The 281,968-nt window shown below is 48.2% G+C and overlaps 7 protein-coding genes and 1 long non-coding RNA gene across 14 annotated transcripts; 5 read left to right on the top strand and 3 right to left on the bottom strand.

Moving 5' to 3' along the window:
* Positions 1-75,110: 75,110 nt before the first annotated feature.
* SHOX2 (SHOX homeobox 2) lies at positions 75,111-79,494 on the bottom strand. Of its 2 annotated transcripts, none has more exons than XM_066556849.1 (5): positions 79,233-79,494; positions 78,012-78,220; positions 75,610-75,667; positions 75,429-75,533; positions 75,111-75,382 (listed from the first exon to the last, which is right to left on the bottom strand). In XM_066556849.1, the coding sequence occupies exons 1-5, from the start codon at positions 79,492-79,494 to the stop codon at positions 75,111-75,113; spliced, it is 906 nt and encodes a 301-aa protein (XP_066412946.1). The 2 variants fall into 2 exon arrangements, with proteins under 2 accessions (XP_066412946.1, XP_066412948.1); XM_066556851.1 differs by having other exon boundaries at positions 75,111-75,362; positions 75,445-75,533.
* A 1,814-nt stretch (positions 79,495-81,308) lies between these two features.
* On the top strand, positions 81,309-181,105 carry RSRC1 (arginine and serine rich coiled-coil 1). 2 transcript variants are annotated; one of them, XM_066556545.1, is made up of 11 exons: positions 81,309-81,358; positions 81,804-81,846; positions 82,200-82,393; positions 84,957-85,076; positions 107,695-107,853; positions 129,510-129,546; positions 141,850-141,901; positions 164,858-164,926; positions 177,786-177,892; positions 178,720-178,866; positions 179,620-181,105. In XM_066556545.1, exons 3-11 carry the CDS (start codon positions 82,206-82,208, stop codon positions 179,710-179,712), a joined length of 972 nt encoding a protein of 323 aa, XP_066412642.1. In that variant the 5' UTR covers positions 81,309-81,358; positions 81,804-81,846; positions 82,200-82,205; the 3' UTR covers positions 179,713-181,105. The 2 variants fall into 2 exon arrangements, with proteins under 2 accessions (XP_066412642.1, XP_066412643.1); XM_066556546.1 differs by lacking the exon at positions 81,309-81,358 and having other exon boundaries at positions 81,832-81,848.
* Positions 181,106-189,467: 8,362 nt separating this feature from the next.
* Positions 189,468-202,775, top strand: MLF1 (myeloid leukemia factor 1). 2 transcript variants are annotated; one of them, XM_066556493.1, is made up of 8 exons: positions 189,468-189,575; positions 193,997-194,171; positions 197,491-197,535; positions 198,316-198,405; positions 198,724-198,852; positions 200,309-200,468; positions 200,716-200,848; positions 200,989-202,775. In XM_066556493.1, exons 1-8 carry the CDS (start codon positions 189,529-189,531, stop codon positions 201,089-201,091), a joined length of 882 nt encoding a protein of 293 aa, XP_066412590.1. In that variant the 5' UTR covers positions 189,468-189,528; the 3' UTR covers positions 201,092-202,775. The 2 variants fall into 2 exon arrangements, with proteins under 2 accessions (XP_066412590.1, XP_066412591.1); XM_066556494.1 differs by lacking the exon at positions 197,491-197,535.
* Positions 202,776-203,959: 1,184 nt separating this feature from the next.
* GFM1 (G elongation factor mitochondrial 1) lies at positions 203,960-221,040 on the top strand. Its single transcript, XM_066556707.1, has 18 exons — positions 203,960-204,063; positions 204,711-204,863; positions 205,156-205,288; positions 205,723-205,927; positions 206,565-206,681; positions 207,218-207,368; positions 207,656-207,810; positions 208,598-208,682; positions 209,765-209,902; positions 210,399-210,500; positions 210,590-210,646; positions 210,968-211,105; positions 211,792-211,874; positions 217,555-217,717; positions 218,490-218,634; positions 219,677-219,837; positions 220,321-220,374; positions 220,631-221,040. The coding sequence occupies exons 1-18, from the start codon at positions 204,010-204,012 to the stop codon at positions 220,760-220,762; spliced, it is 2,226 nt and encodes a 741-aa protein (XP_066412804.1). The 5' UTR covers positions 203,960-204,009; the 3' UTR covers positions 220,763-221,040.
* On the bottom strand, positions 210,816-216,919 carry LXN (latexin). The gene is made up of 6 exons (XM_066556708.1): positions 216,791-216,919; positions 215,626-215,688; positions 215,007-215,181; positions 214,335-214,471; positions 213,209-213,271; positions 210,816-212,571 (listed from the first exon to the last, which is right to left on the bottom strand). The coding sequence occupies exons 1-6, from the start codon at positions 216,917-216,919 to the stop codon at positions 212,479-212,481; spliced, it is 660 nt and encodes a 219-aa protein (XP_066412805.1). The 3' UTR covers positions 210,816-212,478.
* Positions 221,041-223,282: 2,242 nt separating the features above from the next.
* On the bottom strand, positions 223,283-230,860 carry LOC136560680 (ovocalyxin-32-like). The gene is made up of 6 exons (XM_066556652.1): positions 230,594-230,860; positions 226,691-226,753; positions 225,727-225,901; positions 224,956-225,092; positions 224,270-224,332; positions 223,283-223,855 (listed from the first exon to the last, which is right to left on the bottom strand). Exons 1-6 carry the CDS (start codon positions 230,819-230,821, stop codon positions 223,697-223,699), a joined length of 825 nt encoding a protein of 274 aa, XP_066412749.1. The 5' UTR covers positions 230,822-230,860; the 3' UTR covers positions 223,283-223,696.
* Positions 230,861-232,742: 1,882 nt separating this feature from the next.
* On the top strand, positions 232,743-236,872 carry LOC136560466 (uncharacterized). Its single transcript, XR_010784167.1, has 3 exons — positions 232,743-232,805; positions 234,096-234,215; positions 236,814-236,872. It is a non-coding gene; the product is annotated as an uncharacterized lncRNA (long non-coding RNA).
* Positions 236,873-249,238: 12,366 nt separating this feature from the next.
* Positions 249,239-261,026, top strand: MFSD1 (major facilitator superfamily domain containing 1). Of its 4 annotated transcripts, XM_066556731.1 has the most exons (17): positions 249,239-249,401; positions 249,494-249,546; positions 250,500-250,612; positions 250,982-251,024; positions 251,373-251,440; positions 251,817-251,925; positions 252,407-252,509; positions 253,185-253,283; positions 253,788-253,899; positions 254,367-254,423; positions 254,932-255,088; positions 256,175-256,272; positions 257,298-257,410; positions 257,800-257,847; positions 258,003-258,063; positions 259,389-259,503; positions 259,729-261,026. In XM_066556731.1, the coding sequence occupies exons 1-17, from the start codon at positions 249,239-249,241 to the stop codon at positions 259,786-259,788; spliced, it is 1,572 nt and encodes a 523-aa protein (XP_066412828.1). In that variant the 3' UTR covers positions 259,789-261,026. The 4 variants fall into 4 exon arrangements, with proteins under 4 accessions (XP_066412828.1, XP_066412829.1, XP_066412830.1 ...); XM_066556732.1 differs by lacking the exon at positions 259,389-259,503; XM_066556733.1 differs by lacking the exons at positions 259,389-259,503; positions 259,729-261,026 and adding an exon at positions 258,594-259,203.
* Positions 261,027-281,968: the final 20,942 nt, after the last annotated feature.

Here is a 281,968-nt window from a genome sequence, read left to right as displayed (position 1 = left end):
CCTGCTCAGGATGTTCTGTGATTCTGGGACTCTTCTGTGCCACAGAGCACCCACAGTGAGCTGAGCCCATCCACACCCCAGGTAAAATCCACATCCTGCTGAGAGCAAGTGGGATTTAGGATTTAGAAATAGTGGGAGGTGAAAGGGCTTGGGAGGGGCCCTGCCTTGTACCAAAATCTACAGGTGGTCATGGGTGCCAGCCCTGCTGCTCACACAGAGCCCCCTGAATAGATCCTGCTCGCGAATCCAGATGGATCAGCCTTGGAGCATGTCCTCGCTCCCAGTCTCCCCCATGCCCACACGTATCAGTTCCATCTCCCAAACCACAACAGACAAATGATTTGAATTGTGTTTTGGATCCCCACAGCAAATTTAACATGACCCCGGCAGTGCTGGCGCTGCAAGAATTTGCCCCAAGCACAAACCTGAGACAGGTTTGATTTTAAACCTCTTTATCCAATATTCCAGCTCATACTCAAAAGCAGGTGTATGATGGGGACGTAATAAATGTTGATCTTCTCACTCCAACTTTCTGCTAATGTGATTTTTGGTGCTGCATCATGTAGAAAATATGAATTCTTGTTTTCTTATGTAAAAGTGCTGTCACAAACCCCAGCAAGTTTTCAGTGGGATGAGACCTTTAAAAATGAGGGACTTTTGTTGTGCTGTAGTTACTGATGTTTTCTGCAAAGGAGATGCTTAGGACATAGGAACAGCTCTGGCTGCCAGTGCTGGGAATCCCTTGGACCCTCATGGAATGCAGGGACAGAGATGGAAAACCTCCCCAGCTTCTTGGCTGGGTTTGCCCTGCCTTGCTTTGTGCTTCCCTCAGGTTTTTCACACGGGACCAGCCTGTGTCCCCTCCCTGCCTGTCCCTCACTGCTCTCACACAGAAAGACATTTCCTGCCAGCCCAGCATTTTCTTCTCTGAACTCACTGCTGTCCCTAAGGGGACCTGGTGGCAGCAAGGGGCACAGGGAGTTTCCTCTCCATGCAGAACTTCCCTCAGCAAGGCTGTCCTGGCCCTGGCTGCTGCACAGCACAAGGGTTTCTCACTGTCTCCCAAAGGTGAAATTGTTGGTGAATGCTTGATCATTCCTCTGCAGCCCAAATTAATTAAACCACACTGGATCTGTTGTGAGGAATAAAAGGGAATAATTTTATGTAGTGGAGTGATTGTAATGTGTGCTCTTCCAGGGCAAATATGGGAAAACAGAGTCCTTTGCTGGGTGGGGAGAGTGCTCCCCTGCTTTTCCATACATCCCTGAGCTCAGAGGGAATGCAGAGTAATGCAGGGTGACTTAATACCCAACATGACAGACGGATAATCCACACCCATGTAAAACGTTGTAAGCACCAGCTGCACGTGACCAGCCTTCATCCAAAACATGTGTGTGGGATCTCCAGCACTCCCTGCACAGCATTCCCTGCACAGCACTCCCTGCACAACTCTCCATGCACAGCACTCCCTGCACAGCACTCCCTGCACAGCACTCCCTGCACTGCATTCCCTGCACTGCACTACATACACAGCATTCCCTGCATTGCATTCCCTGCACAGCATTCCCTGCACAGCATTCCCTGCACAGCACTCCCTGCACAGCATTCCCTGCACAGCACTCCCTGCATTGCATTCCCTGCACAGCATTCCCTGCACAGCATTCCCTGCACAGCATTCCCTGCACAGCACTCCCTGCATTGCATTCCCTGCACAACTCTCCATGCACAGCACTCCCTGCACAGCACTCCCTGCACAGCACTCCCTGCACAGCACTCCCTGCATTGCATTCCCTGCACAGCATTCCCTGCACAGCATTCCCTGCACAGCACTCCCTGCATTGCATTCCCTGCACAGCATTCCCTGCACAGCACTCCCTGCATTGCATTCCCTGCACAGCATTCCCTGCACAGCATTCCCTGCACAGCACTCCCTGCATTGCATTCCCTGCACAGCATTCCCTGCACAGCATTCCCTGCACAGCATTCCCTGCACAGCACTCCCTGCACTGCATTCCCTGCACAGCATTCCCTGCACAGCATTCTCTGCACAGCACTCCTTGCACTGCACTCCCTGCACAGCATTCCCTGCACAGCATTCCCTGCACAGCATTCCCTGCACAGCACTCCCTGCATTGCATTCCCTGCACAGCATTCCCTGCACAGCATTCCCTGCACAGCACTCCCTGCATTGCATTCCCTGCACAGCATTCCCTGCACAGCATTCCCTGCACAGCACTCCCTGCACTGCATTCCCTGCACAGTGCAGGGAATGCAGTGCAGGGAGTGAAGGGAGCAATGCATTTTGGAAGAGGGATTCTTTGGTAATTATATTGATAATTTCAGGGTTTGCAAAATTTCTCAGCTCCTGATCCCTCCCACTGCTGGTATTTGCTTTCCAAAAGAGAAAATGGGGTTTGTGTTTCCCAGCCACACCAAAATTGTGTTGATGCTCGGCACAAATCCTGTCCCAGCTGAGCTCTCTGCTGCTGCCCTGAAGGAGAACAGGAATCTGAAGGAAGTGTGGGAAATGGGAATCAAACAGAGTACAAAGAAAGGAAGAGCCCAATTTTGGGGAGGGATGAGGAGCACTCCTGCACACAATCCCCCCCTCCTGTGCTGCTTGTGTTCACAGATTCTTGTTTTGACTCATCCTGCAGCTCCAGCTGTGGCAGCAGCTTCTAAGAGAGAGGCTCAAATACAAATTTGATGTTCAAGTGGAGAAATCAACAGAATTATTCAAGTGGTGCAGAAACAGCCTCAGAAAAGAGTGTGTGCAGCATCTCAGCTATTAATGTATTATTCCCTAACAGCATTCCTTGCTCATTGAAAGAGCAGAAAGGCCTGATTTGGAATGCTCCAGTTTATATAAGAATATTAAATATGTCAAAGCTTTTCCAAATAATAGTTTTATTAGTCCCTGCTGGGATCACACAGGGATCCAATCCTGCTCCATGCAGTACCTGGGGCACCTCTACCCACAGGGTGACATCACACCTGGAAGGGCCACTCGGTGCTTCATTTGCATAAGAAGTTCATTAACAAGTGATAAAATGGCAGGAGAGAGGGCCCCTGGATGGGCAGGGTTTGGTGGATGAGCCAAGAAGCTTCTCCTGGTAACCCTGGCCCTGTTAGGTGTTTTTGTAAGGCCATCTCTGGATGCACCAGAACCAGGGTTTGTGGTTCTTATCAGTGCTGCTATCAATGCTCGGGGTTTGGACAGCACAAACCTGGGTGGGGCAGGAGGGGAGCTCTGGACATGGCCTGGGGATGATTCCTGTTCTGGTGTAATTCCAAACACCCAGAGATAAATCCCCAGGAGTTTGATTTCTCTTCTTTTGTGATTCCAGAGATAAATCCCCAGGAGTTTGGTTTCTGTTCTGGTGTAATTCCGTGCACCCAAAGGTAAATCCGCAGGAGTGTGGTGGCTGTGTAGGGCACAGAGAGTTCCTTTCCACCCAAGCTGGCTGCAGAACACAAATCCATCCTTGACCCAGCTGGGCAAGGGCAGTGAGAGCACCCTGAGTGGCACCAGCACGGTGCTGGAGCAGCGTTCCCATTCCAGGCACAAAGCCCACCAGAGCTGCCCAGCACTCCCCAGGCCCTGCGCAGGGGCAGCTGGAGCTGGGCCCTGCTCTGGGGAATTCACCTTTTACCCTTCTAGCTGCAATCCCAGCGTGCTACCCCGGACACTGGGGCTGCCACGTCCCCCGTGTCCCCTGGCTAGTGTCACACCCAGCCCTCAGCTCCGGGGCTGCCTCTGGAGCTGCTGTTTGGAGCTACTCAGTATTCAGTGGCACCACTTACCTAATGCACACGGATTTAATTCATTTCTGATTGATCCCATAATTACAAAATTTGTTTAAAGCTGTTATATTATCTCCTTATTTGACACAATATGGCACAATTTTGTTATAGTATTGAAAACCAAATAAGACAACTGCAGCTGGTAGCATTTCAAAGAGCCATTCCCTTTAAGATGAAATCAATCCTGTTTCAAGTTTATTCCCTTGCTTTAGGATCGAGGCTCTAGGGGTGTATTTTGCTGAAAAATGTCTTTTTGATTTTTCAGAAATTCTTTAGATTAATATGCAGCTGTCATTGCGAGGCAAATCCAGCCCGGCTTTCATGTGCTCCTCTCTCCCCGGGCTGTGGCGAGCGCCCGGCCCTGCCGGGAGCCAGCGCGGCGCTGGTGGCAGCGCGGGCACGGCCACCGGGCACGGCCACCGGGCACGGCCACCGGGCACGGCCACCGGGCACGGGCACCCGGCCTCGCCCCTCGGCCCCGCCACTGCCCCGCCCCGTTAAACCCGGCTTAGAGCACCCGCCCGTGACAATGCAGAGAGCCCGGGTCCTTTGTGCGGCCCCTGGAGTGTCCTTTGAAAAGTTGTTTAACTTGCAGATCATGTCGACAAAACTTTCCAGGGGGATGCTTTGGAGTAAATAGACGCTGAAGGCCCTGTGTGAAGTTTAAATATTTATATCGATATTTGGCTTATTCTTTCGGCAGCATCGATCACAGAATCACAGAAGGGTTTGGGTTGGGAGGGACATTAAAGCTCATCCAATGTCCCATGTGCAGGGACACCTTCCACTGCTCCAGGTGCTCCAAGCCCTGTCCAGCCTGGCCTTGGGCACTGCCAGGGATGCAGGGGCAGCCCCAGCTGCTCTGGGCACCTGTGCCAGGGCCTGCCCACGCTCCCAGCCAGGAATTCCTTCCCAATATCCCATCCATCTCTGCCCTCTCTCCGTGAGAAGCCATTCCCATTTCTCATGGATGTGCCCTACAGAGACTCCACCTCAGCCATGGCTCATCCCTGCTGTTCGGGAAGGAATTTTCCCGTTTTCTCCCTGCATTCCATCCCTGCGGAGCCCCCCCCGGGCTGCTGAGGACGGGCATCATCTCAGCCCAGCAGCTCCTGCCCAGGATTTGCTTGGGTGGGCAGAGGAGACCCTGGAGGCTGCTGGAGCTCCTGCCCTGCAGAAAACACTGCCACAGCTTTCGAGACGGCGTCAGGAAAAAGGGAAGAAGTTCTCTTTTTATTCTTTTCCTTAATGAGTGGGAAGAAAGAAGGAAAATGGTTATTTGAGTGCTCCTTTGGAGTCCCGAGCCGGCCCAGCACCGCTCCTTCCCCTGCCGGAGCATCCGGGCAGGTGAGAGCAGGGATGGAGCGCTCCGGGAAGGGGAGCGGCGCCGGTCTGGGCGCTCCTGCAGGCTTTAAAGAGCTCGTCTCAGAGCGGGGACAGGGATCAGTCTCTTTTCTTGCAACTCGCTTCACAGAGAGCCCCGCTGTCCCCTGACATCTTCAAAGGCGGCGCTGGCAGCGCGACTGAAAGGCGGCCGTGCGGGAGGCGCGCTCCTGCAGGGGCGGCCCGGCAGCGAGATGAAACGCGGGAGATGCGCTCCCCTCCTCCGAGCCCGGGCCTCCCCTTCCCCAGCACCGCCGAGCCTTCCTGAGCAGGATTCCTCTGCTTCCCCGGCCCCCCAAATCCGGCCTTGGCCTCTGCAGGGGCTGAGGGGGCTCCCCAGGCCCCCTCCCACACCCACTGGGCATCGGCCACCCGGGTGTTGGGGTGCTGCCAGTGCTGGCAGTGCTGGGGAGCTGGGGGATAATGGGGACCTGGGGGTGCTGAGAGCACTGGGAATACTGGGGTTATGGGGGTGCTGAGGGCACTGGGGGCACTGGAGTTATGGGGGTGCTGAGGGCACTGGGAATGCTGGGGTTATGGGGGTGCTGAGGGCACTGGGAATGCTGGGGTTATGGGGGTGCTGAGGGCACTGGGAATGCTGGGGTTATGGGGGTGTTGAGGGCACTGGAGTACTGGGGTTATGGGGGTGCTGAGGATGCTGAGGGCACTGGGGGTGCTGGAGATACTGGGAGTAACTGGGATTCTGAAGGTGCTGAAGGCACTGGGAGCACGGGGTGCTGAGGGCACTGGAGGGTCCTGGGTGTACTGAGGGTTCTGGGGGTGATGGAGGTACTGGGGGCGCTGGGGTTCTGGGGGTTCTGAGGGTTCTGGGGGTTCTGAGGGTTTTAGGGAATCTGAGGGTTATGGGGATCTGGGGTTGCTGAGGGTGCCGGGGGTTCTGGAGGTGCTGGGGGATCTGGTGGTTTTGGGGGATCTGGAGGTGCTGGGGGATCTGGCGGTTTTGGGGGATCTGGAGGTGCTGGGGTGCAGCAGCTCGGGCCGCACCGAGCCCTCAGCCCTGCCAGCCTGGTCCCCGCCGTCACCCTCAGCCGGTGCCACCTCCCGGCTGTCACACCCGGAGGGGCCTGGCCGGGGCTCTCAGGGGCCGGGGCTGAACCCCCGGCCGGGCTGAGCCTGACCAGGACCCTCCGGAGCCCGGGGCCGCCCCGGCTGCTGCTCCTCACGGCAGGGATGCAAATGAACGGCTCTGGAGCGTGGTGGATAAATACAATGTTTGTTCTTCCTAATGGATTTCAGCAAGATATGGTAAATATTAACTCCCAGGTGGGGCAAATGCATAATTCATCAGCAGGCTCGCTCTGGCGGCTCCTGATGAACGCGTGGCAGCCCTGGCTGCGGCAGAGTTAATTCTCCTCCCAGAAGCTGGGCTGGGATTTGTGCTGGGAGCAGCGCCGATAACCCAGGGCTGGTTCTGCTCTCGCTGAGCAGGGCTCACACAGCAGCGAGGGCTTTGCTGCAGAGCTGGGCACGCACAGGGAGCTGGGGGACCCAGCCCGGACAGCTGACCCCAGCTGACCCCAGGGATTTCATTTGATCCCTCCCCAAATCCCTCCAAGAGTGACTCTGAAAACCTCAGTGAGGTGATGCAGGTGAGTGGTTGAGCTGGGGACAGCTCTGACACCATTTCTGGGGGAGAAGATGGGGTTTAGTCATTAATTATCCCTCTCTCAGTCATTAATGATCCCTCTCTCCCGTGTCCACACACTCCTCTCTGTGTGAGCCAACACATCCCTGTGCAAACCCCACGGCACCCAAATTACTCCCTACTGCTCCATCCATCTCCCCAAACCCCAGTTTTTGGTAGGTGTGTGCTGAGGAAAGGGTTAAGAGCTGAAACCCTCCTGCATCGATCCTTGGCCATGTCATTTAACCCAATTAATTCCAGCGTAGTAAATAGGATTTAAATTTCTGCTGAAGCGATTTGTTAAGTCAGGAGATAAATACAGGCCCTCACCTCCTTCCCGTTAATTAGATGTCAATTCATAAACGCAGGAATTTGATGCCACGGCGAAAATTGCCCCCAGAAATGATTAGAGCCTCTCTCAAACTGGTGGAGGAAATCTGTTTTTACAGACTATGGCTCTTCCACTTTTTCCTGGGCATAAATTAACCCCCGCACACCCCTCGGTGGCTCTGGTGGCAGCGCTGGGTGACACCGTCACCCTCTGGAGCTGCTCCCTTGCCCTGCAGTTGGATTTAAGCCCAAGCTTAAGAAGTCAAGGCTGGTGCACTGACTTAGCAGTGCCCAGTTTTTCCCCTTGTTTGAAGCTGCCTTTGCCTTTGCCTGGTGTGGTGACAGCCCCACCAAAAGCCATCTCCCGAAATGAAAGCAGTGACATTCAGCCATGAGAATTCAGACCTGGCTAAGTCAGATGTTAAACACCTTAGGGGTATAATCTCCTTTTAATGTGAGCACAACTCCCATTAACATTAATAGGGGGTTGTGTGGCGGCTTCAAAAGGAGAATATGCACCTAAAAGTGCAAATTAGCACTTACAAACTCTATTGATAAATTATTAAAGCGGATCATTAAAGCATAGCCACGCCTCCAGATCATTAGAGCGAGTCCAAAACATCACGGGGGGCATGCGCAGTGCCTCCTCATTAAAAGAGCTCCTAAAATGCCATTTAGGCCCCAAAATGAATCCAGAGTAAATATTGGTTCATCAGCCGCTGCTTCGTGCAGAATTTGGAGCTTTAAGAGCTTGAACTTCTCTTCTTTAAATGCAAATGAGCAGCAGGCAATGCTTTAATGCAGGTCCCTGCTCAGAAAACCGTGTTTAAAAGGTAAATTGAAGCCCAAACCCCCAAGCTCGGGGCCACGCTGTCATCAGAGCTCTTTGTTGTTGTTTATGTGGTGACAAAGCTGCACCCTGTCCCCAGGAGGCTCAGGCCCCAATTCCCAGCTCTTCCACATCTCATTTTCCTCCCGTCCTGGTCCTGGTGCCATGGGGCCTGTGGGTGACACCAGAGGCTTTGAGGGGACACTGGAATCCCCCTTGCTTTCCCTTCCTGCCTTCCCTCGTCCCCAGGTCAAGCACCCATGGCTGCAGCAGCTCATCCCCACCCTGGGCTTGTCCAGCCCCAGGGATTTGCCTCCCTGGGCAGACTGGGGCTGGTTCTTCCTCCCCGTGGTGACCCCGAGCAGATCCCTCCAAGCTGGCTCATCGTGGGAATACAATCACCCTGAAATCCATAACAGGGTGTTTGGCAGGACATGGTCATCCTGTGAGGTGTTTACTCAAGCTGTGATGATTTTCAGATTCCACTGAAACGGTATTTCCTCAACTGCAATATTCAGGCTGCTATGGTTTGTAGCATCCCATTGACCAACATTCCTAATTCAGATGGTATTGCCTTCTCCCTTCCAGAGATATTTTTTTAATTTAAAAAAATGGGTTATAATGTTATAACCACTATCCTAAACACAAATTCCTAACTCCAAACCCATTCCCAGAGCCATTAACCAAATGAGTTTTGAAAAGAAGATTATTTATATGAATGTAACAGCAAAAGAAGTAGAAGTGAAGAAAGCAGCCCCTCAGTGCTGATCCTGAGCTTGGGATGATGCCAGCTCTTTCTGCTATTGAGAATTTTGCAACAGGTGAATGCAAAGATAAATAAATTCTATTTATTTATTTATATAAATAAATAATGTTTCTGGAGATAAAGACACAAATTCAGCTGGGGAGGTTAGAACAGAACAAGAACCAGACCTTGGTGCACCATGAGCCAGAGCTGGGTGCTGGCTTAGGTGCTGCTGTATTTCCCGGGAAAATTGAAAATGTGGATTTCGGGGTTGGGTTTGAGCAGGTTCAGCTCTGAGCTGGAGGCTCCGGGTGCAGCATCTGCCCAGGCACGTCTCCAACAGCCCCCGGTGTCACCAGAGCCACCAGTGCCCCCAGCAACACCCCCCGAGGAGCCCAGCCAGGCTCAGCCCCATTAGACGAGTTTTAATTATTCCGCACATTGCACTGAAAACACTCGTTCCTTTTTAAAAATAATTCTCCTCAGAAAACACGTTTTATCTCTCTAATAAGAAACCATTAATTAGGAGATGTTGACCCGACGAGCTGTGATAGTTTGGTGGCTGATGAACACTGCCTTTAATCAGACCTTTTACAAGCTGGTGGATGTTAACTTGTGGCTGTTAATTATTCACACCTTCAAGTATTCCGATGGTCGGAATATTTCATGAATGCCCTTCTTTTTATTTAGCAGCGACGATGGATTTTATGAGCCAGGAATTGCACTTATTAATTTACAGTCGTTTTGCACTTCCATGCCAGTCGTTTGGCATTAACTCTCTGTTTAAAAATAATACATGACCCCTGACTCTCTATTGTCTGTCCTAATTAGCATATTGTCTTTTAAAGAGGAAAGCGTGTTTTCTCTTCATTAACAGTAATATTACCTCGGCAGACAATCAGTAGGTCCGTGATCTAGAAGCTGCTGTGGACGCCAAATTACCTCCTCTACCAGGACAAAATCAATTAACACCACTAGGGATGTCATTATTGTCACATTATGTCACCGGATATACTCCAGGGTAAATAAATGATTTGTGGAATTTTTAATGCCGGAAAGCCGCGGCTGAGCCACCCGGGCGGTGGGGCCGGGGGCTCCGGGCACTGCCCGGCCCTGCCCTCCCTGGGGGACCGAGCTGGGCAGTCCCGGGGGAAAGGGCCGGGCTGGGGGACCCCAAATCCCCCGGGTCCCCGCACCGGGACAGAGCCGAGGAGAGCTGGGACAGGGAGGGCTCAGCGAGGGCACAGAGCATCTTAGAAACAATTTCATGGCCAGGACCGCCCGCGTTTGCCGCTCCGACACGAACCGCCCGGCTGCTCCTCGGCCGAGCCTCCGCAGCGCCCGAGAGGTGCCGGCGCTAAAAGTGCCGTTTGCCCTGCGTCGGGGGGTGTTTAATTAAGTCTGCTCTGTCTGACACGATCTGATGTCATTGTACAAGGAGATGTTCTTTGTTAGCGGCGCGCTTAGTTTCAGGCTCCTCTGTGTATTTGAAACCATGGTAACAGAAGAGTAAGCTAAAGCCAATGAGATAATGAGATATTCTCATTGTAATTGTGTTTCACGAGGGCACACGCTCCCATGGGTGGGATCCGACTGTCTTACAACTGCGAACAGAATTTAAGGGACAGGAATAAATTAGCGCGGCGGCGTTTGCCACAACAGCCGTGTAAACACTCCCGACGCGGCGCTGCCGCTGTCCCAGCGCCTTCCAGCGCGTCCTGCGCGTCTGTGGCGCGGGGAAAAACGCTGCCAAATGGGGAGCGCTGCGCTGAAACCCCTCAGAACTTCAAGGAAGTTGGGGTTTGAAAGGCATTAACGAGCTGCGAGGCGCTGGTTTGCATTATAATTGCGGTGGGCGCTGGAGAGGAGGCGATGGAGGCAGGGGAAGGGGGACCGAGCTGGAGCTGCCGCGGCCCCGGCTTGTTGGGGTGATTGTGGAGAATCCCATGGGGAACGCAGCCCAAGGGCCCGTGGGGTTCGTCCTCCTGCTCCCCTGGAAGTGAAATCCAAAAGTTCAGCCGTGATTTAAATGATAAAACTTTCTGGAGGCGCTGAGGAAGGGAGGAGTTTGTGTTCTCCCTTTGTAAAGGGAGAGCAACTCAAAGCGAGGGGTTGGGTTTGGAGAGCCCTGGGTGAGGTTTTCATTCTGCTCCCAGACGGGGACGGGGGAGCCACACCGTGGGCAGCACTTCACACACGAGATGGACTCCGAGCACCACAAAGCAAACTAGGAAATGTGATTTGGGGAGTGGAAACAGGATCAGTTCTCCTTCATGCCCTAATTGTCTTCATCCTATAATTGACTTCATCCTGTGTAATTCCCAGCAAATGTACAATTATTGCTCTTTTCCCCAGAACATCTCAGTGCAGGGCAGGGCCATTTCGGGTGGAGAGTGAGCCCAGGGAACATGGGATGGTCTCCTGAGAAAAGTCACAAAACATCTGGGAAAATCCTTTTTTCCTGGAGCTGGAATAGCAAGGGGGTCCCCAGGAGCAGAGCCCGGAGCTGCTCCACCACCCGGGCAGGCTCAGGCAGGGGAGCAGCCACAACTTGCTCCACATTGTAGGCAGGGATGATTTTTATTAATGTAATTATTACTGTTGCTCAAAGAGTGCACTTCTGATGTGGGGACAGCTGACAAGATAAATTATATCTGTTGTCAGCTGCACAGAGAGATCTTTGGGAGATTTTAATAGGGAGCAGGCTCCCCCCAGCCCATTGTGCATCTTCCCCAGAGCGGGGCTGGAGTCATACAGCAACCACTCCATCCAACCTCCTTCTGAACCACCCAACCTCCTCCCCAACCATCTGAGATCCTCCTCAACCATCTGAGATCCTCCTCAACCATCCAATCTCCTTCTGAACCATCCAACCTCTTCCCCAACCATCTGAGATCCTCCTCAACCATCCAATCTCCTTCTGAACCATCCAACTTCCTTATGAAGCATGCAGCCTTCTCCCCAACCATCCAACCTCCTTCCCACACCACAGAGATTTGGGGTTTGCCTCATACACCCCAAAAATCAGTGCCTGTATTTGTTTGGTGCAAAACAAGACCATGAAGTGCCATATTTTACACGGGCACCACTTCTGGGGGCATTTCCCACTAAAGCTGTCAGCAAATCATCACCACAAGGGAGATAATCAGATATAAAAACCCCCTTTAACTGGCTGACTACACTGTAAGCTCCTCCCTGGCACAGAGTCCAAAGGAAAGGTTGTTTAGACTCTTAAAGGAAGATTATTTTCAGCGCTGCAGTGCCTGGGCACACTCTGACCCAGAGCCTGGGGACCTGTGTGGGATAAAGGGTGCTTCAGCTGCAAAGCTGATGCAGGAGGATCCTCCAGGACCCAGGTGTGGGGTTGGATTGGTCAGTCCCACCCTCGGGGCTGTCCACAACCATCGCCCTCCAAAAGGTCCAGGGCCTCCCATGCAGACAGATGCACCAGGAAGGAAGAAAATTTTAGAAATTTTTCCAAAAGAATCTGCCCAGACTCTCATGTAACCCCATCTTCTCCTCACTGACATGCCCATGCACAGAGCGAGTTGCCAAGAGCCTTCTCTCAGAATTTACCACAGAAGAGCTGTCTGACAGCCTTGTACAGGAAATCACTGCTGTGTCGTGGCTTTTTGAAATTTCAGCAATATACACAAATCAGGTGCATTTATTAAATCAATGTATAATCATTTTTACAAGGAAGTGTAATATAAAAACAGACATAAAAGATTTCTAAAGTAATGCTACACATCTCTTTTGGACAAATGTTATTTCAGGGATTTATGATAATTCCTTTTCTGAAAGAAAAACGAAGCTAATTGAAACAAACTTTGTAGTTTCTATTAATGCCATTGGAATACAGTATGTGCTGCCAGTTACAAAGTGACATTGAAAGCTGATGCTGTTCTCAACAACACCACGATTTCTCAGTTTTATGTACTTTTTAATTTCCTCTGTGGAAAATCTGTTCTTCATAAAAGGGCTGCTGAAGAATATGTGGAAAAAGTTGATTCATTCCATATTTACATTCTTGCAAGTACCTGGAAATGAACCAATTACCAACGGGAGCCAAAAGAGAAGTTAGGAAAGTCATTTAGAAAACTCATCTTCTGACAGGCTCTGCCTCAGAAGTGCCTGGGAAAGTCCTGCTCTGATTGCAAACCCCTTCAAGCCCAGCAGGATTGGGATCCTTGGCCCTGGTCCTTGTCCCACTCCAAGCTCCAGACCCTCTGGAGCTTGGGGACAGCTCTGGAAAGGGGCCTGGACTCCTGTCCCAAACTTAACTCACTCTTGGACTGGGACCCCAACGTGATCTCAAACCAAAATATGAACATGAACTCAAAGCCAAGGCCAAAACCAAACCTGAAACCAAACCAAACCAAACATGAACCTAAATGCAACCCAACCCTGATGTGAACCCAACCAAAACCCAAATCCCAACCCAAAACCAAGCCTGCACCAAACCGAAAGCTGAACCCAACCAAAACACAAACCTGAGCCCAAATAAATACCACACCCAAACCTAAATCTCAGCCCAACCCAAACTAAAACCTGACCCTAAGCCAACCTCCAGCCAAACCCAAACCAAAAATAATCAGACTCCTCCACAAACCCAGACTCCAAACCAAACTTGAAATTTAAGCCAACCCAAATCTACTCTCAAACCCCAGCAGCCTCTCAGCCCAGCACATCAGGGCAGGGCTGCTGTGGTTGCAGGAGAATGCTCTTCCTATTAAACCCTCAGAACCTCTCCTAGTTAAATTAAAAAAATTAAAAAAAAAAAAACCAAAATTCCCCAAAAGATTAGGAAGAAGGAGAGTTGTACTTTTGCCAGTCCCACCCTGAAGCCACCATGAGAGCAGAGCTGCCTCACCCAACCCCAGACGTGGCTGCTGCCAGCCCCAGCCTGAGCCATTCCCCCTTTTCCCCTCAGAGTTTCAGCTGATGTGCCCAGGTACAAAAGCCCCCCAGCTCAGGAGGGGGCTGTTTGGAGCTTCTGTGCTCTCTGTTGGTGACTCAGCTGCGCAGGAGCTGAGTTTTTCCCTAGGCCTAGCTTTAATAAAGCCTTGCTGCCCCGAGGTGCTGCTTGGGGCTCGTGGCTTTCAGCGGAGCTAGGCCCAGACAAGGCTTTATTAAACTCTGCCAGAGGAAGAAAAGGAGAAAGTTGAGTTTCCTGCATTAATATGATTTTTTATTCTGTTTTTTTATCCCCCCCCAGCCTGGTGGCTTTCACACTCGTGTTGTGAGTTCATTTCCAGCAGGGTTTGATGGCTCCTTGTTACTGAGAAAAGCCAGGCCTGCAGGCCCCGGAGAAAGGAAGAAGCCTTGTCCCACCTTGTGCTCCACAAACTGGAACACAACCTCTGTTAGGGTGGGTACACTGAGGTGGAGAGTTTTGCCTCTCTGAGGTTTTCACACCCCATCCCTGCAATCCCTGTTTGGGTTTATTTTGGCAAGGAAATAAGCTCGGGATCAGGGATATGCCCCAGCACCTGCAGCCCCTCTCTGCTGAGGGGTGCAAAGAGGATGAACCTCCTTCCTTGCAGCAGTGGAGAAACTCGGGGAGAAACCTCCCACATTTAGGAGAACTGGGAAAGAAAATGTTTGTTTTCTTGAAGAGGGAAAGAAAACCATTCCCCAGTCCTGCCCTGGCCACAGAGCCAGCATTGAAGGGAGCTTGTCCGAGCCCATGCTCCTAGCTCATGGCTGTGCAAACCCTGGCTCAGAACCCCCTGAGCCTGAGGATCCCAAAATTCTCATGGGAAGGCAGCACTGGCTGGGCAGGATTGACCCACTGATCCCAATCCCCAGGGGCCACACTGCAGCCACTGCACAATAAACATGGCTCAGAGCAGATGTACCAGCACTGATCTGATACTAAGAATCCTTTGCACTTCCACAGGGCTTCTACGGAGGCTCCAGGGTTTCTAGGACTGTTCTTCTTATCCAGAGCCCTGAAACAGCAACTGGCTTTGGTGTTCCCCTTGGATCTGTGGGAGCTTTGGAGCCATCAGACTTTTATAGAAGCAAAAATTAAAATTGCTTGATATGCAACAGGTTTCTCAGGCTCCCTGGCCCTAATCCTGTTTGCAAACCCAGCCTTTCATGTTCCACCCAGCAAGCAGTGAGCGGGGAAGTTGGTTTGTGGCTTCCAAATTAAATTAGGATTGATTTTATTTTGGTTTGTTTTTTTTTTTTTCCTACAGGCAGACTGAAGAAATATCTCCAGTTAAAATTGCTTTAAGTCCATTTTAAAGTATGCACTTTCATACTGAATTTAGCACACAGGCTGTTAGTCTTGTTATTTTAAATTAACTAGAAAATCAATTGGAAAAAGTAATTTCCATGCACAGCTGCAGGAAACTGTGGGAGCACCAACATCTGCTGCAATGGGGCATCTGAACATCTTAAATATTAGAGGGTAAATGAACCACTGAATGTGGACACTTTAAACTCAGCTGAAATACACCACCATGGCATTAATTAACTGCATCTGTTTGGATGTATCAGTGTTAGGTTAATTGTTGGACTTGATGGTCTTAAAGGCCTTTCCCAATATTAATGATCCTGTGATTCTATATTTTATATAGGATATATATAATTTTGTTCATATTTTTCCTCTTCTTGTTGTTGTTGTTCTTCTCCTTCTCCTTCTTCTCCTTCATATCAGTATTTTTAATTTCCAGTCTTCCTCCTTCCCATCTCTTCCTGCCCATTTCCCTCCCCCAGATTTTGAGCACAGAACATTTCTGTGCCTCTTTGGAGCTGTTCCTGCCTGGTCTTTTCTGAGTTTCCAGGAGACAGGGCCCAGGTAATTCGTGGGCTAATGGGGCCCTTTGCTGTTAAAACTGGCAGATGAAATGCTGTAATATCTTTGCAAAATGTAATGAAAGGAGAAAAACAAATTCTTAACTGAGCAAGGGGAGTCAGATGTGCAGCCTCTCCAATAGGAATGGTTCTGTTTTCCCTTTGGATTTTCCATCCCAAGAAGGGTGCAGGTTGTACATGGGATTTACGTGCTGGCTTTTGTTTCGGTGTTGATTTATTTATGCTAAGGCTATGAACTGAGTGACTGCAAAGTGCCTGCTGAATGCCATTCGGATAAATCACTGCTGGTATTTATTGTATTCCTTGCTGGACTGGTGTTGCACACACTGATATAAAAAAAAATGGACGGGAAATCAATGTGGCTCAGTGTAAAATATCTTGACTATAAAGATTTTTCAGATCTATCAAACATACAGTGTGTTTGCTGTGTCTGGGGGCCGTTCCCTTGACATGAGGATTGTACTAATTGTCCAAGTATTTGATTTAATTGGCCATGGGAGCCAGAAAGGAGCACACAGCTCCTACATCAGGGATTTCACTGTGGGTTTGGGGCAGGAAAATGCTCTGTACATAGGCAGCCATGGGATAGAATCCCTTCCATGAATTTGAGCCCAATCCAAAGCCCCCAAGGCTGTTTTCCCTTCCTTCCCCCACACTCCCTGGTGTAGGGATGCTGCAGGACTTCTTCACACCACAGAAACCAGAACTGTACAAACTCTGTCCGTAGACACTCCACAGATTTGCTCTTGGGTTAGGGATGTCCTTCAGCCTGGAAAGCTCTGTTTCCTGCTGGGATTGCACAGCCAGTGGGGTCCCCTGAGCTCAAGGTGCCTCCTCCTCCTCCACCAAGTCTCTTGAAGAGGATTCTGAGCTGAGCAGGGCTTGCCACAGCTGCACATGAATGGTTTCACAGAGACGGAGAGCAGGGCTGGATGGGACATTGGGAGGAAATTCTTCCCTGGGAGGGTGGGCAGGCCCTGGCACAGCTGGGGCTGCCCCTGGATCCCCGGCAGTGCCCAAGGCCAGGTTGGACACTGGGGCTGGGAGCACCTGGGACAGTGGGAGGTGTCTCTGCCATGGCAGGGGTGGCACTGGGTGGGATTTAAGGTCTCGCACCCAATTCTGGGATCAGGGATGCACTCAGTGGGCCTTGGGGTGCATCTGGGGGTGCTTGTGTGTGCAGACAGCTTTCAGGGAGCCGTGAGGGGGCTGAGATGCTGCTCTCCCTGCACATCTCTTGTTCCAGGGAAGCCCCACAGCCCAGCACCGTGTGTCCCGTGTCACCGCACACCGCGGCACCGCAGCCTCGTTAGCGGGGGGTTAATTGGGAAAGCGGGAAGCGTGTCCCCCTCGGAGCGGCACCTCTCCTGTTTGGATAGAAAGGATCAGAACAATTCCAGTATTTCAAACATCACTCAGGCCCCGCCGCTCTAATCGCTGCCTGTCCAACCTGCCTTGGGTCACTAATGCATTCAAACACCGCTAATGACACCGGGGATGACAAGATAAGGACGGGCTGCGGATGAATGACTGCACAAAGGCAACGTGGCAGAAGTAATTAGAGCCTCACGTGGGCCCAGACGCCGAATTTCGTGTAGAGCTGAACCCCCCCAGATAACCCCGTGTGCTGGGAGCTGGGGCTGGACCACCCCTGGAACCCAGCTGACATTGGATGCCATGAACATGAACCAATTTGCAGCGAAGAACCAACCTCCATTTCCCTCCATTAATTAGACAAATTAATTAAAGCGCTCTTTGGAATCTATTCCCCATTCAAGACGAGGATGCTGCAGAGATTTTGTTAAATGGTTCAGAGAAGGCTTATTAATCCTGAAATGAATTCTATCAAGCCCTGTAAAGCACCAACTTCAAGTGCATTTGTGGAGAAGAAAGCTTTGCAAATCAGATAGGAAAGCTACAAAAGTGCTGGGTATTATCCTAATCTGGGGAGTGTTTAATTTGACACTCTTATGTCAAGATATTAGAAGAGAATGAGCAAATGGCCTGATAAATATGTACTTAAAGAATGACAATCCTCATAATCAGTTAATTTCTATTTATCTTGTGATACCCTTTTCCGCAGAAACTTGTATTAGAAAATAAATAAGATTACAGGGTAATTCTGAGAGCTTTAAAAACATAAAACACTCGTCTGCCCTTAAAGGCAGAAGTTGTGTTTTATTGTGCAGCACTTCCACAGTGATTCCATCCACTCCCAGACGTGGGATTGTCTCCTGCAGGGACTGGTACCACCAAAGCCCCCACTGTGGCATCTCCCTGCAGCCCAGGGACATGGAGCAGCCAGGAGCAGCCAGGGAGAGGCATCAGAGCTTGGAGAACTTCTTGTGCCAGAGCTTGGTGATTTCTTCTGCAAACCACATTGCACTGAGGAACAGAGCCTGTCTGAGGGAAGGCTTGGTTTGGGGGTCTGTTCTGCTCAGGCAGTGCCTGGGAGGGTTTGAACTCAAAATTCCTCATCAGAGAGGCCAAAGAACAGCCTTAAAGGCTCCAGGATATGACCCAGGCCTGAAACAATAGCCAGCCCAGAAGAAATGAGTTTATTATCTGCTCTAAAGGGATTTTATTGACTTGCTAAAAAAAAGAGTCATATTTAATATTGAAGTATAACTTTTAAAAACAGAGATGCTGACTCTATAAAAATATGCTCTGGAGCTGAGACCTTGACTCCAAAGCGTAATCCAGAGGTTTTTTATAGCTGTGCTATAAATCATCAAAATTAAATGTTTGCATTAGCAGCAGTGGGAGAAGACGATGCAGAGTGTGGGGATGTGTCACCCAGCACAAAGCTCAAAAACTGCACACCCCGGGCTGGTTCTGATCCGGGAAGGGCTGGGGGTGGTGTTTGCCTCTATTTCCAGTGGGTTTTGCTGTTCCCCTGTGGGGTTTTTCCCAGTGGGGCAGGCGAGGTGTCAGGAAGCTCCCAGTTCCCTGAGTCCCTGCTGGGGCTGGGTGCTATGGGGGTGAGCGGGGAGAGCAGCAGAAGGATGGGGAGAGGCTGCCCAGGACAGTGAGGGTGAAAAAATGAGGGGTGTTCCCCCATTCACACAGAGGGCACCTGGCTGGCACCATCAGCCCTGGTCTCGGCCTTCCTGAGCTGCTTTCTCACCATAATCACCACAGGAATATCCTCTCTATCCAGGAACTGTCCAGATCCCCTGGCCAGGCTGGCCCCAGGGTGTTTGCAGCCCTGGCCTGGCTGTAGGAGGGTTTTCAATGCTGTCCTGCACATGAACTCCTTTCCTGTACCGCTGCAAACGCTCTGCAGTCCAGCCAGCCAACCTGTTAACATCCTCTCCTTCACACTCCCGCAACGAGCCAGCTGCTCTGCTAGGAAAATACAGCTGGAGAGGTTTATAAATAGTAAATTAAGGCTTGCTCCAGCCACTCCAGCTGGGCAATGTTAGAGGAGTGAGCAATTCATCACGGGGTATCATCCCCCCTTGATGTGCTGCCCACCAGTCCCGCGCCGGCGCGAGCCGGGGACTCCTCGCCTCGCTTGGCTCAGCTCCCAATTTAGTGTTTGATCCTTCTCTCAGAATTCATTTTGCCAGTGTAACCGAACCAGCTGGGGAAGTGTCGGTGACAGGTCGCTCACGGAGGCTCAAGGACATGGCTCCCAGGGAGGGACGGGTGCTGCAGTGCCCAGGAGCCCCCAGTCTGCCCCACTTCCCCCTCGGCCACTGCGGGGACGTTTCAGGGCCAGTCCTGAACAAGCTCCATCTCTGCTGGGCAGGAGGGGCTGGAGACATGAGCCCGGACATCTGACACATCCTCCTGCTGTGACTTTGCTTCAGGGAGAGGGGAGAGAGGGCTCGGTCCCTCCATCTGTTGTGTGTATCAGCCGAGGGTCTCCTGGGTGTGTATCCATATCAAAACTCAATTAGAAAATGAGCCCTGCATGTGAAGGACTATTGTGTTCCAGGTATTTTTATAATTAAATCTGAGAAGGTGGGACAGGCTATTTATGAAGGGCCTTCACAGAACGTTTCCTAATGCATGGAGGAAGGGGGTAGGAGAGTTTATTTTACTTATGGTCATATCATTTTCAGTGCACAATGGGGAGAAATCTCTCTGAGGGGTCAGGATCCCAAATGCACATCATCATCATCATCATCACCACCACCATCACCCTGCACTGCTGCTGGTTAATTGTTTAATGCCCCTCAGTCACTAAGCAGAGATTTCATCCCAGGAACTGGAGGGGTGCAATAGCAACCTGCACCTCCATCCCAATTGAATTGCTTCTGGAATTGCTCAGAATCACTGAATCCCAGAATGGCTGGAGTTGGAAAGGACCTTACACCCCATCCAGTGCCACCCCTGCCATGGCAGGGACACCTCCCACTGTCCCAGGTGCTCCCAGCCCCAGTGTCCAGCCTGGCCCTGGGCACTGCCAGGGATGCAGGGGCAGCCACAGCTGCCCTGTGCCAGGGCCTGCCCACCCTCACAGGAAGGGATTTCTCCCTGACATCTAATCCAAATCTTTTTTCCTTTATTTTAGGGCCATTCCCCCTTATCACTATCTGCCTGTGTAAAAAGTTGCTTCTCTTCTTTTTTATAAGCCCCCTTCAAGTACTGGAAACTGTGGGGCTTTGGCTTTGTGCTGCTGCTCTTGAAGTCCTGCACTCAGAAGAAAAGTTATTCCCTTTCTACATCCCTGCCTGAATTATTTCCCACTTGCAGAGCTGCTACCTACAGGATATAATCATGAGCACAGTAAATCATTGTGCCATGTCAAGCTGCAAGTGGTTTTGGAGTTAGATCTGGAGTTCAAATCTGCGTCTGACTGTGTATTTTATCTCAAATGTACTTTTTAATTTGTCCTTCTGAAATTCTTCTAAATTTAGGGGGTATCCAGCAAGAAGAGGAAAAGTTTTTCTAAGTAGCTGCGGTTATTTTACTGCCAAAGTCTCTGCAAGAAATCTCAGCCCAGTGCTGCAGTTAGGGCTGTGTTCAGGACTGGCCGTCCCTTTCCTGCACCCCAGACTCTGCTCTGCCCACAGAAACACCCAGAGTGTACACACAGATTTTTCAGCCACAAATTGCATTTCTGTTCTTTGCACAGAACTATTTAATCTCTATCATGATTTTAACAATTTTTATCTGTCCATTTTTTATTCTGTTGAAAAGCCAGTATGATGGCTCCCGTTAATCGCCCAAAGGAGTGGGAGTTTTAATATTCTTTATGGCAGGTGAATATTGGATGTGCAGATGTCACCTCCTTTGGTGGTGATGGGGACATTGTGACAGCACAGGGCAGCGGTGAGGGGACGGGAGAGACAAACTCCTCAGTGCTATCCTTGAGCTCCCCTTGCTGAGGGGTGGCAGGCTGGGCATGAGGAGGACTTGGCCAGGAACAGAAGAATTCAGGGCCCAAAATGAGACGTCTTGGCGTTTTCTGGGCTGGCTCCCTGGAGCCTGGCTTGGAGGCTGGGCTGGCTGAGCCATTATCCTGCTGCCAGCGCTGCCGAGCCGAAGGCTCCGCACCGCAGCGTCCCCGCAGTCACTTTCATGCCTCAGAGTCTGCATTGTCTTCAGAAAATAATCCCCACTCCATAATTCCCCTGTAATTCTCCACATGAGGGTCTTCCCTGCCCAGGCAGGGGATGGAAAGGCAGCAGAAGCTCTTCCAGAGTCGGTGATCCCAAAATGAATTGTGCTGGGCACGGAGCACGGCTCTGCCAGCACCAAACCCCGCTGGCACCCACGGGCCAGGGAGACCACAGGTCATCACAGCTGAATCAGCACATTAAAAAAATAACATCCTGGCAGAAGGGACTGTCTTCAAAGCACAAAGGCCAGAAAGAACAATTGTATTAAATTGCATTCATGAATTCATAATAAAGTTCAATTTGCCACCATTTATCATGTGACTTAAAATTAAATTGAGTTTTTAGAGCAAAAGAAAAGGGTTTTGTGCTTTTTTTGAAAATAATACAAAATCTTTCATGCCGTTCACAAATCATTTGTATTAGCACCAGTGTATACAGATTAATTTATTTATTTTCATTAATTCGTCGCTGCTTCCCATTGTTCCATTGTCCTCAGGGACAATCCTTATTCTTTCATGTATTTTTAAGCGCTAAAGAGTCACAGAGACAAATAACAGACGAAAAAGACACAGTGGCTTTGGTCGTCTCTTGGGTTTGGAGTGCTGGAAGGAGTTAAAAACCGTGAGCTGGAGGAGGCCATTGTGGTGGTGGCATTGACCATGGCACTGGTTTTGACATTGGTATTGATTTGGCATAGATGTTGGCATTGGTGCTGGTGTTGATTTTGGCATTGGTGCTATGGCTGGCTTTGGTTTTGGTGTTGATTTTTGCATTTGTGTTGATTCTGGCTTTTTGGTGTTGATTCTGGCTTTTTGGTGTTGATGTTGGCGTTGGAATTGATGCTGATGTTGGCGTTGACATTGGCATTGATGTTGGTGTTGGCACATTAGGACAGGACCCAGGAAATAGGGAGGCACCGAAACAGAGACTCTATCCCATAAGGGTTGGCCTGTCAGAGGAAGACTGCCAGCAAACCCTCATCCCCACCAACGCCCACATGGAAATCATGGAAATTCAAGTGCTGGAGCTGTGGCTGCCTTTGAGCACTGCACAAAGATGGTGCAGGTCTGAAGCAGGAGCTGCTCACAGGAACCCCTCACCCTGTGCAGGATAAAGAGCAAATCCAGCCCAGCGTCCCCCGGTCGCCCCTGCCGAGCGCGCTCCTTATCAGCGCCGTTTGTGCGCCCGCCGAAAATAATCATCTGTGAATGGAGCCCTAATTACATTAGAGCTAATCCATTTTCCTCTCTGAAGCTGGTAGTCAACAGTTTATTCTCTCACCTCCGAGATGAAACCGAATGTCAATTTTGGAGATAACATTGACGTGAACTTATGTATCAGGCAAGTAGACAAATACCATTATAATCATTTATAATCCTTTAAAGCTGTGACTGAGAAGTGGCATTTGGACTGGATTTAAACTTGGCGTTGTCCGTGCGGAAGATTAACCGCTCCATAAGACTTTGATTTCAGAATATTGCCCATTAGAGAGTTTTGACATAGGAAATTGAAGTATTATATATAGTTTTAACGTGGTTAACAGAGTCTGACACAAACAATAACATTCCAACTTCAGTTAATTCTTTCGCATCCCATTTTCCCCAGCAGGGAAAACTCCGCTGTCGTCCAAAAGCACCCCAGCAGGACTTTGAAGATTATTCCTGCTGGATGGGAATTACACATCCCCAGCTCATTCCTGCTGTTGCCGATCACTATCGATGCTCTCCAGGAGCTGCTCTGTTTGTGCAACAAGGCCCAGCCTCTGGGGCCAACACCAACCCACAAAACCATGAAATCATGGAATTGTATAGGTTGGAAAAACCTAAGACCGAGTTCAACCATTGCCCCAGTGCTGCCAAGGCCACCACTAACCCATGTCCCCAGATGCCACATCCACAGGGCTGTTAAATCCCTCCAGGGATGGGGATTCCACCACTGCTCTGGGCAGCTGTGCCAGGCTGGACAATCCTTTCCTTGGAAATTTTCCCTGGATGGAGCAAAGGAATGGCCAGACTTCTGCAGTATTTAGAGTTCATCCTTCCCAAATGCTCTGCAGGGGCTGATGGCAGAAGTCAGTGCTGACTGCTGACAAAGGAATGGATCTTATCCAGTGCCCTGGATTTTCTTGGTGACTTTAGTACTAAAACTACAAGTTCCAGACACTGCCCATACAGAGGTAAAGAGCCAAACCCCAGCAGGGGATGGTGCTGTGATCCTTGCTGGATGCTCCCAGCCCTACAGCTGCTCCAGGGAAAATGAGCACCAGGATCACACTTAGAGCTTCCAGGAGGAAATTAGTGATTAGTGTTTAACACTTTTTATTGCCACTTATTCCTCAAAATCACAAGCAGCTTAGGAGGGATAGAAAGGAAATTTCAGTGGTGGTGCCTGCTAGATGAGGAGAAGGCAACAAGGGAGGGTGGTCAAGGGGGAGGTGGAAATGCTCAGTTGCCCTGGTTTAGATGTTCTCCAAGGCACAGGGTTGTGCCAGGCTGCTGTGGGCTCTTGGTGTGGGCTGAGCCCTCTCCAACCTTTGAAAAGCTTGAGGTGCTTTCCATGTGCCATTCGCAGTTTCCAGGATTGTGCCCTGATTTGAGGCCTCTCCTTTTACCACAGGAGGGATGTGAGTGACTGTGAGCAGGTCCCAGGGGAGCAGGAGTGCCCGGCCATGGTTGGACAGGAATGTTTGGGGCTCTGGAGGAGGCGAGGGGAGAAGGAGCCACCCAGGGCTGCCCCCACATTCCCCCCTGGGTCCCCAGCCTGGAGAACTGGGTGTCTGTCGGAGGCACATTCCAGCCCATGTGAACAGCTTGCTGTCATCTGGCTTCAATCTGGGGATAAATGGGCTCCAGAAGTTTTGGAATATTTGTATAAGACCACAACGCTTCTTATCAAAACATTTCCCATTATTATTTTCCAGTCTTCCCTCCATCCCCAGCTACCTCCTCCTTCCCTTCGGTGCCCAGCCATGCCCCAGCCATTAGCAGTGCTATCATTTTTTCTCTCCATATGGGAAGCAGAGGAGAGCTTTCCTCTAAAGAGGGCAGCCCAAATCCTCCTGGGGCTCCCAACCCATCCTCCATCTGCGGTCACACAAGTGTTTCCTCCCGGGCATTATCCCTGGAAATGAAAGAATGTGAACACGCCAGGCTCATTTGTTTTGTGTGTTTAATTTCGGCGTAGGTTTGTGTAAGTACTTATCGTCTTCTCCTCGGGAGATAATCCAAGACAAATGTGCAGGCAAGAGGCAGCTTTAACAAATGGGGCTGCCTCCCGAAAACTCCGTGGAATAAATCGGGATGGAAGAGCAGAAGGGATGCTCCCAGGAAGCACGGAAAGTTATGAACACAGCTCAAATCAGCACGACCCCATCATCAATATTCATAGAGCCCAGACAAAATATTTCATTGTGGAGCTGCTCATAAATCAGAGGGAGAAGAAGGGGAAAAGGGAAGAGGTGAGGAGAAAGGGGAAGATAGAAAGGAAGGAATAGCTGGGGGATGAGGGGATGGTGAGGAGGGACTCTGCTCATTTCAGGGTAACATCTGCTCGTTCTGAAGTGGAAACACCTGTTAGTTTATTAAACTGTGCAATTAATTTATGTGGAAGGCAGGGAAGGCTATATCTCCTCAAAACCTTCCCTTTTAGCCTCTTCCTCCAAAAGTGAGCTGGGTAAAACTGTGCATGGCACCATCGCTTCCACAGCGAATGATGGAGGATCCCCAGCATGTCCTCCCACGGCGCCCATCATGGCTGGGAGCCAAGAGAATACCAGAATCCCTTAGGCTGGAAAAGCTCTTCAAGATCGAGTCCAATCCCCAGCAGTGCCAGGACCAATAAACCATGTCCCCAAGTCCCACATCCACAGGGCTGTTAAATCTCTCCAGAGATGGCAATTCCATCACTGCCCTGTTCCAGGCTTTGACAACCCTCCCCTGGAAGAAATTTTCCCTAATATCCAACCTAAACCTCCCCTAGTGCAACTTGAGGTTATTTCCTGTCCTGTCACTTGTTCCCTCAGAGAAGAGCCCAAACCTTCAGGTGGAGGTTTAGAATCACAGAGCATCTCTACAAGGAACCTCATCATCCCGAGCAGGCAAACAGGAGCTGCAAACCACTGCTCACACACATCCCAAAGGTTTGTCTCCAAAATCCTGCAGTGGCAGGGGACAGCATTGTGCAGGAGATGTTTTGCACCAGCCTCTTGCAGCCCTGCTCTCCAGCACTTACCCATGTCAAAACACTTGAATTTTTCATTATCAAAAAAACCCCAAAAAACCAAAAAACCCCAAAGATTTTCAATAATTTATTTCAGGCATCTATTCTGGAAGGCATCCGAGCGGCTCCCTCCTGCAAGTCCCCACCAGAGGAGGGTTCAGAGCCCTCAGGGGGTCCTGGGCCTTCCGAGCCCACAGGATCGGGCTCCAATTAACTGCAATGCTCTCCAGATTTGGTTCCCATTATTGTCTTCCTTTGGCATGACCGACCAGAGCACTCGAATTGGAAAGGCCCCAGAATCTTCAGTCTCCTAAAATATTTTCAATAACGTTGAGAGCAATTTTCCTTAGAGCATGTAAGGATTTCAGTGGAGGAGCCAACTTTCCCAGAGGAATGATCCAATTATGAGCACTGGATGCTCTTGTCAATCTCTCCCTCAGGGACGTGGAAAATCAAAATTATGATTTATTTTTTTGAATGTGACAGTGAGCGTAAAGGCAGAAATCTAAACCATGCCCTTATCTCCCCATGCACCCCCAGCTCCCTCTCTGATAAAGTCAGCTAAAAATACCCACTTGTTTCAGACAGAACCTCCTGAAGTTCTGCTCTAATGACAGCACAGGCAGGACCCAGCCCTGGGAGCAGCTGAATGATGACTTTTTAATGGTGACCTTTGCATGTAAAAATTGAGTCAAAATTACTCTGCTTCTTGCTAATGCAACGAGGGAAATGTGGTTTGAACCCCGTGGTTTGTGCTCGGTGACAAAGGGGGGGAGAGGCACCAGCGGGCCCCCAAAAGCTAAAAATAGCTCCCACGGGGGGGCAGGGGAGGAGGGGGGCAGTGAGTGAGGAATTGGCTGTGCCCTTGCTCAGGATGCTGTGGGAGATGGCCCCAGGATGCTGATCATGGGCTGTGCCAGCTGGGATGGGATCCCAAAGGGCACCATGGGCTGTGCCAACAGGGATGGGACCCTGATTAGCACCATGGGCTGTGCCAACAGGGATGGGACCCTGATTAGCACCATGGGCTGTGCCAGCTGGGATGGGACCCCAACAGGCACCACGGGCTGTGCCAGCTGGGATGGGACCCCAATGGACACCATGGGCTGCGCCAGCTGGATGGGATCCCAAAGGGCACCATGGGCTGTGCCAACAGGGATGGGACCCTGATTAGCACCACAGGACATTCTAACTGGGACAGGACCCCCACGGGCTCCCTTGCATGCCAACACCCTGCAGCCCCCGTTCCTGCCAGCCAGCCCTGTGCCCCTGTGTGGGTGCAGCCGCGCCGTGTGCCAGCCCCGCCGTGTGCCAGCCCCGCCGTGTGCCAGCCCCGCCGTGCCGGTGCATTGTGCTGGGGAAGGAGCTGCCTTTGTCTGGCGGGCAGCAGGGGGGCCTTTGTCCCCACGGGGCCGCCTGGCTCCCGGGGCTGGAACACCGAGATCAAGGCATGGGCAGTGGGATGTGCAGCCACCCGCTCCCCCTTAGAAGTTGTTGTTGCTATGGGGTCTATTGTTGGCAGCTTTCCCCCGGTGCTTTACATCCTGCACCTTGCTTTTCACAGGGTGAACAATAATGCAAACTCTTTTTGCTCCTGGAGTTGCCTTTTCACAGTTTCCCCCCCTTTTGCAACCTATAATGAGTGATAACTCTAAAGAACAGCACAATTCTCCAGGAGACTCCCCCCTCCCCAGCTCCCACCGTGCTGCTCGCTGGGTTATTCTGCCCGAGAAGCCCAGGAAAATCTGCATATTTGGGGATGTATAAATTACCCAACGTGACATCTCTAACTCTGCAAAGATCATCTCTGGCTAATGAAGCTGTCAGGGCAGGCTCCACGCCGATGCCACCCTGCCTGGGTGCTGGCCCATGGCCAGCACAGCTCCTGCTCTTCCCTGCCCCAGTCTCCAATCCCAGCAGCACAGGAGCAGGATCCAGCCCTGGCTGCTCCCATCATCACCACACCAGGTCCATCCTCCAACACTTCTAGATTGCCTCAGCAAAAAAAAAAAAAAAAACAACAAAAAAACCCCAAAAAATAAACCAGCTGGAAATCAAAACTGTTCAGTCTCTTCTATTAATCCTGGAGGTTGAACCTGCAGCAGGAGGAACCAGAGCTTTGATCCTTTCAGGGTGTGACCTCAGGCTCCTGCAGATCCTCTGTGTGCTCCTGCAGGGCTCTGGGGAAGACAAATGGAATGAATTTGATATTGTGCCAGGGACAGGAGCAGCATCTCTTGCCTGAGTGCTGGAGGGCAGAGGATGGGCAGGTCCCTGCACCAACACTCATTTCCTATGGTCATGTTCCCATCCCTGTTCCAGCAGTATGGAAACATCCCAAGGAGCTGGTCCTGCTCCTGGCAGTGCTCAACCCCACTGTCCCATCCTCAGGAATCTGTCTTTCATGAAACCCATTGTAAGGGATGAATAACCCCACATTCGGAGCAGCTTTCCATGATGGGACTGATCTTTCCTGCTGATACAGACTGAGCTCCCTCAGCTCAAACCCAAGTTGTAAAATTCCTTAAATGGAAATTGATATTCATGTTTAAATAAATTATTTTATTGGTTTAAGAATTCCTAATGACGAGGAGTAGGAGGGCTGCTGGAGCGTGTGCCAGATCGTCTGCTTTCCTAATGACAAATGTTTGAATTAAAATAATTCTAATTAAATGGATGTCAAAAAAATGTTTCAGTTCGAAACACACTTCACAACCTCACATCATATCCTATCAGGCAGCAGAGCACATGACAAAACACAAAACAAACTGAGACCTTTAGGCAGACATTCCTCAAAGAGCAGCAGTAATTCCCAGCTGGCTGTGCCACTGCCAGCAGCCAGAGGGGTGGCAGGGCCAGGAGTCACCTGCACCAAACCAAAGCCACTTTGGGGGCTTTAATCACTCTGACATCTTGTGACTTTGTAGGGCTTCAGCTCTCCTGGAGGATGTGGGAATCTTCACTCTCACCCAGCACACAAGGAACCAGAGACCAGGTTTGCTCTCCTCCTCCCCAGGGTTGGAGGAGAGGATGGATTGGATTTGGATGATGTCTCCTTTTTTTAAGGGTTGGATTTGGATGATGTCTCCTTTGGAGTGGTGGCCTGGGATCACAGAATCATCAAATGGGTTGGGTTGGGAGGGACCTTAAAGCCCATCTTATTCCACTCCCCACTGTGGGCAGGGACACCTTCCACCACCCCAGGGTGCTCAAAGTCCCGTCCAGCCTGGCCTTGGACACTGCCAGGGGTGGGGCAGACACAGCTGTTTGGGGCAATGGGTGCCCAGTGATGCAGGACAGACATGGGAGCAAACTGCAGCCAGGTGCTGGGTGTGCCCAGGAGTGCTGCAGGAGAGGAAAGGGGGGCAGTGAGGGACATCAGCAGAACATCCCCGGGACAGCTCTGAACCCCCCTCTCCGACCCCGAGTGATCTAGCAGGACTTGAGGCCATTTATCATTTTCTCCATTTGACCCTTTTAATTTCCCATCCCAGGAGTATTTCCAAGGGATCCCCAGCCCCTGGGAGCTGCAGGTGAAGTTGGCAGGATCCCATGAGATCCCTCGTCCTCTATCCCACATCCCACACAAGGCAAGGCCGCTCTGCCGGCAGGGCCGAACGCTGTAATTGGATCTTAATTACACAACTCTGCAAGAGGTTATTTTTATTTCTTTGTTTGTTAATGCAATTATTTAGCTGCCCTATTTTAGCCTTGACCTTGCAGGAAGAGGGTATTTTCCAGTCAGCATAATGCTTTATCTTTGAAAGCTCCAATCAATAAGGATAATTAATGATGCCTGCTGCAATGATAGCCTCAGCAATCATTATCCCACATTAATCCCTGCAGTCAGCCTGGGGTCAAGGCCATCTAAATCATTCACCTGGGGGTGGAGAAATTCAAATAATTTCCCCATTTAAATCCAAGCAAACAAATCCCACAGTATTTTTCCGAGCTGTTTGGAAGAGGCTGCAGCCTGTTGCAGCCGTGGGTGTGCAGGAGTGATCCTGTGGATCCTCCCTGCAGGAATCCAGGTCCCCTGGTGGGGATGGCAGTGGGGACATGCCCCAGGGACATGCCACATGTGCTACCAGGTTCTCCTCAAACTGGCAGGAGGATGTGATGTGGGGATGGTCCCACTGCCCACGCAGCAGATCCCAGTCCCAAAACTGGGATCACCCGGCGTGGTTGTGCTGTAGGAGCAGGAAGAGGGTTGTGCTCCTCTTGTAGGGACAAAATGTCTCTGCCACCAACCCCAGGAGGGGATTTTGTCAGCCTTTAGTGCTGGAAACCCTTGGGACACCTAAAGGGGGGAAAAGGCATCTCCAGGACATCTCCAAGAGGAGCAGAGGTCTCTCCCCCCACCAGCCCCCCAAACTCCAGCCCATGCCTGAGCTCCCAGGACAGCCACCTGCATAACCCCTGTTCACCCAACTGCTGCTGCTGCAGATGTCCCCACCCCTCCTGTCCATCCCACATCCCATTCCCAACCAGTATGGAGTGAGGGACTGGCAACTGGGCATGAGCACAAACTGCAAACCCATTGATCTTTCATTTTCTTCAGCCTGTTCTTGGCACATTTATAATCTCTCAGGGGCAGGGATGCATGTGGGGCAGTGTGGAGAGCTCAAGGAAAACCCTTGGCATGTTCCCTCTGGAATCTCCAGCAATCCTTGAGGCTGGGGCAGCTCCATGGCTGCTGTGCCCTGTCAGAAGGGTGCAGCTTTTTGACATCTCCATGCTAGCACTGAAGATATCCCTCTCTCTGCTCCCTGCAAAGGTAATTTTTCGGGATACAGCCAGCACTGGGGTCACATCCTGATACCTCCCAATGTAGTCAGCTGGGAGAATGATGCATCCCTTTGACCCCAATGTGAGGAGGAGGACAAGGATCCCATCCAGACCCGGGTGCCAGTCCCAGCCAAAATGCTCATCCGGTCCTGCTGGGCAGAAAGGGGCACCAAGGACTTTGTCAGGATATGGAGAAACCCACAAAGCCAAGCTGGTGTTATTATAGAACGGCTGCAGAGCAATGTCCTTGGCCAAAAAACAGTGTTGTTGGTGATCAATACAGTTTTGCTGATCTAAAACTGCCTCTGGTGGCCCTTGCAGGGCTGGGTTTTACAGCTGGACATGTGACCTGCTGTGATGCTCACTGCAGTGTCCATCACCATGTCCACCACGATGGCCACAGCAATGTCCACCACGATGACCACAGCATTGTCCACCACGATGACCACAGCAATGTCCACCACAATGACCACAGCAATGTCCACCACGATGCCCACCATAATTCCCACTGGGATGTCCAGCACCCTGCAGGACCAGGAGTAGAGCAGGATCTCAGGACTGTCCCTGTGTCCCCCCAGGGTCTCAGCCTAGCTCAGGGGCTTGATGGCCCCCAGGGCGGGTGAAGTTTGAGACGCGCCAGCGTTGGGTCCCTCCATGGAAACAAAGGGACAATTTGGATTAGTTGTGATTTATGGCTCTGTTATGACCAAGTTGGTGTTTTCACCAAAGTCCTTCTCCCCCTGCCTGGAATTAATTCTATATTAACAGCAGCATATAATTTATATGTGGACACATCCACATATTCAATAAATTATGGCCCAACTCTATAATTCCACAGCTATAATTAATTACATTAAAGACCTCCATTTTAAGCCCACAATTAGATAACCCTGGGAGACAATCCCGTTAGCATTTTTAATAAATACTTGTGTTTGAAGCTGTTGAACAGAGCACCTGATAACTGATAGAGCAGTGTTAACATCTGTTCCATTATTTCCACAGGACGTTGCTTTAACGTAATGCTCCTCACATAAAATATGCATTTGTTCTTGACTGTCAAGTGCCTCTATTATTTTATTAAAAAGTCAAAAAAGAATATAATCAGACTTCATAATTTATGTGTGACATTTTCATTACAGAAAACTTTATGCAAAATTGAATTCTAAAATTTAATTTCCTGTGATGTTTAAATTACTTACTATCTGGCTCCTCTCCAAACATTGTGATCACTCCAGGCCCCATATGAATTCCATTAAGGATATGTTTAGCTGCTGCCAAAACGTATGGGGTATTTTTCTATGTAATTCCAAGAATATGCTCCCTAAATTTATTTTGTGCCAGTTTAAATAGTTTCTCTCATGCAGGAAAGAAACACAAGACATTTTAACAGCTGCTATGGCTTTTTTTGTTGTTGTTTCCCTTGGGTTTTGATGCCCATCGTGGTTCTGCAGTCCCCTTAGACAGAGGAGAATTCCCAGCAGTCTGGGAGGACTGGATGGAGACCTGAGCTTTGAGGGTGCCCTGCTCACCACGTTCTCTGGGTTGCACTGGAAATTAGCACATGCAAATTAGGTGTAATGAGTGTGTGGCTGAAGGAATATGGTCGGTGCTGCTTCAGTTCCCAAAGTCTGGAGTTTTTATTGTCCCTGTTCCACGTCATCTCCCTGGGATGCCTTCAGTGTCCATGTAAGGAAAAGAAAGCAAATCAGGGACTGAAGAAGGGCAGGAATTGGGAATTGTGAAGGTCTTGATGGAACCTGAGTGGGTCAGACACAGAATCACAGAATCCCTGAATCACAGAATATCCCAGTCTGGACCCACAAGGGTCAAGTCCAGCTTCTGGGCCTGGAGCAGTGGAGGGTGTGGGAGACCCCAAGGAGGGACAAGGGGGTGCTCCAACCCCACCAAGACCCACAGGACATGTGGAGTCACCCCCTCCCTGATCCCATCACCACCAGGGGTGCTCAGGCCACGCATCTCAGCATCTCCCAACTTCATCCCTCCCTCAGAGCCATGTCCTCCAGGCACGTCCATGGTTGTGAACAAATATTTGAGGAATAACCAGGTGTCTCTGCCATCCCTCAGCTATCCCAGCTCTTCCTGGCAGCTCTTTCTAAAATCAATCTGTGTTTTGCATGGCCTCATCCACCCGGAGCCAAGGCACTCTCAGCGCTGAGATCAATACATCCTCCGGCCCAGCGCTATCGGATTCGCTCCTTTGCTGAGCAGAACACGGAGGTAAAACTCAGCCTGCTTGGGAAATACAGCCTGATCTCATGAATCTTCAGAGAAATACAGAGAAAACCTTCAGGCGTGTTTTTGGAAACAATTCCAAAATTGTTGTTGCTGTAAAATTGCGATGTTTCGTGTGCTGTGATTGATGGTGATGTAGGAGTTGCCAAAATGAAGGTGCTCTGCCAGATTCCTGCTTCCCTCCCTTTGCCTGGAACGTGTGAGCAGCAGTCACACCCTGGTGCCCCTGTGTGCCTGTGGGAAGAGTGACTGGGAATAAAGAGATGCTGGGAAAAGGGGATGCCTGGACAGAGCCATGCCCGTGCCCTTCACAGTCAGCTTTGGTGTGGATGAGGGAGCTGAGCATGGTGGTGAACATCCCAAGTCATCCCAGCATGTGCCAGGATGTCACAGCTGATCCCAGCACACCCCAGCACACCCCTGTGCATCAGCATGTCCCAGCTAATCCCAGAACATCCCAGTAGCCCCCAGTGTTCCCAGCTCATCCCAGCTCATTATCTCTTTAGGGATGTTCAGGAAAGGCCTCAGCTCACTGACTCCAAGTCAGAGAGAAGAGGAGATAAAATCCAAAAAACCCTCACCTGCTTGGATGGAGTGGGATTTTGCACATGCCAGGGGGTGGAATCCCTTCCCCAGGGACACAGTCCCTGCTCCCTGGCCATGTGCATCCCCCTGTGCTAGGGCTCCCTTTGGATCTGATCCCATTGCAGGTAGGGGAGTGGGAGCAGGGCTGGTGCTGGGAACAGGGATGTCACTGCTGGGATGGGCCCTCTCCCAGCCTTCCCTGGGCACTGGGAGGCCAAACTGGTGAGTGGGAAGCTCCCAGCTGCCGTTGGGAGTTCCGGTAACCGGATCTACCCGGGCCAGTTGTGAGCACAGGACTAATAAAGGATGCAGCCGGGCTGATGCCGAAGGAAGGCTGGGCAGGAATAGGATGACAGAGCAATATCGCAGGAGGTAGGATCTTGCTGAGTCTGGAAGTGCCTGATTTATTTATATTCAGCTAAACTGAAATATTCAGAAGGAGAAAATCTTCAGGCCGGACCCTTTCGCTGCCTCCTTTCAGAAGGGAGGGGTGTGTGTGGTGTTTGCCAGTGAATGATGCTCGCCCTGTGCCTCTTCCAGTGCCCAGCTCCCATTAATTCAGGCAGCACAACTCCAAGATGAATTTTTTCTCTGATACCTTGTGGTTCCCAGATTGGGTGAAGACAAAACGAGGTAATTTATTACCAGTATATTAATTTATTTATTATTGAACATTTGATTAACCTGTACACTTTGCTGCCTGCTCATCTTCAGGGGTTTGTAGTAAACGTATTCATTTATTCTTGAGTGTGAGCTGGTACCTTCATAAATTCACCTGTTAATTTTGTACCCCTTAAACCCTTTGTTTAAGGGTTAAACACTAATGATGGTAAAGCACATTCTCATTCTGGAGAGCTGCTTCCCTCAAAATCCGCTTCCCCATTCCAGGCTCAGCCCTCCTTGTGTGAACAGGTCATGCATTTATATGGAGTCCAGCATTTGTAGCCTATTCCCAATCCTTAATGGGTCAGAACCATTTAGGCAGACTGTAATGAAAAAGTGGGTATAGAGGGTGGTCACCATTCCTGTAGGCTGTTCATAAAACAGAATCACAAAATCTCCTGAGCTGGAAGGGACCCCCAAGGATCATCCAGTCCCACTCCTGTCCCTGCACAGACTCCCCAGCAATCCCACACTAGGCATCCCTGGGAGAAGGGTCCAAAGGCTCCTGGAGCTGTGGCAGCCCCGGGGCCGTGCCCATTCCCTGGGGAGCTTGGGCAGTGCCAGCACCCTCTGGGGGAAGAACCTTTCCTGCTATCCAACCTAACCCTGCCTTGGCCCAGCTCCAGCCATCCCCTGGGTCCTGTCCCTGCCACAGAGAGCACAGATCACTCACTGCCTGATGTTGGCTGACCAGTGCTGTTGGTGGGTGATGGACATTTCACCCCAGTGAGAAGATGTTCCCTTGCAGGTGAAGCTGTCCACAGCTCTGAGCTGTCCTTGGCCACCTTGGCAGCCAGCTCTGGTGCTGAGGGGAGTTTTGGGGGAGGATCTGGCATTTTGGGGCAGAAAACTTGACGGAAAAAGGGCATCTCACGGAGCAGGCTGTAAAAATAGCATCATGGGGAGGGGAGGGGGCCGTAATAAGAAACACGTTGGGCTGGAAATAACTTAATTCTGTCACAAACACCAGCTTAATGTATGCCCTTAAATTTGCAGCCATCTAGGTTTCCCTGCAACATCCGCCCGTATCGGGAGGATCTGCTCCATCCAGACACCGTGGTGCCTCGCGCCCGCGCTCGCAGCAGCTTTTAATGAGCATTTCTCTATTTATCTCATGTCACTGCTTCCCCAGCAGCCCCGTGCCCGGCCTGGCCAGTAAAAGCCATTATCTCTATTATGCTGCCGATAGCCCATCGCCGGGATTGCTGCTCCCTAATTGCTGGAGCACCCTCCTCCTCCTCCTCCTCCTCCTCCTTCTCCTCCTCCTCTCGCTGATAGATTACCCCGGGCTAACGGCCCCAGAGCCCTCTCTCCAGCGCCAGCCGAGCCCCAGCTATTGGGCTCTGCTCTCAGGAATAAATCCTAAGCTATCAATATATAATAGGGCTAAATAATCAACAGCTCGAGACGTTGTCTGCTCCGGGAGGGCTCCGCCGCGCCGGGCAGTTTTTATCGGCTATAATTAGCAGCAGGCAGAGCCTGTGCCTGGCCAGGCTGTGCAGGAACGAGGACAGGTTTTATGCACGTTCAAACATGATTTAATCGGCTGCTCTGCCTGTCTCGATAATGTGCAGGGGTGTAAAAAAGTCCAGCTGGCCTGGGAACGTGTGGGAAACATAAATCCTGCGGCGGGCGGCTCTGGAGGGAGCTCTGCCCTCGCCGCTGCCGAGGTGCCTTATTCCTGATAGCAGGGGAGCGGCCGTGGGAGAAACCCTGGGAGAGGATTTGGACGGGGCTTGGAGCAGCCCCGACTGTGGAAGGTGCCCCTGCCCATGGCACGGGGTGGGACTGGACGGGCTGCAAGGTCCCTTCCCACGCAAACCACTCAATGACTCTGTGATTCCGAGACTCTGTGACTGTGTGCTCAGCCTGGGGGCTTTGATAGGAGGGGCTTTGGATCCACTTTAGGAGGGGCTTTGCAGCCAGGAGCAGAGGATGCTGTTGGGAAACGTTCCCAGCCAAATCCGCTTGGGTAGAGTAGCTGTGCACTAGCCACGGGAGGGGAGGAAGGGAAGGTGCCCCAAGACAAGGCAGTAAAACTATAAAGTTAATGAGGAACCCGTGTCCTTTTTTACAGTATCACCCTTTACAACCCCTCCTCCGGAGCCAGGCTTTCGGGGGAGCACAGCAAACGCTGTAAAATGGATGTTTAATGTAGCTGGGGGCCAAGAAAAACATTGTATAATTGTAGTAAGCAGCTTGCTAAGTAAAGTGATAGCTTTTAAAGGATGAAATACAGCGTGGCTTTGCAGGGCTGCACAGGCTCCAGCCTCAGATTGCCTCAATAACAGCTTCCTCCTTCCACTTACAAACACATCTCTGAGAAGATGTGGGATGAACATCCCTGGCTTTGGAGATCAGCTGCTGACTAGGTGTGCTCTGGGAATAAACGACTTGGGTCTGTCAATCCTTGCCCCACTCACACCAAATTTGCTTGATTTTCCTCCTTTTATGCAAACAGGATCTGTCCCACTGTGTCCCAGCAGGGCACTGGGGCGGTGAGGGATGCTCCCCTGGGATACCCACCCCAGCTGCACCCACACTTCAGTTTGGCTCCTGGGGGTTCTGTGGGCCCCCAGTGCCTCCCAGCCCATCCCAGTCCCACCAAGACCACAGTTCCAGTGCTTCCAGCCTGTGTGATGTGGTTTGGGCTGGGTTTCTGAGGAGAAGGGGCACAGGGAGAGGGATTTGGGTTTGGCTGGTTGGTGGAGTTAAAGTTTTCTTTGTCTCCCAACACTCCGGGCCGATGGTTGCTGTTCAGCCCTTGTAAATTGAAATTAAAGGGCACCTGTGGCTTGGCTGTGGTTTCTAACACAGAAATTAATCTGTTGTATGTAATCTATGTCCTCAGGGGGTGGGGAGGCCACTGCTCAGGACTTGTGTTCTCTGTGGTGCATCTTCCCCCCCTGCCCCAGCTGTCCCTTGGTCCCCATCACTCTGAGAGCCACAATGCGCAACCTGGGCCATCCCCCAGGGTCTGCAACTTCTGCTGGAAAAGCTGCTCACTTTTCATGTGATATTTCCTGTTCAAAGGTGCTGAGGGTGTCACTGGTAAGCTCAGTGAAGTGAGGGGCTGAGCCTTCCTGGTGGCAATCAGGAGATGGTACTGCTGCAGAGACCTGTGACCAAAGCACGGTCTGCTGTTACAGTCACAATACTCTCAATTTGGGCAGAAACAGCAAAACTCAAGTACAAAATACCCTCCTTGGCTCCTAATTGTGGGGCCTGTTCAAGCTGAGAATAAACCCACGCACCTCTGCTTTCTGTGTGTGCACATAATGGCAAATTTCATCAGCTGCAATATTCCTGAAGACAGGACTCATGAGATATATCACATGTAAATGGACACATCATCTGAGCAAGGCCCCATTCATCAATAGCACTTGGAAATGCAGTGGAAGATCTGATGGGATTATGTAGATCTCAACTATCCATGGGTGAATGAAATTGGGTAACCTTAGCAACCCCAGGTACGCTTGTGCAGCTATGAATCAAACGTCAGCCCGATGAGCTCTGTGCAAAATAAAGAAATAATTCTTTGAAATATTCATTACAGGCTGCAGAGTATTATTTTATCAGGCTCTGCCTATTATGCATTTTGGAAGCCAGGTTTTAAAAGAACCAACATTAGCATTTACATCCCCCACGCTGGCATAAATGCTTATAAATAAACCCAAGATGAAACACAACCAGCAACTGCAGCAAACCAGGGCTCCTCTTCCTGCTGGTCGAAAGGGCATCTCCCACCAAGCAAGTATTCCAGCTGGAGGAACAGCACAGAGGATGGGTTATCCACAAAGGTTTGGAACAGCACCTCTCATGATCAGGTTGGATAAAAACAAAAGTTGTACACTGTCCTTTCACTTGTGTTAAATTCATCAGGCTGCTTTAATGCCAGGAAAAAAAAAAGGTGGGAAAAGCTGAAAGTCTCCCTTAAAAGTTGATTAAGTCAAGAAAATGTATGGTTTGGGGTACTTGTTGTGCTGATTAGAATATTTATTTTGGATGTCCAAGAAATAGTTTAAATACATATAGTATCTTCATTTAAAAATCCATTATTACATCTGAATTTGCAGAGAATTCCATATCCCTCTGCCCTTGGCTCATGTTCAGCTCCAGAGAGCATTCAGGCATGTGCCAGCTGTGGTCTCCTCCAACTGAAGCACTGAAGTTTTCAAAGTTCCCTGATTTTTCCCACATGGAAAGCCATCCTTTATCCCTGGCATTGCTTGAAGACTGTAGTTCTCATCCTGCAAATTTATTTTTAATTAATTAATGGCCACTGCAGTGACCTGCAGCATTTGGGATCACTCACTCCAGGACAAACAACCTCTGAACAACCTGGTCCAGTGGAAGGTTGGATGATCCTGAGGGTCCCTTCCAACCCAAACTATTCTGGGATTCCATCACAAGGAGAAGACAGGGCATGGCCAGGGTACTCGCCAGGGTACTCAACACCTCCAAGCTGCCTCCGCACCTTGGTGTTCCCTGCAGATGTTCTAAGGTTTATCTGTGGCAGAATCACAGAATCCCACAGTGGGTTGGGTTTGAAGGGACTTTAAAAATCAGCCAGTTCCAAGCCTAAAGCTGGAACAATGTAGCTGAAGTTTTCCTTACAGCCTGAGCACAAGAAGTTATGTTGATAATTGAGAATCTCACTTTTCCTTCAAAATAATTCTTCATACTTGTGGTCAGTGACAAAACCCAAACATATTTGACTCTTGGGCTCCGGTTCCCTCTTGCTTTCCAGGTCCTGAACACTGGAGAAATCAGATTACAGCTCCCCAGTCCTCTCAGCACCACGTGCCCTGTGGAGGGCTCCAATTTCAGAGCTGGGAACCACCCATTTATTTATTTTATGGTGCTTTAACCCACCCTCACACTTAACAGGCTGGCAAGCTCTGCGCTCTGTTTCTTTATTTCCCAAACAGCTCTTAAAGAATTAGTGTTTCCATAAATGCTTCTCGTTCCCGTTAAACATTTTGGGTGGTGCTGGAGAGCTCAGCAGTGAAACCACCCTGAGAATTGCAGCAGCAGCTCTGGAGCTGCAGCCTTGTTTGTTCCAAATCACCTCCTCCGATGGCTCTCCCCAACGAGCTGGATTAATTGTTCAGGACCTATAGCACATGCTTCAGTGAAAATAAATTACTTTATTTCTATTACACCACCAGTGGCTGTGTAACTTAATTTCATTAGCCCAAACCTGTTGAGAGTGTTCAGATTTCCATGGCAGGACGCACTCGAAATGAAAAGACGCCTTCGATTCCCAATTAACAGAATCGCTCCCTTTCAACTGAAATGAATGTTATTGAAACCAATTAGCATAGACTGGAAAATCTCTCATTAATGAGGGGAGTGTGGGTGAGTAAACAGCAATGAAAAGATGAAATTAGAGAAGAGGCTCTTCTTGTTGGCCTGAATAATTACATGCTTAGTTGCCTAATTGTCTGGTGAAAAGCCTCGCCGTGCTGGTAACAGATTGCCGTGTTCATTAGGCTGCAAAAGGCCACCTGCTGCTGAGGCTCATTTTCCTGCAGTCTATATCCACGTGTTGCTCCCCAGGGACTGCTATTTGGACACAACACTGGCTGTGAAAAGCAAATGAGCTTGCCAATATGCTGCAATATTGTGTCCTTTATGCCAAGATACAGAAGCTTAATATGTCAAATATAATGAATAAAACCAACAGCGATAACGAAGTTTATGAGGAGAGTGACCTTCCAACATGGCCTGGTGCAGGAGGGCAGGGCCCTCCATGCAGATGTTCCTGCCTGGCCTGGACTGCTCCGAATTACGGAGCACAAAAGAGAAATTACAACCGCCACCCCTTAGACAATGGCAGAAGGAAAGCCCACAATGGCAACTGGTAAAATTGGAAACAAATGTGAAATTCCGAGCGCTAAGGAGGGCTCACGAAGCCCGGCATTGTTCCGATTTGCTCCGCTGTGGCAATAAACATCAAAGGCAGGAGGCCTCTGCTCCAGCCCTGCCTCAGATCATTCCGTGTCTTATAATTGCTGGGTTTATGGGGCTTTTAAGCCAGGCTTTATTGCACGGCGCTGTTGGCAGGCTGGAGTCACCCTGGGCACGGAGTCAAGGGCTCTTGCTCCTCCGTGAGCCCCGGCACGTGCTGAGAATCCGACCTGCCAAGGGTGGGATGGAGGCTTGGAGCCTGCTGGAGATGTGAGATGTTGCAGGAGTGTCCAGAGAAGAGAATGGAGCTGGGGAAGGGTCGGGAGCTGGGAGGACTCAGCCTGGAGAAAAGAAGGCTCAGGAGGGACCTTCTGGCTCTGCACAGCTCCCTGACAGGAGGGGGCAGCCAGGTGAGGGCTGGTCTCTGTTCCCAAAGAACAAGTGAAAACAGCCTCAAGTTACACCAGAGAAGATTTAGGTTGGATATTGGGAAAATTACTTAATGGAAAAGGTTGTCCAGCCCTGGCACAGCTTCCCAGAGCAGTGGTGGAATTTCCATCCCTGGAAGGATTTAAAAGCTGTGTGGATGTGGCACTTGGGGACATGGTCACTGGTGGCCTTGGCAGTGCTGGGGGATGGTCTGACTCCCTGATCTTAGAGGGTGTTTTATTAATTAACAACTCCATGATTCCATGATTCCATGTTATGCACTGAGCAGGAGGAATTGCAAGGTACAGCAGGTTGGTTCACAGTCACCAGCAAAAAAATCAGGGATGTGTGGATCTGAGTATGGATCTGGGTATTGACGTACACATTGGAGGGTATTATACTACTGCAACTACTACTAATGAACAGCTGAGGTAACTAATACTAATTGCATTGTGAGGGGAGTGGCTGTTCCCTGCTGTCCCCCATGTGGGGACAGGGTCTCTGTCCCTGGCAGCATTCGCAGGCCACCCTGGGTGAGAAGCAGCCCTGTTGCCATTTCACAGCACAAAACTTCTTCCTCCTCAAAGTTAAAATAGCCCATGCCAGTAGTTTGAGCCCCTCACAATGGTGGCACATCCCGTGCTATCACACAGAGCAGCTCCCATTGTTCCCATGTCCCACCCGTGCCCGAGGCTGGATCCACACGGGTTAAACACAAAAGACTCCAGTCACTCCCAGTCGCTCCCAGTCGGAGGCTCGGATGACCATGGAGGAACAAACGCTGCTGCTTTGCCAGGTTTTGGATTGCTTTTTGTGGAGAGGTGAGTGTGGAATGAGCCCCCTCATTAATGGAAGGAATGATAAGATGAGATTGAGAAATGTTTTTATTGTTGGAAAGCAAGGATGATGAGGAGCAGGAACACACCAGGTGGCGTTGAGGGGAGCACTGAGAATGTGGTTCCAGCAGTGGAGCCCTGCGCAGGGCACTCCCTAATGGCCGCCCCACCCACAGGTCGTTTTTAGGGTGTGCTGTAGCAAACTCTCCCTCCCTGACCATAATCATGGCCTTTGTTTGACTCCATAAATTGCAGCACAGGGATTTCACCTCAATTAGCCATCGAGTGTCCATTACAATCCCTTTGGAATGGCTGCTGGTATCTCCAGGTGTAGAAGCAGGCCCTGATACCGGAGCAAGGGCCTGCTCGGAGGAAGGAAACAAGCAGGCCCTTCCCACCAGGATGTGCTGATTTCTCTGGAAATCCAGAGGATTAATGAGCACAAAACACAAAAAACACACACAAAACACACAACCTGGTTCCTGCCCTGAACCAGGCCAGGAATTTCTGTTTGACTCTGGACAAACAAAACCTGCTGAGGCCTGTAGGCCCAACTCCCATGAAAATGGTGGATGTGCATTTGCTCTCGCTCAGCTGAGGGGGCTGAGCAGTGACCCCAGGGGCCAAAGCTTTGAGACCCTGCCAGGGGTGTCAGAGCAAACAGAGTCCCCTCCCCTATGGACAGGGATCCCTAAAGCCACCTCCATCCCACAGCTGGAAGGGGATGGGGTTCAGCAGAGCCAGGAGGCCTCACACCCATCTCCCCTCAGCAGTCACCACCACAAAAACCATTTATGACTGTGCCTGAGGCTGTGTGCTCACCTGAACCACAGCTCTGTGTCACATCCCAAATCAAAATTACAGTTCCATGTTACCCTGAATGATTTTTACAGCTCTCTCAGGTTTTATTCCGTGAAAAACCCAATGCGATTACATTATTTAGGCCACTTGCCAACTGGTTAAATATAATTGACTAAATTAATTACTAAGATCAGTTTTACAGCAGATTAGGATAATTTATTGGGCAGTTTGTTGTTTTCCTAATAGTCTCACCTGATTGATGGAGAGGCTTGGCTATAAATGATTTTTTATGACCGAGAACAGCAAACACAAACTTAATCAGGTGTTCCACTCTGCACTGAGGAAAGCCTGTGTAACTTGGATAACATGCAGGTATAATTCTTCGGAATGCCTGTGAAAATTTGGAGTGATTAAAGGGGAAAAAACTCAGTGAGAGGCATTTATGTAAGGTAGCTGGTTTGGGGGGACAGCCCCAGCTCGCCTCTGCTGAGCTTTGGGATGATGGGGATGTGGATGAGAGCTCAGCCTCAGGGCTCACCCTGCAATCCTTCTGTACTGTCCCTGTGGGGATAAACTGGCACTTTTGGAGACTCTCTATCCAGCAAATTTTTGGGCCAAAAGTTATCGTTAGTGACAAATCAACAGTAGAAAATTGAGAAACAACGACCCAAACTTAATTAAGAAGTTCAAAAAAAGGGCAAAGCCTCTCTGGGTGTGCAGCAGCAGGTTCAGAGATCCCCTCTGAAAGGTACCACCTGCAGGGGGTGAGGCACAGGTTGTTAATTTGATTGCACCGACTCCTTTTCATGCAAAGAGAGAATTGTTTTCAGACTGCTGATGATTAATGTGGTTATTGATTAGTTGATCAATAAGGCCATGATGTCTAATTATTGATAATCCTTCCCCAAATGAAAGATCGAGTATAAGGAGTGCTACTTACAGAGCTCAAAATATAAAGTGATTCAGTGTGAAGCCTGGTAATTGAAAGTCAAACTAATTCCATAAATTAAATCACAGCAATCCATAACATTTACCTGATAAATCCTTTGGAAAGCTTTATTTAACTCTCAGTTCTCATTGAGAAAGCTTTGGAGGCTCCCAGGAAAGTGTCTCTAAGTCTGGGTTTGAGGTGCCTTTTATTAAGTGTAATTTAATATAAATGTGTATAATAATGGCACTGGTTTGAAATGTCTGATCTCACAGCTATAACAGAATATATTTTGCTACAACTTTTTGCCACAGCAATTTATTTTGGAAATTTAAGGATACTGGTACCAGTCACATCAGTGTATCACCTGTACACCAAATTGTTTTCCAAACTTCCCCTCTAAGCCCTTTCCCTGCCAACCATTTTTATCATAATTAGATGGGGGAAAACAACCTCCCTTTTCCCTGACAGCCCCTGCAAGACTTTTTAGGCACTTCGAAGAAACAGAAATAAACAAAATGATCTTTTTTAAAGAAAGGGGTTTATCTTTTAAAATCTAGGCATTGGAAGAGCATTTTGAGAAAGACATTCATTAGGAATTTGTGTTAAATACAATGTAATGGTCCCCAAATGACAGCAGTGATTTGGTTCTAAAAATTGCCCCATATTTAATAACAGCATAAATCACCTGTAAAAGATTCTTCACACCAAGCGAAACTGCTTTACATACATAAACCCCATAATTTGTTTTTATTGAAAAGATTCCGACAGTCGAAGGTTATTTATGTTTTTAATTTGTCTGCACTACTAAATAACTCCCTGCTCGGTGTGCAGCCCTGTGGGGAGCCTTGGATGGGCAGGGCAGGGGGAGGTAGGGCTGGCTGTGGGTTCTGGTTCTCTTTTGGGTGAGCACATTGCCCTGAGCTGGGACACCACAGAGCCAGGGGTGCAGCTGACCCCTCGTGGGTGTGGAAATTTGTCATAAAGTCTTTGCAGTTCCCCACCAAAACCCCAGCTCCAGCCTGTTCTAAGCTCTTCTACCCCCTTGTTAGTCCTGGAGCAAAAAAAATTGCGTTCCTGAGAGACAAAATCAAAGTGGGTGCCATTTAAATATCAGCTGGGAAGTTGTCCTGAAACAACAGTATCTGTCCTTGGGGTGATGAGGGTGAGGACTGGGCTGGGAGCAGCCCTTCCTGGCAGGTCCCACAAGGGCTGGTGGCACCTCCAGCTGGTGCTGGCCCTGCCAGGGCTGCAGAAGCCCCCAGAGCCACCCGTGCGGACCCGGGCCATGCTGGCTCCGGGATGAGCAGGGACGTGGGGGCTGATGAGCCCCTGTGGGGTGATTGGGACCCAGTGTGTGACTGGGAGCACGGCATGGGACAGAGCTGGAGTTCGGGGTTTCCCCTGCACAGTACTGTGTGCCTTGTGCTGGGAGAAGCCCTCGGCTTGCCCGGGTGGCAGCGCGGTCCCCACAGAGCATCAGCAGGGCACAGACACCCCGTGCCCCCCAGCCCTGCCCGATGCCATCGGGGACAGGTGGGCAGGGGGGTGTGGCAGTGCCAGCCCTGCCCGATGCCATCAGGGGACAGGCGGGCAGTGGGGTGTGGCAGTGCCAGCCCTGCCCGATGCCATCGGGGACAGGCGGGCAGGGGGGTGTGGCAGTGCCAGCCCTGCCCAATGCCATCAGGGGACAGGCGGGCAGTGGGGTGTGGCAGTGCCAGCCCTGCCCGATGCCATCAGGGACAGGCGGGCAGTGGGGTGTGGGGACAGGCGGGCAGTGGGGTGTGGCAGTGCCAGCCCTGCCCGGGCAGTGGGGTGTGGCAGTGCCAGCCCTGCCCAATGCCATCAGGGACAGGCGGGCAGTGGGGTGTGGCAGTGCCAGCCCCGTGTCCCGGCTCTGTCGCGCTGCCGGCACGCGGCACTGGCAGCTGTCACAGCCTGATTTAATCTGCGGGAGCCTCGCTGCCTCCGACCACTGCGCCGAGTCATTAACCTTGACTCGCATAATTGAATTCAAGGTTGATTGCCTGTGACCCTCCTCGGCGAGGTCCTCCAAATGTACATATTCATTATGAGGCGCGGGGCTAAATGGATTGCACAGGGAAAGCTGTAGCAATCAGCCTGCTTGGTATGCGAGGGGCGAGGAGGGCACTAATTGCATGTTAGAGCTGAGGATTAGATTATGAAAAGAGTGAGAAAATGAAGATAGATCCCTGTGACACTGTCAGATTAAGGGCAGCCATGCACAGGAATATGACATTGAAAATTTACAGGACTGTTAAGGCAAAGGAGATTTGAAAGGGGGTGGTGGGTGATTTTTTTTTTTTTAATTCCCATCTATTCCCTCAGTTAGGAGCTATTTAAAAGCACAAGCTGACAAATGTGTATTTTGAATTTCACTAAATGCTGGAGTGGTTTTGATGTCTCTGACAGTGGCTGCAAGGAAGAACATTTTGAATATTTTGCCCCACAGCACCTACTTGTTAAATACCACCCTGAGCAGCCTGGTGTGGGGAAGGTGTCCCTGCCCACGGCAGGAGTGGCAGGCTGAGCTCTCCAAATCATTCCATGATGATTCTGTGATTCAAGTTGTCCAGTCAGGGCCGCCGCTGTGCAAACACCCAATGACCCAGGGGGTGACAGGCTCAGCAGGCTCTGGGAATCCAGCAAAACTCACCTTGAGAAGGGAGAAATGTCTGAGCCCCCAAAGCTTTGCATTGTCCTGATCCCAGACCTGGCTCTGCCCAGCCCCAGAGGGAATGGGCTGAGGGAAGGTGGCCACCAGCAATCTTTGGGTCCACATCCATGTTGTTGTGATAGCTGGGTAAGGATTTTCCCATGTTTTGCTGCAACTCCAACCAGATGGGATTTTTTTCTTGAATTAAACGAAAGTTAAGTACAAAAACATTTTGCCCGCAGGGAATTCAGATTCTCAATGTGCTTTTAATAACTGTTTGTAAAACATTTAGGAAAATCTATGGCAACATGTTTGAGGGGAGGGGGGAAATCAAATTATTCTTGCCTGAGGATGTTATTCTGGTATCTAAACTTTATGAATCTTCCTGTGTGGCCCAATTTCTAAGCAGTTACACTATGGAACAGAATGGAAGTGTCTGAATTTAATCGATGTAAAAATTTTTAATAAAGATGTTAATCACAGCCATTGGCTGGAAATCTGTTAAGGACTTTATACTAATTTAGATGTCCAAACCTCTGCAGTCTAACAAAGCTTTAAAACCCCAGTTCAAATTAATGTTCTTGTTAGAACTGATTGCAATGGTAGGCCCCAATTTTGGGCCACCTCTCTAAGCCTGCTCTTGTGTTAAAATCAGGCTTAAAATCACAGAATGGTTTGGTTTGGGAGGGACTTAAAGCTCTCTTCATTCCACCCCCTGTGCCATGAGCACCCTTCCTCTATCCCAGGTTGCTCCAAGCTGGGTCCAACCTGGCCTTGAACACTTCAATCTATTAAAATAAAAATTGTGTTGAATTCCAGCATTTCTGGAGGTGGAAGCTGAACACCAAAATCCCAATCCAAACATTTTGCCAGCATCACAGGGGTTATTGGTAAATAGAGAAATTCAGGTTGCAAGTGGAGCAAAAGCTCATGCAGGTTTTTATCCCAGTCCTACAAAAGGAGGTTTTGTGGAAGCTTTTCCCCTGCTATTCCCAGTTCTTGTCATTCCTGGTGTCAGGGGAGGCTGTGAGCACCTACTGATAGAAGGATGAGGGAGAAAGCACCCAAATGCCTTCACACAGGTGCAACCTGTACCTTTCCCAGGCAGCAATCTCACTTTTTATGCAAAAACCCCTCTTTTTGCATAAGAAACAAATCCTGGAAAGCTGCAAACAGCATACAGAGCTCCTGGGATCTCTCAGCTTCCCCTCATCAAGGAGCAGAGCTCTTCAGCCAGGCTCCAGGTCACTCCCTGCTCAGGGCACCTGTCCCTCAGCCACCTCTCCAGAACAGCAACTCAATTAATTTGATTAAATTCCCAATATCCAGACCTTGTGGTGTTGTAATGACAACGGGATTGGAGGTGGCAGCACATCCCAAAAATATCAGCCTTGTGAATTGCTGGGGTTTTGGGGGTTCTGATGTGTTGAGGACATAATTAATGGGATAACTTTGCGCTTTCCATCGCAGGGCTCTGTCCTGAAAGGAGGGCTTCTCACTAAATGATCTGTCAGGACCACTGCTGGGTGGGTATGAGCAGAATTTTTATGTCCCACTCATTAAATTACCATGGGCTATGACTTTCTAGGCACTGGAAGTCAAGGGAAATCGTTGCTGACTGACAATCTGGGATTGCAGGTTACCAACAGCTGCCTCAAGTTGAATAAGACTGACAAATGACTGCTCCTTGCACAGGCCTGTAATGAAATCAACCTGCAACGTGGGGGTGTCTGTGCAGGAGGGTGGTGGCACCCACAGAAGGAAGAAAGCGTCGTTTATTCACAGGGGGGAGAAGGAGGAAGTTTCTGAAGCGCTCAGATTCGGCAGCAGCACGTTGCTCTGTGGAGTTACAGGCAGGCAGTGAGACAGCTAAAATCCATTTGTCTCCAAAAATCCCTTTGATTTGTTTCAATTTATGAATGAGCTGCAGAGAGCAAGGCAAGTGCCCAAGGAATGTAAATGAAGTGGCTGTGCCGTGCTCTGTGAAAAAGGCCCCCAGACATCTGATGAAGGAAATTTTCTGTGAGGAAAACCCGGTTTGTTGGCATTTTGTGAATCCTAAAAATACCCCAAGACAAATAGTCTAACTCACTACTGCTGAAATTTCATTTACTTACCAACCACACTAATGAGGCACTGCAGAGGGACTTCTAATTAGATCCACTTTATTCCTGTCACTGAAATTAATTTATTTGCTTCAGCTCCTAGAACTAGTTTGATATTATCCTGATTTTTAAGCTGGGCTGTACAAAGCTGGGGCTGGCTCTGATGTTTACACCCTCCTGACCCAAGGCTGGAAGTGCAGGTTTTGCTGCTGGGCTGGTCCCAAGCAGAAGCTCTTTCTCAGCAGGTTTGGAGCATCCCTGTGCTGAGCAGGAGCCAGGGGAGCTGCAGCCCTGGGCTGGCTGTCCCCAGAGCCCCGGGCAGGGCTCTAAGTAAGCACTAAAGCAGCAATATTGTGCCACTTGGCGATTTCCTGCCTCATGCATATTCAAAGAGGGAAGAGGCTGCATGCATAATTCAGCAGCCATTACAATTGCATTATACTATTTATACTATTACTTCGGGAGCTGTTTAAATTAAGGGTTACAAATGGCTCGTTTGTTTTGCCCTGCTCCGGTAAGAGGGTTCAGCCCCTCCAAGCTGCTGGGAGGGCTCTGGCCAGGGCTGGGGGCACGGAGGGGTCCCCAGCCAGGGCACCCAGGAACTTTGCAAACTTTTGTCCTGCTGGGATTTGATTTTACGGTGAATGGAGCCCCCTGGGTGAAAGCCCAGCCCGGGGATCCAGGAGAAGCTTGGTTGGGACTCTGGGAATGCTGAATAAATCGCAGCTGTAACAGTGACATGGCTTGAAATCCTCTTCACACCCCAATAAAACTCAGAGAAACATGGGAAACCCTCAGCTGGTAACTAATTGTCAACTAACTGCTAAACCCCAGGTCTGGCTGCACAGATTATGACTCTTGGTGCCTTTCCAAACATTATTTTATTAATATGAATAATATATTAACTATTGAACAGTCTGGACTGCATCCAAACCACTCTGTTGTAAGTGCTTTGCTAAGACTTACCAAGGATATTTACTTCTCTAAACAACAGGCAACATTTGTATCGGTTTTGGTTTTATTATTGTTTTACTAAATAGTTATGAGAGCACCAAGAGGGGGATCTGAAGATTTTTAAAACGATTTGAAAGATAGTCCATAAAGTGCTTTACATCTTGGTGAGTTTAAAAGGTGAATTACTGTTCTTTAATAATTTAAAGAAAACCCTCCAGAATGCATTTTTAAATGTATTTCCAGCTAAACACAGGATCCTGTCCTGGGCTCTCATCACCAGGGGATCACGTCAGGATGAATCACAGCAGCCGGGGCCGTGTAATTGAGAGCAAAGCTGCCAAGGGAAGAGCTGCTCCCCGGGGACACCCAGCAGATACCTCTGTTCATTACCCTGTGCCCAGGTCACAGGCCAGGGACAGATCTGATTTAGATATGACTTAAAATTCAATTTCTCAAAGTTTACTTAAAATTACTGAGTTCTGCAAACGCTTTTCTGGCGGGGTGGGGCATTAAACAGAGAGGTTTAGATCATTGGGTTAGATACCCTTTGTGGTGGGAGGTCCCAGCTGGAGCTTGGCAGCAGGAGCTGGGCCCAATGATCTCTGTGGGTCCCTTCAAACTCTGGTTACTCTGTGATTCTCCGATTCTGTGAAGAGGAAGGAATTCCTCGCTGGTGGGCAGGCCCTGGCACAGGGTGCCCAGAGCAGCTGTGGCTGCTCCTGGATCCCTGGCAGTGCCCAAGGCCAGATTGGAGCAACCTGGGATAGTGGAAGGTGTCCCTGCCTGAATCAGGGGGTTGGAATAGGATGATTTTCAAGGCCTCTTCCAACCCAAACCATTCTGGGATTAACAGATTAACAGATTAATAGATGACCCCCACTCCCTGCAAATCTGCAGGACTCAGGGATTACACAGCAACAGGAGAATGAAATGAAGCTGGCTGTGACAGGAGGCCCTCTCTGAGTCTGCAGGGTCAGGAGACACCTGGCCCTTCCCACGGCATTTCCCAGCCAACCTTGGCAATGGATGCCAGGAGCCCACAGGGCTGCTCTGACACCCCAGAGCTGTTCCCCACCCCTGGCAGCATCCTCACCTCCCCCTGCTCCATCGAGGGGGTGGCTCCCACATCACTCTGGGGCTGGTTCCCACATCACTTTGGGGCTGGTTCTCACATCACCTCGGGGGTGGCTCCCACATCACTTTGGGGATGGTTCCCACATCACTTTGGGGCTGGTTCTCACATCACCTCGGGGATGGTTCCCACATCACTTTGGGGCTGGTTCTCACATCACCTCGGGGGTGGCTCCCACTCCACCTCCCCCTCACAGCTGAAGCAGTTTTGCTGTCCAGCTCATTCCTATTTCACTGCCCACCCCCAGACTGGCTGTGACACGGCTGTGCACAGCTCTGAGCATCCCTCGGGGTGACCCCCAGCCCAGAGAGTTTAACCCTCACCAAGCTGTGCAGACATAAGACACCTTTCAGTTATAAACTCTCAAACTCCCTCAGACTTGCATTAACAGGTCCCTAAGTGTATTTTTTGCCCAGCAGACCCTTCAGGAAGGTGCATTTTGCCTTCCAGCTCGAGTTTCTGCATTTCCCTGCCTGGCGGGGAGATGCTGTTTCACCTTTCCCACACGCTGGGGGCTGGGCTGGAGGGGACAGTCCCTCCACGGCAGGGTTAAGGCAGGGAGCTGCCTGCCCAGCAATGAGGATCCTCTTCCAGACAGCCCATCATCCACTAATGGGACTTAAGACAGTTGCTGCCTCATCGGCAGGAGCGTAATGATCGCTGGGCAGGGAGAGACCCATTATCCATCATCCATCCTTCTCCTCTGGCTGATGATAATGATTTCTTAGTTCAACAGTGGTGCACTGGGACCTCGGTGCTTTGTGCACGACTGGGGTTTAATATCCTGATCAAGACAAATACAGATCGTGGCCGGGCCATGGGGCCACTGCAGAGGACAAAGCCAAAAGGCTCCCAGGAAAACTCAGAGGATACACAAGAGCCTGAGAAAACCTGAGAAGTGCCCGTGTTTTGTGCGGTGAGGAGAAAGTCCCTCCCTTCCCCCCACAGCGCGCAACTTTGAGATGAGGATTTGAGTGTAAAGAATCCGATCACCAGGCCAAGAGAAAACCTAAAAGCTCTTGAAAATGTATTTCTACTTCCCATTTCATTCTCTCCAGCTGTTACTCTCCAGCTCAAATCACTCTATAATTCCATTGATTGAATATCGTCATTTCAATAATTACAGCTCATGGGTTTAAACTGAAAGAGTGTCGATTTAAATTGGATATTGGGAAGGAATTCCTGGCTGGGAGGGTGGGCAGGGCCTGGCACAGGGTGCCCAGAGCAGCTGGGGCTGCTCCTGGATCCCTGGCAGGGCCCAAGACCAGGCTGGACACTGGGGCTGGGAGCACCTGGGACAGTGGGAGGTGTCCCTGCTCATGGCAGGGGTGGAATGAGATGATTTTTAAGGTCCCTTCCCACCCAAACCATGGCCACTGTATCACGGTGCTGGTGAGCAGTGTCACACTGATGCTGAGCCACCAGGGCCGTTGTCCCCTGTCCCACCCCCAGCCACAGCAGCTGTACCCATCCCTGGCAGGGAGAGGGTGAAGCCATCTCACCACACCCTCCCTGCCACTCTCAGCAACTTCAAGTCCAATAAAGGATACTCAGAAGAAACACAATAGCGAGAGCTGAGCCGCTGCTGGAAATTAAATCTGAAAGACGAGTATTTATTCTTGTCGGGGCTCCTCGAGGAGCGCGGGCACACCGGCAGCATGTTAAACACTGCTCAGGTTCAGCCAGACAAATGTCCAGGCAGCTCTGCTGCAATATCCATTTGAAAGGAGCTTAGTGCCACGAGCCTTTCATCTCAATATTCCTGAGGCCGGATTTGAAAGTGCTTAAGGTTAAATATTGCTCACTCTTGGAAAGAACAGCTCCATCTGTCTCGTAAAAAAAAAGCTTTCAGTCTTGGAGGTGCTCAGGGAAACTCACCCATAAACACGGTCAGGAGAGACTGCACAGGCAAAAAGACTCCTGTGGGCCCTCTCCCAGGAGTAATTAGCCCTAAAATTGAGCAAGGATTAATCCAAAACACCATATATACAAAATATAATCCGTATTTTCTGTGGGACAAGTGACCTGCCTCAGTCAGCACTGCGCGGCTGGATCCTCACATCTGGGCATCCTGAAGAATGAGGCAAGGAGAAAAGTCCCATCTGACCCTGAAGGATCCCAGAAAGGCACTCCTGATGTGGTCCCTGGCCTCAGGACAGAGCCTCTGGGTGCTCCTGGCTGACTGGAAGCTGCCACAGCATCTCAGAGGCACCAAGAGACTCTCGGGCTGCTAAATGCCCAATTCACTTTTGAAAACCGGATTTAAGCAGCTGGTTTTGAACATTGGTGGTAAAAGAGAGACCTGAAATAGCATTGTGTGATTTGGGGTGAAGTGCCCCGAGGCCTGGTGATAATAATTGTAGTGCTCTTTAAAAAGAAAAATGACATTTTTTTCAAGGCGGTGAAAGCCGCTGACGACATCCCTGGGGAGCTGGGGAAGCTTTGGAGAGGAGGAATTCTGTCTTTTCAGAGGCTGACAAATGACAGGCTCAGCAGCCTGGAACGTGTCTCCTGGAGTCCTGGATCAGACACACGGTGATGCTGACAGTCCCTGGGCCCGTGGTGACCAGAGGGACCATGAGAACCCTGGCCAGCAGCTGGAAAAGCCATTGGGCTTTCCAGGGGAGCTGCTGGGAAGCTCTGCTTTAGGAATCACTCCCTGCTCATCCTCAGGGAAGGAGCTGAGGTGGGTCCTGCTGGCAGGCTGGGAAGTGTGGCTGCTTCTCCTCTCAGCTGTGAATCATCCTCAGGGTGTCCCAAGGCCAGGAGGGGAGGTCTGAAGGGTCCCAGTCCCTGCTGCTGAACAGGTTTGTTGGAATAAAACTGATCCCAAGATTAAGCTGCATTTAGATGGCTCCTCACTCTGTGAAAAACACTTTATTGTGCAGGCTCTCCTTCAGTTTGAAACCTCTTCCCACCACCATCCTCACTCCTGCTGCATTTCCCCACTCTGCTCAGCCCTGTAAGGTCCCAGCACGACCTGTGGTCTTTTTAACCCCCCCCAATTCCAGTTTAATGATTGACTGGGAAGGAAGATGGTGCTGCACTGGTCACTCCACATTGCCAGGAGAGGCTTCCAAGGAAAACTGACTTTTAATGTATTGATCGCTGCTATTTGATTACACTGGGAAAAAGGTCGGAGAGAAAATGCCAATAACGGTGCAAAACTTGAAAGCAAATGAATGCTTTTCCATCGTCACCCTTCTGCCTCCCACCAGCACCGCAGAGCAGCGGGAGCAGAGCCTTGCACAGAGATTTTATGGTGAGGACTTCTCCTTCCCACTGCAGGTGAAGCAGGGAGAGATGTGTGGTCTGGTCCTGATTAAATGGCCTCAATCTGTGCCCAAAAGTCACACCACGGAGATGTGGGTGCTGGGACAGCTCCTCAATCCCATGGACACAGGAAAAAGGGTGCTAGGAACCCAAAACTGAGACGCATTTTCAAAACCTATTTTCAAAATAGCTTTGAAAGAAGGGCTCTGATATTTTAAGTGACTCAGGAAGAACAGAGAATCTCATAAAATCCAGAGGCACCTACACCATGGATGTCCTTTGGCAGAAAGATTATCCTGGACATTGGGATGTTCATCTGGAGCCACTGCCAACCCACGCTCATCCAAAGGGGCTCTGTGGGGGAAAAACAAATTCAGCCAGGAGGACCAATGAGAGATCTCACAGAAACACACAAAAGGGACCCAATCAATACAAATAAACTCCTTCAGATGGTGATTAATTAATAGCAATTAATTTTGAAAAGAAGAGGATATTGACTTAAATTGACAGAGGGGCTAACCTTTGAGCAATTCAGAGAAAACATCTTTAAAGCACAGTGATTAAGTTGTAGAAAGTAATAAAAGGGCTACACTGCCTCCAGGACGAGCTGAACCCAGCTTGGGAGTGGTGTCAGGAGAGCTCTAATTAGACGTTGCAGCTTGATAAGGTAAATTGATTAGCTGGGCTCTACCAGGTGGGATTTAAACAGGCATCTCAGTTTGGAATGTGTCCTTTGTACCAAGAGAGCCGGATTCTGGCAGATCATTAAAAAATGCCAAAAGCTTTGCAGCCTGGATGTGCTGCAGCAAGGGAGGCTCCGTGGTGTCCCTGGAGTGAGATGGTCCCTTCCAACCCAAACCATTCCATGGGTTTGTGATTCTGTGACACCTCACCTCCTGAGAGGTCACAGCCATTCCAAAACCTCTTTATTCATGGCAGAACAAGTGTCCAAGTGTCCCCACGTGGATGCTTCACTGGAAGGCATTCCTGCAGGTTCCCTCACTCCTCAGAAGGTTTGGCAGCCTTTCCTTCTGATCCAGGCACGGGGATTGTTGTCTTTGAGCGAGCGAAGCTCCAGAGTCAAACCTGGGCTAGGCTGGGGGTGAATTAAATTCATTGTGAGCTGGCGTTAGGGACATGAGGCCTAAACTCTGCTCTGACAATTTGCTGATAATTAATTATGAGTAATTTGTTGTTGTGGGGCTGCATGTGGTGATGGCCAAGTGGGCAAAGCCCGTGGCCACAGCAAACGTGACTCAGCCTTGGTTTTTGGGCTTCTCATTTTCCTGGGAATGTAAATTATTGAAACCCTCCTGGAAAGGAGACAGGGACATCTGGTAGCTCTTTGTGGCGGGATCAGGAGACACAACAGCTCAGCAGGTCAAAATTGTCTTCTGAAGGCCTTAATTTCTTCTCCCTTTTCTTCCTCGAGATCCTGAGGTCCTGGCAGATCATTTGAAGGGAGTCCTAACTATAATCAAGCAAAACCAATTTCCCAACCTTCATAAAATGCATCCCCCAGAATGACCCTCCATCACAACAGGATGCTCAGAAATTCCTGAAATCTGCTCCTGCTGGGAGCTCCCCCCAGGCGGGAGAGCCCAGCTGTGGGTTTTCCAAGGAAGAGATTGTTTCTTTTTTAAATTACTTTGCTCTATCTTTATTCTTGAGTGGAACAACGATTCAGGAGCTGAAGGAAATGGTTAATCACAGCCATGTTGTCTGGGATGCAGCACATGGGCTTGAGCATTATCTGATCACTCTGTGGGCTTGGAAAAATTGTCTCCTCTCCCAAAATGTGCCATTTTTAGCTGGTTTTTACAGGTCTGGTGAGCTCCTTCAGAGCAGGCACGGAGCTGTTTACTAACAATTATTTCCAAACAGATAATTAAAAGCTGATTTCGATAAAAACCTTAAAAATAGAGGCATTCTAGAAACCTTCTCAGCTTGTTTTGAAATAGCTTTTTTAAATGTCAGCGGATGAAAACATCATCCAGCAACGGGGAGCTGGGCCCTGTTTTCAAAAACAAATAGCAGTGATTGGATTCAGCTGTGCAACAATGGGAACACTGGAAAACCCCGGCCAGGGCTTCACCCCCACGGAAGAGCCCCGTCCTTCCCCCCAGCTCCAGGGCCACGGGCAGGAGGCAGAGCCCAGGAGGTGCCAGAGCCTTGTGGAGAACCCCTTGTCATCCTTGTTCTGGGCAAAATGAAGCCATTTCTGTTGGCAGAGATTTGGGAAGGATCCCAAGGTGTGATCGGGTTTCTCCCTCCAAGCTGAGAGGCTGAAGACAGCCCTGTCTACAACGGCTCGTGGAGCAAATAATTATTGAGGCTGAGGACCTAAAATGACCTTGCAGAAAGAAAAAATTGTTATGGCAAGGGAGAAAAACCCTCCCCAAGAGGGTCTATTGTTAATGGCTGGCACTGTTATAAAGTTCACAATTGGTAACTTATTTAAAGATGATTTTTTCCCGGATTTTTTGTGCTTTGTGAAAATCTGACTTGAAAGGAATGCCATTCTCTCAGCCCTCTCCCAACACTGGTGTTTGCAGCCATGAGCAGCCCCTAAACTTGTATTTCAGCACTAAAGACAATTGCAGAAGCAGATCCAGATTCTGATACGACTTTTTAAAAACAAATAAACATCCCCCAGTGGGATTTGCAGCCCATGGCTGCAGGGCCACGCTGATGAGTGGGAGCTGGAAAAGCTCATTTCTGGGGCTCACTGAGGCACACAGGGAACCAAACCAGTTCTTGGCTGTTCCAGCAGAGAGTGAGAGAAGAAAACCAAATGCAGGCTCTGAAAATGAGATGAGGTTTTTAGATTTCTCTCAATATTATTAATCTACAATGCTGCCTTTTAACACTGTTGACCAACATTTTCATACAATTTAAGCTGGCGCTGCTCCCGACGGCTCGGGAACGATCAAGAGCTGATTTTGGTGTTGCATTTTGACACATTAACGGGTGAGGACAACACTGCATCCCACTGGAGTCAGCCAGGAGGTTTCTTCTTGCTTGTAGGGCTGGAGGAACAAGCGTGAGACCTCAGCCCTGGGGTCCCTGCAGGTCATGATCCAGCAGCAGACCCCCAGTGAGCCACTTCCAATGTGGTGGAGCCTTGAGCCATGAAAAATGAAGAAAGAAAGAAAGGAAAAAAAAAAAGAGCAAATTGAAACAACAGAACATTGGATTGTTCTAAATGTCAGTTTATCTCTGTTTTAAATATTAGTCTAATTCAATTTTGAATGTCAAGGCCTGATTCTCCTCCAGGTCACACAGGACTGGTGTGGGCCCTCCTTCCCTGCTGGGATGCAGAGCCCAGGGATGCTCAGCCTGGCTCTCCGAGGGGGCTGGGGCTCAGAGCCTCGCAAAATCACCCAGCAGCAGCCTGGCTTCCCCAAAAACTGGGAGCAAAAGGAGATCTGAGGGTCTCTGAGCAGAGTAAAGGGTCTCGTGGATGGGACACCCCCTGAAGTTGTGACCACAAAGGACAAAGCTGCTCCTGCCATGGCCTTCCCGACCACGAGAGCTCTGCTGGCTCCCAGGAACCCTCAGGAATACTTTTGATAGAAAGCTGTGGATTTTTTGGTCAAGACTTGCAGCAAAGGGACTTTTATAATAATATTTTACTGGCTGTAGCATGCCTGGTATTACACGGGAAAGAACAAGATAGGAAACACATGTGCAGATATTATTTGCTGCAGAAGTTAAATTCCATCAAAGACCACAGAAATATTTACGTTTCTAGTTTGTAATGAAAAACTGAGTTGTAATTGCGGATTTGCAGAGGTGGGAGCACAATATCAGCACGGCATTTATTAAAAAAATACTCATTCCCAATCCTGAAGCCCCCAGTCAGAGTGAATCTTGGAAATACAGGGACACCTCCCTTCATAAAGCTGCTACAGCATGTCCATAATCCCTTTTCTTTTATGATCCAACTCATGCACAGAATTTAATAAAATTGTATTTGCTTTACCAAAGGCACTGAGTGTACACGTGTGGAAGGATAAAGAGAGAATGTCTCAGGAAGGGGGAAGATGTTCAGCTCCATCATGGAGAGCAGTGAGGTGGGAATGTGGCTGCCCAGCAAAGGCTGCAGCATTAAATCCTTGCACCAGAGACACCATCTGAGGTCAAGGGAGTCTTTGGAGCCCTTGGCAGATGAAATCTTGTCTTCAGTCTTGTCTTCCCTGACTTCCCTGAGGAGTCAGGGAAGGGTTTGTTGGGAGGGAGGCCGAGGACACAGTGAGAGCTCTGCCCAAGCTGGTCTGGAGGGGACTGAGGTGCATCCAAGGGATGTGATCATGATCCTGCTGTGTCCCCTCCCCAGGGGTATGCCAGGGGACACTGTGCTGCCAGGCCACCAAAACACCTCCTAGAGGTCACCACCCCTGAGCCAGAGTGTCTCCAGTGAGCAACGCGTGGCTGTTTTGTCCAAATTCACCTCATTTTCAGTTACTGACCAAATGTGATCCCCATTGGACATCCTGTGCAATACCTTCCCTCAAAATTGGATGTAGGACCAGGAATTTTTCACATTTTGCCTCCAAAAGCTCCAACAGAGACAGATGCTGCTTCTGCAAAGGCTTCTCCAAAGCCAGCAAAGTCCAGAGCCCAGGAGGGGGCAGGCAGGAAGCTCCTGTTGGAAGGGATAGCATTCATCCTTCAAACAGCATTTGGCACACACTTAGGGATGGGGATATTTAGTGCAGGTGGTCTGGTGACCAAGGGAGCTCAGGAGCTCAGCTTCTCCTGCAGTTTGGTCCTTTCCCCTGCACTGGGAAGGTGCAAACGCTCTCCGGGGATCACCCAGGTGGGCTTGAGGTGTTCACACACCTCTCCCATCACCCATTTGGGAAAAATCCTGCTGCCTAGTGTGGGTTTTCCTGGGAGAACCTGGGGGGCTGCACCTCCCAGCATGGCTGACCCAGTGGTGACGCCCAAACCCTGTGTTTGACAGCCCAGACATTGTGAGAAATACTTTCAAAACCGGTTAAAATGAAGAGAGCTGATTTTTCAGTGCTCAGTATGAGGCAGCAAAACTAAGAATCACTGAAATAAACTCTCCTAATGAGCAAAAAAATCCTTGGCTATGGATGTGTCCAATGGTGGTGACGACTCCTTATTGATTAGGTTGAACAGGATTGCTCTCTAATTATGTGACCCACTGATGTCCTAAAAATGCTGGCGAAAACTCAAAGTTGGAGCTGGCTATTAAACAAGGTTTTAGCCCTGGGTTTGCCTTTAATCAATCATAACAATGTGGTTGAAAGGATTCATTGAGCACATTTGGTTTTCCCCCCATTTTGCAGGAGTTGGGTGGCAGAGGAGCTGGCACAGCCTGCAGACCACCACGGCTGCTCCATGAATTATAAGGAGCTAAATTTCCAACGCTCCAGCCACCTCCCTGAGTGGTGTCACCCTACAGGCATTAGGGGAGAGCATTTTAATAATGAAAAGCTTAAAAATTATAGATCTGTAAGGGTCGAATAAGCTGTCACACCTTCAATGAAGATAACAGATCTGTACAAGCACCTAAAATATTCCTGCAGACTTTGGAATTTAGGCTTATGGCATAATAGCATTTGCACAATAATTCAATCTAATTGTGTAGGGGAGCTGTAAAACTGCTCCATCTCTGATGCTTTACTGTGCAGGGGAAAAAAAAAGGATGCTGTTCCACCTTTTTCGCTGACATCTAATGTTTCAGGTTTTTAAAAATATTGTATAAAGACTGAGATTTATTTCCTAAGATGTTTCATTAATAGTTGTGGCAGGCAGCTGGCCTGAGGTTTGACACACAATAAAATCCATGTCAAGAATATTAAAGATAGTGCAAAAGATAACTATGAATTTACATTCAAACAGGCTTTTGACAAAGCCATTGCAACAGGCTCCTAATCAGGTCTTGAGACCCAGCCTGCCCTCTCTTTAAACCCGTGATCTTGAAAAGGAGCTTTAAATTGGAAATTATTACACATTAAAACCTCAACATGGAGCAGATCGAAGCGGATCGATATCTTGCCGAGCACAATAAATCAGCTGCTGCTCTGCGGTTACTGTTTGCTGAACATATTTAAATTTTCTTGTAACAAATTAATTCTAACATTTTCTCTTGATTGAATTAGGGCAAGTGTTGGAGCTGTCACAAGTATTTCACTGCTTCAGGGAGACAAATTGCTCGTCTGGACATGGGTAACAAGCCAAAGTGTTGAGTCCCTGATAATCTTTCCACTAATTCTCCATTACAGCAAAATGAAGCCATAAATCACCGTGACAGCTGATCGATGCAAACATTGTTTCCGCCATGATTGCCAGCGCTCCCCGCGGACCCACTGTCCGCTCACAATTCCCGGGAATTACTCCCCGGCCAGGCTCCCCGGCCCCGCTCCGCAGCCGCTCCCGTGCCACAAGTAACCATCTCATTTCAGCCCCCAGCCCTCCCCCAAAACTCAGATATCCCTGGTGGTGCCCCGTTTGGGGCAATCCGTTACAGCCCGGCACCCTCCCTCCCGCCAGTGCTCTGCCGGCCAAAAAAAATGGGATTTTAAACCTCCTGTTGTATAAAATGATTCTGCGGGCTTGTAACAACGTCAGGCTCCAGCCCTGTCGCTTCCCCTTAACTAACTGGTGGCAAGTTGGATGAAATTACTTGACCCTTTATCGAGTTCTGCTAATGCCTTCTAAAAAAGAAATTAAAGCCGCCCGCGGCACGGCCCCCGGCAGCTCTCCGTGCACATTTAATTCCAGGGAAGATGGATTAAGTAGTTCCCAGGACTAATTCACACAGAGGTGGCTCCGTGGTGCTCCTGGCTCCGGACGAGGAACCCGGGAAGGAACCACAGAGCCTGGAAAGCTCTGTGTGGATTCCCAGCCCCAATCCAGACTGGGAATTCTGTATTGAGACAGGGCTGGGGCAGTGCTCCGAGGGAGGAGGGCTTCAGAAGGAGTGGGGATGTGGCAAGGAGGAAAGATGGGGTAAGCGCTCCTAGGAAAGCCTGAATCCCATGAAGGAGCTGTTTGCATGGCTGAGATAATGTAATGAAAGGGATGAAAACAATGGAGAAGAGGCTCCAGGAGAGCCTTAGGATTGCTGATGGAATGTTGTCCCCATGTGTGACTGAGAGCAGCACGAGGAGCCCACTCTGGGACAACTCAGTGTGGTTGGACCTCTGACCAGGCAGGGCTGGATGTCACAGCCCTAAACTGTCCCAGCCACCAGGGCACCTCAGCATCCTCAAGAATAATTAAGGTTGGAAAAGTCGTCTCAGACCATTGAGTCCAACCATCCCCAGCACTGCCAAGGCCACCGCTGACCCACGTCCCCAAGTGTCACCTCCCCAGGGCTGTTAAACCCCTCCAGGGATGGGGTTCCACCACTGCCACCTCTTTGTTGTTTCACCACAGGACAACCCCTCTGGTGAAGAAATTTCCCAAATATCCAACCTGAAGCTCCCCTGGCACAACTTGGGGCCGGTTCCTTTGTGCTGAGCACAGCAAGTGTGTCCCATTTCCCTGGGGAGGTGCCAGGGAGAGGGGGAACAACAAATATGCACAGTGCAAATGCATCCATCAGGTCCCTGCCAGGGAATAACAAGGGAATAACTTCCTAATATTAAGGTTTCAGAGCTGGATCCTTTTAGATACCAGTGATGCTGCGTTATCAGCTCTGGAACTCCCCTGTCAGGAGCAGAAGAGGCATCACCTTCCCCAGGCTGGTTATGGATGAGTGAAAACTGGGGAAGCAGTGAGAGGGTACCAAACTCCATTTCCTCCCATCAGACACGAGCTGCTCCACGCTGTCACAGCCTATCCACTCTGCAGCGCATCCCAGTCCGTGCTCCCAGGAATTCTGTGGAGGAATTCCACCTGTGACCTCTCCCAGGGAGCCCAAATTCACCCCCCTGTGCCTGCCTCGGCCTCAGCCCCCGATTTTCCCTGCCCAGGGCAGGTCCAGGGAGCTCACCCCGGGATTGTGGGGATGGCTGAGGGGCTCCATCCCCATCCCCTGGAGGCGCTGCCAGCGCTCCCAGCTGGATCAATGCGGGATCGTTAGGGAGGAGGGACAGCGCTGGAGGTGACCAGGGACGCAGGCAAGGATAACAAACCCCAGGCTGCCCTGGGTGTGATGGATCAGAGAATTTAAGGAGAGCTTGAAAAAATAAAAATAAAAATAAAGCCACCTCTGCATCACTTCTGCAGCCTTCCTTTCTTTTCCATGCTGCAATTCCACTTTGGAAACTCTTATTATTATTGAAATACACTTAATTGAGGCATGCTTAACTGAGATTAATTGAAATTCCACTGCCACAGCAGTAAATCAAAAAAGAGGGGGAAAGATCAGAAAGGATCTTTTCTTGACATTGCTAAACTCCAGCTTATTTTGCTGTTCCAAACTGGAGCGCTGCTAATAAAAAGCCTTGTTCTTTTGCAGTAATTGTGCATTTTCAAATATTGTTTCTAAGAAAAAGAATCTATTAAAACCAGAGAAACAATCCCAAAGAAATGCCAGTCAAAGCCATTAAGATGTTTTCACTGATGCACTGCATGTAAATCTGATTTATGTTGGTTTAAACAGTTAAGAAATCCCCGAAATAACTTCATTTATTATTTTATTGCCTGATTAATGGTTCACAGGAACTGATTTGTAGCTGAAGTTTTACAGAACGCAAAATTAAAATAAGAGCCTTTTGTAGAAACGTCCCGTATTTGTTCAATTATGTGTTCAAAACTGAAACAAATATAAAAACTTCAATAAATATATTTTCTTCCAAGGAATGACATGCTGTGGGTTTGCTGTTATTGTTGGGTTTGATGTTTTTGCCTCTAAGGAGGTCAGCAATATGGAAACATAAAGGCCAATTTAATTTGTGCATCTGTGGCTGCCAAGTATTTTAATTCCGACAGCTGTGACTGAAGAGTTAATATTTTACTTGTCAAAATCCAAAAGGAGGCCAGTGAATCACTCTAATTCTCATTAAGAGGCTTCCCCCCAGTAGCACCCTAATTCAAAATAATGAAAGTAGAGACTGAGTGCGATTCTAATGCCAGTTGAGACCTATCTTTTAATATTTCTCTGGTGATGGATTAGGGATCGGGGAAATTCATCTCAGATCATAGAGCCTAATTTAATAAGGGATCATTCCAAGAGTATTGCATTTTATAATAATGTCATTTAATGTGTCGTCTTCCATTTTTACTGTCCCATATGGATGCTTACACGATGGTGCCACAGGGATAAACTTTTAAAGAACCAGGCTCGTTTTTTGTCCTGGGCTCCCCTTAACGAGGAAGTTTATCAAGGAGATGGTCTATTAGCCAGCTCTGCTAATTGTGGGGTGCTTAAAGGAACCTTTGGAAGGCAGGGGAATGGTGACAAAAGCCACAGTTTCAAACCCTGGAGTGGAGGGGAAGGGAGAACATTTAAAAGTACGTTAAAATCTGATTTTAGTGCCTAACGCAATCGTGCCATTGCATGAAAAATGTGGGCACCTGCTTGTTTAAAACACATGATAATAAAATCATTTTCCCTCCATAACCACAACTCCATACAACGTTTCCCACTTGCTTCCTCCGTGTATTCCTGGGATTATTTAGCTAATTGCTTCTTTGGGGGGTTTCATGCCTGTTTCCCAATGTTTTTTTCCCCAAAAATCCAAAGATTTGCCATGCTGTGAGGGCAGCGATTTTCAACAACCATTAAGGGATTAGATGTAATTATTCTGTCTAAATATTTGGGCTCTAATATTTAATTGAATTTGCATTTCTCGGCATCGCACTGAAGGGTGGATCCTGGGTGACTGCCACCCCAAACCTGAGCTGCTCAAGGTCAAGGAACAAACCAAGCCCCCAACCATCAATGGCTGGAGATTGCCAGGAGCTGTAAAGCTGCAGCCTGAGCTTTGGGTAATCACACAAAGCCTTTAGGAAAAATGGGGCCATAATGAGGATTTTTGTTCCAAATCCATTGGCGTGATTAAGTCTTTATTTTCAGGTAGCAACTCAGGGGCTGCTCTGCAAGGTTTGACAGAATGAGATCAAACACAGGCAGGCTGAACAGGAAGCAGCTGAGGAATAAATAACCTGCTGTAAACAATAATCTCATTACAGCAGTTTTTTCCAGTGTCGGAATGTGGTGTCTGAAAGGGAACACAATTAATACAAAATGAGGTTTTTCATATTTTCTCTTTCCTCCTGAGTGTTTTCACAGTTTTGCTGTCCTTAGAACATTGTAACTCCTGGTATTTCTTGCATTTTTCCTCATCCAGCTCAATTTTTTATCCCTGCCTTGTTGAAATTATTCTTCCTTGGCATTTCTTTTGATTTTCTGCTTTTCTCCTTTGACATTTTGCACTTCTTTTTCAAGTCCCCATTTGTTTACTGTTTATTCTCTTCCTTTGCCTCTTCCTTCCATTTTATTCCACTTCTCCTCAGTCCAGTCCTTTCACTCCTTTTCAGGTTTCATTTTTGAGCCATGCCTTTGCTTAAACTAATGTTTGTAAAACTCTTTGTATGAATTGGAGAAGTTTCATCTAAATTTTATAGACTGAACTTTTTTCTTCTCACCATTTTCTCTCTTCGTGTGTCAGTGTCTTGTTTGCTAAACTTGTTGCTTTGGATTCAATATCCAAAGTTCTCCCCCAGTAGGAATGTTACAAATGTCCATGCCTGGCATCTGGAACTGCTTTAGGGACTCCTTGGGTCTGCAATGAGAAAATTATATTTATAACTGGTTTAAATCAGAAAAAAAGGGGCTCTGGTTGCATCTAAAATAATTAAAACTGACTAGTTTATATTAAAGAATTAAAAACAAGCAAACAAAAAGTTAAACAAACAGGGGTTGAGGGCTGGTTTTTTGATGAATGCTGCCTGTGTGAGTGACCATTTTCCATCTCCACTGCTTGTTTTTCCTGTGTCGCCTGCATTCCCATCCTGGAGGTGACACAGGCCAGCTTGGACAGGGCTTGGAGCAAGCTGGGATGGTGGAAGGAGCCCATGGCAGTCAGGCTGAGGGGAGAGGGGGACACACCAGCCATCCCTGGGCACTTTTCCCCTCTGGAAAGGAGGTTCCCAGAGGAGGAGGCCCCTCCTCAGGCAGCTGCTTTGAGGGAAGCTGAGCTGTGTCTCAGGGGCTGAGCTGGCCCTGCACACCCACCCCAAAGGGCTATAAATAGAAACATCCCAGTGGGACAAAGGGGACCAGCCAGGAACGGGGTCCTGGTCAGGAGAGAGGAGAGAGCAGCAGCAGAAAGTCACCCCCTGCCAAAGATCATAGACACAGAATGGTTCCAAACGGACTCATTGCTGCCTTTTCATCCACAACTTCAGCTCCCTCTCCCCTCTCCCAGCCCTGAGTCCATCCAGGAGTGCCTGTCCCTCCTCTACCTCGTCCTGGTGATGTTAAATTTGGCATTTCTGCCTCCCATCACAGAGCTGAGCTGCTGAACCCCCAGTTCCAGACTTGTGGACCTTCTGACAGCAGAAATACCTTCAGGAGGACACTCCAGGAGGGAGCTCTCCATGATGTTCTCACTGCAGCTTTCCCTCCCTGCCTTGTCAGGCCCTGCCAGGGGATCCAGTTCAGCCCCACTGGACCAGAGCTGCTTCCACCCCATCCCTGGAAGTGTCCAAGGCCAGGCTGGAAGGGGATTGGAGCAGCCTGGGGTGGTGGAAGGCATCCCATGGCAGATGAGCTTTAAGGTCCCTCCAACCCCCTCTGGGATTCCAGGATCTGTTGTTCTCACATTTTCAGCCCTCCATCCACTCCAGACCAGTCCCAGCCATGATGTCAGGTAGCAGCTCATGGCTTTCCTTTTGTTTCTTTCTGATCCTTAAATTAATTAGAATTCATTTTTAATCAGAAATCCACAGTCAGTTCACTACAGGAATTTGAGAGTTGATACTTAGGATAATAGAATTGTGCAGTTAAGTCTTAAGGCATTTTTCTTTAGCTGTCTGGACAGGTATAAATCAGTCTCCAGAAAAAAAAACCCAGGCTGCCACAGCAAATATTCTTTATTACAATACAAAACTGATTTTCAACAAATAAAATATGCTGCTGTGGTCAGGACTGCCCAGATCTCTGCCTGCTAAAGGATTTGCAGACAGCAGGCACGGGGAAAGACAAACACCCTGAGAATTGATGCTTTAAAGATCAACCCACTCACACACAGCAACTGCCAATAGTTTCACTGAGCAGAAACCAACATCAGCTAAAATCCACCACGTCCTTGAGAAGGTTGGGCTCTTCCTGGAGCCCAGGGGTTTTTTGGGTTTTTTTTATTGTATCCAAATAATCAAGCCTGAAATATTGATAAAGGGGTGATAGAAATGGAACCAGATTGGCCATGGAAATGTAAGCCAGACCACTCATCCTGTTCTCTCTGATACTGAACTGGTATTTTTCCCTTTGCAGATACTTTATTAAATGCCATTAACTTTACATCTGCCACTCCAAGTATCTGCCCAGTGGGGAGTGTCTGAACACGAGGTAACTCTGATTCTGTTCAGAGGCTCTTGCAGTCCTTGATCCCCTGAATTCCAGCCCTGCCAGGATTTAGATGCACAATCATCATTAACTTTTACCTCCCCGTGGATCTCAGGGCTGGTTCCCAGGGGATGGGCTGGGAAAACGCTGTGGAAGGTCCCTCTGGACAGCTGGAGCTCTGCTCCCTCCAGGAGAAGGAGGGGAAGATGCTGGGATTCATCTCCAGCAGCAAGGAGCTGCTCCAGCATGAGGCTTAAGATCCCAACACGTCCTCCCAGCTGGAAACCTTTTCACATCACTTTGGCAGAGCTGTTTGCTGCCCTGCGCTTTGAGAGGGAAATAAAGGCGCTGGGAAATGACTGATCCGGGGATGTTCTCCCCTCTGAAATCCCAAACGGAGCCTACAAAGGGCTCGAGGGTGCCCCCGGAGCCCAGGGCTCCGTGTGATTTTTTGGCTGCAGAGCTGTGTTTAAACAGCTCTGCTCAAACACCCGGGGAGGGTTTCCACAGCTCCGCCACGGCCACAGCTTCGGCTGTAAACTGGAAACCCACTTTGATCTCTGCAAACAAATGTGTGTGGGTTTGGGCACAAATAAATGTTAAACCAACAGTTTATTTTGGGGGCCCAACGGCTCTGCTGAGAGCTTGGAACATAAGTTGTTACTTAGGTTTGAGTCTCCTTTAAAATGGATGTCAAAAATAAAAATTATCCTTTGTGAAGTTGCACTTACACAGACAGCTCCAGCTCAGTGAGTGCTGCTCACGAGACTTTCCATGGAGTCCCACCCCACTGGAATTTTTTCCATGTGCTGCAAATGAGGGGATTCAGTTAGAATTAAATGCTATTTTGCATTAATTGTGTTTAAATGCTCGCAGTTTGCAGGTAGCCAGGGTGAAGTTGGCAGTTCCTGTGCCTCTCTGAACAAATCCTAGAGGAGGGAAACAATATTATTTACAGCTTGAAATCTTCTGTCTTCCTTTCCATCACTGCACATCCCCTTTCCAGCAAGGTTTCCATCACCCTCACTCTGGAATTGCCTTGCTGGCAGCAGGTGCAAGGCCAGGGGGACATTTGGTGAGGAGGAGGAGGATGATCTCCATGCCCTTCATCCGGCTGTGATGCCCCCAGGAACCCCCCAGCTCCCCTGAAGGAGTTTTGTTTTCCCTGTCCCTGGGAATGATGGAGACAGTGGCCATTCATGGATGATGGATTAATGGATAGCAGGAAAATTGAATTTCCTGCTTGCACTCCTTGGTTCTGGTCCTTCTGTGGGACACAAATGTACACAAGACAATCACATTCCAAGGGCCAAACTGGGCATTTCCCTTCCCACCTTTACCTGCTGAATTCCCAAGCTCTGGGAGGACCAGCACTGCCAGCCTGTGTGGCACAGACTGCCCAGGCTCCCTTGGGTTGTTTCATCCAGGAAAAAAATTGGTGAGTGAGCAAAGCATTCCACGAGTCCATTTGGGTTCACAGAATCACAGAATTCACAGAATTCACAGAATTCCCAGGCTGGAAAAGGCCTTCAAGACCATCGAGTCCAACCCAGCCCCAACCCCTCAACCAAACCCTGGCACCCAGTGCCACATCCAGGCTTTGTTACACACACCCAGGGATGGGGACTCCAGCACCTCCCCGGGCAGAACATTCCAGAACTTTCTCACCCTTTCTGGAAAAAACTTCTTCCTGATATCCCACCTAAATTTCCCTTGACACAGCCTGAGACTGTTTATTAGAACCAGAGCACTGTGCCCAGCTGGGAGGGCATCCAGGGGACCTGGAAATGCTCCTGGTTTTGTCATGGCCCCCACCAAACTCCCTGTGTCCGTCCCCACATTCCCTGTCACAGCTCCTCCTGTCCCCGTCCCTGTCCCTGTCCCCATCCGTGGCCCATCCTGGATTTTCCCTGCCTGCAGGGATGGGTTCCTGCTGCTTTGGCCCCTCTGTCTCCCACAGAACCTCCCTTGTTCCCTCCCCACCTGCAGCAGAGCTGGATGTGGCTCCCAGCACCCCTGGCTGGGCTGGAGCCATTCTCAGCACCCACAGCCCCCCAGATTCCAGGGCTTTGCTGGAATTCATTCCTTTGGCTCTTTCCTCAGCCTTGCCATTCAGGTACCAACAGCAGTTTGCTCCCAAGAGGTGTTCTCAGGTTATTTATTTCCAGAATCAGAACTCAGAATCCCAGAGCAGTCTGGGTTGGGAGAGACCTTAAAAATCATCTCCTTCCACCCCTGCCATGGCAGGGACACCTCCCTCCCTCTGCCTGGGATGCTCCAGGATGCTTCTCTGCAGGAGCTGCAGCTGCTTTTGACAATTTTACACCTTTTTCATGTGAGACTGCTCTAAAGACTGCCCACATTTTCTGCCTTCCTGGGTGTCCCAGGGCAAACATTGGGAATGTCAGAGCAGGGGAGCTGGGATGGACATTTGGCCTTAAATTATTCCCCAGGACCTGAGCGATAAGAGCCACGCTCAGGCACCATCCAAGAGCCTTGGGCTGTAATTTTCTTAGATCTTTGAAGCTAAACAAGGTTGTGCCAATTGGAGAGCTGTGCAGAAATCAGGAAAAATGCAATTTGTGGCCAATGCATTTCTTCTGTGCCCAAACCTGATTTTTTTTTGTGTTTTGTTTTGTTTTCATTTACATTCTGCAGCTCCTTCTCTGGAAAGGCTGGCTGAAGGCCATCCTTCCATCCTCCTCCTCACACCACAGGGCCAGGGGGGTGCTGCCCACAGAGGGACCCAGTGCAGCCTCAAGAACAATTTGCAGAATTCTGGAGGTTTTCTTTAAATTTTTGCAATTTCAGTTCCACGTTGAAGTTGTGACCGCCCCCATTTTATAGGTGCTAAAGTACAAAAGTCCGAGCATTTTTCAGGGCCAGGTTGGACTGGGCTTGGAGCACCCTGGGATGGTGGAAGGTGCCCCTGTCCCCAGCAGGGAGTGCAGTGGGATGGGCTTTGAGGTCCCTTCCAACCCAAAGCATTCTGTGATTCTCTGGATTTTAATTGCAAATGGCAGAACAAAAGTTCCTCTTTCTGCTCCAGTTATTCTCTTGGCTCCTTGAGCCTCCAGCATGAATCCACACCTCTGCTCCAAGTTCTCTGCACTTAGACAAGACCAAACTCCCTTTTCCTCCTTGACAACATCTGAATCCACTGAACCCCCAGAGATTCCCCCACATGGCTGACCCATGATTGTGCAAACACACAGGAAGGAGTTAAAACCAAACCCAAATCCTGCTCTGTGTTTGTTGTTATTTTCCTGAAAACTAAGCAGGACACTTAAAGAACTTATGCACAACTTGAAATTTAAATAAATTCTTACATTTGAGAGCCCTGGAGATAAATTACTCACAGGAATACTTCACCCAGAGCTGAGGCTGGCCCAGGCCATATCTTGGCTAATAACAATTGAAGTGTATATGTCCCATTTCTGAGAGAAGGCTTAATTCATCTAAATTCATCTTCCTGCAGGCCCAGAGCAGAGCTGGCACCCTGTAAATCTGCCTCTCCATTGTTCCACAGACACAGCTCAGGGCAGATTTCTGCCAGAGAGCTCAGAGGGAAAATCCACAGGCACTTCCCCAGCCCAGGAAAAGAAGTTCTTGATTTCCAGCAAAACGAGTTCATTAGAAAATAATCCAAATTAATTACATCTGAACGTAAAATGATGCATGAATTGCAAATGTTCCTGTTTCCTTTAGCAGTGTTGATGTGGCCAAATTAGCTTTGAAATTCATACAGAATCCTTTACCTGGGTAGGAAAGTATTGTAAGCAGCTTGTGTAATTAAACTGATTACACATGTAAAAATTGTCATCTGCTTAAGGTTGCACAGCTCCTTGTCAGCTGCATGGAGCAGGGACAAAACCCACCAGGGTCTGTCACCTCTTGTGCTGCTGCAGGGGGAGGAGGACGGAGCTGCCACTGCCCCACAGGTCAGGAACAGGCCTGAAACCATCAGATCCATCAGGAAATGTTCTCCTGCAGTTCCAGCCCTGTGGGAATAACCAAATCCCACTGCAGGGATTGCACAAGGAGGAAAAGCAGCTAAAAACCAAGCAGGAGCCCTGGGGATGAGCTCCCATCCCTGTGCAGGGGGAGGATGGGTGCTGGAGCTGTGGTATCTCTGTAAGTGAATAACTCTTCAGAAACTGGGATAATCTGAACCAGGTATGGGATGACAAAGGGTAAGATGGGATATTGGGAGGGAATTCCTGGCTGGGAGGGTGGGAAATCCCTGGCACAGGGTGCCCAGAGCAGCTGGGGCTGCCCCTGGATCCCTGGCAGTGCCCAAGGCCAGGCTGGAGCAGCCTGGGACAGGGAAGGTGTCCCTGCCATGGCAGGGATGGGTGGGATGAACACTGAAATCCTTTCCAAACCAGTCTGGGATTCTGTGGTTGCAAATCCATCAAACCCAGTTAATTCCTTCCCCCATTGTTTCCCTTTTCTTACAGGGTCAGGACCCCAGCAGAATTCCTGCTGCAGTCACCAAAGTCACTGGGAACATCCCTGAGTTCCCTGCCAGGGACAGCAGGAACATTTCCATGTGGTTCCCATTGTCCTGCATTTAACCTCTCTGAGATATTTTGGGGCAATTCTTTATTTACATTTTCTTTAACAAAGAATATGTTTACCTTCTTCCTAAAGATTACCACATGGCCAAACACTTCCAAATCCAAATATTTCCTAAAGGAGAATCTGCATAATAATTAAAGCGTGTCCATAAAGCAGAGGAGTGGTGAAAAAGATGTTCTGAGTGTTCACAGGGATTTTGTAAGGGGATCCAGGCAGGATCTCAGTTTCCAGCAGATTGCCAGTCTGGGGAGGTGCAAGCCAAGTTTCCACTGCTTAAATATTTACTCAAAGGACAATGAGAGGGTGGGAAGTGTGTTGTTGTTAATAATAACAGTTTGCACACTGCTGTCTGTGCTGGGCTGCCAAAGCCCCTCCTGGATGCTCTGGCACACAGCAAGGGAGGCCACCTGGGCCAGCCCTCACAGAATTCAGGCACTGAACTAAAATCACCTTCAGGAGAATCCTTGTGTCTTCTTCTGGTTGCTTCCAAAATTCAGATGTTTTTTCCTAAGAGCGTGTAGAGACAGGGCAAGGAGGGGGATGGCTTCAAAGTGATGGAGGGCAGGGATGGGTGGGATTTGGGAAGGAATTGTTCCCTGGGAGGGTGGGCAGCAGTGCCAGCACTCACTGCACCAAAACAGCCCCAAAACTGGCACTCACAGCCCCAAAACTGGCACTCCCAGCCCCAAAACTGGCACTCCCAGCACCAAAACTGGCACTCACAGCCCCAAAACTGGCACTCCCAGCACCAAAACTGGCACTCACAGCCCCAAAACTGGCACTCACAGCCCCAAAACTGGTATTTACAGCACCAAAACTGGCACTCACAGCACTGGCACTTCCAGCCCCAACCCTCAGCCTCACACGGGGAAGGGAGGGTTTGTGTGGCTCTTCCCCCTGTCAAAGCAGCCCTGGTGTTAGCATAGGGCTGAGGGAGGTGATGGGCATTGGTGGCTCTGCTGGTTCTGCCCTTGGGGCCAGGAGGAGCTGGCAAAGCAGCACAAACACATCCCAAAGCCCCAGGGCCTGCCAGCAGAGCAGGGGGACTCGGGGTGTCGAAAATTCTGAGGATTTCCTTCACTCACACCAAGTTAATTGCCTAAAGAACACCTGGAGGGAAGGCTGAGTGCTGGTGTAAAGTGTGAGTAGTGACAGCTCCCGTGGCTGGGAACACTCAGTGGATCCTCCAGGAAAACCAGGGGCAGTCGCTGCTTGAATGCAGGGAAGCGAAATTTAAAAATGAGCACAACTTTTCCAGGTCCCTGCAGAACTTTGCTGCCCACCTCAGAAGCCCCAAAGGGATCCAAATCTCCTGCTTTTATTCCTCAAACCTCTGCAGGAGGAGGTGACCTTCAAGGTGCCCTTTCACCTGCTGGCACCTCACAGTGAGGGAATCAGGCTCGGAAATAGCCAGGGACTGAGGATTCAAGGGCAAACACAACGGGAACAGCCACAAAATGGAGCAAGTATCAATATTTGCTGGGCAGGAAGGAGCACAGGCTGTGCTGCTGGCACAACACATCATTTATCCCGTGGCTGCCCAGCCACAGCTCCCTCCGAGGATCCCACAGAGGCTCGGCTGCTGTTCCCAGGCTGCTCCTCCAAAAGGCAGCTCTGAGAGCTTGGCCTGGAGGAGCTGAGCTGCGAGAGAGCCCCAGGGCACAGAGCAGGTTTGTGCCAGGGCTCTGCACCTTTGCAGGCACGCTGTCCCCCCCTGCTCCTTGCACGCCGTGGTGTGGGCAGAGCTGAGATCCAGGCAGGATCTGCGGGGCTGGAGCTCCCTGGCAGAGCTCTGGCTGCTCCCTGCCCTGCTCTGCTCGCTCCTGCTGCTGCAGAGAGACAACAAAACGTGGGAGCTGCGCCTTGAGCCCCACAGAACCCACGGCAGGGCCTGCTGGAGCGCCCCACGGGCTCTGCCAGGACAGGAACAGGTGTCTGCTCCTTCCTGCAGCATTTCTGGATCCCTTCTCCACCCCCCTGCTCAGGCCAGCACGTCTCCCTGTCAATCCCACACCAAAGTTTTATCTGCAGGAAGCACGGACTGTGAGAGCTGGCTGGTTCCTGAAAGATGCATAATTAAATTTGGGGAAATCTACGGGGTTTTGTAGAGGTTCAGACACTCTAAGAAATAAAATAGAAACAGAAGAGTCCTGGCCAACTTCTGTTGGCCTGTAGACTTATTAGGGACTCCAGTCCAAGGAAACCAGGAATGTGAGTATTCCTGTCCAAAACATCCCGTTAAGGCTATTTTATTTTAATCACAGCTGTGCTAAAAACCACACGGTTCTCTCACACCATCCAATCACCTTCCCTGATAGGATGAAAGCCCATTTTCCCTGAATTTTATTACAACCATCTTGAAGACAGACATGCCAAGAGCTGGGGGAAGGTTTGAGGTTCCCACCACGTTTGTGTTCCACCCCCAAAAACCTGCACGAGGCTGTTGGGCAGCTCCACCTCAACCAGCTGTGCCTTAAGCAGAGCAGGCAGGACCCGGCAGGTTTATTTGGAGGGGGGAGAGGGTGGCTGAGGCCGGGGCTGAGCCTGCCATGCTCTCCTGCACATATTAATGAACTGCTCTACTCGGGATCAATCGACAGCACCGCTACTTTTATTGACTTTATAATTAGCAGTATCTTACTTTTGCTGGAATAAAGCTGTTTTACCTAATGTAAAATCTATCATTTCCAGCCTGTTATTAGCACAGGAACGGCCGAGCTGCCTGGGGCCTCGCCGGGGGTGCCCTGACTGTCCCTGTCCTCATCCCTGTCCTTGTCCCTGTCCTTATCCCGGTCCTTGTCCCTGCCCATCCCGCGGGGACACCTCGGGCTCTCCCGTCGCTGCCCGCGGTGCCGCACCGGCCCTGGGGACCCTTCCCGACCCTTCCTCGGCGGGGGCTCGGGGGCTGCGCATCCCCGGCCAGCCCCGTCCATCGCTGGCCCGGAGCGGCTCCTCCCGCCGGGATTTCCCGGAGCTTCCCGGCGCCCCGGGAGGAGCGGGAGGAGAATCCCGGCGTGGGGAGAGCGCCGGGCCCGGAGCGCCCCGGGAGCGCTCGGTGGGAGCGGGCGGGTGCGGGCAATGCCCGGGCTCGGTGCGGGCTCTGCCCTGGTGCGGGCTCTGCCCTGGTACGGGCAATGCCCGGGCTCGGTGCAGGCTCTGCCCTGGTGCGGGCTCTGCTCTGGTGCAGGCTCTGCCCTGGTACGGGCAATGCCCGGGCTCGGTGCAGGCTCTGCCCTGGTGCGGGCAATTCCCGGGCACGGTGCAGGCTCTGCCCTGGTGCGGGCAATTCCCGGGCACGGTGCGGGCAATGCCCGGGCACGGTGCAGGCTCTGCCCTGGTGCGGGCAATGCCCGGGCACGGTGCGGGCTCTGCCCGGGCTCGGTGCGAGCTCTGCCCAGGTACGGACAATGCCCGGGCTCGGTGCGAGCTCTGCCTGGGCTCGGTGCAGGCTCTGCCCTGGTGCGGGCAATGCCCGGGCTCGGTGCGGGCTCTGCCCTGGTGCGAGCAATGCCCGGGCGCGGGGGTCCCGGTGCCCCCGGATCCCGCCCTGGAAAAGATTCCGAGCCGTTCCGCTTTGCTCGCTTTTATTACCTGAGGGAACCTGACAGAACTCGCAAAGACACAATTGCGATAGAGCGTCCGCCCGGCTCGGCTGCCGCAGAAAAGCCCAACGCGAACGTCCCGGTTTGTGCAGCCGAAACTCGGGGAAAACTCACAGAAAGTGGAGGGGAAAAAAATGTTTTAAAAAAAAGCTGCGCGGAGGCGAGCGGCGCTTCCTCGTCGTGCTGAGCGCTATCGGCGTGTCGCGACATCTACGGAGCGGAAAGAAACGTGCGAGATCTACAGGAGGTGAGAACACGGAAAAGAAAGAACATCAGCGCTGGCTGGACACCGACAGTCCCGGCAGGGAGCTGGCACCGGCCCCCGAACCGTCCCCCCGTCAGTCAATAGGCAAAGTGTCTTAAATTCATTACTTGGCACTTATTGAAATTCGTGACGTCGAGAATGGATTAAAAAAGGTGAAGCAAACCTGAGTGAAACAAAATATATTGTACTGACAACAAATGCAATGAGATAACAGCGTCTTGCTTTCTTTTTTTTTTTCTCTTTTTTCTTTTTTAAATAACTTAAAATACACTAGAAAAAATATGGTCAATATAAATAATTTTGTTTTCATGGAGAACAAATAGATACAAAGCCCGTCCATACCAAAGTTCGCGTAGAAGAGCTTTCCCTCTGTCTTGGCAATAAGCATGAGGGTTAGATGGCAAAATCTGGGATAACAATCACTGACTGCAGGGTACCCCAGGTTAAATAGCTATACGTCTCTCAAATAATAATAATAATAACCAAAAAATCACAAGGTTACGTGAATAGATACACCTTTATGAGATAAAATGTAAATGTTTGACAGTCAACTATCAATTCACAAGTTATAGCCAAAATAAACTTTGTTCGTGTGTATCAACATATTTTACATGTACCCAGTACCTCTTATTGAAAATTGCCGTGGTGTCAAGTGGTGGTTGGGAATTAAATACTCTCTTTTTTTTTTTCCTTTTCCTTTTTTTTTTCCCCATTTACTTTTGCCCTCAGGATAGGAGAGACCGGCAAAGGGAGGCAAACTCCGCTCTCCTGGCGCTTTCCGCTCCCTTTTATTTTCAGAGGTGGGACAGCAAACGACCAACAAAGATTTGAGAGTGGAAAAGGTAGCGCTTGATCTGCCTCTCTCTGCCTGCTTCCCTCCAAGATTAAAGGAGAAAGAACCCAGCCACGTTTGTTTGTTTGCTTTTGTGGTTGTCTCGGTTTTTTTTTCTACTAAAGATGAGAGTGAAGTGCAAGTGAATCAAAGGACTCCATCAATGAAATACAAATACATGCAACCCGGAATGCTGCTGGAGGAAGTATCCCGGACAGTTTCCCATTAGAAATTCGCAGAGAAATCATTGTCTTTTTTTTCCCCTTTTTTTTTTTTTTTTTTCCTGTTCGTCGTAGTCTTTCTTTCTTTTTTTATTTTCCTTTTTTTTTTGTCGCTATTCCAGACGTGGTTGTTAAACTCAAGTACCTGATGCAACGTGAAAGGAGGCCCGCCTCTCTTATCAAATTTCTTGTATTAAAGTGAACTTCGCAGAAAAAGGTCAGTTTCAAAACCTGTGAACTTCCCAGCTGCGCGTCCTCTAATTCCTTAAATAAGTATATATCTCCCGTCCGTTTCTCCTCTCCCTCGTTTCTTTCCTTTTTCCTTTTTTTTAACTCTTTTTTTTCCCTTTTTTTTTCTCTTTTTTTTTTTGGAAAAAATAATAATAAAGCAGCAGCAGCAGCAGCAGCAGCAGCGGGGCGGTCACAGCCCGAGGGCGGCGGCGTGTTTCTTGGCCTTGAGGCGGAGGTCGGCGATGCTGGAGTTCTTGCTGGTGGTCTTGGCGGCGGCGGCGGCGGCCACCACGGAGGCGGCGGAGGCGGACTCGGCCAGGGTGGCCAGCGGGAGCCCGAAGGGGGGCGCGGGGAACATCATGTAGGGGGCGTGGGCCAGGTGCGGGTGCAGGTGATGGTGAGCGTGGGCCACGGCGCTGTCCAGCTGCAGCTGCGCCTGCACCTGCGGGGACAAAGCGGAGAGGGCGGCCCGTGTCACCCCGGGGGCCGCGCTGTGCCCGCGCCGCCCTCCCGAGCGCACTCGCCTGCTGGAAGGGCATCCTCAGCGCGCCCACGTTCACGTAGGGAGCCACCCGGCAGGCCTCGAACTGCGTGGCGGCGCCGATCAGCACCCCTGGCAAGGGCACACGGGGCGGTCAGCGCGGCCGCAGCCCCCGCGCGTGCCCGCGGCGCGCCCCCGGCCCCGCTACCTTTGTGCAGCTGGTTCTCCTGCTTGCGGCACTTGGCCCGGCGGTTCTGGAACCAAACCTGCGGGAGCGGAGCGGGACACGGCGTCACGGCCGCGCCAGAACAACGACAGCCACAACGATAATAACCACAGTAATGATTTAAATATGATTTCAAATGCCCCAAAGGCCGCAGACAAAGAGCGCGGGTGCGCTCCGCTCCCCCCCCCCGCCCGGGCAGCCCCCGCTCCCCAGCTCCGAGAGGCAGAAGGGAAAGAGCCCAAAGCCCCCGAAAATGGCCAAGAGCAGCGTGCACCCCCAGGGAAATGATTTCCCGAGCCCCGGGCTCCTCTTTCCGCAGCAGACTCCCAAAAGGCTGGAATCGCCCTTGATACCCGCTACTAACGGGCGGTAATGGCCTGAGAAGCTCGTGCTCATTAATAAATAAATTAATTAGCTCTATCTTACAGAAAAACTCAACGACAACAGCGTTTTATGACTTTTTATCTTCTTTTTTTTTGTGGGGGGTAGAGGAGAATCACGGTCCTAAAAGCTTCGCTACAAAGAAGTTTCGAATTTCTCTGTTCACTGGAGTGTAGCGCAGAAGCGGAATAATTATCTCATTATCATAATAATCTAATTTGCTTGCACCGAAGAGGCTGCCCCGTTAGACAAGAACGTACTTTTAATATTGGAAACGGAATCGTTAAAATAAATTCCCAACCCGAAGTTCTGCTGGCTTTGGGAAAGGAGGGAGGGAAAGGGGGAGAGCCGGTCCTAAAACATCCCCGTTTTAACCCAGGGCTCTGCAGCGCATCCCAGCAGCCACATCGGCCAAGGAATCCTTTCCCCGCGGCCAGAAAAAAAAAAAATTAAAAAAAAGATAAAAATTGCATTTTCTGAGGTCTTACTTTAAGAGACAAATATAAACGGGAATTCCACCCGCCCTGTCATTTTCTCCAGCCAGGGAAAATCTGCCCAAGAGCCACGTTCGCCCTCAGCCTCCCGTGGAAACAAACGCGCCTTCCGTCATTTACAAATTAGAGCAGATACGAGGCAAAATATTATTGAAAAGCGGTTTTTTTCCGGGAGGATTTCTAGGGAATGGCTTTAATCTATGTAAATCTCCAAAAGTTATTATGCACCCTGCGATTTGGCATCATGGGAGCGCGGATTATGCGCCGCCGCCGCCTCCTTTGTCGAGCACCTCCCTGCTCCATTTTCCACAGCCAACAACTTTTTGCCTTGGTTTTGTTAGGGTTTGGTGAACAGAAATAAAAAATAAATTTAAAAACCACGAACAAACACAATTAAAAACCAACCAACCAAAAACCAACCAAGCAGCCAGCAAAAAAAAAAAACAAAAAAACAAAAAAACCCCAAAAAAACCAAAAAAAAGCAACCCAAAAAAATATAAAAAGGAGGGGGAGAAGAGAGGGAAAATGAAGACTTTTATTTTTTTTATTTCTTTTCTTTTTTTTTTTCCCTGTGGTTTAGGCTCTGACAAAAGCTGCTCGTTTTGAGTTTTTCGGTTCCCCGTGCCGGCTCTGCCTCTGTCCTCACAACCTTACACGATGCAGGGAAACCCCCCAGGGACCGAGCGCGTACTTGGGTGCAGATGGTGCCTGCGAGCACAAAGATTGAGGGGGAGTATCTGTTACAGCGATACTTTCCACCAGCTGCAGATGTTCGGGGCCTAAAACTTCTCCATGTGTTCCAGCAAATAATGACCATCATTTTCTCTTCTTTTATTTTCAGAACGGAAATACACCGGAGCAGCTACATTTGTTCTCATTTGAGGGATCCCCTTCCTCCCCGCTCCTCAGCTCATCCCGACAAAACTCGTAGGAAGCAGCCCAAAGACCCGTTTGGAAAAAACTTTGGGAGGGTGCAAAGCGCAGGTTAAACCCAGAGAAGCCGCGGCTTCCCGCGAGGGGAGAAAGCTCAAAATATCTCGGGTTAATCCCAGACTTTCTGTATTTCATAAAGCCGAACAAAGCACCTCGCTCAATTTTCGTGCCGTTTCAACATTTAAGAACTACGAGGCGAAACGGGCTGAAAATGCATCTATCATTGTTTCACTCGGCGGTGTCTAATTCAGTTTATGGTCGCGACATCCATGGCGAGAATCGCTGTCCATGGATGAGCCGGGCAGCGGCCCCGGGAGCGGCTGCCGAGGCAGGGATGGGATGGAACAACAGCGGAGCTGGGATAAACCGCGGCAGAACCGAGGGACGGGGACACAAATCCCGGGCAGGCAAAACCCGGCGAGGCCGCTGGCAGATTTGCCGGAGAAGTTGGGAGCCGGGGAGCTGCGGAGCTGCCTCCTCGCCCTGACACAAGGATGGGGCTCGTCCCCATCATCTCCCCGGCTCTTGCCGAGCTGCCCCTGCCCCGAGCACACGCACCCGCGCAGCCCCGGCTACCTGCACCCTGGCCTCGGAGAGCCCCAGCCGCTGGCTCAGCTCCTCCCGCATGAACGCGTCCGGGTAGTGGGTCTCGTCGAAAAGCCTTTCCAGCTCGTTCAGCTGCTCCAGGGTGAAATTCGTCCGGCTCCTCCTCTGCTTGATTTTCGTCTGCCCTTCGTCTTCCATCGCTTTCGCATCCTCCTTGCGCTCCTTCAGCTCTGGGGACACTGGGCACGACACAGCAGTCAGAGCGGCGGGGCCGGCGCGGCGGGGCCGGGGGCACCGGGGCTGGCCCCGCTCCCGCCGCTGCCGGCGACCGTGGGGATGCGGGCGGGAGCGCCCCGGGGCCGGGGCAGCCGGGAGCGGGGCCTGTGCGCCCGGGCCGCGCCAGGCCGCTGCCGTGCCGGGCTCCGCCGCCGGCTCCGGTAACCGCTGCCGGGGAGAACGGGGTCCGCACCGAGCCCTCCCCTCCGGCCCCGCCGCGCCCCCGGGGGATGCTCAGCAACAGGTCCCCGGAGCCTCCGCCGGCCGCCGCGGCCCCTCCGCGCCCCCGGGATCCGCTTCTCTCGGTCAATTCTCGGCCGGAGACGCGCCCCGGGCCGGAGAGCGGGGCCCGCGCCCCGAGCCCCCGGGGCCGCCCGGCCGGCACGGCCCGGTCCCGCCGCGGCTCCGCGCCGCACCGATCGCCTCATTGCGGGCATCCGACCGGGGATGCTCCGGGCGCTCCGCCGGCCCGAACAAAAGGGCGGCAGCGACCCGCGGGTCCCCGCGGGCACGGGCACGGGCCCGGCCGCTTCCCGCAGCGCCCGGGAGCGGCGGGCGGCCCCGGTGCCGGTGCCGCGCGGAACAGCCGCGGGCGGATCTGCCGGAAGGCGCGGGGCTGAGCGTGGGCAGCGCGGCCCGGCCCCACGCGAGTCCGCGGAGCCGCGGGGGAACGAACGGGCCCGCGGGGCCGGGCTTTCGTTGGCGGCGCGGCTTCCCGTGGGATGCCGAACGGGAACGAGATCGCGTTCGGAGCAAGTTAAATCCGGGTTTAAATATTTTAATCTAAAAACTTCGAGGCCGGCCGCCGATCTCCCGCGGCTGGGAGCGCCCGGGCAGCCGCCCATCACCGCCGGGCGCAGGCTCCCCGCCGGCCACCCGCGACCGCGGCCGCCCCGCGCCTACCGACCCCGACGGGGGAAGGGGAGGACGGGGAACGGGAACGGGAGAAGGGGGAGCCCGCGGTGCCGCCGTTACCGTCGCTGAGCTTGGGGGTGGCCGCCTCGGCCGCTCTCTCGGCGGCGGCGTCGGGCTCCCGCGGCGGGGAGCGCCCGGCCGGCCGCGCCGCGGGGCTGCCCGTGTCCTCCCGGCCCGGCTCCGCCGCCGCCCCGCCGGGCTCCCGCGGGCCGCCGCCGCGCAGGGGCCCGCTCTCCAGCACCTCGCGGTAGGTGATGAGCTCCTTCTTCTCCTTGGCTTTGGGATCAAACGACTTGGAGACGAACGCCGTCAGCTCCTCCATGGCTCAGGGGCGCGCTGCCCCGGCTCCCCGGGCGGGCATCCACGGGGCGGGGAGGCGGCGGCGGCGCCCCGGGCCGTGCCGAGCCGGGCCGGGCCGTGCCGCCCGACGTGCAGGGCTCCCGGGGTCTGATAGCGACGCCGCGATTGAAGTGGCACTATTTATACTTTGCAAAGCCGGCCCCTTGTTCCCGGCGAATTACCTCCCCTCGGAGCTCTGAATGGACCCCTTCCTTCCTCCCTTCCTTCCTCCCGTCCTCGCCGGTCGCCCGCCCGCCGCGGGGCACTGCGGCCACGGCACCGCCCGCCCGCCGCGCGCTGCGCCCTAATTAATTTAATTAGGCGCGGGACCGTGCGCGAGGTCCCGGGCGAGCGCGGCGCGGAGCGGGGCCGGGGCGGCGGGGGAGTGGCCACCGGGACGCGCGGGGGGGCGGCGGGGACGCGCAGGCTCCGCGCACCGCCCCGCACGGCTCGGGTCAGCCCCGGGCACGGCCAACCGGAGCGGCCCCGGCCCCGCGGGAGCAGCAAAAGTTCCTCCGTGGGCGCCCGAGCGCCCCGAGAACCCGAGGGGACAAATGACAGCGAGGGACGCGGCCGCGGGAGGAGCGGGCGCGCAGCGAGCACCGGATTAGAGCCAAACGCGCCGATATCGCTGATATTGGTTTCCCTTTGTTTTTTTAAAATCCCACCGCGGAGCACTTTTGTCGACGGAGCTCGCCTCTTTCCCACCTTCGCTAAATTCTAATAAATTATTCAGAATTGTTTAACTCTTGCCTGCGTATCGATTTTTCATTGACCTTTGGGGCGATGACTGCACATAACGGAGCGTTCATTTACCGGGGCAGGTTCGGGACCGGGGGTGGCAGCGGGGTTTATTCCGAGCCGGTCGCACGCGACCGTGTCGCGACAGGCAGCGAGTCCCGGTGCCCGCGCGGGTGGCGCCGCCCGGGAGCCGCTCCCGCGGGGCGTTTTCGATCCCCGGGGCACCGGGCACCGGGGCACTCGGTGTGACGGACCCGCCGCGGCTGCCGAGCGCCCGGGTGACCCTGGCCGGCCCCTCCGCCCTGACATTTCGTTTATCCCCACGCGCGTTCCGCCGTTCCCGTGGCGGGGGAGCGCGCGCTCGGGAGCTCGCGTTGAACGAACCAAATTCGGTAGGAAAATCGAATTAAGCGAAGCGATTCGATCGTTCTGTTGCATTTCTGGTCGGTGCCCGGCGGAGGCTCCGCGCGGCCCGGTGGGTTCCGGCTCGGTCCGTGCCCACTCGCGCCCGGCGCGCTCCGTCCCGCGGGCACGGCCGCGGTGCCCACGCCGCGCGTGGAGCGCTGCCCTCCGCCCGCGGGGCGGCTCTCCCCAAAGAGAGAGCCACAAACCCCGACCTTCCTTTAACTCTCCGGGACGGAACGAAAACCGCTCCGTGCCGCTGTCACCCGCTGCGGCGGGACACGGGGCGGGCGGGACACGCCGTGGGTCGCCGCGTTGGTCGCCGTGTTGGGCACGGTGCGGATAGAGCTCCGTGGGCTCTGCACCCCCTGTGGGCAGCGGGACCCCGACCCCGGGACCACCCACGCTCCCCCTCCTGCGCGTCACCCGCGGCGTGTCACACACACACCGTGCGCCCGTGGGTCGCCGCGCCGGTCACCGTGCCGGGCACGGTGCGGACAGCGCTCCGTGGGCTCTGCGGCCCCGTGGGCAGCGGGACCCCGGCCCGACCCCCGCCCGTCCCGCGTGGGCGCTCGCCGGCGCGCCGCATCGATGGCTCGGCGCTCGCTGCGGCCGCCTGGCCGCGCTCGGCGGTGGATTGGCGCCGCCTGCCCGCCGCCCCGGAAGGCGCTGGGCTCGAACCGGGGCCGCGGCGGCTCCGCCAGGTACGGGGGACACGGGGGGCACTGCGGGGACACAGGGACACGGGACACAGCCGCACCGGTCCCCGAGGGCACGGCAGGGCGGTCGGCGGCCGCTGCAGGGCCGGGTGTGCGCAGCGGCCTCCGGCGCGGGCGGTGCGGGGCACGGCCCCGGCGGAGCCCTCACGGGGAGCCCGGCTGTGCCGGGGATGGCCGGCGTGCGCAGGGCTTGGGCTTGAGAGTCCCTGGAGGTGCTGGTGCTGGCGGGGAGCGGCTCCGGGGGGATCCCGGTGCTCCCGGGCCTGGCCGCGCTCGGCTCGGCGCTGCCGGGACCTGTCCCGGTGCAGATGCCGTGCCCAGAACGGGCCGCTCTCCAGGAGGGTGTTGTTCCCTGGAGCCCCGTGGCTCCAGGCAGTGCTCGGAGGGGTCTCCGTGTCCTTACGGTGAATTTGCCTTTGTTCCGCTGCAGGCGCTCCCCGGTGGATCAGGAGGTGCTGCCCCGGTGACCGGAGGTGTGAGGATGGGCCAGAGTTTGGATGCAGGAATTGAGCGAGTTGGAGCCGTCTTGGGAAGAGGAGAAGCAGAGAAGGGAGCGGAGCTGGGAAGGGGCTGGAGCCCCAGGAGGGGCTGAGGGAGCTGGGCAGGGGCTCAGCCTGGAGCAAAGGGGGATCAGGGGGGACCTTGTGGCTCTGCACAGCTCCTGCCAGGAGGGCACAGCCGGGGGGTCGGGCTGTGCTCCAGGGAACGGGGACAGGAGGAGAGAGAAACACGTCTTTTGATTTTTTTTTTTTTAATATTATGTATACAAACCAAGCCAGGGCAGGCAGCAGCCCTGTCCCAGCTGGGGATGTCTGGTTCTGTGCAGGTCGGAATGGGCCGGCGCTCCTCGGACACGGAGGAGGAGGGCAGGAGCCGGAGGAAGAAGAAGCACCGGCGGCGCTCCTCCTCCAGCAGCTCCTCGGACAGCCGCGCCTACAGCCGCAGAAAGTCGGGCCGGAAATCCAGGTCCAGGTCGCGCTCCCGGGATCTCCCGTCCTGGTCCCATTCCTATGAGAAAAGGTGCATTTGTAGGAGATTTTAGAAACCCTTTTCGTGTTACAGCAGGAAGCTGGAAGGGTTTGGATTTTATGGCACAGATTGTTCTGAACCTTAGGAGATGTGAAACTGTTTTCACTTTGTCAAAATAAAACCCCAAACCCACCACCATGACCAGAAATACCCACACCTCCTTCCCCTCCAGGAGAATAGAGCAGGGAATGTGCAGATCCCAAGGGAAATTCTGCTTTAACCCAGGGAAACCCCAGGAGGTAAAATAGCTGTTCCTTTCTTCTGCCAGCAGGGACACCTCCCACTGCCCCAGGGTGCTCCAGCCTCATCCAGCCTGGCCTTGGACACTGCCAGGGATGAGGGGCAGCCCCAGCTGCTCTGGGAATCCCATCCCAGCCAGGAATTCCCAATTCCCAATCTCCCACCCATCCCTACCCCTGGCTCCTGTCCCTCCATCCTTGTCCCCAGTCCCTCTGCAGCTCTCCTGGAGCCCCTTCAGGCCCTGCCAGGGGCTCTGAGCTCTGCCTGGAGCTTCTCCTCTCCAGGTGAGCCCCCCCAGGTGCCCCAGCCTGGCTCCAGAGGGGTTCCAGCCCTGCAGCAGCTCCGTGCTCCATCCTGGCTGTCTCAGTCTGGCTTGTGCTGGTGAATTCACTGGGAGGAGGAGCTGGAGAACTCTGCTGGTGTCCAGGAGGAAATGCTCCTGCCAGGCCTTTCTGGAGTGGCTGCAGGGTGTGCTGAGGAGGCACCTCAGGGGTTCATTCCCAGCCCTTTCTGCTGCTCCTGCTGGGCTCTCCATCCTCCCCAGGGCCAGGGCAGGGTGCCTGGGCACCTTGGATCCCATTATTCCAGCACAGCTCCAGGGAGCCCAGAGGAACTGGGGCTGCAGGGACCCCAGGGCATTCCAGCTGCATCCAGGAATGATCCAGGGCTCTGCCTTTGGGATCCTGCCTTTGCCCCTGGGGCAGCCCAAATGCTCCTGGCAGGTCAGGCCCTGCTCCATGTGGGTTTATCCCTGACCCCCAGGAATCAAAGGTAGCAGTTCCTGGAATTCCTGTCCCTCATCCAGCAGGAACATCACCTTCCCTTTCCAGGAGCAGCCCTGTTCTTCAGCATTAACCTCTCTATCCTGTCCAGCATTCCAGCTCCTGCTGCCCCTCTCCCTCATGCTGGACCATCACTGAGCACATTCTGAATTCCATTCTTGTTTATATTGTATATATGCAGTTAATGCTATATAATATAATATAATATAATATAATATAATATAATATAATATAATATAATATAATATAATATAATATAATATAATATAATATAATATAATATAATATAATATAATATAATACAATATAATACAATATAATACAATATAATACAATATATATTTTGTATTTTAATATTAATCACATGTAAAGGCCAAAAATAGGGAGGATTGTAATTGTTAATCAACTATTGGGGAGATGGGGAGGAAGGGTTAAGATTTGGATTTTGGGGTTAATATCTTTCACCTTTTTCCTTGGTGTGGAAGAATTTATTCTTTAAATAGATAGAACTGGGAGGGAGGGGAAAAGGAAGAGCCCCTTTTGAGTCCTGATTGGACTCAGGAGGGAACTGCCCTTAAATGAACTCAAATGAAATAAATTAACACTGATTAAGTGATTGCTACTAATAGGAGTTAAGGTCCCCACCCAATTTTCTTTTTTTGCCTGGGATGTGGATTTTGGAGGATCAACTCTTTAGAGTAACAGTGTCCCTCTGTGTGTGAGTTATTTCTTATGGGGGAATAGTGGGGTTTGAGGCTTCTGGAGCACCTTGTGAATCCCCCAAGTCTGTACATGTTTTCTCAGGAATCCTTGGGGGGTTTGTCTGTGGTTTTTTGGGGTGTTTGAGCAGTGCCAGCCTCACCCTTGGCTGTGTTTTTTTCACTGATTTCTGGGGGTTTGGGATTCCAAATCCCAGAAATCAGTGAAAAATCAGAATCCCTGTTCTTTAGGATTTTCGGGCAGTGCCATGCTCAGCCCTGGCTGTGTTTTCTCAGGAGTCCTTGGGGGTTTATCCCTCTTTTTTGGGGGTTTTGGGAGCAATGCCAGCCTCACCTTTGGCTGTGTTTTTCAGGAATTGCTTGGGGAGCAGTGTTGTGTTTTCTGAGGAATCCTTGGGGGTTTGTCCCTGTTTTTGGGGTGTTTGGCAGAGCCAGCCTCACCCCTGCTCTGTTTTCTCTGAAATCCTTGGGGTTTTTTGGTGTTTCTGGCAGTGCCAGGCTCACCCCAGCTGTGTTTTCTCAGGACTCCTCGGGGTTTTTTTGGTGTTTTTGGGATGTTTTGGCAGTGCCAGGCTCACCCCAGCTCTGTTTTCTCAGGACTCCCTGGGGTTTTTTGCTGTTATTGGGGTGTTTTGGCAGCGCCAGGCTCACCCCAGCTCTGTTTTCTCAGGACTCCCTGGGGTTTTTTGCTGTTTTTGGGGTGTTTTGGCAGCGCCAGGCTCACCCCAGCTCTGTTTTCTCTGAAATCCTTGGGGTTTTTTGCTGTTTTTGGGGTGTTTTGGCAGCACCAGGCTCACCCCAGCTCTGTTGCAGGCGCAGGCACAGATCCAGCAGCAGCTCTTCCTACGGCTCCAGGAGGAAGCGCAGCCGCTCCCGGGGCAGAGGCAAATCCTACAGATCCCAAAGGTCCAGGTCCAAGAGCAGGACCAGGAGGTAAGGGTCACCCTAGGTAAAAAACAACAGTGGTATTTTACTGGAAAAACATCCCTGGAAAATCCTGCCAGAATTACTGGGCTTGGGATGAATGGGAATAATGACTGCAGGTGATGGCTCAAACCATCACACATCCCTCACGTTCCTCATCTGGGGTCTCTGCAGTGCTTGCCACACACTAAATCTTTCAGTTACCCTGGCAGAACAGTTTTGAGGATAAGATATTTATTTTGCATTTGATTCAAGCAAAAAAAGCTCATAAATAGGATCTTTTGGTGTCATACAATTATCTGTAAATGTCTCATGTTTTTTTTTCCCTCTTGGGTTCCTGCGTTCCATAATTCCCACACATAACACTGGCTCCCTGAAGTTCAGAATAAACTGATTTTCTCACCTGTGTTCCTCTTGGAAAAGGATGAGTCTTTAGTTATGCAATCTTTTATTAATATTTAAGGCTGTCTGCAGTGAAAATTTGCATGCATTGGTTTGTGACAAACAAATATTTCACAATTTAAATGTTTAAATCTTAGCCAGAAGTTGCAAAAGGTATTAAAAATCTGCTTTTCTTCTTTAATTAAAAGATGCTCAGGTTGTGTTTGTGTGTATTTTTCAATGAAGAGGTTTAACTGAAGTTTATCCTGGCTACCAGGCTTCCATTAGCATTTTCTATTGATTTAAAATTAATTATTGAGTGGATGAGGCAGATCAAAGTTGTTTGGGTCCATATTTAAAATCTTCAGCCAGGTGATTTTGTGTGCCTGCACTAAGAATTTGTTAAACCTTTGGTTCCCATGTCCAAACCAGGAGAGCTGTTGCCTCTAAATGTTGAAATATTGTTGGAAGATGTGAATATTCCCCTTTCTCTTCTTTCTGCTGTGCCATGACTTGTTCCCAGCTGTTCACTGGAAGAGTTGCTCGGACCCTTTATTGCTGCAGTGCCTTTGTAGTAGAAATTTAATTATTTAGAGTTAGAAATAAATTTAGAAACCAAACTGCATGACCTCTCCTGAAGGAGAGGTATTCTCCTCCTGTGAATATCCACTTTTTTTTTGCCAAGAAAATCAATGTGAACCCACAGAAATGCTGGAAGAATGAGGGGAAAGGGAAGGATTTTTCACATACTCGGCATTAGGAAGTGTGATAAACTGATTTAAAATATTTTTTATTATAATAAAACAATATATAATAAATACAGACCTCATTAGCTATGGTTTAATGGTCATACAATAATGTATAATAAATATAAATTGCAGCTCTCACTAGCTGTGGTTTAGTGGTCATCTTTCCAAGGGATTTGATTTTAATCATGGTTACAATATATGGAAATTAGGCACCTAAAAACTTGAAAAACCTGGCTACTGCTAGGAAATATTTGGTGTTAAATAGTTGATACATTAAATATCTGATACATCAACTATTTGATGTATTAAATATTTGGTGTATCGAACATTTCATGTACAGAAAGTGCAGCACTAGAGGGATAGAGCTGTACATTCCTTTAAATGCTGGTCCTATTCACACCCACAGAGGGAAAATATTCCTAAAGAACATCCCAAATGATCCCACAAGAGTCCAAAAGCTTAAAGTTAAACCCAACAGGAGCCATTCCATCCTTTATTGTAATTTTTTCCAAGTCTGCTGTAGTGTGGCACTGAGCAGCTCTGCATTAATCTGATTTTGGAGAGTTAAATCTTGGTTTAGCACAAAGCTGCTACTCCAGGCCTGTGCTTGCCCTGCTTGTCAGTGACGCCAAATAATCCCTTTTCTGTCTCAAAATCACTCAAGCCAGGGGCTCACCAGCTTTCCAAGGAGTTTAGGATTCCTCCGGCTGGGAAGGAGATTGTGGAGAAGAGAGGGAATGTGATGGAGGTGTAGAAAAAATAAACCTAAAAATCAAAACGGTGGGAAAAGGTGGTTCAGGGTTGAGGGTTCCCCATCTCTGCCCCACCTGGGGCAGGTGTGACAATGTCCTGGAGAATGTGTTTATAGTGCTGGCATGGAATTCTCATGAATTCCAGCTGCAATTCCGAATTTTTATTTGTCCAGGGTGGCACAGCTTATTTTCCTATGGCTTTTCAAGATAAACCCTGAAGGAACCATTTGTAAATAATACAAAATAATTAATGAAAGGCTCCAGAGGAGCTCAGGCAGCCCTTGTGTTCCTGTGGTGAGGAATGGGTTATCCAGGGGAATATCCTGGGGATCTCCAGCTTCTGCAGTGCCAGGGAGGGAGGAAAAGCTGCTGCCCACCTGGAGAGGGGAGATCAGCCCTGGTTTGTACCTCCTTCTGCACCCTCAGAGGATTATCCCCTTTAGGAGCCCAGAAAATGCCATTTGTAAGTTTTATTTTATTGATTAGAAGTCTGCCTCTAGAACATTACCTTCCTGTTGGAAGTTCAGGTCTGGTACGTGGTCTCTTTAAATGCCTGGAATTGTTTTTGGTATAAATCATGCAGGTGGCACAGATTCTGTGTCCTGTAACATCTTTTCTCCCCACAATCCTCTTTTAATTTGTTTTTCAAGGTAGTGAAGGTGGTGTTAAAAGTAATGGATTTTCTAATAACTTCTCTAACACAGGTGTTTTATTTGAGCAGGTGATTTACAGATCTCCAGCAGTGCAAAACACTGAGATAGATCAAGTTTTACTTTGAAAAGTTGGGGTTTTGTAATGCTATGTGTAAGATATTTTAAATAGGTGTTGTTTGCAACCTAAACTGATTTCTTGTACTTTATTGGAGAAGAAAGCTTGTGCATATTGTGGTTATTTTATTTTAGATGCATTTTTAGGGTGAAAAAAGTGGGACTTCCCAGTATTGCTTGTACTTTTTTTGAGACTATAAGAAAACTTGTGCATATTATAGTTATCCTATTTTAGATGCATTTTTAGAGTAAAAAAAGTGGAGCTTTCTAATAATAGTTTCGTTTTATTTGAGAAGATAAGAAAACCTGTGTGTGTTGGCTGTTTTATTTTAGATGCAGTTTTATAGGGTGAAAAAAGTGGAGCTTCCCAGTAGTGGTTGTGTTTTATTTGAGAAGATAAGAAAACTTGTGCATATTATAATTATCCTATTTTAGATGCATTTTTAAAGTCAAAAAAGTGGAGCTTCCCAGTAATGCTATAAATTCCAAGCTGTCCTACAGTGAGGGAGTACAATGCAAATACGACTTAATAAGATCACAAACTGAATTTCAGCAGAAACAACCAAGATTTACATTAAATTAGGAATTTTAAAACCGATTTAGTTTGTTTTACTGAGCATTTGCTTAATAACATTTCGCCTCCTCACAATCTTTTTAAAGCCAATAATTCGTCTGCGAAGCGCAGGCACATCCTCCCGTGGAAAAATTGGAAGCAACAGCTCCCTCTCTGCAGCCAGGCATCCAGAGCTGGGAAGGAATATTTCAGCTCCACAGAATTTAATAAATCATCCCATTTCCTAATTTGATCATATTAGATGCTGATGTGGAAGGAGCATTTCAAATAGCAGCTCCTCATTAATATACATCAGGCTGGGGAATAGCAGGGAATACTTATGGAGGGATGTCACAGTTCCTGTTCCTTAGTTTACTAAGTGGAACAGGTTGATGTGATCCTGGGTGTTATTTGTCACTGTCTTGCTAAAATGGTTTGGGTCGAGTTATGGAGTCCAGGAAGACGGGGCTGATAAATCAAAAGTGGATTGAGTGGACAGCAGGCAGTGATTGATACTGTGACAGGATATGAGGAAAGGAATCTTGATAGGAGCATGCCCCATATTGAATATGAGAAGGAAAATGGCCCTGGAGTATGGATATTATTCAAGGAAATGAGAATAATAATATCATCTTGAAATTATTGCTGGGTGAAGATTAGGGGAGTTCTTATTAGAATATTCTGCTGCTGTGGCTCCTGCAGGATTCTGGGCTGGATGGAGCCCTGGGAATACTGGGAGAGTTTCCACTGTGATTGTTCTGCCAGTTAATCACATAGAGAATACTCTGCAGCAGAACTTGCTGCACAAATCTTCTAATTCACGGAGCTTTAAATAGAATTAACCAAAAATGTTGACCTTTATTCCCTGATTTCAGCCAATCCTGGAGCTGCCTGTGAATATGCAAGTTTGCTTTATTGTCTGCCAAATGGCTTTGGCTTCTCCCATTATGTTAAACTGCAAACTGCTGCCTTAAAATATCTTTAATGCACTTCAGCTTCAAAATGGACACAAAACCAGCAAGTGCATCTGTACATGTTGAAGAAGAAAAAAAGATTATATGCGAAGTAATCCTGCCTGGAGAGCTGATCCTTGGCAGCGTGGCTGAAGGAGGTGTTGGATCAGGTTTTCCACCTTGTTTCTTTACCATTCCTCCAGTCTGATTATTTCATGTGCAGGTTATTGCATCCAGGGCAGGGGAGCTGCTGCTCAGGGCTGCCTTTGGCACAGCTTTGGGTTTGGGGATGCAAGAGCAGCTGCCATCATCCCAGCAGTGTGAACTGGAATTAACCTGGGCTCAGCCTGGCAGAGTTCTTTGTGGTTAGCAGCTAATTTGTGCTATTTAAACCCAGAGTCCTCAAGTGCAGTGTGAAAAGAGTCATTAAATAACTGATAATAAAACCCCACTGATTATGGTTTTTTTGGGGTCTTTGAGAGTTTCCCTTTTTAATCCCTTCTGAAAAAAATTGCTGTTATGTATTTTATTGAAGGGTTGGTAGTGCACAGTTTGTGAGACTTTTTAAAGATGGCATCACTGAATGCTTTTGTGTTTGTATTACTGGTACCTGCCAGTGAGGAAAAAAGGAAAATAAGGAAAATAATCTCCTTTTTTCTATGCAATTATCTTAGTGTGGGATTGAAGTGCTGGAATCTTTCTACATTAAAACCTGGCCTATCAGACTTCAGAGCTGATAAGAACTAGTGGATCAAGACACAATTTGTAGTAATTTTGTGTCTGTCTGTCCTGCTCAGCACATGCTGGTGGAGAGCTTTTCATGGATTACAGAGCAGGGGCTTCATTATGAAAACTTCAGGAGGGATTTCCTCAAACAGCATTGGCCTAAGAGGAAAATGAAGCTTTTTAGGAGAGAGGAAATTAAAAGGGATGGATGTTTTGAGTGGACAGCAGATAAATAAGGAGTAAAATTGTGATGGAGAGTTTATGGAGGAACAGGAGGATACAGAGGAGAGATTGGTTAAAAAAAAAAAATGGAATTTCTGCAGGGGTGGGCAAAGATCCACTGTGGCTGTGTGGAGTTGGATTGATTGTTAGGGTGTTGAGGTGTGAATTTCAGGGTGCTGCAGCTGTGGGATTAAAGCTGGTGGTGTCCCAGGTGAGAGCAGAGGTCTGGCCATGGCCCTGAGCGCTGGCACAGCTGATGGTGCTGTTCAGGAAAGGGACAGGCTGGGGACAGGGGGAGCTCTCTGGGCTGCCCACCTGTGTGTGCTGGGAGGGTGGCACGGGGCTGGGAGAGGCAGGACTGGCTCAGAGTGATGGGACAGGGCCCTTGTCCTGAGCAGGGCTGGGCACACAGCTGGGACACAGCTGTACCCTCTGGAAAGGCCAAAGGAGGAGTTTTCCAAAGGGAAGCAGACAGGAGTCCTGGCAGAAATCGAGCAGTGCTGTTTAATTAGAACATTGCTTTTGAAATTCCTAGCCATTCCATACTTCTGTAATTTTATTCTTCTCATTAATTCTTAGGATTGCCTAATTTTTTGCCTGGTTGTGGCCACTGGAGTTACCATTCCTTTCAAGTATTGATCTACAGCTTAGGTTATTTTCCCCCCTGTCCTTGCTCCTCAAGTTATCCCACTCAGGTGCAATTATGTGAGGAATCAGTGTAAATATTACATGTTCCTCTCTCTTTTTACTGCTGGGAAAGTTTTAAGCCTTTGGTCCATTAGCAAATAGATTTAATTAAGATATCGCAGCATTTCTTTCATGAAACTTCAAATAAAAGCTTGGGGCAGGAGGGTGGAATTGACATTACTGAGTGTGATCCTACTGATGGTAATGTCAGCTCTTGTTTGGTTTTCCCCCAGTAAATCCAACCCTGCAGTTTTTATTTAGGATCTTGTTGCATTCCAGGTTGCATCAGCACCAGCCTCTAAAAATACCCTTTTCTTTTGTTGCAATAAGTGGTTTTTCAAGAGGATTGTGTCCGTATTTCAAGATCAGTTTGTGTCCGTGGCTGTCCAGGAAGGCCCAGAGGTGGAGCAGGAGCAGTGAGGATATCCTGGAGCAGCAGGCACTGCTGAGCTCATTGCCCACCCTTAATTGACCACTTTGGGAAATTAAACTTCACAAGGCAACGCCAAGGGCCCTCCAGTTATCAATAAAGCCACAGAGCTGCGAGTGACAGCTGCTTTGATGCTTTTCATTGGTGTAAAACCAAAAAAAGGAGCCTTTAAAAAGCTCTGAATGCAGAAGTGCTGCTCATTTGGAGCTCAGGCTCAGGTCTGATTGCAGGGAAAGTTGGGTTTTGTGCAGCCCAGGTGTTGGGTACACAAAATATGTTTAAAGCAGAGCTCATCATTGCTCCAGAACCTCTCATTCCTCCCTTTGGAAAAAGGGGTCTTTGCAGGGTGTTGGGATTTCTAGTGCTTCAGTTTTCTGTTTGGAAAAGGAACTCCCCTTAGTGAGGAACTGCCTTTTTGATTTCAGTGTGTCTACATTCTAAACCACTACATATTTTTTTTTTTAAATTCTCTTTTTCATCTGCTACCAGAGCTCAGGCCATGAAATAGAATCTGGTTTTTCTGTGCTGCAGAGCTCGTGTTTCTCAAGGCAGCCCTGCAAAAGCAGATGTCTTGAGGATGCCCTGGTAATCCAAGACCCTCTTGGCTCTGTAAATTGTTGCTTTTCCAGGGTTTGTTTCTAGGAGTGATTTTCCCCACTGTGAAACACAAAATAGTAGAATTTAGTAGTAAAAATTGACTCTTTATTCCATCTTTCACTCTTTCTAATTCTGATAATGCATGGCAGGAGCAGAATCTGGTTAAAATGATGAAGACAAAAAAAGTGGATTTCTGCCAAAAAAGGGATATGGAGAGGTTATGTTTGGTGTGGAGTGATAGAGCAAGGGGAAATGAGTTCCCACTGCCAGAGGGCAGGGCTGGATGGGATTTTGGGAAGGAATTGTTCCCTGGGAGGGTGGGAGGGGCTGGGATGGGATTCCCAGAGCAGCTGGGGCTGCCCCTGGATCCCTGGCAGTGCCCAAGGCCAGGCTGGACACTGGGGCAGTGGGAGGTGTCCCTGCCGTGGATGTGGATGAGCTTTAGGGTCCCTCCCAACCCAAAGCATGCCGTGGTTGTCTATAAACCAGCATCCATGCCCTGGAATCCTTTGCTGTCAGTTTTTTGTGGGATTGCAGGCATTGCTCCTTAGCAGGACGTGCCTGTGTGTGGGCAGGGCAGTCACTGCTGCAGGCAGCCTTTGGGGACCTTTGTATCAAACCTTATCCCATAAAAATCCATTTTCCTGTGGGATCCACGTTGGGCCATTCCCAAAGTGTGCTCTGGGAGTGAGTCCTTGATTAATCTGATGAAAACTCTGCTACCCTGCCACTCCTGGCTGTCCTTTCATCCTTTGTGCTGCCTCCCCTCCCACATCTGAGCTCCTGAGCTTTTCCATTTTACCAGTTTCCAACAACGAGTCTCCCAAAAATTCCAGAGCGAGCTGTAGAGCTGGTGATTCATCTGCTCCTGGTGCAGCTTTATTGGCATCAAACCCCAGCCCTGGCAGAGCCATGGCAAAGCTGCACCTGACTTCAGTGATTCCAGGTTATCCCAAGCTGGGGTGTTCTAGGGAGAAAAGGTTCCCAAAAGAAATGGGATAATTGCAGGCATGTGCAGAGCTTTTGTCCTTTTGCTGTTAAACTAGAGTGTGAGCAATTTTCTGAACAAAATATTTAATGTAAAATGTGTGGTGAGGGTAATAAAAAGATGGGAAAACTCGGATTTGTTTTTGCATAGTGTAACTGAAGACAGGGGTATCAGATATATAATGTATATTTAAAAAACTGAAATCTAGAAAGAGATGGGAATTTAGTATCTATACCATAATTGTAACTGTAACTAAAATATTTTGATTGTACTCTTGTAGAATTTTATTTTGAGTCAAAATTTTCTGCAAAATTCTTACATGCAAAGCCCCAAAATCCTGGGAAATGTTTCAATGGGGGATTTCCTTATCCATAGGCATTGTTGTAAGATATTCTCCAGTTGTGTTTTTTATTGGATCATATCCATATCTCTTAGGAAGGTAACCTGTCAATGAATTTAAAGGGTCAGGTCATGCTCAGCTCAAAAAACTGATGTAAATTCTGGTTGTAATTCTGTGCCGTGGATTTAGATCCTAGAAATGAAGGCAAGGCCAGCAGTATGGGTTTATTATTTGTAATTCTGTATAAACTCTTAGGTATCTATTTTTCTTCCATGGTTTTTGGTTCTCCTCTATGGAAACATGCAGAGATAAATTGAATTGTGATAGAATTTAAATTAATCTGTGGCACAGCACTGGAAATCTGTTTCCAGTCTATATCAAAAAGAGATGCTAAAAGTTTTCCTGTTAAAGCTCTGAGCTTCTTGGTTGGAGAATGTGTGAAAAAAAAAAAGCAAAGCCTTTTCCTATTTTTCTCCTATATAGTCTTCTTGAAGTTCTTCCAAATTAGATTTTAAATGCCAATTAGGAGGTTGAATATACTAAAATAAAAGCAAATACAACCAAAATGGCCTCACCTTATGGCTAGTTAGGCTTTTTCTCTCAAAAGCAGAACCTTTGCTCTGAGCATGGCTTTGAGAAAGATATTCAGCTTAATGAACACATTAATTAGAACCATAACTATTTATAAGATAATTAGAAACGAAGCACGGTAAACTGGGCTTTTCCTGCAATTAATGGAGGATTAATTACTGGAGGTAATGAAGTGGATTTTTAAATGCATTAAGGTGAAGTACAGAGATGTGCAAGGCTTTGTGATAGTTGCATAATTATTCCAGGCTGTTTGAGCAGGGCTCCTATGAGCTCGCTAATAAGCATCATTGCATCATTATGTATGCACTTAAAAAGACTTACCACCAAAATGACTGCCTAATTATTTCTAATTGGCAGGACTCTGTGTAGTCATTGAGCTGTTTGTAGCCATTTTAAGGTTCATTTAACTATCCTTGGGGCCATGTGATAGATGGAAAAAAGCTCCTGCTCCGCACTGGCCTTGGCTGCCGCCGTTAATCAGTTTTGGTGGGCTCCAGTTTGAAATGCATTTGCTCCCGCAGAGGTCAAAACCTGAAGTAGTCCAAGCAAAGTTTGGCTTTTTGAAGCCACTTGACTGTATTCATTAGCAATTAGTAAAATAATTGTGTCTGTGGCTGTGTTTGGATTTCTGTGGGGCCGGGTGTGCTTTCATCGCCGGCCCTTCTCACGGCACATCAGCTTCCCAGGAATCCAAACCTTCCTCCCAGAGCCCCTTCAGTGCTGTGCCATATGTTCAGCTGCAGCACCTTTCTTCAGTCATTTGTTCCCTGATCCAGCTCCCAGCGTTTCACCAGCAGCAGCTCCTGGTGGAAGTTTGTGCCCTGGGACAGCGCTGGGAATCCGAGGAACCAGGACTGAGCCCTGGGAGGGGCAGCCAGGAGCAGGCAAACCCTGCTGTTCCCCAGGGTTTGGGGCTCTGGGGCATCCATTCCCCAGCTGCTGACAGCTCTGATCCCCAAGGACATCTCCCAGCAGCAGGAATAATCCCAGATGTGTGTTGGGTCAGTGCAGGCAGCAGTGATTCCATTGGAAGTGTTGTGACTTGAAAACCCCTCCTGTTTGGAGAGGCTGGAATCAGTCTGGAGGGGTTTGATCTGCCCAGCTCTGTGGGGCTGAACGTGAGATCCCGTGAGGAGAGTGCCTGGGGAGGTGCTGGGTGTAATCACAACCATCTGCAGGGCGCTGTGAGCTACAGGAGCCACTCGTGCAGCTCAGGGGGGCACTGGCACAAACTGCAGCCTGAGAAAGGAAAGGTCAGCAGTGCCATTCGGGCCACAAAAAATGGGCTTTGGGGAATTTAATATTAATGCAGGACCCAAACAACTATTGTGGTTCAAGTGTAAGGTTGATTAAAAGAGTTATGAATTAGAAAACAAACAAAATGTCATTTAGTCATGAGATACTGGTTCAAATCACAGATAAAGGATTAAAGCAAGTGAATTGTGGCAGTGTAAATGAAAATAAAAACAAATCCTTAAGGAAAACTGCAGAATTGTTTCAATTTTTAAAAAACTGGTTTAATTGTGAGACTTCTCTAAGGGTAATATTTTGATTACTCTGTAAGCAAATATTCAATACAGAAAAATGATGTAAAATACAAATAGCCTTTCTTATTCATTAGGCATTTTATTTTATGGAGTCCCATCAAATATGTGGTCATGGAAATTGCTCAGTAGATTATCAGAACTAGGAAATGCATTTTAGAGTGAAACTACAGCTTCAATTACACCCATATAATATGGAAAATGGGAAATTAAATTAGAATTTCAGTGAAAATGGTGCCCGCTTCCTCAGAGGCTGATGGTGGGAGAATGGGGTGTTCCTCATTCCCCTGAAAGGAATGTTGGAAAAATGGATGTTGTGGGTGAGGCAGCAGGAAAAAGCCAGAGCTGGAGCATTCTAGTGGCTCTAAAATACCTGAATTCTGGGGTGTTCCCTCACTTCAGCCACATGAAAAGGTGGAATTCTCTGAACAATCCACTGAAGCTTTGGCCTTGCTCAGAGCATCACTCCTGGTGAGTGGAGCTGGAGGTTGGGCAGCAAAGCCATGGGGTCTGTGCTGCCCCAGCTCTGGGCTTGAAGGATTGTTGGGGTGGTTCCAGCTCACCCAGGGCGTGGTGGCACCCCCGTGACCCTCAGGTGATGGGGACGGGAAGGGCTGGGTGGGATGCAGCTCTTTGCCCTCTGCAGCATCCAGGAGTGTCCAGAACAGAAATGCCCGAGATTTGGAGCTTGGTCAGCAGCAAGGGGGGAAAAAGCTGGAGAAACATGAAAAATACATCAGTAAAAAAACCCCAAAATACACAGCAGTAACAGCTGGGGACACCCAGTGAGTCCCAGAGGGGTGTCAGACACGTTTCCCTTGGTTAGTACATTGGTAACACAATAAAAGTTACACACTTCAGTTCTAAAATCCCATTCCATTCCTGTTCCCTCCTCTCCAACACCCCAGGATGCTGTTAATGGTGTTAATGAACACCTTGGTGGTGTGAATCTTCCCAGAGCTGTGGGGACAGAATTGTGGAAGGTTTTGAGTGACACAACAAGTACTGGTTTGTTTTTGGAATTTATTTTTGGAATTTATTTTTGGAATTTATTTTTGGAATTTATTTTTGGAATTCTTCAGCTGCCTGGTTTGAGTAATACTCTCAGTGATGGAAATAATTCATTTTTCATTTTAATTCTTGCCTTGAGGTCTGGAAATGCAGGTGAGCGTGGTCCATAAGAGCTGCTGCAGAGTCAGGAACCTGTCACTCTTTGCTGGGTGAGCTGTGGCTTTGTGAGTTTCTTTTGTGTTTTAAACAAAAAGCAGAGCTTGGAAGAAAGTTCCATGAGACCCTTTTTTTAACAAAACCTAGCTATGAAGAAATCACATCATAATTCACCTTTATTCCCCACTTAAATTAGCACTGACACCAACCAGTTTGTGCTCAGCATCATCAGCTGATCAGAACAGTCAGAACACATTTTGAAATACAATTATTAAGTACTTCTTGCTTTATGGGTTTTTTTTTAAACAATCTAGATTTTGTTGTTTCTTTCTTTCTGGTGTGATTTATTTGACAATATTTTATGTAACTATTACACATTCCATGAGGAAGACACTAATTTTTAGACTAGTAAATGAAATATTGAGAGTTTTCTTCCCTGGAGTTTTTAATTAGCCATAAGAATCGGGCTTTGGGAGGGACAGGACAGGGTTAGAGTTGGTAACTCCCAGAAAAGGAGATTTTGGGGCTGACAAAGGTGGCAGCTCCGTGCTCTTCAGCAGTCTGCAGGAGTGGAGCTGTTCAGGTTTCATCCAGGGGAATATTGGAAACAGCCCCTGCCTTCCTCTGCCTGCTCTGTGTTTGTTACATGCAAAATATTCAAAGGGAGATGCATCCAACTTGCATGGAAATCAGGGAATTACCCCTGTGTTTATGGAGTGTGCACTGGAAAATAGACACAAAATACCCAAACTCTTTATGCTGTTATGTTGTCCCTCCCCAGGATTTTGAGTGCATGGTGTGAAGTATTTTTGTTTTTCTAAAACCTTCTCATGACTTAATTTTTTGGAGTCCAGTTATAGCAATTTTCATTAAAAATGTTAAGTTTCTTTTGTTTTTATTTTGGGAAAAGGAGGGATTCTAAAAACCTTTCTGTGTTCTTCATAAACATGTGGTGGTAAAAAGTACAGGTGGAATACCTTAAATTTTTTTACATCTCATAAAATTTAAACCTCAACCTGTCTGGTTATCACTGAATTAAAGAAAAAAATTGCCTTTTTTAAAAGCTGTGAGCACAGAGAATGGGTTCATTTATTTTACTCAGGAAAAGGCAGAGACACAGCTTTTCATCCAGCTGTTATTATTTGTGTTGCTTGTGGTTATTATGAATCCAGTCAGTCTCAATATTCTGTCTTCCAAATTAGGTATTTATTTCTAGGAAATGCCTTAATCCTGTCTTTGGGCAGATTTTTTCTTTGCCTTTTAAATGGTGTTGCAGTGTTGAAGAATGAAGAATATTCAGATTTTTTTCCCCTGTTGTTTCAATTTTGGCTCTGTGCTGGTGGCACTTTGAGATCTCAGTTGCCAGTGCTGGTGCTGCATGACCTAAATTGGGATTTTTTGGGGGTTTTTTTGCAGCTTCTGAGAGCAGGTGGTGTCCTGGTGTGTAAGCTGATTTCAAATATCTGTTTAGGTCATTCCCTTCAGCTGTCTAATATCAATTTGGGGATGTAAGGACACACAAATATTACAGAGTCCTTAAGCTCAGCCCATCACTGAGGCCTCAGTCTTGGAGGTTTTATGATCCCAAAACCTGAACTATTGGGCTTGTCCCAGTCAGACAGAGGAGCAGTGTTTACCTGTAATTAATCTGAGGCACAGGGGAAGTGGAAAATCTCAACCTGAAAATCTCTCCTGTCTGTCCCTTAACATTTTACCATAATATCAGAGGTGTTGTCAAATTTACAACAAATAATTGCCTGGCTGGTGATTCCATCTGGAGAATGAATTGGAGCCTTTTCCATGCTCTGGGATCCATCCAGGGCAGATGCAGAGGCACCAATGCCTGCACAGGCAGGGAGGGATAATCTGGGCTGTTTGTCCACAGTCCTGCAGGAAAGCTGCACCTTTGTTTTGTCAAATGGATTCCAGCTGCTTGGAGAAGGGAGTAACTCCACGTGCTTGTAAGAATTAATTACAGGGGCTGATGGATCTGCTTGCTAATAGAATGTGGGGCTCGTTTGTTCCTGTGGAATTCAAGTTTTTCCCTTTTTTTTTTGGAGAAAATATAAAATGTCTTTCCTCCAAGATTGCAGCATTTAAGTTTTCATTCAGCTCATTTTTTCCTGGTTGCTTTTCCTCAGCCTAAGCAGGGGCAGTTCTGGGATTTGCTTGGGAGAGGAAGGAATTTCCTTGCTGGTGTCTTTGTGTGGCAAATAAGGAACTGTTGTGTTTTGCCTCACCTCGTGCTTTAAACTTTTTGTATGTCCAGAAGACAGGTTGGGTGTTCTCAACTCAAAGGAGCTTTTTTTGTGTTTTGTTTCCAGATGATTGGAGTAATGTTTACTTCCCTTATCAACATTAACTTTGGTTTCATATGGAGGCTTTTATCTAATGTACCTGCAGCTGGGTATTGCACCCTTTTGGTTTTTTTAAGGTGTATGTGGGGTTTTTGCCCTTGAATTCCAAGACTGCTTTGAATGAGAAAGGACAAGGAATGGGAGAGACTTTTGGCTGTTTGTTTAATAGGACAATGTGCCACTTTCTGTATTAACTTTGGTTTCTTTATTTTTTTTATTCCCTAAAGATTATTAGAATTAGATTCCAGATTTTTCTGCTCAGTCATGACATGGCTACAGGAATATAGGCTTAGAAAAAAGTCCTGCTTTGGGACACACTCTGAGAAGAGGTGAGGGAAATTGATGTCAGGGAAAACCAGGTGGGTTGTTATCTGATAATCTTAATTTGAAGTTGAATTTTAGGAAGGAGTCTTTAAGCAGATTGACAAGAGAAATAAATGGTGTATCTCCCTTCCATCCATGGGTTGCAGGCAGGGAGGTGTCCCTGGATGCCAGGGATGGGTGTGCAGGGAGGTGTCCCTGGATCCCAGGGATGGGTGTGCAGGGAGGTGTCCCTGGATCCCAGGGATGGGTGTGCAGGGAGGTGTCCCTGGATCCCAGGGATGGGTGTGCAGGAAGGTGTCCCTGGATGCCAGGGATGGGTGTGCAGGGAGCTGTCCCTGAATCCCAGGGATGGGTGTGCAGGGAGGTGTCCCTGGATCCCCCAGGGATGGGTGTGCAGGGAGGTGTCCCTGGATCCCCCAGGGATGGGTGTGCAGGGAGGTGTCCCTGGATCCCAGGGGTGGATGTGCAGGGAGGTGTCCCTGGATGCCAGGGATGGGTGTGCAGGGAGGTGTCCCTGGATCCCCCAGGGATGGATGTGCAGGGAGCTGTCCCTGAATCCCAGGGATGGGTGTGCAGGGAGGTGTCCCTGGATGCCAGGGATGGATGTGCAGGGATGTGCAGGGAGGTGTCCCTGGATCCCCCAGGGATGGGTGTGCAGGGAGGTGTCCCTGGATCCCCCAGGGATGGATGTGCAGGGAGGTGTCCCTGGATGCCAGGGATGGATGTGCAGGGAGGTGTCCCTGGATGCCAGGGATGGGTGTGCAGGGAGGTGTCCCTGGATCCCCCAGGGATGGGTGTGCAGGGAGGTGTCCCTGGATCCCAGGGATGGGTGTGCAGGGAGGTGTCCCTGGATCCCAGGGGATGCACAGGGAGGTGTCCCTGGATCCCCCAGGGATGGGTGTGCAGGGAGGTGTCCCTGGATCCCCCAGGGATGGGTGTGCAGGGAGGTGTCCCTGGATGCCAGGGATGGATGTGCAGGGAGGTGTCCCTGGATGCCAGGGATGGGTGTGCAGGGAGGTGTCCCTGGATCCCCCAGGGATGGGTGTGCAGGGAGGTGTCCCTGGATCCCAGGGATGGGTGTGCAGGGAGGTGTCCCTGGATCCCAGGGGATGCGCAGGGAGGTGTCCCTGGATCCCCCAGGGATGGATGTGCAGGGAGGTGCAGGGAGGTGTCCCTGAATCCCAGGGATGGATGTGCAGGGAGGTGACCCTGGATGCCAGGGATGGATGTGCAGGGAGGTGCAGGGAGGTGTCCCTGGATCCCCCAGGGATGGGTGTGCAGGGAGGTGTCCCTGGATCCCCCAGGGATGGATGTGCAGGGAGGTGTCCCTGGATCCCCCAGGGATGGGTGTGCAGGGAGGTGTCCCTGGATCCCAGGGATGGATGTGCAGGGATGTGTCCCTGGATCCCAGGGATGGGTGTGCAGGGAGGTGTCCCTGGATCCCCCAGGGATGGATGTGCAGGGAGGTGTCCCTGGATCCCCCAGGGATGGATGTGCAGGGAGGTGTCCCTGAATCCCAGGGGATGCGCAGGGAGGTGTCCCTGGATGCCAGGGATGGGTGTTCTGGGCACAGCACTGTGGCCCCAAGGCTCATTTAGGGAGCTCCATGTGTTTGGGGTTGTTCTCCTCCTCCCAGCTGATCTCCTGTGGGTTTTCCAGCACCTCTCTGATGTCCAGGACATGCTGGATGTCCTTCCCAAGGACTCCTTAGGATAACCAAGGCTTTGTGGCAGAGGAGGCACCTTCATCCCCCTTGGCATCCAGAGCAGGAGGTTCTCCAGGAGTCTGGAGAACTCGAGGTGTGCCAAACCAGCTGCTGTAGAATTCCAGCAGTGCCCCATCCCTGGGTTCTTCTGTCCATCTGCATCCCTGTCCTCTCCACGCTGCCTTGCCATGTTTTTCAAAATGACACTTGTGGGAATTTTACCTCTACCATGTTGGATCATGTCGTTACCATGATTTAGAAGTGCAGAGTTGCTGGGCTGAGTTGGTGCTGGTGTTTGGTGAATGCATTTCCCCAGCTCTGCATTTGGCATAATTTGCCACACAAAAATACCAGCAAGGAAATTCCTTCCTCTCCCAGCCAAACCCCAGAACTGTCACTGCTTAGGCTGAGGAAAAGGCAAGCAGGAAGAAATGGGCTGAATGAAAGTTTAAATGATGCAATCCTGGAGGAAAAACATTTTACATCATCTCCAAAAAAGCTCATGGTTGTCCCAGTTCTTGTTTTTATTTCATCCTGCTATTCTCTGGCACTGTGGGATGATACCTTTTAAAATCTTAAATATTCCCTTATTCTGAAATATGTTTTGTCACTTTCCAACTCTCCAGACTGCTGGTTTGGAACAACTTTTCCCTCTTAGCATCAGTCTCATTTCAGGTTGAAACTCTGACTCTGCTGCTGCCTGCTTTTGTTATCACTCACCTTATACTGATCAGTCAATTTTTAAAAATTACTATTATCATACATATTATCTATATTTAACCTCCTCAAAGCCATGCACTTTAAAATTGCAAGCTAATAATGACCTGCAATGTTTATAGAGGCAGCTACATTTGTATTATATATACATCTTTAATAATTTCTGCAGTCTGAAGGACTGCAATTGATACCTGAAATTATTTTACCTTTCCAGCAACTTGTACCATGATTTTTTTTTTTCCTGGTGGTGAAGTTGAGTTAAACAAGGGACTTTCTCTTAATATGCTTTGAAGGAGAACATGGCATTTTGCTGCAATGACTTGTGTGTTTGCACTCTGGCTTTATTAGCAGTCTGAGCAGCCAGCCTTGATGCAGCGCAGTTGTTCCATTGTTCAGCCCTTGGATTTATGGCTGAAGTATTAAAGAGACGTGAATTTGTTGGCTTTTGTTTGTGGCCATTGAGCTAAAACTCATCTAATAAGGCTTGTGTCAGGTGAGAGATGCTGAGAAGAATTCCAGGGGAGAAGTTGACATCTCAGCACCCTTCTTTGGAGTGGGGGGTGCTGTTTGCCAAGAAAACAGATTATTTTTGCAAAAACTGATCTTTCCTGGAAGAGCTCAAAGAGAGGAAAACAAACCTTGTCTTGGTTTTGGGCTCCAATTCCTCCTTCCATTTAAAAAAGTCTCTCTTTTGCAGTTGTAACCTTTTGAAGAGATTAGATTGGACCTCTAAGATAGAGTTCATTGCTTTAGTGCAATATAATTGGGGAAATACTAAACGCCACTGACCTCATTTCCTTTAGAACAATGAGAATTAATAGTTGCACGTTTTATTAGGCTGATATTCCAGATGTAGTGTACATTTAATTAAGTGTAGTTTCCTTTTGGTTATGGTATGTGGCTCTGCTTTTTGTCGCAAATTCTTTCTAGTTTTACAGTTTTCCACATGTTTTCTTTCACCATTTATGATTTTTTCAAAGCGGGGCTATAAGGATTTAAATCACTTTAGCATGCAGCAAAACAGTTCCCATTCAAACAATAAACGCCATTTTAAAAAGCCTTTAGATCTTCTGTCACTTCATAAATATAAATGTATAAAAACATTATGCAGTTGTAGTGCCCACCTGCTAATTAAATGCAGATTTCCTCAAACTTGTTTTAAAATCCGCTTATTTGTTTCAACTCTGTCTCTGCTCAGAATACATATGGCCCTTGTGAAACTAATTATGCTTATGGAGCAGCTGTTAAATTTAGTGCAACTAATTTTATCCAATATTTTACATTTTAATTGATTACCTGTGAAGAAATTAGCAAATTAACACTTATTGTGCAGTAACTGAATGGGCTTTTATGGGGACTTTCAATTTTTACAAGCGGCCCGAGTGCTGATGGAATAAAGCCATTTCTTAGGGCTGGAGATAGGGAACTTATTGGTGAGCCTTGATTATCTGGTGTGAGAATTTAGGGATCCCGAGTGATGCCAAGCATCTGTGTGTTCTGCAACTTAGACATGAAAAGCAGATTGGAAAGTAATGGCTTTTCACAGAATTTTGGGAACATATGGGCTTATCTGGATCTAAGAACCCTTTGAAGATCTTTGAACTTGACTAAATGACTTAACCTTTGGCATGGTGGGTGGGTGTTCTGGGTGTTGTTGGGGGGGAAGGGGATCCATGCTGCAAATCTCCTCTACAGCTTCATTTTTTGGTGGGTTTTTTTTTCCCCCCCCTTTGGTAGTTCCGTAATTTGAACATTTGGGGTCTTGCTTTAATAGGACTAATTGTGATTCTTGTTATTTTTCAACAGCAGATAAAATAGAGAATCTGTCTGCTCTGCCAGATCTGTGGCCTTTTGTTGTGGTTTGGTGTTGAGCTGGGGACACAGATGACTTTTGGGAGCTCCATTTCAGGAAGTCTTATCTTGGTTTCCTGTCCTGTAGATCTTGCAAGATACTTTAATAGGAATTAAGGAACAGTAGAGAGAGACTCTTCCCAAGGCCATGGAGTGATGGAACATGTGGGAATGGCCTGAAGCAGGTAGAGGGGAGGTTTAGATGGGATATGGGGAAGGAATTCATCCCTGTGAGGGGATGGGACACAGGGAGGCTGTGCCATGGCAGGGCCACCCTCCACTGTCCCAGGGAGCTCCAATCCCTGCCTTGGACACTGCCAGGGAAGGGGAAATTTGGTGCAATAACTCTTTCAATTTTTAAAAGCTGTTTCCTGTGTATAAATGTCACCAGTTCTGCACAGACATGGGAATGAGCAGGAATCCAGGAATTGAGCATCCAGCCTGCCTGGGCTGAACTTGTTATTTGCACCTGCAAAAGGTAGAGCTGAACTCCAGTTCAGATTTGAGCTGAGAAACTGGAATTCTTTAGCAATAAATATTTTAGATTCCTGTTATTCCTGGGGAGAGGACTGTGCCATTAAATGAGGAGAGGCCCTGCATCAATTAAAGGTGATTTGTGTTGCTACAGGGCTTTGTTTTGTTGTTTGGGGTTGATTTTCTGTTTTGGACTTACCTGCAGTTCTGAGAAGCCACGGTTACCTGGGAATACTGGATTTAGGGCAGTGCTCTGTAAATCTGTGCTGCCTCATCATGATATTTGTAAAAACAGTGTCTCTGTGCCAAACAAAAATTAGATTTAATATCAAGAATGTTCTTTCAAGTCAAAACCTTCTCTGCCTGAGGAGTAAGGATGGATGGACGCTTTTACATTCATGATGACGCACTAAAAATCCATTTTGAGCCAGCAAATGCTCTCCAGTTAAGAATCCAGCACTGCAGTGGTAATTTGATCTATTTATTAGTGTTAATAGAGTGGCCAGGATGGGAGAGCTGCTGTTGGAAGGTACCAGCTGCTGAAACAGGAACCCAGCCCTGACCCCTGGAGCTGCTCCTGGCAGGAACAGGGACCTGAACTCCCATGTGCTGGACAAATTCCAGAAATGTAATTTATAGCCTCATCTGGATGGAGGGTTTTCTTTTGCTTAGTCTATTGTTGAGTTTTATTAAGCAGTTGTTGTTTCATAAAAGGAGGGGTTTTGTCTGTGTGATTTGGCTTTTAAAGGCTTTGGGAGTTTTGCACTCCGAGAGGTGCTAAAGAAACTTTTTAGACTGTTTTAAAAATTTCCCTATTTCCATCAGTACTTGATGGAACTTTTCCACGAAGTGCCATCAGAACTTTCATGGGAATCATGGAATTGTAGAATCACGGGATGGTTTGGGTTGGGAAGGACCTTAAAGCCCATCTCATTCCATGCCTGCCCTGGGAGGGACACATTCCAAAGGCCAGGGTGCTCAGGTGAGAGGAACCAAGGAAAACTTGACCTGATTTTTCCCAAATATCCCTTGTCCACTCAGGTAGCATTGATCCATGCCAAATTATTAAATAAAACCTGGAAAATCTTCTACAAGAAATTCAGGAATAATGAAATAATTTTGGACACACAAAGAACCAGCCCTAATACTTCTGGATCTTTTTTTCCATTTTGTTAATGGATGAATCCATTGTGTGTTTTAAGTTATTTTGCATCTGTTTTCAGAGCAGGAGCAACATTTTCTTTTTCACTTCTTTTGCTAAATTGTCAGTTGAAAGGTATTAAATTGTGACATGTGCTACATTATTAGATGTATTTATTAAATACATTAATAAGTGAAATTAAATAATAATTAAATAATTGAAATTAAATAATAAAATATAACAAGGCTGAGTTGCGGTGCTGGTGAGAAATGGCTGAGTTGTTCTGATGATGAAATTTTGTAACTGTCAAGTAGGGCAGTAAGATCTCTGAGATTCTCACTCTAGACTTTTAAAGCATTTAAAGTGTTTGTGCTCAGGGCTGAGGAGCCAAAAGCTTCCAAAACCTGGAACTGAAACCCTTGGTAGCAAACTGAGCCTGCTGATGTCAGATGTCTGACTTCACTCACTGTGAGTTTTGGAGAAGAATGTTACCTAGATGTCTCTGTGGAGGAAGGCAGAGGAATTGGTGGTATTTTGTTAGGCTAATTTTGTATTTTACACTTTGGGGATCCTTTTTGTCTGCCTAGAAGCAGCCTCTTCTTTAGTGAAGGAGAACCTTCCTTCACTATTTGGGTGCTTCCCACAAGAGTTTTGGTGACTCCTCTTCTGCTTGTTTAGATAATCCAATAGATCCTGTTAAAAGATTTAACCTGTTTTAATCAGAATCTCTTGTTTTGGGGTCATTTTTTCCTGTCAGTCTACCTGATGCCTTCAGTTTTAGCTTTATATTTTCCAGATTCTGCACTGAATTCTAACTCTGAGCTCCACACACAGTGCCAGCAGCTCTGCTCACAGCCCAGGCACACAGAACAATCCCTGTCCAGCCCCAGAGCCAAGGACAGCGCTGCAGCTTCAGCACAAACACTGCAAACAGCAGGGAATGGAGGGGAGAAACTGGGAGGGTGGGACTGCACAACCTGGAGCTGGAATTGGACAATGAACCCAGCATGGAAAGGGACCAAAACTTATAAAAGTGTGAGAGCTTGTGACTCGGGGTCCATCTTGGGTCTGTTTTGGGTGTAGCCTTGGTCAGGCTCTTGTGCTGCCCAAGGTGTATCCTTTGAAGGCATTTTAATAAATTCCTGTTTGATTCCTTTAACTCTGCCCAGCCTCTGTTCCAGGCAGCCTCTTTAGGTATCAGTCACCATCCCTGGTTGTGTTTAAAAGCAGACTGGATGTGGCACTCAGTGCCAGGTTTAGTTGGGGTCTTAGGGCTACGTTGGACTCAATGGTCTTGGAGTGTTGGATTCCTGGACACTGAGAATTTTGGACTTTCTGTGCTGCCAGGCACTGACCCCCAAGAGAACACTGCATTGACCTGAGGCCACGGAGAAGCTTCCAAAATGGAATGATAGAACTGGGATTGTGGGTGTGGAGTTTGAATAGAAATGTGTGATACCACAGGGTGGGAAAGTCTGAGTATGGGGTTTTAGAATATAGTAATAGATATAAAGCAAGATGGAGGTTTTAGGGTGGAGACTGGTCCTCCTTCTTCTTTAGAGGTTTGGGTGGTGTTTTGTAATTGGACAGAAAAGTCAGCATTGCAGACTTTGAGTGATCATTTATTGGGTTAAAAGTAAATAATTTAGGTGTCATTTCTTAATTGGATAGTTTAGCCTTGAAATACCTTGTATAGTAAGATAGTTAGCCCTTTTTGTAGCATGTTAGTAAGAGAGCCCCCAGCAGGTCCGTGTGTTCCTTCAAAGTAACTCTGCAATCTGCAGGCCAGGGCTGTCCAGTTCTAGCAGGAGTACAGCATGGCCTTGTTCTGCCAAGAACCCTTCCCCACCTGGTGTCTGTGTGTCCCTGCAGGTCACGGTCATGGCAGCGCTCCTACAGCCACAGCATGGAGAGGTGCAGCCACAGGAGAACCCCAGCAGGTCCCTGTGTTCCTTCAAAGTAACTCTGCAATCTGCAGGCCAGGGCTGTCCAATTCCTATAAGAGCAGGGCATGTCCTTGTTCTGCCAAGATCCTTCTCCACCTGGTGTCTGTGTGTCCCTGCAGGTCACGGCAGTACTCCTACAGATACAGCAGCGAGAGGTGCAGCCACAGGAGAACCCCATCAGGTCCCTGTGTTCCTTCAAAGTAACTCTGCAATCTGCAGGCCAGGGCTGTCCAATTCCTATAAGAGCAGGGCATGTCCTTGTTCTGCCAAGATCCTTCTCCACCTGGTGTCTGTGTGTCCCTGCAGGTCACGGCAGTACTCCTACAGCCACAGCAGCGAGGGATCCGGCCCCAGGGCCGGGTCCCTGTGTTCCTTCAAATTCACTCTGTCACCTGCAGGCCAGGGCTGTCCAGTTCTAGTAGGAGCACAGCATGGCCTTGTTTTGCCAAGAACCCTTCCCCACCTGGTGTCTGTGTGGTTGTGCAGGTCACAGCAGCGCTCCTACAGCTGCAGCATGGAGAGGTGCAGCCCCAGGGCCGGGTCCCTGTGTTCCTTCAAAGTAACTCTGTCACCTGCAGGCCAGGGCTGTCCAGTTCTAGCAGGAGTACAGCATGGCCTTGTTCTGCCAAGATCCTTCTCCAGCTGGTGTCTGTGTGTCCCTGCAGGTCACGGCAGCGCTCCTACAGCCGCAGCAGCGAGAGGTCCGGCCACAGGAGAACCCCCAGCGGGTCCCGGGAGCGCCGCAAGGGCAGGGACAAGGACAAGGACAAAGCCAAGGACAAGGGCAAAGGGAAGGAGAAGGAGATCCACAGTACCAAGGCTGGGTGAGTGAAACGGCAAATGATGGAGCTGGGGCAAAACCAGGCAGCAACGCTGTGTCCTTTTACTCTTGTGATAATCTTCCTTTACTTTAAATTGTACTTTATATCAACTAAGTTTATGTAAACTCAGAATATTTGAAAGGTGGGGAATTGTTCAGACTATTTGGAGGGTGGGGTTTGTAGGGTTTTACAGTTCTGCAATGTGGTAGCATTTCACACTAAGTGTGGTTTAATTTTCCACCCTTTCCCTCCCCGCTTGGTTTCAGGTGGGTTAAAAAGCTTTCTGCAATTTGTTAATATAAACATTCTTCCCATATGTAATAGTCATGATTTAGGGGGAAAAATGAGGAATATTGGATAGCATGAGGGCTTCTTCCTAGGAGAAGATGGGTTTCACTGTTCACACACCCCTACACCTCCTCCCAGTGGCAGGAGTTCCTCCTGGGCTTTGGCTGAGGCTCAGAAATGCAGTTCCAGCACAAGCCTTGCTCTGGTGAACAATGGGAACCCTTGAGAACCTGCTTTCAGTCCAGTTTCTGCTTGGAATGACTTGGGTTGTTGATGACAGATTGCAGGAAAGGCAATGTAATTTTTTGCATTTTATGTAATTTATGTAATTCCCTCTGCTTTAAGCATCATGCTCTTGTGCAGCCTTTCCTGGGCTGCTTGTCTTTTCCCTCTTTGTCTGATCCCTTCCAAAAAAAACCAAAACACTGAGGTGTCACTTCATGACCTTCCCTTGGGTTTATTCCCACTGAAAATGCTCCTGGGGAATTTCTGGAGCAGCATCTTCCACCCACATTTGGGCTTCTGTTGGCTTCTGGAATTCTCCCTTTGTTCCCTGCAGCAGCAGGAAAATTCCTGGTTAAGTTGGATCTGGTTTGGAATCTCCAAGCAGATTAATTTCTACACCCAGAGTCTGGAAAGTCTCATTATTCTACAGAGCCCTTCCAGAACCTCCAGCATCAAGTGGAAACAATTCTGTGGCCTCAGTATTTGAGCAGATCCTTCCTCAAAGGCACCTCAAGGACCAGGCCTGGTTCCCAGTTTAAATTCATGGCTGTTTGCAATGTATTTATTCAAAATAGCTGCTTTGGAGCTGTAATGAAGATCAGCCTGAAGCCAGATTGTGGGAAGAAGGGACATAAATTCTCAGGTGCTGCTTGACTTTATAGTTTAACTTTGCATAAAAGGAGGTATTTCAGCTTGGCAGCACTGCAGCTTATCTGAGCGATGTTGTATATTTGGGGCTTTACTGCTCCTCTAAAGCACAGAATCAAAATGCTTTTTTTTCACTAATTAAGCAGCAAATTTGTTTGTGGCTCCTGTGAACCCTAATGATGATTTTCTGTCCTTGGCTTGGCTGTGTTTGTACATGTGAGGGGGAAAGGTCTGTGCTTGGGGTTTTTTGGGGGCAGCCTTAGATTCTTTCGAGGGAGATCTTGTCACAGTAAACATCTCAAGAGAAATTTCAAAAGTAAAAAACTAAAATTATTTTTAAAAATAGTATTCTGGGTGTTTTCCTTTGGCATTCCCCCTTTCAGTGATGCTTCCCTAATGTTGAGCACTGATTTTCTGGAGTGCTGGAGAAGTACCAGATGTTCATGAGATGGGCTGTGAAACAGCTCAGCTCTTCTCTTCTCACACCCTGAAGTGTTTTAAGGGATGTTCCACTTGTCCAGCCATTATGGAGGGAAATCCTGCAGCAGCTGCTGGGAATGTGGGCTGGGAGCTCCAGGGAGTTCCCTCCAGCCCCAAATCCCACGTTTAGACCAGCAACATCTACATGCAGGAAGCCTTCAGCTGTCCAAGTCTGCAGAAGTGAGGGGTTTTACAGCACTACAATGTTTTCCCACTATTTTTTGTACTAATCAAAGCATTACATTCATCTTTTATTTATGCTTTTTGAAATTCTCTTGTTTTAAAACAACCTGCATGCATGTCTTCGTTGACCTGGTTGGGTGTGCTGTTGAATTTTGATGTTTCCAGTCTTGATCAGCTTCAAAACATGCAAATTGTTGTTCTGAGATGTGTTTTTCATAAGGCTCCTTGCTCATTGTTAAATTGGGGGGAAAGCTACTAAAAGCTTGTGAGTTTTAAATAATTTTTCCTAGATTTATGGGTCTCGTTGTTGCTTGTGTACTAAGTGGAATTTGGGATTACTTCTCCAAGTGATTTTGGCAATTTTTAATGGAATAAATTAAGAGCAGCTCCTCAGTTGCTAAGAGAAAAGAAGTGGTGAACCATTAATCAAACCTGACCACTGGTTGAATTGCTGATCCTTAATAAGGTTATTGATACATTTGGGCACTAATGGTTTCACAGCTTCCTAAATACCTTGACAGATCCCAGAATCCTGGAATGGTTTGGGCTGGACAGACCTTAAATCCCATCTCATTCCAGCTCCTGCCATGGGCAGGGACACCTTCCATGGACCAGACTGCTCCAGGTGGCCTTGGGCACTTCCAGGAATCCAGGGGCAGCCACAGCTCCTCTGGGCACCTGTGCCAGCCCCTTCCCTCTCTCCCAGGGAGCAATTCCTTCCCAAAATCCCATCCAGCCCTTCCCCTGGCAGTGGGAGCCACTCCCTGTGTCCTGTCAGTATTGCAGAGCTGAGGAGCTCCTTGTTCAGACACAATCTCCATTTTTCCTTTCAGTTCCACACTTCAGGGCTTTGAGGTTTCACTGAGGCCCCCCAGTCTGGGGACCTTTTTCCAGTGGCATTTCCTGCAATCCCATGGAGTGGATCCATGCCCAGTGCCCCATGGATGGCACGTGGGTCATTGATGGCTGTTGATGAGATTTTTGCTGTTTGGAGGAAACGTCAGGAGTAAAGTGGCAATATTGGACTTTCCCAAGTCAGACTCTCCTGGAGCTTGGCACAGGATTATTTTTCCCTTCCTTCTTCCCAGCCAGTGCAGTAGGAAATCATTTATGGTAATTGGCCCTGATTTGCATATAGGTGATGGAGTTGTGTGGGGCAGAGCACCCCAGAAGTGCTGGGAAGCTGTGCTGGGATCAAAGGGGCTGTGCAGGAGCTGTTGTCTGACACCAGGCTGGGGGTGTTGTTTGCATTAAACATTCATCACCCTCCCAGCCTGCCAGCAGGAATTCTGGGCTGGGCTGACATGTTTTCATGCAAAATTTATTGGGCAAGACGAGGGCTGTAAAGAGAGATCTCGTTGCCTTTCACCAGCAGCAGAGGGGGAATGTTTGATTGGGAGGGAGGATTCCTCTGGCACGTTTGGGGCCTGTGTTACACCAGGAGCTGAAGGGTTGGGAAGGCTGATTCTGTCTCTCCAAGACCTTTTCCTCAAAATCTGACCTGCCAAAATCCATTTCTCAAGGAGTAGAAACGTGCAAACACAAATTGATGTTCAGGGTGCTGCAACGCTTGTTTAATTTGCGCTGCTCTGGTCTCACATTCAGGAGTTCTTGTTGGTTGTTTCAATTCTCTTTGGAGTTTATTTCAAAGAGGCTTATGAAGAAAATATAAGGTACATTGTGTTTAGTTTGTAGCTCAGGAGTCCAGAAGGAAAATGCATTCGTTTTGGAAGTTTTGATCCCAAATAGAATAAATAAGGCTTGCTGCTGGGCTGGAACCTTGCATGCCATGGTTCAGCCTCGATCAAATTCTTGTTGTTGAGTTGTAAACATCCTAGAGGAGGTGCTTCCAGGAAAATGGAAATGGGCAGCAGAAATGGGCTGGTGGGAATTGTAGAATGTGGCCAAAAATCCCTCTTAAACATGTGCATTCCTAGAAAAACTGGAGAACTTCTTTAAAATCTGTTTAGAATTAGCAACTGCATTTTGAATGCTGAAACCAAACTACTCCATCCTGTGGTGGAAAGTAGTTTGAATGCTTATGGGAGAAATAGCTTCTGTCAGAGGGGAAAACCCTTAATCCAGGCAGGTTTATTTTCAGTGTCAGCTAAATTACGAGGACTTTGAGAAGTGCTTGCAGTAAAGTTTTAAGATGCTTGGTAGGACTCTTTGGCTCCAGTGATTTCTTTTGGTAGCTTCTTGAAGAACAGCTTCTAAAATTGAACGACAGGTTGAGCCCCTCTGTCCAGCCTGGGATGCTCCAATGACTGCCAGGCACTTGCTTGGACACAAAGTAGATTTTCCAGGATCTTTAGGATGGCAAGGCAGTCACTTATCCACAGTAAAACCAAAATGCCTCTTCTGTTGATTAATTAATCTATTTATTCTTACTCCTTTTGCCTTCCTCTCTACCTCCAGCCTGCTGGCAAGAACCCAAGCATGAGGTGACTGGAGCAGGTGATGAAGGGTCTCTGGGTGCCCCCAGTGCAGAGAGATGGAATCCCTTGTCCTGTCAGGATCTGTGTTTGCTGATGGCAAAGGGGCTGAGCAGCTTGGGCTGGGTCCCTGCAGTGCTCAGGGGGCACCCAGGGAACCCCTGGGCGTGTTTGGGGTGATGGGTGAGGATCTGAGCTCTGCTGGCAGAGCTGCTGGGAGGCCAGACCAGGACAGTTTCCTCCCAGTAAGTCAGCCAAAGGCTAATGGGAAGCAGAGGAAGGGTTTTTCTGAAAAGGACTGAGACCTCCATATGCCCAGAGCAGCTCGAGGGTCACTTGCCTTTGACCGAGATTTGTTGCTATTGTTGTCTAAGCTGTGTTGGCCTTGTTTTTCTTTTTGTTTGCTAAAAATCCCCTTTTAGGACTCAAAAGACTGGCCATTTATTTAATGGGCAGCAGCATATGGGATGATTTCTTTTCCTTTCACTCCCAGACAGCTGGAAAAGCCAGCGTGGATGGGACACGTGTGTAAGCTGTGGAGCAAAACTGTGCAGGAGGTGCTGGGGAACCACTGGCTCTGGAAAATAAATAGATTTTAGTTCAGAGTAAACATTTCATTTTCATTCATTAAGCACTTTTTGTGCTAACTACAGAAATCTTAAGTTTTGTGTTCAAATTCTGTAGTTCAGACTGTCAGTTAGTGATGGCTGTCAAATAAGCTTCCCTGCTAAATTCATGGACTATGCTGAGGGAATTATATTTCTCCCTATTTCCAGAAATAGGTTTTGGAATGCATTTGAAGGCAGTATCTTCAAAGACACACATTCTTTTAAGCTGTTTAAAATTTTCCAAACTATCCGCTCCTTAAAACTGCCAGCCACCCTGATTGTCCTTTTATAACTATATAATTTGCATTATCCTGGGGTTTGGTGCAGTCATCCCTTGAACGTGGAGTGTTCCTGCTGAAGGAGGGTTTTGTTTGCCCACATGTCCAAACACACACACGCTCTGAATGTAAACATGGAGTTTTGGGGTTTTTTTTTCCCTGGGACACCTTGTGCTGGGAGAGCAGCTGCCTATTGTTTTAATGGCCTCCCTTAATCTGGGCAGGAGGAATCCAAACTGAATGATCCAGAGCTGTGCAAATCCAGTTAGTGTGAGCTGTAATCTCTTTACTGGGTTTAAGGAGTTGGAGTGGCACTGAGACACCCTGCAGATACTGAACAGCAGAGATACAGTAATCACCTCACCCTGCACCCTGCTCCTGCATCCTGCTACTAAACCCACCAGTCTCCAGCAAGGATTTAGGGAAAACCCAGCCCCAAACCAGCAAACTGCTCCTCAGAGCAGGCACAGGAGGGGCAGGTCACAAACAGCCCATCTGAAAGATAATGCTGTGGTAAAGAGAAATTGAAATTCACAATAAAATATTAAACTCGCTGTTGCACCTCGTATTTTGGATTGGGAATGCTTTTTCTGGAATGAGCTTACCTGCCATGGAGATTATAAACCATCCATGGCTTTGATTAGGAAGGGAAGGAGCATCTTTGTTTGGAGGAAGCATTTCTAATCCTGGTCTGATTTTGGACCTTTCTGTTGTTTGGAATTCTAAAATAACGTGACAAACTTAAATGAAATAATTTAAATTGTTGATCAGTGACAGGACTGATCAATAGGATCAGTTGAAATTAATAGGGAATAGTTGAAATTAAGAGAGGAGGGATGTAGGTTGGATTTTGGGAAGGAATTCCTGGCTGGGAGGGTGGGCAGCCCTGGCACAGGTGCCCAGAGCAGCTGTGGCTGCCCCTGGATCCCTGGCAGGGCCCAAGGCCAGGCTGGACACTGGGACAGTGGGAGGTGTCCCTGCCATGGCAGGGCTGGCACTGGGGGGGATTTAAGGTCCCTTCCAGCCCAAACCTCTCTGTGATTCCATGATTCCCTTCCAGGCTCTGGTTTCATCCTTGGCACCCCCTGGTTCTGTACAGGGCAGGTTTTTCCTGCTCAGTAGGAGTGATACCCTCCAGATAACCTGTGCTCCCATTTCCCTGCTTCCACACCCTTTCATTGGAGAGATTTTCCATTGAGGAGGGAAAGCTCTTGGATCTTCCCATGGAGAAGAGACTGGCCAACCCAAATTTTCCATTCTGGAACTTCTGGATCTGGTTCCCATAGGAGATTTCCAGATGCAGAGACTGCTCTTGACCTTCATGTCCTTCTCTGTTCCTTGAGAATCCCCTGATCCCTTCTTGGAATGAGCTCCTCCAGTTCCCCAGCAGGATGGGATGATGTTCCCCATCAGCCCCTGGAGCAGAGTGGTCCTTGTGACAATAATTCAGCATTGTGTTGGGTTTGTTCCTTTTTTACCTTTTTTTTTTAGATTATTGTTGCTATTGGTGCAACCTGATGCATTGCACTTTTACTGGGGAAAAACTCTGGGAATGGCTTCCACTCCAGCCATTGATTTTTACATTTAGTGTCAAAACCAACGCCTTAAAATATCCCTGAAAGACAGGGCTGGGAAATGCTTTGGGTGCCTTCCAGGGGAGGAATGGGGAGACCCAGCGGGATCATCTTGGATTCTCCTGGATCCTGCCTCGCTCCTCAGCTGCTCCAGTAGCTGAAGTTCTTGTAGTACAAGGCCCATGTAATGGTGAATTATGTTGGGAATGATTTTTCCTGGGCTGAAACTGAAGCAGCAGGACCAGTCCATTCTCTCCAAATGGATTAAGGAATTGATCAGGAAGGCCTGCCTTGGCTGCTCAGAGCAGAAGCTTTTGAGGCTGCTTAATGGGATCATGCTGTGTCCAAGAGGGAAAAGGGGCTTTTCCATTGATTATTGTCAGGTGGGCATTGAAAAATATTAGGGAAATGCAGACAATGGATTTCTGGGAGAGTGTTCAGCACAGGAATGGGAAATGCAGGGCCAGGGGTGAGAAGGCTTCATGTGCCTGCCTCTGCCATCTCCCTTTTTCCTTTTTATCTGCTCCTTTGCTCTGCCTTTATTTCCTGGCCACATTAAACAGTGTGGAAAAAAACCCTGGGTGAAGTTTTGGATGATGTTGCAGTGGGAGTTTCTGCTGGGAGTTAATTTACAGGTCCCCTGTGAGTCAGGAGCATGAAGAGGGAAGAGAAGGAAGGGGTTTATATGGAGTGAGAGCCACTAAATCTGATTTAAAGGGTCACAATGTGCTTTTTATTGAGGAGGACAAAAGATTAAAGTCCATCAATTAATTTATTTTAAAAAACAAAGCAAGCTTTAGGCCTCAGAGCTTGTTGGAAACTCTTTCCATGAACTTCAAAGATAATTTTAATAATTCTGCTGCTTTTTTCCTTTTTTAAACATTCAGGCTACAATAACTCAGTAAATGGATAGTAGATAATTAGGTCTTGATGTTACAGGCTCAAAGTTTTATATGCTGTAGGTTTTAGATATAATTTTTGAAAATTCTATTCTGCACTGTAATATATTCTGAGTTGTGCCTTATTTTTAGGTTGTGCTTCTCACATTGTTATGGGAGAGGAACTTTTTCCTGACAGAGTTTCCTGGGGTTTGAAAAACTTATTTCCTCCAATGTCCAGCCTGGCCTTGGGCACTGCCAGGGATGCAGGGGCAGCCCCAGCTGCTCTGGGAATCCCATCCCAGCCAGGAATTCCCAGTTCCCAATCTCCCACCCATCCCTGCCCTCTGGCACTGGGAGCCATTGCCTGGCTCCTGTCCCTCCATCCTTGTCCCCAGTCCCTCTGCAGCTCTCCTGGAGCCCCCTCAGGCCCTGCCAGGGGCTCTGGGCTCTGCCTGGATCCTCCTCCTTTCCATGCCTGGTTGTTTCTCTTCCTGCTCTGTCCTGCAAGTTCTGGAGCCACTTTTGGAGCAGGGCCTGGGGGTGGCACCAGAGGAAGGGGCAGGGACTGATCCCAGGGAGTTCCCCCAGGCCAGAGGGGCTCTGGAGCCTCCCAGGGACAATTCCAGTGCTGTGCCCTGGGATGGCCCTGCTGGAGCTGGGGTGGCACCAGGTGAGCCCTCCCAGCCTGAGCCTCCCTGGGCTGGGCATGGAGCAGGAATCTGGGAAGGGCTGCGGAGATTCCATGGAAATGGAGCCCCAGTGCAGGGGTTGCACTGGAGCTGCTTCGAGCATGGCTGGTAAGGGGTTCATCACAACTTGTGCAATATTTTAAAAATCTGTTCCCCTTCAGTGCTTTTCAAACCTCTGTCCAAATGGGTTTTGTAGCAATTCTCAACATTTTTTACTCGTCTTGGATAAATGATCCTTCCAGTAAGAGCCAGGACTTCTCTTCTCTCCAAAACACCTCCCCATGTGGAGAATGTGGTGAAATCCCTTTTCCAGGCAGCCTGGGAAGGGCCATTTTGGGAGCCCAGGGTCCAATTTCAGCGTGGCACTTGTCACACACGGTCCCAGTGCTGCTCCTGTGTGCCTGCAGGAAGCCAGGGCTCAGTTTTGCAGGCACTGCCTTCCCCTGCTCTGCCTTTAATCTCGTGCTGTGTTTATGTAATGCAATAGAAATGTTGCTAACGTGATTATACTTTTCTATCTTATTAGCTTCAATACTGAGCACAATAAAATGGAAAACTGTTTAAATGTTATGTTTAAGTGCTTGAGATAAGAGTTCTTGTAAATGAAATGTGATTACATTTCTGTAATAGATCTTCTCTGTCTGCTCGGACTTTGTTGAGCAATGTAATTCTTTTGGGATTGCTGTTTCTAAGTTTGATTTCTTTTTTTTTTTTCCCTTTAATTTTGATAGAACCAGCCATGTAAAATGTTACACACCACCAGACAATGCACAGAAATCTCTTGAAAATGCAGGGTTTCCTGCGTGAGGCACAAAACCAGGGCTCCATAGTTCTCTTTGTGATAACCAATTTGAATTAAACATAATTCCCCAACATCACCTTGAATTTCCATCTGTGTAACCCCGATGTTCTTAGGGGTTTTGCATTTACCTAATGCTCTGGGCTATTTTCCCTCAGCACGGATGGCAAACTGTGACTATCTCCAAACTGGAGATGATATGAATAACAATTGTTTGCTGATCTTCCCCTGTATCTCCCTGCATAACCTGCAGCCTGCAGAGGCTGAGGAAGTGGCAGATAGCTTTTGTCATCCCTTATCCGGGCTGTACACTTGTAAGGAAGAGCAGGGATAATCGCCTAAATCTAATTAGGGGTTAAAAGAGGCCATGACTGTGATGTGGCAGTGAGACACCTTACTGTAGCAATCCTGTTTGCATTAGAAAAATAAGGTTGTCATATTGATTATTCAAATGAGCTTCCATTGGCCATGGCTCAATGGCTGCTCTGCAGCTGAAGCTCTGGAAGGTCCCAGCTTTGGAGCATACATTATGTGATGTCTTGTTTGCTCATTGCAGGGCTTTAAACCTGAGGCTGAGGGAGTTTTGTCGTGACAATTAAGGGTTTAAGTGACCACTGGAAAATGAAGTTGAGCTTGCCTGGGTGATGGCTGCGATTGCTCAAAGCCATTCAATGGGGGCCAATGAATTTGCTTCACATCTTTTATGGAAAAATCGGTATTGGAGTTAACAGATCTTGTTTGTGCATTAATTGATGTTTAGTTCAAAGTCAAACAGAGCTGAAAAGAATAAAGTAATTGCATTCAGATCAGTTCCACGTCCAAGAGATAGCAAATTCCCCTGGCTCTGACTGGGGGCTGCCTTTTAATTTTTAAAAAAATGTTTATCTGCTGCTGGGCTATTACAGCTTCTCAAATATTTCTCAGCACTTGGCTTTTTGTCACTCCCCGCTCAGGTCTGTGGCATCCTGCAAGTGCAGGAGATGCTTCAGGATGTGCTGATTTCAGCCTTCCTCATTACCTGGTGACATAAATGCCAGATGCAGGATGGGAAAAAGTGTTTTAAAACACCAATTTATTAATTAAAAAATATATTTTTGTTCCTTTTGTAGTACACCGAGTACCACGTGCTAGGCTATGTTGTATGTACAAAGAATGGACAATTTCCTGCCGTTCCTACCATTGGTTTGTGCAGCTTCTGTCATTACAGATTTGCAAGGAAGAGCCCACCTTGAATCCCAGACATGAAGCAGAGTTTGCAAATTTTACCCCAGAGCTGAAATTATTTCCCCCATTTCACCTGCAGTTTGAACATTGTTCACTCCAGCTGTTGGCTGTACTGGATTTCTGCTGCTGGGCAAAAAAATACATTTAGAGACAACTAAACTGTTTATCTTCTTGTATATAGGTACAAAGTTTTCAAAATTATTATTTATTATTACTATTTAAGAATAATAATTTGTTATTATTGATTAATAATTAATAATTATTATTTTAAACTAAAGTTTTTAAATTTCTTCACTTGATTCTTCCAGTTTCTTCCATTCTCTGCTTTTGGTACTGGGTGAGTAAAATTTGTAAAATTTTACTCACAAAAAAATTTACTTTTGTAAATTTTTTGTAAAAAGTAAATTGTGAAATTTACAGTAAAAAAATTAACTGTAAAAGTTGTTCACCCAAATGCTGAGCTGGCTGGCTGAAGCCACGATGACCAGAGGAAGGGGATTTTTTAAATATCTATATTTTTATATATTATTTATTTATGTTGCTGGACCATCCTACCTGTTTGAAGGGCCTGAGAATTATCAAAAAATGTTGATGTAACTTTGCAACATCTTGCTTGGACAGGAAGTTAAGCAGTGGCTTATCCTGTGCTGCCTTTGTGTGGAAGTCCTGAGCTTTGTGCTGATCCCGTGGATGTGTTTGACTGCCTGGAACAGTTCCAGTTCCACCTTCTGGGGACCCCCCTTTGTGGCACTTCTTTGCAGGACACAATAATTTTGTTTATTGAAATTGCAGCTTTCAGCCCAAACTGAAAATGGGGGAAAAGCCAATACTTGAGGGGTTTTTTTCCCCAGGAATATCAAGGTGCTGCTTGTGGAGATCAGTCCCTCATTTTGCATGTTCATTCTAAATTATCAGTTTATCTATTAAATTTTTATTTTCTCTTCATCTCTGTCAGCCACAAGTATTGCAATGGTCTCTACCACATTCTTCTTCCACCAGCAGTTAGCAAAAAATGCAGTTTGTTCAGATTGACATTGGTGAGACCGTCTGGATGCATTTCTTGAAGAGAGGGAAATAAGACAAATCTGAGGAGTGTTGCAGTGGGGAAAATCCTTAATCCTGGGAGCATCATAGAGAGGCAGAATTTTCAGTTGACAAAAGGGTTTTTGGCTGCTCCTCTTTTTAGAAATTATAAAAGCTCAATTCACCCATGAGCTCAGCTGACTCTGGGCTGGCTGAGGTCACCAGAATTACATATAATTAACCTTGAAATTTGAGGTAAAAATAAGCATTTTAAAGTAAAGCAGCACCACTTTGGGCCTGTCTTGCAGCATCAGTCTGCAGTGGCTCAGGAATGGTTGGCTCAGTGATTTTTGGGGATGTTTTCCAGCCTTAGTGAGAGCCAGGGGAGGTTCAGGTTGGACATGGGTTGGAATTTCCTGGCAGGGCTGCCCTGGAATGGTCAAAAAATTGGATCTTACATTTCATAACCTGATTTAATTGCAGGATTTGGTCAAAGGCTGGACTTGATGGTCTTGGAGGTCTTTTCCAACCTCAGTGGTTGCAGGAGGTCCCTCCTGAGCACAGCTGGGGGATGCTGGAGGGGACGCATGACACAAAAATCTGGATACAGGTCTGGGTGGGTCTGGACCTCGAGGTGTTTGAGGGTATTGCCCTGGTCCTTGGCACATTTGGGATTCTTCCCACCAGTGTCAGCTGGATCATCCACAGTGCCAGGTCTTTTGTATGGGCTGGGAATCCTCTGGGAAATGCTGCCCTGGGAGGATCTGGCCACTTACTTGGTCTTTTTATTTTAAATAGAATATTTCACTTTACCTCCCAAGATTGGCAGGTACAACAGGAGGTGCTGGTTTTAACCATCAACCTCCAAATTCCTCAAGATCCAAGTTTCCTTGGAGCCTGCCTTATTTATGGTGCTCAATTCCTTCAGGAGTGTCTTCTCTCTATACTAAAAAAACAACCTTTGAGGGAAATCTTGGCTGTAGAATGAGGCATGTCTTATATTTTTGTCTTTTTTTGGTCTCATTTTGGTGGTAAGTCAATAATGTGCAGCAGTAATTATTTTGATTTCATTGAAGAAATGCCAGAACACAAAATGCTTTTGGGAGATTCTGGGGGAAGGTGTCCCTGGGGAGCTGGAATGGGATGGGCTTAAGGTCCCTTCCAACCCAAACCTTTCTGGGATTTTGGGATTCCTGGTCTAGAGGTTGGCTGGCACTTTGCTGGGAGTTTGTTCCACCCTGCAAAGCCACTCCTGCTCTGTTTCCACTGGACACTTTCTCTGGGAATGAGAAGAGCCAAAGCAAACAGATGGTGTTGGTTTTTCATGGCAGCAAGAGGTTAAAAGCAAATTACTGAGAGCAAGAGAGTGAAATGAGTGAGGCCAGCGTGGAGTGTAAGAATTTTAGGTTTAGCAATTGGCGAAATGGGAAGCCTGAAGGAGGTTCTGGTGCAACTCAAGGAGCATGGAGAGCTCAGGCAGCTTTGCTTGGGGCTTTTGGGGCTTTTTTAGGCTGTCAAATTTTCTGCCCAAAACACAAACTGTGGTTTAGGGGAACTTGCAGATCTTTCCTTGTTCTCACCCCGCTGTGGTGCACATCAGACTCCAGCCTGTGTCTGTGTTTTCAGCCCTGCCCCAAAGGTGCCCCCCCTTGTTTTGGGCTGAATCCTGGAAAAACCAAGGTGAGAACTTTGGTGATCCCTGTCCGTCTCCTCTCCTTCGTGAGCTCCAAGTAGCTGGTTTTAATTTGATTAGATTTTTTCCCCTCATGCTTTCAAAGCATTTCCAGGTTATTTTTGTCTGTTAGGCTTGGGTTTGGTCAGATGTGTTTGAGACTTGCAATCAGTTTCTGTTTTAATTTCATTTTGATGAAATATTATTTCTTCCTCTTCATTTGTGGCCAAGGAACTTGAGGAATTCCCCCTCAAGCTTGACTTCAGCTCTCCCTTTTAAAATTTTATAAATTTGTCTTGCAACACAGCCCAGTTGTTGGAAGATACAACTTCCTTCCTTACTGGAAGTTAGACTGGGCTGCTTGGAATTGCCATCTTGGAGAGACCAAGAGGCTTCCAAAGGTTTTCCTTAGGGCTACATCAAGGTGAGATTAAAAAAAAAAAGTTAATTGTGGAGGAAAGCCTGAAACTCAAACCTCTTCTGACCAAAAAAGCTGAGGTAGATGAGGAGATGAAGTGTGCCCAGATCAGGTGGATTTGCTGTGTTCAGGAATAGGAAAATCCTGTCTTGTGTAGGAATGAAAAGCTGGGCCTGTGAGACATATCTGAGACGTTCTGAGAATATTCTGAGATTGGGCTGGGTGGAAGGAGGGAGAGGAATCAAACCAAAGTCAGCAGCTCAGCTCAGAGCAGCACTGCAGCAGCATTTCCAAACTGGGTTTTTATCCCTCCACACAGGGATGCCTAAACCCCCACGAGGCTTCAGGCTGCTGAAATGGGCCAGATGCAGTCCCAAGGGCTGGAATTCCAGCCAGGTGGGAATTTGTGGGGCTGAACTTGCCCATGGCTCCCAAAGAGCTGCACTCCTCTTCAGGGACGTTGGAAATGTTTTTTGAGTCTTTGGTTGTAAAAGCTGCACCTCCAAGGATTGCTGGGTGGTCCTGGTGCTTCCCTGAGCTGTGGAGATCTGTTGGTTGTTGGTTCATATTTTTTAATCAGTTGTTTGTTTTTCAGCAGTGTTGGTGCCATCCTGCCGCTGCCTAGAGAGCACATCCTAAACTTCTGGGTTTTTTTTTACTTTATTAATCTTCCTTCCTTTTTCTTGCTTTATTAATCTTCTTTCCGACCTGCTGTTTGAAATCTGTCACTTCCTCTTAATTCCTATTCTAAGTGCAACATCTTGTGCTCTTTCAAAGTCCTTCAAAATTGTGTGAATTTTAAATTAATTTTTATTTCAATAATTTTTATTTTGAACTATGGGGCAGCAGGGCAACAAAACCAGCTGTATCCTAATACCTCATAGATAGAGGCATTTGGGCTTTGGGTTTGTTGAAGTATTTTTTTAATTACAAGAACATCTTTGTGTTTAGAAGCTTTGAAGAACTTGTGAAGTGCGAAGAACAAAAATGAAACTGTAACTTGTGGTGTTTGGATTTTCCATAAAAGAAAGCCTGAATAGAAAGGAGCATTTGCATGAGAAGGGTGGGGAAGAAGTTGTCTGACTTTAGTGATGGGTTAGAAAAACAATTAAAAATCTGAGTTGTGCAGATAGAATAAGAAGTGGTGGGTGAGGTGGGTCCCTGGGTTTGAAGAAAGGGATTTTTGCTGATCAATAAAATAAATTAAAAGTATGTGTAGCTCTGTATTGGTTATAGGTTGGATAAGCTGAGCTCTGTTCAGATATTAAATATAAATTTAGCTTTGTTCTCTGAACTGAGATCTGTGGGGATTAAAGAAAGAAGGAAAACATTGGAGAAAAAAAGAGAATAATTTGTTTCTAAAGTCAGTATAGAAGCTTTAAATTGCTTTGTAGAATCCTTGAGGTTGGAAAAAATCTCTAAGATCATAAATCCCATCCTTTAAATATGAATATGCAGTAATAGAATGGGATCTGTGCAAGGGAGCTCAGGCTGGGGTTTGTAATGTGAATTTTGAGCAGTGAGCAAAAGCTTGAAGAGTTTTATTCACAGGTCTTAGTAGAAAGTTGGGTGCCAGCAAATAAGTTTAAAATACTTAATAAACTTCTCAGATTTTCTCCTCTTGGGAAGAATTCATGGCACAGAGTCTTAGAAAAGAATTACATATAATTAATTCAGATAAATTGGAGGTTGCTGTGTTTCTTAGGCAGAGAGCCTTTAATTGGTAACTTTATTTTTGCTGAATATTTAATGAGCAACTGGCAAATGTTTCCCTAAGCACAATTTTCATGAACATTTAGTATTTTTTGAGCAGTTTATAATGAATTTAGACAAAGATGGAGCTGTTCAAACCCGATGTAGTTTCAGTGTGGTGTGAAGCGTTTACCAAAGATTATTGCAGAACTTGCTTAATGTGCATAGAGAGTTTAAAAAAAACCAACCCCAAACTAAACAGGCTTGAGGTTTCCTTGTGGGATTTTTTTTTTTATCACCAGACTGAGGGCCTGAAGGAATAGAGGAAGTGAATGGACACCAATGTATCCAAATATCTCATTTTGCCTAAAAGCAAGTGCCGGCAGATAAATGCCCATAAAGGGATTTCTTTCTTAAGCTCCATGGATTTTTTTTTTCTGCAACTTTTTGTGTGAGTTGGAAATGAAAACCATTCATCCAGTGCCCCAAAGAAGGGCCTTATTGAATGGAATAACAGTGTAATGTACCATTGAAGGCAGGATTGAAAGTGATTATCTTGTTAACTCTTGACAGTTACCGCCAGCTTGAAATAGAACTGGCAGGCTTGATTTGCAAATGAATTAGAGCTTTTTCATTTGGTGCCAGGATCATCTTTTTATATTCTGATATGACAGATGCTATGTTCCATGCTTTTGTTTCTCTTCACTCTTCTACTTGCAAATAAAAAACAAAAGATTATGATAGTAATTTTATTTGCATCTTTTCTCTAGGAGTTTATTCTTTGTCTCGAAGTTTTTAATCTTATATTTTTTTCAAGAATTTGTTTAAGAATAGTATTGTTCCCGCAGAATAAAATTTCATTAGGTTAAGTACAGTAGTAATTGGGTAAATGAGGGGGATTTAGAAGCTTTCAGCAAATGGAAAATTGATTGTACTCAAATTGTTTTAGTGCTTAGAACATTTAAATTTCCTCCCTGACTTACACTTGCATTTAATACTCCTCAGTACCAGGAGCAGAGGAGAAGCTCACAGAGTTCCCAATATTTCTGCTAATGGCAGCACACGAGTAATTAGTGGCAGCCTCAGTGCTGTGTTTATATTCTGCAGCTATCCCAACCCAGATGGGGAGGTGTTGGGTATGATAATTATTGTGCTCTGCCTCTATGTTCCTCATTAACCTGTAACAGTCTCTACCAGTCCAGAGAGTTTTTCCCATAGATGTGCTTCCCAAGACTGGAACTTGCTGGGCTTTGTTTAATATTCAGCCCAGCCTTGTGGGCATTTCCAGTGCCGGGCTCGCTGCTCCTTCTGTAATCTGGTTTGTTCTTTGGGGCTAATTAGCAGCACTTCCGACTGCCACTGATGTCCATTATGGAAATGTTTCCCTACACTTTCACCTACAGGATGTGTTTTAATTGAATATCTACTAAATAATATTACAGAGAAGGTAAACCAGGCCAAAGTTGTCTAATTTATTTAAGGCTGGTTAACAGAGATGGTGGCATTCCAGAGCCTGATGTTTAATTGCCTGTGTTTGCTGGGAATGCAGACAGGGAGGAACAAGATCTCATTCCTGGTGAAGGGAACAGCAGGAGAAATGCCACCCAGCCAGCCAGAACCAGGGAAGAATCCAGCCAAAGCCAGGGGAGAACCAACCAAACCAAAGCCAGCCAAAACGGGGAAAAATCTAGCCAAAGCCAGGGGAGAACCAACCAAACCAAATCCATCCAAAACCAGGGAAAAATCCAGCCAAAACCAGGGGAGAGCCAGCCAAACCAAAACCATCCAAAACCAGGGAAGAATCCAGCCAAAACCAGGGGAGAGCCAGCCAAACCAAAACCATCCAAAACCAGGGAAGAATCCAGCCAAAACCAGGGGAGAGCCAGCCAAACCAAAACCAGGGAAGAACCAGCCAAAACCAGGGAAAAATCCAGCCAAAGCCAGGGGAGAACCAACCAAACCAAAGCCAGGGGAGAACCAACCAAACCAAATCCATCCAAAACCAGGGAAAAATCCAGCCAAAACCAGGGGAGAGCCAGCCAAACCAAAACCATCCAAAACCAGGGGAAAACCAAGCAAACCCACTCCAAGTAGGAAAACTCCAATGATTTGCACCTTGTGATGTCCTTGGAGTGACCAAGTTGAGTTGAGGAATGGCTTTAGGGCAGCCAGGACAGAGGAATCAGCTTTGGTGATTTATGGGATTTCCATACCCAGCCTGAAACAAACCCAGGAGATTTTGGGTGGTTGTTTTATCTCTTGTGATTTATGGGATTTTCAGACCTGACTTGAAGTCTCTGTAAAGCAAAGCCAGGAGATTTTGGGTAGTTGTTTTGTCTCTTGTTTACCTGACAAATACATGCAAAGAAGTGCAATATTTTTGTAGAGTCTGTTTGAAAATACTGCTTTTATCAACACTGTATTTTGGAGTTTTCTCTCTCTGTTTAGTTTCAGTGTTGATATTGCATAATATCTTGGATTTTACTCTCTGAGCCAGGGTTATTATATATTTCCCCTGTTGAATATTTGATAAGGTCTCTTGGGTACTGATTTTCCTTCTTTCTAGGATAACATATTATGGAAATTGTTTCACCTTGTGTCCTGTTTAAAGTCCTGGTTTTAGCATGATTCAATTTGGTTTGCATTATATTCCATGGAGTTCCTTGGCAGTTCCACGTTATTCCAGAGTGTTTGTGTGGGGGCTGACTTTGGCTTTTCCTCCTGCTTTTGCTAAATGACCTTCATAGGATCATCTTGGGGTCTTTGTTGCATTTAAATTTATTAGCAATTGGCCAAACTTCCTACTGTTTTTTCCTGAGATAAATTGTTTGGATGATTGGAGGGATCCACAGGGGCCAAGGCAACCAAGGTTTGGAGTCTTCACACTCCAGGATCAGCTCCAGATCATTTGAAGTTGGTGCTTGGTAAGAACAAAACAACATTGCACACTTTAAAAAATACATAATGGGTGCTTTTCCTATCAGGGATTCCCAAACCATTTGCTCTTCTTGATGAGTTTGTTGTGCAGGAAAAAATTGGAAAGAGCAGCAAAAAATGACAAGTTCAGCAATGTCTCATCTTGGAATATCCTGAGGTAGAAATAAAGTTGTGTGATCACATGGAAATCTAATTCTTTTCTCAGGAACTCTGCACCTTCCAAAAGTCCCTTTGACCTGAGTTTTCCTGTAATGTCCATGTTGGGTATAAAAAACCCATAGGATTATCCTGCAGCCTATGGCTTCTCACTCAAAATCTATGGCAAAGACTATTATTGGGTATTAATTAACTCTATTAGTCCTTCAGTTCTTGGGTGGAACTGCTGTAAATTCACTGGAAAGTACATTATATGTGAAATCTTAGGCTGTTTTATAATACCTGAATGGGGTATTTTGAGGATAGTGCACATTTTTCAGCTCCCTTGATTAATGATTAGTTTGATACAGGGAGTATTTTTAGGAACATGAATACGTTCCAGGTTCAAATCATTATTTCAGCAAGTGCTAGGGAATACTTTTAAGTTACTGGCAAAGGAAGTTCACACCACCTCAATTAGTCACTGTGGGTTTAAGTTATCCCAGACCTGGCAAAACCTGGAGAATCCCAAAATGGTTTGTGTTGGAAGGGACCTTAAAATTCCTCCAGTTCCCCCCCTGCCATGGGCAGGGATGGAACTTCCTTAATTGAATTCCCAGCTTCTTGCTACAGGTCCCTGATGACCAGGATTCAGATGGAGCTGGAATTTTTTCCCCTGGCATTGCTGAAACATTTGGATGAGCCTGAGTATGATATTTCCTGGGTTTAATGGATGACTTTATATATATATATGCATGTCAGGTGGTGTTTTGCTGCAAATCCTTGACTATAGTGGGGAAAATTTCCAAAGCTTCTCTGGTAGAAAAAGGAAAACTCAGGAATAAAATCAAACTTGCCTAATGAACCAAAGAAAGGAAGGTGCTGCACTGGAGATGGTATGGAAAGCAAATTTATTGGGAAGTCTGGGGTATAAAATGGAGTAAAACATAATTACCTGGTAATAATACCAAATTAATGGTTTCTTTTATGTTGTGAGCATTGGAATGTTGGATGTGCATGAAGCTGCTCCTGGCTTTTATTTGTGGTGTTGAATGGTTTAAAATTCTGCAGGCACTCAAGGCTGTGTGGGAGAGACTGAGCTGTGGCCATGGGTTTGCCTAAAACAACATCTGAAATATAGTAATAATTGGAGCCTTATTTGTATGATTTGATACAAACAATATAATTTAAATATGTGATTATTTCACATAATTATACAAATGCAACAAATGTTATGTTATCATTTATAGTATGTATTTTAAATATATAATTATTAGATATAATTAGATAAATATAAGGGTAATTATGTAATATAATTTATAGTATATCTAATGTACTATAGAATGGGATGCAGAATATAATTGTGTAAGATCTCTAATATAATCTATTGGCTAACTAAAAGATAAAACCCTGCCATAGCCTGGCTGATTGATGCCCTGCAGCCTCAGGCTGGGGAGAGGTTTTCATTGCAAGTGACAGGTGCCCCAAGGTTTATTTAGGACAAGCTCAGCCTTGTCCTGGTTAGTTTGATAATGTTTTCCTTATGGATGTTCCAGCAGTGCATTTCCTGCGTTAGGGCCTTGTGCTACACCAATATTCCTGTCTGGGCTGCCTCAACTACAAATTGGCTGAACAGCCCGTGACACTTTTTCAATATTATTACATTAAACCAAGTGGATTTTGATTGATAACCTAATATTCAACTAATGCAAAACATCAATCATGGCAAGTATATTAATTATTTAATATTGCAGCCTAATTCAGGAATCGATGTGCTGCAGGAGGGGAAGGGAAACTCGCTGTTCCCAGAAGGTTTGAGACAGGCCATGATTAAAAAACAGCCCCACCAAGCCCCGCTCCGCTCCCGTGTGTTGGTTCGATACAAATCTTTATTCATTTGCCAATAATCTCCTCACATTTTCCACTTCAGGACCTTTTTTATCAGTTTTGAGGCCTGGAATTGAATTAGGGCTGCTTTCAGCACAGGCTGAGGGAGGTGCACAGATATTGATGGCAGGGATGGGGCTGGCCTGGGAGCTCCTCCAGCCCTGCCCTGCGTCCTCTCCCAGGGCAGCCCCACCTCCAAGGGCCAGGTGGAGCCTCCAGAAGGGATCATGGGATCATGGAATGCTCTGGGTGGGAAGGGAGATCAGTCCCATCCATCCCACCCCATCCATGGGCAGGGACACCTCCCACTGTCCCAGGTGCTCCAGCCCCAGTGTCCAACCCAGCCTTGGGCACTGCCAGGGATGCAGGGGCAGCCCCAGCTGCTCTGGGAATCCCATCCCAGCCAGGAATTCCCAGTCTCCCACCCATCCCTGCCCTCTGGCACTGGGAGCCATTCCCTGGCTCCTGTCCCTCCATCCTTGTCCCCAGTCCCTCTGCAGCTCTCCTGGAGCCCCTTCAGGCCCTGCCAGGGGCTCTGAGCTCTCCCTGGAGCCTCCTCCTGTCTCCAAAATTGGGATAAATCCTCTGGGACTGAGAAATTAAATTTTTTCAAAGTCAAACAGCTAAAGTACTTATTTTTTTCCCCCCTCTCGCTTCATTAATGACATTTAAATAGAAAAAACTGCATAGCAGATTTTTGGAAAAGCTTTAGGAAACGATAAATAATTAGCAATTTTAGTACTAGTAATTAGTAATAGTGTAGTGTAAACTGGTTCCCTGCAGTCCTCACGGGCTGGTTTCTCTGTTTGCTGTGGGAATGACCCACCTTCCAAGAGGGGATGTTGGAATTAGGTAGAACCTGGAGCTGATGGAAGCAGAAACCATCTCCTTGTCTGGTGGGTTGGGATTTCAGGAATTTTTAATTTGTTTTCCATTGGATTTCATTTTTTTTTTTCCATGGCAGGATATGTTAAAGATAAATTTTCCCTCTGAATTTTTGCTTTTCGGAGTTTTTACTCAGATACTTTGGTCCTTTTTTTTTTTTTGCAGCTGCCTTTATGTAAAATTCTTCCCATTTTCTCTGTGCACCTTTGCACTTTTTGCAGCTTTCAGGGATTGGATGCCCAGCTCCAGCATGGCTGCCATGAGCCATGGAATTATTCACAATTCCTTCTGTCCATCCCCTTGGAAAGGGGCAGGGAATTTCATTGTGGTAGTGGTGGCAGGGCAGAACCAGGAGGCACCAAACGTGGATTTGATAAACAGCTCCATGGCCTGGCCTGGCTGATTCTTTCCAGGGTAGCTAGTAGGATAATTAGATTAAAATGTTAATTTAAATGTGTATCCTGTGGCATTGCCACTGTTTGTAGCAATTTCAGGGCAGGTACTATTTGAGGGTTGAATTCTGTCATTGAGCATTAGGATAATCAATGTTTTTTAGGTGTTACAGGTAAATATGTGTGTTAAAATTAAAAATTTGACACACTGGAGAAATTACCCAGCTTTGCCATTTCAGAGTTAAACAGAAATCGTTGCAGACAAGGGTTTAGCAACTATTTAGAACTTTTGTTCTTCTCTTACAGGGACTCTGCAAACATCAAAGCTGGATTAGAACATCTGGTAAGTTTTAATTTTCTCTTGAACATTTGCATCATCTTTGATATCTGCATTCCAAATGAACACTTTTGAATGAGCTTTGAATACCTTGAATTGAGAAAGTCAACCATTTCCCAGAGGGTCAGGCTACTGTTATTATGTGAAGGCACTCACATTTTCATTTATCTCCCCATTTCAAGGGAATTTTAATTTTTTTAAATTACTTTTTTTTGATGTCGAGATGAAATAAACTGGACTACAATCCTTGGATTGATGATTGCCTTAATTATAAACAAAAATTGTTCGGTGTTGGATTTTTGGCATATCCTGATCTGAAAACAACAAACTTGTGATTAAAAAAAAAAGTTAAAAAAAAAAAAAAAAAAGAGCCAGGGACACAATCAAATATTGCATGCATAAATATGGTGTGTTTGAGTCATTTGGAGGCTTTGAAAGAAGTGCACAGCTTTGTGTTTTCTCTTGTCTTTGCTTTATGAATAATGGATCGACTTAAATTCCATTCAGGGCTGCAGTAGGAAATAATAATTGAGGTGCAAAATATTTCTGGTTTAAGTAAACATGTTAAACCCACAAGTGATGGCAAGCCAGGCTTAGCATTAAAAACTCATCAGTTGATCAAAACTGGGAAAAATAAAATCTTGTCACAAGTCAGAAGCTGGTTGAGCCTCACATGTTGGTACCAGCAGTCAGTGGAACATTAAATAGTTGATGTAAAGTGATTATTAAATCCCATTAAATTAAAATATTCACTGTTAATGGCACATCCATCCTGAGAAAGGTTTTTCATGGAATATGTAAATAATCCCTGCTGTTCCATAGTGCTGTGAAAAACATTGCGTGTCTCATTGGACAGAGCTGCTTTTCTCTTGTTGCTTCCCATTCTGGGAATCACTTGGGAAGGATTTGGAGGAGCTTGGGCACCAGGATCTCCTTGGAGTGCCAGAGGGGTGGAGAGGATGGAGATCCTGGTGGGGTGGAGAGGATGGAGATCCTGGTGGGATTGAGATCTTGGTGGGATGGAAAGGATGGAGATTGTGATGGGATGGAGATCCTGGTGGGGTGGAGAGGATGGAGATCCTGGTGGGGTGGAGAGGATGGGAGATCCTGGTGGGATTGAGATCTTGGTGGGATGGAAAGGATGGCGATTGTGATGGGATGAGGGTCATGGTGGGGATGGAGATCCTGGTGGGATTGAGATCTTGGTGGGATGGAAAGGATGGAGATTGTGATGGGATGGAGATCCTGGTGGGGTGGAGAGGATGGAGATCCTGGTGGGGTGGAGGGGATGGAGATCCTGGTGGGATTATGATCTTGGTGGGATGGAAAGGATGGCGATTGTGATGGGATGAAGGTCATGGTGGAGTGGAGAGGTTGGAGATCCTGGTGGGATGGAGATCATAGTGGGATGGAAATGATGGAGATCCTGCTGGGATTGAGATCCTCAAGCTCCTCCTTTTTAAAGATGCCCTGTGAAATGTGTTGGAAATCACCAAATGCAATAAAGAGCAGAGTTCTCAGAGCAGTTGGAAAGTCCACCTTGTTTGCTGCTTCCAGGGGTGTCTCACCTGCAGGTTGAATCCCTTAGAGGTCTTTATCTTGATTTGATAATCTGTTATTAAATCCCTTCTGTAAAAAAAGGGTGGTTTACAATTTGGGATTTACAAGAGTCTGGACTGACAGAACACAGGGAATGGCTTCAAACTGGAAGGAGTAGGGTTAGATGGAATACTGGGAAGGAATTCCTGGCTGGCAGGGTGGGCAGGCCCTGGCACAGGTGCCCAGAGCAGCTGTGGCTGCCCCTGCATCCCTGGCAGTGCCCAAGGCCAGGCTGGACACTGGGGCTGGGAGCAGCCTGGGACAGTGGGAGGTTCCTGCCATGGCAGGGGTGGGGCTGGATGGGGTTTAAGGTCCGTGTCTTTCTTCAATCTGATCAACCAAAAAACCCCCAACTCCAGCCAAGAATCCTTCTCCTTTATTCAGTGTTAATACTTGATGGAGCATTTATTTTAATTAAGCGTTCCTGGCTGTTCCTGGGTTTTCCAGGCAGTCTGGTTGCAGTGCTGGCCCCTCCCTGCTCGTGGCTCTCTGAGTTTGTCACCTGTGGTGTCACAGCTCCGTGGCCCTTGGGTGGCCACCAGGCAGCGATGTCTGGCAGAGTCCTTGGCTTCCTAACGAGCTGTAAACCAAGCAGCCAATTATTTGTGTTCACAAACAATTAATTAACGCCCTTAATATGAGTAATTATGTTTATCTTGCTGTCCTGGCAAAATTCCATGCTGGTCAATTATGCTCTGCAGGCTTGAATTGTCTCTTCTGTCTCTCTTGAATTGTGTCTGTCTGTTCCATTCTGAGAGGAAGGGAGTGAAGGTGGGGGTGGAGAGGTTTTCCTCCTGTGGCCAAAGTGACATTTGTGTCCAGGGACCTTCCAAATTTCCCTTTGGATAGGCTGGAGAGCCACTGAGTGTCCAGCTGGATGCACCAGTTTGGAAGGTGCTGTTTGGGGAGCAGTGCTGGCTCTGGCTGTGTCCCACACTGAGAGGGGACCCCTGGTGTCCCCAACCCATCAGGTGTCAGTGGCTGATGGACCCTTTGGCTGTGCCAGGGTCAGCATCCCAAACATTCCCCTGGCTCAGCAGCAGCCTGGCCCTTGGAAATCATTCCAGCTCCTTCAGGAGCTCAGGACCAGGTTCATACCAGGTGATCACACACTGCAGAGGATCAATGGCTTATGAATATCCATGGGGAAAGCAGCTTGGTTGGCTCTGCCTGCCTACAGGGATGAAACCCGGGCTGCTCCTGCAGAGGGGCTCCGTGGATCCCAGCATTTGAGGAGAACTCTCTGCAGTGAGTGTGTGTGAAATTGTGTGCATACACCGCTTTATTTGTTCCAAGGTTTTGCTGCTGGTAGCGGCAGATGTGAGTCGAACAGCAGTGCGATCAAACCATCAGAGGCAGAGCATTTCATGGCAGAGTATTCAAAGGCTTGCAGCAGTTTGTTGTTCCAACAGCGACAAATTTTGTGGGAACTTTGTAAGAGAGGCGAGTTTTACCCTGTCACTTCCCATTACCAGCGGGCTCTGAAACCAGAGCCGCTCCACATGAAACAACACTTTAATGTCTCTGTGTCTTTATTAAAAAGTAAACTTTGATCACTCTCACTTACCACCGAGGCTGAGGTGCCTCCCCCACCCTTGGCTGCGGTGGGGACCCTGTGACCCTCCATCCCCGTGACCTTTGTGCCTTTATTTTGCTTTCCCTTTGTCACCCCGCTCATATTTCCCCAATAAATTCGTTTGGCCGCCGTTCTGCGCCGTAAATTCGGAAAGGCCAACGGGAGCGTCCCCGATTCCCGCTCTGCAGGCTGAGGAGAGCAGTGATCAGCTGAAGTAAATAAGGCTGTAAAATATAAAGAGTGTGATTTTCCCTGGCATCTGCATAAAACCCCCGGCACGTGCGGGTGTTGTTTCCAATCGCGCCGGCGGTTTGTTCGCAATTCCCGTAATTTGATCGCGGCTGATGAAAAGCTGACAAGATTTCCACAGCGCCCCATTAGATGAAAGCAGCATGAAACCAGAGGTTAATCTGCAAACAGATTTTCCTGCTTATTACTCTAATGATTCCATCAGATTTGATGTAGCAGGCTGCGAGGCGTCTCTCGGCAGCAACAGTGTGCTGGGGTTTGATCTCGGTGCTCATTAAATGATGGAGTAATTTGGGTGACCTCTGCCCAGGTGCACATCTCCTCATAATTGCACGGCATTCTGATGGGGAAATTACTGGCGAGAACCCCAAGTATTCATCCCGCTTTCCGAGTGGAAAAACTAACAAAAGAAATATTGCATTAATTTTCAAATGATGATATTACATTTAGTGCCTGGGCCCCATATATCAAAATCTGAGAACTGCTCAGTTACTCGCTGCTCTTAATCTTAATGGTATCTGTGGATGTCAAGGGCATGGAGGAAATTAAATCGGAAAGTGCAGATAGACCTAAGAAGACATTATCTCTTGATGATTGCAGTTTTGATAGGTATTTCAGTGAATTTCATTTTCGCAGAATGGTGGAAGATGAGTTAGCCACCAGATTTTCTCATTTTTCTTCCCCGTGATTTATGTGAGTTGAGTATAAAACTTTTTATGGGAGTGCAGTTACGGCGGATGAGAGGTAAATTAATGCACTGGGTTTCCATCTCGGCCCCGCGCGCGATTGTCAGAGCTGTACATACGTAATGGGGCCCATCATTATTCAGGGTTGTTTACATTCAAAATATGTAATGAAATCTGTTCAGAATAATGAGGGAAATAAAAGTTTAGAAAATTGTAAAGGTCATGAAGTTTGAGAAATGATGCAATGCTCCCAAAATAACATTTAGGCAATATAAATTACATTATTATGCACCAACTCTGCCTTATAGAGACATGAAGATAAAGTGCTTTCGACGAGTAAAATGCTGTTAGTGCTCTCTGAAGTATGAGAATGTGTAAAATGTTTCTGATTTCATATTCCGGTTTTGTGCATATTGTGGAAAAATATATAAAGGAACTTTATGGAGGGCAGTGGCTGCTTCTCTATCCCCAAGTTTAAGTGCCTTTCCTGGGAGGGTTTTCTCCAGCAAACGAATGCTTTGGCAGAAATGTAATTGATTTTTAATCTAATTATTGAGGCCACCAGCGAATTCATCTTTTCAGGGGGTTCTTGCTCCTCTTCTTTTGGGGATTTTGAGTGGAGGTCTTTGCTCTGGATGTATTTTATTGCAGATACTGAAGAGGGATCTTGGCACAATACTGAGATGGAGCATAAATTTGCCCAACTATCTGTGGTCTGCACCTAAAATACAAATCTCTGCACCCTGGTTTTATGCAGGTGCTCCTCAGAATAATTATGTTTTTGCCCTGCACATTTTATATTCTACTTATTTGTCAGAAGAAGCGGCCAAAAGCATGAAACACAGGTCATTTTTGGAAAAGTTAAACCTGCAGATCTGTGCCAGCCCAAAAAACAGTGCATTGAGGGTGAGTTGATCATTGGATCCGAGAGCAAAGAGAAAATGCACTTTGATTCAAAGTATATAACCTTGATTAAGTTCAGGTTAATTCCTGTGTAATTAGGCATGATTTGGGGTAGATGATCAGATTATTTTGAAACTGAGTGCTGATTTAGAACCCACTGGATCCTTGTGATATTTTAAATTATTTTCATTATTTTTCAATTGCTGCATTTTAGTGCAAAGGTTCCAAAGGGGATGGGATTCCCTTTTTCTGAAAAGCTCTAATTTATTTAGAGAAAATTCCTCTCTTAGTGGAAAAAGTAAAGCAGTAATTCAAGTATTAACTGCTCCTTTTGTTAATTAATCCCTGTTACCTGTTGGTTGTGCTCCTGCTTTTTCAGTCAGTCCTGCCTTGACTGGAGCTGTTTCCAAAGCAGTTTACGATGTGTTAATTAAAAATTTTCATTTCAGAACTTGCATTTATCTGCTGCTATTTTTATGTTCTCCCATGTCATTGTTGCAGCATAATGCAGCAAAAATTGAAACAGTGATAAAAGATTAAAATCTATATTTCAGAGTTAAACATTAGTAGTTTTATGAATTTTATAAGCTGTGGGAATCACTCTACCTTTAATTTTTAAAGGTTTTATTAGGAAATAGATTAATTTATCGAATAATGACCGGATGATGTTGATGCAAAAATCTTTGTTCTGTCAGCTCTTTATCAGAATGTTGAATTTTTTGGTGGTTGTGGCTGCATTTCCATGCAAATGTAAATCTAAGGGAAGATATTTCAGGCTGCAAGGAAATAAATAGGGGGAGGTAATTTTTTAGCCTCTAGTGCAATATTATCTATATTTCCTCTCTTGTTGAAGAACCCACACAGAGTTTTATGGCTGTGTGAGTTTAACACTTCCAGGAATTTTCGCTTTTAAAAAGACCTGGATTTACCGATTAATTTTCTAAAATCTTATTTACAGCTCTCCCTCTTTCTGCAGAGTGTTTAATCCATTTTGCTGTATCCACTCCCAGTAGGAAGGCCTTTTTTCCTTGCTTTTTCTCAGGAATATTGACTGAAATGAGTGCATTGTTGTTTTCTGGTCCTTTTATAGGAGCCCTTGCTGCAAAAACTGCTTTAAACCCCAAAAATCCCGTCCGTGTGCCCGAGCCACCCGGGCTCTCTGCCACAGCCATCCCCTCCTGCCTTTGATTTGCTTCCAGCAATCCATTGTCGCTTATTCCTGACATTTTGGGTTGGTTTTAGTGGAAACAAGATGGGATTTTCCACCCACCTGGTGTTGCAGGGTTCTCTGGAGATCCTGGGCTAAACCCACCCCGCTCTGAGAAGTGGCTCCTGCTGAAGCGGAGTGAAATGGAAAATCCGCAATTAAAGTGATGAATCCACAATTCAAGTTAACAAATCTGAATGTTTTAGTGGCCACGTGTGTCCTGGGTGAGAGGAGGGGAGAGGATTTGGGGAATCCTCAGCTCTCAGGTCAAACTGCTGCTGGTGTTGGGGGACATTTTCAGGTTTTGTCCCTCTGATCCCAAACTTGAGTGAAAATTCCCTTGGATGGAAAGCTCGGAGTCCAAATATCCTGTGGTGTTTTAGCAGGAGATTTGGGCATTCCGTTCAGAGCTGGGATTTTACAGTTCTGCCTCATTTAGTTCCTCAGTGGGCTCTCAATTTCAGGATTGGGCCTTGTCGTTGTTGGCTCTCTCCTTCCCAGTTTTGGTAAATTGGCAATCCTGGAGGAGAGCTCTGGGAAAGTTTTGTGTCCTTTCTGTCAGTGTTCCAATGTTTTCTCCTGGCTCTGGCTGGAGGAGCCCCATTCCATGCCCAGGCTTTCCCTTCACTGTGGTGTTGGTGGCCAGTTAAGATGGACCCTTCCCTTCATCACTGGTCATAGTTTTGGTGGCCTTTACATAAATTAAAATTTCAGATTTTCTGCCCATTTTTTGGGTTAATGATTTCCTTTTCCTAATTAGTCTATCCCTGATGCTGGGTTCTTTATTTCTGTTGAAATACCAAGAGCATCTGTGAATTCCATGGACAAAAATTGCCATTATTCCACGTTTTACACGATTTTTCTCCACTTATAGTTAATTTTGATAAATTTAAGATTATTTTTTTGGGAGCAGGTGGATCTGTATCCAGTCAGGACACTCCTACCATAGCCTATTCCTGAGCTGTGTTGTTGATTAATTGTATCAGAGGAAAAACTCAGACATAAATATAATTTTACCATCCAATCTTTTCAACAGATTTATGTCTGAAAATGCAGGGGTTTAATTCAAATAGTGCCAGATGTGCTTATTATATTTCTGTGCTATTAATTCAGATTAGGGAGTCTTCTGTGGGATTTTATTTTTATGTTTTTAATGTGAAAACCATTCCTTTGTCAATCTGGAATTTGCCACCCTCAAAGACTTATATAAGGAAAAGATGACAACTGCAAATTCCCAATCTCCTTTGATTTTATTTTTATTTTAGTATTTTATTCTCTTATGTCTTCTTATACAAATAAGTATTTTCAGTTTCTTTGGGAATTATTTTCTTTTTAATCAGCCAAAGAGGAGTAAATGGCAGGAAAGGAATGCAGCATTCCTATGATAAACATGTCCCACAGTCTTTTCCATAATTTGATCAAAATCTGTTTAAAAGCTGGCTGGGCTTCTTTGTTGCTCTCTCCTGTTGGGATTTGCTGGAAGTGGGATGGATAACACTGCAGGTGGAGGCAGGCCCCTGACTTATAGAATAAATTCAAATATCATTTTAGGTTTCTGTAGCCCCTCTGTTTGATTTCTTCCTTGACTCTTCCCCTCACTGACACCTGAGGTCTCTTTCTGCTGCCCACAGCCCCAAACTGGGGATTTCTCTGCAGTCAAACATGGAATTATGGTTTCAGGTAGCAGGTTTTCCTGGCAATGGTGAGGGCTGGATTTGTCTTTATCAAATACAAAGAGAAAAGATTTGTGTAAAAACCCCCCAAAACTGATCACCATCACCAGAAGTTTGTTGGGCTTTTATCCAGATGTTTTGAGACAGAAAAGTCCTGCAGGTGAATTTTACCCCAGCAGTGTCAGGCATGAGCAGGAGGAGTGGAACCTGCCCAGTTTAGCACATCTCAGCCATTTTCCATATGGAATTCCATAATGATAAAAATTCAGAAAGGCAACATTGCAGCTCAAAATGCTGCAGCCTCGTGACCTGCTGGAATCCTGGGATAAAAGTTTTCCAGGGCTGCCAAGAGCCACATGCTCTGCTCCACAGAATTCCCAGTGGCTGGCTCCAGCAGAAACTGGGACTCTCTTTATAAACTTCATCTTTCTCTTTTTTTTTTCTCAGTGTTCTCAAGTTTTCGCTTTAATAGCGTTTCCTTTGTCAAGAACATTTACCATTCATCCCAAATAGCAGGAATAATTCAAAAAATACATTCTAAAGCTGAATTAAAGTGTTTGTTGTGATCTATTAATTAATTGAGAAGCTGCTTCTCCTTTGAAATGGAATATTTGGGAAGCCAGCTATGACTCTCCTGCCCATCACACTCAGCACTTGTTTCCTGGAGCTGTGAGTGACAACCAACTTGTGTGGGCGTTTTTACACAAAAAATTAAAATTACACTTTAAAATGAAAGTTGTGAGACTGGTTTAGAGTAGTTTTATTAAAATAACTATTTATGAAAGGAATAGTGGTGGAATGCAGTGGATGAACTGCAAAGAAATACAAGTTAAGGGTTGTGCTGCATCTTCATAAATCAGCTGCCACTAAAAATTGAATTATCCCATTTTTGCTTGAAATATTAAAAGCTGTTATTAATCACAGGGGTGTTGATGGTGTCCTATGGAATCCCATCCTTTTCTGAGCTGGGGTTCCAGTGTCTCACCAGGCACTTTGGGACACGTGTAAAATTCATTGCTGGGGATGACCTCAGGTCATTTTACAATGTACTTGTTAAGGAATTTTAGGGAATTCCTCTCCTGTTTTTACAGTTAGTGGGCTCCTTCACCAGCTGGCATTAGAAATACTTTTATTTTCCTTTAACTCTCTTTGAATTCTTTTCCTTCTGTGTTGTGCTTAAGACCTCAAGGAAAGTACAGGGGTTTATTTTGCTCGACATCACTCTTGGTAATGCTTCCTCCACCAATCATTTCACCATTTTGAAGTTTCCTGAGGCTCTTGCTGAATTTTTTCACTTAATGGTCCCCTGAATCAATACTGACCTGGGGTAGCTGCTTGTTCTCACACATTGCTCCCGGCTTGTTTGAGGCTCTAATTGTGGTTTTCAGCTGAAATCCCCTCTGTCCTTTTTTCTCCGAGTGCTGGCCCCATCCACCAGTTGGAGAGATGTTTTCTGGGGCCAGGCCAGTCACCTTTATTTCAGAATCCTCCTTTCACTCCTTGGTTAGGGCTTATTGATTGCTGAAAAGGTGGCTGTGCCGAGTTCTCCCCTGGAGTAATTAACACCTGGGGCCAGGGCAAAGGGGGAGATGCCTCCAGAGCAGCTGCCTGGGCTGCTCCCAGTGGGAAACTGCTGAGTAAAATAAGGATTTGAGTCTTCCCTCCCTTACACCAACAAGACACATCCATAACTCCAGGGGAGGAGTGGGAAAAGGTGTTTGGAGCTCCTCAGAGCAGCAGGATCAATTGTGGAACTCCGTGTTTAGTGCTGGGAGTGACATCTGTGCAGCTGCTGCTGCTTCCCTTCTCCTCCTCTGGAGCCTGCTTGGTGTTTGCTCTTTCCTGGAGTTCTTGAGGTGCTGCTGGACACCTAAAGCTGCTGGTGGAACGTCTTTCTCCAGTCAGTGGTGCTGAACTGTGCCGGTTGTGTGGCCAGCAAGAAGGGATCCAGGGTATTTTTGGGTAAATATCTGAACTGGATATGCTGTAGGAATAGGAAATTGTGTTTTGGGATGCCAGAGCCCACCTGATGCATGAGGTGCACAAGGACTTGGACTGTTCACGTGAAGACGTGAGCACAGGTGGTGTTTGACACCAAATACTTCTGCTTCTCTGTTTGTCCAGCAAAATTTTGCCAAACTCAACTAATCCTGGTGGGATTTCTTAAATTTACAGTTGTCATGGAATGGAGAAACCACAAACCCAAGTAAAGCTTCTCTGAAACTGAAGCTGGGCCTGTTGGTTCTGGATAAAAAGCAGATCTTTCCCTTCCTCTCCTGCCTCTCCTCCCATGATGTACTAAAGATGCCAGAGCAGATTGCAATGATTAGTTCATGGCAAGAAGAAGAAGAAATGGGAAGATAATTTATGATAAATTTCAAGATGTTTCTTGCTGCCACCAGGATTAGTGATCAGGTCTGATGGTAGGATCCATATTGCAGCTATAATAATAAATTCTGCCCAGTAATTCTGGGTTTATGCAAACAGCAAAAATCTGAGCTAAAAATAATCAATCTCTATACAACCAAAACCTGGATCTTCATTTAAATTTCATTTTAATGCAGCATCTCTCCTATTGGAAGGAGCAGTCTGTGAATTCTTGGAGTAGAAATGGAATTGTTCTGTCATTGTCAGCCTCTCCTCGTGGGTGTGGATGAGGGTGGTGAGGCCATGCAGAGCATCACCAGTTGGGACATTCATGGCAAAGAGCTCTGCCATTCCATTAAAATCATGGAATAATGGCATGGCTTGGGTTGGAAGGGATCTTAAATGCCATTCCCACCCCTGCCATGGCAGGGACACCTTCCCCTGTCCCAGGCTGCTCCCAGCCCCAGTGTCCAGCCTGGCCTTGGGCACTGCCAGGGATCCAGGGGCAGCCACAGCTGCTCTTGTCTGTATTTTCTTATTTAATTTTCCCTTTTGCAGCCATTTAGAGAAACTCTTGAGAAGAGTTTCCTAAGCTGCAAAACGCCACCAAAAATTCCCGTCAGGTTTTGTTTTTAGTGCAGAGCAGAAACCTCCCAAACTTCTCCGACGCTTCCAGAAATAATCAACTTCTGAACTCCGTGACAAATAGGGTTTGTGTATCAATTTAACTGTGGCAACGTTTGAGTGGCTTCACATTTGGGGGGATGGCAAACACATTGGACACAGTGCAACATCACTGGGGTGATTAGCATAGTGGGGCCACAGCCAACAATGTGCTCCTCAAGCCAACAGATGTGCAGCAATACCTTCAGGAGAGGGAAAAATCAGCCCAGATAAGAGAAAAGTGTGAAAAACTCAGCACATTAATCATGTTAAGCCCAGTTCTGGAGCATTTTGTGGAGCTGTGTGTTTGTGTGGAGCAGGGTCACCCAGAAGCCAGGCAGGACTGGGGGTGGGAGGGCTGGGAGAGGAGCTGGGTGTGGGCTGGTCATGGTGCCACAGCCACCTGGTGGGGATGGTGCTTTGGGTCAGCTCTGGAGATCTCCTCAGTAATTCCTCCCTCAGTGACTCCAGTCTGGGAGTTCCTCTGGCTGCTGTGGGTATGGAGTGGCAGGAGCTCCTCTCTGAGGGTGGGAATGTCCCATGGAGTGCCCCGTGTCCCATGGGTGGGAATGTCCCATGGAGTGCCCAGTGTCCCATGGAGTGCCCAGTGTCCCATGGGTGGGAATGTCCCATAGGTGGGAATGTCCCATGGAGTGCCCCATGTCCTATGGGTGGGAATGTCCCATGGAGTGCCCCGTGTCCCATGGGTGGGAATGTCCCATGGAGTGCCCAGTGTCCCATGGAGTGCCCAGTGTCCCGTGGGTGGCAATGTCCCATGGGTGGCAATGTCGCATGGGTGGGAATGTCCCATGGGTGCCCAGTGTCCTATGGGTGGCAATGTCCCATGGAGTGCCCCGTGTCCCATGGGTGGGAATGTCCCATGGAGTGCCCAGTGTCCCATGGAGTGCCCAGTGTCCCGTGGGTGGCAATGTCCCATGGGTGGCAATGTCGCATGGGTGGGAATGTCCCATGGGTGCCCAGTGTCCTATGGGTGGCAATGTCCCATGGGTGGGAATGTCCCACGGGTGCCCAGTGTCCCACGGGTGCCCAGTGTCCTATGGGTGGCAATGTCCCATGGAGTGCCCCATGCCCTATGGCTGGGAATGTCCCATGGAGTGCCCAGTGTCCCATGGAGTGCCCAGTGTCCCATGGAGTGCCCAGTGTCCCATGGAGTGCCCCGTGTCCCATGGAGTGCCCCGTGTCCCATGGCTGGGAATGTCCCATGGAGTGCCCCGTGTCCCATGGAGTGCCCCATGTCCCATGGAGTGCCCAGTGCCCTATGGCTGGGAATGTCCCATGGAGTGCTCCGTGTCCCATGGAGTGCCCCATGTCCCATGGAGTGCCCCGTGTCCCAGCAGGTGTGAGCTGATCCATCCTCTCTTGCAGACTCCTGCTGAACAGGCCAAAGCCAGGCTGCAGATGGTTCTGGAGGCAGCTGGTGAGTAAATGACAATCTTCAAAACTTTGCTTCATTTTTGTGCTGTCAGGTGGGATTTTATCCCTTTGTGTTTGGCAGATGCTGATCCTGTTCTCTGTCGCTCACTTGAATTTCAGGTTAAGATTAAATTGGTTTGCACCACCATTGGCACTTAGTAAAGCCCTTTAAGGAAATAAAAATAAATCTTTTCCTACACTAAAACCTCATGTTTATCGTCTGGCTCTTGCTGCTACTTAAGCATTATTCTATGCTCTCAAAATTTTGGTTGTTTTTTGGTTTTTTTCTGCAATTTTCTTTATTTTTTGGCATTGTTTTAAATCAGTACAAGTATATATATATTTTCCCCCTTTTGGAAACCTGCTGTTTAGAGGAATCTCCTCACATTGCTGATGTACTTCTTTTTCCAAAATCCATCCAGCCTTTTGCTTTGTCTCTCTTCCAATGCATTCCTTGTTCTCCAGAACTTTTAATAAATCTTTGAAGCATGTAATTATGAAATGGATGTGACAGCCCTGACCTCAAAAGCACAATTTGTGTATTCTGCTGCCATCAATCACATCTCATTTTTTAATTTCACACCTGGGAGATGTACAAAAGATAACTGGGGTTGTATATCATTGTGACCTGGGCTCCAAAATTTTCCAAAGCTTATCAAAGGTCTGTGACATTATTAAATTTAAATATCCACCACTGAGGGCTGGATCTAAGATTGAAGCTGCAGGTTGTTCATAAGGAATAGAAGAGATTTAATATCTTTGTGTCTCTTACAATCCAAAATACAGAATTAAGTTTCTTCCTGGCTTTATTCAAGTCTTGGTCATCCCAGGCACTTATGGGATCATCCCCCACCTTCCTCCCCAAGTCCTGCATTCAGTCAATTAAATTTAATTTTTACTTAATTGCTGTGAGAAGAAGTTGGAAATGTTGATAAATGTTGTTTCAATATATTTTTGTGTGTTTACTCCTTGCAAAATCGGCACCTTTTAGTCTTCAAACTTAAAAATAAATTTCTGCTGAGCCATTACCCAGCAGCTGTTGAGGAGCTGAGGCTCATTGCTGTTGCTGCTGTGGGGATGTTCTCTTTGAGTATAATTGAAATGAACTCTGGACTTCAGTGATGGTGGAGTGGAGCTGCTGTTGGTGTGCACAGAGCTCCATCCCAAGCCTGGGAATGAGCTCATGGAATACCTGTACACATTGTAGGGATTGTTCCAGGCCCACTGAGTGGGACTAGGAAGCTGTGCTGTGTTCCCAGTGGATTGTCGTGGATCTGGTGTTGATGCTGCTCCTCCCTGGTTGGGACAGACAAAGCAGGGGCTCCAAATCCCCTGCAGGGGTTGTAGGGACGCTGGGGACAGTCCCTTCCTGGTTCATCCCTGCTGACGTTGTGGGATCATGGAATGGTTTGGGCTGGAAGGGACCTTAGATCCCATCCGGTGCCACCCTGCCATGGCAGCCCCAGTGTCCAGCCTGGCCTTGGACACTGCCAGGGGCAGCCACAGCTGCTCTCCAATTCCCTGTTTGCATTTCCCTATCAACATTTCCCTTGTGGAGATATTTAGGATCTTGAGAAAACCTGCTTTTAGGATTTAACCTAGATATTATTTTAGGCAATAGCAGCTGCTGTCTCTGAAAGGCAGAAATCAGCACCTAGTAAATCAGGCTCTTATTATTGAGATTCTTTTTTCCCCTGGTGTATTTGGAGATGGGAATTGTGACTCTGGTCTCTCATTAGGAGAGCAGGTAAAATAAAAAATATTCACCTGTATCTGTGGGGGAGGAGGGTAAGATGGCCATTTTTATTTTTAGGTTGTACAGTGCTGAGGAGATTTTTCTCCAAGTTCGGCATTCATGCTGACTTCATTAAATTTGAATTTTTTTTTCTTTATAAGTGTAGATTAATGTCAGTGTTTTGTTGTTATTAAGCAGGGCAATATTGAGAGGTACCCAAACACTTTCATTCTCGAGACAACTGAGTTTTGATTTATAAAACCTTTCATTCCTCAGAAGTTGTTGGTCCCAGCTATAAATTCATATTTTCACAATTTATTGAATTAGATTTCTTAATATTGAGGTGCCAGGGAGCCTTTTGAGGCTCCTCTGACAACCTCCCACAAGTCGCTGTGCCCGAGCAGATGTTAAGCAGGCAGTAGTTGAATGTTAATTTGGAGAGGGTGGGATGTTTAAGCCCATCTGAAGTATGTTCCATGTGGGCCTTCCAGACTGAGCCACAATGCTTTGTCTCTTGGGAGAATTTCCAAGCTAAACCTCTTTCTTTTCCTCGCTCTATATGGACTCTCTCAAGTCAGTATAAAGCAGATCATCCCTGGGCTAAAGCTCTCCAGCTTTTGTTAGCGGGCTCTGTAGGGCTGTAATTAGGCCTCCTGGCAGGCCCTGCCGGCCAGTTAATGGTCATATGGAGTTTTTCTGAGGCAGACTGGCTTTGTGTAAATCCTTGCTCGCCATCTCCTTCTGGGTCACTTCCTACCAGGCCGGGGCTTTGTGCCCTGCCCCACGGGCGGACGGGGAGCAGCGTCCCCTGACCAGCGCCGGCTCCGGGAGCGCCGCACAATCCACCCGGATAATCCCCAGTGTAAACAGAGGATTTAGCTCAGCTTCTGTCACTTACAGTTGCCAAACCACTTGGGTGTCTGTGATTTCTTTCCCAGACTTCATTACCGAGGGACGCAGAGGATCCGAGCCGGGGGTTTGTGCCGAGCGTGGCTCCCGGCGCTGGTTTTTAGGGAGAAGTTGCAAATCTGAAATCCCGAGCTTAGGGCAAACCTCAGAACCTGAAAGCTGCTTAGTGCGTGCTGTAAATTATATGGGCACCTGTGCTTTCTCTTAAAGATTAAAATATGGATGGATATTCCCAAAATGTCAATAAATTCCCGTGAAATAGCGCACGGATGTCTCGAACTATTGATGCTGCCACCGCTTCCAAAGGGCTCCGGGAGCTTTTCCATGGTGCTAAGCAGAAATTTCTTACTCTCCATATAAAGGCGGTGACAAAAGGCAATTGATCTGGATTTTCAAAGGTCTAGAGTTGAAATAAGTGACTGATGTATTTTTGGGATCTGCATTTCAATCTCTGGCTGAAAGAGCAGTCAAGAATAGGGCGTTTTGTGCAAAGAATTCGCCGGAGTTTATTTAAAGGAAACTTCGGGACCGAGGCTCTAAATGTGAGAAAATGGGGGAATACAAATCCCAAACATTTCCCATTTATCAAATCCAATTCTGGATATTGGATATTTAACTCATCATCTTTGAATTATGCTATCAGATTGCTGCCTTTAATTTTGTAGCCTGCATCTTTATTGTGTTTTACATATTCCTCAAAGAGAAAATCATGGAATACGATGAGTACTTCAGCCTTAGCTCTGGTAAATACAAATGTTTTATAATTCTGACTGCCTTTTTTTTTTATTAATCTACCCATTCTACCAGGAGTTATTGAGGAGAAAAAGCCTGATTTGCACTCAGTGCCTGATAAATATAGGCAAATATTCTCTGCTTTTGGGTATCAAAATGGCTCATAACAGATGTGGCTGAAAGGACCACATACGTAGACTGTATGATTTTAGTCTGGTGGAACTAATAGGATCACTTGCTACTTTATAGATTCTTGCTTTTCTTTTACTTTAATAAAAACTGTTTAGTTAAATAGGTTGGCCTCTATTTTGCTCTTTTCTAGCTATGCAAAGCAGTCGGGCGGGCAGGTGGCAACAAGTATGAAAAATTTCCTTTTATTGGGGCTTCTTTTCAACTGCCAAATTTATCAAATGTTTATGGATTTCTCGTTTTGATGATGGATTTCTTTCAGTTTTCTTATTTGTGTTCTTTCCATGGAGAACTCGCTGGCTTTAATTTAAATTTCTAATTATGCAATGAATTTTAGGAGGGTGGATAACATGTGCTGTTAAATACACACAAAGGATGAAATAATACTTAAAATATTTTACTTGTTCCGTGGAAATTTAAAGCAGGCTTTAAAAATAATTCTTGCCCCAGAAATTGCAAGAATTTGAACTTTTAACAAGCTTAAAAGTTCTGAATATTGAAAAAAAGATTAATTCAGTTGCTGTATAGGTTTGATTTAATATAAAATTCTAATTTTTATCAATTTCAAATATTTGTTTTGAACAGTGGCAGATGACACTTTGGATAATTGAATTTTTCTTCTATTTATATAAAAATCTCTGTTTGGAGAGCAAAGGAATCTTTCTTGAATCATGTTTTCTTTTTTGAATCATGTTTGAATAATCAAATTCTTCCTTGAATCATGTTTTCTCTTTGTGACAAATATAGACGGAGGTGCTACAGAGGGTTTTGAGGGCGTTTTGTGGAGCATTTTCTGAACCCCCAGCAAGGAGAGGAATTTTCATCCCTTGTGAGTCTTCACCAGTCTGGGAAAGGTTGTTCTGTTCCCTGTGTGAAAGGAAAATAAACTGGAATTACCTTGGAAAGAGCCTCAGCAGTGATGGCTCAAACACCTTCTCTTCATGTCCTGCTCTAGGGCCACCTGAGATTCCAGAATTAGGGAATGCTTTGGGTGGGAAGGGACCTTAAATCCCATCCATCCCACCCCTGCCATGGCAGGGACACCTCCCACTGCCCCAGGTGCTCCAGCCCCAGTGTCCAGCCTGGCCTTGGGCACTGCCAGGGATGCAGGGGCAGCCCCAGCTGCTCTGGGAATCCCATCCCAGCCAGGAATTCCCAATTCCCAATGTCCCACCCATCCCTGCCCTCTGGCACTGGCAGCCATTCCCTGGCTCCTGTCCCTCCATCCTTGCCCCCAGTCCCTCTGCAGCTCTCCTGGAGCCCCTTCAGGCCCTGAGCTCTCCCTGGATCCTTCTTCTCTCCTGGCTCCATAGGGGAGGTTTATCCTGTTCTTGGACCCCAGCTAATTTAGGAAATCTATCTAATTACGGAATTAATGAACCCAGTTTTTAGGTCAGCTGCTGATTCCTACTCAGCAGATTTTGGTGTCAAAACCCATTTCAGTGACAGCATCAGGAGAAAGAACACTTGGAAAAGCTCTGAGCTACAGAAGAATTAAACAATTAGTTAAAAATCAAGAAGGTGTGCATTAGAAGAAGTAGCTAGTTTTTATTTTATGTGTTTGATGGGAATTCAAGGTGTTTTAAGACTGAATTTCTGAAAATTCAGGAAGTTTTTGAGTTCAACTGGGTGCTCCACACCAATGAGCTTCACAGCCAAGCTGGACAGACACACATTTCTTCAGGCACTCTTTGCCCCTGAGCTCTTGGCAGAGCTTCATAATCTCATTAGAGTTCTAAAAAAAAAGTGAGAATTTCTGCACACAAAGCGCACAAAGTGACAACTGTAGAAAAAAAATAGTCTTTCTCCAATTAATTGCTTTTTTAATATATTAACAATGTTGTCTTTACAAAATTTGTGATTTCTGAAGGGCAGCTGGTTGTAAACATTTGCATAATAGTAATTAATTAAATAATTTAAATGAATTTGCAGGATTGCTGAAAAAATAAAGGATTTTAATTGAGTGTAGGTAGAGAATAAATGTGTTTGAAATGAAATAATTCACTTTTGCAATGTATAATATCATTCTGTTGGTGTCTAAAAGCTGTTCACTTCAGGGACCTCTTTTAGGTTCTTGCAAGAGACTTAAAAAAATTTCTTTGAACTATTTTTGTAGAATATCAATTTGTTTTTAGAGTAAGAAGCCAATGAGGAGTTGTAGGGATGCCATAATAAAAATCAGATCCTATAAGTAGAATTTAGAGGAACTTTATTAGCTAATGAACATTTCTTGCCTTCAGAAATCATTCTAAAGCTTTTAGAATTTCTAATTTTTTGTTAGATTTTTATCCAAGATCTTTTTTTTTTGTGGCACCAAAAGTATCTCAGGCTTACATGGTGCCTAATGGGTTTCTGTAATATTGCAGCATATGGGATCCAGGATTTTGATGCAAATCTCTGTGCTAATTATGTGCAGATGAATCTTGCAGGCCTGCTATTGATCTGCAGTCAAAGACAATTTTTCAGTTAGCTGAAGTTTTATATCAATTCATATTTAGCAACTTTGCTGTAATTTAATTATCCACTGGTTTGGCTGTGCAAACCATATGTGGTCGTGGGGCTCATTTGTTTTTAGCAAGTCTTTTGGGAGATGTTATTTCTTAATATTGATGGGCAAATATTTAGTTGTGGTGTTTTACATGGTCTGTCACAGCTGCCCTCTGCGGGCTCTGGTCATCCAGGCATCCCCAGGAATGGGTGTCCAGGAGCTTCGTGCTGACAGCTTCCCTTGTAACATCTCTGGATGTTTAGATTTTCTACAAGTGAAAGTGCAGAGTGTTTTTATCCACAGATGTAAATTCCAGTGGTGGATTTTACAGCCTGAATGCCCAGGAAAAGGTTTTAAATTGCCCCATCTGCTCTGGCTGGTGCTGTTCTGGTGTTGCGGGCCTCCCTAATTTCTGCGTGGGAAGTGTGCTGGAATCATCTTGCTGAAAGGAACCTATGGATTAGATTAAATTCAATTAATTACAAATCCCAGTGAGGGTGGGCAGGCCCAGGCTGCCCAGAGAAGCTGTGGCTGCCTCTGGATCCTTGGAAGTGTCCAGGGCCAGGTTGGACACTGGGGCTTGGAGCACCTGGGACAGTGGGAGGTGTCCCTGCCATGGCAGGGGTGGCACTGGCTGAGCTTTAGAGTCCCTTCCAACCCAAAAAACGCCATAATTTTCTTAAAGTATTTCTCAGGAAGTAGAAATAAATCCCTGCTGGTTTTGTGCTGTTCTCATCCATCCTTTCAGGAAAAGCTGGAATGCCAGCACAGGAGTTCAGCACTCATCCAGCACCTTGTTGTGTGCCTGCACCATCTCCTTCTAAGTCCTAGATATTAATTTTCTCGGGGACAGTATTTAATATGGGTAATAACCCCTTGTTTTAGTTATTGAAAGCCCATTTATCACAACTTTATTAAACATGGAGAACTAAGTGTGCCATTTTGGCCAAGTGCTTTCGCTCGCTCGTGTTCTCTTTGTTGCCCCAAATGAATGAAATTAGAACAAACAATCTCCGAGTCATTTGTAATCAAGCGCTGATTAATGGACTTTGGTTTCACAGCCATTATTCATTCAAGAACACCTGATATCTTTCCCATAAACAAATCGTGTTTGTCCAAATTAAGAAATTAAATGAAGCATTTGATGAGTTTATGATTGACCCTTCCAACTCGGAGCCCATTAGTCAACGTCGTTATCATGCAAAAGCGCCTGACTAATGTGCTGCCTGAGTGTGCTGTGTGGATTTATTATGATTTCTGATTAATGCCTGCTGCAAGCCAGACCACGGGATTGTAATAATTCCTTGATTTCCATTTGAGCAGCGCTGAAGATTTTCATCTGTGATGAAATGCATTTGTGTCCCATTAGATTTAGAGATGATTATGAGGTGTCGGCCGAATAAATCTTAGCGTGGAGCAGAGGGTGCTTGGCAGGGACTCTTCAGTCCTGGTGGGCTTTTTGCAAGGCTGCTGCCTGTCATTAGCAGGGATTTTGGGGTGGTTTGAGGGCAGTTCTCATACTTAGGTTTTTGCAAATGTGGGGGGCCATAGAGGTTGATGGAAGCAAGATCCCCAACATATTTTATATGTGAAGCATTTCTCCTCACACCTAAGAGGCCGATAAGAAAATTTTCTTTGATTTTCTTTTTGTTGTTTACGCACCTTTATTCTATGAATATTTCATATCTGTGTTTTCTTGGGGGTGTTTGGTAACTTTAGTGACTTGGAAAGGATTTTATGCAGCATTTTCTGCTGAAAAAACTTTTCCAGCAGCATTTTCTGCTCTTGAAAAGCAGATGCTGTAATAGTAGGTTTTACCACTCCTCCAAATGTGAAGCAAGGCAAGTTCACACTGAGTTAAATCTGCATCAGGTGATTTGAGCCCTGTTGCCACTAGCCCATGAAAGAATCCATTGGAAAGGGCAGAACAGCATCATCAGTAAAAGGCAACAGTAATGGAAACTCGTGTCCTTTGCCAATCTCTCATATTGATCAACCCAGCAAGGAAAAAAAGAAGTGTCTCAAAACACAGCTTATGTGAAAAATCAAATTAGGTGCCTTTATTGCAGATCCTCCCTTTAATTCCATCTCTGTTTCTCTTCTCTGTGGCTGCACTGTGATTTATTATTGAAGATTTCTGAGCTGCTTTGTTTAAGCCATCGTGTATCCCCTTATGTTCTTAAAATACCCACTAAAACTATTTAATCAGTAGTTTCTTAAAGGTTTTGAGCATTTTGTGCTGCTGATCTGAAGCCCTTGGAGAGTTTTCTCTGAGAAATGTGAATGATTTTATAGTGACGAGTTTCTTTGAGCAAGAGGAAACTGTGGCTCCATTGGCAGGGCTTGGGGCAGCCTGGGACAGTGGGAGGGTCCCTGCCCCTGGCAGGGGATGGGACTGGAGGGGCTTTGAGGTCCCTTCCAACCCAAACCATCCTGGGGCTCTCACTCTCTGCAGCTCTGCCTTTGCCTCCTGTACATTCCTAACTTGCAGCAGCTCTGGATTTGTGTCTGCATTTTCTGGTGGAAGTGTGGGCAAAGCTGAGGGGGAAAGGAAATAAGTTGTGGAGGAGTACATGGAATTCCAGACTGGTTTGGGTTGGAAGGGACCTTAATGCCCATCCTGTTCCAGCCCTTCCCTGGGCCAGGGTCCCTTCCCTGGGCCAGGCTGCTCCTTGGCCTCCTCCAGGGCTGGGGCACTCTGTGCCAGTTGAGTTAGAAATAAATACATTGTTTTAAATCAATCTCAGTATTACCACTTGGCCTGTTTTCCCAGGTTTCCCTACAGCAGAGACTGAGTTCTAAAGGTTCATTTCCCAGCCTTATTCCCAATATTTTGGTGCCCTTCCTCAGGGTGGCTGTCCCTCGTTGGCGCTGGCCCTGCCTGGCCGTGCCTCTCTGGCCCTTTCAGCTGCACATTATTGACATTTTATTCCCAGGCCCAGCAGATAAACGCCCACATTCAGCTGGTGGAGGTGATTATGTGGGGCTGCCACCAAAGAAACCCTAAAGCATCCTATTAGCAGGGCCTGAGCCTGGGAATAAAGGCCCCAATTACGGAGCGCTGGCGAGGCCCTCCCGTGACATTAATGGTGTCTTTATAACCTTTTCCACTTCTGCTACCTCTGACAGAGCCACAGTCACAGCCATGGCTTTGCCCTTGGCAAGCAAAACCTCATTTGGAGAGGATAATAAGTATTTACTATTTAGATGGCTGGCAATAAAATTTCTCTGAATGAGATTTTAACGGAGAAAACGCAAACTGATTCAATTACTTCCTTTAATGGACTGGGGAGACCTGAGATAACAGTTTGTGCAAGCTCCAAGTCTCATGTTTAGCTTTTTTCTTCCCTTTTTATTTATTTGTTTTATTTTTTGAATGTGTGAAAATACAAACTGATTCTTTTTCCAAGTAGAAATTATATCATGGAATCATTAAGGTTGGAAAATACCCAGCATTGCCACGTTCACCATTTTCACTGGAAAACTTAATCCAACTTTTCCCTGCACGTCCCATGATATTCTTCTCATCTTAAAAGTGGATAAAAATCTCAAATACTGACAGTATTGTAGCAGCAGAGAGTGTTGGGAATCCCTAAATATTCAAAGAATTCCCATCATCTGGCCTTAGGGTGGAAGGGGGATGTCAGTTGTGTCTTAAAAATAGAAATTTCTTGTAAAGCCATGGAGCATCCACTCCCTACCAAGGCATTGTAGAACACAGCTGGGTGTGTGCCAGCAGAAGGGATTTCCCAGGTGATGTGGAACATTTATGGGATTTAGGAATTAGTCCTTTTAAGGACAGGTATGAGAAACAGTTACTGAAAAGTTTTTTTGTTTCTTGTATTTCTAAGCAAAAATGCAACTTGTGAAACTGATCTGCAAACATTTCTTTATTCTCTACTGTATCCTAAACCCAGCTGTATATTAAAAAAGTAAAATTACCCTGATCCATGTTTTAGAGAGTACTTCATTTTATGTCTGGATCCAGGATGGATCTTGGAGAGCCAAACACAAATTTTGGAAATCCTTGAATGTGTGTCTGTACCAGAAAAAAATTCCATTATTTTCATTCATTCAGAGAATTCCATGTTGTTGCTGGGATAAAATGAATTGAAATTGAATGAATTAAAATGTTTACAGAAACGTTAAAATGTTTCTGTACATGTGTATCTCACAATTCACCAATTTCACTGATTTACCCCTTTTATCCCCTGGCATCAATGTGGATTTTTCTCTCTTTTTTTGGGAGTTTTTAATAATTTCAGGAAATCTATGTCTGTGGCATTAGGGAACACCAGGGACAGCACCAAACTTGGTTAGTGCAGCTCTGGAAGAAGACACAGGATAATATTTCCTTCCCTTTTTTAACCATCAGTCACTGTACGGAGCCACTGCACCAACAAATTCATAACCTCCTCTGTATTTGATTTTAAAAAAATAAACCCAACCAACTTTTGCTTTCCCCAGTTCAATAACTCCCTAGAAATGTGCTTTTATACAGTGTAACTCATACAATCCTGCACGGGTTTATAAATTGAAATCCCACTTTTTTCGGACGTTCCTGCCTGGATGACTGATGGCTGTGTGTATTTGCCATAAAATTTTAATTATGACAGAGTTATGAATCACTGCTCTCGCTGGTTAAAGTGTTAAAAAATGATGGGTTTGTTGTTTATTAAACTTGGGAGCGTGGAGGAAGAAAATGGAAAAGGCTTGGAGTTTGTGTGGGCTGGATCCCGAGCTCAGGTGTTTCCTCAGGAGCAGATTTTGGATGTGCCCTTCCCTCCCTGGGCCCTGCTGCTGCCCAGGGTGACAAATACCATTCATTTTATTGCTTTAAGCATCCCCTGGGTGTCCTGGGTGGGGTTTGTATCATCCCATCCCTCGGGATCAGGGCTTTGGCTGTGGCTGCAGGAATAGCAGAGCAGCCCCGCTCCTTCCCCGTGTGAGCTTGGGCATAAAACCAAGGGGTTTGCTCAGAAACACCAAATATTGAACAAATATCGAGGGGCTAGAACCAGAGCTGTGCAGAGCTTTCAGTGTAAGGTGGTTTTTATTGAAAGTGTCAGGTTTTGTTACCAATATCAGTGTGTTTCAACACAAATTCCCTTAGAACATCACAGTGCTTGGCATTTCCCAATTTTTCCCCAGATTTTAGGCAGCAAACGTGTGCAGCAGCCCCTGATGTATTTGGCACGTGAGGGGTTGCTTTAAAGGACCCCACTTTGACTTTTTCTGCCTTAAAATCAGCTTCATTTGGTTTCCTCTTTGGCCTGGCTGGCAGGGCAGGGCTTTTCCACGCAGCCAGAGGAACAGCTTGGAGTGGTTGCAGGGATTTCATCCCTGGGGATGATCCAGGCTGGGCTTTTCAGGGATGTGCTGCACAACAGGTTGGTGCCATTTGGGCACGAGCAGGGAGAGCACCTGGGGGAATTGGGGATGAATGGGGGGAGCTGGGGCCCATTAGTGCTGCCCACTCCTGCCACAGGCTGGGATAGGGCTAAATGAGTTTTAAAGGACAAAGCTGGGGGATTAAAAACTCCTTTATGGTTTGATCCATGTGGAATTGGGCCTGGTAATAAGGAACAGCCCTGTTGCACTGTAAACTAAGGGGAAAAATTCCAAAATTTAAAATACTTATCATTTGTATTGTAATTTCAGGAATAGCATCTCATTTTTCTTTCTCGTGGACATGAAATGTTGTTTGACAGTACATTCTATTTGCAATCATTCATATTTAAATGATTTAGTCACCTGCTATGGAAAGAAACTTTGAACAACAACATAAATAATTCTTGAAAGTTGGACTGGATGGCCTTGAAGGTCTTTTCCAACCTTAATGATTCTATTAGTTTATTTTTAGTAAATTAAGTTTAAAATCAAAGCTCAGCTTCATTATTAATTTCAACTTAATGTTTTTGTTAGTCTCAGTGAAAATAATGGATGTGTGTGTTCATGATATTTTTTTAATTGATTTGGCTGGTAACAAAGTGGTGAATGTTACTGTAACAAAGGAAAATACAAAAATATGAAATAATAACTATTAAATGATTAAAAAAAAAAAACACTTGGTGGTGTAAGGAATCAGGGGCACTTGGAGGAAACCCATCCTAAAGCTGGGGTAGGATTAAAACCATGAACCTCGCTCAACTCCCTCCTGTGAGCTCGGAATTTTCCATTAGAAAGGAGGGAGAGGGATCAATATGAAGATCTGTTGATAATGTTATATTAATTAGTGTAATCAAACTCACGCTTGGAGCATTGCAGCTGCCAGGGAGAGGGAGCAGAGCTCCCTGTGCTGTCCATGGCTCGGAGCTGGACAATTCCCAGCTGGAGCTGCCTCTCCCCTCCCATGGGCCTCGGGCTGGGGGCAGCGGAGCCTCCCAGCAGTGCTGGGCAGCCATTCCCTGCCAGCAGAGTGGGATGGGAGGCTCCAGCCCTGGGGGGGCTGCCTGGGCCCTGATCAGCCCAGAGATGGGAGGGATCCATGGGGGGATGCAGGACGGGGCTCCGAGAGCGGGAGGAGCGCTTGGGATGCGGCTCCGGACATAGAGCTGGAGCTGGCCTAACCCTGATCCTAACCCTAACCCTAACCCTAATCCTAACCCTAACCCTGCCCTGGGCCCAGCACAGCCCCTCAACCATCACTGCTTCACCTGCTCTCACCACAGGGTCAAACCAGCCTGGCCTCAATCCCATTGGCTGGGGGCTCTTCAGAGGAGTGGATATCCAGTATTGGCAGAAAATAGGGATTAAAGCAGTTCAGTGGGGTTTTGGAGATGGTTATTAGCCTGCTTGCAATATTTGTACAAATTGTAAATATAAGCTTCTAATATTGTTTCCAAAAATGTTACGATGGAAGTTATCTGAAAAAGGGGTGATTTTTCTTTAAGAATTTTTTATAGAATCCCTGAATGGTTTGGGTTGGATGGAACCTTAGAGACCATCCAGTTCAACCTTCTGCCACCTTCTGAAGGACACCTCAGTCTCTGGAAGTGTCCAAGGCCACGTTGGACAGGGCTTGGAGTAGCCTGGGACAGTGGCAGGTGTCCCTGCCCTTGGCAGGGGTGGCACTGGATGGGATTTAAGGTCCCTCCCAACCCAAACCATTCCATGTTCTGTGCTTGGGCGACAGAGCAGTGCAATTAAAAGTGTGATTAACACAATCATCTTCATTAAAAAGCACAAATTCAATATAAGGGGTACCCAGCCATCCCGTGGGTGCATGTGCAAGCTCAGAGCCAGGTTCCTGCTGATGGATGAAGCATGGGGGCCTCAGTGGTGCTCTGCTGCCAGTCCCACACAGGTATGTGCATTCCCTTTCCTCATGGTTAAAACCCTTCAACACCCAATGACATTTTAGTATTTCAAATTATTTCTGTTCTCTAAGAATGAGAGAAATGCCCTCCTGAAGTACCTGGCAGAGCTCTCCCATCCAAAGTTAAAGCTGGCTGGAAATGAAACCTAATTGGAGAAAGTTTATGGAAGTTCTGGTGTTGAATAAGGCTGCTTATTTATTACTTTGCTACAGCTTTATACAAATATATGGATGCACATGTGTCTGAGGGAAAATTATGCTGTCCAGACTTATGAGAGCCAGTTGGAATCTCTCAAGGCTGCAGATGAGCAGTGGGAATGCATGTGTATATTATCAGCTCCGTGCCCTTGGCGGTGACTTCCTCCCTGATGACAAATCTTTCTTCACTGCTCTCCTGGAAATCAGTGCTTTGGTGGTTTTCTGTCTTGGATTTGTCTGTTTTCCCACTTGCTCTAATGGGCTCTACTCGAACTTTTAAAAACAAACATTTATTTGAAGTACATTAAGCCACACAGTACTTCAGAAAAAATGTTTGCTACCCCAAATTCCTTCCTGAATTATTTAAGCGCTGCTGCAGCAAACTGTTTACTCAGGGATGTTCAGCCTGGTGTGTAGTAGGGGTGTAGTTTTCTTTTAATGCAGGTATTGAATTCCAACCCACAGAGCCTCTGGCGGGGTTCCAGGAGCGCTCTGCTGTGCCCAGTGAAGATAAATTGTTTGTTTTCAGCAGCATTTCTTCATCTTCATCAGTTAATCTGCAATGAAATTTTACAGCCAGCCACTGAATATTTAAGCAATATATTTACCTCTTTTATCCTGGGGGAGTATTTAATGAGGCTGAGTATAAATGGTTATAGGAGTTCAGGGTACGGGCTGGGAACGTGGAGTCTCCCATCCCTTTCTCGGCCAGGATGTTCCCAAGGCTGCAATCGAGTGTGTGCTGGCATCGCCTGGGAGTCCTCCCCACAAATCTTCCCTTGACACACGCTCCCCCTTTTGGTGCCAGATGTCAGCTTCTTGTGGCTGCCTGTCTCATGATTCCGCAGCTCCAGCTCGCTCAATCCTGGGACTTTGCTGCGCCTCCACCCCGAAGTTTTCCAGCTCTGAAGTTTTCCACCTCGTCCTTTCCTGATTTTCCAGTGCCCTGTTCAGTATCTCTGTGAGTTAACACTCCTTGCTGCTAATATTCTTTGTCTTTAACCCTGTCTTGGTGTTTATGCACTTACAGGGGTTTTAAAAAAACTTTCAAATGTGCTTTTTGATATTTTTTGTGTTTTGTTGCTTCACGAAGGTTTTTTATTAACATCGTGGTCAGAGGGGGAAGGGATCGTACATAGGGTGAACAAATTTCCCTCTTTCTTCAAAAAATCCTCAAAAATGCCTCCTTGCACCACTATTTGAATATTAATTGTGCTCCATTCTTGATTAAGTATGCTCCACTTACACAGCTTTATTCCTTATGTTTCCACTCCTGATGTTTTTATCGGGTTGCAAACAGGAGCTGGAAATTCCCGGAGCCCTCCGAGGTGCTGGGGCCGCTTTGGCTCCTCTCAGAGCTGTTCTGCTCTCAGCTGTGTGTGCTCTGTGCTTTATTGCTTCCTTCTCGCAGCCACAGCAGTTGTCATCTACTTGATTTTCACTTAACGTGGCCATTCCTGACGTCGGGAAATTGGCAGATGAAAGAAGAGCTCGTTTGGAATCGAAGTTTTGGGAGTGAATTTTTCAAGTTTGCTGACAAGCTGTCAGGCTGAATTCTGCCCTCACCCCAGAAAGAAAAGCTGACTGTCATTGCCAATCTACAGCCTGTAATGACAATTGTATTTGAGGCACGGTGCCATTTTTTTTTCCCCAGAAATCATTTAAGTAATTTGTCTTTGTGGTTATATTTTTAGCAAGAAAGTGTTTTTTGAATTAAAATGATTTATTTGTGGAATTAAATGGAGGAGCTGGTACGTTTTCACGTGAAGGTAAGTGGGTAGTACGAGATCAGGGTGATTTCTCATGGGTGGTGGAGCTGGTGGCTGGCAGATCCCATGAGGATTGAGTGGTTTTTGGGGTGTGGGGTGGGACAGAGTCCATGGAGCTGCAGGGCTTGGTTGAGCTCTGCTTACAACAGAGCGGTGATTTGGGCTGAGATCCTCGCAGGGAAGGGAGCACTGAAGTCACTGAGGAGGAAAAAAGCAGCCTGAATTTGTCCTTCAGAATTTGTGTGGTGGCTTTGACAGCATTTCCATGGGGACTGCAGGGCCTGGCAGGGACACCTCTACCAGCCCAGGTGGCTCCAAGCCCCATCCAGCCTGGCTTCCTCCTCTCACCTGCTCACCAGACCTGGGACAGCCCTGTCCATTGTCCTCTCCTTTGTCCACCCATGGTGTGCCAGGGGGAAAGAAACAGCTCTGGAGCAAATACTGCCTGAAGAACAATTTCAATAAATTCAAGCAAATTGAAGTTTTTCATAGGGATTGCTTCTTGGTTTTCTGGTTGAGCTGGGGATTATTCCTGAGGGATATAGCAATAACAGCATCCTTTACTCCATCAGCTTTTATATATGACATTTATTTTTTTCTCCTAAATGTTGCTGCTTCTTTTGTCTCAGTGGTTTAGGGGCAGGTTTAACTCCAGGCCATCCTTTTACTTTCCCTAGCTCTTTGTTCCTTGAGGAAGAGGAAGCTCTTCCTTTCTCATCAGCTGGAGGAAATGGCCTCAAGTTGCACTGGGGGAAGTCTGGATTAGATTTGAGGAACAGTTTCTTCCTGGAAAAGGTGATCTGGCTTTGGAATGAGCTGCCCAGGGCAGTGGTGGAGCCTCCATCCCTGGAAGTGTTCAGGAAATGTGTGGATGTGGCACCTGGGGACAGGGTTAGTGCTGGATCAACAGCTGGACTTGATGATCTTAGAGGGCTTTTCCAACCTTAACCATCTCCTGATTCCATGATTCCCACCCCTCTCCCCTGGAAGGTCCATTTGAGCGCTTCCCTTGGGATCACTGAGCTGTTCTGAGGGCTGGTGTCCTCCCCAGGGCTGAAGATCCGAGGTGACAGTTCCACATCCAGTTCTGCTCTTTTCCTGAGCTGGGCTGCAGGCTGGGGCAGCAGATCCCAGCTGAAACAGGGCAGGGTTAGGAGATGTTCAGGTGGATAATGTACAGCCTGTTCTGGAATGGATACAAATCCTTGCAGTATTTAACAGCAGCCCCTGCAATCAGTCAGAAGCCAATTAATCCTTAGTGTTAAACCCTATTCAAGGTTGGATTTTTCCTCCAATGTGTGTTTGGGGGGGAAACTATGGGAGAAAGAAAAGAAAGAAAAGAAAGAAAAGAAAGAAAAGAAAGAAAAGAAAGAAAAGAAAGAAAGAAAGAAAGAAAGAAAGAAAGAAAGAAAGAAAGAAAGAAAGAAAGAAAGAAAGAAAGAAAGAAAGAAATTAGGGATGCACTAAATGATGGATGAATGTACCTAGCCAAGAGCTGCTGATTAAGTCTTCTTTAGGATTATTATTATAAATAGGGAGTGCCAGATCCTCAGCTGGAGTAAATGGGCTTGGTTCAGCTCAAGTCAATGGAATTGTGCCAGCTTGAACTCACTGAGGATCTGGCCCTTAATTCTGGAAAAGGAGGATATTTGGGGAGGAGAATGATGGGGGCTGTGGGAAGTTTGGTGATGAGAACACTGTTTTCCTGGTAATATCAGGGAAAAAAATGTAAATGACTATTCTTTTGAATTTTGTAATGAGATTCAAGGAACTACTTGATGTGATTTCATTAGATGGAAATGACTTTTTCCCCCAAGTAGCTACATCTTAACCCCCTGCATGTAGGAAGGGAATATGCATGGAAAATGTGGTGGTTTATTGAATTTTGTGGGTGATTGTCTCTTGCACCAGCATTTCTGCCATTCCTACCTCAGAAATGCCTGGATGGCCATCACGTGTTCCTTGGAAGGAAATAGGAATAAACAGAGTTGATTGTGGAAATCTGTTTCCCACTCTGCTTTCCCACCAGGAGTGAAGTGGGCTGGAATTTCAGATGGCAGCGATTTCAAATCCAACGTGGGGTTTCATTTGGCTGCGTTTTGGAAGGGTATCAACAAATCAGATTGCAAACCTGCTGATTTGGTAATTGTTTGTAAAAAAACCCAACCAACAATCTATTTCCATAGCAAAGGAAATGCACATTGTTCAGCAATACCTTAAAATACAGTGTTTGACCCTCTAGAGTGGACTCAAAAAAATCCAGTTCTGAAATAACACTTTTAAAAGTGGAATATCTTGGAAGGACTAAAAATAACGACACAAACCAAGTGTTTTTTTTTTTGTATTCCTAATTGTTCTGACCATAGAATTAATTTCTCGGTCCGAGGGGGGCACAGCTTTTTCATCATTCCAATGTTTGACCAGCGTTTGACCATTTGGAGTGGCCACATTTATGCTTGAAAACCAAAAATCCCACCTTTCTAAGGGGGCTATCTCGGGAAAGCCTAAAAATAACATCACGGAGCAAGTTTGTTCTATTCCTAATTGTTCTGACCACAGAATTAATTTCCTTGCCAAAGGGGGGGCATGGCTTTTTCATCCCTGCCAGCCTGGAATATTCAGCGTGTCACAGATGTTCATGAATAATGTCCATTTAGAAGCGTTGGCAGCGAGCGGGCGAGATGAATGAAATGTTGGGGGGATCTGACAGGCAGCACGCTGCTTTGTGATCATTCCAAAGTTCTAATAATCTCCCTCACCTTCCCTGCCTGCCTCTAATGAAAGAGAATAGGTGATTGCACCTCGGGCTATGTTCTGCGCCTAATGACTCCTCCAAAGGCGGATTTATGGAGAAAAAATTAACTTTGAATGAGGATTGAATTGGCCCTGACAGGCTGATAGACTGTGACACAGATTCTGTGGCAAAACAGACGTAGCCCTAATTGATTATCAATATTTTAAGCAAAGTGATGAAAATAAGCATTAAGTGATGAGAAAGGCAGTCTTAATACAGAAGGCAGTCACCGGGACCGGGGAGGCCTTTGGGGAGCTGGGCCCTGCTCACCAGAGTGGATTTGAGCTCTCAGTTCTTCCTTCCCTGCCCAGCACCCCGTGGCCCTCCCAGATCCCTGCCCTGCACGTTGGTATTCCAGCCAGGGATGAGCCTGCCTCCCTCTCTGCACAGAGCTGGTTTCATATCCCACCCCTCTGGACTGTTCAGCAGGGTTTTGGATATTCTCTCTTTCCTGCTGGGCTCTCTCCCGGCCCTGTGCTGTTCCTAGCCAGCAGGTGAGCCACAAACTGCTTCCTGAAAATGGCAACAATGAAAGAAACAGGGGGAAAATTGCCTGCTTGGTAGGAAAGGGTTTATCTTGGTTATTATCTTGGTTGTACCCAATATAAACCCATATCTTCGTTACACCAAATGACCACAAATATCTCAGTTATCCTTTGGAATAAGACAATGTTTGGGTTTTGCCTGTGTTTTTTCAGTTGGGTTGCACATGACTTTGGGTTTATCTTCTACCAAAAATCCATTTAATATTTGGGAAAACCCTCGTGGCTGTGAGCCAGCTGCTTGTTAACTGTGCCATAACGGGACATTTATCCCAAAATAAGGAATATGTTCTGAAATGACAAAGGGCAGGGAACTGCTGCTGAAGAGGTGAGGAGTAGCATTCCTACAGCAGGAGGAATCAGTGGGATAACATCTCCCTTCCAAACACTGGGAGTGTGTTCCCCTGGGAACTCAGCGAAGTTTAAAATAACCAGATTTGGGCTTCTGGGGAGTTTTTAAGTGTGACTGGCAGAGCTGGGGAGGGGCAGTGAGCTCCATCCTCACCCTCATGCTCAGGGCTCCAATATCCATAATTAGGGTCTGGTGTAATTAAATTACAGGGCAGCAAGAGCAGAACTCCCATGTTTGGGAATTGGGTGTTCCAGGTGTGACCAGGGAGAGCTCTGTGGCCATGGACACGATGGACTGGGCAAGTGAGCACCCAAAACATGGATTTATGGAATCACAGAGCCCCGTGGAGTTGTGGGGTCATGGATTGATAGAATCATACTCTCATTTAGGCCTCTGAGACCTCCAGGAATGTTGGTGGTGTTTAAATGTGGGGTGAAACGTTACTAAAGGCAAAAATACAGAAAACCAGCTTAAACCTGGGGTGATCAGAATGTGTGTGGTGGTGTCACTTTTCCTCTGGAACTCAGAATTCCTGGGTGCTGCTCCTGGAGTTGCTGTCAGAGGAATGCTCTGAGCAAGTGGTTGTTTGGAGTTTGTGCTGGAATTTGTCAGATGGGTAACAGATAATTTTACACGTCAGCCATGAATATTCAGTGGAGAGGATTTCCACAAGCCTTGATAAATTTAATATACCAGAGAAAAATAGCATGTAAATTAAACAGGGCCTTGTAAATTAATAATGGATTCCACTTGTATTTTTATATGTGAGCTGACTGAATATTTTATAAGTGCAAAAATGTTTGTGTTAAAAAAAAAAAAAAGGTGAAGTCTCTCTGATGAGCACCGTGGATGGTTGGCTGCATTTTAAATGAGATGTCCATGTGTTTTTACAGTTTCTTGGCTTTCTTTTCCTCAGACACATCTTGTATTTTCAACTCTGAGCAGTTGGAAAGTCCACAATTATGTTGAATTAATTTATTTTTCCAGACCTCTGGTGGTTTGCAGTTGTGGGTGTTCTGACACTCCTCTCTTTTTAATTGTGACAGGAAAATGAAATCTCCTTAGTGAGGGGTTGTGTCTTTTCCATGCACCTTCCCTGCTGCTCCCATGCACTGGGAGAGGGCTCTGCTGCAGGGGCTCCTCCAAAATGCCCTTTCCAGCCCCAAAATATCCCCTGCCCTCTTTCTACCTTGGAATAATTCACAGTTTGCCTGGTTTCTCTTAATTAGCAGCTTTGCTTGGAATAATCTCACCTTGGCCCAGTGGGAGGCTGGTTGGGATTAAAGCATCACCCATCCATCAGGGAGGGACTCTGCTTCCCAACCTTGGGCACTCCCAGGGGTTCCATGGAATTCTTTAGGCTGGAAAAGCCCTCCCAGACCATCAAATCCAACCCTCAAGTTGTAAAGATCTTTTAATGCTGTTTAATTGCAGCTTGGTTTGAGAAAAGTGAATTTCTTTTAGTGCTTTTGATGGCACTTGGGCAGTGAACGACAATATATTCACTAAATAATAATAATAATAATAATAATAATAACAGCATTGAGGAGGAGGAGAAGAAGAAAAGAAGAAGAATAAGAGGGAGGAGAAGAAAAGGAGAGGAAGAAGAAAAGGAGAAGGAGAGGAAGAAGAGGAGTGGGCACAATCCTGTGCCATGTTCTCCAGGATGAGCCACTGTGGTTCCTCCCAGCCTGGCCCATTCTGGGATTCTGTGCAAAAATGACAGAAATGGGAAATGTTTGAGGAGACCTTTTGATGTTAAATCCTGGCAGTAACTCAGAGTTTCAGTGCCTGTGTTGCTCGCGGTGGACAGAGCCCTGTGAGCTCGAGGACTGCTCTGGAGATTTATGGGCTAAGTTAAATTGTTGTTAATGAGCGATTTTGTGTGGAGAATTGTCCTCGTGATACTTCCTAAATTGCCCCATTGTCCCTCTAATTAACCAGGACTTGAAAGGCCAAGCTCTGCCTGGGCAGCAGTTTTAAGTTGACTTACAAGGGCTGGAAATCAGCGATTTAAAGTTAACAAAGACAAGCTAAAAATTTATTCATTGACCAGCAGCATCTTTCCTGTGTGTTTTAATATCTTTTTGCCACTGAGATACCCAATGAATTGTTCCTGTGCAGCAACAAATCGGGCAGGAAGAACAAAGTAGCTCAGTGGAATAGATAAATCAAATTTAGGCCTGGTAGTTTATTGAATCTAAATTGTGCCCAGTTGGCCCACGAGCTATATGAGCAATCCATCTTGTGCTGATAATGGAGGGTCTTGAAATCCACCTGATGTTTGCATTATTAAATTCCAGCCTAATGAGCTCTGCTAATACATATTGAAGACAGTTGTAAGGAGCAGAATGGGAATGGGAGCGGGATAATTTGAAAGAAACATAAGCTGAGCATTTTACATGACTCAAGGGGTATATCTACAATTACACATATCACCAAAATTGAATTTAAATGGAATTTCTATTATCCCTGTCCTTTTACCAAGGAGAATAAAGTGTAAATGAAGTAAAACTCTTTAGAGTTACTCGTGGTTTGGTTTTATTATGGGATTTAATAGATTCTTGTAATGATCTTCAGTGGCAGAAAAAGTTTTAATATTTCACGGCTTTAAGTGTTGTCTAAATATGTATAAAATTGTGGAGATGGAGGCAGCTGTCAGTGCAGTGATTGGATCACTTTGTGACACCCTGGCCAGGCTGTGCATTCTAAGGTGGAGCTGGTGGCTCCAAAAAGGAACGAGCCCTTCACCTCCCTCCTGAGCTGAATTTGGTTTTCATAAATTCTTGCTTAATTCAGGAGGTGCTGGGATTAAATATTTGCAAATCTGACTCAGCTCTTACCATCCAGAGCACAGTTTATAGTGATTTTCCTCCCTGAGAGGGCCTGGTGTAAATGCTGGATTCCTGGTCCTTGTTGGTTCTTCTCTTTCTGGCCTGGTGATACTTTTGAAAACTTAATATTTCATCAAGTATAATGTTATTAGAGACTTATTCTCACTTAGTTCACTCATCAGGCAGTGAGATGGCAATAAAAGAGAATGGCTCCTTTGAGACATTAATGCTTTGGAATAAATGATGTGCTAGAACAGAAATTTAATTAATTTACAGAGTATATTGATAGTCCCTTGTTACTGTGCTGTATATTTTTAATCTTCTTTAACATCTGTAGGAAAGTGTTTGAAAACCCCTGCAGTTGAGCAACTGGTAGATAATTAAGTAATAAGGGAAGAGGTTTCTAGAGGGAAAAAGATTCTTTTTAAAGAAGATTGTTGTAACATGGATGAAGTACTGCTGCTGTGATTTGGAGTGAAGAGGAAATTGTGTACTACCTAATAAAGTCCTGAGGAAGAGCTGTCTGACTCCCACTCTGAACAGAGTCTGCAGCCCTGGAAATATTGTTTGGTTTCTGTTTTATCCTCAAAATAGGTCTGCTGGATTACTCACTGTGGCAGCAAATCTGCCCCTTCATGGGTGCACCATGTTTGGTGCAGTTTGGGCTTACCCCAAAATGAATGTGGGGATTTGTCTTGAATTAATATTGCCTCTAATATTGACCTGATATTACCCTCCACAATCCCATTTATGCCATTCCTTGACTGTGGGAATGACTTCCAATAAAATTAATGAAGAACCAAGCTCTGGTTTGTCAGGCACGTGGATTTCATTGTGGGGCCTGCAGGAAGGAACATGAAATTGGGTTTAAATCCCAGGAAATATTGTTTGGCAAGAGGTTGTTGACAGCCCATCCCTGGCAGTGTCCCAGGCCAGGTTGGACACTGGGGCTGGGAGCACCTGGGACAGTGGGAGATGTCCCTGCCATGGCAGGGGTGGGGCTGGATGGGCTTTAAGGTCCTTCCAACCCAAACCATTCCATGATTCCATGATTTGATAGGATAAATTTAACTAATTCCGGCTCATTTTCTTCCCTTTAGCCAAAGCAGACGAAGCGTTGAAGGCCAAGGAGAGAAGTGAAGAAGAAGCCAAGAGAAGAAAGGAAGAAGGTGAGGAATGTTCTTTTGTTTCCTAACAAACTAAAGCCCAGGAAGTCAGAAATTATTATTTTAAAGTGGCCATTTTTAAATCCCAGTGGGGCTGTGGGATTTTCCTCCCCGGGCTGATGATGGAATTTGGTGCCCTGAGCTGCTGCTTTGCATTCCAGCAGGTGGAATAATGAAACCACAGGGATGGAAATGTTAGGCAGTGATGGGAGGAGACATTTCCAACATCATGAGGGAGCCAATCCAAACAATCCAGGAGCCTCAAATCCTCACTGGAGCTCTGTGGAACTGGGTGGGCTTTAAGGTCCCCTCCAACCCAAACCATTCTGGGATTCCATGATTTACTTCCAAGAGGGAACTCGGGAAAATTCCCCATTTTTGAAACAGCAGCTGCTGAGAATTTCACTCAAAATCAAAATGTTCTAATCTTCAGTTTGTTTTACCTGGGGACTGTGGGATGCTGAGAGGAATTCGTTGGTGCTCCCAGTTAATCCTGCTTGGAGAAGGTTCTTGTGGTACCAAAGGAGGAAATTCAAGTGGAAAAGTGGGATGGCCCAGACATGGCAGGAAGGGGAAAATCCAGATCTGGCTGGAAAAGGGACCAAACCAAGGAGCTGTGCCCCCTCCCCGTTGTGATTCCTGGATTTTGGAACCAATGGCCCCAGGGGAGCCTTTCCACCTGGAGGAGTCACCCAGCCAGGCTCCCACAGGCACAGGGATTTTGGGATGAGCTGGTTGGGTCCCACCAGCACCCATTTGTAGGGAAGGTTTGGAAAAATGCAGGATTTTTTTGTTTTGTTTTGTGCTTCCATCCCATTGTGAGTGGCAGGTGTGCTGGCAATGGCTGTGCCAGCAGGGATTGGGAAAGGGTGAGTGTGGAAAGGCAGAGGGAAGAAAACAGGGGCAGTTCATGACTTGGGAACAGTGGAATTTCCAGGGGAATGGGGAGGAAAACTTCTCTACCATTTATTCATAAGCCATGAAAACTGTCCTGGGGTGGCTTTGAAGGGTTGTGAGAATGTCCCAGTGCTGGAAAATGAAGAGAAGATTTTCTCTGAATAACTCAAATCCATCTAATTGCTGCGGAGTTAGCTCCCAGTTAGGAATGAAGGATTCATTCTCACTGGAAAATACAAAGTTCTGTTAAACTGTGTGTGAAGCATTGAAGCATTCCAAGACATCCATGGGAATTGCACACTGGGAACCCCAGTTTTTGTTAAGCTTATGTCCCATATGGATTCAAAACTCCAGTTTTGGGTAGGTTTATGTCCCATACGGATTTGCAAACAGGACATTTACCCAGGGCTTTGAGTGTGTTCCCCTCCCTGTGCCAGGCTGCAGTGGCATTTTTTGCTTGGAAAAAGAGCATTTTGCATTTTTTTCTTAGTTCTTCCTTCCTCACACAACATTTCTGGGTGGTTTTTTAACCCTCTTAGATCCCTCATGGGATCCCTGAGGGTGGAAAAAACTTTCCAGACCATTGATTCCAAACTGTGACTGATCCCCACCAGAGCACTGAGTTCTACATCCAGTCATTGAAATTAAATAAGATAAAGCAAAATTATATTAAATTAATATTTTTTTAAAATTCTAAATTACTATTTTAAAAGAATTTTTATTTCTCTCGTATTCCATATTTCCCTAACTAGAACCCTCTAAAAGGAAATTCCAGCCTGTGGACACAGCCTGTGACTCCTTTACTCAGGAGCTGCAATAAAAATAATTCCACAAACAAACCAATCCTCTCCCAACTCATTAAATCTGGTTATTGCCCACCCCATAGCGAGGGTGTCTTAACATTCCTTTTATTGTCATTTTATTGCCAAATCAGGTGTGAGATTAGACGTTGGATGTTCCATGTAATCTGCTCGGAAATCAAATTATTTGACCTCCAGGCCCCGCTCTGCCCCTTCCCGCTGGTTTCCTGTTCAATATGCAGCATTTCCCCAGCATGAATAAAAAATCCAGGACAAATTAGAATCTACAGACAGCTGACCCCAGCTCCAGATTAGAGACTGGGGGCTTGTGCTGGTTTAAATGTTTTAATTACCACAGTCCCTCCAGCCTGGTGAAGGACACACAGCAAAATGCTGATTTTTTTTTTTTTTTAAGTGACTAAAAAGCAAAGAGAAAAAGCAAAAGGCTCCCCCCGCCTCATTTGAATTTTTCAGTTTGATTACATTTGCACTTCCATTGGAGCTATGCTAATTTGCTGCATGAAATTAGGTCTATTAGCAAAACCCACCACTTTTCCAGGGGTATTTTCAGTGCTTGGGTTTTCCTACTTTGGTTTTTGTTTACTTGCTTTGGGGCTGCCTGAAAAGTGACAAAATCCAAGGGGGATTTTGCCACCCAGCTGGGTTTTACCCCAGACAAATTCCAAATAGATGAAGTGGACAAGAGGAAAATTGAAAACAAAATAAAAAGCAAAAATTGGAACACACTGGATGATGTTAGGGAGAGGTTTTGGGCTTGTTTCTCTTAATCTACCACAAATAATAATATTTTTAAATATTGAGTTTAAAAAACAGCACGTCAGGGCCACGTGTGGGGAGGAGGAGCTGAGGATGCATCAGAAAACCAGGAAAAGTTGTTCTGGAAGACAGCAGAATAGAAAATAAGCATTTTTGGCAGTCAGTCATTCCTTAGGTGGATGGCTGGGAGGGGGATGCTGGATGGGGTGGGCGTTATCCTGGTGCCTTTATCCCAGAATTTGTATTTCCTGGTCCCTTTATCCTGGAATTTGTTTTTTTCTGGTGCCTTTCTCTGGTGATTTGCATTTCGTGGTGCCTTTATCCCAGAATTCACATTTCCCAGTGCCTTTATCCTGATGCCTTTATCCTGGAATTTGCATTTCCCAGTGCCTTTAACTCGGGATTTGCATTTCCTGCTCCCTTTATCCCAGAATTTGCATTTCCTGGTGCCTTCATCCCAGAGTTTGCATTTCCTGGTGCCTTTAACTCAGGATTTGCATTTCCTGGTGCCTTTATCCTGTGATTTGCATTTCCTGGTCCCTTTAATTCAGGATTTGCATTTCCTGGTCCCTTTATCCCAGGATTTGCATTTCCTGGTCCCTTTAATTCAGGATTTGCATTTCCTGGTCCCTTTATCCCAGGATTTGCATTTCCTGGTCCCTTTATCCCAGGATTTGCATTTCCCAGTGTCCTTATCCCAGAATTTGCATTTCCTGGTTGCTTTATCCCAGAGTTTCCATTTCCTGGTCCTTTTATCCCAGGATTTGCATTTCCCAGTGTCTTTATCCCAGAATTTGCATTTCCTGGTTGCTTTATCCCAGAGTTTCCATTTCCCAGTCCCTTTATCCCGGGCTTTGTGTTCCTGTGCCTGGCACGTGCTGTCCCAGTGCTGAACTGATTCCTTCTTTCCCCCCCCCAGCCCCGATAAGCTCTGCAACATTTTGATAAACTCCAGGGAAATAAATTTGGCAGCAAATCAGCAGGAGTAGATTTAATTATGGCTCCGAGACCTTTCCCTTTTCTGGCTTAGTGATCCCGAAAGTCCGCGCCTTTCCCTGGGATCCGCGCCCGGCTCCGCTTCCCAATTTGTCCCTCCACGCCGTGATAAGCCAAGCAATTACTGCTTTATTGATTTTTCATCAGGGCAAATTTGAAGTTGATTTTTTTCCCTGCAAAGGCAGGGGTGATTAAGTGTTTCCCGTCGGTTCAGTCCCGGAGAGCTCCGTGGCAGAATCCAATATCCTGAGGTCAACCTCTGCAGGGAGATAATTCGGTGTCTTGGCCACGTGTGAGGGAGAGGAATCAGGGCTACAAATGTGAGGGGATATCTGTGGAGACAGTTTAATTTGTTCCATTTATATGAACAAGTCGTGTGGCACATGCTTGGAAAATATCATTTTGAATAGGCTTGGAAATGAGGCCCACGTGGGCAGGGGAGGGAGGGCGGGATGCAAACGAGAGCGGGGATGTGGCTGGGAGACACCCGGCCCTTCCACAGGGAATAAACCCCGTCCCTGAGGGTCATCCCTGCCTTTTACTGACAGCTCTGTGCTGCTGGGGTGTCTTTCCTTCAGCAAAAGTGAAATTCTTCAAGTCTTCAGGTCCCTCCAAGCCAAACCATTCCATGGTTCTGTGATTCCGTGATTTTGAGTGACGGAGGGGTCATGGAAGCAAAGTTAGAATGTACAAAAAACCTGGAGGACTTGACTTTTAGAAAATCCCTAAATTATAAATTCTATAAACCCAAATTAAAAGTTCTCATTTTTTTTTAAAGATTCATTTTTAACCTGCTGGCCAGGAGTTCTCACATGAAAAATCTCATCCACGGCCACCACAGAATATCCTGAGCTGGAAGAGACCCACAGGGATGGTGTGTCCAACCCCAGCCCTGCCCAGGACACCCCAACCCACTGATTTCCCTTCCCACTTCCTTCAGAGAGAGTTAAAAGCCTTTCCCTGGGTGTAATGGATATTAAACCCCAGGTTGGACGTGCCAGGAGAAGATTTGCTGGGGTGAGGTCAGTCTGTAATAAGTTAAAGTGCTTTACTCAGCCCTGGATTGGGATGCCCTGAAGTTCATCAGTTACTGCCTGAGCTCCTCATTTATCTTCAGTAAATTTTCCTGAAGTTCATTGTGGTGGCAAAGACCAAACTCAATCTGTTTAACCCCCAAATTATTTCATATGGATAATACATTTAGATGAAGACATGGATTATTTTTTTCCCTGCCTCCTCAAAGCTGGAATTTCCAATATTCCTCATTTTTGCCTCGATAATGGCAGGTTTGGAGCCACTCCCTGGGTGTCCCTGGTGTGCCAGTGTCGCTTCATTAGGCTGACACCAACACCTGGTGTTGTGCTGCTGCTCCCAGGAGGCTGCTCCAGCATCTGGCACTCACTGTGATCTTCTTTTATCTCTGTTTAATCTTCAGATTGCTGGGTTGGAATTGAAAGGGGGCAGGAACAAATCAAGGGGAAAACAAAAAATGCCAAGTTTGGGTGCAGTGGCAGAGTGTGGCTTGTTAGGAAGAGCGGCCACGTGAGGAAATGAGAGATGGGAAGGGCGAGGGGAGTTTGGGGTCTTGGCCACTCTGTGTGTCCAGAGCTGAGGGAGAGGGAATTGGAAAGGGGATCAATGGCCCCCCAAGGATAATGGCTGCTGGAGGAATCAATTCCTGGCTTTTTATTAAGGCTGCTCTAATTAATAATCACTTCTAAATGAGTTCCTTAAATTTTGCCCTGCTTTGTGCCTGCCCATCCTCTCCTGGCCCTTTGTATTCCAGACTTGCCTCTTTGGCTTCCTTGCTTTCCCTGGAGAGGATCCCAAAGTGATCCCAATGTCCTGGGGCTGCTGCAGGGCTGGAGCCCCTCTGGAGCCAGGCTGGCAGAGCTGGGGGGGCTCACCTGGACAGGAGCAGCTCCAGGGAGAGCTCAGAGCCCCTGGCAGGGCCTGAAGGGGCTCCAGGAGAGCTGCAGAGGGACTGGGGACAAGGATGGAGGGACAGCACACAGGGAATGGCTCCCAGTGCCAGAGGACAGGCATGGGTGGGACATTGGGAACTGGGAATTCCTGGCTGGGATGGGATTCCCAGAGCAGCTGGGGCTGCCCCTGCATCCCTGGCAGTGCCCAAGGCTGGGTTGGACACTGGGGCTGGAGCACCTGGGGCAGTGGGAGGTGTCCCTGCCATGGCTGGGGTGGGAATTAAATGATCTTTAAGTTCCTTCCCACCCAGAGCATTCCATGAATCTTTAAAAATATCAAAGTATATTTGAAGCTGATATTTGAGTGATTTTATTTCAGCAATCACAGCTGGTGTCATTAAAGTTTTACTGTTCTGCAAGTGAAACAGAAATTTATGATCTCCCTAACAGGGAAATTTATGATTTATTTTTACAAATTAAAAGTCTTGAAATTGTCTTCAAATTTCAAGATGAGAAACAAATCTGATTTCTGTGCCTCATTAATGTTGTGTGTTTCCCTGTCATCTCCATGGCATTTATTTGTGCTAAAGGAGAAGGCACTTAAGGGAATGGGGTTGTAAAAACCATCATGGAATTGCTTATTGGGCTTCAGTCAGTGGAAACACAAATTTATGGCTACGTATTGAAAAGCTGTTTCTAAAGGGCAAATAGACAGGGGTGTGTGGGGAAATAAATAGGGGTGTATGGAACAAAGTTCCAGACCACAGTCCCTGATGTGGGGAATTTTATTTTGATAAAAATTAGGGTTTTGTGGATCTGGGCCCATTCCAGAAGGGTATTTTTCTGGGAATCTGTGGGGCGAGCATGAGACTTCACTGGGAATTTTCCTATTTAGGCTGGCTAAGGGCTAGATAAACTGGGAGTTTGGAGGTGGATGATATTTTATTGGTGCTGGGCAGACCTTGAGCTGGAGTGAGTGACTTTATTCCATGTCCCAGCTAAAGGCTGGGAAGGAAACAGAAAAATAATTTGAACCAAGCAGCATTTCCTAGTGTGCCTTTCCTAATGTGCATTTCCTAAAGTGCATTTCCTTTTCCCTGCAACCAGCCCAGGTGTCTGGGGGCAGCCAGAGGTGGCTGGAGCTGCTGTGCCTTTCCCCTGATGGGGTCCCCAGGATCAGAGTGGGAACAAAGGGCTGGGAGTTCCTGACTCAGGGCCCCGTGGGCCAGCACGGACCCCACGGGACACAGGATCCCTTGGGAGGGCTCTGTGGGGTCACCACACACTGGCACAGCCCAGAGGGAAAGAAAGGAGCCATGGGCACGTGCCAGCAGCACTTTTTGAAGTGACAGCACAAAGTGATCCCTGGAAAAGCTGGAGAGCCTCCAAGCTGCAGCCCTGCTGTCCTGCACGCTCTCCCACAGCTTATTCCCACTACACTGCAGCACATTTTTCCCTGTATCCATTGCAGGATCCCCTTTTCCTGTCATTGCTCTGCTGTTGGATCCTGGGCTCCAGCAGCAGAAGCAGGAATTCTCACTCTGCCTGGGTCAGTGTGGGTTTGAACGTGGGCAAATCTCTCTGTAGGAAACGTCCGTGTGGGATCCCCACTGGTGAGTCTGTACCTCCAGCACAGAGGTTATTTGGGATGGAGGTATGGAAGAGATAGAAGCAGGCAGTAATTGCCTTTAGGATCAGAGCACAAAGCATTACCTTGGATTTTACAAGGCCAGCGAGCAACAAAAGAGCAGTAATTTATGAGCTCAGCGTAAAAGAAGAGCATAATTGCATTAAAAATTAATGCTAATGAACACTAAAATGGGGAAGGTGGTTATGATGAAAGTTTGGATTCATCTTCCCCGGGTTGAATGATGGCTGGTGCCTTGATTAATGGCTTAATTTCTATCAATTAGCGGGGAGAAATCTCCACTGAGACAAGGGTAAATTGAGCATTGAATTACAGGCCTGGCTTTGTGTGCCCAGGCAGGAGCACGGCGGGCTCAGCGACAAACACGGGGTGGCCACAGATCCTGCAGAATTCCCTGTCCATAGATCCTGCAGAATTCCCTGTGCCTCAGATCCTGCACAATTCCCTGTGACACAGCTCCTGCACAATTCCCTGTCCACAGATCCTGCACAATTCCCTGTCCACAGATCCTGCACAATTCCCTGTCCATAGATCCTGCACAATTCCCTGGGCCACAGATCCTGCACAATTCCCTGTGCCTCAGATCCTGCACAATTCCCTGTCCACAGATCCTGCACAATTCCCTGGGCCACAGATCCTGCACAATTCCCTGTGCCTCAGATCCTGCACAATTCCCTGTCCACAGCTCCTGCACAATTCCCTGTGCCACAGATCCTGCACAATTCCCTGTGCCTCAGATCCTGCACAATTCCCTGTTCACAGCTCCTGCACAATTCCCTGTTCACAGATCCTGCACAATTCCCTGGCCACAGCTCCTGCACAATTCCCTGTCCACAGATCCTGCACAATTCCCTGGCCACAGATCCTGCAGAGTTCCCTGGCCACAGATCCTGCACAATTCCCTGTGCCACAGATCCTGCACAATTCCCTGTCCACAGATCCTGCACAATTCCCTGGGCCACAGATCCTGCACAATTCCCTGTCCACAGATCCTGCACAATTCCCTGTCCACAGATCCTGCACAATTCCCTGTTCACAGCTCCTGCACAATTCCCTGTGCCACAGCTCCTGCAGAGTTCCCTGGCCACAGATCCTGCACAATTCCCTGTGACACAGCTCCTGCACAATTCCCTGTCCACAGCTCCTGCACAATTCCCTGTGCCACAGATCCTGCACAATTCCCTGTCCACAGCTCCTGCACAATTCCCTGTGCCACAGATCCTGCACAATTCCCTGTTCACAGATCCTGCACAATTCCCTGTTCACAGATCCTGCACAATTCCCTGTGCCAGGCCTGTGCCCACCCCTCTGCTGAGAGCAGGGTTCTTGCCCAGGATGGTCTCAAAAATACCCCAGGAAGCCCAAAAATGGGGGTGCATGGGTGAGAGGAGGGCAGTGGGGAAGGCACACAGGACGTGCAGGGCTCCAGCAGGAATTTCACCTTATTAAGTTCAAAGTTGTTAAATTCATAGATGTTTTCTTAAATTTAAGGTTCTTAAATTCAGAGCTCACCTGCTGAACTTTCCCCTCCTGTTTTCTGCTGCATTTTATACCTAATGCTTCCAGGTCTTTAAAAGAAAAGCTGTTAGTGTCCAGACTTGGTTTAAAATCCTATAAAAATGAGGTTATTATCACTATAATGTATCAAACCAGCAAACTTAGAGCGGTCTGGTACTCTTTGTAGTACTCTCTGTAGTATTATCTGTAGTAAGTACCACAGTGCTCACAAAATACTATTTTTAATATATTTTAATGATCACCTCATTTTCACAGGATGTTAAAACAAGCCTGGACAAAGTTTTTCTCATTATTTTGCACTTTTCCAAACTTATTTGTAAATCCTGTGTGCTCCCCATAGTAAACAGATGCTGGAGTACACCCAGCTTGCTACTTTAAGAAATTTAATTGTATTTTTCAAGTGCTTGCAGTGAAGTTGGGAGCAGAGGAATGAGCAGGCTGAGCTTTCTCTGCCCAGTTTCTATTTTTGGGATGTATTTATTGTTCCTGTGACTATGGCTGGGAAATCCTTCCCAGCTGGAAAAGAGTGTGGGAGCAGAGCTCAGGGATCGGGGAGTGGGAATGGGAATTATCTGGGATGAGTTGTGGGAGGGATGAGGGGGATGGAAGCTGATCCCAAAATCTGGCATGGGTCCTGCAGGGATGGATGGATCCCGCAGGGATGGGTCCCTCAGGGATGGATGGATCTGATCCCGCAGGGATGGATGGATCTGATCCCACAGGGATGGATGGATGGATGGATCAGATCCCACAGGGATGGATGGATCCCGCAGGGATGGATGGATCAGATCCTGCAGGGTTGGATGGATCTGATCCTGCAGGGATGGATGGATCAGATCCTGCAGGGTTGGATGGATCAGATCCCGCAGGGATGGATGGATCCCGCAGGGATGGATGGATGGGTCAGATCCCGCAGGGATGGATGGATGGATGGATCATATCCCGCAGGGATGGATGGGTCAGATTCCGCAGGAATGGATGGATCAGATCCTGCAGGGATGGATGGATGGATCAGATCCCTCAGGAATGGATGGATGGATCATATCCTGCAGGGATGGATGGATCAGATCCCGCAGGGATGGATGGATGGATCAGATCCCGCAGGGATGGATGGATCAGATCCCGCAGGGATGGATGGATCAGATCCCTCAGGAATGGATGGATGGATCAGATCCTGCAGGGATGGATGGATCAGATCCCGCAGGGATGGATGGATGGATCAGATCCCGCAGGGATGGATGGATCTGATCCCGCAGGGATGGATGGATGGATCAGATCCCTCAGGAATGGATGGATGGATCAGATCCTGCAGGGATGGATGGATCAGATCCCGCAGGGATGGATGGATGGATCAGATCCCGCAGGGATGGATGGATCTGATCCCGCAGGGATGGATGGATGGATCAGATCCCTCAGGAATGGATGGATGGATCATATCCTGCAGGGATGGATGGATCAGATCCCGCAGGGTTGCTCCGCCCGGGGCATCCTCGGGCTCGCCGGCCGCGGCTCCGGCGCTGTTGAGTGAGGCGGTGCCTCCCTCTAACGGCAGCGGAGCCCGGCCGGGAAACGGCACCGGCGGCGGGAGATCCCGGGGAATATCCCGGGAAATATCCCAGCAGATATCCCGGGATAGCCCCGCTCCGGCCTGGGCAGGAGCGGGAGGGGCTTGGCCGGCCGGGAACGCTGCGGCCAGGGCTTGTGGCCATGGGACGGGGCTCGGCCCCTCGGGATTTGGGAGGGCTCCCCTCGGAGAGGGGCTCCGGGAGGGGCTCCAGTGGGCATCGCCAGGAAAGTTTTCCAGGGAGGGGCTCCAGGGAGGTTTTCCAAGGAGGATCTCCAGGGAGGGTCTCCAGGGAGCTCCCAAAGGATTTGAGGCAGAATTCCCTGAGAACAGAGCCCCAAGGTTGGTGAAGTCCAGAGGTGACAGAGCCACAGTGAGTCCCACCTGTACTGGGATTTTCCTCCTTTTCCCAGTGCTTTGAGCAAAATCCAGGATCTCCCACAGCCAGGGAGGTTTTTGTGTCATCCACTGCAAATTACCCAGGCAAAAACTTCATTTTTCTTTAATTTGTCAGCTTGTGCAGCTTGAGTAAAACTGGGATCAATTAAAAACCATGGGATGTGTGAAAACCCAGAGCTCTGTAAGGCAGCTGGATAAAAATATCACTTCCAATAACCCCAAATAAAATGGGATCAAAGGGGAAATATTTTCTGCTGTAGTTGTTTATTTAGTCTGGGATCTGGGAGTGTTTCCTTCTTTTAATCCTCAACTCAAAAGAGCAAGAAAAAATAGCAGCTTTTTTCCGTATTTCAAAGCTTTTTATGTAAAATGTGTTATATTTTTAAATTAAATTAACCCCTTAAATCTAATTAGTAAAATAGGAAGAAACAGATTCTGAGGAATATTTGAGGTTTTTTGTCATTGCTTTGATTCTGGAGTTAGACCTGCTTGAAAAAATCTCTTTAAGTTCATGTTCATGGTCAGGATTATGGATAAGCAATGAATCCATAAAAATTTACACTCAGAGATTATCCAAAAAATATTTAAAACATGTTTTTGTTTAATGGATCTTTCACAAGATATTATTGGTCATTTAATGCTTCTATTTCGGTGATTTTAAAACTCTTAGTGGAATAAATTTTGTCTTTAAGGAAAAAATGAGAATATTTTAGGCAGAGCTCACAGGGAAGTTTTCCTTTCACCTGATTTGTAGAATCACGGAATTCCCTGTTTGTTTTCCTTTTATCTGATTCTCTGCTGTTTCTAGTTATTGTGTGTGTAGTGTTTTGGGGTGGCATCGAGAGAATTCCAGCCCATTTTAGTTCTCAAGTGACATTCCAGCCCAATTCCATAGGAATTTACAGCTTTAAAGCTGGGTGTGTGTATTTATACATGGGAGGAGAGCAATAGGTGGAAATGGAGAATTGTAAAATACTGAATTATCCCTGAAGGATGATGATGTTCCCAGGTAAAATGGGAAGGCTCCCCCTGCCAAGGTGACAGGGCTGGAAATTGTGCCTGCTGCTGGAATCACCTTTTTATTAAAAACCAGCCCTAATCCAAGATTTAGTCCCTTTAATTCCACCCTAACAGGGTGAAAAGACTCACGGTGCACTGAGTTAGTATTGATTTTTTTTTGTCTGAAGCCTGGGAGCTTTCTGACTCCATTATTTTTGATTTTCCTATGAAATACATATCCTTGCTCCTGACAGCTGACAAACAACAGCTGGAAGTCGTTTTATCTCCCCATAATGTGTTTGTCAAAACTCCCCTGCACTAATGGGCTCTGCTTCCTCCAGTCCATTTTCCCCTGTTAATGTCACTGATGTCATTGGCAGCTTTTAGTGATTTTTGCCCCTTCCCTAATTTGTCATTCCCATCATTTTGTGCAGGATCTGGGTGGGATCCTGGAGCTGCCTGGGATTTGGTGATGCTGGAGCTGAGCTGTGGATTTGAAATCTCCTTTTTCTGCCTGTCTATGCCTGGCTTTAATCAAAATCCTTTATTTACCCTCAGACCAGGTGTATCCAAAACCTCAGTGAATTCTGATTCCCTCTCCTTTGATTTATCCCAAAAATCCTTGGGAATCTTTTTTTCTTTTAAAGAAGAAGGTTTCAGCACCAAGGCAGCAGGACTTGCAAACACAGGTTTAAATGTAGCAAATTCTTTTTTTCCTTCCAAATCCACCAAAACATCAGGCTTGAAGTTGTATTTATGGTCTTTGCTGTAGTGCAGCTCCTGTCAGCTTAGAATTATGGGATGGTTTGTGTTGGAAGGACCTTAAATCCCATCCAGGGAAGGGGCAGGGACACCTCCCACTGTCCCAGGTGCTCCCAGCCCAATGTCCAGCCTGGCCTTGGGCACTGCCAGGGATGCAGGGGCAGCCCCAGCTGCTCTGGGAATCCCATCCCAGCCAGGAATTCCCAATTCCCAATCTCCCACCCATCCCTGCCCTCTGGCACTGGGAGCCATTCCCTGGCTCCTGTCCCTCCATCCTTGTCCCCAGTCCCTCTGCAGCTCTCCTGGAGCCCCTTCAGGCCCTGCCAGGGGCTCTGAGCTCTCCCTGGAGCCTTTTCTTCCCCAGCAATCCCACAAACCCTCAGGTCAGCATTTGGAATGTTCCCATCCTCACTGCTGTTATTTTTACTCAGAGCTTTTCCCTTGCAACAGGAGATTTTGGGCTGCACTGCACCAGCAGTTTTTCCTGGTGTGTCCCAAAATCTCCTCCAGGGACAGGGCCTGGCTCCCAGGATTTCACCAATCCCACAAATCCCACAAATCCCACCTTCCTGTGCAGACCAAGCCACCCTCCTGGACCAAGTGAAGCGAGTGAAGGAGATCGAAGCCATCGAGAGCGACGCCTTCGTCCCACAGACCTTCAGGTCCAGCAAAGAAGTCAAAAAGGTACATTTTCCTTCCAAAAGGGGCATTTTCCTTCCAAAAGGGACATTTTCCTTCCAAAAGGGACATTTTGAGTCCCTTACTTGCTGCATTATCCTCTCAGAGCCAGGAGGAAGCTGCACTGTTAAGATTTTCCATCGATGAAAGAGCATCAACGTTGAGAGCCTGAAATCCCACCAAGGACTCCCTGATGGTCTCAGGGTGGGCTCAGGGAATTTAAATGTGGCAGAATTTAAGGAAATCACCTGGTTTGAATACTTTTGTTACGAGAAGCAGAAGAATTCAAATCCCAAAGTAATCACATTTACTTTGTAATTAAAATGGAGATGATTTAATGCTGCTAAACTAAAGCCAGACTTTAAGTCTGTGTTTATTCCTGAAAAGAAGCAGCTTGGTTTTCAATCAGCTTTCCAGAAACCCAGCAGGAGACATCCAGATCCCAGGATTTCCCTGAATTTTGGCCAGCAGGTGTTGCAGGGAGCTGGTGAGGGCTGTGTTCATTTTCCCACCTGGCAGTGAGTGTTTGGAATGAGCCCTGGTTGCTTCCCCAGGAATGTGCAATTTGTTTTTCTAGAAATCCCCAAGAATCTGGTGCAGCTTCTTCAGGAAGTGATCCAAAACCCCAGTGGTGCAGTTTTTCCAGCTCTCTCCCTACACCTTGTGTTTGTCACTTCATGTCCTTTGTCCTTGTCCAGTGTGTCCCACTGAGGATGCTGAGGATCCATGAGGATCCTGTCAGGGAAGACAGCCAAGTGCTGGCTTAAAATACTGCCATAGTTGGGAATATTGGAATAAAACACTCCAATTTTGTGTGTTTGCTTCTTTTCCAGTCAGCAGAACCTCCTGAGCTCCAGCAGGAGCCTGTGAATGTGGGAGCAGGAGCCACTGAGGCAGCTGCTGCTGAGAAGGAGCCTGCAGCTGCCAGCATCCCCACTGCCATCAAGTACCAGGACGACAATTCCTTAGCACACCCAAATGTGAGTGTTTATCCCATCTTTTTAGCCAGAATTTATCCCACCCTTAGCTTTAGAGCAGCCCCTGGGATGAGAGCAGGGTTGTGGGACCCCACAGCTCCTCACAAAATCCCTGCTCTGGGATAAAGAGATCCCACTCCTCCTCCCACCTCCCAGCAGAGCAATCCCACAGGAGCTTCAGTAGCAGTTTTGGAGCTGTAAATGAATTTTGTAATAAAATATAATTAATGTAACATTGGGGAATTTAGGATAAATAAAAATTCAAGACAAATTGGTTTCTGTAGCTGGAAACCCGGTGGAAAACTCAGAACTTGCCCACTTTGCCAACTTGCAAAGTTTTAAACATGGGACAGACTTCAGATGATTTTAAATCATTGTGGCTGAACTTGAGCAAATCCCTCTGGAAGAGCTTTAGAGGGAAATAAAAGGTTATTTAAGAATTAGCAGGTTAAAAATGATTTGCAGTGAAGCAATCAGAGTGGGTTCTGTAGAATGGCCACAGAACAGAGACCAGGACATGTCAGTGATGCATTGCCCTGGAGCTTTGCCTCTCCTGTAATTAGGATCTTTAAGACCCCTCCCAAGCCCAACTATTTTAGGATTCCCTGAACAGTCCCTGCTGTTTTTGATGTTTTGGGCTCACCTTTGTCTCTGACCCCCCTGAGCTTTTCCTGGGGGCCTGAGGCAGTGCTGGGTGCTCCAGGAGATGGTCACAGACCCAGAGTTTCTGACTGTGCCCTTTCCTCCCCGTGGCAGCTGTTCATGGAGAAGGCAGAGGCTGAGGAGAAGTGGTTCCAGAGGCTGGTGGCTCTGCGCCAGGAGAGGCTGATGGGGAGCCCCGTGGCCTGACAGCCCCCAGGAGCATCCCAGGCCCTTCCCTCACTCCGGGAGCTCCACACTCAGCTCCTCTTCTTGTCTCCTAGAGGAGATTTCAGCGAGCTGGGCAGGCAGGGAGGGTTTCACCTGGAAAACCAGGAATCTTCTGTCCTGCTCCACCTGGAGAGTCAAGAATGTTCTTGCCCTGCTCCACTTGGATAACTGGGAATGTTCTGTCCTGGTTCCCCTGCATAACCAGGAATGTTCTGCCCTGCTCCACCTGGATACCTGGGAATCTTTTGTACTGGTTCCCCTGAATAACCAGCAATGTCCTGCCCTGGTTCTCTCCAAACTCAGTGCTGGAGATGGGCAGGGCAGCACAGCTGGGAGAATTTCCTTTTTTTGGAGGGAATTCCTCAGGTGAAGAACACCTGGCAGCCCATGAAATATCATTTTATCCCTCCCAATGAAATACCATTTTATCCCTCCCAACCCAGAAAGTTTCATGGAGCCAGGCAGGAACTGGGAGCTGAGGGCTGGGCCAGTGAGGGATGTGTGGAGCCATCCCTGTCCTGCAGCTGGAGAGGATCCAGGCTCCATCCCTGTCATCCCCTCCTCCTGAGGGAATCCTGTCCCTGGATGTGTTCATCCCTCTGCTCCCAGTTCCTCACTCTGGGGGAAATGCTCCACGTTTCCTTGAGCATCTGCCACTACTGCAACTCCAGATGGGGAATTTTATCAACTGATCATTTCTGTAATTACCAAATGATGGAATTATCACACACCTGCTTCTGGGCAGGGGCTGTTCCCAGCCCATGGAGCTCCCTTGGGCCAGCTGGGACTTTCCAATAATCAAAGTTTAGTCCGAACATCTGAATTTAGCCTGGACAAACTTCCACAAAAATCTGCCCATCATCCATCTAAGTGCAGGGAGTCAACCCAATCAAATCAATAAAACACAAAAGTGTTTCTTCAGCAAAGCTGGGAGGAAATGGTCACATCAGGAGAGGAGAAAACTGAGCCCCAGCTCTGGAGTGCTCCTGGAACTGCCCTGCACCAGCATTCCCTTGGGAAGCTGCTTTTGGCATTTTTCCTCCTGGTTCTCAGATCTGTGGTGATAAAAAATGGAGGCTGACTCTGCAGATGGACTTTGGTTGTTTTATTTTGTATTTTAGATCCTGGATGTAAAATGAAAATGTATTGGATTTGCATTCTGACATTTTTACTTCCTTTATGAAGTGTTAGTTTGACTTTTATCCTGCATCAAAATATTCCAAGACCTTGTCTGCAGGAAAAAGTGGGAAAAAATTTGTTTCCCTTGTTTCATTTCAGCATTTTTAAATGGTAATATTTGTCATTGCTGCGTTTTCTCATCACCTTTTATGTTTCTTTCATAGAAAATAAAAACTGTTTGATGTCCATGGAAGGTCAAGGTGTAAATTCCTCTTTTCATGCATTGTGTTGGATAATTTTGGTGCTTTTATTTGATGTAAAATGATTCCTTCTATTGGCAGCCCTGTAGAATATTAAAAAATGTTACAATAGGCTGTAAATAGATTTACAATAGGATGTAAATAGTAGAGTTAGTTTATTTATTTATTGTTTATTAATCAACATCTAAATTTGCTGGAGGAGAGTTGGGAGCAAGAGCTGGAAAGAAAATGGAAATAACATTTAGATAATTTAAATAAGTTAAAATCAATAAATTAAAATAATTAAAATAAAATAAATTAATAAATTTTTAAATGTTTAGATAACATTTAAATACATTACCTAAATATTTAGATAGCATTAAAAACATTACATAAATTTAAATTTAGGTAATTTAAATAACATTTAGAAAATTTAGCTGAATTATTCCAGACACCACTGGAAACATGGAGCAAATCAGGATAAAGTTGTTTTTTATCATTCCAGAAGCAGCTCAGTGATCAGACTGTCCATGAATTCCTCAGGATTGTGCTCTTTCCATGGAATAACAACTTGGGTGTTGCCTCAGGGGGGTCATTGAAGGGGGATTTTTCTGGTTTCTTACCCTGGCAGTCCCTCCCTGGCTGGGAGTGCTCAGGGTGGTGCCAGCAGTGCCAGCCCTGCAGGGACCCTGCCAGAGGGGTCCCTGCTCCATGGGGGCTCCCACGGCCCTGGCAGAGCCCTCAGCACTTGAGGTGGGTGGTGTTTGCTGGGGTCCCCAGAGCCTGCAGAGCTCCAGCCTCCATTCCCACCAGGAAAGGTCCCTGCTCCTCATCCCTCAGCAGCTGCACTGTGGGATCACTGCCTGCTGAGGAGCTGGGGGTGCTTTTTAGCTGGTTTCAAATAATCTCTTTGTTGTTGGTACGTTATTTCAGGAGGATTTTGCTGCTCAGATGATGCTGTCCAAGAAAGCCCTCCTGGCCAGGAGATCAGATGTTGCTCCTCCTGCTCCAGTCACTCCAGCAGGGCAGCACTGGGTGAGCCCAGGGCCTCTGCCCAGCTGTAACCCAAACCCAGCCCTCTGCATGATGACAGTTTTCCATTTGGCAGCTTACAAGGAGGGAGTTATTTTTAGTGGGGATCCTTGAACTCCAGAAACCTTTGTGAGGAGGGATCAGCTGGAACCTGGGGCTGAACCCAGGGCTGGGGGGACTCCTCAGCTTGAAAGTGATACAGACCCTAAAACCACAATGAACCGGGGTTGCAAATACTCCCCCCTTGTAGTTTGGACTCAGGGCAGCCCTGCCTGGTTGGTGTTTCCCAGCTTGGACACAGAGCAGCAGTGGCTGGGCTGGGAATGGCTCAGTGGCCCCGAGTCCCTCTGGAATTGCCACACAGGGGACGCTGCTGGCTCCTCTTCCTGGGAGGAAGGAGAGGGCAGGGAGGTGCTCCCAGCCCAGCTCCCACATTCCAGGGGCTCTGCTCCCATCCCACAACAAATCTGGAGCTGCTGGAGAGAGCCCAGAGGGTTCCAGGAGCTGCTGCAGGGCTGGAGCCCCTCTGGAGCCAGGCTGGGGCACCTGGGGGGGCTCACCTGGAGAGGAGAAGCTCCAGGGAGAGCTCAGAGCCCCTGGCAGGGCCTGAAGGGGCTCCAGGAGAGCTGCAGAGGGACTGGGGACAAGGATGGAGGGACAGGAGCCAGGGAATGGCTGCCAGTGCCAGAGGGCAGGGATGGGTGGGAGATTGGGAATTGGGAATTCCTGGCTGGGATGGGATTCCCAGAGCAGCTGGGGCTGCCCCTGCATCCCTGGCAGTGCCCAAGGCCAGGCTGGACACTGGGCTGGGAGCACCTGGGGCAGTGGGAGGTGTCCCTGCCATGGATGGGATGAGAATTAAATGATCTTTAAGTTCCTTCCCACCCAAAGCATTCCATGGTTCTCTGATTCTGTACCAGTGAATTTTAACAGTATTTTGTTAGAAATTCTTGTTGTCTTATTTCAGGCCTTGTACAAATTCCTGAACTGGGCAACTGGGAGCTGAAGAGATATTTAAATCAAATATTCATGTCCATGTTCTTACACATCTCCCTGCAGTCCTTTCTTTTATGTGTCATTTACCAACAATTTATCAGCAGCTGCCTTGGCAGAAGCTGATGTCACCTCTGGACTGAAATCAGCTCTGGAACAGCACAGTCCAAAGGCCTCTCCCACTAAAAATCCATTGAAACCTCTGGAAACTGCAGAGCAGCTCTGAGCCCACCTGGAAGGGAGCAGCAGCTGCAGGGGTGAGGACATTTCTCATTTCTGCCAATCCGTGGGAAATGGAAACAGGAGCTGCTGGGGATGGAGCCCTGCTGGCCTGAGCCCTCTCAGGTTTCCTTCAACCTTGCTCCTGACATTGCTGGGCAGAGAATGGAGCAGGGCCCCAGGTGCTCCCATTTCTCCCAAAATAGTTGGGAAATCCCTATTTTTACTAATTGTGCTGTTTCTCACTAGCTGGGTAAGCAGAGCTAAATGTTTGGACGTTTGGGGCTGCAAGAAATGTAATTAAGAAGTAATTGTGTAATAAAAGCTGAGTTTTTCTCCAGTGAGCAGTGAAACCTCTCCTGGCTGCTGAGAGCTGACAATTTATCCCTGCCCTGCCTGTGCAATCAGCCAGAACCTGAGCTGGGAACTCGATGTTGTGATAACTTGTACCCTCAGCTTGTCCAGGACTAATTGGAACATGGGATTAATGGGATCTGCTGAAGCAGCAGGAGGCATTTTTAGCTGCAGCCACAACCAGCCTGAGGCAGGAGAGCCCTTTGGAACAAACACAGCATGGCCTGAACTGGGCACGGGCTTTAAACGGGGACTGAAGGTGCCTTCACCTGGTGCCAGTCCCAGGAAAACTTGGATTGGGATCCCTCTGGAAAAGGGCTCCTGGAAGCCCCAAATAAATCAAGCAGCTCCTGCTGCCCAGGTGAGATTTTTAATCTGTTCTGCATTTTTGTCTGATTTTCCAGCTTGAGGCTGTGGCCAAGCCTGGGCTCAGTTCTGATGACCTCCACCATTAACCTGAGCCAGATTTTCCTGTGACAAACCTCCAAAATGCCAGCCCAAATCCCAGAGCTCTGCTCCTGCTGCCTCTCCAGCTTTGCAGAGGAATCGGGGCTCCCCACAGGTGCTGCTGTCCCTGATGTGCTGCTGAGGGAAGCCCCAAAATCCAGGTGGTTTTCCCTCTTCCCCCACTGCTGGGGCTGAGGCTGGAGCAGGAATTTGTCCCTCCCTTGCAGTGGCACAGAGGAGTTGCCAGGATTTAAGGAATAACCCTGGCATCCCACACAAGGTGTTCAAACACCTTTTGGTGACTTGGGAATGCAAAATGAAAGAGAATTCCCTGTGCTTCCAAAGGCTTTGTCCATCCCCAGTGACTGATGGATGGCAGCAGAGCCCGTCTGGACAAATCCTAGTGGGATCAAATCCTGGAGTCAGGGATGGAGCTCCCACTGCAGCCAGCTCCTGGAGTTTGGGAAGGATGTTTCTGTGCCTCAGCTTTTACTCTGCTAAACAAAACCAAGAGGATAAAGTCACAAAATCAGGGCTGATTGAAGAAATGCTGGCTCATAGGGTGGGAAATGAAGGTCAGGGATTCATTAAAGCCCAAACCTCAGCGACTCTCCCCACTGGATCATTGCTGTAGAGATGTTTGAAAAGCAACATCCCAGAACTTCTCACAGAACCAAAAAGCTTCTCCTGGCTCTCTTGGGGATGAGCTGGGATGGCAGTGAAGTGCCAGGCCCTGGCTGCCTGTGTCACATCCAGCTCCTGGGGACGCTCTGGATGTTCCTTACCCAACACCCAGCCTGGGGGAGTCCTGAGGGGGACACCAAGGAGCCATCCCAGCCACCCAGCCTGGCAATCCCTGCAGGTATTTCGTACTCAGATTGGTGACTTGCTTTGGTTTTTGTGCCAATTCTCAGCCTCCTCAGAGAAACACACCCAAAATCCCATTTCCCACTTTGCTGAGACCTTCTGGGCATGGCAGGCTCGGGATGGCCCCGGCACACCCCGAGGGTCCCTCCTGCTCCCAGAGGGACCTGCTGCCCTCCAGCATTGTTCATTAGCTCATCCCTAATTGCCAGGCTCTCCTCTGTGTGGGTGAGGGAGCTGGGCTGCCCTGAGCTATAAAAGGGAGGCATCAGCAGCCTGCACGAGCTGCTGACAGCTCTATTTATAGCCCAACCCAGGCCCCAAAATGTGTTTCTTCCCCTTTTTTGGTGCTGCAAGTTCAGGGTTAGGAGTTCCTGCAGGCAGGAGTTCCTCCTGCAGCCTCCAAGTGACTCCTTTTATCAGCTGCAGACACACAAGGGCAGTTTTTAGGGATATTTCCTAATTATGCACAAAGAGAGGACATGGGGAGGTTTTCTGTCACAAGTTGTTGGGTGGGAAATGGAAAAAGTTGGAATAATAGTAAAAGAAAGTGAATTTTTTTTCTGTAGAAAGGAGGAATTGTCTTTCCCTGGTTTGCATCTTATATAAAATAGGGTTCAACTTATCCAGGTAAGGCTGACAGCTTAGTCCTGAACAGGTATTTTATATTTCATCAGAACAAAACCACCCATGGTCAACACTTGGCTCTGACTGCTCCATTTCCCTCGTTAGGGTAATTAATTCCCCAACTTTTAAACCTTGTCTGACCCAGCATCTTTGGAGGAGACTCACAGGATTCAGATTGGATTTCAACAGAAAAATCTGCTGATAATGAGCTGAGGACAAATAATTCTTTCTTTCCTCTTGGTTTCTTCTTCGTGTGTACAAACCAGGTATTTCCTTTGAAATTTGCTGTTCAATTTCCATCTGTATTTCTGTTTTAAAGAAGGGAACCTTGTCATTTAGTTCTAATGATGAATGAATTTCAGTCTGGCCCTCAGGGAGGGCTCTGGCTCCAGTTCTCCCAGCCCAGTTTGGCACTTTTCCCATTCTAACACAAGTGCAGGAATGCAATTTTCACCTCCAAGTGTTAAAGCTGCTTCAAAATAATCCTTTGGATTAATAGAGGAATTAGAGGGGATGATTTCCCAGAAAGGCAGAAATATTCCTGTGTTTTTCAGCAGTTCACCAAGTGTTTCCCACAGGTTTTTGTGTATTTTATATAAAAAGTTGATCACAATCAGGGTCTTTTTTTGGGCATCACCAGAATTGATTTTTACTCTGGGGGAAACAGAAAACACAAACCCAAACTGGTGGGAGGGAAACCTCTCAGCATGAGGAGTGCAGGGGAACTCAGGGGTTGGAAGGAAATGTTTGGGGCAGGAACCTAAACAAGGATCTTTGGAATGGAGAGAGAACAAGGGAATTACAAATACCAACACACATCAATGTGGCAAAATGACCCTCTGTTCTGGCTGAAAGTGCTCCAGAAAGCTCTGAAGTCTGGAGCAGATTTAAATAGTCCTATCACCAAAATGAATAAGAATTAAGAAGGTAAATTAATTCCTAAGGGAAATCACTGTAGATCTCATTAGCTCAGGAACAAGATACCTTAAAACTTTTAATTAAAGATAATATTTACTGCAAATGAATAAGAGTTGGCAGGTTTCAGCAGAAACCATAATCTCATTTATGCAAAGTTTTCTTCTATTAAGGCAGACATCATTAATCTCATTGGAGATGCCCTCCAGCCTGGCAGAGCTGCAGCACGAGGAGTTCCTCACAGAACTCTTTTAATCTGCACAAAGGAGCTGCAGCTGCAGCAGCCCCAGACCTGGAGAAGGGCTGAGCAATTAAAGAGATCTCTGTGCAAACACAGCCCTGCATCCCTGGCACCCAGCATCCCATAATGAGCTCCTTCCTACAGCTGCAAAGGGAACAACCTCTGCAGCCTCATCCCCCAGATCCTGCACGGGATCCAGGGAAATGGGGAATTAGCAACCCCTGCAGCCTCATCCCTCAGATCCTGCACAGAATCCAGGGATATGAGGAATTAACAACCCCTGCAGCCTCATCCCTGGGTTCCTGCACAGAATCCTGGAAAATGGAAAAGGAACAACCCCTGCAGCCCCATCCCTCAGATCCTTACAGAATCCAGGGAAATGGGGAATTAACAACCTCTGCAGCCTCATCCTTCAGATCCTGCACAGGATCCAGGAGAAATGGGGAATTAGCAACCCCTGCAGCCTCATCCTTCAAATCCTGCACAGGATCCTGGAAAATGGGAAAGGAACAACCCCTGCAGCCTCATCCCTCAGATCCTGCACAGAATCCAGGGAAATGGGACAGGAACAACCACTGCAGCCTCATCCCTCAGATCCTTACAGAATCCAGGGAAATGAGGAATTAACAACCCCTGCAGCCTCATCTTTCAAATCATTACAGTCTCCAGGAAAATGGGGAATTAGCAACCCCTGCAGCCTCATCCCTGGGTTCCTGCACAGGATCCAGGGCTGGAGCTGCTCTGGCTGGGAGATTCCATCCCTGGGAGTCACAGTGGGCACAAGATGAACCAGGGGAGTGTGGGTGATGTGGAGGGCTGGGAACAGCTGTGGGAAAGTTCCACATCCCCGTCCCAGGGGTAGAAATAATTTCTTTTTTCATGGCTGAGTTGAGGGAATCATGGAATGGTTTGGGTTGGGAGGGATCTTCAAGATCCACCTGGATGGGCAGGGACACCTCCCACTGCCCCAGGTGCTCCCAGCCCCAGTGTCCAGCCTGGCCTTGGGCACTGCCAGGGATGCAGGGGCAGCCCCAGCTGCTCTGGGAATCCCATCCCAGCCCTCCCCACCCTCCAGGGAACAACTCCTTCCCAAAATCCCACCCAAACCTGCCCCTGGCAGTGGGAATTCATTCCCTGTGTCCTGCCCCTACTCAGATTCCCTGCAGGAAACATGCCTGGGATGACCATTGGGATTAGAAGGGCCTGGAGTGTTTCCATGGCAGTCAGGAGAGGAGATCCTTGTTCCATCAGGATCCATCCATGCAGGGACATCAGAGGGGAATGAACTGAGGCTGCAGCACTGCTGCAGATCGCAGCAACCAGGTGATTCTGCTCTCAGCTGCTGGAATTCCCTCAGATCCCAGGGTCTGGGATTCACTCCAGGCGGGAATGCTTCTGGGCAGGGAATGCTGGGCAGGGCCAGGGTCACCCTGATGCCTTCAGCTTTTGTATTTCCCAGATTCTGCACTGCATTCTAGCAGTGGATAACTCTGAGCTCCACACACAGTGCCAGCAGCTCTGCTCACAGCCCAGGCACACAGAACAATCCCTGTCCAGCCCCAGAGCCAAGGACAGCGCTGCAGCTTCAGCCCAAACACTGCAAACAGCAGGGAATGGAGGGGAGAAACTGGGAGGGTGGGACTGCACAACCTGGAGCTGGAATTGGACAATGAACCCAACATGGAAAGGGACCAAAACTTATAAAAGTGTGAGAGCTTGTGACTCGGGGTCCATCTTGTGTGTAGCCTCAGCTGGGCTCTGTCACTGCCCAAGCTGTGTCCTGTAAAGGCCTTTTAATAAATCCCTGCTTTATTCCTTTATCATTTCCAGCCTCTGTTCCAGGTGCTCTCTTACAGGAATTGAACCCAGGTGAGCTCTGGGGATGAGAGAGCAGCAAATGAACCAGCTCAGGGAGGCAGCTCTGCCTCTGCTGGGCTTCTTACCACCAAATCTCCTGTCAGTTGGGATGGGTTTCATTGCTCACACACAGAACTCTTGAAACAAACTTCATTTCAAGCCACACACGGAATATTACAAGTATTTTAGTAACTTCAACCTCTGCACTGCAGTTACTCAAAGATTCTAGAATTATTTAAAACTGCTCTGAAGGTAAAGTTTGTTCACAGTAAAAATGCCCCAAGCAGTGTTTGTAGCATAGTGATTAAATCATTTACAGTGGTCATTTACTAATGACTTATCAATATTCTGATTAGCAGGGCATCCCGCCCTCCTCACGCTGGATCCCTGCAATAGGCGCTCCTGGTCCCTCACCGCAGCCTCTCGCTGCTGTCCCACGTTCCGCAGTTTCCAGCGGCCGGGAGGAGGCCGTAGCTTTATTTTACTGCCATCTACTGGAAAAAAATGAATTTTTTCTCAAATCGCCGAGGAGCGGGACGCGCCGCAGCCCCGCTGGGGCCGGGCCTGTCCCCGCCTCGCACTCCCCAGGACCGGGGCGCAGCCCGTGGCAGAGCGGGGTTGCGGGAGGGGCTGTGATTCCCGTGATTCCCGCATTTCCCGAATTTCGGGAATTTCCGGAACTTTCCCGATTCCCGGGACCCCTCTGGAGCGGCGGCCCCGCGGTCGCCATAGCAACGGCGGCGCGGGGGGAGCCCCGCCCCTCGCGGCGCACCGGCCAATGGGAACGGCCGGGTGGGGTCACGTGCGTGGGTGGGGCGGAGCGGTGCGCGGCGCGGTGAGGAGGGGCCGCGCGGGGCTGGGGGCGCGCAGAGCGCAGCGGCCGCCGCCATGTTCGGGGGGCTCGGGAGGTGCTTCGAGGACGATCCCTTCTTCAGGTGAGGGGCGGGCGGCTGCGGGGCACGGCGGTGAGGCGGAGGGGGACCGGCCGAGAGTGGGCTGAGGCGGTGGTGGGCTCCGACGGGCCGGTCTGGGTCTAGAAGCGGGCGGGCGGGGTGGGTGTGTGGGATCGACCGTGGGCTGAGGCAGCTTCGGGGGTCGGTGCTGATTAAAGGGGTCGGAGCAGGTGGAAGGATCGGGATCCGTGCGGGTTAAAGGGACCAGGGCAGGTGGAAGGACCGGGATCGGGGCGGGTTGAAGGGACCGGGGCAGGTATAACGACCAGGGCGGGTTACGGGGTCGGTGCCGGTGCCGGAGCCGCTGTCGGGGCCGTTGGGCCGCCCGTGTGTCCCGGCCGGTACCGCCCGTGCCCCCTAAAGCCGTGCGGGGGTTAAACGTCCTCAGCGAGGTTCCACAGCGGGGAGCTGAGTTTGCCTCCCCTCTGAGCAGGGAAGGGTTTAATCCACATTTCGCACAGAGGAAATCTTCACCTCCTTGCCGGAGATCCTGGAGTTTGTTTGCTCTTCGGGTCCCTGAGTACAGGTTGTGAGCAGTGCAGCTCATCCGGCTTGATGTGCGTGTTTTTAATGAATCGCTCAGCCACAGCCTGCGTCTGGACTCTTCTCAGTGCCAGCACTGCTTAGAGCACCAGGTGTCCTTCAATTACAACTTTGCCGACGCGTGTGTGAGAGCACTGATGGCAAATTGTCTCCCTGTGCTCGTTTCCCGAGGGGATGGCGCTGCTTTACCCCAGCAGATTGGGTTTTTATCCCCTGGGAGGCACAGGTAGTTCAGAGAAGCTGTGGTGCCACGTCCCTGGAATTGTTCAAGGTTGGATGGGCCTGGAGCAGCCTGGGGTGGTGGAAGGTGTCCCTGCCCATGCAGGGGGTTTGACAGGACCATCTTCTAGGTCCTTTCCAAGCCAAACCATTCTGTGATTCTGTTTCCATACCGTGAGCACAGTGGTGGCTCCTGTCTGTGAACTCAAGTCAGGGCCCAGTTTATTCCCTGTGGAAATCTCCTTTTGCCACAAATATCAGTAGTGAGAGATGCAGGTGCTTCTCCCCTCAGCCAGAGCTGCTGAATTACCTGCTCTGGCCCCATTTCATGTCTTTGGTCAGAAACTGTGATTTGTAGTGGATGAAAATGGGATCAGAGCATGCTGAGGAGCATCAATAATTATTTTAAATCTTAGAAAAAAACTCTCAGGAATTTAATTAGCAGCTGGGATAAGGGGCGGGTGAGGAAGGGAGCAGCAGGCCTGTGATGTGGTTTGTTGTCTGCATCTCCTGGTTACTGGGAGCTCTGGCTGGGGCTGCTTAAAGGAGAATCTCCTGCTGAGCTACAGCACATTCCAGGAGAATTCCCAAAGCACTCTTGGTTTCTAGGAATATTCCTGCTGTTAGAACAGTTTGTGAGCTCTGTGCGGGAAACTTCGTATGCAGATCCTCTGCATGAAATTAAAGTAATAATAGAAATTATGTCTTGTTTGAAATAACAATTGCTTATTTACTAATTTATTCCTTGTTATTGTAGCCACAAGGATTGCAGGAGGTGGAGGCAGGGAGTGTGTGTGAAACACGAGCTGGAAATTGAGACTCATTTTCTCAGCACTGTCCTGTCAGTCTGCTTTGCATACAGTGGAGGAAATGAGCTGATTACCTCAGATAAGATTAGCTCCAAAATGGAGTCCTAATGAGCTCCAGCTGCCTCATAAGGAGAGAGTTTGGTGCTGGACTGGAAATAGTGCCTGGGTTGGAGCCCCTGTGGAGCAGCTGTCCCAGGGAGGCAGCAGTCAGTCACTCACCCAAAGGTGCAGGGCCAGGCTGGGCTCCATCCCTGACACCCTGCCCAGGTGCAGGGGCTGGGTTTGCCCTGCCAGCTGCACACTCTGGGTTTGATTCCCTTCAGTTTGTTGTGCCAGGTGTTCTCTCCAGGGGGAATCTGCAGCTGCAGCCTTACATAACTTCCTGAGTGGGGGAAAAATCTAATATTTCCATCTAATAGCTAATAAAAAGAAGCACATCTAATACAAAATACAATTTACAGAAGTACTAAGTGGGGTTTGTTGTTCTAGGACTGATTTTTCATGCACTGAGGTAAGCAGTAACGTTATACTTGTGTGTTTAATGTCAGGTGAGGGTCAGCTTAATACATATTAGACAAAATTCTGTTACTGCAGAGTGCTGGAAGAATAAATGTGTGAATTGTTTGTCTCCATCCAGAATTTAATTTTAAAAATAATTTAGTGTTCAACACGTGAAGGGCACAGATGTGGTGTGCAAAGCCCTGTGAACCCCTCACTTTCTCCTCATCACTTCTATGCTATAACAAAAATCTCAGCCTTCTCATCAAAAGTATCTTCTTCCCCCCCCCAAAAAAAGTCATATTTAAGTCAATAATTGCTAAATTAGTGTCCTACACCACCTGCTCTCCCATGAAATCTGTGCTTGGAGCAGGGATCTTCAAATCCTGCAGGTCCCCTGCAGGGGCTGTGCCTTGTTCAGTACATCTGTGTCTGTCAGGGTGAGCTCCTCCTCTTGGAATTCTGGCTTGGGTTTCAGTCATTGGAACCACCAAGGTTTAATTCCTTGGAAACTTTGGAGCCACCATTGGAACCACCAAGATTTAATTCCTTGGAAACTTTGGAACCACCAAGGTTTAATTCCATATGGATTTTCTGTTCCCTTCCCATTGGTTTTACCTTACTCCAGATCACACCAAAATTGGGGTGTTTCTTTTGGGGCTTGATACATTAATTCTTTTTATTAATTACTCCCTAAAGTTTGGAATTGAGGGCCTTTTCTTCTGTTCCCAAGGCTGCCATTCCTCAGTTTGTGTCTGATTTCTGTCCCTGGTACCAAGGAGCTCTCTGTGTGTGATAACCAAACCTCTCTGGGGTTTGGGATCTGCTGCCATGGTGCACATCCCGAGGTGGTGCTGGTGGGATTCCTGCCCTTGGCTCATGCCAGCACTTTTTCCATCTGTTCTTCATCCTGGGCTGGGTGAGCTCCTTATCAGCCAGGACTGGAGGAGCCAAGGCTGGGGAGCAGAGCAGGGGCTGCTCCATGGCATCACTAAAACATTTTCTGGGCTGAGTTTAAGTCTGGGTATAGCTTAAAGGGATATTTTTGTGTTGAAAAAAAAAAAATCCTATTTCAAAATAATTCCAACCTCATGTTCGTCTTTTTCACTTGAAAGGGAAAAAAAATAAATGTTAAGTGTGACTTTGGCACAAGATCAAAGCAGCCACGTGATGTGGGAGCTGCTTTTTGTGGGGCTGGAGATAAGGGGTGGGAGCAGCAAAGCTGGGCAGGCGATAACTGAGCTGGGAAGAGTCAGGAGCAGCCTGGAGCCTTTCCTGTGAGATGGCCCAGGAAAGGCTCTGCTGTCCTGGAGGGCGTGGGGAGTGCCAGGAGTTGAGGGGAAGGAGGATGAGGAGCTGGGAAGTGACTGTTCATGGCAATAAAGTGTTTGCAGTGGAGTAGCAAGGAGGAAGATGAGAGGAAGGAGGAAATGAAGCAGGGTCATTTGTGTGGGAAGTGTTCATTTGCAGCCTGGCCTCAGGCAGCAGCACTGCTCATACCCTGCACTTCAGAAAAATCCCTGCTTTGCTCCTCTTTGGGCCTTCATCAGGGCTTGTCCAGCTTGCAGAGTTAGGGCAGTTGAGGAAGGTTTTCCCTGCCAGCCAAGCTTTGGAAATACCAGTGGAGTTCTGCACCAGTGGAGGAGGGGGAAAATAAGAGGAAAAGAAAAAAGCAGTGAGAGTCTCCTTCCTAAGCACAGGAAAGAGATCCAGTGGGAACGGGATTTGTGGAGAGGGAAGGCACAGGTGCAGCAGTGGGTGACTGTAGGAGATGGAACTGGCCTGAATATAGGGGATAATGGGTATTTTTGAGCATGTGGGACAGGGAGAAGGAAAAGTAGGATGGGAACTGCCAGCAGGATAAATCTGAGGGATGAGGGGGGATCCAGTGGGACATGAGGAGTTCAGTGCATAGGACTGTGCTAAGCTTTGGAGGATGAAGGGGGAAAACTTAAAATAAATTATTTTCTTGTTAGGTGTTGGTGGTGAAAATAGTGATAAATAAAATATGAGCCAGTTTATGGTTCTGGCAGGTATTAAACACAGGCTGGAGTGAAAGGAGAACAGCCTTTCTGCAGCTAAGGATGGATATTTCTAGAGAAGATGAGGAAAGAGGAATAAAAGGAGAGAAAATAGATCTCAAACGCCCAACCTGAGAGATGGGAATGGAAGAGGAAACCAGAGTTTATCAGGAATGGGAGATTGCCCGGTTGGGTCCTATTAAAGTAAAACATTTGGATAAAAACCCCCTATGGAACATTAAAGAACAGAGTTTGAACTGTCCTGGAGCCGTTGTCCATGAGCTGCAATAACCAGTGCCTCTCTGGCGTGCAGGGATCCCATTGCTGCCCACCATGAGCACATGAGGCAGGTGATGAGGAACTTCTCGGAGCCCTTTGGGCAGGAGCCGCTCCTGAGCCTCCCGCAGGGAGGGGAGAGACCGGCGGAGAGGAGAGCGGGCGGCAGAGCCCGGCAGGACTCGCAGGTGGCCGCCAGGGGCCCCCGTGGGGTAAGTGATGACCGGGGCTCGGGGGCTGCTCTGGGACGGGCATTGCCGGGAACAGCCCTGGCTGTGCCCCTAGAACGGGCATTTCCTTGGGAACAGCCCTGGCTGTGCTCTGGGACGGGCATTGCCGGGAACAGCCCTGGCTGTGCTCTGGAACGGGCAAACAGCCCTGGCTGTGCTCCTGGAACGGGCATTCCTGGGGAACAGCCCTGGCTGTGCTCTGGAACGGGCAAACAGCCCTGGCTGTGCCCCTGGAACGGGCATTCCTGGGGAACAGCCCTGGCTGTGCTCTGGAACGGGCATTTCCTTAGGAACAGCCCTGGCTGTGCTCTGGGACGGGCAAACAGCCCTGGCTGTGCCCCTGGAACGGGCATTTCCTTGGGAACAGCCCTGGCTGTGCTCTGGAACGGGCATTTCCTTGGGAACAGCCCTGGCTGTGCTCTGGGATGGGCATTTCTGGGGAACAGCCCTGGCTGTGCTCTGGGACGGGCATTCCTGGGGAACAGCCCTGGCTGTGCTCTGGGACGGGCATTTCCTTAGGAACAGCCCTGGCTGTGCTCTGGGACGGGCATTCCTTGGGAACAGCCCTGGCTGTGCTCTGGGACGGGCAAACAGCCCTGGCTGTGCCCCTGGAACGGGCATTCCTGGGGAACAGCCCTGGCTGTGCTCTGGAACGGGCATTTCCTTGGGAACAGCCCTGGCTGTGCCCCTGGAACAGGCATTCCTTGGGAACAGCCCTGGCTGTGCTCTGGGATGGGCATTGCCGGGAACAGCCCTGGCTGTGCCCCTAGAACGGGCATTCCTTGGGAACAGCCCTGGCTGTGCTCCTGGGATGGGCAAACAGCCCTGGCTGTGCCCCTGGAACGGGCATTTCCTTGGGAACAGCCCTGGCTGTGCCTGGAACGGGCATTTCCTTGGGAACAGCCCTGGCTGTGCTGTAGAATGGGCATTTCCTTGGGAACAGCCCTGGCTGTGCTGCTGTGCTCTGGAACGGGCAAACAGCCCTGCCTCTGCTCCTGGAGCCCCCTTCATCTCTTGCATCACTCAGGGAAATGTAAGGGTTCCTCTTTCTGTTGGTTCCCTCATGGCACGTCCCTTATCTCTGCTGAACATCTGTCTGGGTGTACTGATCACTGAACAGATATTTAATGAACAAACTGATCACTTATGCAGTGCTTGCTTTCATAAATATAATACATTAAATGTAAATATAATACATTAAATATTTCTGTTAGAGAAGGGCACTGAAAATGTCCCACATATTCTCTACATGTGTTTCCTTTTCCTGTTAGCTTAAAAAGGTGCCTGGTTGTGGCTGCCCTATCCCTGGAAGTGTTCAAGGCCAGGTTCTGTCCAGGTCCCTTCCAGCCCAGCCCATTCCAGAATTCCATGATATATTTGTGCATTTCAGTCCCTTGTGTGCAGCTGTTTCAGTTTGATTTCCACAAGCCTGGGTTTCACCATCTCAGGAATATCCATCCATGAATTTTAAACCCTGTTTCAGCTTTGCAGCTGGCAATAAACACTTCATGCTCTGAATTTGGGCTGACTGTTAATATTCTCTCAGATACAAACTTGTAAGAATTAAAGCTCAGGGAAATTTGTGTGGAATTCAGTATTTCTGTGTGTCACCAAGTGAAACTGGTGGTCTCTGTTTAACTGAAGTGTTTTTTCAGCTCTGGGCATGCAGGACCATCATATCTAAGCCTTATCTAGAGCTTATTTATAGAGGATGAACGTTGGGAGCTGGTTCCTCTCCCTGCAGATACTCAGCAGCTGCCTCCCTGTTGCTTTCATGCTTCCCCCTGGATTTGCAGAGACTGTTGAAGAAAGGCAGGTGACAGGGGCTGGTGGCCAGGCCAGAGCTGGAACTGAGCCTGTCACCTGCAGCTCCAGAGGGGAGCTGGCACATTCCTTCCCCTGCTCATCCAGTTCCTGGCAAATATAGAAACTGCATCTAATTAGGGCAGCATCCTTCCTCTGCTGATCCTGAGGCTTGGATCAGTGGTGCCTGAAGCCACATCAGAGCTTTTCCTTTAGAGACAGAACCTGTCAGAGCTCAGGGCTTGTGTCCCTGTTCTGCAGTGAGGGACAAAGGTGAGGCCCAAACCCTTTATCTGTGGCTGCAGCAAAGTGGCAGCTACAGGAGCTCTGTGCTAAAAGAGTTCCACAGCTGCCAGACCCTCCCCAGGTCCCTCTGATGTTCTCCTGTTCACTGAAGAGCTGTCAGATCTCACACCAGACTCAGCACTTGCTGCTTTGCCTTGTCATCTCAAACTGCTGCTCCACCAAGGACTGAGACCTTTAAAATTACATTTTATATAGGAAAAGGTGGAGCTTTGCTGCCATGTCAAAATACACTTCATTCAAATTACTGACACTAATTAGTAATGTCGTAATTCTGTGTTTAATTAAATTGCAGCATGCCTAAAACTGCTTTGAAAAGAACCAAATTATTGGGACAACACAAGGAGTGCCACTGTAGGATTCAAATTTAAAACTGCTTTTCCTTTCTCCAGCAGGTTTGTAGTTCAGTTTTTAGGGAAGGAGGAACGAGCTAAAACATATTAAGAGATGCTGTTAATTGAGTTTTTTGATATCTGATTATCCTGTATATCAAGCAAATGTTTAACAGCTTTTAGTGGCTTTTTAGTGTTATAGAACAGAGTTTACAAGCTTTGTATGCCTAATAACTCTTACTGGTGAGGACTTGATATCGAGAGGAAAAAAAAATATTATTTACAGCTCTGCCTAATCTGACAGAAACCTGAAGAATTCCTAAAGCTATTCCAGACCTGGAGAATTGCCTTTTTTCCATTAAAGTTCCTGCCAGGGGCTGGGTCCTTCTGGCACCCCTTATCTGACTCTCCAGTCTGGCTTTCCTGGAAACACCCTGTGCTTCCCAGGATCTCACTGCCCTGCCATGCAGGAATCCTCAGTATCAGTGGGATCATTTGTTGTTTGTTGATTTTAATCAGCTTTCAGTGCTGCCTGAGTGGAATGGAGCATTGCAGGGTGGGGCCTGAAGTGTGAAATCAGCACAAAGGTTCTTGTGGGGTGCAGATGTGTGCCAAGCTCTAAGTACTTTTCACACACTCTTATCAATGTTTATTAGATGTGGTGCCAGTTATCATTTTCTAATATCATCAGTATAAATATATTATTTCCACATACCCAGGGATTAATTGATTAATTAATTAATTACCAAGGCCCTCCTGAGTGATTTTGATTAGATGAGAAATGTTTCATGTAATCTGCTTCATATAAAAGTAATTTCTGCTGTTCCTGATAATAATTCCAGATGTCACTCCTTTTTTTCCAGGCCACCAGCTTCTCCCTCATGCCCTTTGCAGGTTTTAGGAGAGGGGTTAGTATCCCTGGAGTAGCTCCTGTGTAAGCTGTGTGTAAGCAAAGCATGGCAGAGGCTGAGCTCTGTGCTTGCATCCCGCTTTTGGTGCTGTTCTCAGTTTGGGAATGAGAAAATCCAGGGAAAAAATCCTTCCTGGGGCACTGACCTGTGGATATGGGTGGGATAATCCCTGGGGAAGCTGCAAACCTTGAGTGCTGCTGGAGAATGCAGCCCCTGGGGATGGGCTTGGGGTGGTTTCCAGCTGTGCCTTGGGCTCTGCAATATCCTGCTCAATATCCATCATCTGTCCAGAGCTCTTGCCCAGAGGATTCCAATTTCTTGTACTCAAAAAATAAGTTGAAGATTTTCTGTCCTTTAATTTTCTTCTTTTCGAGCTTAAATGCAGCTTTAATTTTGCAACATTGAAATACATAACTCTGGAAATGAATTTATTGAAATTTAAACCCTGAAGAGTCATACAGGACTTTCAGAGCAGAAGTTGGTGAGGTTTATGATTGGATACTTGAATATCCAGTGAACGTTTTTGTTAAATAAACTCATTTTTTGTCCAGTTTGACATCTGAGTGACAAATCTTCCACTTTCATCTTCCCAATATTTCCATCTGAGTCCAACTCCCTCAATGTCCTTTTGAAAAGGTGCATTTTGGCTTGTCTGTGTGTGAAGTGCATTCTGAAAAGCTTTTTGAGTTAAAATGCATGTGAAAACCAGCTCCAGGACTGGGAGAGTTGAGACTGTTTGAACTGGAGTCTTTTTTTTTTTTTTTTTCCTTTTTTTAGTGGGATGCAGATTTTATGGATCCATTTTCTGCAATGGACAGGATGATGTCAAACATGAGGAACAACATGCTGGAAATGCACAGGAAATTCGTGAGTTCTTTTGAAAATCATTCTGGAATTTATTGCACTGGAGAGTGCCAGTTATTGCAAATATTCCTCAGAAAATAATGCCAAGAAAAATGGGATTACTCTCAAGGAGATAGTAAGAATTAAAGAGGTTTTTGCCTAGATTATATTATTATATTGTGTTTATAATTTTTCTTTATTCTTTGAAGATAAAACTGAAGTTTTATGTGGTTATAAAGGAGAGTTAATTTTGTGAAGGGATATTTTCCATAATAAAATAATAAGGAATAACTCTCAGCCACAAGTTTTAAGTTGCAGTAATGCGCCAGCCTTGCTTTGTAGGATGACCTGTCCATCCAGCCCGAGGGACACAGTTTCAGCTCCTCCTCCATGGTGACCTATTCCAGAGTGGGGGATGAACCTCCCAAAGTTTTCCAAGCCACGAGCCAGACGCGCACGGCTCCGGGAGGGGTGAGTGCTGCAGGAGCTGGGCCCTGCCCAGGGTGCAGGTGCAGCACACCACAGCAGTGTCTGCAGACTCCTGGGATTTACAGACTCCTGCCATCACTGAGCTTGCCTTGAGTCCATCTGTGCCCAGTCCCCACCTTGTCACTGTGCCACCTCCAGGCATGGGCACCCCAAACCTCCCTGGGAGCCCCTTCCAATGGTTATTCGCCCTTTCCATGGGGAAATTCCTGCTGATGTCCCACTGAGCCTGCCCTGGCCCAGCCTGAGGCTGTTTCCTCTCCTCCTGTCCCTGTTCCCTGGGAGCAGAGCCTGACCCCCCTACACACCCTTGACTGCACAAAGAAAATTCAGGGATTGAGGAAAACACAGGGCTCTCCAACCCTGCTCTGTGTTAAAGGTCTGATTTCCTCCCTGTAATTTTGTGTTCTAAGTACACCCCAAAATAAATTACAGTCCCATCCAAGGCTGGGAAAACAGAGCACAGAGCAGCAATTTTCCAGTGCCCTTCTCTTTGCTGTAATGAATCCTTTTCCTGTCCACTTAAACTCCAGGAGAGGCACTGATTTATGCAACCCCTGCCTTGAGAGCACCCCTTTGGCCAGACACTTACATAACCCTGAGCTGCAGCTCCCTTGCAGCTGTTGTGTCTAATCCTGCTGGGAACTGGGAGTGGGAATGTGAACCTGGCCCGGGCCATGAAAGCCTAGACAGGATCCCTAAAGGCCGTGGGCAGGATTGGCTGGGAATGTGTCCCAGCTCCAGCACAGCCCTTATCACAAGGCTGCTAATAATAGCCCAGGACACTGATAAGGGCCAGCCTGCCTTCCAAGCCAGTCAGCACCACAGCCCAGTAACTGGTTGTTCCTCATGCTGGGAATTTTGGCATCAGGTGTTGCTCTTCTGTTGCCAAGGAGAATGTTGGAACCTTGGCTCTGTAGCATTTTTAAACTCAGGGGTTTTTCCCCAATAATTAATACCCAGTTAAAAAACCTGAGGTGTTGTTTCATCTTCCTCTCTGGTGGCCGAAGGAAAATAGGCTTGATTTGTGTTTTGTTGGTGTGTTCACAGCTAGCACAGGAAATGAGAGAATTGGAGAAGGCTGGAAAACTTGACTTTTGTAAAGGAAAGATATAAAATTATTGGGGGAGGATTTAACCCTTTGCATGGGCCTGGAGTGCCAGGACAAGTGGGAATGACTTCACTGCAGAGAGCAGGGGTGGATGGGCTATTGGAAGGGAATTCTTCCAGGGAAGCTGGGGCTGCCCCTGGATCCCTGGCAGTGCCCAAGGCCAGGTTGGACATTTGGGACAGTGGGAGGTGTCCCTGCCATGGCAGGGGTGGCACTGGGTGGGCTTTAAGGTCCCTTACAACCCAAACCATCCTGGGATTCTGTGAACTCTTTTTACCTCATTTTTAGTTGGAAGGACACTCAGTTCCCTTTTTTTTTTTTTTATAACAGGTTAAAGAAACAAGAAAAGCACTGAAGGATTCTGAAAGTGGTGTGGAGAAAATATCTGTTGGTCACCACATCCAGGATCGGGCTCATGTCATCAGAAGATCCAAGAACTCCAAGACTGGGGATGAGGAGATGAACCAAGAATTCATCAACCTGGATGAATGTAGGTCTTTTTAGGCAGCTAATGAGCTTTACAGTGTTTCACACTCTGATTTGGAAGTTCCAGCTTGAGATATCTTAAAAGGACCTTTAAATCCAAATTCTCTTTTACATATCCCCCAAAACAGTTGTAGGCCATGTGGAGAATTGTGGATGACAAAGCTTAAAATCGCTACCCAAACCCCCTAATAGTCATTAATTTTTTTTTTCCCTCTTAATGAACATTTCAAATAAATGTGTCTGTTTTCCAGCTGAGGCTGGCACCTTTGATGAGGAGTGGCAGAGGGAGATCATGAAGTTCAGGCCTTGCCGAAGCAGAGCAGCTGTGGAAGCTTCAAGGTCCAGGAGTGCCCATTACAGCCCCAGGGAAGGTGGATCAAGAAGGTAAAACCAGTTCCCTGCAGGATAAGGAAATTCCAGCAGCAGAAAGAAAATCCAGTTCTGGAGCAATGTTCCAAGGGGAACTGCAGGTTTTATTCCTCCTGTTTCCATGGAGATTGTGACCATTGCTGTTCTTTTTCCAGAGAGAAGCCACTTGGAGCTCCAGGATCCAGGGTGCCCAGGGATTCCTTGGAGGCTCTCAGTGTGAAAGGAACTCCTGTCCCCCTGAAGGGCTCCAGGAATTAACTGTCCCCATTCCCTGGGACAGAGGTTCCCTGGAGCAGATGAATGGTGCTCAGTGCTCGTGTCCATAAAAATACACCTGGATTTGTGACCAATCTCTGCTCTGTGTTGTGCCTTTGCTCCTCCTGCTTCTCGGTGTCCTCAGCTCCTCAGTGAATTCCAGCCCAACAACTTTCTGCCTAAAAGCACTTTATGGAACATCTCCAAGCCTGGTCAAACCAGCTTGGATTTGCAGAGCTGTTCTGCTCCAGCTGCACCAATCTCAGGCTTTACTAAGCCTGGTACTGCAGCTCCTCCTTCCCACTCTGAGTTGCACAGAAAGCAAATTTCCTTTATTTTAGGTTGCTGAAATAATTACTGATTTTCTAGGTTAATTAATAGAACTTGAATACAGTCTAAAGCACTACTTTAAAATCATATTATAAATTGTTACAGAACCCCTACACTCACCGTGGTGTAACATAAAATTAGAGGAAATACTGAAATATGCCAATACTTTACATTTATCAGAGTTTTTATGTTAATAAGCTGTGCTTGCACCTCATTTCCTGTGCCTGAACTGTCAACTTTGTATTCCTGATCCTTTGTTTCCTGTGGAGTTAGCCCATCATTTTCCATTTTGAGGATTGTCTGTAGTATTTAATTACTGTAATTATCCTGTAGTAATATCAGTGTCCTGAGATCAGCTGCAACTAGGAATTACTCATGGGAAAAATACACGGGAGAAATGAGTTTAACTGGAATGATTTCACCATTTCTTGTGTTGTAAAGAGCCCTGGATACAGGAACCCCTTTCCTTTCTGTGTTCTTTGTGTTTTACTCAGAGTAGAATGACCCTAAATCTACATTTGATAGGAGTTTAGAAGAGCCAGCAGTGCCTGAGAGTAGGAAAATCCTGGGATTCCAGGTGTTCAGTCCCTGTACTGTTCTACCATGCAGAATTTTCCCTGTGGTGTAGCAGAAAGAATTTCTGTAAATTAAATAATATAAATTAATAACACTAAAGCTTTACATAAATTCAAGGCTCCATTATAATGTAGCCTTTAAATTACTGTTTGTATGAGAAAATAGGGTTTAATAAGTTAAGGGTAATATTTGTTTGGCCAAAAAGCCTCTAAATCATATTTAATCTTCCTGCAGTTTCCCCAGGTTATTTAATTTTAATTAATTAATGTTTATTAATGTGCAAACCCAATCAGCAGCACTGCTGTTGAGCTCTGAAAAGGGAAGGACTGTTATTTTCTTGTGGTCTCTTCCTGCATTAGAGAAGTATCAGTGGCAATAAGTTGATGTGATCAATATTAATGGCAATAATTGGACCCTTTAATGAGCTGTGGGGGTCAGGGGGGTTGGACACCCCTTAAAGTCAGAGCTCAACCCAGGGACTCATTTTCCATCCACTGGAGACAACGTGGATTCTGCAATTAATTTATGAGATAATCTTCTCAGTAATTAACAGCAACAATCTTGGAGAGCTGCTGCTGTTAAATTGAAAATTCACCTGATAACTCTGGTTTTTGTGTGAAATGAAACAAGCACATCCTGGGTTTGAAGTGACAGTGGGAAGAGGTGAATATTCCTCCAGATCCCTTTGCTACACCAAGACTGTTCTCCAATGTAAGGCACAAGTTGTGCTCTGTAAAAGCATCTGAAACTGCAATTCTTTAATAAAGTTATTTATTATTTATGGGGTTTGTTGGTTTATTCTACACCGCAGAGGGACTTGTGCCTTATTTAGTGTGGGCTGCTTTGAAACAGTTCAGGGAAGGAACGCTGGGCTCTGGGAGGTGTCCCTGCCCATGGAGGGGTGGAATGGGATGGGATTCAGCAGAACCACTCCGGCGTTCTCTGGAAATCCCTCCGTTTCCAGAGGTGACCGTGCGTTTTCCACAGAAAATAAAAGCTTGATGGAACCAAACAGTACGGAGAGGGCCTCTTTCTCTGTTTCAGAGCTGCTCCAGATAGTAATTTTGAATCAAGAGTCGATTTTAACAGCGTGTTCGAAATGGGTGCCAGTGCCCCATCCCAGCCTTGTGTTCCCTTTTCCCGGCACTTCAGCCCCCGGCCCAGGGAGCGCCGCTCTCCAGTTGTTTCTAATTCCCAAACTCCTGGGCTGTGACCCCGATGCGGGCTCTGTCCCGCTCCATGGTTTGGCTGAAATTCGCCCCTTTCGGGCCGCACTCGGAGAATTCCGCACTCCGGGAACCCCCACGGCTGGCCCAGGATCGCTCCCGGGGAGGGACCAGCCCGAGGGCGCTCCGGGATGGGCTCGGTGCGAGCCTCCCCTCTCCGTCCGCCCTCAGAGCCGCTCCCTGAGGGGCCCGTGAGGGGCCGGGCAGTGAGAGCCTCCCCTCTCCACGCCGCCCCTGGGGCTCACGCCGCAGCCGGAGGAGCCCGTGAGGGGCCGGGCAGTGAGAGCCTCCCCTCTCCATCCGCCCTCGGGGCTCCCGCCCGGGGACGCTCTCTGAGGAGCCCGTGAGAGGCCGGGCGGTGAGAGCCTCCCCTCTCCATCCGCCCTCGGGGCTCCCGCCCGGGGACGCTCTCTGAGGAGCCCGTGAGAGGCCGGGCGGTGAGAGCCTCCCCTCTCCATCCGCCCTCGGGGCTCCCGCCCGGCGCCGCTCCGTGAGGGGCCGGGGGAACACTGAGAGCCTCCCCTCTCCACGCCGCCCTGGGGCTCCCGCCGCAGCCGGAGGAGCCCGTGAGGGGCCGGGGGGGACAGCGAAAGCCTCCCCTCTCCATGCCGCCCTGGGGCTCCCGCCCGGGCACGCTCTCTGAGGAGCCCGTGAGGGGCCGGGCGGGACCGCGGCGCCTGCGCGGAGCCCCGGAAGAGGCGGGAGCGACCCGGGGCTGAAGCCGGGATTGGAGCCGGGGCCGGAGCCGGGATTGGAGCCGGGAGCGGGGCCGCAGCCGCAGCCGGGGCCATGCTCAGGGTGTTACGGGCCGGGCTGGCCCCCGGCCGCCCGCGGCACATCCAGGTACCGGCGGCGGGACCGCCCCGCTCCCGCATGAGGCGACGGCGCCCCAGGGAGGGGAGGGAGCCGCGAGCAGAAGGGATGGAGGGCGGAGGGACAGCCCGGACGGGCCGCAGCAGCTGCAGGGAACGAGCAGCCCCCGGTCACATGGATGGGGACAGGGGAACCGGGAATGGGCAGCGGGGCGGGCGGGGAGGGACCGCGCGGGTTGTGGTGACAGCTCCGAGGTGACCCTGGAAAGGCCACTCGGCTCGAGGTGACCGGTTCGCCATAGATTGACAGGAAGCCGTGGGGAAGGGTTTGGCAGTTCAGCCATGGGCATAGTGAATCCCAGGGTAAATTACCTTGGAACAACCCTCCAAGACCATCGAGTCCCAGCTGTGCCCGATGCCCACCTTGTCTCCAGCCCAGAGCTCTGAGTGACACCTCCAGGAATTCCTTGGACGCTTCCAGGGATGGGCACTCCAGACCTCCCTGGGCAGCCCCTGCCAAAGCCTGACCACCCTTTCCATGGGGAAATTCCTCTTGGTGTCCAGCCTGAGCCTCCCCTGGCCCAGCTTGAGGCCATTTCCCCTCATCCCATTCCTGGTGTTCTGTGAGCTGTGTTGGATCCACTCCTGGCTGAGCAGTGCCCTTGTCTTGCCTTGCAGCTCCTGCTGACCTCGTGCAGACACTGCTCCTCGGGGGTCCTTCCCAACGAGAGGATCAGGAACATCGGGATCTCAGCTCACATCGACTCCGGCAAGACCACGCTGACGGAGCGGATCCTGTTCTACACAGGCAGGATCGCACAGATGCACGAGGTTGGGCCGAGCTCCCACCGGGATCTTCCTGCCACTGACCTCCACACTGTGTTTTTCTGCATGAGGGAGGACGCTCAGTCCGTGCAGCATCACTCCTGCACGTGGATGCACAATATCATGGAATGGTTTGGGTGGGAAGAGAGCTCACCCATCCCACCTCCTGCCATGGGCAGGGACACCTTCCACAGATCAGCTTGCTCCAAACCCTGTCCAGCCTGGCCTTGGACATTTCCAGGGATGGGATATGAATTCTTAGCAAACTCCTTGAACTAATTTTTTTATTTCTCCTAAGGTGAAAGGTAAGGATGGAGTTGGAGCTGTCATGGACTCCATGGAGCTGGAGCGACAACGGGGCATCACCATCCAGTCTGCAGCCACGTACACCATGTGGAAGGACACCAACATCAACATCATCGACACGCCAGGTAAGGGCAGCTGGCAGCATCTGGGGATTGCTGTTCCTCATGGGTACAGGGCACGTGGTGCACTTTGTGTCTCTGGTTGTGACAGAACATGGAGTGGTGGGTTCAAACTGACAGAGGGATAGATGGGGTATAGGGAAGGAATTGTTAACTGGCAGGGTGGGCAGGCCCTGGCACAGGGTGCCCAGAGCAGCTGTGGCTGCCCCTGGGTCCCTGGCAGTGCCCAAGGCCAGGCTGGATGGGGCTTGGAGGAGCCTGGGATAGTGGAAGGTGTCCCTGCACATGGCAGGGCTGGAATGGGGTTTAAGGTCCCTTCCCACCCAAACCATTCCCTGACTCTGTGCTCCATCACTTCAGCTGATGTCACCCAGTGTGATTCCCTTGGCTGTTGCTCCTTTCCAATGCATTTATCATTTTTATTTGTGTTTGTTATCCAGGCCATGTGGACTTCACCATTGAAGTGGAGAGGTCTCTGAGGGTGCTGGATGGAGCCATCCTGGTTCTTTGTGCTGTGGGAGGTGTGCAGTGCCAGACCATCACTGTCAACAGGCAGATGAAGCGTTACAACGTCCCCTTCCTCACTTTCATCAACAAACTGGACAGGATGGGCTCCAACCCAGCCAGAGCAGTGCAGCAGCTCAGGTTTTGGCACTTACAATGATTCCTGAAATTCCAGGAGGATTCTCTTGGGTGCTGCAGTTTGGAGAATTCCTGACATGAGGTTAAATCCTGATCTGGACAAATCTCCATTGTCCCAAAACCCCCAATATTGGTGTCAGCCAGGACCTGCAGTGACCAAGGGCTGGGGTTTGATGTTTGTTTTGTTGGTGGAACTGTATCAGGACCTACTTTGAGAGCAGCCTCTTAGTTTTCCCTGGATCCTGCTGAAATTCCAGCAGGGAGGTGACACAGGGTGCTTTGGATCCCTGGAAACCCTGCTTACTCCCAACCTTTCCCTGCCTAATTTGATCCATGAGTTAATCTCATTAATATTCATTAAGGGAGAGGCAACTCCCTTAATCAAGCCATCAATCTCAAACTCATTTCCCCTGCTGCCTTTCCCATGGGAATTGCTCCCTGGGCCTGCTGGGATACAAAAGGGGGAACACAAAGCCCTAAACCACAACTGGGTGGTTTTTATCCATATTGGTAGATTTTGGCACTGTCCAAAGGACAAAACACAGATTTTGTGGGAGGGGGATGTTGCTCAAAGACCATCTGGAGCACACACATAGAAATGACTTTTTGTATTCAATGATTCCTATTTTCTCTTTTTCAGATCCAAGTTGAAACACAATGCAGCTTTTGTTCAGATTCCAATTGGGCTGGAAGGAAACTTTAAAGGAATCATAGATCTCATTGAAGAAAAAGCAATCTATTTTGATGGGGCTCTTGGGTAAGTCCTGGAAATTGCTTCTTTTCTAGCTGGAGCTGCTCTAGGCAGGAGGAATTCCTGCAGTTTCTCTTCAGAGATGAAACCCAGCTCTCTGGAAGTGAAGGGAAGGGCTTGAGCTGAGGGTCCCCCTGCAGCTCTCCCAGGGCCTGCAGGGAGCTCTGGCTGGGGGTGGCTGCAGCAGGACTTGGTTGCTGTGAAGGGCTGGTGGCCACACTTCCCACCTGGAGAAGCAGGAGGCTGCTCCATGAGGGGATCCTGCAGCGTGTGTGGCTCCCTGGGATGAGGATCAGCTGTGGCTGAGCTGCTGGGAGTGGGAAGGACTCTCCCACACCAGAGATACCACGCTGATGCCCACAGGGGATTTTTTCCCAGGGTGGATCGTTCTCAGGGTGGTCACGCCAGGGGTGGGCAGGCTGATTGATCCCTGTGGCATTCCTGGGGTCCCTGTGCTCCCTGTGGCATTTCTGGGGGTCCCTGTGGAGCTCCTGGGGGTCCCTGTGCTCCCTGTGGAGCTCCTGGGGTCCCTGTGTGTGCAGGCAGACCCTGAGGGTGGAGGAGATCCCGGCGGAGCTGCGGGCGGAGGCTGCGGAGCGGCGCCGGGAGCTCATCGAGTGCGTGGCCAATGCTGACGAGCTCCTGGGGGAGCTGTTCCTGGAGGAGAAGATTCCCACAGCTGCACAGCTAAAGGTACCTTCCCTGTGCTGCCTGTTCCCTCACCTGTGTCCCTGTCCCCTCATTCCTCAAAAGATGCATCAGGAATTCTGTTTGCTGGAGTTGTGTCACCTGGGCTGAACTGGCAGGGCCCGTTCCCAATCTGTTGAAGAATTCTGGAGAGCAGGTTCTATGGGAAGCCCTTGTGTTGGGGGGTGTCCAGGGGACTGTGGGAGCAGCTCTTTGCTCCAGGGGAGGAGAAGCCCAGGGAAGCCAGGGGCTTGGGCTGTGCTGCAGGAGGAGTTCACAGGGATATTTTTCAGCTGGCAATCCGAAGGGCAACACTGCAGAAATCCTTCACCCCTGTCCTCGTGGGAAGTGCTCTGAAGAACAAAGGGGTGCAGCCACTGCTGGATGCTGTCCTGGAATACCTTCCCAACCCTTCTGAGGTGGAGAACTACGCCCTCCTCAACCAGGGGTGAGCAGCAGCTGAGTGTCCAGGGGCAGGGCTGTGGAGTGTCCCTGCTCATGGCACTGGATGGCCTTCAAGGACCCTTCCCACCCAAACCAGTCTGGCATTCCATGGAGTAATTTCAAAGCAGGAAACATTCCTAACAGGATCATCCACAATCCTTTACCATTGGTATCAAACACTGCCACCAGCATTTGGCACAAAGTCCCAAAGCTCCTCTCTCATTCAAGGGTTACTCTCTGTGCTGGGATTTTGCCACATTCAATGTTGCATTTGGACAATGGAAGATAATTCTTTAGAATTAATAATAATTCAGATAATTCTTTAGAATTGATGGCAGCCCTTAAAGCATGGCCTACCTAGAGGAGGGAGCACATGCCAAGTGTGTAAATTGTGTTTTATTCTTATGGACATGAATCCCAGCATCCCTGAGGCTGGAAAAGAGCTCCAGGATCACTGAGTCCAAGCTGTGCCCAGTCTTCCCTTTGTCACCCAACCCAGAGCACTGAGTGTCACCTCCAGGAATTCCTGGGACAGCTCCAGGGACAGGGACTCCAAACCTCCCTGGGCAGCCCCTGCCAAGGCCTCCCCACCCTTTCCATGAGGAAATTCCTGCTGATTCCAATCTGAGCCTCCCATGCCCCAGCCTGAGCCGTTCCCTCTCCTCCTGTCCCTGTCCCTGGGAGCAGAGCCCACCCAGACATGTGAACCCCAACAGCAGAGCCTGTAAATGTTTAGAGGAGACTCTGGTGTTCGTTCCTAACCTCTCCTCCCTCTCATCCCTGTTTCTCAGGGATTCTCAGGACCAAACCAAGTTCCTGTTGAACTCTGCTCGTGACAATTCCCAGCCTTTCATCGGCCTTGCCTTCAAGCTGGAGGTGAGTCTCACACTGCTCCTTCCCACATGGAGGGAATCCAGCTGGTGCTACCAAAACTCACCTACAGCAGGCTTTTAAATCACTTTAGACTGAAAAGCAGTTTATATTTGACTTCAATTGAAATTTAACTTCTTTTTAAAGAAAAGGCTTCAACCATAAAATCCATAAACTCTGCCAGTTTGGAACTTCAGGGTGGGTTCTGGACCTCAAGTATTTCCTGGTTTTCTTAGTTAAAACTTGAACATCTGAGGGGTTGTTGGCTTAACTGAAATATTTTCAGGGGAAAATCCTGGCCTTGGAAACAATGGGACATGAGAGAGTCAGAGTGGGAAAAGTGCAGAAATTAAGGCAAATAAGTTGTTTACTACTTAGAGAGCAGCACTTCAGGATTTCTGTGGAATATGGAAAATGGCTGGCCACATTCCATGGTAATGTGTATCTCTTGGGAAGGTTTGGGAATGAAAAATTGCTTCAGAAAATTGCCAAATTCCATTGCAGAGAATCTTTCATTTCCATTGGTAGTGTGGAAACTCACACCACATTTAGTCAGTGCAGCTGGTGCTTGGAATTGGTGCTGCTGGTGCCTCGTGAAGGCTGATCTAGAACAGAGACTAGATGGGATTAAAGAACAAAGCAGGGATTCATTCCAAGGATCTCCTCCATGGATCCACCTTGGGCAGCACCAGAGCCCAGCCAGGGCTGCACCCAAGATGAACCAAAATGGCCCCAAAATGCACCAGCGCTCCCGGGGTCTCTGCCTTGGATCAGTTCTGCTCCATTTGCACCTTGCAGTTCATTGTCCCATCCCAGCTTTAGCCCCTGCAGTCCCACCCTGCTTGTTTTTCTCTCTCCAGCCCACGGGGTTTGTGCTCTGGGGCTGAGATTTGGATCATTTGTCCTTGGTGCCCAGCTGGAGCAGGAATTGTTTTGTCTCCCTGCTCTGTGCACAGAGCTCAGCATCCCCTCATGTGAAGCTCAGACCCGCACACTAAAGCAGCACAGAATGTGAAACACAGAAAAGCTCAAACCTGAGGCATCAGTGGTTCCCAGAATGATCAGATTTTGGTGGGCTGTGCTTGCAGGCTGGCAAGTTTGGGCAGTTAACCTACGTCAGGGTGTACCAGGGGATGCTGAAGAAGTCAGATTACATCTACAACACCCGCACAGGGAAGAGGGTCAGGGTGCAGAGACTGGTCCGGATGCACTCGGACAACATGGAGGTGAGTGGAGCGCAGGGATGGGCTGCCAGCCCCTGGGCAGCCCTGGGTGGGTCAGCACTGCCTCAGCCCTGGATCACCCTGGATGATGATCCTGAAGCACAGGATGGTCTTTGCTTCTTAACAGCTTTGCTTTTGTTTGATCCTGAATTAATCCAAGCTGAGCCCTCCCTTTTGTCCTTTGAATAAAGAGGGAGATTTGCAGGGTTTTTAACCAAGTTTTTAAGGAGCTCAGTATCAAACCTTAAAACACAACAGTTTATGGATCTTCTATAATCCAGGTGGAGTTTGGGTGTGAGGGAAAGACAGAATCAATCTTGGAATGGTTTGGGATGGAAGGGACTTAAGGATCATCCAGCCCCAAGGGAAGGGACACCTTCCACGATGCCAGGGTGATCCCAGCCCTGTCCAGCCTGGCCTTGGACACCTGCAGGGTCCAGGGGCAGCCACAGCTTCTCTTATCCCAGTGTTGTCTGCAGAGGAGTTTTCCTTCCCTCAGGATGTGAATGAAGTTTATGCTGGGGACATCTGTGCCCTGTTTGGGATCGACTGCGCCAGCGGGGACACGTTCACAGATAAAACCAGCACTGACATCTCCATGGTGAGCCCCCCTTGCCCTGGCTGCCTCAGGCACTGCCAGTCACCAGCATTTTGCTGGAATTTCTAATCCCCTTTTCCTTGGCCACCCAGGAATCCATCCACATCCCTGATCCTGTCATTTCTGTGGCTATGAAGCCTTCCAACAAGGTAGGAGCCTTTGGACCAACCTCTTCTCCCTGAGTTCCCTCCCTTTGCTGCTTTGTGATTTCATGGAACAGTCTAAGCACTGTTGGAAAGTGTTTTATCCCAAATATCCAAGACTTTATCCATTGGATAACCCAGAGTTGGATGCTGTCACTCAGCCAGAAACATGAGCTTGAAATACATAATTAACACTTTAATCAAGAGTTAGAAATCTTCCATAAAATAACCCAAAGAGCAGAAATGCTCAGCAGTGGATGGGAAAACTTGAGGCTTTTTTCTTGGAGTGACTCATGGATGTTGAGCAAATCTTGGCTTGTGTTTCAGAATGACCTGGACAAGTTTTCCAAAGGCCTGGGCCGCTTCACCAGGGAAGACCCCACCTTCAGGATCCACTTTGATGAGGAGAGCAAGGAGACCATTGTCTCTGGGATGGGGGAGCTGCACCTGGAAATCTATGCCCAGGTAATTTGGGAAGCACATCCCATGGACTCTGCTTCTGCCTGCTTTTCCCATCTCCTTTTCCTCCTCCCTATTCCTTCCAGCTGCTTAGGGAAAAGTTCAACTTTTAAGTCAACATTGGAAGGTTCTTTCTCTCCAGTGGTTCCATTCTGAAGGCTTCTAAAAGGAAATTTTGCCTGGAATATTTTTAGGATTTGGTACAATCCATAAAAAATGTATTAAACACTACACTTTGCTCTAGTAGCCTTTGCTTATATTAATTAATAATACCTAATTATAATTAATTTCTACAGAAAAATCCTCTGTTTCTGTGGTTTTAAGTGTATCATTTTGTAATAAAAGCTGGTGCAGGGAGAAAGGAGTAGTTAGAGGGATTTGTTTCATTCCAGCTGATGCTATATTTTAATCTTAACACAAAAAGATGTATCTTAAATATTGAAAAAATGAAGAAAAGGTGATTTTTGCCTTGAAAAACTTGAATTTTAATCATATAATTAATTTTGTTTCCTTTTCCTGCATCTGAAGATGCATGTCTTAAAGAAGTTGATGTGGAATAATTTGTTAATTAAAAAGAAAAAAAAGCCCCAAAAATCAATCCAACCCCCAACCAAAAAAGTGATTAATCCTGATGAAGTTACTAAATAATTCCCAATGGAATAACCCTCATCACTGTGGGTTTCCTCCTGCAGAGAATGGAGAGGGAATATGGTTGTCCTTGCACCATGGGGAAGCCCAAAGTGTCCTTCAGGGAGAACATCTCTGCCCCTGTGCCGTGAGTATTCCTGCTGGGAATTGCTGCCTTCATCCCCTGGAAGGGAGGGGAAGTCCCTTTGGAATTCTGGGATCAAAAACATCTGGGATCAAAAACTTTAGGCACGGGGGAAAGTTGGATTTCATGTCTTGTACTGTGGTTGGTCTCCACTCCCATCACCTGCAACTTCCAGGTGTGGGAGCTCTCAGGAGTTCCCAGGGGTGCTGGGGTGTTCCCAGGGGTGTTCCCAGGGGTGTTCCCAGGGGTGTTCCCAGGGGTGCTCCCAGGGGTGCTCCCAGGGGTGCTCCCAGGGGTGCTCCCAAGGGTGCTCCCAAGGGTGCTCCCAGGTGTTCCCAAGGGTGTTCCCAGGAGCTCCCAGGTGTTCCCAGGAGCTCCCAGGTGTTCTCAGGAGCTCCCAGTTGTTCCCAGTTGTTCTCAGGAGCTCCCAGTTGCTCCCAGTTGCTCCCAGTTGTTCTCAGGAGCTCCCAGTTGCTCCCAGTTGTTCTCAGGAGCTCCCAGTTGTTCCCAGTTGTTCTCAGGAGCTCCCAGTTGTTCCCAGTTGTTCTCAGGAGCTCCCAGGTGTTCCCAGTTGCTCCCAGTTGCTCCCAGTTGCTCCCAGTTGCTCCTAGGAGCTCCCCGCTCCCGCGGCGCGGCTCTGGGGCACTCGGGCCCCGCGCTGGGGGTGCCACAGCAGGGTCACCTCCCAGGGCAGCACCTCCTGTGGGGCACACACAGCACTGTCAGCAGCCCCTGCTGCCCCTCCCAGCCTGCCAGGAGCTTCCTCGTGGAAAACTTGGGAATTAAACCCAAAGGAATGGGAGTGCAGGGGGTCAGGAGCAGTGGAGCTGCAGCTGGGAGGGAGGTCCCTGGATTATTACAGTCAAGAGCTTCTCTTCCCAGTTTTCTGTGGTTTTCCTATGAAAACACCTGCTCTGATGGCAGAGTGTTGCTGGAGAGCAGCACAGATGTAAATGCTGTTCTGGGAGCCAGTTTGTGCTGGGGGTTACTGGGATTGCTGAGGTCTCTGTCCTGGGCCGTGGAGGATCCACAGCCCAGCTGGAATTCAGCATCCAGGATGCTCCAGCTGCCCCTTCCCTTTATTCCTGCCCACTCTGGCACTGGGTTCTCCCAAGGGAGAGCTGTGAGGGACCAGATTTGAACCTCAGCCATTCCCACCAAAGGCCCAAAACAGCTGGAAGTTGCTGCTGTTGTTCCTGGAATGCTGAGGCAGGCAGGGATGGGGACCCTGAGCTCACCCTGCAGCATCAGATCTGTATCTGAGCTGATCTGTGGAGCTCACACAGCTGCAGTCCTAAAACACCCAAAAAAGGCTTTTTAGGAATAATTTGATTTACCTGGGACACCATTTCGTGGAGTAGAAGCACAAAGTCAAACTGAAGATCTTCATCATTTCTTTTCTGGAAAGACAGGATGAAAAGGGCTGAATTTGGGGGTTCTCCCACCTCACAAAAAGTGGTTCAGCTCTCTGTGATTATCACAAAAATTCCCTCATGGATTTCAGATAAAACTGGCAGCTCCTGATCACAAATGAAGCAGGCGGGGCTCAAGCACTGTAACAAAATTAAAAGCTCCTGGTTTGAATTTCTGTGCGCTCTTAAAACTGCACTGGAGACAGTGAATGTAAAGCTCTAAACTGCTAATTCCTGCCTTACAGAGACCAGATCTGTCAGGAATTCTTTGGGATGGGAACACCTCATTCTAGCAGGTGCCAGTTTAACCCAACCAATCCCAAATAAAATCGTCAAGAAAATAAGGACACTCCAGAGGCCTTTCTGTAAGTGACAGCCAGGGATTCTGAGTGACAAAATAATCCCTGGCCTTTGGAATAGATGCTTTCCCTGTGTTTTCAGGGACAAAGGGACAAAACTAGAGAGATGGCAGCTGGGTTAGTTAATAGTTATTTGTCTCCTTTATCCTTAAGTTTGTTAGAGAGAATCTTTAAACTCTTGCTGGTGCACAGCCCTGCAGCAGCTGTGAATTCTCTAAAATGCCATCAGAGGGAGCAAAACATTCACAAATCCTACTCCCACAAGGAATTCCTGTCTTTCCTTCAGACCCAGAACTTCCTGGGAATTCACTCTCTGTTCAGAGGGGTAAAACTTCTGCAGCTTTTGGTGTTCTAAACACTAAATCCTGCTGCTTTTTCCTGGCTCCTGTGGAAAATTGCCTTGAATTTAAAGCTGATGATCACTTTAGGGTTATTTTTAACTCAGAATCGATTTTCTCTAACAGAACACAGCGAAACTGTGAGGATCTATGGAATTCTGTTAATTTAATTTATTGTCCTTGCCACAGCTGCTTAGCTCATGAATACTTTCCAGGGAAAGCCAAGGCCAGGCTGGATGGCTTGGAGCACCCTGGGCTGTGGAAGGTGTCCCTGCCCATGCAGAGGGGAATGGGTGAGCTTTAATGTCCCTCCAGCCCAGAGCAGTGTGGGCTTCTGTTCCTGTGGGAACTCACCACTTGCTTCACGTGTTTAACTTGGGCAAGGTGGAACTTGGTGTTTTCAGTGGAATTCTGCCAGATGATGTAGCCAGAGGCCACCCAGGCCAGCAGGTGGATGGGCTCCAGCTCTGGGGGAACGTTCCCGTGGCTGTCTGCAACCACAACAAACACAGGGTGTTAAAGAGAGCCCTTAACAGAGCATTGTCACCTCACACAGGGCTTGCTGCTCAAACCCTGCCACACAGCCTTCCACGGCTTTGGAAGAGCTGCTCCATCACCACGGGGTTCTGCTCCCACTTCACACAACCCTGCAGTGCTTTGGGTTGGAAGGGCCCCAAAATCCCATCCAGTGCCACCCCTGCCATGGCAGGGACACTTTGCACTGCCCCAGGTGCTCCCACTGATCCAGCCTGGCCTGGGACACCTCCAGGGTGTTCTCCTCCACTTCTTCCTCTGAACAGAAACCCCAGGTCTCGAAGGCAGGGCTTGGTCTGAGGTGAGGGCACTTGGGGTGCTGGGTGTGCTGTGCCAGGACACCCTCAGAGGGAGCAGGGACAGGTGGCAGTGCCAGTGCCAGCTGGTTTTCCAGAACTCTCAGAATCAGGAATAAATACGGTGGCTGTGACTGCAGACCCCCCAAAAAGAGAAAGGTGAAGGCCTGAGCCCTCTCCCAGCCCTGGCTTGTACCTGGGATGTTCTCAGCCACAAGCTCCTTTTCCAGGCTCCTGATCCGATTGTAGAACTCCTTGTCTGCTTCCTCTGTGCTCCTGAGCTCCCCTTGCACTGTGAGCTGCACATCTGGAGCAGAGGTTTTGCTGCCCAGGTGATAGAGAACCTCAGCAGTGCAGCTGACAGTCCTGTCCTGTGGCAGAGTTAATGATGTGCATTATTAGCTGATAGAGGATGTGTACAACCAGGTCATTTGCACTTCTGAAAATGTCATTTGGATGTAGTTGCTGTTTTCTCTGAGTCTGGTCCCCAGAGGTTTGTGGATATTTAAGACAAGGTTAAATTCCTGGCATTTCTGTGAATGTTTGAGGGTGGGATTTGCTTTCTGCAGTGATGGTTGGGGTGCAGAATGTCCCTTGTGCTGTTCAGTTGGAGCTGGGTGACCCTGAAATGTCCTTGTCCTCCCTGCACCATGGCCTGGTGGTGCAGTGGAAGGTACCATGTGGTCAGTGGGTTCCTTTTGGTTAAAATTCAGCCTTTTTGGGGCCTGATTGGCAGTTCAGAAAAATCAGGAGCATGGTTCAAAGTATTTAAGTGCTGTGTGCACAGAGTGTGTAATTAAACCAGTGTGACTCACTTTATCCAGGACATCCTCCAGCTCCAGTTCCAGGTAGTACTTGTGCCCCACATCATCAATGTCCTAAAAAAGGGAAAATATTAATAACATTTATTTTGGCAAATACTGAATGGCTGCATCCTGGACAAAATCAGAGCATCCCTGGATGGTTTGGGTTGGAAGGGACCTTAAATCCCATCCAGCACCACCCCTTCCATGGGCAGGGACACCTTCCACTATCCCAGGTTGCTCCAAGTCCCATCCAGCCTGGCCTGGGCGCTGCCAGGGATGGGCACTCTGTGCCAGGACCTCTCCACCCTCATCTCTATCCTTGAACACCCTGAATTGCCAATTCTGGGCTCCTGTGTAATTCTACCCAAGAATTTGCTGCTTGGTTAAACACTCACCTAAAAGCCCTCAGTGCTTCTTTCTATTAATTCAGTTTTGCAGGTTATTATGAACTGGATCATGCCCTCTATTTTTCTGGCTTTAAGAATGGAGCAGGTGGGGTTTGCTGTGCCCTTGTTTTGGGAGGGGCATTGCTGTGCCCACGCCGTGCCAGCTTTGCTGTGCCAGGTGTCCCTGCAGGGCTGAGCCGTGTCCTGGCACGCACAGGAGCACCCCGCACCCTCCTCCTCCTCCTCCTCCCCGGGAGGTTCCTCCTGGCCCGGTGCCGGTGCCGTGCCCTGGGCAGGGCTCCCTGGGCGCTGCTGTCACCGCAGGTGACACATGGGGTGTGTCCCCAGCGGGGACCCCGAGCTCTGCCAGGACCCCCCGACGGAGCCAGGCGGTGCCAGCCCCGCGGTGCCAGCGCCACAGCCCCAGAGCAGCTGCGGCTGGGAAGGACACGGCACATGGCAGGGCCACCTCAGGGGTGACACCGGGGCGCGCCCGGCAGCTTTGGGATGTCCCCAGAGCGGCACCTCCACACCTCCCGGTGCCGGTTCCCGGTGCCGGTTCCCGGTGCCGGTTCCCGGTGCCGGTTCCCGGTGCCCGCTCCCGGTGCCGGTTCCCGGTGCCGGTTCCCGGTGCCGGTTCCCGGTGCCGGTTCCCGGTGCCCGTTCCCGGTGCCCGTTCCCGGTGCCGGCTCCCGGTGCCGGCTCCCGGTGCCGGCTCCCGGTGCCCGCTCCCGGTGCCCGCTCCCGGTGCCCGTTCCCGGTGCCCGTTCCCGGTTCCCGTCGCTCACCTGGCGCCGGGCGCGTTGCAGCTCCCGCAGCCGCAGCCCGCTGCCGGGGCCGCCCCGCAGGTACCGCAGGTATGCCACGGCCACGGCCGCGGCGCGGGCGGCCGGGAAGTGGCCGGGAGGCAGCTCCATGGCCCGGGCGCCGCTTCCTCCTCCCGCAGGAAGCGCCGGGCGGGGCCGCAGCGGGCGGGGCGGGGGCAGAGCATCCCCGCACGGCACGGGGCACATAACGTGTCCTGCACGGAGCATCCCCGCACGGCACGGGGCACATAACGTGTCCTGCACAGAGCATCCCCGCACGGCACGGGATAACGTGTCCTGCACAGAGCATCCCCGCACGGCACGGGATAACGTGTCCTGCACAGAGCATCCCCGCACGGCACGGGATAACGTGTCCTGCACAGAGCATCCCCGCACGGCACGGGATAACGTGTCCTGCACGGAGCATCCCCGCACGGCACGGGATAACGTGTCGCACAGCGTTAGATTGGGATATCGGGAATGAGTCCTTCCCGGGAGGGTAGGGAGGCTGTGGCACAGGTTTTCCAGGGAATTTGTGGCTGCTCCTTGAAAGTGTCCAGAGTGGACAGGACTTGGAGCAGCCTTGGATAGCAGAAAGTGTCCCTGCCCGTGGAATTTTGAATATGAATTCCTTTCCAGCCCAAAGCAGTCTGTGACTGTCTGAAATGCAGAATGGGAATGTTTTCCATAGAAAGCTGTGGATTGTGTCAGGAGTGATGTGGTGTTTGGGGCATTGTTGGATTTAGGTTTGAGTTCACCCACAAGAAGCAGTCGGGAGGAGCCGGCCAGTACGGCAAAGTGATCGGAGTGCTGGAGCCCCTGGAGCCAGAGGACTTCACCAAACTGGAGTTTGAGGACAGAACCATTGGCACAAATATTCCCAAGCAGTTTGTGCCCGCTGTGGAAAAGGTACAGACCTCTCTCTGTGACACAGAAAATCCTGATTGCTGTTGTGTTCCTGCACTACCACCCACATTTGCTGTGCCTGCCTTGCCCCAGGAAAGGAGGCTTTTCCTGTTGCTCCAGTGGCAGCAGGACCACAGCTGTGTGGTTTTACTCCATGTCTTGCATTCCTGGGGTTTTCAGCTAATTCAGGAGCTGCTGTTGTCTTTGGTGGTGTGTGCTGCCTCTGTTTCCCTTGTCAGAGCCTCCTGCTCAAGCTGCTTTTTCCTGGCCTCTTCTGCTTCTGGTTGTGGCCCCACAATTCTCCTCCCAACCCCAAAATATGTAACTTCTGTGACTCCTCTGAGGCCAGTTATACAGGAAACTGTAATTAGCTCAATTTCCTGCCTCAGTTCCCAAATTCTCTTTCTTTATCTCCTCTGTGACTGCCTCACTGTATAATTTATTATACACAGCTTTAATTAACCTACCAACATCTTGGAATTCCTGTGATAACCTACAATTATTCCTTCATTTTTCCATGCTGCAGCACTTTAAGATTTTTGCCAAATCCTGAAGAAACCATAGCCTTAAAGGAATCTTGTTCTCCAGGCAAGAGTTCTTTCCACACTGAGCATTCCTTTGGGGTTTGGCTGTGGAGTCTGTTAAAAAGGCAAACCCTGAGGCCGTTTTTCCTGGTTGTGTGATTTTTGTTTGTACAATCAAGCTGAGGTGGCAGAGGCTGGCAGTGCAGAGGCTGCAGTTCCTGCTGGTGACAGGAGGTGTTGTTCATTCCCAGGGGTTCAGAGATGCCTGTGAGAAGGGTCTGCTCTCGGGACACCGCATCTCCGGGGTGCGCTTCGTGCTGGAGGACGGCGCCCACCACATGGTGGACTCCAACGAGATCTCCTTCATCAGGGCAGGAGAGGGAGCCCTCAAACAAGGTACAGCCTCCTCCTTGGATGGGTTCTGCTGGCTGGTATCCATCCATCCACCTACCTACCCACCCACCTATTCCGTCCATCCATCCATCCATCCATCCATCCATCCATCCATCCATCCATCCATCCACCCACCCATCTACCCACCCCCCCATTCCATCCACCCATTCCATCCACCCATCCATCCACCCACCCACCTATTCCGTCCGTCCATCCATCCATCCATCCATCCATCCATCCATCCATCCATCCATCCATCCACCCACCTACCCACCCCCCCATTCCATCCACCCATTCCATCCACCCATCCATCCACCCACCCACCTATTCCTTCCATCCATCCATCCATCCATCCATCCATCCATCCATCCACCCATCCATCCACCCATCCATCCACCCATCCACCTACCCACCCACCCACCTATTCCTTCCTTCCATCCATCCATCCATCCATCCATCCATCCATCCATCCATCCATCCATCCATCCATCCATCCCCCCAAAGCTTTCCCAGTTTTATGGAGCAGAACATGCTCAAGAGTTTATACAATTCCTGAGGGAGGCACAGTAATTCCTGTGGCTGTACAAAGGAAATCCTGTTTTTCTGGAATTCAGTACAGCAACACCACTAGGTTCATCCTAACGGGGTAGGAAAAGAACATTTGGTCAAACTGGGCCTTTTTTAGGAAACATTCCTTCACTGAAGGAGAGCTTGGACACTGGAAGGGGCTGCCTTGGGGGTGCTGGGGTGACAATCCCTGGAGACAATCCCTCAGACAATGTGTGGATGTAGCATTTCCCAGTAGGGTTTAGCGAGCACAGTGCTATCAGCCACAGTTGGTCTTGATGATCCTGGGGGTCTTTTCCAGCCTTAACGATTCTGTGATTGTGGCTCCAGGAATGAAAGGCCAGGAGCTGGAATTCCACGTGTTCTCACGGTTTTTCCCTGACATTAACCATAAACCACGTGCTGCTGTGCATGGGAGCAGCTTGCCTTGGAGCAGGCTCCCCTTTGATGTTGGATTCCTGTTTCCATCCTTCCCCAGCCATGGAGAACGCTGCCGTGCGCATCCTGGAGCCCATCATGGCCGTGGAGGTGGTGGCTCCCGTGGAATTCCAGGGGGCAGTGATAGCTGGGATCAACCGGCGCCATGGCGTCATCACGGGCCAGGACGGCTCCGAGGGCTACTTCACCCTCTATGCTGAGGTCTGTGCTCACTGCTCCTCACCTCCCCTTCCCTGTGTTTGAGTCCATTGTTTTCCTCAGTTTATATGGATACAGTTGTAGGTTGACTCGATTTCAATGTTCCTTCTTTTATCTCCCTCCTCAAAATGATTGGAGAGGATCACTGGGTGTTTTCCTGCTGGGTGAGCCGCACCCTGTGGCCCTTCTGCTTCCCAAATTATCCTTGGAGGAATGTCTGGAGATACCTCAAACCTTGCTGGTTGACTCATCATTGAATTTAGGATATTCCAGTTCCTGGTGCACTCAAACTCTCAGATTTTTCTGCTGAAAACACACTGGAAATATAAATTAGTTAAAATAACAGATACTTTACAACAGCAGACCATTAAATCAGAGCTGTTTACACACAGCACTGACTCTTTTTGTCATAATTGGGATTAATTAGCTGATAGCCCAAAAGTGATGGGAAAAACCTCATTTTGAGCAAATATGTTTGGGTTTTAGGTGCCACTGAACGATATGTTTGGATATGCCACGGAGCTGAGGTCTTGCACAGAGGTGAGTCCTCCCGGTCCTTTTTGCTCAAATGTGTTTGATTCTGTGAATTTGGGCTCATTGGATCATCCTGTCCCTGGCAGCTGCAGTGGGGAATGAGATCAGATCAGAGCTGTGGAATTCCTGGCCAAACAATTCTGCTGTGCCTGAGGAGTTTGTTTGGGTGGGATTGTGGAGGATCCTGGGGATCCCTTCACAGACAGGAGCCGTGTGCCCAGCAGGGTTGCACATGGCCCATCCTCTCTTCCCAACTCTGCAGGGAAAAGGGGAATACACCATGGAATACTCCAAATACCACCCCTGTTCAGCCAGCACCCAGGAGGAAATCATCAACAAATACCTGGAAGCAACGGGGAGACTTCCTGCCAAAAAGGGCAAAGCCAAGAGCTGATGGGATTCCTCTGGAGTCCACTGAACAGCCTGTCCCAGCCTTCTCCAACAGCTCGCTTTCCCAAGCCATGGAGCAGCCCAGGCTGGCTGGGTAAGGTGGGCTCCAGTGGGATTTGGACTTGGAATTTCATCATGGAACCTTTCCTCTGGGGTGGTGTCAGCAGCACCAGGGGATCACCACGGGATTGCTCTGTGTAAATGCTCTTGTAACAAATAGATGTTAAAACACGGCTGACGATTTGTCTTAATCAAGATCTATTAAAATAATTTTATTTTTTACTTGATACATCTTTATTTGGGAATGTTAAACTGAGGTAAGAGCTGCTGGACAGGTACAGGGTGTGGGACATCACTTAGAACATGGTGCTCCACTTCCCTCCAGGGAGCAGATGGAATTTTCCCCTCCCAATCCTTTGGAAATGGCACAAGATCCTCCAAAGTCTCAAGCCACTGGGCAAAGCCATCAGTCAGTGCTTGTCACCAAATCCACTTTCACTGGTGCACAAGGATGGAGCTGAGTTGCCAAGGATGTTGGGAGGAGCTGCCTCTTCCCAGAGCTGGGAACAAGATGGACGGACTGTGTGGCTTGGAGCTGTGGATTTAATGGGTTTGGGGTGTGGATTTAATGGGCTTGGAGCTGTGGATTTAATGGGTTTGGGGTGTGGATTCGTGTATGGGCTTGGCTTTTGGCTCTTGGTTAGAAATCCAAACCAAAGATCCCTTTTCCCAGAATCTCGCAATCCAGAGGCCGAGTTGCAGCTGATGTTCAGCTCAGGAATCACTTGACTTTGCTGACTCAAAGGTGTTAGGTGAGAAGATATTCCCATAATTCTGTATTTGTAATTATTCCCAGAATGTCCACGTTGAGTTTTCTTCCCTCCTTCCTGCCCTGCTCAGCTGAAGTGTTTTTGCAGATTCCAGTAAACAGGGAGTGAAGTTCCAGTTCAAACCCAGCGACATTCCTGGCACAGCACTGGCGTTGCTGCTTCCCAGACAGAAACAAGTGGAGCAGCCAGGCTGCTTCTCCTCTGGAAGGGCTGGAAAATGATTTATGGAAACCTTGGGAAAGGATTTGCCAGGGCCTGGAGCTGCTGATGGGCCCCAGGCGAGACGCGGGGCGTCCGTGTGGTGCTGCCTTGGGACAAATCCCCAATTCCCGCACATCACGGCTTTGGTTTTGGGAATGCTCAGCTGGAATTCATTCCCAGAAAAGCCCTGCAGGTTCTTAGACATTTGGAAGTTTTCTAAAACAAGCAAATATAGCACTTTCCCCAAAATTTGGAGATGTCTGATAAAAGCAGTGTCAACACAGGACAGGAAACAGGGTGGGTATGATTTTATTTGTGTCTCTGATGTTTATATTTGTGTTTCTGATGTTTGTATTTGTGTTTCTGATGTTTATATTTGTGTTTCTGAGGTTTGTTTCTATTGATGTGATTTATATTTCTATTTATGGGGTCTGTATTTTGTTTAGACCAGTTGTGATGTGAATTCCTGGCTGATGAGTTCTGCCAGACATGCTGGTTCTCCACAAACCCAGGAAAGAAACAAACCAGAACTTTGCTGTATGATTTGAGGGTTTAGGCTGAAACCTTGGCCTAAAAGCAGCTGGGGGAGATTTTGCCTTAGAATTCCACAGCTTTGCTACTTATCCAGGAGTTCCTGTGGAGTTCCTGAACTGCTGTGAATTTGTGAGCAGCCAGTTCCACCAGCCTGGTGCCTGGGAAGTGCCTGGTGCTCTATTCCAGCCCTGCAGAGCAGAGGCCAAAACAAGGTAAGGAGACAAAAGCAGAGCCCCAAAGTGCCAAATCCATCCTATTTTCTTGACTTAATTAAAAAAAAAAAATTCATCACCAGCTTCTTTAAGGAATTTTGGAATTTTACTTCCTGATTTCACACTTCTGATGATGAAAAATGTTTTCTCCCAGCAGGAAAGAAAACACCAGGAGGGTATGGAATGCTGCTTCCCTGAGTTTATTGGGGGCTGAGGGGAAAAGCTTCAGTCAGGAAATCAGACTTAGTTGTGTAAAATGCTGGAATCTGGGAAGCTGACATCACCCACCTGAAAACATCCAGGGCAAGCTGTTGTGTGAAATCCTTGAACTGTTCCCAATTACAGCTCCAGGATTGTGAAAACCACCCCAAGTATGACAGAACAGCCACCCCAGAGCCTCTGTTCCTCAGGAACGTGGTGTTCTTGGGAAGGATTTCATTTATCCCGCCACAGACCTGGCTGGTGGGGGAAAAGGGTGACTTTGGGACAGTTTGGGACATTGCAGTGAGCAGAGGTGGGACAGTGATGGAGCTGCTGGGAGCCCAGCTGGAGAATTCAGTGGCCCAAACAAAGCTGTGACTTTGTGGTGGGACAGGACATGGCAGGAATGTCACAGGAGCTGTCCCAAGCATGGGGATGAATCCCCCAGGAGCCTCCTGGCTCTGCAGGTCTGCTTTGATTGGAGGTGACAGAGAAGGTGGAAATTTGGGCTCCAACAGCAGCAGAAAGAAAACCCAGCCTCGACCCTGAGTGATGGCATTTGGTTTATTGGAGATGTGAGTTAAAAATCAGCATGATTCTAGCCCAAAACATGGCAAAAGATTAGTAGGCAAATCTCTCAGTGACAGACTAACACTTTGCTCGTGATTTGTATCCAAATATATTAATTTTGTTTACAAACTGTTAAGTAACAGTTAATTAGTGACATCAAATCAACTGCTGTATGTTCATCTGTGTATATATGGAGTAGCAGAGGGTTCAGGCAGAGCTGCAGAACTTGAATCTCGCCGTTGAAGAAGTGACAGGAGCGGATTTTGGCACAGAACAATCAGTGAAACCACTCCCAGTCTCTGCCTTGCACGGAAGGACCATCCCAGCTCCAGGTCTGTCAGCACACGGATTTGCTGACTGCATCCATATCCACAAAAGTGAGGATTTCACTTAAAAACTGGCTCCCTTTTCAGCTGAAGGCCCAGCAGCTGATCCAGACTCTGCCCCAGATCCCTGCTCTGCACCGTGGCCCTCGGGAGCACAGAAATGTTTCACCTTCAGGGGCTGCCCGGGGAGCCACGTCAGGCGCATGTGGCAGGAAATGATTTCCTGGAGAGGGATTTAAACACAGATCTGATCATCCCGGGGCAGCTCCTCAGCCCCATCCCGGGGCAGCTCCTCAGCCCCATCCCGGGGCAGCTCCTCAGCCCCATCCTGGCCCAGCTCAGCCCCATCCTGGCCCAGCTCAGCCCCATCCTGGCCCAGCTCAGCCCCATCCTGGCCCAGCTCAGCCCCATCCTGGCCCAGCTCAGCCCCATCCCGGCCCAGCTCAGCCCCATCCCGGGGCAGCTCCTCAGCCCCATCCCGGCCCAGCTCAGCCCCATCCCGGTGCAGCTCAGCCCCATCCCGGCCCAGCTCAGCCCCATCCCGGTGCAGCTCAGCCCCATCCCGGCCCAGCTCAGCCCCATCCCGGGGCAGCTCAGCCCCTGCTGCAGGAGGGGCTGTTCACGTGCACTTCCTTACCTGGGTTGGCATTTCATGCAGGAGCACCGTGTAGTCAAACTCAATAAAATCGTCTTTCCTGATCTGGGCAGGTGTAGAAAAAGGGAAGAATTATTAGGAACACAGCTTAATATTGTTAAAATCCAATGTCTGCTGTGATTTACTGGAGCTCGGGGAAGGAGGTGAGCAGGGCCCCGTGGCTGTGGTTGCTGGCTGCAGTCAGATGGGTTTTGATTGTGGAAAGATGGAATTAGGAGCCCTTCCTGCATGGAATGTTTGAGGACACCAAGAGCTGTGTGGCTCTGCAGCCTGTCTGCACTGAAACCAGGTGCTAATTAATTGAATTTAACCCTCAATTACATCTGAGAATTGCATGAACCTTCCCTCCACAGAGATGCTGAATAGCTGAGGAGCCAAAGCCGGGTGCTGCCCGTGGATCCCAGCTGGCTGAGGGCTCTGGAAGTGCTCTGGATGTGCTGCAGCCTTGGAGCTGCTGCCCAGAATGGGTGTGAGCAGGGGGCAGAGGCTCAGGGACTGCAGCCCCTGCAGAGCCTCCCCTGCAGATCCAGTCAGGACAATTTTCCCAGCAAAACCTGGGGAAGTGCTCGTGCAGAGGTGGAGCTGCTGGTGAGGAGCAGGCCCTGGGATCTGGGGAAACGCCCTCAGAGGGGGCTCTGTGCTGCCCCCGGCCCCCCTGCCCCACTCACCCACTGCCTCACAGACTTCACTTGGGCCAGGAAGTATCCCAAGGTCTCCGTGGACTTTTCCCACATGATGGAGCTGCTGCCAGCCACAGCCAGAGCCCACACTGGCTCCAGGGCAGGCTCAATGTTGCCATAGCTGTCTGCAAGGCAAGGAGAAAGAGAAAATAATATTAATTCTGGCTGGGCAGCAGAAGAATGATGAACCTCAGAGCAGTTTTGCCTGGCACAGCAGCATTCCTGCATGGGGCTCCTCCCTCTGATGTGTCACAGGGAGGGGGGTGATGCTGAACCTGCAGTCCCAGGGGAGTATGAAGTGTGGCACAGCTGACACTGCCAAGAGAGGGATCCCCATGATGAGGTGAGAAACCCAAAAATGCACAGTAATGGGAGTCCTTACCCAGCTGGGAGAAAAGATGGGATTTTTCCAGGATGGAAAATTGTGTTGGTCATCCTCAGTGAGTTTCCAACCACAGCTGGGGAGGTGTGTGGGTTTGGGCACTTGTTATTCCTGGAGGACAATCTGCATTGATTGGACTTGGAAATGGTGTGGAGCTGCTTTTAAACCCAAACCACCCTCACAGGATGGGGCTGAGTGCCAGTGGTAAATCCAGAGGGGCTCTGTTCTCCCAAAAACCCCTGGGCAGGTGGGAGTGCTCTGACAGCAGGAGGGGCTGGGGGTGCTGCTGTCAGCAATGTGTCTCCTTTTCAAATGCTGCTGTCCTTCATGCCCTTTGAGATAAAGTGAAATACAGGTGCATATTGGGAGGAATATACCTGGAATGTTGTTTGCAGTTATTGGCTTGCTTTGGTGCCTGATCCTTTGGTAAAATGTGTTGTCCTCCTCCTGGATTTCCTTCTGGTCTTTGGTGGGGGAGCACTTGATGCTGACAACAGGACGAGACTTTTTCTTTGGGAAGAGCACTGTAGCCAGGCAGTTCCCAGCTTCTTCCTGTCAAGGGAGAGTTTAAGAGTGTTCTTTTAATCAAGATTTTATCTACCAGCAACTCACTCTTTGTATGAAGCTGTTCAGGGATTAGGAAAGTGTCAAGGAGGATTTTATTTGTCTTTTTTCCAGGAACGAGGTTAAAACCACAAGGCTAAAGGGATTTAACAGAAGGTTTTAATTAATGCTTGTCCTGCTTTCAGGACATGACAACGCTCTAAGTCATCCTGGAAATATGTTTGTGAGAGCTCAAAAAACAACATTAATTGATAACAGGGACTTTCATTGTGCCAGCCTTGAAACAAAAATAATCTAAGGCTTCACAGTAAGTTCTGAAAATCATTTGAATTCCACAAAGTGTGTGTGAAGGAAGAGAGCAGTAAAATGCTGCTGACAGCTGGGGCAGAGTGAATGGAGGGGGGTGGAATTGGAAAGACCATGGAGCTGTCAACTCCTGATTCCCATTCTGGGGTGTGGACAGCAGGAAAATGGGGACCTGAGAGGGGGAATGGGGAGCACAGAAGGGGAACAGGGCCCACACTGTCACACTGTCACCCAGCTTGGGCCACTGCACAGTTCCACTCAGGCCTTTGGTTGCCTCAATGACTTGAGCAAGAATTCCCTTTGGGATTGAGGCCTGGTGATCACTCAGGTGAGCCCTGGGGCAAAGACAGGCAGGGAGGAGCAGCAAGGCCTTTCCATGGTGGCAGATCCATTTGGGACACACATGGCCCTGTTTTGCAGCTGCTGGGGTGGATTTGATGCCCAGGCTGAGGAGGAAGAGCAGGAACTCACCCCAGTCCTGTAGTCCTCAGTGCTGAATTGCAGGTAATACTTGTGGCCAGACTCTGGGATGTTCTGGAAGAGAGAAGATGGGGCCAGCAGTGGAATTAAAACCTTATGTGCTGCAAGGAGCTCTGAGGAGGGAAGGTCCTTCTGAAATTCCCTGGTTTGGAGTGCAGCATCACTGATTTTTAGTCCTTCTTGGTGTTGAAGTCCAATTCTAGCTGTTGGCAGGACCCAAAGCAAACCTTTGTGTGTTATTTATCTGACCCTGAGCCTCCCTGTTCCCAGCACTTTTCCCAGGAAATGTCCAATGGTACCAGGTGAGTGGAGTTTCATACCCACAGCAGATCCTCAGCTCAGCACCTGCCTGTGGTACCTGCAGAGAGCTGGGAAATGCAGGTAAACCATTGCTTCAGTCTCTCTGTTTTATTAAAATCTCCTCCTGGAGCTTTAGGATGAGGCAAGTCCAGTGTGAAGCCAAATCTCACCATGAAGGAGGTGCAGGAAACAGAGAGGATGAGCTCAGACTTTCTGATAATTTCTTCTCTGCATCCTCCTTCTCCCCTTCTGCCCTCTTTGTGTATGGCCTCAAGCACTGTCCTGGAAGTCACAGTGGGACCTGGGCAGAGTAGTGAAAGGGACTTTGTGAAATGCAGGGTCACCAAAGAAGGAGTGATTGCAGTGGAATTAGGTTTGGAAGGGTCTCACCTCGTGCAATAACCACATTTAAGTCCAAGGTTCTGACTGCTGTAAAGCCACCCAAGAGGTGTTATTGCTATGGTTTGTAACACCCCTAACCTGGTGAAATCTGGGGATTTTTACAGTGACCCAGGATTGCTCCTGTGTACCATCAGTCCTGCGGGTGAGAGAAGCTGCACTAGTCAGCAGGACCTTTCTAAAAGAGCACAGAATTCTCTGTTTCTGGGGGTTTTGAAGCAGGGATTCCCTCCTGATTTGCAACAACTCCCCCACAGTACTGCTAGTAGCTACTACCACCCTACTACTGCTGCCTAGACAGCTTTCAAATGATGCTACACAGCTAGAACAAATATTGAGTCTGGTGTGAACACCTGAGGCTTCCTGAGCTCGCCAGGGAGAGGGGAGAAACTCCATTGGGTACAAAATAATTGTACAGAAGTGTTTGCAGTCCCGAAGGAAAACTTTTATTTCCACCATTTTCCCCCACTCCCATCCCCAAATGCTGTTACCCAATGCCAGAGTGTGGGCTGAGCAGAGCTCGGGGGTGTCTGGCAACCCCCAGGGAAGCGGCCAAAGATAAAAGTGTCCAAAAGAGAAGAAAACAAGTGAGTAATTCATTTTTCCACTCAATATCTGGGTCACGGGATTCTTTTACATCTGGGCTCCAAATTACTGCAACTTTCCTGACAGATCTTTAGTCCTGGGAAGGCCAAAACAGCAATTTCAGAGCAGCTTCACTGCAGGTCCCCGAGGAATCAGTTTGCAATCAGTTTGCACTTCCTTCTGTCCCCCTCTGTTTCCCCACAGGATTTTCCCCCGGGATCAGTTTTTGCCTGGATCACTGAGCTGGGAAAAGGAGTCAGAGCTGCCCCTGCCGTGGGCTCTGCCTTTCCCAGCCAGCGTGGGCTCTGACTGCTGGACATTGGTGGAACATTTCTAATTCATTGCTGGTACCAGGGAGCAGAGCTGTGGTGCTGCTGCTGTGTCCAGCTGAGGCTGTCAAATGTCCACCTGGGTGTTTGAAAACTGGATTTTCTAGTCCAGTATAAGCAAATGTTGCATGAGGTCACCTTTGCCTTTCCTCCTCACCTCCCTACTCCTGAATCAGGATTTCAGATTGGGACAGGGCACTGCTCCCAAAAGCTTCCCTTTAAATTCTGGCATCTTCATCTGGCACAAACTAATGCTTCATTATCAAAAGTCTGTTTTAAACAACAACTCCAGGAGCTGCTGTTTCCTAGAAGATCCTCAGTCAAGAAAAACTAAGGGACAACAAAAACCATCTGCATCCACCAGCAAGGTAAGGATTATTCCAGGTTTGGCATTTTGTTGCCAGGAAAGGAGGTCTCATTCTACCTGAACTTGGAAGATCTTTCCCATCTAAGGGAGTTCCCAGTCCTGTTTCCAATTACCAGTTTCACCAGCTCGTGGGCTAATAAAGTTAGTATTAAATTACAGTGCTCATTATTAAATTCCACTAAAAATTATCCTGATTTTATGAGATCCAGTAATAGAGTAACCAATAGGAAATTAGCCCACTTTCAAAAATAATTAAAAACCAGACAAACCTAAAAAATACCCAAATCCCAATATTTTTGCCCCTTGCCTTCACATAATACAGCCAATTCCTTGCAGGAAATGCTTTTCATTTTTTTCCAGGGGAGGACAGGAAAGAAGGAAGTGCCCACTTTTCGTGCATTTCTCCTCTTGTTTTCACAGAGTATGCAAAAAAACCAAAAAAAAAATGGGGGAGGAAATAAACTGCAGAGAGTGGTTCCAGGGAGCTCCTACAGCACCCAGCACTGAGGAAATAAGGAGCAATTTCTTCTCCATAATGAGCCAGTTATTTTCCTTCCTGTATGAGGAGACAGGTGGCTGATAGGGGGTGGAAAAACCCCTTTCCCTCCCCACAAATATTCACTTATTCTTCAGCCAGGCACATGTGTTTATATAAGGAAATATTTACATGTAGACATATGCAAAGTGCCCAGGAAATACAGAAGGAGCATGTATCCTTTTGGAGAGTATAAAATAACAGAGAATTCCTGTCATAGGTGTTTGTAGCAATTTCACAGGAAAACTTCAATATCCCAGGAGCACTTCCATGCTCAGCACCCAATAATCTCTACTACACAAGGGCTGCATTAATTCATGCATCCCAGATATTCCTGCTTGGTTTGGAATATCTTTTTTGAATATCTTTTTGAAAGGGGAGATTTAACACTACACCTTCTTACTCAGTTTTAGGAGCTACACAGGACAAGTGGTGGAAGATCTTCAGATCCTGGAAAGGATCCAGTGGAATCCAGTGCTGCCTTTGGCACCTCACACTGGGAACCCAGAACAAGCAGCCCTTGCTCTCAGGAGCTGCCCAGCAGAATCCAGGATCCAGAATTTATTTTTCTGGGAACCCAGAACAAGCAGCCCTTGCTCTCAGGAGCTGCCCAGCAGCAGGAGCACAGGGCTGAATTTAAATCCCATCCCTCGGCTCTCCAGGAAGGTGATGCATTCCTTCCAGGATCTACAGCCCGGGACAAACATTCCCCAGAAGTTTTCGCCTGATCCTGTACTTTCAGAAACTGAATAAGCTGTAAAAATCCCCCAGACCTGGAGGAGGAGAAGGGCTGCACCCCAGTACCACCTTGAGCATCCCCGGTAAGCTCCCCATGACAGGAAGGCTCTGTCCCCGTAGCTGCTCCTCTCTGGGACTCCTGTCCCGTTCTGCCACCTCAATTCCACGTGATTTTTGAAAAATTACAGTGTATTTTCTGGTGGGAACTGCATTGTCTTTAGATGAAGCTCGTGGTATGAGGGAGGGACTGCGGGACAGCAGCTCCTGAGGAGAGCCGGGGTCCCACGAGGGACGAGGCTGTGGGACAGCAGTCCCTGAGGAGAACCAGGTGTCCCTGAGGGAAAGGGAGAGGGGACAGCGGTCCCTGAGGACAGCCAGGAGTCCCTGAGGAAGGAACAGATGGACAGATGTCCCTGAGGACAGCCAGGAGTCCCTGAGGAAGGGGAGATGGACAGCGGTCCCCTTGGGGACCCGGCTGTCCCCGAGGATGGGGCAGCGGCTCCTGAGGGACGCGGGAAGGCGCCTGGTGCCGTGCCGTGGGAACGCGCTAATCTCAGTTACATACACCAGTACTAATGTAATAATTACTGTTAATTGCACTTTCCCAGCGCCCCTTTACACCCCGCCGGCTCCCCGCTTACCTTCAGCGTAGCCTTGCGGACCTGCCCGAGCGCCCTGAGCCCGCCGAGGGATCCCGCCTGGAAGTTGCGGTACTGCAGGGCCACCCGCGCCGCCGCCGCGGCCGAGCGGCTGCCGGGCTCCAGCTGCTGCACGGCGAGGCTGCCCCGGGGCAAGGCGAGCGCGAGGAGCAGCAGCAGCAGGGCGGGCGGTGAGGCGCGGAGCCCCGGCAGGGCGCGGAGCCCCGGCATGGTGCGGGCAGCGGCGGGCACTGGGGCGGGCTCGGCCCCGCTCCCGTACTAATAGCGGGGCCCGGCCCGCTGCTCCCGCCCGCCCTCCGCCCGCTGCCAGCGCCCGCCGGAGGGCCCGGCCCGGTGGCGACTCCCCTTCCCTCAGCCCTCCCACCCCGGAGCCCCGCGGGCTGGGGGGAGCGGGGGGCTGAGGGGAGCCGGGGAGCGTTCTGGGGATACGGAGGTTGAAGATGCAGGGGGGCTTGAGGACAGGGACCGGGATATTGAGGGGAGCCAGGGGGGGTTTGAGGAGAGGGACCGGGATATTGAGGGGAGCCAGGGGGGGTTTGAGGGTGTCTGAGGTTTCTGAAGGGAGCCGGGTGAATTTGAGGGGTGTCAGGTGCTGAGGAGAGCCAGGGGGGGTTTGAGGGGGTCTGAGGCTTCCTAGAGGAGCCAGGGGAATTTGAGGGGTGTCAGTACGGAGGGGAGCCTGGGGCACTTGATGGGGACCAGGGATTCTGTGAGGAACCAGGAGGATTTGAGGAGGACTGAGGACTTGGGGGGCAGCCAGGGGGACCAGGGGTTTAGGGGAGCCAGAGGAGCTTGAGGGGGACCAGGGGTTCTGGGGGGTCAGAGGGATTTGAGGGGTCCTAAGGGAAGTCAGGGGGAATCAGGGGTTCTGAGAGGAGGTGAAGGGGGACTCGGGGTGCTCAAGGAGGGCTGGGAGCCAGGGGGGACCTGAAAGGATTTCAGTTCCTGCTGGAACTGGAGCAGGACCAGGGGTTCTGAGAGGAGCCAGGGACACTGAGGGTCACAGGATTTGTCTGAAGGGAGCCTGCAGCTCAAGCCAGATGTGCAATCCTGACACAGATCAGAGCACACACAGGTAATGGTTGGAAAAACACACTTAGCTACTTCTCAGCATTACCACAACTCAACGTCTTCCAAAAGTCCAGAGCCTTGCTCAGACCATGGCACGCTTTGCCTGGGACACAGCTGAAATATTCCAAATACAATGCACAAGAAGCATCCATCTCTGGGATAAATCTCACTTAGTGAAGTGTTTGGAACCAGTATAGTCATGTCTTGGTAACATGAAGAAAATCAACAGAGAGAGCAGCCAGATTCCCTTAAAATGATGTTTGGGACACAAGTGGGCTTGTTGCCTTGCTCCTCCTGGAAGCATCTCCTTTGGAGAGACTGAATGCGGTAAAATGTAAAAGGCTGCAGCACTTCCTGTGTTAAAAAAGCTGCTTTTTAATGACCTGCTCTATTACCATCCCAGCAGAGTGGGGTTTGTATGTGCAGCTGGGAATCTATTTTTGTGCTCTGCATGAGTATCGGGGCAGGTTTCTGGGCTGGGACCTCAGAGAAGTAAATCAAAACTAAATCCAAACTCTGCTTAAGAACTCAAACTGTCTCCTGTGGAGCTTAAAGTCTCTTTTTATTACTGGAATGCTTTTTCACAGAACTGGAAGTTTAGTATTTCTGAGGCTTTCCTAAGTGAGGGGAAAGAGTTATTACAGTAAAGGTATAATATCACTCTTTATTACAGTTTTTTATATCACCCAGCTAACTCTCCTGAATTTGTTGATTAGGATTTTCCCTCCTGAAATAGGTTCTGTAATTAACAGTTTGTATCTTTTCATGCCAGGCTGGAGGGGGCTTGGAACAACCTGGTCTAGTGGAAGGTGTCCCTGCCTGGTGCCAAGGCTAGCTGAAGGACGGTTTTTTCCTTATTGGGACATATGCCATGTTTGTCTCCAACATTTTTCTGGAAGAAACCAACATTTTCTCGTTTATCCTCGCAGTGGCGGCAGCGCCGATGCCCCTGTCAGATGGAGTCCCGAGGCCGGCTGCCCTCCCTGGCCCCGGGAGGGGCCGGGCAGTGCCAGCCGTGTCCTGCTGTGCCCTTCCTGCAGCGCGCTGCGTGCGGGGCGAGCGCCGAGGCTGCCGTGGGAGCGCAGGAAGCGCCGCTCCGGGGAAAGGCGAGCGGGGATGGCCGGTGAGGAACCTTCGGCGCAGGGCGGGGTGGGAGCGGCTCCTCCTGCTCACGCTGCCCAGGGAAGGAGCTGAACCCGCCCTGCGCAGGGGTTTCACACTCACAGCTGCGCTGCCTTCCGTGGCGGGGGAGTTTCTTAAACAGAGCTAGAAGCCTCTAAATGCGGCTTGTCCCGAGAAGCCTGCCAGGCTCAGAGGCGAGCCCTGGGCCGCTGCCCCCATCCCTGACTCTGGATGCACTTCCTTTCCCCTCGCCTTCTCCTCCTTTTCCTGCGGTCCCAGTGACAGGGCAGTTTCCTTCCTGCCGAGGGCAGCCCGGGGACTGTGAGTAACCCAGAGGCAGCGTGACAAGGGCGCGGAGCCCCTGTGACAGAGCAGGGACAATCCCAGGGCAGTTTCCTGCGCTGCCGCAGAGATCACGCTGCCCTAATCTGCCGTTCATCTGAATTTACAAAACAATTTGACTTGGGAAAAACAAAAGTTCATGTGCTGAACAGGTCCAGGTCAAGGCTGGGGCATGTTTGTAAATGTGTACAAGCACAAGGTTTTGTGCTTCCACAACATTTAGGGAATGCATTTCCTTTTAAGTTCTGAGGGTTTTGGACCCTTAAAAGCTGGAAGTGCGTCCTCCGAGAGCCAAGGTTGCTTCAGGCTCTTTGGTGAGGGTGAAATGAAGCTCTGCCGTGTGTCAGAGCTGAACCAGAGGAGCTGAGGTGAATTACCTGACCTGGGGGGATGCATCCCCTGCTGGAGTGAGTCCCGAGGATGATCAGAGGCACAGAGCAGCTCTGCTGGGAGGAAGGGCTGGAGAGTTGGGATTGCTCAGCCTGGAGAAGCTTTGGGGTGACCTCACCGTGGTCTAATCTGAAGGGGCTACAAGAAGGATGGAGTGGGACTATTTCCAAGGGATGGAGGGACAAGACACAGGGAATGGCTCCCACTGGCAGAGGGCAGGGCTGGATGGGAGAGTGGGAAGGAATTCCTGGCTAGGAGGGTGGGCAGGCCCTGGATCCCTGGCAGTGCCCAGGGCCAGGCTGGACACTGGGGCTGGGAGCACCTGGGACAGTGGGAGGTGTCCCTGCCATGGCTGGATGGGCTTTAAGGTCCTTCCAACCCAAACCGTTCCATGATTCTGTGTATTCTGATGACTTAGAATGTGGTGCAGGGAGGTTTTGTCCTTTACAGTATTTTCTCCTCTCATCCCACATCATTTGCTGCAGCCCCACGGAGGATGGAGCTGGTGCCAGCTCCACTTCAGAGCCTCTCTCCCTGTCCCCTTCTCCATCCCCTGCAGGAACCAGGACCTTCTGGGAAGCTCCCAAGGTTTGCATCACACTTCTGCCACAGTGACTTGGACCCTTTGGAACTGGAAGCGAGGCTTGGTTCAGGCAGTGGCTCTAAAAGGCATTCTGAGGTTTGCATTTTCCTTTTTCATACATCCAGTGCTTGTTTAGTGCCAATTATTCCTAATTAGTTTCATATTTGGAGGCGATTTCTATATCCCCTGTATACACCAGGCCTCAGGGGCTCACAATCATTACCAGCTGACTGTAATTTAATACAGTGAATTTGGACAAAACTCACTTTATTTGGTTGTGCAACTTTTCCAGTTTTAACTTCACCATCTTGTTGTAGTTATGAACAAGTTCTTTTACTTGATTTTAACTGATTTGGGATTTATTCTCAATAATTAATCCCAAGAATTTATTTCTAATTACTCTCCGAATATTTTGCTAGCTAAATCAAGAATTGCTCACCTTTTAATGCATTGCTGGACTGACCTTACCTATAGGAATAAAATATGGGTATTGATTTAGTGAGGCTCATTTTTTCCAGGAAAATTTGGGTTTGAAGGCTTCTGATTATTTTAAAATCATGGATAGGATTTTTTTAAAAAGAAATATTTGTATTTTGTGTCAGCAGCAGTTCTGTCACTCCAGGCCCTTGCAAATTGTCTCTGTCCATCTTTCCTGTAGCTCCTTTCAGGTACTGGAAGGCCATAATTAGGTGACCCCAGCACTTGACTTTTAGGGGACAATATTTAAGTCATCCAGCAAGGTCTGGTAAGGCCTTCTGGCCAAAAGCAATTGATGCTGTTTGCATTATTTTGTGTATTTTTATGTTGGGTTTAAAATGTGTGCCAAGGTGCTGCACGTTTGAAATGGCAGCAGGAGGTTTGTGAGCTCTCTTAGCTGCTGTTCCCACTTTTCCAGTGAATTATCCATCAGCACTTGTGCTGCTGTTGCTTGGAGGCCCCTCCAGGCTGAAGGTTGATGGTGTGAAGTCACCTTTAGTGCCCCATTTCATTCAGTTTGGTGTTTTTACTGTCTCAGAGCAATATTTCTGCAGTGTCAGACATCCCCACACAGAAAAATCCCCTTGTGAACCCAGTGAAACAGAGAAGCACAGAAACTCCAAGCACGTCAGCATTTACAGGATCCTCTTTTACTGCACTTCCCCAAATGTTGTTTTGCAAGGAAATTGGAATAAATCTGCCATGACCTTGGGCAGGAAAGTGAGAGGACGTGGATTATAAACAGGGAGTCAATCATGGCAGATGATCACTGTGATACTGATGTTGGAGAGAGGCACAGAACATTGGCAAACCTCTTTGGGATGATTGCCTTTGAATCCTGGAGCTGCTATGGAACAGAGAAACCTTTCCAGACAAACAAATCCCTTCCATGCCCAGTGAGCTGCCATCACCCAGAGCCAGGAATAAACATGGGCAGTAAATAATAATCCCTGTTAATAACCTGAAATCACCGTGTTGCCTTGTGAAACTGTAACAAAAGCGTGTGGGATCGTGCTCAGGCCTGTTTAAAAACAAACAGTAATTAAAGCAGCCCTTTGGAGCTGAGCTGCTGAGGGGAATATTTGCTTTCTGGAGTGCTTGCTGGCTGTCACAGGGGAGCTCAGCTGGGAGGTTTGGTTGTTGGACAGCTCTTGCAGCACTTCTGCCTCTCCAGGGATGTTTGGGCAGATCCCTAAACGATGGGAATCTGAAATGAAGCCTGCAGCACTGTTCAGGTGGAACTCCTGGCAGATGATGGATGTGGAGGCACAACCCCTCACCCCACAAAACTTGAACTTGTTTGGGGCTGACATTTACTTACCTGATAGCAATAAAAATCCCCTTGTAATGCTGACTTTTTGACACTGATTCTGTAAAGATTCAGTGCACATCCCTGTGAAAGGGTTGCAAGAGCACAATAACTTGGGAGGTGTTTGGTTGCACAATGTTTGGAGAAGGCATTAAATATTTGCACAGCAGGGGGGTGATGCCTCAGGGATGTTTGAAATAAGGTGAGGACAGCAGAGGGATTCTCACCAAAATTCCCCAGCTTTGTCTCAGCAGCCGCCCCTCTCTGCAAGGTGACAGTGGCCCCTCAGAGAGGAAGGGATTTTCCATGTCCTGCTCACTGGGTCCCCTCTCTGTCCCCTCTCTGTGCCCTGTGCCAGGAGCTGGGGATGCTGAGCCCTGAGGTTCCTTTCATCAAAACCCAGAAGGGCCAGAAACCCCTGTGGGGACAGCCCTGCACTGTCACCGCTCTGGGCACACCCCAAAGGCAATCCCAACATTATTGATTTCATAATTGTCAACATCTCTTAGACAAAATAAACCACAAAAATATTCCTCATTGAGACCTTCCTTGAGTGGCTGGGGATGTTATTTAGAGTGGAAAACAGGTAGAATTTATTGTTCATTCTGTTAGAAGAAGAATTTGTGTTGCAGGGAGATTTTTTAACCTAAATGAGGCATTTATCTTCACATACAAATTTTGTACTCAGGTTTTTTAAAGGTTTGCTCAAAGTTAAACACTTGCAGCCTGTATTTATGTCAGTAACTACATAAATTACTCATGGAATTATTGGAATTATTCATTGAACTTGATAATGTTGGAGATCTTTTCCAGCCTTAATGATTCTGGGATTCTATTAGCCAATTTTCAGCTCACCCTATAAAGTGTGTGATGACAGTTTGCAGGTTTTTAATTTTACTCTTCTGCAGGATTTCCAGTAACCAGGTGACTGAAGCAGAGTGAGCCCCCTGCCAGCAGGAAAGGCAGGTTAGTCTTCAGGAATCCCCACAATTATTTCACAGAACAAATCAAAATCCACATTGTGATTTGTCTGTATTGCAAAGTTCTTATTTGGTTATTGCAGGCACCACTCCTGGGACTTAAAAATCAACCAGGATTGCATTTTAGACTGAGTATTAGATGGACATGGAATTAAAACATCAGAGCAGCTATGTCCAGTTCTTTAAGTAATTAATGTACATAAAATCTCATTTGCATACTGATGCATGGTTTGGTTTCTCTCATCTCACATTGATCAGTGAATTACCTCACAATGATCTCATTTTCTTGGTTGTGATTAGCAATAACTCCTCCTTTGTTCTTTTCTGCATCACTGTGTGTTCCCAGAACTTCTGAGAAAAGGATCTTTTTCCCCTGGATTAGTCACGGTGTTTGGACAAACATGGCCTTGTTTCCTCAAGAAATGTATCAGCACCACTGTGTTTATTTCTCCACAGCCTTAACCAGCAGGAGGATGGGGCAGTCCAACTGAACATTTGGATGTAAAAACCTGGTGAAAGATCAGCTTTTCCAAAGCTCAGTGTGGGCAGTGTGGTGCTTTTCATGAGTGTTGGGGTGCCTGGCCAGTGTTGATCCTGCACAGACTCCAAGGGTAGGGTGAGAGCTGTGAGCTCAGTGTGCCTTGGATCCATCCAGCAGCTGCCCAAAGGGCTTGCAGACATGCCAGGCTCCAGAGCAGCTTGTGGAGAGCAGCAGAGGGGCACAGCCATTCCAGCAGCTTCATTGCCCTGGGAGGCACTCCAAGGACAAAGCTCTTCCACTCTGATCCCTGGGAGAGGCAGGGAGTTGGTGACATCTGGCAGAGCTCCCCCACCCCATCCACAGCCCCATCCCAGAGATGGAGTGACCAGGGCTGTGCTCACCGTTCCCTGTGCTCCTCTGAGGAATGCACCAGAAATGCTGCCTTGGGCACTCCTGTTTGGTGGTTTTCCCACACAGTGAGAGTTTTAGGAGAGACAGCAAATGAAATTGGGAACAGTTTCATGTCTAAATGTCTATTTAATGTCTAAAAGGTGGTTCTGGCTTGGAAAATGGGCCCTTGGTACCTTCAAATGTTCACAGAATCATGGAATTCCAGACTGGATGGGTTGGAAGGGGCCTTGAATCTCTCATTCCCAGCCCCTGCCATGGGCAGGGACATCTCCCACTGTCCCAGGCTGCTCCAGCCTGGCCTGGGACACTTCCAGGGACCCAGGGGCAGCCACAGCTGCTCTGGAGAGTCCATCCCAGCCCCTCCCCACCCTCCCAGGGAGGGATTTGAGTTATAATATTGGGGTTTGGCTTAGAATATAAAACCATGTCCAGGATGGGTTTGTTAGCTTTTTTTTTTTTTTTTTCAAAGAAAAAAATGCCTTCAGACTTGTGGAATTTTATTCTTTCAGGTACTGGTGTTACAGAATGTTTGTATGGATGAAATGAATGAAATTATCCCAGATTAAATAACTTGCTGCCAGTTAAGAGCCTGGTGCTAGAATTTTTTATTAAATATAGATCTCTTTAAATTGGTGATATGTTCACAAACACCACAGTGCCACATCTATATAAATTATAAATAAATATATATATGTGTATTTAGTGAGAGAGATGTAACCCATGATTGAAGTGATATTGTGGCTGAATCCCTGATATCATCCACCTTTCCCTCTGAAAGGATTTTTAATTGAGTATTTAATTGTCCAAACAAATAGAGAAAGTTTAAGGGAAATTCTTAGATAAAGGAAAAAGGGAGAACTTTCCCTTTTTTCTGTGCAAGCCATTGCAGAGTTTCCCTGCAGAAAGCTCCAGCCTGTATTGACATTTTGGTTTCCTTTTTTCCCTCATCCTGGCTGCCCTTGGTTGCAGAGGAGAACAATGGGAGGGGAGTGAGTGCTGAGGGTTTTACAGCACAATCATGGGAAACGCTCCCATCAGCACAGAGCCCCTTGCCCTGCCCTGGGGGATCCTCTGGCTGTGCTCACCTCTGGCTCCAGAGCCCCTTCCCCAGGGGATTGGTGGCCATGGAAAACTCCTGGATTGCAGTGGCACCCTTGGGAGGCACAGGGACACCTCAGCAAGGCCCAGGATCCTTTCCTGCATTCAGAAGGTGCTGCTGGGGGACTTACACTGACTCTAACAGCTCCAAAGGTCAGAGATTTATTGTTAATCAATTGTTTTTCCAGCCTTCTTAAATCTAATGATCAGCTTTCCATATTTGTGGTGATGGTGGGGTTTGAGAGGCAGCAGATCCCTCATTTATACCTAAATTTGATTTAGGTTTCATTTGCCATTGCTTAGCAAGACTCTTGAAAGGGAGGGGAGTGATATTAATATTTCACATGGCTGGAGAGGAAATGCCTGGCACTCCCAGGGGAAGAGTCACAGCACCTGTGCTGAACTCACCCAGATTTTTTGGCAGGAATGATCCAATTGCTCATTGTGAATGGAACAGAAAACAATTCTGACACAAAGCAAGAGAAGCCTGGCTCAGGAGGTGCCATCGCTGCAGTCAGAGAAGGTTTCAATGAGCTGGAGGAGGTAACAGAAGTAGGTTGTGTGTTAAAAGAAATGTCGGGGGGTAGAAGGTCAATACCAAAAAATCAAACCAAATCAATTCTTCCTTCTTTTATTCTTGCTGTGTTTCCATCTTTCCATTTGCTGTGTTTCCTTTCCAAAGCAAGGAAGGGGCAGGAGTTTAGGAGAGTCTGGTTCAGGTCAGTCTTGCTGATAAAGCAATTTGGGTTTCCCTGATCAATTTATTTAATTAACTAAAAATGCAGAATTGGAGAAGCTCTTGGATAGTTGTGCATTTTTCTGCAGTTGGCTGCAGGACACTTTTCCAGACTATTGGCTGAAGTTTGGGGGTGTCCAGCCTGGAGAAGAGAAAGATCTGGGGAGATTTAATTGGGAATTCCAAGGCCTAAAGGGAGCCTGAAAGAGCTGGTGAGGGACCTTGGGCAGGGCCCTGGAGTGCCAGGACCAGGGGGGGAATGGCTTTAAACTAAAGGAGGAGAGATTGAGATGGGATCTTGGGAAGGAATTGTTCCCTTTGAGGGTGGGGAGGGGCTGGGAGGGGATTCCCAGAGCAGCTGGGGCTGCCCCTGGATCCCTGGCAGTGCCCGAGGCCAGGCTGGACACTGGGACAGTGGGAGGGGCTTTGGGGCAGGATGAGCTTTAAGGCCCTTCCATCCCAAACCATTCCATGATTCCAAGCCAAAGAGAGCCTGGGTATGGAGCCAGCAGTGTCTGGGGGCTAAAGCACCTTCCCAGCTGTTGATCTCAAAAGGAATTCCTGACATTTTATCCATTTTTTTTTCTGGCTTATTCCTTAGCTGAGAGGTGATGGGAACAACCACAGGAGCATCCCCAAGCCCTGGGAATGGGACACGTTGGGAGTGGGACACGTTGGGAATGGGACACGTTGGGAGCGGGACACGTTGGGAGCGGGACACGTTGGGAATGGGACACGTTGGGAATGGGACACGTTGGGAATGGGACACGTTGGGAGTGGGGCACTTTGGGAATGGGACACGTTGGGAATGGGACACGTTGGGAGTGGGACACGTTGGGAATGGGACACGTTGGGAATGGGACACTTTGGGAGTGGGGCACGTTGGGAATGGGACACGTTGGGAGTGGGACACGTTGGGAGTGGGACACGTTGGGAGTGGGACACGTTGGGAGTGGGACACGTTGGGAGTGGGACACGTTGGGAGTGAGACACGTTGGGAATGGGACACTTTGGGAGTGGGACACTTTGGGAATGGGACACTTTGGGAGTGGCACTTTTATACCCATTATTGGCTTTGAGGCTTATCCTGAACCAACAGAACCAACCATAAATTGTCGCTTCAGGGCCAGCATTTCGTGCCAGCTCAGAGAAATGCAGGATGGCTGTGGCAGGTATTAAACACCCTGAATAAACCCTGCAGGAGGATCCCAGGGTAACAATGCCTGCTTGCCAAATCTGTCTGCAGAGTGCACAAAGCAACCAGGAGAGCATTGCAGCAGCACAAAGGTTTCCTTGCAGATCCACCACAGGCTGCTGTGTCAGCAGAGCTGTTTGTTGGTGCTTTTCTTCCAGCCCCAAAGTGGGACTGGGCCAGGCACTGCATCCATGGGGATTGGGATGCTGTGGCTGTAGGACAGACCCCCCGCCAAGGCCTCCAGGGAGTCAATTATGCTGTTTGGAACTCATTTATTTTTCCTCATTTCCTTGAAGAAGTCTGTGGAGAGCAGTGATTCATCCAGTGCTGTGGGATGTGTTTGTTTCCCATTTCCTGGAAGCACTCGGTGTTTGGGGAAGGTTGCTGGGCCACAAGGGAGGAGCTGCTGGACACCATCCACAGCCACTCTCAGGCATTTTCTTCTGGGTGGAACTCCCTGAGAATCCCAACCCTCCAGCTTGGTGGGGAAATCACTTTTCCTCTGGGGCACACAGGGTGTGAGGCTGGCTCTGGGAAATATTCCCGGGGAAGAAAGGCTGGGAATGTGCTGACAGCAGCACTGCTCTTTCAGGTGTCAGTGTAAGAAGCTTACAAAAAGCTCCAGTTTTGCTTGGTGAGCAGAAAGTGCAGGAAAATGGGCTGGGAATGTGTGGAGCAGAAGCTGAAATGATATTGGGACAGCTCGGGCTGGAGGCAGGAATGCTCAGCAGGGAAGGAACAGGCAGCCTTAAAAGGAAAACTTGAACATGTGAATTCTGGACAAAAAAATTACACAAAGCTGATGAATTATGACCAATTTGCAGAGTGACTTTGGTGAAGTGACTTTGGAAAAGAAGGGATTGGGCTCCTGAGGATGCAGATTTGGAACCCCTGAGTGTCAGAGCTGTGATCTGAGTTTTGGGGTGGTGCCATCCCTCCTCTCCAGCAGCACCAGAGCAGGGCTCAGATGTGCTCCTCCCACCCCTTATCTCCAGTGCATCTGCTGGCTCTAATTCCCTGCAATAATCAGATTTTAAGGAGCTATAAAAGCCCTCATCAGTTGTTTCTGCTCCTTTGGTGGGGATGTAAACTCAGAGGAGCCAAGGAAAGCACCCCAGTGGTTACCAGGCTTGGGCAGGGCCCCAGGGGTGCAACGAGGGTCCTTTCCCAGCAGGCTCCATGTCAGCTGGATCCAGGGAATTCAGCTGGGGGTGCTGCAGCCAAGGCTGCCCCAAAGCTCCTATTGTTGGAGTGGAACATAAGAAGTGTGAGTTCAGGCTTTGCCAGCAAACTCAGACAAGGAAGCAAACACTCCAGCTGCAGGATGGGATGTCCTTACTTGGCCTGGCTCTCTAAAGCAGGATTTTTATCTGTTCCCTTTCCTGAGTTCAGTTTTCCCTCCCCATTTTCCATTCCCTATCACTTTCCAGAGCCTTGCCCTTGGCACTTGTTGTCAGATGTCAGATATTTGAACTTGGAGCTGTATTTTCTATGAATGCTTTGTGGTTGTGGATCTCAAATTTCCAGGAAAAAAAACAAAACAAAACAACCCAAAAGCTGTATTTGCCTTCCAGATAAGAGAGAAAAAGAAAACTTCATTTATTTTCTCTTCAATTTCTTCTAATCTGACTCCATCTCCTGGTTGCCATGCAGGGAGTGGTGGAGTCCCCATCCCTGAAGTGTTTAAAAATCCTGAGGATGCAGTTTAGTCCTGGGTTAACAGCTGGACTGATGGTCCTGGAGGCCTTTTCCAACCTTAGGGACTCTGGGATGATTCTGAAAGGACAAAGAACTTGTTGTTCAAAAGGGTTTCAGCTGCCCTGTGTGTAACCAAAGCAGATTCCACAGGAGCTGTCCATGGCCAGGTCAGCATGGTGGGATTTCCTCCCCCATGCAAGGAGAAATTGGTTTATGTGTGCAATTCAGTCACTTAAATATTGATATCATTGGGAATGTTGTTCCCACTGGAAGCAGGGAGAGGTGAAATCCCATGTGGCTCCCACATCTCTGGGATCCATTCCTTGTGCTGCTGGTAAGGGCTGGGTGGAATTCAGGATTTGCCTAAATGGAAAAGGTAAATAAATATAGAAATGAACCAAGCTGTGAGGGAAAGGTTCTCCAAGCACAGCACAATCTCCACTAAAACCATCTGAGAACTTGCTTTACTCATTTCCTTCTGCTCAAACCAGGCTATTTTCAAGGAATTCTGTTCTTTTCCTCCTTTTCAAGGACATGTGGGGCCCAGGAGCAGCTCGGACTCGGGTGGTGAAAGCACAGCCCCATTTCCCTGCCTTGAGGGAAGGAGGTGAGTCCTGGAGGTGCCCTAAGAAATGACAAATTTTCCAAGCCAGGGAAGCTGGAATGACCTTTCCTTGAAACTCTGGGCTAGGAATAGTTCCCTTCACGTTTCCTGAGTGGGATGAGCTGGCTGTGGTGCCAGGAAAGGTGAGGGGAGTGTTCCAGTTCCTCACCTGGAGCACTTGTATTTATTCACTTGTCAGTTATGGGGAACAACTCTCGTTTCCTCCTCCCAGGCCATGAATAATATTGAGGAAATTGTTTGCACTTGGAAACCACAAGGTGGGGAGGTCAGGGATATAAAAATGCAAAGAATTGTAATCTGTCAGTGAAACTGTGAAATCAAGTGTTGAGCAAGATGCTTCTAAAGGAAACAATATATTTTCAGAATTACATCACAGGGCATTTTTTTTTTTCTGTGCAGAATAATTTCTCATTCACTCTTTGAAGGAAATGAAAAAGAAAATTGCATTTCATCTCCCTCTCCAGCCCCTTACTTTAACAAATACTTAGGCAGAATTTCTTGTCCTCTAATTTGAATTATCAGCTTGTGAAATGGTTTTTTCCTCCCCTCTCCAGCTTGTTTCCAATTCTTTGCCTATAAGGAAATGATTATGCTTCCCCTTTCCCACCTTTTCTCTTTTCCTCAAAATTAGAGCTTTCTGTATTTTTTTCCCTGTGGTATCACTTTCTTGGGTTATGAAGCAAAGCCTCATACTCAGAGATAAAGTTGGATATGTAGAGATGACTCAGGATTATTGGAATAATTGTGATTTTTCACTTTTGGTTTTATTTTAAACCATCTCAACCCAATGAGAATATTTAACATAACCATGTCAACTACAGGGATAGAATTAACTTGAATTTCCTCAGATCCAAGGCCTGGGAGAGCTGGTGAGAAGGAATTCCACTGAGGGGAGGAATGAATTTGAAAGTGAGGGATCAGGTGTGTCAGCAAAGGAATTCAAGCTCGGGGAACAACAGGACCACTGAATCAAATTGTTTGCTTGGAAAGTTCTCCAGGCTGCAGCAGAGAGAAGGAAAGAAATCCAGCCCACCCCAGGCAGGTCTTGGAAAGGCTCCAGCAGAGTTCAGCCACTCGAGGGCAGAGGAAATGCCTGAGGAGGAGCTGCTGGATGTGCAGAAAAGGCTCGGCCTTGGGCAGGACTGAAGCAGGAGCCTGGCGGGAGATGTGCCTTGGAATGGAGGAACTGAGGGAGAGAACAGAGCTGAGAGGGACTGCAGGAGCCGGGAGAGAGGAGCTGGATACCTGGGGTGTCCCCCAGGGATGGTTCCTGTGTTTGCAGGGATGCCAGGGGGCACTGCCAGGGAGCAGCTCCCTCTGCCACCCATTTCCAGCACCGCCTTCTGCAGAGGACGAGGAGCCCTGGTGACAGTGAGCTCTCCTTGGCCTTCAGCCAGGGCAGGGGAGCAGAGCCCTTGGCCAGGGTGGGAACTTCCTCCATTCCCAGGGCACTGAGGCTGGGTGGCACCACCCTCCAGCCTTTGAGTCAGGATCAGAGCTTCCTCTGAAATTCCAGGGCTTGGCTATGGAGCCCTTCATGTCTCGGAACCCTTCGTGTCCTGGAACCCTTCGTGTCCTGGAACCCTTCATGTCCTGGAACCCTTCATGTCATGTCCCCAAACCTTCATGTCCTGAAACCCTTCATGTCCCGGAACCCTTCATGTCCTGGAACCCTTCATGTCCTGGAACCCTTCGTGTCCCGGAACCCTTCATGTCCCGGAACCCTTCATGTCCCCAAACCCTTCATGTCCTGGAACCCTTCATGTCCTGGAACCCTTCATGTCCCGGAACCCTTCATGTCCCAAACCCTTCATGTCCCGGAACCCTTCATGTCCTGGAACCCTTCATGTCCCCAAACCCTTCATGTCCCAAACCCTTCATGTCCCCAAACCCTTCATGTCCATCCTGCTGGAAGAAACAGGAGAGTTTTAGGAAGTGTAGATGTTTTGAGAAGGCATCTTTTCAAAGATGAACTATCCAGGAAATGCTCAGTGGCTCTCAGGAACTGTCGTTTTTCAGTACTTTCACCAAATAACCTGGGGATTTTTAGAACTTAGAACTGTTAAAGTCCACCAGGAATTTGTGTATCCTGAGGAAAACAGGCACAAAGGGAAAGTTGTGCACGAAGTCAAGTTCAAGTGTTACCCAGAAATTCAGGTACAGTCCCCACAGCCCTCTGAATTCCAGAATCACAGAATCCCAGACTGGTTTGGGTGGGAAGGGACCTTAAAATCATCTCATCCCACACCTTCCACTGGACCAGCCTGCTCCAAGCCCTGTCCAGCCTGGCCTGGAACATCAGAAAAATCTCCTGGCACTCCTGCCTTGGCTGAGAAGCTGCACATCATTAATGGTGCTCCTACGCTCTCCAGGGGGTGTTTTCACTCCATTACCTGAGCTGGCTTTGGAGAAGGAGCCTGGCAGCAGCTGCCCTTGGGAAGAGCTGTGAGTTTCAGGAAGGATCAGAGCAATATTGAGCAATATTAACGCCAGGAGCCATAAACCCACCCTGCTCGTGCTCATGGCACTCAGCAGAGGCAGGAGCTGTTTGCTGCAGCACTGGATCCCTCCCAGCCACAGGAGCTTCCTCAGGCCAGGATCTTTCTTTGCTCTCAGAGAGATTTGTGGGGCAGAAAAGCTCCCTCAGCCTCTTCCCAGCACTTTGAACAAGCCAGACCTGGGATGGTGCACAAACACCCAGGAATGTTTGAGTGAGACACAGAGGTTTGTAATAACCCATTCCTCAGCACATGGAGGGACTAAAAACTCTTTGCATGCCTGTGTATGACAGATCCCTCACCCTTTGGGGGGAAAGCATTAGAGTTTTCCTTTAGAAAATGGATAATGGGGCAATGATGGTGGAGCCAATTTAATCATGTGGAACACAGCTCCTGCTTCACTGCAGTTTTGAAGCCTCTCCCCAGAGGCAGCAATGACTCTGAGCAGCTGAACCCTGAAATTCTTCCTCATTTCCTGGGAGTGTTTGCTGTCCTGAGTGCTCCCTGCACCTGATCTGTGCAAGGAGGGGAGGCCACAGGCACCAGGGTTTTATGGGCCCCATAAAGTTCTGTACACAGCATTTCCTCCATTTGCTGCTGTTACCCACAGCATTTGGCATCACATGGCAATTCAAGTGCTCTGATTTATGGGGAGGCAGCAACTGCATCTGTAACCGACATTCTAAAGCCCGAGTTTAAGAGCAGGCCACTGTATTTATTTGGGATGTAAACACTCATTGCAATGCACGTGGCAATCAGGGCTGAGCTCACAGGAACATCACAGACAAGGTGGAGGTGACTGGGGGAAAGACAAACACTGGGAATTAGCAAATGGAAAACTTTCTTTTGCTCCTGTTAAATATTCTGTGTGCATGGCTGTAATTTCTCACTCTCTGATGAAGAGCTGATGTTACACAGAACAAGATAAACACAACCCCAGACTCGATTTGGCTTTGCTCCCCAAAGTTATCTCTTTGACCTGTGGATAGAAATTGTCTCCCTGGAATCAGGAAACTCCAGGTGGCTCTGCAAGGACAATTATCTTTGAGCTCCCTCAAGTGGCAGTGAAACTTTGGAGTTTGTCACTGGAACACTCGAGTTTTTACAAGAACCCTGGAGTTCGTCACAGAAATCCTCGAGTTTGTCACTGGCACCCTCGAGTTTTTACAAAAACCCTTGAATTTGTCACTGAAATCCTCGAGTTTTTACAAAAACCCTTGAGTTTGTCACAGAAATCCTTGAGTTTGTCACTGGAACCCTTGAGTTTTTACAAAAACCCTTGAATTTGTCACTGAAACTTTCTCATTTTTTGCAAAAACACTTGAATTTGTCACTGAAATCCTCGAGTTTGTCACTGAAACTCTCCAATTTGTTGCACAACTGCTTTTCCAAGGAAGCCTTGTCATTTCAGACCATGTTTTTCACAGCCACTGTGGTAAACTGAGATGCTCAGATTTCAAGGAATCTAAAGGAGTTTAGAGCAGTTGAACATGATTCATTTAATAGCACATTTCTCTTTTGGCAGGTCTCTGAACAGACATGTATCAAGCGAAATGAAGTGATTTATGTCCCAGAGGAGTCTGCAGCTCATTCACAACATGAGACCTGCATGTTTTGGGAAGTTGTTTTGACTTTCTTCCATGGTTCCTTATCAAATTCATGACAGAGTGGCTGGGAGGTGAATGTGTTGTTCAGCATCTCAGGTAAAACTCAGCCCTTTGCTTTCTACACCTTGAAAAGGTAAATAAATTATAATTACCTTGGAAAGGTAAATAAATCCTTTGGCTTAAATCACAAGTGGTTGTGCCTCACTAAGAGTATATTTTGTTCAAAAAGAGCATCTTTTAATCAGAGAGCAATTTATTATATACTGTACATGGGATTCAGGTAATTTTTGGTGCAAGAAGGTGAAATTTGATGGCAGACTGGAGCTTTTTACAGTAACAAAGTGGCTTTTTCAAGGGTTTGTCTAATGTGGCAAGAACCTTTTGGAGCAAACAGCTCAAGAAAAATGACTTTGGAGAGGAGAAGCCTCACGGTGTTTGGAGGGGCTCCAGGGCAGCTGCAGAGGAATGTTCATCAGGAATGGGAGTGCCAGGACAAGGGCAGTGGCTCCCACTGCCAGAGGGCAGGGCTGGCTGGGAGCTTGGGAATTGGGGATTGTTCCTTGGGAGGCTGGGGATGGGATGGGATGGGATGGGATTCCCAGAGCAGCTGGGGCTGCCCCTGGATCTCTGGCAGTGCCCAGGGCCAGGCTGGACACTGGGGCTGGAGCGCCTGGGACAGGGGAAGGTGTCCCTGCCATCCCACACTGTGCTGTGATTCCATGAGCCCATGACTTTAACAGCCAAAATAAGGACAGTGGAGCCATTTCACAAGCTGGAGCATCCCCAGCAGGGATGCTCATTGTGGGCTGCTTGCAAACTCTATTTCCACTTCCATTTCTGTTATAGATACATGTTATAATATTGGCTTTTCACAAGTATTAAAATGGATTTATAGGTGTGGTGTTAAAATAACTTTATAATAAAGATATGACTTTTATTTCTGTTGTTAATTAAGTCTGGACACAGTAGTGAAATAGCTGATATAATAAGTGTGCTTGTGTTAAACTGCCTGCTGGGCTGGGATAACACCCAATACACACAGGATGAGCACACCTGGACAGATGTGCCAACCATCAGCACTCACCCTTGGGAAGCCGGTGTAGAACAAGGCCCAAAACTGGAGGTGATGACAAAGAAGGACTCAAACCACCCCCAAGGAATGTGCATGCTCTAAAAAGGTGAACCCAAGGAGGAGCCATGCTGAACAGTTCCTGGAACATGTAAATGAGTTTGGGGAAAAGTTGACTCTGCATAAGGGTGTTGGGTGTTGTGAGGGTCCCCAGGACGAGGGAAGAGATGACAATGTTGACTCCATGTTTCAGAAGGCTGATTTATTATTTTATGATATATATTATATTAAAAGAAAATTATATACTAGAACTATACCAAAGAAAGGAGATATCAGAAGGCTAGCACAAGAATGAGGAATAAAAACCCATGACTGACCAGAGTCCCAACACAGCTGGCTGGGATTGGGCATTAATTAAAAACAATTCACATGCTGGATAAACAATTCTCCAAATCACATTCCAGAGGAGCAAAACATGGAGAAGCTGAAGCTTCCCAGGAGAAAAAAATCCTGGTGAAGGGATTTTTCATAAAATATCACGGTGACATGGGGGTCTGTGGCTATGTAGCAGGCTGATGCAATAGAAATGGTAAATAAAGGGTGTTTGCAGAATAGCAGGTGTGCTCTTGGCTGAGTGCCAGGCACCCGATTTTGAACCCTTTGCTTTACTTCCGTCTCCTACTTTCTTTTCGGTCAACTTTTTAAATTTTAACGAGGCAAAATTTAAAAAGTTTACCAAATGTAAAAAACGGACCCTCGTTTTTCACAGTTTCCACTTCCAGTTTTTAGATTTATTTCACGTTTCACGTTCCCTTTTCCCTGGGCCTCCCTCGCAGGCCTCGGCCCGGCGCTGCCATGGCAACGGGTCACGTGTGGGGCGGGGGTCACGTGGCGGGCGCGGGTCACGTGGCGGGCGCTCACGTGAGGCGGGCGCGATGGCGGAGGAGCAGCGGGCGCTGCTGGGCGCTGAGGGCGGCGATGGCTCCCATGGCTCCTCCGGCTCCCCCGGCCCTCCCCGCGCCCTGCCCGCCGCCTGCGACCCCCGCCGCCTCCCGCACCGCCTGCTCGTCCTGGCCCTCATGTGCTTCCTGGGATTCGGTGCGGGGCGGGCCCGGGGGGCTGCGTGTGGCGGGGGGGGTTGGGGTGTGGGGGCCGGGACACAGCCCTGAGGCGTCTCCTTCTCCCCCCAGGCAGCTACTTCTGCTACGACAACCCGGCCGCTCTGCAGACGCAGGTTCAGCGGGTGAGTCGCTCTCAGGGCGCTTTCAAAAACACCGAGAGTGAGCTTTTGTGTGGGCATGGGCTAACATGGCAGAGGGGAAGGGCTTCCAGGGGCAGAGGGGAAGCTGGGATTTGGAATTGAGGGAGGAATTGTTCCCTGGGAGGGCGGGCAGGCTCTGGCACGGGGTGCCCAGAGCAGCTGTGGCTGTCCCTGGATCCCTGGCAATGCCCAGAGCAGCTGTGGCTGTCCCTGGATCCCTGGCATTGCCCAGAGCAGCTGTGGCTGCCCCTGGGTCCCTGGCACTGCCCAGAGCAGCTGTGGCTGTCCCGGGTCCCTGGCAGTGCCCAGAGCAGCTGTGGCTGTCCCTGGATCCCTGGCAGTGCCCAGAGCAGCTGTGGCTGTCCCGGGTCTCTAGCACTGCCCAGAGCAGCTGTGGCTGCTACAGATCCCTGGCAGTGCCCAGAGCAGCTGTGGCTGCTACAGATCCCTGGCAGTGCCCAGAGCAGCTGTGGCTGTCCTGGATCCCTGGCAGTGCCCAGAGCAGCTGTGGCTGCTACAGATCCCTGGCAGTGCCCAGAGCAGCTGTGGCTGCCCCTGGGTCCCTGGCACTGCCCAGAGCAGCTGTGGCTGTCCCGGGTCCCTGGCAGTGCCCAGAGCAGCTGTGGCTGCTACAGATCCCTGGCAGTGCCCAGAGCAGCTGTGGCTGTCCCTGGATCCCTGGCAGTGCCCAGAGCAGCTGTGGCTGTCCCTGGATCCCTGGCAGTGCCCAGAGCAGCTGTGGCTGCCCCTGGGTCCTTGGCAATGCCCAAGGCCATTTGGAGCACCCCCTGATAGTGGAAGGGCTTGGAACAAAGTAAGTCCTTTCCACCCAGCCCATCTAGGAATTCTGTGGATTACAGAAAATGCTGTTTCTGCTTGGCTCCTCCTGAATGCTCACTCTGGAATGTTTTTCCCACTGCCCCTGTGCTGTGCAGGACATGAAGGTGAACACAGCCCAGTTCATGGCCCTCTATGCCTGGTACTCGTGGCCCAACGTGGTGCTGTGCTTCTTTGGAGGCTTCTTGATAGACAGAGTGTTTGGGATCCGGTGAGTGCAGCCTTTGTGGCTCTCATGTACAGGGAACCCTGAGCTAAAACTGCAGGGGAGGTTTAGACTTTATAATATAAAGCTTTTCAAGGTTATAATAAACCTCTTCAATATTTTTCCCACTCAATTTAAGATTTTTTTAACAATATAGATGAGCTTCCCTTCCTTTTTAACTTAAATTTGTTTCAAGAACAGCACCTTGTACCACCTGTTCTCTATGGGAATCATTGAGCTGCACAATTTATGACACAGACCTTTTAACTGCCCATCCACCTCCCCTTGTTTCCCTGCTGCAGGTCTAAAATAGAGTTTTTTAAGGAAAAAAAGAGGATTCTGGTTGTGCATGAAGTGATTTTATTCTCTTTGCAGGTTGGGCACTGTAATATTCAGCATCTTTGTGTGTGCTGGGCAGGTGAGTGCAAGGGAGGGAGCAGAGGATGGGCTGGGCCTGCAGTTTGTGTTTCACTTTAGAGAACTGGAATGGGAGAACCCTGGGCTTTGGTGGGAAGGGGAACCTTGGAATGTGGCTGAAATGGTGGGAAGGATCCACATTTTTGTGTGTTTGATGTGAAATTGGTTGGGGATGACACAGTCCCAGGTGGGCCAGGCTGGAGATGATGAACAGCAGAGGGAGCAAAAACCAAAAAGAGCAGGAAATGGATGTGGGAAGGGAAGATACTTTTTGTTCCTGTTTTCAGCCAGTTCTGCTCTGTTCCATGCCTGAAATGCACAATTACCATGTTCCTTTGCTGCTGTGCAGGTGGTTTTTGCTCTGGGAGCACTGTTCAATACCTTCTGGCTGATGGAAGTGGGCAGGTTCATATTTGGGTGAGTCTGGAAGGGCAGATTTGTGCTCTTTGAGGTAAGGCCATCTAGAAAACGACAAAAACCAAGCCTAGAAAGCTCTCCTAGGAAAGTGCTGCCACATGGAGCCAAAACTGGAGCATTCTGAGCCCTCTGGAGCTGAGGAATGCAGGATCTCCAGTTCTTTCCCTTGTGTAACTTAGTCAAAAAACCAAAACCAGGACTTTGCAGGTGTTGCTGAATCAAAACCTCTGGGATTGTTCTTGGATCGCTGCGCTTCCATTTTGCTTTCTGTTGCCCTGTGTCCATAGACAGGCACTAATCACCTGTGCACAGGCGGGTTTCTCTGGAGTTCTGCCCTGGCCAGGCCCTTTCTGCAGTGCTGTGTTTGGTTTTGCAGGATTGGGGGCGAGTCCCTGGCCGTGGCCCAGAACACCTATGCAGTCAGCTGGTTCAAGGGCAAGGAGCTCAACCTGGTGTTTGGATTGCAGCTCAGCATGGCCAGGATTGTGAGTGGGCACCAAGCACGGCTGGGCATGGACACAAGGGCTGTGCTCCTTCTTTTGGGGCTCCTTTTGGGGGCTTCAACCACTGCAGGTGTTTCCTGCTGGGGCTGGGGGATCTTCACCAGTGGTGGCAGCCATGGATCCATAGATCCTTCTCTGGGGGCAAAGGGAGGGAAAAGGGGCTTTTTCCTGGTCCTGTCAGCTGGGAATCCTGTTTCATCAAATCTGTTAAATCCAGCTCCGTTTGTGAGCTCGTGCATGTGGGTTTGTGCCCTTCTCATCAGTGAGAACTCTTCCAGCCTTGTACAAATTTCAATTTGTGATGTTGTATCCTGGGTGCAATGATTGATTTGTTACCAGCCCAGCTGGGAACCCCTTGGATTCTTTTCCCTGCTGTCCCCTGGGTGGCATTTTAATAAACACTCCTGGTGAATCCCTGGAGCTGGGAGGTGCTGGGTTCTTCACATGGCTCTGTTGTGCCTAGGGGAGCACGGTGAACATGAATATTATGGGATGGATCTACTCCAGAGTGCAGGATCTCCTGGGCTCTGCTGGTCCCAGCACCCTCGGCCTGGCTCTGCTCATAGGTCAGTGATGTTCTGGTTGGTGTCAGTGATTTATTAATCTCTGTAAAGCATTCATTAATCACTTAAAAGCATTTATTCACCCCTTAAAAGCAGCACAACTCTGAGCTTAGAATGAGCAATTCCAGCACCTTTTGTATCATATTCTCATTTTCTCTCAGGTTATTGCAGCTTCTGAAATGCTCTGGCATTTTTGGAGTTGCCAAATTCAAGTTTGTGTCTTGTGGAGATGAAATATTTCACATCCTCTGAGTAAAGGACAGGCTTGAAAAATTGTCTGAGGAGTGTCAAAGCTTGCCTGTGGTTATCTGATTGTAAAAAGGGAATTTGAACAATTTTGGGGCTCCAGAGCCATGGGTGTGGAGATTTGGTGTTGGGAATGAGGCCAGGTTTGTTTCTGTTCCTGCCAGGGGCAGATGAGGAGCTGAGGGGGAGTGGTGGTGATGACTGAAATCAAATAAATCCATGTCCATGTCTGTGCTCCAAGGCTGGTGTGTGCCACATGTCAGGGTTCAGTTTTACACCCGAACCTCTGAGCTGTGCAGCTCTTGAGCCTTGGAGCTGGTGCTAAACTTGGTGTACCTGACATGTCCAACAAAACCTGCTCTGATTGGGCTGGAAAACCCCAAATCCCTGCTCGAGGTTTTTCCACTGACCATGGGGTGTTGCCTTCTCCAGGTGGGGTCACCTGTCTGTTCTCACTGAGCTGTGCTCTAATCCTGGCTTACCTGGACAGGAGGGCAGAGAAGCTGCTGTGTAAAGAGCAGGGGAAAACAGGTGAGTGCTGGGGCTGACCTTGCAGCCACCCTGCACCAGCTTTGCATTCCAGGTCATTCAGTGCCTGCTGCTTACCTCTGGCACACTTCTAATCCTGATTTAACTCATTTTTACATGGAGTTTTAGTTCTAAACACCAGCTCAGCAGGCAGATGCTCTGCCACCTGCTTTATTTATAAAAACAAAAGTTTGCAGCAGTTTGTGCCACTGGTTCTGTGTTTCCTTGGAGCTGATTTCCTTTAGCAGGGGTGCAGAACCATGGAGCTCCTCCCTGCCAGTGTCTGCTGGGTTGAGTTTTCCACGTGGGACAGCTCAGGCTAATTAAAAATAAACTAAACTTGAGATCCAGTAGAATCCCAGAGTGGTTTGGATGAAAGAGACCTTTCATCTGCAGCCAGGGCTGTGGTGTGGGAGGGGTTTGGGATCACTGGGTGTTCTCCAGTGGGGATGAATCCCAGCTTTGTTCATCCTGCCTGCTGCCATGCTGTGTCTGCCCCCATTGCAGGAGAGGTGATCAAGCTGACAGATGTGAAGGATTTCTCCCTGTCCTTGTGGCTCATCTTTGTCATCTGTGTCTGTTACTACGCTGCAGTTTTCCCTTTCATTGGCCTGGGGAAGTAAGTGCCACTCACTTTTCCAGCCATTCCCTGGGAATTTCACCAAGCTTGTAACCCAAATGCTGAAAAACTTCACATTCTTTGGGAATTAGGAACTCAGGGGCATGAGGAATGTTTGATTTCCTGATTAAAACTGGATGCAGGTTTAAAGCATGGGGTGGACTTTGGGATCCTCTAGGATTCCTTCCATATTTACAATCCAGTACCTCATTATTTGGGTTAAATGTTGGTTATGGACTTTTTATGTGTTCCCCAAAGTGTAATTTGAATAATCCTTAAATTAAAATCTGTGGAGTCTGATAGCAAGCTCCTAAATGAATTTTAGATGAGAATCTGGGATATTTATGTCAAAGCTCTATTTAATTTTTTTTTGTAAATGAGATCCTCATGTCTTTATCTAACTTAACTTTGATTTCGTGTCCTTCAAGTCTGCTTTTTCCTAAATAATTTTTTTTTCCTTCCCTCAGGGTTTTCTTTATTGAAAAATTCAGATTTTCCCCTCAAGAAGCCAGTGCAATCAACAGGTACATTGTGGTTGATTTGATAGGGAACATTGCCAGGGTTTAGGGTGTATTTTTGGGGCTCTGGGCAGGTGGGAAGAGAGTTGGGCTGCATTTAAGTGGAGAAATAATTTCACACAACCCAAGGAATAACTGGGAAATGTGGATGTGTTTTTTATTAAAAACAGATGTTCACACTGGAAAGAAAAAGCTCTGGAGGGTTTCATTTTTAGTATTTAGTGATTCTTTTCTGAGTGATAAAAGCAGTTTAATAACAGCACTAAAGGAACTCAGTGTGGGTCGTCTGAGGATGAATTTGTGACGAGGCCAAAGCCCAAAGCAGTGAAACCCCACAACAAACCCTGGCTGGGCTCTGAGTCTGTCACTGCTGGATGCTGAGCACTTCATGTCCTCAAACCCTCTGGGAATTCTAAATTCCTGGGAGTTTTTGGGGGGATGTTTTGTTTCTCCTGGCCTTGGAATTAACAAGGGACTCTGGGGGTGTTAAATCCTGCATTTCCCTGTCCTGCAGCATCGTGTACATCATCTCAGCCCCCATGTCCCCTGTGTTTGGCCTGCTGGTGGACAAAGTTGGCAAGAACGTCATCTGGGTACTGTGTGCTGTGGTCACCACTCTGGCCTCACACATCATGCTGGCCTTCACCTTCTGGAACCCCTGGATAGCCATGGTAACTCAATCCTAAAGAGAAATAAAATACCAAATATTGATTCTGGGATTTAGATCTAACTAGAAATAAAATAGCAAATACTTGGGTTTGGGATTTAGACCTAAATAGAAATATAATAGCAAATATTTCTTTCTGGGATTTAAACCTAAATAGATGTAAAATAGCAGAATATGTATTATATAAATAAATTATTATATAAATTAATTAATTAAATATATTTATAATACATATGTTATAAATATAATATTACATATTATTATATATAATATATAATAATATATAATATATTATATATAATATATAATATTATATATTATTATATATTATATTATAAATATAATATATATTATAATATATTATAGAAATAATATAAATTAATGAATTATGATATAAATTAAAAGATTAATTATATAAATAAATTATTATATAAATAAATAACAGAAATATTTATTTCTGGGATTTAGACCTAAATAGAATTAAAATATCAAATATTTATTTCTGGGATTTAAACCTAAATAGATATAAAATATCAATTTTTTTTTTCATAAATATAAAATAAGCAATGAGGTTGGCACTGAATTATTCTGTGTGTTGTGAGGTGCAAAAGGTTCCTCACTGCATTACCAAATTCCTGTGCCAGGTGCACACTTTTCTCTTAAAATGTTTTCTTTTAGTTTATTTCTGAACTTTATTACTGTTACTCAAACTGCCTGTGATGTGCTGGATGGAACCTCAGTAAAAATCTGCATTATTGAGTGCAGATTTCCTGAACTGTTTGTTTGGAGCTGAGGATTATGGTGCTCATCAGTGGGGCAGGGATTAAAAACTTTGCTTTTCAAGCATTTTCCCAGTGAGGTGCAGCTCTGGGTGCTCATTCAGGCCCTTTAATTTAAATTAACAGAGTTAATTTTAGGGATCATTCCTGGAAGAAGACGTTCCAGGTGTGGATATTTATTTACAATTGCATTGCACAGAGCATTTCTTGAGCTCGTTTTGGGAGGAAGGGAGGGGAATGTGTGGGTTTCTTGTGGCTGCAGCTCAGAGGTGGCCCTGCTGTGACCTGTCCCCGTGTCCCTGTGTCCCCAGTGCCTGCTGGGCCTGGCCTATTCCCTGCTGGCCTGTGCCCTGTGGCCCATGGTGGCCTTTGTTGTCCCCGAGCACCAGCTGGGAACTGCCTATGGCTTGTGAGTATTCCATGGCTCCCTGGGGATGCAGCGCCGGGGTTCCCCACCCTGGAGAGGAGGAGAAGCTGTGGGGCCACCTGGGGAGGGGCTGGGGACAAGGCATGGAGGGACACAGGGATGGGTGGGAGATTGGGAATTGGAGATTCCAGGGAAAGGAGCCTGCAGGAGCGCTGGGGAGGGACTGGGGAAAAGGGATGGAGGGACACAGGGACAGGGCAGGGATGGGTGAGAGATTGGGAATTGGAGATTCCAGTGAAGAGAGCCTGCAGGAGAGCTGGGGAGGGACCTTGGAGGACACAGGGATGGGGCAGGGCTGGATGGGAGATTGGGAATTGGGGATTCCAGGGAAAGGAGCCTGCAGGAGAGCTGGAGAGGGGCTGGGGACAAGGGATGGAGGGGCTGGGGACAAGGGATGGAGGGGCTGGGGACAAGGGATAGAGGGACAGGACACAGGGATGGGGCAGGGATGCATTGGAGATTCCAGTGAAGGGAGCCTGCAGGAGAGCTGGGGAGGGACCTTGGACAAGGGATGGAGTGCCAGGACAAGGGGGAATGGTTTAAACTCAAGGAGGAGAGACTGAGATGGGACATTGGGAAGGAATTCCTCCCTGGGAGGCTGAGGAGGGGCTGGGATGGAGTTCCCTGGATCCCTGGCAGTGCCCCAGGCCAAGCTGACCTGGGGCAGTGGGAGTGGTCCCACTTTAGGGTCCTTCATCCCAAGGCATCCCCTGATCCCTGGCACTCTGGAACCACTGGATCTGAGCAGATCCAGCCCAGTCCTGGTTCCAGCTCCTCCAGGCTGGGAGCAGGAGTTCCTGCCTGCTCTGGGGTGGGGTTTGGGACAGAGCCTGAGGCTGGGGGAGGCACAGGAGCTTCTGCAAAACCCAGTCCTGGCTTCCCCATGTCCCAGCAAATGGGCTCTGTGCAGCTCCCATGGGCTCAGTGCCACTGAGGAGCTTTTCCTGAGGAAATGAAAATCCATGTTCCTGAGAAAAGAAATCCCTGCTGTTCCTGCTCTGTCCCAGCATGCAGTCCATCCAGAACCTGGGCCTGGCAGTGATTGCCATAGCAGCTGGCATGATCCTGGACACCAGGGGATACCTGTTCCTGGAGGTCTTCTTCAGTGCCTGTGTTTGCTGTGAGTGTGGAACACACTGGGAGTGGCTCAGGGACCTTCATGGGGCTCTTTGGCTTCATCTTTGCTGAAAAACAGAAACCATTCCTCTTCTAGAGGGGTCAGCTGGGGCAGTGTTGGGGTGAGCTCACAGCCAGTGAAGTGCTTGGGGTTTCCTTGAAGCATGGAGAGTTTCAGTGTTTAAAAACTTGAGTGCAAGTAGACAAATGATGCTTTTAAACTGTAAATTATAAGTGTAAAATTAAAATCCTTTCTGAATTACCACGTGCTGTGAGCACAGGGAGATCTACAAAAGCAGAAAACTCCTCTCAGTTAGAGCTACCACGAAGATCTTGGCTGTGGGTTAAAGCTGTTCATTTATTGTCACTAAAGCTGCCCCTTTGCTTTTGCAGTGTCACTGCTAGCTGTGGTCATGCTGTACTTTGTCAATCACCTCACAGGTGAGTCTCTGCAGCTTCTCCTTACCTCAGTTTCTACTTCTGTGAAATCATTCTTCTGCTTTCTCAGTGCTCTGAGAGCTCCTGGGGGCAGTGCTGGTCCCAAAGCCACCAAACCCCAGCTCTAAAGGTCTCAGGGCTCATTGCTGCTCTTACAGGTGGTGATCTCAACTGGTCTGCAAAGAAAAGGGCAAAACTGCAAAAAGCAGCTGCTTCTGAGTGAGTACAGAGCCAGCAAATGTCAGTGGCCTTGGGGAGGGTTTGTCCTGAGGGGATTAAGCAGATCATTTCTCCAGTCTGATTTCTGGTGGATTTATTTCCTTCAGTCTGTTTCAGGGTTTCATATCCTGCCTCCTGTGAGTCAATATTTGAGGCAGCATTATCCAGGTGTCCTTTCCTGGCACTGTTCCTCTTTGCCTTCCTTTATTTCAGTGGCCTCACAACTGAAATGTGATAGAAAATGTGATGGTTGGAGCCTAAATCCCAGCACTGATGGCATTTGGGATGTCCCAAATCCAGTGTGTGTCACCCATGTGTAACAATTCAGGGATTCCAGGGATTCTGTGGGATCTGGGCTGTCCCATCTCAGTGTTTGTCACCCCTGTGGAACAATTCCAGGGATTCTGTGGGGTCTGGGCTGTCCCATCTCAGTGTTTGTCACCCCTGTGGAACAATTCCAGGGATTCTGTGGGGTCTGGGCTGCCCCAGGGCAGGCTTTGCAGTAATTGTTGTCCCCCTGTTTCTTTCAGAAAGGAAAGTTGAGTAGCAAAGCCCCTGCCAGGTGGCTGAGGTTGCTCTGGAGCTCTCTGGAAGATCCTCTCAGCCCTGGGGTTCCAGCACTGCCTCAGCCTCTGCTGTGTTTTAGCAATGCCAAAATTCCTTTTCCTGCTGGGCTCAGGGCCTGCCTGGGCTCTGCTGCCCACGCCTGGAGTGAAGCTGAGCTCAGCCCCCTGTGCTCACAGGTGGAGCTTCCTGAGCAAAAGCATTTTTGTGTTCTCACCCAGAGCTCCCAACAGCTCACTGCTGCTGCTTCTGTCACTGTCTAAATGCAAAATCCACTTTTTAAATGTATTTACAGCTTTGGGCTTGTGTCCTTTCCACACAATGCAAAAAGAGCCACAGATGCTCAAAGGGACCTTTTTTTTTGTAGATTTCTGAACTCTGAGACTGCTGAGCAGTCTTTTATTGCCTTCTGGATTATCTTTGTATTGTAATGTTTATTTTAAGGATGAAAGTTTGTTTAATAGATAGAAAAGTTGTTACAGAACTCCCTGAGCACGTTGTAAATCTGGGAAAAACCAAAAGGTTTCTCTTTCTACTGAAATCTTGGAATGAAATAAAAGGAACCTGCAGAAATCAGCCTCTCTCTTTCTTTCCACTGAATTATTGATCCCTGCACATCTCAGGCTCATTCTCCTGATACCCCAGAGCATTTCCTAGCTACTAAAATAACAATATTAAACTATTAAATAACATTCCAGTGATTCCCTGCTTGGCAGGGTTTCCCTCAGGGCAAACACCTTTTTGCCACTTTTCTTTTGCAGAGCAGAAGAGCAGGAGAGGCTCAGAAGGCAGAACGAAGATGATTTGGCAAAATTGCTGCCAAAAGCTGATGCCTTTAGTTTAAGGAATAAATACCTGTCCAAGCTTGGAGCTCAGGTATCACTAACAGGGGGTCACAGACATTTCAAAACCAGAATCATCAGGGGTTTACTTAAAGAATTTGGCTGGTTTTAACAGCCAGCAACTCCGCCTCTGAGTGAAATTCCTGGGATTTGGTCTCAGAAGGAAATCTCCCAATAATTATAAATGGAATGAAGGAAAGGGACCAAAAGCTGGCCCACCTCAGAAGCTGAGGAATGTCTTAATTTTATTTTTTTGCAGCTCCCAGCTCATTACTCCTCCTGTTTCTCAACCCTGGCCCACAGAAGTGTGCTGAAATAGCAGCCTGGCCCTGTGGAAAAGCAGGAATGCTCTGAATTTCCTGGGACACAGAGCCCAGCACCAGCAGATGCTCCGTGCTTTGCTGCCAGCCTAGATCCCAGATTTAAAACATTGCCTCAGACTCCTCCTCCCTGGGCAGTGCCGAGATCCTGACGGGGAATTGTGGCTCTGGTGGAACCTCTGAGCAGCTGCTCCGGCCTCCTGCCCCAAATGCTCCGTGAGTAGCTGAGCCAGGGCCAGGATTTGAGCTCTGGCTGTGAAAGGGGAAAAGTCAATCATGAAATGGCTGGGATGAGCCTGGATGGAGGTGGGGATCCCCAGCCTCTCCTCCTGGACACCTTCATTGCTCTGTTCTGTTCTTCTGAGAGGAGAAGGTGAGGAGCAGCTCAGTGTTTCAGGGGAATCTCCAATTCCAGAAGGACAAAAGGTGTTCACCTTGGAATTCATCCCAGGGCAGGAACAGCAATAACCTCTCCAAGCCTGAATAATGTGAAAACTGATTTATTTTTAAGAATGAATGACTAAAAACTATAGAAAGAGTTAAAGCAAGAGCTGAGTTTTGCTTCCAGAGGGAAAGGCCTTGAATTCCATGCTGGAACTCATCATTTTCCCATCATTTCAGTGGGAATTTCATTTCTCTCATTTCTCCTTGCTGAGCAGGGAGTTCCCAGAGCTCCTGCAGAGTGCACTTTGCTTTGGTTTAATTACTCCTCGAGGTAATTGGATAAATTATCCCTGAAGTGAGGAGATCTTGCTGTACAGGGCAGGAGCAGGAGGTTTGTGGAGCCCCAGGAATGGGGAATGTCCCTGGGATGGCTCCAGGGAATTCTGTGTGCCACAAAAAGCTCAGGAGCCTTTGCTGTGTGTTTGGCTGCAGAGAGTGGAGTCTGTTAGGATAAAAATGCTGCATTTGATTTAGGATAGTCTTAATTTAATATTTTTAATTTAAGCCGAGCTCACAGTCCTAAAGTTGGTTTTAAAAGAGACTTTTCAGTGGAGATTTCTTTGATGTCCCTGGAAAACTCTCATTTTCCTGAAGGCCCTTTTGGGTGAAAGTTGTGGATGCTGAAGGGCGCTGTGGGGAAGCAGAGCAGCAGCTTGGGAGCTCCCTGCCCCTGAGCTGTGCTGGTTTTCACTGGTCCTTGCTGCCTCCTCAGGGCCAGCACTGAGGCTTGGCTGGGTGGTTTCCCTGCAGACTTGTGAATTTTGGGTGGTTTTAAATAAAACCTTTCACTGGACACTGGCGCCTGTGGTTTCTGCTTGTCGAGGGTTCTGTTGTTGCTGTTGGGGTTGTTGGGATATTTTGCTCCCTGAGAAGGGTGGAGAGTCTGGGGGAAGTTTCTCTTTGAGGATCCAAAGGCAAAGCTGCCTCCACTGCTGGGAGGGAGAGATTTAAATTGAATTTTGCTCTTCTGCTTCTCTTGAGCTCTGACACTGAGTTCTGGTGGGAGGAGCAGCTCCTTTGCCGTTCCCTCCAGGCTGGCATTTCCAACCCTGCAGTTCCTGTTTTACTTTCACTGCTGAATTCTCTGCACCCTTCAGGATCCTGGGGGACAAATTCCCTCCTGAGCTGCAGTGGAAAGGGCTTTGACCCTCACGGGGTAGTGATGGACACATTTACTGAAAATATCTCAAAATCGGGGATTTATTGTGCCAGTTGCTCCGAATCTGCTCTGTGCCAGTGCCCGAGGAGCCTTTGGAAGGAGGGGCAGGGCTGGAGCCGGGCGGGTGGGACGGGAGATTTATCCCCAGGAATTCTCATTTTTCCAGGCATCCCTCACTAGAGGTCAGCACCGCCCCGCGCTGCCTCGGGATGTCGGGAAATGGGGAAATTGGGATCAAAACCTCAAAACCGGGCTGCGGTGCTGGGCTTTGCTTGGTGCCTGATTGGCACGGCTGGGTCCTGGCACGGCTGGGTCCTGGCACGGGTGCCCATCCCTGGCAGTGCCCAGGGACACGGCTTGGGGGTCCCTGCCCATGGCTGGGTGGATTTAAGATCCTTCAACCCAAACCAGTCTGGGATTCCATGGGATAGAGTCCAGTCTTTGGGAAAAGCACCTCGACCCCTCCCTTCTCTTGGATGAATTTATCTCCGAGCTGGGTGAAGTCTTGGTGTTCTCTGCTGGGTTTTACCAGGGGAAGTTCAGGTTGGACCCCAGCAGGAATTTCCCCATGGAAAGGGAGCTCAGGGAGGGTTGGACACCCATCCCTGGAGGTGTCCCAGGAGCTCCTGGACGTGTCCCCAGAGCTCTGGGGACAAGCTGGGATCAGGCACAGGTTGCACTCCATGCTCTGGGAGGGCTTTTCCAGCTCAGGGCTCCTGGGATTCTGTGGTTTCTCCACATGGTCCTGGGTGGGCTTGGGGAGCTTCTGGTGGATGAGTTTTGTCTGATCCAGCTGGGCCTGACCTTTGGAAGGAAACTTCCTCATTTCTTTGGGATTTGGGCTGAACCTCTCTGTTCTCCAAGCCAAAGCTGGGGCCTCCAGGGAGCAGAAGGGAAAAAATTCCTGCTCTGTTCCCTCAGCCCAAGCTGCTCTTCTTGGGATTTGGATTTTACAGCTGTGGCTCTGTGAACACGGGGCTGCTCCTCAAATGATCCCAATCAATGTTAGCCCTTAATTAATGGAGTTGTTAACGAGTTTACAAAGCTCTGTGTGTGTGGGCACAGCTGGGAATGGCAGGGATTGAGCTCTGGTGGAGCTGGCACCCCCACATCCCTGCTGGCAGCTGGAATGGGATGGAATATATGATAATCATAGATATTTGATATCATATGTCAAACAAAGGTCAGGGAAGGAGCAGCCTCCTGGCAGCTGGGGGGAAATGCTCATCTGGGGCTGGGGCAAACCCAGAGGGACATCTCAGGTGTCCCCTCAATCCTATGGAAATTTCCTTCAACTCCAGACTCCAGGACTTCATTAAAAACCCAACTTTATTCCCAGAATGTCTGCAGGTAAGCATTACATGGATTTCTAATATTATTTTATGTTTTTGTAGGTGGATTTTGAGGTTTATTTTACAGTGTAGCAGTAGGGACAAATCAGCTTGGATTTGTTGGGCCAGAGGAGGTTTTTGGGTGTCCCTCGTTGCCCACCCTGCATTCCAGACCCCCATGAAGATGAAATCCAAAGCAAACCTTGACTTCTCAGTCTGTGAGAAGATGCAATGCTTAGAAGAGCTCCCTAAAGCAAATTTCCCAGGGTTTCAGATTAAAGAAATCCCTGCAAGCAGTTTGCAGTGAGCCTGGAGGTGGCATCCCAGCTCAGGGAAGGTGTCAGGAATGAGGGATACACACAGGGAAAGCTGGAGGGGAGAGGTGGCACTCCAGGCTCCATGGAAATCCAGCAGCTCCTCGTTTGCATGGATGGATTTCCCTGCCTGTGGATTCTGACATGGATTCAGTGATAGATGATGGATTGGCTGTGATGCCAGTGTTATTTCAGAGCTGAACCCAGGGAAAATCTCTCTTTGGTACTGCTGGAATTTGGACTTCTGGGCTTTGTTTTGCTGCAGGAGAAGCAAATCCAGCCCTTTCTTTTTGTAATGGCTCCAAATGGGGAATGAGAGCAGAGGTGGCTGCTGGGGCAGTCCCTGGAATTGTTCTGGGATGTTTGGGGCAGGGGGAGGCTGCAGAGGGAGCTCCTCCTGCCCTGGAATTGTTTGGGATATTGGAGGCACAGGGAGCTCCTCCTGCCCTGGAATTGTTTGGGATATTGGAGGCACAGGGAGCTCCTCCTGCCCTGGAATTGTTTGGGATATTGGGGGCACAGGGAGCTCCTCCTGCCCTGGAATTGTCCTGGAATTGTTTGGGATATTGGAGGCACAGGGAGCTCCTCCTGCCCTGGAATTGTTCTGGGTTGCCTCGGAGCAGCCCCAGTGCCAGAGGCAAGGCTGGCAGGGATGTTGGGCAGGAATCCTCGCTGGGAGGGGGGGAGAGGCTGGGATGGGATTCCCCAGGGCTGCCCCTGGATCCCTGGCAGTGCCCAAGGCCAGGTTGGACGCTGGGCTTGGAGCACCTGGGGCAGTGGGAGGTGTCCCTGCCATGGCACTGGATGGGCTTTGAGGTCCCTCCAAACCATTCCAGGACTCTGGCACTTCCATAATGCCCCACCCATCCATTTTTGTGCCATTTCTATTCCCATTGGTCACTTTAAGGGTGTCAGATGAAGGGCACAATCCACAGACTCACATTTTCCCCTTTGCACGGAATAATTTTTTTCCCTTCTCCTTTGCTGCACTTCCTGCTCTCCCTTTCCCAGGCTGCTGCTCTCAAGGGTTTGTTGATGAGCTTAACCCAATTAGTGCCCTCAGGAGCAGAGCCTGATTGCCCTGCACATCCTTTTGGAATCCATCACTGCAACATTGCCTAACAGAGTTAGCAATTGGCCTCCCAGTGAACCAAAGGCATTCAGGAGCACATCCCCCTGCCCCAGCACTGCCAGGAAGGTTTCACATTCCCAAAGTGGGGCTTTTCTAGGGGATCAATCTGTGCTTTTGAGGTAGAAAACCCAGCTTGGATTCGATGCAGCAGCTCCAGAGCTGCTGCTGTGATCCCTGCCTGAGGTTTTTATGGACACACCAGAGATTGCCCAGAGCAGCTCCCTTGGAGGAGCTGCAGGAATCAGGAGCTCAGGGGCATTCCCAGGAATCAGGAGCTCAGGGGCATTCCCAGGGCTGCAGGAATGAATCAGGAATCAGGGGCATTCCCAGGGCTGCAGGAATCAGGGGCAGCAGTTCAGGTGCCTCCCTCTGTTTTCCTGGCTGGGACCAAAGCTGGATTTTCACCCTCAGTGGGAAATGCTCTTCCCCAGGAGAGCCTTGCAGAAGGGATCTGATGCTCCAGAGGGTGCAGATTCCAGCTCTGAGCCAGGCTGGTGTCCAGGGGAAAATCACAATTCCAGCTCCTCCTTCAGCAGCTCCTCAGACTGGGGATGGATCAGTGGAGCCTGGCACCACTGGGTGTTCATGGGCTCCCTCTGGTTCATTTTCCTGGCAGCCTCCCTGCTCCAAGCATCATTCCAGCCACCCCATTTCCCTGCTGGGGGCTGAACCTGGGGCCAGCTGCAGCTCTATGGGATGGGATCCCCCACCTTCTGAAGGGTCACTCTTGGGATGTCACACCCCAAAGCCTCCTGCTGCCCTGCTCCCCAGCCCTTGGGAGCTGCTTTTGCCATCACAAAGCTCTTCCCCAGCTCCTCTATTTCTGAAATAAGGAATGGATCCCAGGCAGTTGTGCTGTGGGATGTTAAAGCCAGAATTTATTTGTGAGAGTCGCTTTGGGGGGGCCTAATTGGAGCAGCTTTTCTGCTCAGGCTGCAGAACGGGGCAATAAAAATCAGAGATTGATGGTTATGAGCAGATTAAATGGGCATCAAAGTTATAAATTACAGCCCTGCCCGAGCTGGGATTGGCCACCAGAGATGCTGCTAAGTGCCAGTGGTGTTTAATGAGCTCGTTTATTTGCAGGCTTCCAACTGCATCAACTTGGGGAGTTTATTGAAAGTGTGTTTAAAATAACCACAGTGCCAGGAGGGCTGGGTCTGCCCGGGTCAAACAGCCCAGGGGGAAAAGCAGGAGCTGAAAGCAGAAATTTGGATTTCCAGGGAAGTCTGGGGGCTTGGGGAGCGTGAGGGATTTATCCTGTGGTTCTACACTGCTGGATTTTGTTTCTTTCTGGGTTTTGGTCATTTCAGTGCAAACGCGAGGCCTCGGGGTGTCCAGTGCCAGAAATCTTGGATATGGGTTGTGGTGAAACATTCTAGGGAGAAAAAGCAGGAGCTGAAGGCAGAGATTTGGATTTCCAAGGGCAGTCTGAGAGCTTGAGGGGCAGGAGGGCTCTGCCCCTGGGTTCTACACTGCTGGAATTTTGGTTTCTCCCGGTTTTTGGTTATTTCACTGTAAACACGAGGCCCTAATCTGCCAGGTGTCAGAAATACTGAGCGTGGGTTGTGGTCAGGTATTCCGGAGGGAAAAGCAGAGATTTGGATGTCCAGGGCAGTCTGAGGGCTTGGGGAGTGTGAGGGATCCATCCTGTGCTTCTGCCCTGCTGGGTTCTGGTTTCTCCTGGTTTTTGGGTGTTTCACCTGCAGCAAGTGCAGATGTTGTGGGACGTGCCTGGGGTGCTGGGCTGTGCTGGCTGACCTGGTTACCCATGGAAATGAAACGTCTCCATTGCCAGGGGTCGTGGAGGGACCTCAGCAGCACAACCAGAGCTTGGAGGAGCTCATGGAGCCCTGTGGGACTGCTTGAATAACATTCAAAGGTTGTTTTTTCCCTGTTGGGAAACTGCCCCTGGCGACTCCAGAGTTTCCCCCTCTGCTCATGAAAGGAGAGGGAATGGAGAGTTCTGTAAATGGCAGGAAAAGGGAATATCCTGGTGATATGGAGAGTTCTGTAAATGGCAGAAAAAGGGAATATCCTGGTGTTATGGAGAGCTCTGTAAATGGCAGGAAAAGGGAATGTCCTGGTGATATGGAGAGCTCTGTAAATGGCAGGAAAAGGGAATATCCTGGTGTTATGGAGAGTTCTGAAAATGGCAGGAAAAGGGAATATCCTGGTGTTATTTGCTCACAGCTGGCAGGGCATGGCCTGGAATTCAAAAGCACAAAATTCACATAACAGAGATCTGATGGAGCAGCACTGAGGTGATTCTGTTGGGTTGTTCCTAAGCTCCAGAGCTGAAAACTCACAGAGAAAGGCTGGAATTTGGGCTGCTCTTAGAGGAGACTGAATTTCCATGTCCTGACTTGCTGAGGGAGGTTTATAATTGGGGTAGGAGTTGAGCTCTGAACTCAGCTCAGTGCAGGCTTGTGGCAGCAGAAGCTCCCCTTGTGTCCCTGTCCCCAGGCCATCCTTTGGTCCAGGATCATTTGTTTCACTCCAAAGAGCCCCTTTTCCCTCCTCCATTTAAAAATTGCTCTTTTTTTCCTGGTGGCTGCATTTCCCCTGGGAGTTCTGATGAAACCCTCCAGTGCAGGGAGGATTTGGGGTGCTGGGGTCAGAGCAGCATTATTGAAAGTGGTATTTAAAGATGATATTATTGGAAGTGATATCATTTAAGGTGGTGATACTTTTTGAAGTGATATTTAAGATGAAATTATTTAAGGTGGTTTTTTTTTTTTTTTTGGAGTGATATTTTTTTGGAGTGATTTTATTTAAGGGGGATATTATTGAAAGTGATATCATTTGAGGTGGTATTATTTAAGGTGATATTTTTTGAAATGGTGTTATTTAAAGTGGTGTTATTTAAAGTGGTGTTATTTAAAGGGCTGTTATTTAAAGTGCTGTTATTTAAGGTGGTGTTATTTAGTGATATCATTTAAGGTGGTGTTATTTAAGGTGCTGCTATTTACAGTGGCTGTTGATGGACTCCCAGCCCCTCATGCAGTTAAATGGAATAATGGCAGCTGCAGCTTTTAACAAAAACGTGGGGTTTTCCTAAAGAAATGAGGTGAAGTCTTTGACACAGGGCAGAGCTGGAGGATTTTTTTTCCCCTGGAAAACCTGAGGAATGGCTGAGGAGGAGCCATTCCCACCTGGGAAATGAGGCAGGAGAGGTTCAGGGAGCAGGAATTCTGTCCTTAGAATCCCAGCTATGGCTGCCAAACCCTGGGAGTGTCCAAGGCTGGATGAGGAAGGTGTCCCTGCACAGGGGAGGGGATCCCAAACCATTCCACGATTCCTCTCTGCTGGAAATTAAAAAGGAATTAGTGTGGCCTGAAGGCTGGGCTGGGTTGTTCCCTCTGGAGAAGGAAATGCTGCTCCTGCAGCTTCCTGGGAGCTCTGGGGGAGCAGCCCCCAGCTCACATCCGAGGGAAATCAAGCACCAGGATGATCCCAATAAATTACAATAATTGTGCCTGGCAGCATGGGGTAATTTAAAATGGATTAATCTAACAAGGCTTAAAGAGGAATAAATAATAAACATCTCCAAGCAGTGGGAACCCTGCTCTCCTTCATCCTGCCTGGATATTAATTACTGCTCATAAACTGCTGCAAAAATCAATCTGGGAGGAGGAGGAAGGGGGAATTCAGCCCAAGGGATGGGGCAGAGCCAGGGGAACATTCCCAGCACCCGTGAGCAGTGGGATGGGGTTTGGGGAAGGCATTCCTGGAGTGGGGTTCTGTGGGATTTGGGGAAGGGGTTCCTGGAGTTCTACGGGGTTTGGGGAAGGGATTCCCGGAGTTCCATGGGTTCTGTGGGATTTTAGGGAAGGCATTCCTGGAGTGGGGTTCTGTGGGATTTGGGGAAGGGATTCCTGGAGTGGGGTTCTATGGGATTTTAGGGAAGGCATTCCTGGAGTGGGGTTCTGTGGGATTTTAGGGAAGGCATTCCTGGAGTGGGGTTCTGTGGGATTTTAGGGAAGGCATTCCTGGAGTGGGTTTCTGTGGGATTTTAGGGAAGGCATTCCTGGAGTGGGGTTCTGTGGGATTTTAGGGAAGGGATTCCCGGAGTTCTATGGGTTCTGTGGGGTTTGGGGAAGGGGTTCCTGGCTGGGATGGGATTCCCAGAGCTGCCCCTGGTCCCAGCAGTGCCCAAGGCCAGGCTGGAAGTGTCCCTGCAGGAGCTCCAAGGTCCCTCCAAGGTCCCTCCCAGTCCAAACCAGTCTGGGATGGGATCCTGGGCTGGGTTGCACCCTGCAGGTCTCTGCTCTCCTGAATGATCTCAGTAATTAATTAGTTAATTAGCCTGGTTGGGTGTAGTAATAGACAGAGACATGTGGGGCTTTCTTTGTAGAAAAGGTGAATTTTTATTTACAGAGTTGATTTTTATATGGAGTACCTTTTATTAGAAGGTCCTCTGTGTGACTTTAATTAAGTAGTGAATTAGTGAAACTCAGCTAATTGCCTGGCAATGACCAATGTGTGTTTCTCACATTTTTCTCTTTTTACAGAGTTTACATTTTTTGTCTCTTGGGGAGTGAGGGTTTTACACAGGTGGAATTTTCTTTGTAGTGTGAGCTGGTTTTTCACAAGAGCAGATTGTTATTTAAACTGATTCTTGTCCTTATAATTTTTTTTAATGGGAACTGAACAGGTTAACTTAGAATGGCAAGGCTGGAACAGTGTTTTACAAAGTTTTGAATTGTATTTTTAATTGTATTTTTACTTTCATGTAGCAGTTTATGTCACAGGCTTTGATCAGCTCCTCCTGCTCCTTTCAAACCCCAGTTTGGAAAATATCACTGATGAAAACGTGGAGATTTTCACCAAACGTTTTTTCAGACAGAAGTATCGCAGTGACATTAATGTACAATTGTCCCAGCAGGGTTTGATCCTTTCACGTTTTAAAGAAGGAGGAAAAGCAGGAGGGAAATGTTCACCCAGGGAGCAGCTGAGCTCTAAGGTTCAAGTGCTGGTTTTGTTTGCAGATACGTCATTAATGTCCACAAGTTCTATTAATATTCATAATGTTACAAACACTAACAAAATTAATAATTGATATAATTATAAAATGTATAACTTCAATTAATAAATGTAATGACATTTAAAATGCTGATATTAATACAATTATTATTATTTATTATTTGTTTCCAGGCTCGTGTGCAGCCCACCAAGAGTTTCTCTGTTTGGAGTTCCATCCCCGTGGCAGTGAGAAAGAAACCAAACCAAAGTTTTGTGGTTGAAATAAAATTTCCTTTGTTGGAACACACAGGCTCTGTGTGCTGTGGTGCTTCTGTGACTCCTGGGGAAAAAATCTTTTAGGATTTCAGGCTCCTGGATCATTTGCAGGCTGATTTTGGGGCTGGTTTAGGCCTGTTTTGTCAATTTTCTGTTAAATTCCAGCTCCTAGCCTGGGTGCTGCCAGGGAAAGGTTTAAAGTAATGAAAAATATTCTGGGAGAATGACAGAATAAAGGCTCTGATCCACCAGGGACAAGAGGGACACACAGGTACCAGCCAGGAAGAGAATCCAAGGGAATTCATGGGAATATTCTGAAGAATTTGAGAGTTCTTGCATAGCAATTCTAGGGGAAAAAAAAAATATATATATTTATATCTAAAAATATATAATAGAAATACATATATCTATTATATATTTACATATAACATAATATATACAACATAATATAGTCTTATATCCTATATGTTAATATATAAATATTAATATATTATACATAGTATATTATATTAAATTTTATATATATTATAAATATCTGAATATATATTTTAAAATTATATATGTATACACACACACATATATATATCTATACACACACATATACATATATGTATATATATGAAAATAAATAAAACCACACAATTCTAGAATTCCATAATTTATCTCCCTCCCAGTTCTAGACTAGAATTCTTGGAATTTTTTAATTCATTATTAATAGGGATAAGGAGTTGTTGATCTTTCTTTGAGTCCATGACTAATCCATGGCTCTCTATTCAATGATCAAGAACTGATCAAGAATTGCCAATTTTGCTGATAACAGTGAGCAAATAAATCCCAAATTATTGAAATCTGGACAATGTTCCCCAGTGCCACTGGGGTGGGACAGGGGAGAGGCCCTGAGACCCTGCTGGGCTCTGTCACCTGGAACTGTCCCTGGAGCTGTCCCTGGTGTCCCTGGAACTGTCCCTGGAGCTGTCCCTGGGGCTGTCCCTGGTGTCCCTGGAGCTGTCCCTGGAGCTGTCCCTGGAGCTGTCCCTGGAACTGTCCCTGGAGCTGTCCCTGGTGTCCCTGGAACTGTCCCTGGAGCTGTCCCTGGTGTCCCTGGAGCTGTCCCTGGAGCTGTCCCTGGAGCTGTCCCTGGAACTGTCCCTGGAGCTGTCCCTGGGGCTGTCCCTGGAACTGTCCCTGGGGCTGTCCCTGGTGTCCCTGGAGCTGTCCCTGGAGCTGTCCCTGGAACTGTCCCTGGGCCTGTCCCTGGAACTGTCCCTGGAACTGTCCCTGGGGCTGTCCCTGGAACTGTCCCTGGGCCTGTCCCTGGAACTGTCCCTGGAACTGTCCCTGGGGCTGTCCCTGGGCCTGTCCCTGGTGTCCCTGGGATTGTCCCTGGGCCTGTCCCTGGTGTCCCTGGGATTGTTCCTGGGGCTGTCCCTGGGCCTGTCCCTGGTGTCCCTGGGATTGTCCCTGGGATTGTCCCTGGAGCTGTCCCTGGGGCTGTCCCTGGTGTCCCTGGGCCTGTCCCTGGGATTGTCCCTGGAACTGTCCCTGGGGCTGTCCCTGGGATTGTCCCTGGAACTATCCCTGGAGCTGTCCCTGGGGCTGTCCCTGGGCCTGTCCCTGGTGTCCCTGGGATTGTCCCTGGGCCTGTCCCTGGTGTCCCTGGGCCTGTCCCTGGTGTCCCTGGGATTGTCCCCGGTGTCCCCAGGGCTCTGGAGCTGCCAAGGGCCTGGAGCCCAGCAGGGACCCAGAGGAGCCCCAGGACATTGGGGGACACTTGGGGACACTTGGGGACACCCAGGGCACCCCCAGAGCCCCAGGCAGGGGGGACAGGGGGACAAGGGAGGGAGCACAAAGCCCCGAGGAGCCACCGAGGGGTCAGAGCAGGGAAACTGAGGCTGAGGAGCTCACGGGGCTGCTCGGGGCCACTGGGACCTGAGCGAGGGCACTCAGGAGCCCTCTGGGGTTACTTGAGGGCACTGGGGTCATTTCAAGGTCATTGGGGTCATTTCAAGGTCATTTTGGGGTTACTTTGGGTCATTGGGGACATTTGAGGTCACTTTTAGATTTTGAGATTTTTGGGTCCCTGACAGGGGTTACTTTAGGTCATTTTGGGGTCATGTTGGGGTTACTTCAGGTCATTGGGGTCATTTGAAGGTCATTCAAGGTCATTTTGGGGTTACTTTAGGTCATTGGGGTCATTTGAGGTCATTTTTAGATTTTGAAATTTTTCAGTCCCTGACTGGGGTTACTTTAGGTCATTTCAAGGTCATTTTGGGGTCATTCTGGGGTTACTTGAGGTCACTGGGGTCATTTGAAGGTCATTCAAGGTCATTTTGGGGTTACTTTGGGTCATTGGGGTCATTCAAGGTCAATTTTAGATTTTGAGATTTTTGGGTCCCTGACTGGGGTTACTTTAGGTCATTTTGGGGTCATGTTGGGGTTACTTCAGGTCATTGGGGTCATTTGAAGGTCATTCAAGGTCATTTTGGGGTTACTTTAGGTCATTGGGGTCATTTGAGGTCATTTTTAGATTTTTTAATTTTTTGGTCCCTGACTGGGGTTACTTTAGGTCATTTCAAGGTCATTTTGGGGTCATTCTGGGGTTACTTCAGGTCATTGGGGTCATTTGAAGGTCATTCAAGGTCATTTTGGGGTTACTCGAGGTCATTGGGGTCATTTCAAGGTCATGCAAGGTCATTTTGGGGTTACTTTAGGTCATTGGGGTCATTTGAGGACATTTTTGGGTTTTGAGGTTTTTTGAGTCTCTGAGCGGGGTCACTTGAGGTCATTTCAAGGTCATTTTGGGGTCACTGAAGGTTATTTGGGGTCATTGGGGTCACTCAAGGTCATTTTGGGGTCACCTGATGTCCCTGGGGTCCCTCACGGTTGCTCCAGGGCTCAGAGTTTGACCTTGGTGTTCATTTTTGTTCATTTTTGTTCATTTTTGTTCATTTTTGTTCCTGTTCAGTTTTTGTTCTGCCACAGGTGCAGGAGTTGGGCTGGGGCTGCCTGGAGCCCCCTCCCAAGCCAGGGGAGCACAGGGACCCCCTGGCAGGAGCTGGGCTCCCTTTGGGGGGGAAATGGGAACGGATCCTGCCCCAGCTCCAGGGACACGGCAGCCCCAGCTGGGTGTGGGATCCAGCCCGGGCTGGCAGCAGGAGGGGCCCCTAGAGGGGGAAAACTTGGAAAAGGGAAAAAGAAATAATGGGGGGAAATAAATAATGGGGGGAAAATAAATAATGGGGGAAATAAATAATGGGGAAAAATAAATAATGGGGGGAATAAATAATAGGGGGAAAATAAATAATGGGGGGAAATAAATTATGGGGGGAAAATAAATAATGGGGGGAAAATAAATAATGGGGGGAAAATAAATTATGGGGGAAAAATAAATAATGGGGGGGAAATAAATAATGGGGGGAAATAAATAATGGGGGGAATAAATAATGGGGGGGAAATAAATAATGGGGGAAAATAAATAATGGGGGAAAATAAATAATGGGGGGAAAATAAATAATGGGGGGAAAATAAATAATGGGGGGAAAGTAAATAATGGGGGGAAAAATAAATAATGGGGGACAATAAATTATGGGGGAAATAAATAATGGGGAAATAAATAATGGGGGGAAAATAAATAATGGGGGAAAATAAATAATGGGGGGAAAATAAATAATTGGGGGAAAATAAATAATGGGGAAAAATAAATAATGGGGGAAAAATAAATAATGGGGGGGAAATAAATAATGGGGGGGAAATAAATAATAGGGGGAAAATAAATAATGGGGGGAAAATAAATAATGGGGGAAAAATAAATAATGGGGGGAATAAATAATAGGGGGAAAATAAATAATGAGGGGAAATAAATTATGGGGGGAAAATAAATAATGGGGGGAAAATAAATAATGGGGGGAAAATAAATTATGGGGGAAAAATAAATAATGGGGGGGAAATAAATAATGGGGGAAAATAAATAATGGGGGGAATAAATAATGGGGGGAAAATAAATAATGGGGGGAAAATAAATAATGGGGGGAAAATAAATAATAGGGGAAAATAAATAATGGGGGGAAAATAAATAATGGGGGGAAATAAATTATGGGGGGAAAATAAATAATGGGGGGAAAATAAATTATGGGGGAAAAATAAATAATGAGGGAAAAATAAATAATGGGGGGGGAAATAAATAATGGGGGGAAATAAATAATGGGGGGAAATAAATAATGGGGGGAAAATAAATAATGGGGGAAATAAATAATGGGGGAAAATAAATAATGGGGGGAAAATAAATAATGGGGGGGAAATAAATAATGGGGGGAAAATAAATAATAGGGGGGAAATAAATAATGGGGGAAAAATAAATAATGGGGGAAATAAATAATGGGGGGAAATAAATAATGGGGGAAAATAAATTATGGGGGAAAATAAATTATGGGGGGGAAATAAATAATGGGGGGAAAATTAATAATGGGGGAAAATAAATAATGGGGGAAAATAAATAATGGGGGGAAATAAATAATGGGGAAAAATAAATAATGGGGGAAATAAATAATGGGGGGGAAATAAATAATGGGGGGAAATAAATAATGGGGGGGAAATAAATAATGGGGAAAAATAAATAATGGGGGGAAATAAATAATGGGGGGAAAATAAATAATGGGGGGAAATAAATAATGGGGGGGAAATAAATAATGGGGAAAAATAAATAATGGGGGGAAATAAATAAAGGGGGAAATAAATAATGGGGGAAATAAATAACGGGGGTAAATAAATAATGGGGGGAAAATAAATAATGGGGGAAAAATAAATAATGGGGGAAATAAATAATGGGGGGAAAAATAAATAATGGGGGAAATAAATTATGGGGGAAAATAAATAATGGGGGGAAAAGAAATAATGGGGGGAAAAATAAATAATGGGGGAAAATAAATAATGGGGGAAAAATAAATAATGGGGGGAAATACATAATGGGGGGAAAATAAATAATGGGGGGAAATAAATTATGGGGGGAAAATAAATAATGGGGAAAAATAAATAATGGGGGGAAATAAATAATGGGGGGGAAATAAATAATGGGGGAAAAATAAATAATGGGGAAAATAAATAATGGGGGAAAATAAATAATGGGGGAAAATAAATAATGGGGGAATAAATAATGGGGGAATAAATAATGGGGGGAAATAAATTATGGGGGGGAAATAAATAATGGGGGGAAAATAAATAATGGGGGGGAAATAAATAATGGGGGAAAATAAATAATGGGGAAAAATAAATAATGGGGAAAATAAATAATGGGGAAAATAAATAATGGGGGGGAAATAAATAATGGGGGAAAATAGATAATGGGGGAAATAAATAATGGGGGAAATAAATAATGGGAGAAAATAAATCATGGGGGGGGAATAAATAATGGGGGGAAAATAAATTATGGGGGGGAAATAAATAATGAGGGGAAAATAAATAATGGGGGAAAATAAATAATGGGGGGAAATAAATTATGGGGGGGAAATAAATAATGGGGGAAAAATAAATAATGGGGAAAATAAATAATGGGGGAAAATAAATAATGGGGGAAAATAAATAATGGGGGAATAAATAATGGGGGAATAAATAATGGGGGGAAATAAATTATGGGGGGGAAATAAATAATGGGGGGAAAATAAATAATGGGGGGGAAATAAATAATGGGGGAAAATAAATAATGGGGAAAAATAAATAATGGGGAAAATAAATAATGGGGAAAATAAATAATGGGGGGGAAATAAATAATGGGGGAAAATAGATAATGGGGGAAATAAATAATGGGGGAAATAAATAATGGGAGAAAATAAATCATGGGGGGGGAATAAATAATGGGGGGAAAATAAATTATGGGGGGGAAATAAATAATGGGGGAAATAAATAATAGGGGGGAAATAAATTATGGGGGGAAAATAAATAATGGGGGAAAATAAATAATGGGGGGAAAGTAAATAATGGGGGGAAAATAAATAATGGGGGGAAATAAACAGTGGGGGGGAAATAAGGGGAAAATAATGGGGAGAAAAATAATGGGGGAAAAATAACGAGGGGGGAAAATATCGAGGGGGAAATAATAGGGGAAAATAATGGGGAAAAATAATGGGGAAAAATAATGGGGAAAAATAATGGGGGAAAATAATGGGGGAAAATAATGGGGGTAAATAATGGGGGGAAAATAATGGGGGGAAAATAATGGGGAGGAAAATAACGGGGGAAAATAACGGGGAGGAAAATAACGGGGGAAAATAACGGGGGAAAATAACGGGGGAAAATAACGGGGGAAAACAACGGGGGAAAACAACGGGGGAAAACAACGGGGGAAAATAACGGGGGAAAATAACGGGGGAAAATAACGGGGGAAAATAACGGGGGAAAATAACGGGGGGAAAATAACGGGGGGAAAATAACGGGGGGAAAATAACGGGGGAAAATAACGGGGGGAAAATAACGGGGGGAAAAACAAGGGGGAAAAAGAAGGGGGAAAAACAAGGGGGAAAAACAAGGGGGAAAAACAAGGGGGAAAAACAAGGGGGAAAAACAAGGGGGAAAAACAAGGGGGAAAAACAAGGGGGAAAAACAAGGGGGAAAAACAAGGGGGAAAATGGGTGAAAGGAGAGGAAAAAGGGGACCAAAAGGGGGGTAAAAATAGGGGGTAATTTGGGGCAAAAATGGGGGGAAAAGGGGGAAAAAGGAAAAGCAAGAGGAAGGGGAGGAAAAAGGGGTGGGGCTGTGGGATTTCTGCAGCCCTGTTCAAATGCAGCACTCGCAGTGCCAGCAGCCAGCCAGGGATTCCTTGCTCCCCTCGGATCCTCCTCCTCCTGCCCAGCCTTTGGGGTGGATCCCTCTGTCCTGGCTGGAAGGACAGCAGTCTGCCAGGAGGGCAGGAACCTTCCTGGAATGCAAAATCCCAGGAAAATCCCCTGCTCTGCAGCTTTGAAGTGATGGGGTGTTCAGGCAAAAATAGGGGAAAAGGGACAGCAGTTCTTTACTAGGGTGTATAGAACGAGGAAAACAATACAGACAAGGAAACCAATCCCAGTAACAATCCCAAAAGCTTCTCCCACCCTTTGGACCATTCCCCCTTGGGTGCAGCTGTGGGAACAGTGGGATGTCTGGGTGGGTGTGGGGTGTGGGTTAAAGGGGAACAAAAACCCCAAAGCAGCAGCAGCAGGAAACAGCTGCAGGAGGGATGAGGTGGAGGAGAGAGGGGTTTGGGGGGTTTGAGGCTTTTTGGGGTTTTCCTGGGCTCTCACCTGTCCTGTGAGATGGGGGTGGCAGCGGGGAGAGGGCTCAGGGATTGGGGTCCTGGATTTGCCCTAAAGCACTGAGCACAGGGTGAGGGATCGGGGTCCTGGATTTGCCCTAAAGCACTGAGCACAGGGTGAGGGCTCAGGGATTGGGGTCCTGGATTTCCCTAAAGCACTGAGCACAGGGTGAGGGCTCAGGGATTGGGGTCCTGGATTTCCCTAAAGCACTGAGCACAGGGTGAGGGCTCAGGGATTGGGGTCCTGGATTTCCCTAAAGCACTGAGCACAGGGTGAGGGCTCAGGGATTGGGGTCCTGGATTTGCCCTAAAGCACTGAGCACAGGGTGAGGGATCGGGGTCCTGGATTTGCCCTAAAGCACTGAGCACAGGGTGAGGGCTCAGGGATTGGGGTCCTGGATTTCCCTAAAGCACTGAGCACAGGGTGAGGGCTCAGGGATTGGGGTCCTGGATTTCCCTAAAACATTGAGCACAGGGTGAGGGATCAGGGATTGGGGTCCTGGATTTCCCTAAAGCACTGAGCACAGGGTGAGGGATCAGGGATTGGGGTCCTGGATTTCCCTAAAGCACTGAGCACAGGGTGAGGGATCAGGGATTGGGGTCCTGGATTTCCCTAAAGCACTGAGCACAGGGTGAGGGCTCAGGGATTGGGGTCCCAAGATTCCCCTAAAGCACCAAGCTGAGGGTCAGGGTCCCTCTGGAGGGAGGAATTAGGGATTGGTGTCCTGGGTTTCCTCTAAAGCACTGAGCACAGGGTGAGGGATCAGGGACTGGGGTCCTGGATTTCCTCTAAAACAGTGAGCACAGGGATTGGGGTCAGGGATTGGGGTCCTGTGTTCCCCTGAGCAGAGGGTGAGATGTCAGGGATTGGGGTTCTGGGTGTTCCCTAAAGCACCAAGCAAAGGGTGAGGGTGCCCCTAGAGAGAGGGGTCAGGGACTGGGGTCCTGTGTTCCCCTCGAGCACAGGGTGAGGGATCAGGGATTGGGGTCAGGGATTGGGGTCCTGCATTCCCCTGGGCAGAGGGTGAGGGATCAGGGATTGGGGTCAGGGATTGGGGTTCTGGGATTTTGCAAAGACCCCAATCCCTGGAGCTCAGACTCACCCACAGCAGGAGGAGCAGTGAGGGACAGAGCTCTGGTGTGGCTGTGAATTGTCCCCACAGCAGCAGCAGCAGCAGCCTGGCCCCAAACCCATCCCTGAGCCCAGCCAAGCCCCCAGATCCCTGCCCTTCCCTGGAAAACCCCCAGACACTGAGATCAGCCCTGGATAAAAACCCCAACAAATCCCCATCCCCATCCCAAGCAAGAATAAAACCCCAACAAATCCCCATCCCAAGCCAAAAAACCCCAACAAATCCCCATCCCCATCCCCATCCCAAGCAAGAATAAAACCCCAACAAATCCCCATCCCAAGCACACCTTGTGTCCCCTGAGCACCTTCATTCCATCTCTGAGGAGCAAAAGGGAGCAAAAGTCCCTGGGAGAAAGAAATAAAAAAAAAGGAAAAAATGTAACCTTCCACAGCTGTGGGGGTTTGCACAGGTGGGATCTGGTTCTGGTTCCCCTGGGCATGGAGGAAAGGACAGCACCAAAAAGGAGAGCAAGGACTGAAGGAGCCACCCAAATGTCCTTTGCTACAGGAATTAATTTGTTATTTAACAGTGCTTGTGGAGCAAAATTCAGCACCAAAGGACAGCGGCACCTCATTTAAATTAAGATTTAAAAACATTGAAGAAGCCACCCAAATGTCCTTTGCTACAGGAATTAATTTGTTATTTAACTTTTGTTTTCTCCCAGAAATGCAGCACCAAAGGACAGCAGCACCTCATTTAAATTAAGATTAAAAAATACTGAAGAAGCCGCCCAAAAGTGCTTTGTTACAGGGATTTGTTTGTTATTTAACAGTGCTTTTGAACCATCCCTGGTGGGGTCTGCCCAGCACCAGCCCCTTTTATCACAACCCCATCCCCATCTCTCTCTGAGCAGAATAAAATGTTTGTTCTGAAAGAAACCTTCCATTTAAATCCTGGCAATCTTTGGTACAAGCACAGGTTACCTCTGCTTTGGTGTCTGCGGGCTGTGAATTTCAAAGCCAGATCATTTTCCTGCCCTGGCTGTCACAGGACTTTTGTCCTCGGTGGCTTTGGGAGGGTTTTGATGCCATTGTGGCTTTTATCAAACCCCACAAGTGCCGATTCCATCTCTGATTTGGCCTCAACAATCCAGGCTTGGCAGGCCAGGCTGCTGGGGAAAGGACAACACCGTTCTCAGAATGGAAATAATCACCAAACAATCACCAAATAATCACCAAATAAATAATCATCAATCACCAAACAATCACCAAACAATCACCAAATAAATAATCACCAAATAATCACCAAACAATCACCAAACCCAGGCAGGACTCCATCAGGGAGCAGAGTTTGCACTGGGAAAGGGCAGATCCCTCACTGGGAATAGTGGAGCTGGTAGAAAATCAGGAATTGCCTGGATAATGTGCCAATGGTTTGTTTTAAGCCGGGTTTAACTGCCTAATGTGCCAATGGTTCGTTTTAAGCCGGGTTTAACTGCCTAATGTGCCAATGGTTCGTTTTAAGCAGGGTTTTTTGGGATGTGGATTTGGAGGAGCAGAGCTGGGAGCAGCTCCAGGGCCAAACTGGCTCCTGTCAGCAGAACTTCATTTTTTGGAGAGTGAGAAGGCAAAAATCAGCATTTCAGAAGAAATGTGGGGTCTGGGGCTTTAATGGGGTCAGATTGTGCTGAGTGTCCCAGCGTGGTGGAGCACCCTGGGCTGGAAGGGATCCCCAAGGATCCAGTGCAGGATCTGCCATGGGAAGTGCCCCAGGAATGCAGGAAAATCCCCCCTCCCTGTTCCATATTTTTGGGAGTTTCCATCCCTGAATCCTGTCCTGAATTTCTGGAGGAATTCCCCCAGATCCCACCCAGGCTCATCCATCAGTGATAATTCCCAATTTTCCTTTGTTTAGAGTGATGCAATCTCTGGAATGTTATAAATCAGCAGAGACCATTTATCTTATTCCCCAGGCAGCACTCATGACTAATTAAATGCCATAATTAACTGGAGCAGGCCCCTGAGGAACAGCAGGAACACCATTCCCAGACAATGGAAGAGCATTTCCCACTGGATTTGCATCCTGAGGGCTGAGCAGGAGTAAAATAATTCTATTCTTTCACTATTTGCTCTCCAACATAAAGATTTCATATTTCACCACGATGATTAATGTTTCTAGATGAATCCTGGTTGGTTTTCCTAAGGCACTAGAGCCAATGGATGCATTCAATTTTCCCAGGGATTTCTCTCTCAGCAGCGCCAAAACCCCCAAATGTTTTCTGAATGAACCAAGAACATTCCCCTGCAGATAATCCCTCACATTGCCCCGCAAATCTTTGGAGTTTCAGCTCCTGTAATCCCTCTGCTCCTGGAGGAAAAGGCTGGGAAGGGCATTTGAACCAACTTAAGCCATGTCCATGGGAAGCAGGATGGGATTTGGGAGCTTTCCCATTCGTTCCTCCCTCGGGCTGATGGATGCAAGGCCTGGATTTGATTTAAGCTCTGTGACAGTCAGGGTTGGGTTTTAAGGGAGCAAGGGCAGCTCCCCCTGGAAAGAAAAATGGATTTTCCAAGAGTTCCACTCGTCTTGCACAGCACAAGGACACTCAGAATAAAGAGCTGGGAGAGACTGGAGGAGCTAAAATCCATAATTCACTGCGAGAGCTCTTGGGAAGCCTCTGGAATGGAAAAGAAAAGCACCGGGAAGCTTTAGATGGAGCAAAATCCGCAATGAAACTGGGGAGGGGATGAACAGACAAGAGGAGCTGGGCAGGGCAATTAATTAGGGATAATAAAGGGGGAAATGACAGCATCCGAGTTAAGGAGGAATTAACAGGAATCTGCATCATTCCTGCTGCTTTTCCTAGGAAAGATGAGCTTTGCATCCCACAGCTCTGCTCAGGATTGGGGTTTGTGCCTTAAATGTTTGGGGTTTAGAACAGAGACACTGAAAATCCATCATTGTTTCAAAAAATGTGGAATTTATGGTTGGACCAATAAATATTTTACAGCCTGAACCAGGAACAGTATCCAGGGAAATGCCTCTAAATTAGCCATGGAATTAGAATAATAATTAAGAAATATTTACTTGCAATTATATCCAATCCCTTTTTTTTTATGCTGTGATTAATTAAATTCCCAGATTTCCTCATAGTCTCTCAGTATATTACACATGGAAATTAATTTTCTCCAGCACCTCATTAAGGGCCCCAAGGGCTGCAGATCCCACTGAAATCAGTTATTCCTTACTTTGCATTGGAAATCTTCCCCTGCACATCCCTCGGGCCCAGCTCCCACATGGAGCAAACCAAAGGCATTTCCTGTGAATTCCAGGGAATTTATAGCAGAGGAAATTCTCCTTGGGACATTGGGTTTTGTTCACCAACCAGGTAGGACTGAAGGGGGAATTTCCCAGCACCAAAATGAAGTTCTCAGGAGGCATCCAAAGCCACCTCCAGGTGTTTCCAGGGATAAATCCAGTGTTTTCCAAGTGTTTCCATGTGACTTTATTTTAAAATAATTTAATGATTTAGAATTCTTGAAATGGTATCATTTGAAAGTGAATTGGTGATTTAAAATTATTAAAATAACAATTGATAATAATTTTATTCCAGTGCAGAAGTGCTTTTATCTGGGGTGCATGAAATGGGGAATTCTCCATTTTCACCAGACCAGGAATCCAAGGCCTGGGAATGGTGAGTGTTGGGGGAGCTGGGATGGGGTCTCTGCTGCCCAGGCCCATCCTGTCCTGTCAGGAAAGGTGGGGTTTGCACGGACCCCCTGACCCCCCAGTCCCATGGAAAAACTGGAGATGGGATCCCCACCTCCTCCCAGAGCCATGGAATGGTTTGGGTTGGAAGGAACCTTAAATCCCATCTCATCCCAGCCCTGCCATCAGGAACTTCTGCTGCCCCAGGGGCTCCCAGCCCAGTGTCCAGCCTGGCCTTGGGCACTGCCAGGGATCCAGGGGCAGCCCCAGCTCCTTTGGGAATGTGTGCCAGGGCCTGCCCACCCTCCCAGCCAGGAATTCCTTCCCAATATCCCATGTAAATCCCACCTCCAGGCACAGGTGAGGCTCCCTGCTCTGCACTTCCTGGGATTTTCCTTTCTTCCCCTTCTGAAAGCAGGAATGATGTTTTCCATCTTCATGGCTACTGGAAAACTGCTTTTTAGGCTTCATTTTGCAAGGAGTTTGAGGTTCCTTCAG

The sequence above is a fragment of the Molothrus aeneus genome, chromosome 10 (genome assembly GCF_037042795.1).
Source record: "Molothrus aeneus isolate 106 chromosome 10, BPBGC_Maene_1.0, whole genome shotgun sequence".
Classification (NCBI taxonomy): Eukaryota; Metazoa; Chordata; class Aves; order Passeriformes; family Icteridae; genus Molothrus; species Molothrus aeneus.
This window is presented reverse-complemented; position numbering and strand designations above follow the sequence as displayed.

What these genes read in the sequence shown, in the direction of transcription:
- SHOX2 (XM_066556849.1), bottom strand. Translation starts at nt 79,494, where the DNA reads ATGGAGGAGCTGACGGCGTTCGTCTCCAAGTCGTTTGATCCCAAAGCC. An exon ending in TCTCCGAGGCCAGGGTGCAG is followed by an intron (nt 75,668 to 78,011) that starts GTAGCCGGGGCT and finishes CCGCTCCCGCAG; the next exon opens with GTTTGGTTCCAGAACCGCCG. An exon ending in GCAGGCGAGTGCGCTCGGGA is followed by an intron (nt 75,383 to 75,428) that starts GGGCGGCGCGGG and finishes CACGGGCCGCCC; the next exon opens with TCTCCGCTTTGTCCCCGCAG.
- RSRC1 (XM_066556545.1), top strand. Translation starts at nt 82,206, where the DNA reads ATGGGCCGGCGCTCCTCGGACACGGAGGAGGAGGGCAGGAGCCGGAGG. An exon ending in TCCAAGAGCAGGACCAGGAG is followed by an intron (nt 85,077 to 107,694) that starts GTAAGGGTCACC and finishes GTGTCCCTGCAG; the next exon opens with GTCACGGCAGCGCTCCTACA. An exon ending in ATCCACAGTACCAAGGCTGG is followed by an intron (nt 107,854 to 129,509) that starts GTGAGTGAAACG and finishes CTTCTCTTACAG; the next exon opens with GGACTCTGCAAACATCAAAG.
- MLF1 (XM_066556493.1), top strand. Translation starts at nt 189,529, where the DNA reads ATGTTCGGGGGGCTCGGGAGGTGCTTCGAGGACGATCCCTTCTTCAG. An exon ending in TTGCAGGTTTTAGGAGAGGG is followed by an intron (nt 197,536 to 198,315) that starts GTTAGTATCCCT and finishes TCCTTTTTTTAG; the next exon opens with TGGGATGCAGATTTTATGGA. An exon ending in CGCGCACGGCTCCGGGAGGG is followed by an intron (nt 198,853 to 200,308) that starts GTGAGTGCTGCA and finishes TTTTTATAACAG; the next exon opens with GTTAAAGAAACAAGAAAAGC.
- GFM1 (XM_066556707.1), top strand. Translation starts at nt 204,010, where the DNA reads ATGCTCAGGGTGTTACGGGCCGGGCTGGCCCCCGGCCGCCCGCGGCAC. An exon ending in TATTTTGATGGGGCTCTTGG is followed by an intron (nt 206,682 to 207,217) that starts GTAAGTCCTGGA and finishes CTGTGTGTGCAG; the next exon opens with GCAGACCCTGAGGGTGGAGG. An exon ending in AGCTGAGGTCTTGCACAGAG is followed by an intron (nt 220,375 to 220,630) that starts GTGAGTCCTCCC and finishes CCAACTCTGCAG; the next exon opens with GGAAAAGGGGAATACACCAT.
- LXN (XM_066556708.1), bottom strand. Translation starts at nt 216,919, where the DNA reads ATGGAGCTGCCTCCCGGCCACTTCCCGGCCGCCCGCGCCGCGGCCGTG. An exon ending in TGTGGCTGAGAACATCCCAG is followed by an intron (nt 214,472 to 215,006) that starts GTACAAGCCAGG and finishes TTGTGGTTGCAG; the next exon opens with ACAGCCACGGGAACGTTCCC. An exon ending in TTAAACACGTGAAGCAAGTG is followed by an intron (nt 213,272 to 214,334) that starts GTGAGTTCCCAC and finishes CTGTCTTTCCAG; the next exon opens with AAAAGAAATGATGAAGATCT.
- LOC136560680 (XM_066556652.1), bottom strand. Translation starts at nt 230,821, where the DNA reads ATGCCGGGGCTCCGCGCCCTGCCGGGGCTCCGCGCCTCACCGCCCGCC. An exon ending in AACTGCAAACAACATTCCAG is followed by an intron (nt 225,093 to 225,726) that starts GTATATTCCTCC and finishes CTTGCCTTGCAG; the next exon opens with ACAGCTATGGCAACATTGAG. An exon ending in TGCATGAAATGCCAACCCAG is followed by an intron (nt 223,856 to 224,269) that starts GTAAGGAAGTGC and finishes ATCCCTCTCCAG; the next exon opens with GAAATCATTTCCTGCCACAT.
- MFSD1 (XM_066556731.1), top strand. Translation starts at nt 249,239, where the DNA reads ATGGCGGAGGAGCAGCGGGCGCTGCTGGGCGCTGAGGGCGGCGATGGC. An exon ending in CTTCAGTGCCTGTGTTTGCT is followed by an intron (nt 257,411 to 257,799) that starts GTGAGTGTGGAA and finishes TTGCTTTTGCAG; the next exon opens with TGTCACTGCTAGCTGTGGTC. An exon ending in CAAAAAGCAGCTGCTTCTGA is followed by an intron (nt 258,064 to 259,388) that starts GTGAGTACAGAG and finishes TTTCTTTTGCAG; the next exon opens with AGCAGAAGAGCAGGAGAGGC.